This window comes from Diceros bicornis, chromosome 11 (assembly GCF_020826845.1).
Source record: "Diceros bicornis minor isolate mBicDic1 chromosome 11, mDicBic1.mat.cur, whole genome shotgun sequence".
NCBI lineage: Eukaryota > Metazoa > Chordata > Mammalia > Perissodactyla > Rhinocerotidae > Diceros > Diceros bicornis.
Window position 1 is genome coordinate 4,919,650 of NC_080750.1, and position 211,888 is coordinate 5,131,537.

General features: G+C 41.1%; 2 protein-coding genes across 5 annotated transcripts; both read left to right on the plus strand.

Moving 5' to 3' along the window:
* Nucleotides 1–3,043: 3,043 nt before the first annotated feature.
* On the plus strand, nucleotides 3,044–88,974 carry SEC24B (SEC24 homolog B, COPII coat complex component). 4 transcript variants are annotated; one of them, XM_058549888.1, is made up of 24 exons: nucleotides 3,044–3,441; nucleotides 19,213–19,941; nucleotides 30,188–30,361; nucleotides 38,639–38,743; nucleotides 52,383–52,463; nucleotides 55,111–55,334; nucleotides 63,316–63,500; nucleotides 66,067–66,169; nucleotides 68,077–68,203; nucleotides 68,922–69,031; nucleotides 70,774–70,886; nucleotides 74,009–74,127; nucleotides 74,474–74,529; nucleotides 74,775–74,981; nucleotides 77,479–77,602; nucleotides 78,009–78,167; nucleotides 78,905–79,078; nucleotides 79,959–80,069; nucleotides 81,744–81,919; nucleotides 82,518–82,655; nucleotides 83,623–83,727; nucleotides 84,569–84,661; nucleotides 87,751–87,854; nucleotides 88,099–88,974. In XM_058549888.1, exons 1-24 carry the CDS (start codon nucleotides 3,315–3,317, stop codon nucleotides 88,211–88,213), a joined length of 3,759 nt encoding a protein of 1,252 aa, XP_058405871.1. In that variant the 5' UTR covers nucleotides 3,044–3,314; the 3' UTR covers nucleotides 88,214–88,974. The 4 variants fall into 4 exon arrangements, with proteins under 4 accessions (XP_058405871.1, XP_058405872.1, XP_058405873.1 ...); XM_058549889.1 differs by having other exon boundaries at nucleotides 63,319–63,500; XM_058549890.1 differs by lacking the exon at nucleotides 38,639–38,743.
* Nucleotides 88,975–104,603: 15,629 nt separating this feature from the next.
* MCUB (mitochondrial calcium uniporter dominant negative subunit beta) lies at nucleotides 104,604–208,628 on the plus strand. The gene is made up of 9 exons (XM_058550628.1): nucleotides 104,604–104,630; nucleotides 107,095–107,655; nucleotides 188,789–188,864; nucleotides 189,354–189,524; nucleotides 193,029–193,133; nucleotides 204,694–204,854; nucleotides 206,142–206,345; nucleotides 206,944–207,060; nucleotides 208,411–208,628. The coding sequence occupies exons 1-9, from the start codon at nucleotides 104,604–104,606 to the stop codon at nucleotides 208,486–208,488; spliced, it is 1,500 nt and encodes a 499-aa protein (XP_058406611.1). The 3' UTR covers nucleotides 208,489–208,628.
* Nucleotides 208,629–211,888: the final 3,260 nt, after the last annotated feature.

Here is a 211,888-nt window from a genome sequence, read left to right on the forward strand (position 1 = left end):
TATAAAACTGAAAATCCTTTGACAAGCAAAATAGTATGTCATAATTAGCATAGCTTTATGAAGAAAAATGTAAATTAACCAAGTATAGTTTATAGTGAATACAGCAAAAATTTTGGAGCTAAATAGACCTTGATTTGATCTCTGGCTCTGCTATTTGCAAGTTCATGAGTTTTACTAAGATTACTTGAACTCTATAAGCCTTAGTTTCCTCTGGTAAAATGGGGATAAGAAAAATATCCCATAGAATGATTGTGAGGACTAACTGGAAAAAAATATATCTAAAGGGACTAGCACAGAGCCTGGTACATGGTAAGTATTCACCAATCTTTCATCCCTTTCCTCCTTTTCTTCACTGATAGCAGTCATGGAACTTAAAGCAATAGAGTGAATAACATTTTCATAAGGGTTGTAGGATCTGTCATGCAAAAAATTCTTATAAACATGCTAGAAAATACTATGGTGAATTAGTGGACAAGTGGAAGCAGCTTAGGTGATAAATATTGTGGGGAAGATCTGGTAAAACATAGGGTTCCAGGCCCCGTGGTGTAGCAGTTAAGTGCGCGCACTCCACCAAGGTGGCCCGAGTTCGGATCCCGGGCACGCACCAAAGCACCACTTATCAGGCCGTGCTGTGGCGGCGTCTCACATAAAGTGGAGGAAGATGGGCACAGATGTGAGCCCAGGGCCAGTCTTCCTCAGCAAAAAGAGGAGGATTGGCATGGATGTTAGCTCAGGGCCGATCTTCCTCACACACACACAAAAAAACATAAGGTCCCAGTCCTTCTCTTTAGGAGTCTCCACTAAAGAGACAGGGTTCACCTTCATTCCATATACCCCTGATTAAAATGGGCTTCTTACACCCTGGAGGTGTCGACGCAAATAACCAAAAACTATTCTATAGATAAGAGAGATAAGGTGAAGTTTACTTGAGCCAGGCTGAGGACCATAATCCGGGAAGGCAGTCTCCACAAAGGAAGAAAGTGTTCTAGAGAAGCATGGTTTTCAGTACAGTTTTATATCTTTTTAGAACAAAGAACACACATCAAACACACCCAGGATACATATTCATTAAAGTTTCAAAGAGGTATTCAGTTGCAAATTAGCAGGTCAACATGACCCTGATGTCTGGCAAAGGGATCATATCTTCAGGAGTGCTGATACCAGTGCTACCGATATGGGCAACACAGAGGGGAAGTATGCATTTTTATCTTCAAAGAGTGCATTCTTTTACTTTGAGATAATGTTTAATGCACTCTTTAATGGTTAAAGCAGAAGTAAAATATACGTTTGATAGGCCATAAATCAGGCTTCTTTAGTTCAAGCCAAATCAATTTTAAACCAGAATACCTACCCTATATACCTCAAAATTTGAAAATTTCTTTTCAGAAGATACATTTCAGGGACAGAAAGCCAACTGCTTAGTTATTCCCTTTGCTTCATAAGGGTAGCCCTCAATCTAGAGTTTTTTTCCGAACCATTTTTCAAAGGACTCCCAGGGAGTGTTGGAATCTAGTTGTGTAATCTCCTTGATGAAGCAGAGTGTGATCTTTTGCTCATGCAGGCTGAGGTTTCTGAGGAGAAGCTGGAAACATTGTGGAAAAGGGCTTGCCCCTTTTGTATATATGGAACATGAAGCGTTGTTGGAAATCCTAAAACTCAAAAGTACAGATCCAACCACTAAAATCCTATTTGTAGTTCATTTGGGGCATTAAAGCACAAAGTGAAGCTGGGTACCTGATGGTTACTGTAAATATTCAGTAATAAACGATTACCCAAGATGAAAAGAAGTTACTCTCGTTAATTTGTTATCTTGTTTAACCCAAGAGGTGATGCAAGGCTCACAAGGATTTATGAGCTTGTTTTGCAGAGTAAAAAGAACGCCTTCAAGGAAGTTACCATGACCAGATAATCAGCCCCCAGCTGCCACTGATGCCCAGAAGTCTGATTGCCCAAGGGCTTATCTGGAGTGAAAGAAACACAGATTTTACCTTTGTTTCTCTGAAACTCCTCCTACCAAGCCCCTTAGTTCTATAAAACCCCCTGCTTTCTTCTTTTGTTAAGGCCAATTTGAGAGAACCCATCCTCCTGCCTTCCCATTTTGGCCAATTCAAATAAACCTTTCTCCACCTCCAAACACAGTGATTGGCTTACTGTGTGTTTTGAGATGAAGAGGTTCCGTATCACAAGTATCATTAGTTCACGCAGCAACTAAAGGGAAGCTTCGCATTATCCTAGACCACAAAACACTTTATGCTTTGTATAACCATTCAGTAAATTAGACCTATTACTCCAGAAATATCCTATTAGATCCCATTCTGAACTCTATGTTCTTGGGGGATTTCATTGCTAATACAGAATTGTTGTGGCATTCTCAGGATTCCAAGAGGTTGAGACGACTTGGGTAATCTAGTCTGGGGCTTGCTTGCCAGTTAGCACGCTGGGATAGGCCAGCCATTCACAGACTTCACTACCGTGGACAAGGCGAGCGAGTTCTGGCTCTGGATGCTGCAGCTTCTCTTCTGAACAGCGACAGGACGAGCCAACCCTCGCCCAAAATCCTGAGGAAGACCGTTGGTCTTCCATCTCCCTTACTCCGTTTTCCCCTTCCCCTAACCTAGATTTCAGTCAGTGGGAAAACTTTGGCATAATGCGGTTCTCACTGAGATTGTGTTTATCATGGAGAAACGTTTCCTCTTCCTTTGCCCGGGATCATAATTTCCTATAGACAGGGAGCTTGAAAGCCCTATTTCCTTTGGAATTAATATTAAGGGGGGAAAAATCAAGGTTAAAAAACAAAACCAAACGCAGAGCTCCTCGTCGGAGGAAGGGTGGGTGGGGTCAGGACGGTCTGGCGTCGCCCTGGGCTCCGGACGTCCCCTCCCTGCACCAGGCCCAGGCCCAGGCCCAGCGCGCCCCGGCCTCGCCGGGTGGGAGCGGCCCAGGGCCCCCTCCGGCCGAGGCCCGCCCCTCCGCCCGGGCCGCAGCCGAGGTCGCGGGGTGGGCAGCGAGGCTTGGGGCCGCCGGCCCGGCCTGCAGGGGGCGCTGCGGCGGCGGGCGAGGCCCGCGTGCGGGGCGCGACCCGGGGAGAGCGCGGCGCGGGCCGGGGCGCGGGGCAGCGCCGGGAGGACACACGGGGCCGGCGCCCGCGGCGGCCGAGCGGGGCTCCGCGAGGGGCGCGGGCACCTGAGACGCGGCCCCGGGCGGCTCCCTCGGTGACGCGGCCGCGCTCCTTCCTCTTCCTCTCGCCGCCCGGCCCCGCCTTCCCTTCCTCCGCCCACCTCCCGAAGCCGAGCCGCCGCCGCCGCAGCGCCGTCATGTCGGCCCCCGCCGGCTCCCCGCGTCCGGCCGCCAGCGCCCGCATCCCGCCCCGGCTCGGCGGAGCCGCCGCCTCAGGAGCCGCGGCGCCCGCGGGCCCGGGCCCGACGCCGCCCCAGCAGAACGGTGAGGCGGGCGGGGCGCGGCCTAGCGGGCGGGCGGCCTGCGTGGCCGGGGCGGCCGGGCCGGCTGAGGGCTGAGGGCTGAGGGCGCCGGCGGGGGCCGCGGGGAGAGGGCGCCGGAGGAGCGGGGCCGGCGGGGCCTGAACGCGGCCGGCCGGGAGCGCGGGCGGTGGGCCCGGGCCGGTCCCCGGCACCCCGGGCGGGCGGGCGGGCGGGCTGTGAGCGGCCCCTTCCCCGGGACCCGGCGGGAGGCGAGGCCGCGGCGCGGGCGGGGGCCGGTGACCCGCCGGGCGGGGTCCGGGACGACCGCTGGGCTTTCCGAGGCCCCGAGCGCGCCGCCTCCCGGGGCCCGAAGTTGGTGCCCAAGTTTGCGGACGGGAGGGCGCCGGCGCGCACGCAGTGTAACCGGAACCCTGACCCAGTTCGGGCCGGACCTGCGGCGGCGGCGGCGGCTCTCGCGCCTGGAGTTTGCCGGTGGTGTTGGCGAGGGAGCAGGTGTCAGACGGCTTTGAGCGAATGCCTGCATCTGGGGGTCCCCAGCTGCGCCTTCAGAAATGCGGACGAGGCCTCCCGGGGCCGGGGCCGCGGGGCGGCTCACCCCGGGCTGCGCTTCCCGGGCGCGGGGTCTCAGGCCCCGTGCTCGTGGGTGGGGGCCCTCTTTGTAGACGGGCAGTATGTCACATGAGAACCCCCGAGAGTGACCGAATACTTCAGGAAAGTGTGTCTGTCCTGTGTTCCTAAGAACAAAACTATGCTAGTACTCTTCCCGTGATGGTCGGACTGACCTGTGTTATCCAGTTTGTTAATGAAAATTTCCCGGACTTTATACATCAGTTCAGCCAACGTCTGGTTTTTAAAACTGGTGCTTTTCAAACATGAAGTTTATCGTTTATGCTGAGAGTCAGAGGTTGAATTTTTTCCGGAGTCTAAAGTGATGGCTTAGCCTTCCTGTCTTTCGGACCAGCCATGCTTGTCCATATTCCGTGCTTTCCTTCCGATGGTCAGCGTTGACTGTGGTGGGTTCTGAATATGTATTCCTGTCATCAGCAGACATAAGGATATTATTAGTGAGAGTTTTTGTCCTTGGAAACTTAATATGCATTCTTTTTTCTGTTTTGTTTTAAAACAGCTTCGTGTGTGAAGGAACTAGAACAGGATAATTTAGGAAAAGATCTCAAGTCTTGTAGAGTATTGTAACCCGTGTTTAACAGTGAGCCAAGGGTTGGGTCTTTTCTTGTTTTCTGAGTATGCCTTGTCTTAGTGAACAATTTTTAAAGTGGCAAGTGTTTATCTTAGCCTTACAAATTTGGTGAATGCTCAAGGAATGCCAGGCTATCACTTGTAATCAGAATATTAAATCTGTAAGAACAAATCAGTTAATACATTTGTAAGCCAAATATAGATAGATAGGAAGTAGTTTAAATAGAGAAATAGCAAGAACAAATCTGTTGTTGTTTTATTTGCCAATCTTAGAAGAAAATAATGTTTGCTACACGGGTTGGCCTTTGTAGATAACGATTAAGCAGTCGTGGGGATTTGTGATTTACTCTTCAGCCCTACGTAAATTAGTTTGCCTTTTACTGTATCTCTATGGAACTCCAGACATGGTGAGAAGAAATAGTTCAGAAGCGAGAGTCGGAAACATCACAGAAGACAGAATTGTAAAACTAGAATGGTACCTAGAGATCACTTACTTCAGTGGTTATCAAATTTTTAAAAAACAGATTTGTTTTCCCAAAGGAAATTTTGTATAGAGCCCTGATAGAGAAATCAGAAAAAGCAGAGCTGTTGTGGTTAAGTAGAGGTGGAGGTCCGGGTGCTTTTGAAACGCAGTCTGAAAAACACGTAGTCCACTTCCCTAATTTAACAGATGAAATCAGGGTCCTGAAAGGTTATGTTTTTCAGCAATTCTTGTGTAAGCTTAGTGAGGTAACAGTTTTGTCTGTCTCTTGTTCTCTACTGTACATTCAAGGCCTGGAAGTTCTAAGTATTCATTAAATATTTGTTAAATGAAGTGTCATTTGGTCTTCCTAGTGCCAAGTCCAGGTCTCTTCCTATTAACAGACTCGAAGAAGTTTCTTTTTAGAAATTTGGAAAGGGTAGGGAACAGAGAGGCAGAAAACTGAGACTTCGTTATCACTTTTACTTTCTAGGTTTAATTGCTAACATGCTTTTCCCCACTTACTTGAAGATACAATTTGACTTCGAGTCTGTGAAATATTTCTCTTAAACTTCCTTCTTTGGAGTTGTATTTCTATATTTCAGTTTTTCATTGAGCAGCATATGGGCTTTTAGAATTATTTGTATTTCCATATGAAGTTGAATATTTTTCAGCTGTTACTCTGCCTTTTGAGAGTCCTTCTGAGCTGAGTCCTCAAACAAGGAAAGATTGAGTGAAATAATATCCTGGTAATGATGGCATAACTCCAAAATTTTTCCCAATTGACTTAAATTGAAAGGGGTCTTTTTTGGGAGGAGTGGGCACCCAGATTTAACAATAAACCACTGCTTTTTAATTCTACTTGTAGGAAGCAAATGGTGCTCATTTTCAAATGAAAATGTGTTTCTTCCTTCCATTTACCTTTTACAAGAGTGATACTCCTGGCAGTTTTATCATTTTAATTGTCAATAATGCAAGAAAGATGAGATAGTAATGGGAATTAGAATTCATTATGGAAGATATAAAGAAACATACCATTCACCCAGCAGTACTCTCTGGTCGGTTACAAGAAACCCTTCAGCTTTGAGAGCACACGTAAAATTTAAAATGATAGAAATTTCCCTAGTGTGTCTGCAGTAGGTTCCTTTTCATCAGAGCAGCATCTGTGTCTTGGATTTCTAGTCGTCCTTTTTACCTAATCGGAAGCATCAGGTCCTCTCATGGAGATATTGCCATGGTATAATGTAAGTATCTGGGTGTGTAGTTTCCTTCTAAGCTGATTCATACATATCTTAAGAATCTTTTAAAAAATTTCCTCCTTATATAACCTAGTGTCATTTATCTGGGTTTAATTTTTATTTTTTGTTGCTATGTGTGTTACTTTAGTTATTTGCACTGTCTTTTCTCACTCCCCCTCAGGTTTCTGAGATTGTATTTGTAATAATTTTTGTAAACCACGTTCATTGCCGCTGATCTTAGTGTTTCAGCTAACTTCATCTTTCTAATTCATCTGTAAACCCTGAAGTATTAGATGCTAAAGATATTGAAATAGAACAGATTTTGAGCCCATCTTTGGTAGACTTTCCTAGAAATGAGGGCATCTTCCCCTCAGCACTGCGTGTTAGATGATGTTATATTCAGCTCTGGGGAAGCCACTGTTTCCAGTAGGCTGAGCAGACTCAGAATTGTCAGAAGGTGTGGGCTAGTGAAAAGGGTTTTGTGGAGAAAATGAACATCTCTGAGCCTCGGGGAGTAATAATACCTTCTTCGTAGGGTTGTTGAGAGGATTACATTAAATGAGGTACTATTTTTAAAGTATCTGGTGCTTAGCAGAATGAGAGTCCCCTTCATGCCGTTTCCGTCAGAACACCAGGATAAGAATTCTTGGGATGACAGAGACCATGTGAGTTTTCTTCATCATATTCCCAGTGCAGTAGGCACTCAGTTGAGTAAGTGAACTTGGCTTCATATTTGTAATTGCTTTTCAAGACTGGCCACTGAAAGGATTTGTATAGGGCCAGCTCTCCCTACTCCTTTCTTGTATTTAAGGCTCAATCACTACTGTAGTCTTTTTAGTATTTTCTTACACTCCCACAGATCCATTCTTGGAAGGTCTCCTCTAACAGGCCATCCATCTCAGCTAGCTGGCCTGTGGGAAGGTGGGTTTAATTGGTTTTAAGTTTTCTAAACTTGTGTGTCGAAAGCTGCTCGTGCTAGGAACTGAGGAAAAGCAGGAGGATGCAGGGAGGGGAGGGGGAGGAGTCAAATGCCTGGCCCAGCGGGTGGCCAAGTCTTAACGCGCTTATTTTTCTGGTATTTCTGAGAAACAGGTATTGTGAAATGAGCTTTGGATCCTGCAGTGCCTGGCTTCTTCACTGCTGACCAACGATTTGAATTTGTGTGAATTAGTGAGCTTTCATGTCCCTGTTTGTTGGTTTATCAAATCGCAGGATTATTGTGACAATTATAGAGATTAACACAGAGAGAAGCAAGTACCTGGCCTGTAGTGGGTTCTCAGCCAATACTGGTTTTCCTTTGGTGCCTTCTCTCTTTGAACTCACTATCATGGCATCTAAAGAGGACGGCTCATGGAGTGGCAGGAGTAACCTCTACTTAATGCAGTGAGATTTCATCCACGTGGTGGCCCAGGCTGTGTCTAGGCTCTGTTTGCCCCCAATGACTGTGACAGTTAACGTTTGTAGCTAGTAGCCTTCTATTAGAAAGAATAATCCAGGATATCCAGATGTGATTGGGACTCCCCATTTTTTAAATCACTAGGGTTTCTAGTTGCAGATTTCTTTAGGGGGCTGTGTATATACATATTTTTTATACACATTAAAAACATCTATATTTTAGCAATATTAATGATAGTTTATTGGCAGGGATAGGCTATTCAGAATATTCAGTAGTCAGTACTGCGTGTACTGACCACTGAATGGATACCAGCCTTGACACTAGAGCAGGATTCTGTAAGCCTGTAATGAACCAGGCATTAGTCCTTTAGTTGCTGGATCATGAGGAAGTCTGGGGGTCAGGGGCTAAGGAGCAGCATGGTGGGCTGTAACAGGGAAGCAGAGTCAGGGCTGTGACTACTCACCAACTGGTTCAGGAGTATTTTAATATTTTAACAAAGATGATTGTTAAAATGCATACTAGCTGAATATCGACCTACTTCTTGGTAGTTCAGTGATGAATGAATTTTTTAGATCTGATTCTGTCTCTCCAAGTTAGTATGAATGTATCTCAGTAGGATAGAGGGGCTTGTACTTTGCTGGCCTTGATGTTCTTTTTAAGACAATGAGAACTTTTAATCTTGGTCAGATCATGAAGGGCCTTTACATTAGTTTTCTCTTTGCTGCTGTAACACATTACCACAAATTGGTGGCTTAAAACAACATAAATTCATCATCTGTAGGTTAGAAGTGTAACTGGGCTAAATCAAGATGTCGGTAAGGGCTGCATTTCCTTCTAGAAGCTCTAGGAGAGAATCCATTTCTTTTGCCTTTTCCAGCTTCTAGAGGCTGCCCACACTCCTTGGCTCAGGGCCCATGCTTTCCATCTTCAAAGCCAGCAGCATTGCATCTCTCTAAGGAGTCTTCTGTGGTCACATCTCCCTCTTCTACTTTTAAGGACTCTTGTGGTTACATTGAGTTCACTGGATTATCAAGGCTTAACAACCCTAATGCTGTCTGCAACCTTAACTCTGTTTTGCCATGTAACCTAACATATGCACAAGTTCCAGGGATTAGGACATGGACATATGGGGTGGAAGAGGGATTATTCTGCCTTCCACTGTCTTATAGGCCATGTTAAAGAATTTGGATTTTTTCTTTATGGCAAGAGAAACCATTAGAAAGCTTTAAACAAGGAAGTAACAGTCAGATGTGCTTTTTAGGAAAATCACTGTGGCTATGTCTGGTGTAGACATTTGTCTAAAAAATTGTGTCATACAATCACTTTAGTAGGTCATTTCCAGCCCTTTTTTCTGTTGATATTTTAAAAACTAGCTTTGCAGTAATTTTAGATTTGCAGAAATGATGTAAAGATGGTGCAGCAAACGCAATATCCTTCACTTAGCTTCCTCTCAAGTCTTACATCTTCCTAACATCTTACAAAACCATGGTACATTTATCAAAACAAGGAAATTGACATTGATGAAATACAATTAACTAAACTGCAGATTTTATTTATATTTCACCAGTTTTCCACTCATTTTTTGTGTGTGTTCCTGGGTCCAATCCAGGATATCATGTTGCATTTAGTTGTTGTGTCTCCATAGTCTCCTCTGGTGGGTGATGGTTTGTCTCTTTTGTTTTTTAGGACGTTGACAGTACTGGTTAGTTATTTTGCAGCCAGTTCCTCACTTCGGGTTTCTCTTGATTAAACTGGGGTTGTGAATCTTTAGGAGAAATACCACAGAGGTGAAGTGCCCTTCTGGTGGTGTCAGGGGTTACTTGATAGCCGCTTGTTTTGTTACTGGTCGTGGTAACCTTGGGCACTTGATTGAGGGGATGTCTCAGCTTCGGCTGCTGTAACAAAATACCGTGGACTGAGTGGTTTGAACCACAGACATTTATTTTCTCACAGTTTTGGAGGCTGGAAGTCCAAGATCAGGGTGCCAGCATGATTGGGTTCTGGTGAGAACCCTTTTCCTGGCTTGCAGATGACCACTTTCTTGCTGTGTTTCCTCCTCTTATAAGGATACTAATTCCATCATGAGGGTCCCACCCTCGTGACCTGATCTAAACCTAATTACCTCCCAGTGGCCCCACCTCTTAATACCATCGAACAGGGGGTTATGGCTTCAACATACGAATTTTGGGGGGACACATTCAGTCCATAATGGGCTGCCAGGTTCCTCCACTGTAAAATTATTAAAACTTTTCCTACTCCATTTAGGAGGAGCTCACTTAACTCCAGCCTGCATTCAACAGAAAGGAAATTAAGCACCACCTCCTGGAGTGAGATTTATCAAAAAATTTGTGGACATGTGTTAAAATCACCACAGTAATTAATAAATGTTATTAGGGAGATACTTTGAAGTAACTATCCTGTTTCTCCTTAAAATTTCAACTCCACTATTAGCATTCCTCAGTGGCTCTCTCCTGCAGTAATGCTTACTATGGAATTCTAATGGTGATTTTTCTTTTTTCCTTATTCCTTCTACATTTATTATTTGGAATTTTTCTGTAAGGAAGACTTGCCCCTTTTCTCCTATTTTAAAATTTATTCGATCATTTCTTTATATCATTATGGACTCAAGAATATTTATTTTATTCTTTGGATTATAATCCAATACTATTTATATCTGTTGCTCAAATTGTTACAGCTTCGGAGGCCGGCCCTGTGGCTTAGCGGTTCGGATCCCGGGCGCGCACTGACTCCCCGCTTCTCTGGCCATGCTGAGGCCGTGTCCCACATACAGCAACTAGAAGGATGTGCAGCTATGACATACAACTATCTACTGGGGCTTTGGGGGGGTGGGAATTGTTACAGCTTTGGCCATTGGGAGCTCTTTCAGGGTGGCTCCTGTATCCCTTTGCCCTCATCATTTTGTTGTTTGAGCACATCCTTACTTTCTGGCACTACAGGATACTCCGTGTTTTTCTTGCCCTACCCTAGCAGTAGAATCAGCCCTTTGTCCAAGGCACCCTGGTTCGTTTTGTTGGGGCATGGTATTTAGAAACCAAAACTGGGCCCTGGATGTGCTCATTACTCCTGGGGTGTCACTGCTTCTAGGCTCTCTTAGGGGACAGAGCTAGGAGATATATACAAACCCATATATGGAAACATCTGTAATTATCTCTGTTGTCTATCCATCTGTATATATATAGTACCTAAACATCCTTCAGTTAGGTTATCATACATTTGTAATATACTTAGACTGACTTGTTGCAGTCTGCATTCCATCCTAGATTTTCTCCGCATCTGGTTGATTTTTTACAAAAGTTTACATATAGTAAATTTGCATTCATTCTTGTAGTGTTCAGCTTCTTTGAGTTTTGACATATGTGGACAATCAAGTATCCACCACCACAGTACCGTATATAACAGTTCCATCACCATAAAAATGTCCTCATGTAGTCCCTTTGTAGTTAACACCTCTCCTCTCCACCAACCCTGGCAGCCATTGCTCTGTTTTCCATCTCTGTCGTTCTGCCTTTTCCAGTATGACAATGTTATATAAATGGAACCATAAAATATGTAGTCTTTTGGGTCTGGTTTCTTTCACTTAGCTACATTCATCCATGCTGTTGCATGAATCAGTCGTCTGTTCCCTTTTATTGCTATGGAGTATTCTATTGTAGGTTTGTACCAGGATTGTTTATCCATTCCTCTGTTGTTGAATATCTTGGTTGTTTCCAGTTTTTAGTGATTGTGAATAAAGCTGGTATAAACGTTCATGTACTGGTTTTTGTGTCAACACAATTTCAGTTCTCTTAGGTAAATATGTAGGAATGAAACTGCTGGGTCAAATGGTAAGTGTGTATTTAACTTTACAAGAAACTATCAAACTGTTTTCCAAGGTGGCTGTACTATTTTGCATCCCTCCAACAATGAATGAGAATTTCTGTTGCACCACATCTTTGCCAACATTTAATATTTCAGTTGTTTTGTTTTAGTCATTCTAATGGGTGTATAGAGATATCTCATTGGGATTTTATTTTTTTATTTTTTTTGTGAGGAAGATTGGGTAACATCTGTGCCCATCTTCCTCTATTTTGTATGTAGGATGCTGCCACAGCATGGCTTGATGAGCTGGTGTGTACGTCCATGCCTGGGATCTGAACCCATGAACCCTGGGCCACTAAAGCTGAGCATGTGAACTTAACTACTATGCCACCAGGCTGGTCCCCCTCATTGGGGTTTTAATTGCATTTTCCTAAATGACTAATGATGAGCATCTTTGCATATGTTTATTTGCCATCCATATATCTTCTTTAGTGATTATCTTTTCAAATTTTTCACCAATTTTTGGTTGGGTTGTCTGTTTTCTTACTGTTGAGTTTTAAGAGTTCTTAATATATTCTGGATACAAGTCCTTTGTTGGGCATGTGAAATGCAAATATTTTCTCGTAGTCTGTGGCTTGTCTTTTCATTCTCTTAGTGCTTTTTGCAGACCAAAAAACTTTTCAATTTGATAAAGTCCACTTTATCAGTGTTTTCTGTTAGTGATCATGCTTTTAGTGTCATAGGTAAGAACTTATTGTCCACCGCATATTCACCTAAATATTCTTCTATATTTTCTCCTAGAAGTTTTTTAATTTTACATTTTACATTTAGATCTATGATTCGTTTTGACTTAATTTTTGTTTAAGGTCTTAGATATGTGTTGAAGTTAATTTTTTTTGATTATGGACTATTCCAGCACTGTTGGTTGGAAAGACTGTCTTTCCTCCATTGAATTGCCTTGCACGTTTGTTAAAAGTCAGTTGACTATATTTTTGTGGGTCTATTTCTAGACTCTCTATTATTTTCTATGAGTCTGTCCTTTCACCTGTACCACACTTTCTTGATTATTTTAGCATATAAGGCAAGTCTTGAAATTGGGTCATGTGAGTTCTCCAACTGTTCTTTTTCAAAAATTTTTTTTTGTTTTTTTCCTATTTTAGTACCTTTGCCTTTCCATAGAAATTTTAGAATCAGCTTGTTGATATCTATAAAAAAGCCTGCTGGTATTTTTATTGGGATTGCATTGAACCTAAAGATCAAAATTGAGATATTGTACCTCTTAATATGGAATCTTCCAGTTCACAGACACAGCATATCATTCGTTTACTGAAAGCCTTGATTTCTTTCATCAGTGTTTTGTAGTTTTCTGCATGTAGATCCTTCATGTATTTTGTTAGATTTATATTTTAAGTAGTTTCTTGTGTGCTATTATAAATAATATTGGTTTTTAAAAATTTTAAATCCCATGTGTTCATTACTGGTCTTTGTTTGTTTGTGAGGAAGATCAGCCCTGAGCTACATCTGATGCCAATCCTCTTTTTTTTTTTTTTTGCTGAGGAAGATTGGCCCTGAGCTAACATCCGTGCCCATCTCCCTCTACTTTATATGGGACGCCACCATAGCATGGCTTGACAAGCAGTGCGTCGGTGCGCACCCAAGATCCGAACCCGTGAACCCTGGGCCCCCAAAGCAGAGTGTGTGCACTTAACCGCTTGCACCACCGGGCTGGCCCCATTAGTGATCTTTGGAAGTACGAGTGACTCTTGTATATTGACCTAGCATTTTGTGACTCTGATAAACTCACTTACTAGTTCCAGGCAATTTTTTTTGTAGATTCTTTGGGATTGTCTACACAATCATGTCATTCTGTAAATAAAGACAGTTTTATTTCTTTCTTTCGAATCTGTATGCTGTTTCTTTCTTTTTCTTGCCTTGTTTAAGTAGCTACCTAGTACATCTTGAACATTGTTGAGTGGGAGTGGCTTATTATTATTATTATTATTTTTTACTGTGAGTGCATGGTAGTGAAGAATATGGTAACTACTAGTGTTGCTTGGTGCCACTGCTTCAATTTGTGCCACAGGGCCAGCATGTTACCCGTTATTGCTTTTGTACCGTTAGTACAAATGTCAACACGGTGAAGAAGGCAAATATCATTTAAGTAGTGTTATGAAAATAATTTTTACCTACGGATCCCCCAGAGTCTCTGGTACTGCCAGGGTTCTGTGTACTGCGCTTTGAGAACTGCTGTTCTCAAACAAGTAAAATCAATTTTAACTTGTCCAATTATCCTAATATATACAAAGTATTATTTTAACATGTGTTCGGTATTTAAAAATTGCTGAGATATTTTCCTTTTTTATACTATTTTTCCAAAATCCATTGTGTATTTTATACTTACAGCACTTCTCAATTCAGGTTAGCTATATTTCAAGTGCTCAATAGCCACATGTGGCTGGTGGCTACCATATTGGATAGTGCAGGTCTCCTACACTATCCAACAACTGTGATTCCAGTTGTTTTTGCCTCTCTCGATAGACCCAATTTTCAGCCCTTGGTTGTTTTTTTTCTTTCGTTCTTTTCTAGTGTACCTGTATCAGTTTTTTCTGTATTTCACTTAAGCTTTACAGCTCTCAAATATTGTATTCTAGGAAGGAACTATTTTTCTAATACAGTAGGACAACTTAGTGCATTATGTACATATATACACGTTTACCTTATTTTAAAAATAACATTTTCTTTTGTAATAATTATTGAAACTGTTATGTTTAGACTTTTGAGAATATAATGCAGTTTTATGTTGAGTAAAGATGGATGTATTTCAGTTTTAGGATCTGGATTCTGAATTTTTTTAAATAGTAGTTAGTTGCTGTTCCAGTTGCTATTACTACATAAAAAATTACTCCAAAACTTAGTGGTTTAAAACAACCATTTTATTATGCTCAGAGATTCTGCTGATTAGGAATTTGGACAGGGCACAGCAGAGATGGCTTTGCTCTTTGATGTCTAGGGCCTCAGCTGGGAAGATTCAAAGGTGATTTGATGGCTGGAGGTTAGAATGATCTGGAAGGCTCATTTATTCACACATCTAGCACCTGGGCTAGAATGACTCGAAGGCTCAGACTTCAAACCAGAGTGCCCACACATGACCTCTCCACGTGGTTTGGCTTCCTCAGACTATGGCAGCTGTGGTGTAATTGGACTTATGTGGCTGTTTAGGAACCCACATGCAAATGTTCTGTCCAACAGTGCAGCAGTGAATTGTCTGTGACCAAGCCTGGGAAGTCACACAGTTTTTCTTGTGCTGTTCTTTATTGGTGGAAGCTGTTACAAGCCTGCTTTAAATTCAAGGGGACTAGACAAACCCCACCCTTTAATCAGAGTATCAAAGAATTTGGGGACCATGTTTTAAAACTGCCACAGTCACTATGGGAATTATAGGAAATACAGGCAAATGAAAATGCTAATACTAATAAAATCCCCATAATTTACTCTATAGACTGTGTTAAAAAGAGTATGAGTATATGTAAACTATTTATTTGTAATATCTGCCAGGCTCAGTTTTTAGTATATGCTGAAGAAATAAAACTTCGATATTAGTTTTGGTATTATACCCTAAGAGAAAGTTAGGAGAGTTATCTAATACATTTTAAAGTTGAAGAAAAGAAAAAGCTTGCTTTGTTAGGTCACAGTAAGACAAAATTTTTAAAAATATTTTACTTGTCCTAGATATCTTTTTCTTTCAATTTAAACTGATCCTTGTGTTTGCTTTTTTTTTTAGTGCAGGCTTGTAAAAATTGATTTAAAATATTTGAAAAAAAAAACATTCTGCTTTCAAAGGAGTCTTGATTCACTTATTATTTTGATTAAATTATTTTCAGATGCTTTTTTTTGTGCATTTGGAACATTTAGATCTTGATATAGAGTAAGGAATGGTAAGCATCGACATGTAATTAGCTATTCCCACCTTTCCATCCCCCTGAAGTACGTACCTTTCTTTTCTTTGATGGACTGAGAAGTAAATAGGCTGCTTTGGTGGGTAATTCACTTCTGATAAATTTCAGTAGATACAACATTCCTGTTGATTTTAGAAGAATGACATTTGAGTAGCTTGGACATGATTATTTTCCTGTTTTCAGAAGATCATGTAGCAGATGAGCCAAATCAAACATTAAGTGGGTAGATATTTAAACAGATTTATGTAACTCTGACTTGGCTCTTCTGTTGATTGATAAACTTGTACCAGTGTAGGGTTTTCAGAGACTCTAGTGAAGAGTAGCAAATCCATTTTCTTATATATTTAAGTAAGTGAGGGAGGAGAATAGTTCACATTTTTTTGACATGTTAGTGGAAGATTCCTCTTAGGCTTTTTCCCTTTTAAGTAAATAAGTTCTTTCTGGTGAACTATGGCCTTGTAAAATATCCTGTAAGAAAAGTAAATTATACACTTAGGAAAACAGTGTTATGTGAATTTCAGTTGTGGGTGTACTCTTGGAGTTACAGAAATGTGAATGTTACTTCTTCCTTACAGCTTGATTGTCTAAGTTACGTTGTGTCTGCCATAGAATATGTATTTACAGAACCAAGGATTAAGATTCCGCTGCAGTATTTAGTAGAAATTGAAAACAGAACAAGGAAATGTAAGCTTTATTCATACTTCTTTTATAAACAAATATTTTTATATTTTTATACGTTATTATGGCACGGAATACGGTAGCAATTCTTTTGTGTCAGTGAACTTGAAACGGCTTGTGAATATTTTGGGGGGGGTTATCCTTTCATCTGAGATACGGCGCAGATCTCTATTTCCTTCCACAAGAGAGGAAGATTAGATTCTAGTATAATGAAGTTTGGCCTGAGTTGGAACCAAGACTAGAGTTCCATTGTTTGGGACAGTTGACCATTTGCTGGGCTAAAGAACAGGAGCCAGATTTTGGTGTAGTAAGGGGCAGCAGATCGTTGTTTGAAAGCATGGACTTGAGCCAGATTACATGATTCAGATCCCAGCCCTGTTACTCTCTAGGTATGTGACTGCGTTAAAGGACCTAACTTCTGTGCCTCATTTATCTTATTTATAAAGTGGTTATAATGACATATTTACTTCAAGGGGCTGTGAAGAGGATTAAAGGAGTTGAATTACATAAAACATTTAGAACAGTAAGTGGCGCGTAGTGTAATATGTTTAATAATATTTAGACTGTTAATAAAATTAGTATTAAGATTAATGTTAATTTTGGGGCTGGCCCCGTGGCTTAGCAGTTGGGTGTGCGCTCTCCGCTACTGGCGGCCCAGGTTCGGATCCCGGGCGCGCACTGACGCACTGCTTGTCCGGCCATGCTGAGCTGGTGTCCCACATACAGCAACTAGAAGGAGGTGCAACTACGACATACAACTATCTACCGGGGCTTTGGGGAGAAAAAGGGAAAAAAAAGGAGGAGGATTAGCAATAGATGTTAGCTCAGGGCCCGTCTTCCTCAGCAAAAAGAGGAGGATTGGCATGGGTGTTAGCTCAGGGCTGATCTTTCTCATAAAAAAAAAAAAAGATTAATGTTAATTTTAATGATATTAATAAATACATTCTAAAGGAATCAAAGATATAAATATATAAAAATGGAAGTATTAAAAGCACTAGAAGAGGGGCCGGCCCTGTGGCTGAGCGGTTAAGTGCGCGCGCTCCGCTACTGGCAGCCCACGTTTGGATCCCGGGTGCAGCGACGCACTGCTGTCCGGCCGTGCTGAGGCGGCATCCCACATACAGCAACTAGCAGGATGTGCAACTATGACATACAACTATCTACTGGGGCTTTGGGGAGAAAAAGGGAGAAAAAAAAAAACAGAGGAGGAGGATTGGCAATAGATGTTAGCTCAGGGCTGGTCTTCCTCAGCAAAAAGAGGAGGATTGGCATGGATGTTAGCTCAGGGCTGATCTTCCTCAAAAAAAAAAAAAAAGCACTAGAAGAAAACATAGGTATATAGATTTATAATATTACAATGAGGAAGGCTCTACTAAGTATGATTTAAAAATTTATCAAGCATGAAAATTTTTACTACATAATAATCGAGAAACTATAGCAAAAGACACCATGAGCAAAGTCAAAAGACAAACAGTAGCCTGGGGGAAAATATATGCAGCACATAATGATAACATAAGGTTAAATTTCTTAGTATACAGGAACGTTTCTAAATCAGTAAGGAGAGCACAACCCTGTGGGAAAAGGGCAAATAACAGAGGAAGACACCCAGATGCTAAGAAATATTTGAAAAGATTCTCAGCATCACTCAAAGTTAAGTCCTACAAACTGAAATGTTTCTCACTTATCAGACTGGCAAAGATTAAATGTTACTCAATGTTGGGAAGACGAGACATTCTTAAGCGTTATTGTTGGGAGGTATAAATTGATAGAACTTTTTGGAGAGATATTTGCCAATAATGGTCAATTTTAAAAGCACAAACCCTTTGAACCTTCAGTTTCACTTCTAGGAACTTATCCTACCAATTCATCACAGAAGGTGACCCCATAAACATAAGTTAGTTCACTCCCTGAAATAAATTTTCATCAATGGGGGTTTAGTAAATAATGTTACACCTCTACAGTGAAGTACTATACAGATTTTTTTAGAATAATGAAGATTTATTTATGCTAACACAGAAGGATATCCAGGATATAGTAAGTAAACAAAACAAGTTGTAAAACTATAGTATGATCCTTACTTGAATGTTTAAAAAAAATATATATGTTTATATATACATTATGTACACACACACACACACACACATAGGTATACACAGGGTGCACATGAAACCATTAACTGTAGCTACGTCTGAGAAGTAGGATATCAGCTACCGGAGAGAGAAGGGGACTGTACTTTTCACTTTATATTCTTCATTGTTTGGATTTTTTTTTTTACAATGGGTATATTGTTACTTTTATTGTTAAAAAAAAAAAAACTAATAAGAAAGGCTAGAACTTCTTCAGTGCTGGACATATTAGTTATCTATTGCTGCATAACAAAATACCCCCAGACTTAGCAACCTAAAACAACGAATGTTTAGTCTCGTAGTTTCTGAGGGACATGAACTTGAGAGTAGCCTAGCTGGGTGGTTCTGGCTTAGGGTCTTAAGAGATTGTAGTCAAGCTGTCAGCCAGGGCTGTAATTATCTCAGGACTCTACTGAGGATGAAGGACCTGCTTCCGAGCTCACTCATGTGGTCGCTGGCAAGTCTCAGCTTCTCTTTGGCTGTTGGCCAGAGTTCAGTTCCTCTAAAGGCATGGGCTTCTCCGTAGGGCTCTTCATAGCTTGGCAGCTTTGTTCTTCCACACTGAGTGAGTGAGCTAAGAGAGCCAGCGCCCAAGACTGGGCAGATCTTGGAAGTGATAGATCATTACCTCTGTTGTGTTCTGTTACACAGACCAGTCCTAGTACGTTGTGTGTGGGAGTGTGTGAATTCAAACACAAGAGTGTGAATACCACGAGGTGGAAATCATTGGGGGCCATTTTGGAGGCTGGCTGCCACAGTGGGTCTATAACAGTACGTATCTTTTGTAACAGTTTGGGATTATGGAGAAGTAAATTAACTAGAGCAACATTCAAATAGGAACTGTGCTTAAAAATTAGTTATCTCCTTACCAGTCCCTGTAAATATTTGCTTTTCTTTTTCAGGTCCAGCACAGAATCAAATGCAGGTTCCATCTGGATATGGACTGCATCCTCAAAACTATATTGCTCCCTCGGGACATTGTGCTCAAGGACCTGGGAAAATGACCTCATTGCCATTGGACAGCCAGTGTGGTGATTACTACTCTGGCCTCTATACGGTACCAACACAAAATGTGGTAACTCCTAACACAGCAAGCCAACAACCAGGAGCACAGCAGATGTATGGCAGGGTCCTTCCTGCCCCTCATGTTGTGGGATCCACGCTGGGGTCTTTCCCAGGTGCCGTCTCATCAGCATCCCATTTGCATACGAGTGCCTCTGTGAATCACTACAATAGTCCAGCCATGGACTCTGCCAACTCTTCTGTTGCTTCTCAGGGATTTCCCTCTACTTGTGGTCACTATGCTGTGTCAACCGTTTCTAATGCGTATCCTCGTGTCTCGTATCCCTCTCTCCCTGCTGGTGATCCATATGGGCAGCAAATGTTTACCTCACAGAGTGCTCCGCCTGTCAGACCGATGAGAGATCATTCATTTTCTGGTCAGAATACAGCTGTTGGCCATCCACCACCGCTTCCACCTCCACCATCACAGCAGTACCACCAGCAGCAGAATCTTTCAGGGTACAGTACTCTCTCGTGGTCAGCTTCAGGCCTTCCGTCGGCTCAAGACAATCTCATCCGAAACCACACTGGCTCCCTGGCTACAGCGAACAGCAACCCAACAAATCCCGGTAGGTTGAAGGAAAGCTCACCAAAGCGTGGTTGAAAATCAGTGCATTTCCAATCTGGTTTTTATTTTCATGAAAGTTAAAGACGATGTTGCCTAATAGAAAAATTGCAAATCAGCTCACGTTTGCAATTTATTTGCTTTATTTATTGTGTGTTTTGCAGCGTCTCCCTGAACCCTTTGCCTTCACCCGTTCACAGTTAGCCACCCAGCCACCTGCCTTGTATAGCCTGGTTCCTTGCCATGACTGAGATGTCAGTCAGTATTTATTGATATGTTCCATCCCTGTGCAATCGTTGTCTTTAATGTTAGAGACAGCGCAAGATGGAAGGGTCCATTTGGGGATATGCTTTGTTAGCTACTACTTTCTTTTTTATACTAGTTCAACCTTGGGACAGTTACTATTCCAGCTAGAGCCCCACTCACTATAGAAAAGATGATGGCCTGCAATATCACACTGGTTTCTCTCAGGGAGCCCCATTAGTGACTTTCACAGCAGATGTATTTCCTACACATAAAGCTGATGTTTTCTCGTTCCTACATTGGTGGGTAGGATGAAGGATGTGGAAGGAGGAGAAAGATATATGAAGAATACCCTTGTGATTAGTTTTTCTGACCTTCCTAAACCAAAAAATATGGTTAAATTTATTAGTTTAAAAATTAGGTATATAAGGTATGTAGTTTTTTTAATGTGGGGTTTCCATAGGGTATGCTCATTCTAGTTCAATTTGTGAACTTGAACTTAACAGAATCTGCTCTTGAACTGAGTCAAAATGTATGTAAAGAATGAGAATTGGTAAAGCTGTAGTAGTTTTCTGAATGATGTCTTTAGATTCTATATCAGAGTCGGGAAAGCCATACGTCAGGGATGTTGTAGAAAAGTATCCTTCCCTGAACAATTAGATGATTTAAAATTAGAACTTCAGAGTATGAGCTCTGAACTGTGCATTTGAGATCATCTGTTCTTTCATGGCTGTGTCATTTAGAAGCACTTTTGGCTACAAGCAACTAATAGTGGTTTAAACAAAAAAGTGGTCTTTTTCTCACCTAGCAAGAAGTCTAGGCAGATGCAGTGGATCTAGATATCCTCAGAGTCTTTTCTCTCTTTCCACTCTGCCATCTTAGCTTGTTGGTTTGCAGAAACAAGATAACTTCTGACTTGTAGAAATCAAGTCAGAGTAAAAGCAGGAAGAAGGGAGAGGAAAGGAGATGGGGTGGTGGCAATGACAGATGTCATTTTACATATCATTTGCCATAGCTGTTTGAAAAGACCTTCCCTAACTTTAGGGAAGGCTAGAAAATGAATATTTAGCTTTGTAGCCTCCGTGGTAGAGGCAGGTGAGAAAAAAGGGGTTTAGCATTGACTGAGTCTTGGGTAAGTCAACTTGAAGCGCTGTCACAGTTTCCGTATCTGGGCTGTGCACCAGAACCACTTGCAGATTGTGAGCTTCAACCCCGGCTTATTGAGCTACAGTAGACTCTCCAGGGCAGGCTTGGGAATCTGGACTTCTGACTTGATCTCAAGTGATGCCTAGATCCAAATTCTCCTGTAGTCCTTTTGTTTTACAAATGAGGAACACTATCCAAGTTGGGTTGCCTGAGGTCATTAATGTTAGAAACAGAGCTTGTCCTGAAGCTCAGTTTCTTCTGACTCTCAGTCTACCCTTCTCAGAACCAGGGCTTTCTGTCCCCTAGAAATTCTGTTTTCTTTCTCTCTTCTTTCAGCAGTCCTTTTACAGATCAGCTTATCCTAAGGTCCCTCTGACTTAAGGATTTTGTGACTTTCGTGACAAAAAAAGAAGAAATACAGGTAATTCCTATCTGATTTCTGAGATGGGAATGGGACCCTGGATGGAACCAATTTATACTGAGATGTAGGATCAGGAAACTATAGGGCCACTTGGCTAATGAACAGAATACCTAATTGGGAAGGGGTTATCATTGAAAACAATATCAAATAGAGAGTAAGAATAATTACAAAATTACTTTCTATTTGGATAACTAGTAACTGGTCCTTTAGGCAGAGGGAAGGGGTTTTCTTTTAATCCTAGTACTGTGCTATGAAAGCCATAATATAGTTTTAGAAGTTAATTTGTGTTAAGAAGTGGGTTTCTTTTTTGGCCCTTAGATTGGTAAATTACTTATTAATTGCAATTCAGAGGTTGGCAGATTAAATATATCTCAGGTTAATATGACACATGCTTTTCACCATTTCAAAAGAAATAGAGAGGTTACTTTAAAAATCTGCTTTAAAATTAAATATTACAGAAGTTCCCAAATTTTCTCAGTTAATATCTCTCAATATTTTTTTCATGATGCCTCAAGCAACCAAGTAGTAATAGTTCATAAGGTTTTTGACAGATGTCACTGAGTGTCTCTTGAAAATTTAAAACATTTCTTAGAACCTTGTGAGTTTGTTGCAAGGGCAACCTGGGTGCCTAAGTAAAAAGTTTGGGAACCATGGGAATATCGATTTTAATTTTCTAGGAGGACAAGTAACTTAATTGCTTTGGACACTCTTAAATTATATTGTCACATTAAAATGAGAATCTTAGGTGTTAAGCATAGTTTTGTGTAAAATTCAGTCTTTGAGTAATTGATGCAAACAATTGCATTTTTTTATTACTTGATTATACTAGTTTCACTTTCAGGTATAGTAGAAGTTCTTAAGCAATTTGTAAGGAGTTGGAGATCCAAAAGCATAAAACTGAGTTAAGTGATTTTCAGAAACACAGTGATGGATTCAATGTGGTTTTTTTCAGGCAGTTGATGAGTTCATATTGAGAAACATGGAATAAAAGAGACATTTAAATGTTATCTCATTTGCCTCTTTATTTTAGAAAAGCATGTTAGTATAATTCAGCACTAGAACTTCAGATTATTTCATTAAAAACAGTATATATGTTTTGGGTGCTATATTTAGTTGTTAACTTAGGGTGAAATTTTGGCTAATCTTTAAAAGGTGTCATTTCGTTAGGCCACTTAATAATTTTAAACTGTCACTATAGATAAATCTCTCACAGTTCAGAGGCTTTTTCTTAGTTTGAGGTGAAGTTGGTTGAGTACGTGACTTTGGGATAAAAGATACCCATCTTTGACAACAAGATGTGTACTGAAACGCCGTAGATTCATTTACAGTCATTTTCTTAATTTTTTACTATCCTTTTGTTTTGAAAAGCACATAATTTTAAAAATTAGCAAGATAAATCTTGTTGCCAAGTTGTAGAATTTTGCCAGAAAAATTATTTTTATTAAAATTTTTTTTACTATTTTTTGCTTAATAAGAATCACAAGTTGATAGCATATTGTGAAATAGTACCATCTGATTAATGCTGTTTTACTATGTATAGTTTTATAAAACAAGAAGCATTTAAAAAGCTACTTATATAAAACTAATAAAAATAAATATTTATATGATCCCTATATAAAAATCCAAAACATACATGACACTAAAATACAGTCACTGATCAGTTAATATTGTATCTGTCATCTTGGAGTGGTGATGTGCCTGAGGAAAAGCAAAGTAAGTACCCTACAGGAGGTGATTATCTGAATAAAGAAATGCAAGTTAGAAGTAAATTAGAAAACCACATCGGAGGTACAAACAGTACAGTAAAGAGATTATTTTCAGCTTTGAAAACTTGTGAGATTGCACAGTTGCAAGATGGGAGTAACATCATTTTGCTCCCTCACAAACTCTTACTCCTTCAGTGTTTCCAAAGCTACCCTTGAACCCTGTCATCTTTACTTAGCTTTGTACCTCGCACTTGTAAATTTTCTACATTTACTCCTTCAAGCTCAGAAGGTGAGATGTTCGTCTTTGTGATCACTTCCTTCAAAACTTGGCTTTATCAGTGCTCCCTTTTCCGGTGAGTGAGTTTTGCAGTGGCTGCTGGGCTGTGGCATTGGAACAGTGGGAGGAATTGATGAAGGAATAACATAAACTCGGTCCTGTATATGAGCAGCAGCCATCAAAAGTTGTTAAGCCAGGTGGTGACAGGATCAGATTTGTGTTTCAGAACTTTCTTCTGTGAGCAGTGTGGTAGATAGACTGGAGGAGGAGGAACTGGAGACAGTAAGGCTTCACCTCAGTTATCTAGAGGAAGGATGAGGACATAGGCTGGATTTGTTTAGACAAAGATAGGTGACAGATGATTTCAAGGATTTGTTGATATAGTTTATGAAGGGAAAGGAAGAATAAAGGATGAGTTTTAAATTTTCTAGCTTGAACAGCTTGAATGGGTGAGGGTGCTATTAGCTGAGAATTTATTTAATCTCCCTACTTCTGAAAGAATTGTATGCATAATTACTAAGGAGCTACTAAGAACTAACTAGGGAACTACCTTGATGCCAACAGGAAAAGACAAAAGATTTGGTTTTGAATCATGGGTTCTGTCTTTAAACATCCCATAAACTAAACAGTACTACAGCAGTTCATTTTGCTTAGTGCCAATTTTATATGTCATTTCTCCTGTCACATTCTCTTTGTGAAAGGACAGTTTTTTTTTTGGCTGCATGCTTCTATTATCCTTAATGTCTCCATTCATTTGACAAATATTTGAGAGCCAGCTATGTGGCGTTGTCTTAGTGCCTGGAGGTAAAACAGTGAGTAAAAAGGCTTGATCCTTATCCTCATGAAGTCTGCAGTCTACTTGGGAAGCAAACATAATCCAACTAAACACAAAAGGATGTAAGTTTGCTTTATCATTTAAGTGTCATGAAGCAAAGATACATGGTGCCTGGTCAGTGTACTCTAGGGACGTCTGGCCTTTTAGTCATGATGCTTAGGAAAGTTTTCCCCAATATTTGATATTTAAGCTGCAGTCTGAAGGATGATTCTCCCTGTATAAAATAAACTGCAGGTGAAATAAATATTTAAATACAAAAAGGCAACACTTTAAAACTTTCCAGAGAAAACACGGAAGACTACTTTGAGAACCTTGGAGTATGGAAGGATTTCTTAAGGACAACACATAGCAGTGCTAGCCATAAAGATTAAGTGTGATAAACTTGACTGATTTCTGATTAAGAACTTTTCTTCATTGAAAGACAACATAAAGAAAAAGAGACAAGCTGTGAACTGGGAGTAAAGAAAATTTACAGTATTTATTCAGAATACACAATTAACACATAGAAATTAATAAGATCAGCAACCCAAGAAAAAATACATGAACAAGCATTTCGAAGAAGATGAAATGAAGACATACTCAGCCTCATTAATAATCAGAGAAAAGCAAATTAAAACTAGAGTGGGGTGTCTTCTTGTACTTAACAGCAGAATGGTAAAAATTTGAAAGTCTGACCGTACCAAGGGATGGCGAGGATGTGGAGTCACAGGAAAGTCTGAGTCACTGTTAGTAGGAAGATTTATTGGTTCAAGATTTTAGGAGAATTTGGCATTAATGGAATTGAAGATAACCACACCCTAAAATGCCGTTTTCCCACTTCTATATACTCTCGAAAAGTCTGTGAGTCACCTGGGATCTTCTGATTCACCAGGTCTAGAATGGCCTGGCCTAAGATTTTTTTTTTTTTTTTGATGAGGAAGGTTAGCCCTGAGCTAATATCTGTTGCCAGTCCTCCTCTTTTTGCTGAGGAAGATTGGCCCTGGGCTAACATCCATGCCCATCATCCTCTACTTTATATGTGGGATGCCTGCCACAGCATGGCTTGATAAGCGGTGCGTCAGTCCGAGCCCGGATCCGAACCTGCGAACCCCGGGTGGCTGAAGCGGAGGGTGCAAACTTAACCACTGTGCCACCAATCTGGCCCCCGTGGCCTAAGGTTTCTATCCAGTTTCTGCATGAAGTGTTGCTAGCCTGTAGACTCCGCTTTGAACAGGAAGGCCCTCGAGCACCACTTCTTGCTTTAGGTGTAGCACTTGTAGGACACGATGACCTTTGTTTGGGATTCTGGGCCAGAGAGCTCATTTCCCACAGGCTGCCCCCAGGGCTAAGGGGATTCCACATCCTTTCTGCACACCTACCCGCATTTGAGCTGTGGCTACACATTGGGAAACTCTGCCCTAGGGAAACTTGCACATCTGCACCTGGGACATGTTCATGAATATTCATAGCAGCATGTTTGTGAGAACAAAATATTAGAAACCCAAAAGGCCATTTATAGTAGAATGGATAAATAAATCATATCCTTCAAATGGACTGCTGAGAAGGAGGGAAATGGTGAAATAGAGCTGCACCCGCTAACATGAATGCATCCCAGAAATGCCCTAGAAGTCATGAAGAATACGTGCAGTGTACTGTGGTTATAAAGTTAAAGAACAAGCAAAAATAATGTTTAGGGGTACTTAGATGTGTGATAAACTACGCATTTAAAAACAAAAGCAAGGGGATAATAGACACAATGCAGGAGGGAGGCAGGAGGAGGCCTTGTGTGAGGAGTACTCTGAGCGCTTCGCAGCATTGGAAATGTTTTCACAGTTGGAGGCTGAGTTCATGGGTACTGCTTTCATTATGCTTCTGTGCATGTGTATATATACATAAGTACACGTAAGTCTCACATAAACTCTTTTATTTGCATCCATTACTTTATTAAAGAAAAAAGTTTGTTACATCAAAGGGTGAGTAAGTGTGTCCCCTTTAATGGGAGAGAGGGCAGCAAGTTCACGGGACTGAAGGAAGCCCGGTGACTCAGGGAGAATCCAGGACCAGGATGAGTCAGGATTGCCCAGGGCCTTGGTGACCACGTGGAGAAGTTTGCAGGTGGAGCTCTTTGTCTCACCCTCAAGCACTGGCAGACTGCTGAAGGCGTTTAAGCGGCACACTGCCCTGCGTCAGATTGGAGACTAGCCGTGTTCCAGGACAGAGGGGGCCTGTTCAAAACTGAGCTGCTTCTCCTGACTTGGTGCTTGGAATTCTTTGTGAAAAATGACTTGTGGGCATAATCGGAGGCCTAGGGTGATGGAATCGTCCTCCAGAGGCTTCATGTCTCCTTCTGCCAGTTGCCTGCAGCCTCTCCCAGCTTGTGACGGCAGTGACCCAGGTCTGAGCCTAGAGTGACGGACTGTGCAGGTGTTCTGAACCAAAGCTGCTGGCCCCGTAAGGATCGCTTCCTGGTTTATCCTTCTGCTGAGTTATCACCCTTCAGAGTACTGTCTTACAAGTAAGGGTACGGGGTGCCTGATCAGGTAGCCCATCCTGGGTGTACCCTGCAGGCCACAGAAGACAGCAGATATCACGGGTGAGAGCAGCTCTGAGTGTTGGGTGTACTTCTCTGAGTTTTCAATTTCGTATAGATTTTGGCCCCAAAATTCGTTAATATCATGTTAGGTCTTTGTTGATTTTAAGATGTTTTTGAATATGCTTTTTAAAGTTATCTTCAGTAGGAGGTGTGGTCCTACTCACCCAGCCTGTCATTACCAGCTGCAGAAACACCCTCTGTGGTTTAGACAGTGTCTTTTTTTTTTTTTTTAATATTTATTTATTTTTCCCCCAAAGCCCCAGTAGATGGTTGTATGTCATAGCTACACATCCTTCTAGTTGCTGTATGTGGGACGCGGCCTCAGCATGGCCGGAGAAGCGGTGCGTCGGTGCGCGCCCGGGATACGAACCCGGGCCGCCAGTAGCAGAGCACGCGCACTTAACCGCAAAGCCACGGAGACAGTGTCTTTTAATTCTCCGTGTGACCAAAGGTAAAATTAGTGTATTTCCTCTAGCTTCCAGGCCTCCCCTTTTCCCTGTCACCAATTTTAGATGATTATATCTTTCTTAGTTTTTACTTTGTACTGTTAAATATACTTATCACTCTATTACTTTAGCAGTTTTAATGATTGTATCAGTTATCTAATGTTGGTTTAAAGCAAAGGTGACTTATTTTTCATGGTTCTGTGGGTGGGATGGGCAGTTCCTCAGCCAATTTTTCCTGGACTCCCTCCTGTGACTCCATGTAGCTAGAGAGTTGGCTGGCTGGGAGAGCCTTGGGCTTCACTCACGGGTCTGGCAGTGGTGCGGACTGTTCACTGGGCACCTCGGTGTTTCCCCCTGTGACTAGGTGAGCTGCCATACGTGATGGTCAGGTGCGGAAAGGCATAAGCTGCAAGGCCTTGTGACACTTGAGGTCTTGGACTTGTGCACCATTACTTCTGCCACATTCTGCTGACTAAAGCCAGTTATAAGTTTAGTCCCAATCCAGGTGGTGGGAAAATAGTCCCCACTTCTTTTTTTTTTTTTTTGTAAGGAAGATCAGCCCTGAGCTAACATGTGATGCCAATCCTCTTCTTTTTGCTGAGGAAGATTGGCCCTGGGCTAACATCCGTGCCCATCTTCCTCTACTTTATATGGGACACTGCCACGCCACGGCGTGACAAGCGGTGCGTTGGTATGCTCCTGGGATCCGACCCTGTGAACTCCAGGCTGCTGAAGTGGAGCGCGCAAACTTAACCGCTGTGCCACTGGGCCAGCCCCTAGATGCCACTCTTTTTTTTTTTTTTTTTTTGTGAGGAAGATCAGCCCTGAGCTAACATCCATGCCAATCCTCCTCTTTTTGCTGAGGAAGACTGGCCCTGGGCTAACATCCGTGCCCATCTTCCTCCACTTTATATGGGACGCCACCACAGCATGGCCTGACAAGCGGTGCGTCCCTGCGCGCCTGGGATCTGAACCCCGGGCCGCCAGCAGCAGAGCGCACACACTTAACCACTACGCCACGGGGCCAGCCCCCTAGACCCCACTTCTTAATGAGAGGAACTGCAAATATCGTGACTGTTTTCAGTCCCCCGTAATGTCGGTTGTCCTTCCTAAAAATGATGATGCAATCAGCATGCTTAGATTACCTAACACCGTCTTTCCCTGTTCCCCGTATTTATATCGTTGTACACTGTTGGGACACATAACACATGTGGTTCTGTCACCATACTCCTACATTTGTTTCAGTCTTACACTTAAGTTTGTTTATATATATATATATATACACGCAGACACACGAGGTACATGTATACACATACGTACTTGTCTGTTTGTATACACATATATGTATATGTTCAATGTGTTTTCACTACTCACTACTAGTCTCTTGCCACAGGTTCCCCCCACCACTTTATTGTAATTGACATATAATATTGTGTAAGTTTAAGATATGCAATGTGATGATTTCATGCACACATATATTTGCAAAATGATTACCACAGTAAGGTTAGTTAATCCGTCCATCACCTCACGTAATTACCTTTTTCATGTATGTGGCGATAACACACACATAAGATCTGCTCTTAGCAACTTTCAAGGATATAATATGGTATTATTAACTGTAGTCACCGTGTTGTATATTAGAGCCCCAGAACTTACTCATCTTATAACTGAGAGTTTGTACCCTTTGACCAGCATCTCTTTACCTCCAGCCCCTGGCTACCAACATTCTACCCTCTGTTTCTGTGAGCTCAGCTTTTTTAGATTCCACATATAAATTAGATCATACACTATTTGTCTTTCTCTGTCTTTCTCTGTCTCACTTAGCATAATACCCTCATGGTCCACCCATGTTGTCACAAATGGCAGGATTTCCTTCTTTTTTATGGCTGAAAATACCCCATTGTGTATGTATATACACACACTCCCAATTTTTTTTAATCAGTACATACATACACCACATTTTTTTATCCATTCATCTGTCGATGGACACTTAAGTTGTTGCCATAGGTTTTTCAATTATCTCTTGGTTGGCTGAAGATTATCCTGTAGGTCAGGCAGTTTGAGCTATCACGAAGGCCCACCATGAATCACATGTACTTTATTCTAGAAGTCCAACCTAGTGTTACCATATGGCATCTGATTAGAAACAGCAAATGAGAAGTGGCAGTTTACAATCCAAAATGACATCTGAGCTGATACTAGAAACATTTGTAGAATTCATGGACCACCTTACTATGGAAGTACATAACCTCTATTCATCTTCTTATCTGAGATATCATTGCTTAGTACACTAATTAATATTAATAATCGTGATCATTAGTTAGTAAAGGAAAACTGTTTGGGTTCGTTTTGTTTAAGAAGGTAATTCGCTTGTGAAATGTTTTAGGAAAATTGCCATTAAAGATTATTAAAACATTTAGTGAGTAGGTTTTCAGTGTTTTTGAAAATCATTTCTTTGGGCCGCCTTATTTTGCAGATATAGACAGACTAGATAAATGTGATGCCGCTGAATTTTCTGCAAGCACTCCAGATAAACTGTATTTCATTAGTATTTTAATATATTTCACATGTATTGCTGTGGATGAAATAGTTTCTTGTCTTCAGTTGCAGATTCTTTATCGTGTTCTGTTATGCAAAATGTTCAGCCTCCCGCATCCAGCCCAGTAGTGTCCACCATGTTGTCAGGAGCCTCGTCGACAAGGACGCCTCCTCCTGCAAGTTACCCGGCTGAGCCTGTGGCCTCAGCTCCACAGCCATCAGAGCTGGTGCAACAGAAAGGTATCTGAGAAAGCCCTTATACTGTACGTATGGCACGTATATACACACCCAGACACACCAGTTCACATAGCTGATCTTTAAAAGTCAAACTTTATAGCCATAATTGGTAGAAAATATGGAAAAAAGGAATTTATACTCTCAAGTCAAATATGACTATTTTCTTTTTTATGTATTAACTTCCAGTCTCTTTATGATTATATATTTTACATAATTGCAATTATAGTTTGCATACCATTTTGTATTTTGGTTTTACATTTATTAAATTATACACAATTCTTATATCTACATAGTCTTTATGGTCATTTTCATGGCTAATAATTCATTGTGTCAATGTATTATAATTTACTAATCCATCCCTCTGTTATAGAACATTTATTTCCTATTTTTTAAAGGTTATTATAGTTTCTTTTAGGATAAAGCACCCAAGATTTCCTTATTTAGTGAATTTTCATATCCTATTTGATAATTTCTTTGCTTGTCATTATTATTTTGTGTGTGTGAGTGTGTGTGTGTGTGAGTGTGTGTGTGAGAGGAAGATCAGCCCTGAGCTAACATCCGTGCCAATCCTCCTCTTTTTGCTGAGGAAGACTGGCCATGGGCTAACATCCGTGCCCATCTTCCTCCACTTTATGTGGGACGCTGCCACAGCATGGCGTGACAAGCGGTGCCTCAGTGCGTGCCCGGGATCTGAACCTGGGTCGCCAGCAGCGGAGCATGTGCACTTAACCGCTACGCCATGGGGCCGGCCCCGCTTGTCGTCACTATTAATGAAAAATAACTTTTGTCCCGATTTTGGGAATGAGAGGTGAAAATGAAATGGCGATGCACACTCTTGCATCCTTGACAAACGTGGTTTATTTGTTTGCTTGTTTCTTATTCTCCGTGTATTGAATAAGTGACAGGTGACTCAAGTGGGTTGTTCTCACCCAGACCCACAGTGCCTTTTCTTTGGGCAGTATTCTTGGTTATTTTCTGTCTGGCTGAAATTCCAAATCTAGTGATGTTTCAGGCTAATATACTATATTCTTCGTTTGGTGAGAGACCCTGAACTGTTTTTAGGAATCTATAGTGTGTGTTTCCAGAGCCACCATCAGTGATACCTTAGGGACTGTACTCACTGTGTAGTGACAGCTCCTGACCTTGGGTATGAGGAGCTCTCTCTCATGTTCTGAAACTCGGAAAAAGCATCATAAATCCATAGGCTGATCTCGCTGCTTTTATCTGTTGAGTGTTTATGTGGTCAACAGAGAATTTGGTATTGTTTGATCAGATTATGCATTATACATTTTCTTACTTGATTTCATAGGAAAACCAGTTGCTGCACCGAGGAGCACCCACTGATTCCCCATAAGCCAGTGGGAGCTTGGGGCTAGAATCTGGTTATTATAAGTGTTTGCCCTCAAAGTGAAGGGCTGGTGGGAAGGTTGTGCTTATCACAAGTAGAAGAACTTAAGGGTAGGTGAAGCCCTAACTGGGTGAATAGTGTCTTTCCTCTACTCAATGACTACTTTCATTTCTTAAACATCTTGCTTGTTTTGACCATTTACATTGCCCCTGCTAACCTTTTTTTCTATTATATTTTCTTTTTGACTACTTTACTTTAAATACCATCATACCATCTTACTATAAGTATCATTTTGTAAACCACTTTCCCAACTAAATAACCATAATTGTTTCCTTTTTTCTTAATAAGATAAATTTGAAAAGAGGAGCTACCATTTATTGAGCACTTACAGTGTGCCAGATACATTATGTTTATTATCTCATTTAATCCTCACATCAATCCTACGAGGTAGATAGTATCCCTTTTTACAGAAGAGAAAAGTGAGATTCACAAAGATTAGGTAACTTGCCCAAGATTGTGAATTAATAAGTAGCAGAGTGAAAGATTTTCAACTCGAACCTTTCTGTCTTGTGCTCTTTCTGTAAAATCTGGATTTTTACAAACTCTTGATTTACCTAAGCTAAGCTCCTTGAATAAGTAACAGAAAAGATAACACTGGAGACATTTGAATTGTATCTTTTATAGTTTCTTTTTCTTAAGCGGGAGATTGGCTTCTCAGTGGCCCCTTTGCCTTTGGGTAGATCTGGGGTGTACGCCCTAACTGTGTGTGCAAGTTAGGCTGCAGGTGTGTTGTTGTGCAGGCTGTCCTTTGCATGAATGGTGCCTCCTGCAGTTGTGTGGGATGTGCCTGCACAGGGTGTGCTGTGCGTCTCATAGGACTGCTAAAACACTAATGTTTAAAGAGATTCATCTTTTTCTCCCAGCTTCAAAGACACCCTTCCTTAGTTACTTTCAAGGACTCAGCATTTTTTACTGGTTTTTAGAGGGAAGGCTTCAAATTGTTGCTTGCGTATCTCCTTAAAAAGTTTTTGAAAAACTCTATAACTACTTGAACATCTTTTAGATTGACATCTAAAATTTGTCACCAAAGGTTTAAATAGTTGCAGTTATGTAATTTTCAAGATATTGTGTATGTTGACTTTTAAAACAAAGATGATACATTACTCTGTGTCCACTGGAATGATACCTACCATCATCAGTTTAAGAGAGATGCAAATGACTCCTTCTTTAACATTTGGAAAGTTTACATTTTTCCTTTTTCTCCTTAACGTCATACCCCTCCCCTGAATGTAATAATATAATATATTCTTTACTAGAAACTCTTTTATCGTTCTGTCATACTTCTCTGCCACAATATTATGTAAATTGAAATTTTAAAATTTGTTTCATTGTCTGTGACCATAAGTGTCTAAGTATTAACATTTTTTCTTCTAGATTAAGCTGTGAATACAATTATTAGTATAAGTTGGTCAAAACAGTGTGAACATCATGAATTTTGGTACTTTTTTATGGGAAGTACATTTATTGGAAACACACATTTTGGTGAGACGGCAGGCTGTCGTCCCTCCTCGCCTTTGTGTCCGTGAGTCGTGTGTGGTGCGTTGTTAGAGTAAGATCAACTTTAGATCAATTTCATTCTTAGTTTTTATTTTCATACATCTGATTGCTGAGAACCTTCGTGCACATAAAGTAGATAAGAATGGTATCAGAAGGATTTTATTAAAGCACTATTGTTCCTTTGGGTTTTTTAACCTTTTTAACTTTCTGAGTTACACGTCAGAGATGTTTGCTGTCATTGTTTAGGTTTTATTTTCCAGGTTGTAGATGGTGGATAACGTTGTTACTTTCATGTAGGAGTTTACAGTTTTACAGAACAGTGACCTTTTGCGGTCTCACTCTATCACTGTGAATGAAGCAGGCGTGTCACGTTTCATCTTCATAGATGAGGAGTCGAGGATTAGAGAGCTGGGTGTCTGACCCAAAGACCTGCAGACTCCCCAAGAGGGGCGCCAGGACCCAGTATAGAGCTTCTGCCTCCAACCCCAGTGCTCGTTGTACTGAATCAGCACTTATTCAAAATGTTGTGAATTTCATTATACCATTGCCAGTGTAATATCTTATCACATCCTTTAAATGTATTTTTATCAAAAACTTCAGGCTGCGATGTAGGTCATTTTACGGATGGTGTCGCCATATAACCTAGTTAGCAAAGACAATCCTCATTTGCAAACCGGGGAGACGAATTTTATTCTTTGTCAGAAAATCTGATTCGGTTTTTTAATCCAAGGAAATGTGTTCTTGGATTTTCAAGAGGTACCATAAACTCCACTGAGAATTAAATTGCGGCATATATCTTGTAAGCCACATTACTAAAAGCAGTCAAGGATCTAATATAATTAATTTATCCTTTTTTTATAGTAGATTATAAAAACTAGGCAGTGAGTCAGTATGCTGTTTCTCATTACCAAATTTGAAATCGAGTAGTGTAATATGTATCAAATACTACACTATTTATGAAGCGGGCATTATCTTGAAAAGCATTGTATTCCTGTGGTAAATATGTGCATTGTGTGTATCAAACTCTGGTATTTGACCTTCTTTTTTTAGTATTTAAATAGGAATCAAGTAAAAAGTCAGAAATAATTCAGTTAATTTCATCAGACATCATGATAAAAATGTTCCCATGTATTTAATAAAAACAGAAAAACATATACTACTAAGTACTAACAGATTTACCTGCTAGTAAATATTTTTTTTGTTAAAAGGAGGTAGAATTAAATATTGTATAAAATATAAGAAGGTGAGAAATGATTATAATCATTATAAATATTTTATGATAAAACATGTTGTAAAGTACTTTATTGAACATCTCCTATTGACTGAAAGAAATCATGTATAATATTTATCAATGAGTTTTATCCAGTATATCTTGAAAAAAATTGGCAGTCCTAGAAAACATTCTACTTGTTTTCAAAAGAATTAGCATTACTAAGAATACTACTCAGGTTGGTGGAAAGTTCTTTTTTCTAACTAATGGCTTGCCCTACGGATAAGTATTCAGAATAGCTGAAAGTAATTGTTTTTAATTAAATATACACAAAAACATGTTTTTAAAATTTAATAATAGTAATAATAATAGCTAATACTTATATAGTATTTAATATATTTCAGGCACCATTCTAAGCTTTGAAATATATTAATTCATTTAATTTTCATGGCAACCATTTGAGGTAGTTATTACCCCATTTTACAGATAATGTAAATGAAGAACAGAGAGGTTAGTAACTTGCCCCAGGATACACAGCTAGTCAGTGGTAGAACCTAGAACAACCCAGAGGCCCCATCTTTATCCATAATGTCCTGCTGCTTGTCTGTTCAGTATTTCTTACTGTTTTTGCCTTGTTCTCATGGTCAAGAGCAGTGGGTTCTTCGACAGCAGTGGTTGGGGACCGCATACATGCAGAATTATTAAATAAATTTATCATTACTCCCACCACTCTACTTTTCACTATTTCTGAATTAAGAATATTCCAGTGAGAACTAACCCTATTTCTAACATGTTTCATCTTTAACTGAAACATGTATGGCAAGGTAAAAGAAAGTCTTTGCTTGATTAATCGTTTAAGGAAGAGTGCCAGAGAGATTTTTATACCCCAGGGCAATGTCTTAGAGTAAGATTTATTATAATTTTTTTTGACTTATTTATTTTTTCCCCCAAAGCCCCAGTACATAGTTGTATGTCATAGCTGCACATCCTTCTAGTTGCTGTACGTGGAACGCGGCCTCAGCATGGCCGGAGAAGCGGTGCGTTGGTGCGTACCTGGGATCCAAACCTGGGACGCCAGCAGCGGAGCGCGCGCACTTAACCGCTAAGCCACGGGGCCGGCCCTAGAGTAAGATTTATGATAAATTAAGGGTCCTTGTTTCCTTTCTGAAGCAAGAGAAAGGCTTTTCTTAACACAGGCGCTTTTTTAGATGGGTAAATTTTAGGAATGAGAGTACGATGGAAATTGTTTCTCTTAAAACCATTCTTTTGTGGGAACCCTTGGAAAGTCTTCTAGTATGTGTCCCTAGTTTGAAGACCAGCTTAGGAAAGATAACAGTTGCTCACAAGTCCAAACTCTTGAATTTAAAAGGCTAACCTCCATGCGAGATCTGTTCTCCTGAGACCGATTTTATCTATCCCAGTGCGGCTGTCTCCAGGGACCAGTGGGGCTGCCCTTTAGTGAGCAGCTCACTAAAGGGCAGCCCCACGCGTCTCCTGGGGAGTATTGCCTGAAGACACTTCCATGAAAGGTGGTTTAAACCAAATGTCCTTTTTAAAATATTGGCGCCCTGTTAATAACAGAGCTCTTCATCGTGTCAGATTCTATCGTTGAAATGTGTCTTGTCTCTTGGTTGACTGGATTTATACCTTGGAAGCTCTGAGTGAGACAGAATAAGTTAGGATGTAGTGTTCCCTCTGGTGTGGGGATGGAAGGTGCTCCATGTAGGGTGGATTTCAGGCTGATCTCTGGAATAAGATGTCATTTTCTACACCTCATAGATGCAACCTGGTATCTCATACAGTTCTGGCTCTTGCAGAGGAAGCTCTCACAGCCATTTACTTATCACAGCCCCTTTCTGGCTGTGACTCCCCATTTGTTGGGGTTTGTATGCACTGTACCCAGCCTAGAGGGGGGCATTTAAATATGGATCAATTGTTTTTCTGGAGCTCTTACCATTCCTCTGTGGATTGGTAAACTAAAGTATCGTATTCTTGTGCCATTAATATTCCCAAGCTTTTAACACAGTTTACTGGAACAAACAAAGGAAGGCTAAATTCTGAGCATTTGAAGAGTCACAGTGGGAAAAGGCTTAAATCTCGACACTTGCATCTCCAGCACTTCCCAAAAAGGATTGCATCTTTTTTGCGGGAAAGTAAAATTTGAGTGTGTTGTATGCCATTCTATTAATATGGTACATTGACAACCATAGTATAATCTAAAATGATACTGTAATAAAAATATTACTCTGTTCTGTGTTATTCGTAGCTTTGTTCCAGTGCATTGTCGTTGCTCTGTAAATTTTTTATGATTGTATAGCCATCTCATTTGCTTCTAATTAAGCATTGGATATTTTTACTATAATAAGTGAAATCTGGTTTTATTCGGTAAATCTGGAGAAAGAGAGGAAAAGATATGTATAATACTTATAGGTTTGGCCAGTACTTCGGCTCCTTTGATTACTTACAGAGTCAACAACCTCCATATTGATTCAGTCATGTAAAGAGTGGATTCTCTTCTGATTCTTTCCTGCTTGTTGGCCTCTCTGAGCTCAGCACACAAATGGAGTTTCTCCTTTCTCTTGTTTCTTTTTCTTATGTACATTCACATATGTGTGCTTTTTAAAGTGCAGTGCTAATTGCATTTTGAGGAAGTACTTCATTTTTAAAGAAGTCCTTAAATTGAAGAATTTCTTTTCTATAAAATCTTTTTACTGTTATGTTTAATTGTAAACTTCTTAGTATATTTAATCTAAAGTCTAATATTAGTCATGTTTTCGTTTTAACTAGGCTTTTGTTAGAGGAGCATGCCACTCTGAGTGTGGTCTTTCAAGGTATAAAGTTTATTTCTTGCATTGCCTGAACTTATTTTACATTGATTTTTACTTTCTCAGATGAATGTGTGATAACTGCTATTGTATCTTTATTTAAGAATGTTTCAGCAAAGCCAGCAGATTTTCCATGACTCCTTTAGTTGTAGTGGGAAGATCAAAGCTTCACTCATCTACAGTTTAACTTTGCTCTCTTGTAAGCTCCAATTTTACTCTTTATTGGCTTTTTTCGTACTTTAGGCATGAGTTATGTTTATCCATGCTAATTACAAAGGTCACCTGAAAAAAACAGTGATGTGAGCATCAGAGGGCTACCACGTGGTTTTGATGAGGCAGGGCTTCATTATGCTTCCAGTATTTTGAAATGTTCTTGAAAATCCACACTGTGTTTCTGGGCTTTCTTTTTTTTCAAGTTGAGCTGTAAGATTTTCCTTACAAGGATGTTTGTTCTTATTTATGAAGTATTTTCATTTTTAATTAAGATTATTTTCTCCTCTTAAAAATTTTATGGGTGTTATTTTTTTAAGTCTTGATTTTACCAGATTAATTAAATTATAAAAACACTTAGTCAGCTTTTTGTAAGGAAAGTATTATACAGTTACTAGTTGTTGTGCCTTTTCCACAGAATCTGCCTTCTCTTGGTGTGTTTCACAGAGGGCCAGTCTCATTCACCTGCCTCAGGTTCACATGGAGGCCGTCGGCTGAAGCTGAGATGATCGGCCATCTCAGAAAACTCACTTTCTGTGATTGTCACACTTGCAGGGCCCCAGTTAATAAGACTTTTTTTTTTTTTTTTTGAGCATCTTCTGTGAGCAGAGAACCATGCTGAATACAGTTCTTTCCTTTAACTGTCATTTTTTTTCCGTTATGAGAGCTGAGTTACCATCAAGGTGGCCTTAGCTGAAGGAGGGTCCCAGGAATCTGTATGTGTTGTGTGCTGTACAAATTCATTTCAGTAGAAATGAGCACTGCTCACCAAGAGCACACAGTCCCCGAGGACGTACACCACAAGGGCCCCGAGGTCAAAGAAGGTAAACGTGTAGAGCTTGGTAAAACATTCAGAGAATATCACTGCAGGTTCCTAAATATCATCCGTGTAAGACATGGTACTTTTTTCACACTTAAATCAGTTAGTCTATATTAAAGCTGCATTTACTAAACTGCTTTGCAGAGATTTTCTAACGGTTCCAGTTTTGATAATAAATTTGCTAATAATATGCATGCTGGGATGCTCTTTGGAATGTCAGAGTTCTTTCTCACTTTTAATGCAATGTCAAAATTTTATTTCTTGTCTTTCCTGTTGGTTTGACTCTTGTGTTTGTGCTTCCACTTTACAGGCATGCAGTATGGTGACTATGTTAATAATCAAGCTAGCTCCGCGCCAACTCCCTTGTCATCCACTTCCGATGATGAGGAAGAGGAGGAGGAGGATGAGGAAGCAGGTCTGCTTCAGCTTTACACCAGTTCTTCATCTTTTCCTGCTCCCCTTTTCTTTCTATGTCCACAGTCTTAACAAAAGTGTCTCTGCAGGTTTAGCTCAATGAACTGCTTGGTTTGGGTTATAGGAGATGGGGTCACTTGAAATGAGGTGTTTTGCCTGTTCATATGTTTTATTTTTCCTCCCTTGGACGTCTGTACCATTTTGTAAGTAACAATACATATTTCATGATGATAGAGTGCTTTCTTCTCTCAGAAATGCATTTCTTCTCATGTCACATGCAAAAGAATGAGTCTGACTGAAGCTTTGGCTGATGATTGCTCTAGCACCGTTGTAGGAATGATGTTTTATTTTCTGCTTTGCGTGCTACCTTAGTCTAATCAAAATGAACCATGTGGATTTTACGCTAGCGATGGAGAAATAGGACAGTGTTTGAGGTCCTTTTGGCCCTTCTTGTCATGTATTTAGAAGGCCCCAAATTTGTTGTTATTTTCCTTCTTCATGAGGTAGTAATTCACATCTTGCTAGTTGAAGAAGTTGTGCATGTGGTGATGTGTTGCAGCTGGTTTCATATCTTTTTCTGCCTTCGATAGGTAGAACACTGCTGAGCACGAGGCAGTGTGGTTCCTCTGTTAATTTTAATGGTTTAGTACTAAACCAGTAAGTGTTGATCTTTCAAGTTTTTACATGTGACCGTGATTCTCCTTCTGTTGTCTTTATTATTGAGTGAAAGAATTTGCTCTATAAACAATTCATTTAACTAAAAGTTTCTATTTCCTGTGCTTTTTTTTAATATTCACATCTTTATGCATGATTTGATGGAGGGTAAAAATAGAGGGTTCCAGATGGGAAGTAATTTTTCTTACTCTAAATATGTAAATACTCTAGGGGAGAAAGACAAATCCTCTACCCTCTGGGTCCTTCTAGCTGGGATATGAATTAAATTGACATGAGACAGAATAACAGGAGAAAATCAAACAAAGCTTTGTAACCTGTACATAGGAGAGACCCAGGAAGAACTGGGTAACTCTCCAAAATGGAGGAGGTTCTGATCTTAAATACCATCTTCAGCTAAACACAAAGGAGGATGTTGAGGGTGGGGAGGAGTCAGCTATGGGAGATTACCAGAAAAGCACAGTGAACAAGAGTAAGGTTATTATGCAGATTTAAGACCTCACCTTCCGTATTGATAAGAGTTTCTAGAGATAAGGTCATGCCCCCTTCTTCCTGGTACAGAGAGGGAGGGAGATTTCTTTACAAATGGAAATTTCCCTTACAAATGTAAATATCTCTTACAAAGGGTAAATTCTACTTTTCAGAGCTTCTCCCATGTCTGCAGTTTTTAAAAGTATCCAGCCCAAATAATCCTCATGCTAAAGAGACACGTTTTGGGGTGGCCAATTCTGATCCCCTACACTACTCATCTATCTTTCTGAGTTTTTTGTAATTTTTTTTTATAGAATTTCAATCTTATAGTGAAATCGTAAGAAGAGTAGAAGAAGCCTCCACGTGCACTTCACCCAGAGAAGCCATTTTTGCCTCACTTGCTTTATAATTCTCTAGGTATACATTTTTTCCTACATGATTTGAAAGTAAGTTGGAGATATCATGAACCTTTACCCCTAAAAACTTGCATTTGTATTTCCTAATTATAAGGTCAGTGTCTTACATAAAACATAAACACAATACAGTGATCAGGACTTGGAACATTGATGCAGTGATATCTGCTACACAGTCAATAGTCACATCTCAATAGTTGTCTCAATAAGATCTTTTATAGCTGTTTTCGTGGTCCAGGATCCAGTCCAGGGTCATGCATTGAATTTAGTTGTTATTTCTATTTAGACTTCTTCAATCTGGAACAGTCCCTTAACCTTTCTTTCTTTTTCTTGACCTTGACATTTTTGAAGAATACAGGACAGTTATTTTGTAGAATGTCCCTCAGTTTGGGTTTGTCTGATGTATCCTTGTGATTAGATTCAGATCATGCATTTTTGGCAAGATTGCCAGTGAAGTAATGTTGTGTTCTCACTGCATCCTGTCCAAGGCATGGATTGTCGATTTGTTCCCATATTGATGATGGTTTTTTTTTTTGAGGAAGATCGGCCCTGAGCTAACATCTGCCAATCCTCCTCTTTTTGCTGAGGAAGACTGGCCCTGGGCTAACATCCATGCCCATCTTCCTCCGCTTTATGTGGGATGCCGCCACAGCATGGCTTGACAAGCGGTGTGGCGGTGGGCGCCCGGGATCCGAACCGGCGCACCCCGGGCTGCCGCAGCGGAGCATGTGCACTTAACCGCTTGCGCCACCGGGCCAGCCCCTGATGGTGTTAACTTTGACCACTTGATTAAGATGGTGTCTGCCGGGTTTCTCCAAACAACTTTGGTAAAGTTGTTACCAAATTCACCTCACTCCACTGGGACTCCAGCCCACGTTTGGAGGGTGGGGCTCGTACCCGCAATCTGTCCCCTCCCTGGAGGGTTCTTTTCTGTTCAGAGTCATGGATTTGACACGAAACTGAAGCTGAGCGGTCACTGGCACAAGCTTTTATTCAATGGCCAAAGAGTGGAGAAGTGGGAACTAGGTTCACAGATCAGCTTCTCAGCTCTTGGGGCGAGTGAGCAGCCGTTGTAGGTTGTTGAGATAATGAAGGGGAGGAATATTGTTTGTATTCGGGGAACAGAGCAGGCTTTTCAGGGCAACAAGGGTGTCGCCCCTTTTCTTTCCTTGTTTAGTCATATGCTGCCATTGCCGTGGCAGTTGTAAGCTGTCGTGGCGCGGGTGGGCATGTTACATAGCATGGTGAGTGGACTGCAGTGAGTGTATAACGAGCTGCGGGGACTCTGTCAGGTCAAGTCAGACTGCCATGTTGCCTTCACCTGGCTTTAACTGGTTTCCATTCTATGTCTCAGCCGTCTCTTTCTTCCTCTCTGTGTGGTTTCCTGCCACCTAAAGAGAATGTGTTAGGCTTGTTCTGAGCAGGGTTGTGGTTAATGCCTTATGGGGTCAGGGGCTGGGGTAACAAAGGTACTGTTTTTCCCTCTTGAAATTAATAAGTGGTTTGTGGGGAGATTCTTTGATACTATGTAAATGTTCTGTTCTTTATTAAATTGTCACCCATTAGTTTTAGCATTCATTGATGATGATCTTTTTTTTTTGTGAGATCAGCTCTGAGCTAACATCCATGCCAATCCTCCTCTTTTTGCTGAGGAAGATTGGCCCTGAGCTAACATCCAGCTGATCTTACTCCACTTTATATGGAATGCCTCCACAGCATGGCCTGACAAGTGGTGCTTTGGTGGCGCCTGGGATCCGAACCCTGGGCTGCCAGCAGCGGAGTGCGCGCACTTAACCGCTGCACCACAGGGCCGGCCCCAATGATGTTCTAACTCCAACATTTCTCCTATGTTTGAGTTGAGGTTTTATTGTGAAGAAGAGCTTTCCCTTCTCCCTTGTTGATTTCTTTGGGTTCATATTGACTCATGGATTCTTATTTTATTCAGTTGGTAACAGTCCATTATGAACATTGTCATTTTGATAGCAACTTGTCCTAGACTTGGCTAGTGGCAGCTCCTTCAAACTGTCTTTTTAAAATGTTCCCATGAATCTTTAAGCACGTACTTTAAGTACTTTAAGGCCTCAGTAAGATGTTCCTGGCTCATCTTGTGCTTCCACTGCTGCAGCCCTGGAATGAGCTGTTTCTCCGACGAGTCCTGGTTCCTTTAGTGGAGAAGGATATTTTAGAAATCAAGATCTGATTGCAGTGCGTGGTCATTGCTACTGATGGGTCATTGCTCCCAGGCCCTGAATTATTACTATTTTTTAAGGTATATATTAATTCACATCTAAATAATTTCACTTTTTATCTCATAATCCTTATTTTGCACATTTCAAAAATGTTATTTTGTATAATGTTATTTGTCAGCCTAAATTACTCCCATTTTTGTTCTGCTTGCAATTAGGTACAATTGTTGAAAATTCCATTTCCTTAGACTGAAAAAAAAAATTGGGAGATCAAAAAGATTTAGCATTTATGGCTCTTCTCCTATCATGTTATCTTAACTACTTTCTTTCTTGACTATATTACAGATTAAAAATTCCTGAGTTCTTAACTCATGGGATTTAGATTTTAATAATACCTAACATTTTGGGGCATTTATTGTGTGCCAGTCAAAGCGCTAAAGAACTAGTATGTCTCTTGGGGTTTTGTGTCTATTTTTCTGATTCAAATCCTGGCTTTGTCACTTACTAGTTTTGTGACCTTAGGCAAGTTTCTTAAACTCATTGAGTCATAATTTACCCACCTGTAAAATGGGTGTAATAATAGTAACAATTAGCTATGTTTGTTTTGAAGATTGAAGATATTTGAAAAGAGCTTAGAACAGCGTCTGGCAGATGGTAAATGCTCAACAAGTTAAGCTCTTATTACTAACATTGAGGTCCTCTTCTTATCTCAATTTATTCTACTCAACAGTGCCGCAGGGCAGAGATAATTGACTCCACTTTACAGATAAGTTGACTGTGGTTTGAACAAGTTAAGTAACATTGGTCTCTGGTCACACAACTACTAGGTAGCAGAGTAGAGATTCAAACTGAGGTCTCTGTCTGCAGAGAGGAAGGAGTCTCCATGCCCAGCTGGAGTCCAGGGAACTCGGGCACACTAGAGGATGACTTACGTGTTGTCTTCCGCCGGGGCTGCCTTTATTATGCAGCAAAGTAATCAAACTAACCAATGGACATTTTTATTAGACCCCTGGTGTTCTGTATTCATGGTTTTTAAAAAAAAAATTATATTTTTGTCGATTGCAAATTAAAGGGACATTTTGAGTGAAGGGAAAGAAAAAATGGAAAGAAAACTTAGAAATTTAAAATTTTAGTTTTATTTTTTTAAACCCTGCTCAGTTACAGTAGTTTTTTCATATGTAAAGAGGTAAAAGTAGCTCAGGTTGGTGTGGAGATTACATGTATCTCTGTAAAGGAGAGGTTTGGAGTGGTCTACTTTGTAAGCATCTCGGTGAGATTCATTCACTATATTTATGAGATTTGCGTGTGTTTAGTTTGTGTGGAATTGTTCTCTAATTTCAAAAAAGTTTATTGAACAGTAATGAAATATTAAGTAGCAGGTTTGGAAATCAGTAATCTGCCTCTTTATGGTTATAGTTAAAGTAACTATCCACTTATTTTAGCTTTTTATTCACTAAAACTTGTGCTTTCGGGGCCGGCCCGGTGGCACAAGCAGTTAAGTGCATGCGCTCCGCTGCGGCAGCCCGGGGTTCACAGGTTCGGATCCCGAGCATGCACTGACGCACCGCTTGGCAAGCCATGCTGTGGCAGCGTCCCATATAAAGTGGAGGAAGATGGGCACGGATGTTAGCCCAGAGCCAGTCTTCCTCAGCAAAAAGAAGAGGATTGGCATCGGATGTTAGCTCAGTGCTGATCTTCCTCAAAAAAAAAAACAAAAAAAACTTGTGCTTTCCTTGGCAGCAAGTCTCTCTAGTAGTCAAGTACAGGAATATTTATTTTAAACTTTCAGTTTTAAAAGAAAACTATTTGATTTCAGTTCTAATTTGCATTAAACTATCTAATTATATATTTTTTTAATTACATCCTACAAATAGGCTTACTTTTTAAATTTTTCTCATTAAATACACACTTAGAAACTAAAATAGGATTTTGTACTAGGGACAGTCTTATGTTTTGTTGGAAGCTTCTAAAAGTTCAGAATTGGAGAATAAACTTAAAACTTGAGCAGACAGTGGGCTGTCAGGTTCTCATGATGGTTCTATCTTAAATTCTTCTCCTTAAGTCTGTTCAGTCACAGGTATTCACGCCTTCAGCTGCCGTACTAGAGTGGACCTGTCATTAGTTTTAGGTGCAGTCCTGCAGACCAGTACTGCTGTATTTGTAATAGGAAGGAACACTAACTCGAGAACGGGAGTGAAAGGGAATAAGCAGTGAAATTAAAATTGAGGCGTGAAATAAAGTGAAAGTGGAAAAAAATAACCAAAGACTAACTCAGCCTCCAGGCTTTGGTCAGCCCTAGTCTCCGGAAGACACTGTTGCTCATGTTCTGTCCCCTGCTCTGTGTGTTCCCAGTCGCCTTTCCTCCAGGGAATTTTCAGGTTGGGAAGAGGCCAGGGGACAAGAAGCTCTCTCCTATGGCTCTGGTAATGTGACAGCTTGATGCTATATTTTTAAGTGATGTTGGAAAAAACTTTGGTTTCTCATAATGAGTTTTAAGGTGCTAGTCAGTTTTTGTTTTACTTTCACACAGGCTAATAGTAATTATTCAGTGCCAGGCACTTCATCAGAGATAGCGACATGTTTATGAGTTGCTTGAGTATTTTAAAGGGTAATGTTGTATTTGGACACAGAACAAGTTAACTCTTGTAGATAACAAGATGATATGGGCCTGCTTAGCTCTAACTTCCAAAATGAGTTCCTTTTTATTCAAGTATATAATACAGAATTAACTGTAATCACTATGCTGTACATTAGATTTCTTGAACTTATTCATCTTAAAACTGGAAGATTGTACTGTATGACCATCTCCCCCTTTCCCCATCCCCCGAAAGAGAATCCTTAAAAGGATTCAAACCTATCTTTCCCTGTAATTGATATACTGTTTTATTGTTTTAACAAGTAAATATCTTTCAACTGAATTGAATTACATATTTAATATATTTTTCAAATTTTATGAATTTAATACATGTCCTGAGTCTGTGAAAGATATGAAAGGACATCCGTGCCATCAAGAAAAGTATTAATTTGAGGGGTGTCGGTAATCTTATACCTTAAAAAGAAAATGTGGTGATGTATTTGCAGGTGGCAAATACATCCAGCTTGCAAACATCCTGTGTGTATGATAGCGATAGCTAGAAACTCCAGCTTTCTGTACAGCGAGGGGGCCAGAGTACTGGGGCTACAGTGGAAGGAGATTTGGGACCAGTGTCCAGAGTTGGAATTCAAAAGGTACATTCGAACAGAAATAGTGTTCAAATGGTGATTGGATGTCTAGACTAGCCCCAAATCTACTTAACTGAATTACCAAACATTTGCAAATGCTTTATTTTTTCCAGCCTATTGCAAATAAATGGTCTTTAGTCAATAATATGGATTGTGGGTTTTCTAAGTGCCTATAAACTAACTTGGGATAATAAGTACCAGTTATTTCATTATTTCTCTGAAAAGGTGTATTCTGAGTTCTGAACAAGCGATTTATAAACAGATTATTTAATAATGCCCCATTTGTAAGCTTGATTAAAAACCCAAGAAGCTCACAGTCTAGTTCGGAATATAGAACAAAATTACGGTAAGTCCTGTGTTAATCATAGTGCTTTATAGGCATACATAGGAGAACCTGGAACCAGATGTAGGCCGGATGATGGGGAAGATTCTCCCGAGGGCTGGGGGGATACCTGAGCTGAATCTACAAAGAGAAGTTGGAATTAGGCAGGTGAGGGATCTGGGGAGAGGCAGACACTTTTTAGACAAAGCAAGAAGCTTGAGAGAAAATGGCATATTTGGGGAACTTTAGTGAGTCTAGGACCTGTGGTCTGCAAGGGACGGTGCTAAGAAGAATTGATTGAAGTTGGGTAGGATGGCTGGATGAGATCTTTAAGAACCTTGTATTTCATATTAAGGAGTTTGGATTTTATCTTGAAGGTAGTGAGGAGTCACTGAAGAAGTTACATGGGAAAATAACATAACCAAATTTCCACTTTAGAAAGATCTCATAGAGAAGAATTGATGGGAGCATATTGAAATTAGAGACTGCTGGAATAATCTGGTGAGAAAAGTGAGTTTTTAGACTAAGGAAGCAGGAAGATGGGAGAGGGAGAGTGTAGACTAGCATTTCCAAAAGAGGGAAATGGTGTTGACAGATCAAAAGTAATTGGGTTAGCAGTGATAAATGTTAAAGGAAGTTTGGTTGAAGTCTGGGAACAACCAGTTGGCTTTATCAAACAGGAGGTTCTTGTCTGTCTCCAAAGCCCCCCTCCCCCCGCCCCCCAGCGATTTGTAGCATTGTTGGAGGAGAGAGGGGGAGGGAAGAGAGAAAATGAAGAACATTTCCTGAGTCTCTGGCTATTATCTGTTATATCTGTTTAATCTTAGCAGCAGCCCAGGGGAGTAGGTGTGGTGTGGCTCGGGTATGCTAGGTGTCTCGTCTGCTTTCTGTCAGCTGGCAAGTGGTGGAGATGGAATCTGACTTACACTTTGTCCATGTTTTATGCAAGTTATGAGGACATAGAACCTTAGATTATCTGATTACTTTCAAGCTGAGCAGTATAAGTGCCTCAGACTTGACTCGTGTCGCTTGTCTTAGAGAACAGCAAAAGTCTTTCTCAGAGGCTTAAGCGTATCCTGATCTTTCCCCAGCTTCATGGATTCTGAGCTGTTCCTTTGGTCCATTCACTTGCTTTCTTCCTCAGATTCAGCTCCCCCTCTTTTCCTCCAACTCCTTTTCTTCCTCTCGACCTGTGATGTAGAGCCAGTAAAAGAATGAGGGAAAATCTTCCCAAGTACCACACTCATACTCACTCTCCGTTGGTCTCAGAATACTTACCATCACCAGTTGTGGTGTGCAGTGACCGAGGCGGACTGAATCTGTGCAAGGTTTAAGGGTGGGACGAGTACCAGAGCTGGTCACACAACCGAAACCGGCTTGTGCGCAGAAAGCAGTGTTTTGCTTGGTGTCCTGGTTCCAAGATCAGTGCAGCAGCGTAGCTGCCTCCACACACATAGTGTGAGGGAAGCAGGTGTCACATGTGACTGCAGAACATCTGGGAAAGTGCAGGAATCCAGGGTTGAAAAAATGTCCCTACATGGGAGAGGAAATGCATTTCCATGGGCCTATCAGCAGGGTTTCACAGAGGATTTGAAATTTGAAGGATGAGTAGGAATTTGCCATGTGGAGAAAGGAAATCTAGGCTAATGGACCAGTACGTACAGTGCATAAACACAAGAAAAAATGGAGTATTGGGTGAAGAGTGAGAAGTTTGGTGTGACTGCATTGTAAGGTAAAAGAGGGAGGCTGGTACAGGAACAGGTGGGAGACGGCGGTGAAAAGAAAGCCAGACTTGGCAGTTCCTTTTATGACAATACAAAGGCGTTCAGACCTCATGCTGTAAGATGGTAGAGGGATTTGTGAAGGTGTTTTTAAGCATGTTCAGAATATTAACATAATATGTTTCAGAATGTAATTTTTTTTTTAAAACAAAAAGCCATTTTGATTTGTGTTGGCAGTGATGGCATGGCCTAATTAGAATTAATCATGCCCCCTCCCCACAATGTGCCCACAGTGGAGACGTCCTGTGAACGCACAGTGAGATGGACTGCCTCCAACCTGAAGGGAGAGCTCTTGTCAGACACCAGCCCTGCTGACTCCTTGATCTTGGACTTCCCAGCTTCCAAAACTTGTGGCTACTAGAAAATTTAAAATTATACATAGGGCTCCTGTAATATTCCTATTGGACAACACTGGTGTAGAATATAAGACTTGCTTCTCAATCCAGTGTGCTCTCTACACGCTACTTTGAAATGGAGAGTGTCAAAAGTCACATAATCCAGGAAATTGAGAATAACCCCGTTGTAAAGAAGACCCTGATTAGCAAGAAGCCTTCGTGCATAGAGACAAGGATTTCTTTGGAGGAAGATACAGGGCTAGTTGTGTGGTCTGAGCTCATCACTGGCCTTCTGAAGTCTGGTGTGGGAGGAGAGTTGACTTTCACCGCTAGATACTAGTCTTGACAGCAGTTTCATTAACTTATGTAGCAGATCAATTATAGACTTAATTACTCAGCAGTCTTAGAACGTTGGATTGTTAGAGAGTCTACCTTACTTTACCTTCTGCCACTTCTGTGATTTTGTAGCATTGTGTTGGGGCTGAATAAAAGTGAATGGACAGAAAAAAAGAGTTAATCTGAACAATAAGTTTTAGCAAAGTTTGAATCTGTTCAGTTTAGTGGTTCATCTGGATTTATAACTTTTATCATTGTTTTGATATTTTAACAAGTTCCAAATAGAGATTTACATTTGTTCTTTTCTCCTGAAAGCGAATTTTGAAGTAAGTTAGCAGGTTTCAAATTACCCAATAAATGAAACAGAATAACTATTTCTATAAAATTAATACATTAAAGTTTGTAGGAATAGCAATATTATTAAAATGGACAATATTTTTAAGTATTAATATTAGATTTGATGTGAAAGAAGCTAAGCAGCATAATTAAGCAATATTATGTTCTTTGAAATAATTTGATATTTATAAGTAATCTTTTACCTTTGGACTTAATTCCCTTTCAAGAATAATTATTTCTTGATATTTGCATTTAAAAGTTTATCTTGATCCAAGAGAATGCTGTGGTATATTTTTATAACAGCTTTATTGAGATATAATTCACATACCATAAAATTCACTCATTTAAATTGTATTATTTGGCAGTTTTTGTATATTAACAAAGTCCTCCAACTATCACTATGTAATTCTGGAACATTTTCATCACCCTAAAATAGAAACTCTATACCTTTTAGCAGTCACTTCCTATTCTTACCCCTCTCCACACACACACACACACACACACACACACACACACACACACACACACACAAACACACAGCTCTGGGCAACCACTAATCCACTTTTTGTCTCTACAGATTTGTCTGTTTTGAGCATTTCATATAAATAGATCATATAATATGTGGGTTTTTTGTGACTGGCTTCTTTCTCTTAGCATAATGTTTTCAAGGTTCATGTATCAGTACTTCATTCCTTTTAAGTGCTGAATGATACTCCATTGTGTGGATGTATCACATTTTATTTACTCATTCATAAGTTAATGGACATTTGAGTTGTTTCCACTTTTTGGCTGTAATGAATAATGCTCCTGTGAACATTCATGTACACATTTTTATGGGGCTGTATGTTTTCATTTCTCTTGGGTGCAATTGCTAGGTCATATGGTAACTCTGTTTAACTTTTTGAGAAACTGTCAAGACTGTTTTCCAACGTGACCACACATTTTTGCAATCTCCATATTGAGTTCCAGTTTCTCCACATCCTTGCCAAAACTTGATATTATCTTTTTATTATAATCATCCTAGTGGACGTGAAATGGTATCTCATTGTGGTTTTCATTTGCATTTCCATAATGGCTAGTGATGTTGAGCATCTCTTTTTGTACTTATTGGCCATTTGTTTATCTTCTTTGGAGAAATGTCTGTTTAAATCCTTTGCCCAATTTTAATTTGGTTGGTTGTTGTTTTCTTGTTGGGTTATAAGAGTTCTTTACATATTTTGGATACTAGACTCGTACTAGATATATGATTTGCAAATATATTCTCCCATTCTGTGGGTTGTCTCTTTACTTGATGGTATTGTTTGGAGCACAAAGGTTTTTAATTTTGATGGAGTCCAGTTTATCTATTTTTTCTTTTGTTGCTTGTGCCTTTGTTGTTCTATCTAAGAATCCATTGCCTAATCCAAAGTCATGAAGATTTACTCCTGTGTTCTAAGAGTTTTATAGTTTTAGCACTTACATTTACTTATTTTTATGATTCATTTCGAGTTAATTTTAGTGTAAGGTCTAAGGAAGAGGTCTAGCTTCATTCTTCTGCATGTGGATGTCTAGTTGTTTCAGCACCATTTGTTGAAAAGAATATTCTTTCCCCGTTGAAATGTCTTGGCATATTGTTTTGTTTTGAGGTGAAATTCACATAGTATAAAATTAACCATTTTAAAGTGCACAATTCAGTGGCATTTAGTACATTCACAGTGTCACGCAACCACCACCTCTATCTAGTTCTGTCGTTTTGGCTGTTGTGCAGTCTAACTTTGCGAATGTGCTGAACTAGATAGAACTAAACATTTTTATCATCACTTAAGCAGTAACTTCCGATTTCCCCCTCCTCTCGGCTCCTGGCAACCACCAATCTACTTTCTATCTCTATAGGTTCACCTATTCTGGATATTTCACATAAATAGAATCATATAATATGTGACCTTTCGTGTCTGGCTTCTTTCACTAAGCATGTTTTCAGGGATCATTCACATTGTAGCATGTATCATTACTTATTCCTTTTTATAGCTGAATAGTATGCCATTGTATAGATACACCACATTCTGTTTATCCCTTCATCTGTTGATGAATATTTGAGTTTTGGTGTATTGTTTTTTAATGCTATTCAAGACTTTTGACCTTATATGTCAGCGTTTTTGTTTAGTTATAAATTGACAAATAAAAGGAACAGAAAGGAAGAGCCATGTAATGACATACATATATGAAACAATTTTCTGTGTATCACAAAGAAAACACTTAGTAAATACTAGTGTCTTCTACCTACTATTTATTTTATAGCCCTTGTACTTTGTAACTTGCTTCGTATCCATTATCTCATTTAAGCCTCACAAGAACATTCAAAAGCACACATAGGGCATTTTAAAAATTGTTCTCATTTTGCAGAAGAGAGTATTGCTGATTGTCACTTACCCAAAGTTATATAGCAAGTAAATGACAGAGTCTAACGTAGCTGGAGTCTTCTGCCTCCAAATCATGTTCTTTGCTGAAAATAAATGTGCCCACGCAAAAGGCTTTAGCTTTTATGTCCTGAGTCCTAATTCTCAAATTATTCAGTTTATCCAAATTTATTATTCAAATATCCAAATTATTCAATTATCCAAAATTATTCAATCAAAGATAATTAGGCATGCCCATTCTTTTTATATCACAGTTGAAAACTAACCTGAAATGTAGTTTAAACCCCAGTTATAATACTGGTGTTGAGTTAGGGATCACCTCTGTACCACAGAATTTTGTCTTAGATGAAACGTAAAAAGGACCAAGATCTCTTAACACAAGAGAGGGACCACGTGCATGTTTGGTTTTATTCATCAACACAGCAACTGTAGGCTCTCAATCAAATATTTGTTGAGTGAAAGAATGAAAGCAATATATTTTATGTTCTACTATCGTGTGACCTGTCACTAAATTTCATCATAAATTGCCACTGAACATTCCTGTTAATCTTACAAGTTTTGAATGAACACACATAATAAAAATTCTCATAATCTAGCACTTAAATTTGAGTGCCTTTTATTTGTATTACCTTATTAAATATTCAGGTACTTTAATCTCCATTCTGTAGATGAATAAACTGAGGTGTACAAAAGCTTATCCAAGCTCTAGACTCCTCTTTCATGAAGGTTTCATACAACTGTGCTGTTATAAAAGTCATTAAAATTTAATTATCTTAAAAATATCCTGATACTAACAAATGTATTTAATAACTTGAGATTTGGTAGATGCAATCTTTGAAGTGTGACTATATTAACATTTCTATCAATCTAAAATTTATTTTTGTGTTTGACTACTTTTAATAGTTGGTACCTATTCTTGTCTAAGATACCTTCACATGTATTTGATTAAATTTTGTTCCACTCATCAGCTACGTTTCTCCTCACTCTCATCCCCTATTCTTATTAATGGAAATTTATATGTGGTTTTTTAAATGTCTTAAACATCACTTTACTTTTGTACTAGTCAGCAATTTTCCTAGTTCAGCAAAATGTCTTTTTCAGAATTGCCAAAGGCTGCTCTAAGGTACACTGTCATTTTAAACTTAGTAGATATTTGGGTTTTTGTTTTAGGTGTGGACAGCTCTTCTACCACGAGCAGTGCTTCTCCAGTGCCCAATAGTTATGATGCCCTAGAAGGAGGCAGCTACCCAGGTAGCTCGTTTTGTGCTTATCTGATGTTTATTTGAAGAGTTACTGACCATCAATTGTTTTCAAACATGAACGTATATTATACATAATTGCAAGCTATATTTTTAACAGAAAAAAAGCACATTGTCCTGGTATTTCTCAGCCTTAATTTGATAGTGTCAATTGTCATATAACAACTATGAATGTTATTTCTGGAAGGGCTAAGGAAATTTATTATTTTATTTTTGTTATCAAACTCTTTATCTTTTTCCCTTTTCTAAAAGACTTTTAATAGTGAATAATTTTCCTCTTCTTTCTCCTTTTTTTTTAATGCTAATAACTCCTTCAGTAATTTTATATTTCGGTTCTCATGCATAGGTCCTTGAATTCCTTCCAACTAGCCTCTCAATATAGATAGTCTTTGCCTCTTTACTCCCCCCATAACCCCTGGCTGCCTCCACCAGGGAAATACATTAACCAACTTGGGGGTAGGTTTTGGAGGCATTATTTTTAACCATGTCTGGAAATAACTTTGGTCATTGCATAGGAACAGGAGTGGTGGATAGTATTAAAAGAAAAAACACTACAACCTTTTATAATTGATAATCATTTCCTTATAATATCTTGTGCTGTGATCTTCCTCATTCGCCTGTCTTTCGTCACTGACAGCCTGACAGCCACACCTGAACTGCTTCTTTCTCTTTCTTTCTGACAATTCCAGACTTTAGGACTAACAGAACAGGTGAATTTGCCCTTCTCTTTATTTCTTATCGCTTTGATAATAATCCAGAATGAAGCTTAATTGAGGTTGGAGGGTGCTGTACGTAATAAACACACGATCTTGCTGTCACTGTCCTATGAATCAATAGAAAACTTCAGTCTGCTTGGCTTAGTATAGATTTCACTTTTAATATTTCGAGAATACTTGGATAAGCTAGTCAGTCTTTTGTAGTTAAGGATTTTTTCCCTAGGGATGTACGTGTGTGTGCGCGTGTGTAGGAAGTTGTGGACCATTGCAAAGCAATCACTGTTATAGAAATATCCTAGAAGAGTTACTTATTCACTAAAAGATGAGTGCTCTAACTGTACAGTTTTAGACCTCCATGTTTGACTCCAGTTCTCTATGTCTTATGCTGTTGACTGCTGTCCTGTTAAGAGGCTTTTCTACTCGTATTCCTGTCACCATGGGGAAGGACGAGCAGGAACTCTAAGGATATGGCACTGCATTGAAGCTCCTGTCCTTTTAGGAAGTCTGAGAGGTTACTAGAAAGCCAGTGAGCTGACTCTTGCCTGATTACCACAAGATGGTAGAGAGCAGAAAGTCGAGGAGTGTATCTCCAAAATTAGAGCCAATACAAAGATGTGATTCCTCGAAAACTTGGTAAAAATTTTGTCAGATACTTTTTTTTTTATAATATCCGTGAACCTTTGATTCTTTTTTTTTTTTTGTGGGAGGAGTATCAGCCCTGAGCTAATGTCCATGCTAATCCTCCTCTTTTTGCTGAGGAAGACTGGCCCTGGGCTAACATCCGTGCCCATCTTCCTCCTCTTTATGTGGGACGTGGTCTCAGCATGGCCTGACGAGCGGTAGCTTGGTGTGCGCCTGGGATCCAAACCTGGGCCGCCAGCAGCGGAGCACGTGCACTCAACCGCTAAGCCATGGGGCCGACCCCAAGTCAGATACTTTTAAGAACATATTTTTTGCAGAGTCTGATTGCTGATGAAGAATATAATTTTTTTATATGAAAAATAGATTAAAATACATATATATAGTAGGTTTGACTTTAAAATAAGACTCACAGTCAATATACCAAAATGTTAATAATGGTTATGTATAGTAGAGTAATTTTGAGGGTTTCTTTTCATTTTTATTCTTGTATATAATGATTAAATTTTCTAGTTTTTTTCCACAGTTTTACTAAAATTTTTGTTTTTGTTTTAAATTTAAATGAAGAACATTCGTTCATTAAATGTCATTTGACATCTGTTACACGCCAGACATTATTGTAGGGACTGGACACTATTCTAGACACTGTCTTCCATACTTCCACAGTTTTGCCTCTTCACATAGCGCAGATTTCTAGGGGATTGTGGAAACATGCCCCTCTTTCCATGGACTTTTTTTATAGATCGCAGATCAGATAAAAGGCAAATTAGAGAAAAGAGTAGTTGACACCCTTCTTATTGCTTTGCTTTGTTTTCTGCTTCTTAGCCCCATTCCTGCTGAGAGAATAAAAAAAAATAACTTTTATTTATAACTATTTTTATATATATAAATAAATATTTATTAGTATTGTAATATATAAAATATATTTAATCCATATATTTAAATACAAAGGTTTTATCTATTAGAAATACCAACTGAAGTATTTGTCAGTGAAATGATACAAAATATGGAGTTTTCTTGTAAATATTTCTGTAAAAAAAGAAAAAAAGATGAGGTTGGAACATGTGAAACAAGATTAGCAAAATATTGATGGTTATTCAAGCTGAGTGATGAGTATCGGGGGTTCATTATTCTATTCTCTCCACTTTTGTGTATGTTCAAAATTTCTCATAAAAGTTTAAAAAAAAAAAAAGGGAAATGCCAGAAGTTATGGCTCACCTAGGAGCCAAGTCTTTATAGAGTCCTGATTTTCAACTGTTACCACTGTTTTTTTCCCTTTGTTAGATATGCTTTCTTCATCAGCGAGCAGTCCTGCTCCCGATCCCGCTCCTGAACCTGACGCTGTTCCAGCTCCCGCTGCTGCTGTTCCTCAGCCTTCAAAAGCGCCCAAGCCCTTTGGGTATGGTTATCCAGCTCTTCAGCCTGGTTATCAGAATGCTGCCGCGCCCCCTAGTTCTGGAGCTCCGCCCACAGGCCCCGCGTATTCTGGATTCCAGCAGTGCGCTCAGGTATGTGTTTAGTCATGTAAAGACACTGCGTTTCTGAAAATCGTGGAACTGTCATCAATTCTGACAAGTCCCTAGTGGTTCAGATGGGTCACAGGTACAAACACAGGTGAGCCTAAATCAAATATATGTAGAATTTGATTCCGTCTGTGTGTGTGCATACATAGAAAAAGGTAAAAGGAAACATAAATATCAGATTTTTCAAGAGATTAAATCTGGATCAGGATATTAGCTGTGATTTTTCTTTTCTTCTTTGTACTTTTATTTTTCAGAGTCTCTGCAATGTGCAGATACTAATTTTATAATCAGGAAATTAAAATGTTAAGTTTTTCTTAGAATTCCTTATTACTAAGCTGGCTTTCTCCTCAAAAAATGACACGGTGTAAGTGTGGTTTGGGATTTTGGTTCCAACACTTAACTTGAAGAAATCTCCGTGGCACGTAATTGAAATGGGCGAGAGCCTCCACACACACACACACATGCTCGTCAGTACTTGTGTTCATCAGCTACTGCTGTGACCTGTTCTGATGTGACCTTTTTACATTTATATTTGAGAAGAAAATAAAATAAAAGGAAACAGTTGAAATGGCCAAAGCTTTCTACTTATAATAAAAAACTTAGACTAAGCTTATAGAAATTTCATCTTATGGTGAACTAAGAATGAAAACTAGACGGAAATAGGAAAATCATTTATTTCTGGAATTTAATCTTAGAATTAAGATGCAGAAGGAAGAAGGAAGCTGGGAGAGGTACTAGAGAAATATAATTGGTTAGTACAGATATCCCTGCCTTCCATCTCGTTAGACTTTCTTTATGGCTTTATAGGTCCAGATGAAACATTTTTAAGTCATTCTTGTCTGACTCTCGTGCTTTAGACAAATTGCTATTTGGGGTGTAATTTATCACTTATTTCTACATTTTAATGAGAAGAAAAGGAAAAAATCCTTTCAAAGAAAGGATCTGGTTCTTGGAGGAAGTGTTGGGCAAGGAATAAAATTACTTAGAAATAGTAAGTGGTCTTCCATACTGACTTAGGAAAAGGTCCTTTGGCTGAATCTGGCTTGCTGCCTACTTTTGTAAATAAACTTTATTGGAACACAGCCATGCCCATTTCTTTATGTACTATCTGTGGCAACTTTTGCACTTCGGTGGTAGGGTTGAGTAGTTGCAATGGAGACCATGTGGCTTCTAAAGCTTTACAATATTTACTGTCTGACCCTCTACAGAAAAAGTTTGCTGACCATTCACATAGGAGAATGGAAAGTATTATTTCCTTCTCATTTCATTTGGGAGGTTATTTTGGAAAAGTTGAGAAATTGTCCTTGGAATGAAAGTAAAAATTACTGTTTAATATACTAGATTTTTAAATATAACCTCTTTCTGTTCCTCTGTAATCACAATCCTTTTTATGCTTGAGCTCTGGTACACAGATCAGAGGAGTTGGGATAAAGGAGACAGAGAGAGATTAAAAAGTAACTTGGATTGTTAGTATAGCTGAGAGGAGCAGCATGAGGCTGAAGCTTGGAAGTCGACTCTTAGAGATCATCCGCTCCCACCTTTCGATTTTTAAACTTTTTACTGAAATATAGTCTATATTATGTAAAAGTATATAAATCAACAGCATACAGCTTGATACATTTCTACAATTTGAACACACGTAACCAACAGCCAGAGGCCTCTCTCGTGCCTTTTCTAGTCACTGACCCTCCAAACAAGAGTTGATAACTGTCTTGACTTCTAATACCACAGATTAGTTTTGCATGTTTTTAAACTTTATGTAAGGGAGTCACACTGTATTTGTCTTATCTAGACTCTTCTGCTCGATATGATGCATACAGTGTGCTTGTGATTCCTTCATTTTCATTGCTATATAGTACTCCATTGTGTGAATATACCACAATTTATTTATTCTATTGTTGGTGGGCATTAAAGTAAATTTCCAGTTTTGGGCTATTATGAATGGTGCTGTTGTTAATGTTTCTATTCATGTCTTTTAAATGAGTGTGTGTATCTGGGAGTGGAATTGCTGGGTCATGGGGTATCCACATGTTCAACTTCAGCAGTTAACGTCAGTAGTTTTCCAAAGTGAATGTTCCAGTTTATACCTCCTTTAGCAGTGTGTACAAGTTACAGTTACTTCACATCCTTATGAACACTTGGAATTTTGACTCTCTTACTTTAGACAGTCCTTTCCTTTCACTATTTAAGTGAAGAAATTGAGACTCAGATGAGTGAACTCATCTGTCCAAGACCAGGCTTAGTTCTGAGAAAACAAAAGTCCTTGTAGCTCAGAATTAAGCGTTTTTTTTTTTTTTTTCTTTAATTGGTAGGGACTTGTACAGAAGAAAATCGTAGCCAGATTTGGTATAGGTATCTCTCTAAGGAAGATTACAAAGCAGGATTTATTTTTGTCTAATCTGAATTTTTTTTTTCTTTTTTTGTGAGGAAGATCAGCCCTGAGCTAACATCCATGCCAATCCTCCTCTTTCTGCTGAGGAAGACCAGCCCTGAGCTAACATCTATTGCCAATCCTCCTCCTTTTTTTCCCTTTTCTCCCCAAGACCCCATTAGATAGTTGTACGTCATAGTTGCACATCCTTCTAGTTGCTGTATGTGGAACGCCGCCTCAGCATGGCCGGAGAAGCGGTGTGTCGGTGCACATCCGGGATCCGAACCCCGGGCCGCCAGCAGCAGAGCACGCGCACTTAACCGCTAAGCCATGGGACCAGCCCCTAATCTGAATTTAAAATCGTTTTTTGGACACTACTGTTTCAGTGTCAGTGAGCAATAATGATTTAAGCACACAGCTAGGACATACATTTAAATTCTTACCTATCTACAAAAAAGAGATTATAGATTTTAACCTAAGATTAACATGATCAAGCTAATTTTAGAAGAAGCCATTTATTTTTGAAGTCCTACTTAGGATAAAATATCTTACTTTAGCTTTAAGCAGCCTTCTATAATAAAATTGAAATGCCTTTAAATGGTGCACTTAGTGTAACCCAGTGGGAGGGTTCTGACGTGTGGGCTTTCTTTGTATTCATTAATTTGAGATAAGCTTTATTGAGTAATGGGAAACCCCAATAGTTGGCCTTTGAGGAAGAAAAAAACTTAAAATTTGTTTTTCAGAGTTGAAAAACAGGAAAAAAGTTGAGGTTTAAAAATAAAAATTAGAAAAAAATTTTAGTGAATACATGGAAAACCAGATATAGATAGCTTTTTTAACCAAAAAAAAGTGCATGATCAATTATAGAAAAATACAGGTAAGCAAAAAGAGGAAAATAATTATCAGCCAGTGTTCCCAGCATCAGAATATAAACAGCAACACTTAGAGTCTGTCCTTCCAGGTTTCTTGCATTTGGGGAGCCAGTGGAGAAGCCGGCTGTCCAGATGAGTAGTTTATTAAACAGTCAAAGGACTTGATAAATATGGGTATTGTTTTAGAAATGTGTCACTCCTTTAACAGCAGGAGAGGAAACCTCTCAGTATTATTGTTTATCCTTCATCTGATAGCTGCATAGTGTCTTGATGATCAACCAGTTTACCCTTACTGGGCATAGCTGAGTGTCAGCATCAGCATACATACATGCACACGCACACCTTTGTGCGCTTGTCTCGTTTCCTTAGGTGAAATTTCTTCAGGTGGAATTACTGAATCAAAGCACCTAATTTTACAAGACTGTAGAATTTCTCTCTGCTTATTCACTCAGTAAAAGCTTAATGAGTTCCTGTCATGTGGCAGCACTGCTCTAGGCACTGAGGGTACCAGAGGAAGCTACGTGAACAGTTTCTGCTCTCAAGACACTTGGTGGGAGGGCAGGGTTGATGGGCAATAAATAATTAATTAATGAGATAATTTCGAATAGTTACAAGTGCTCTGAAGTAAGGCAAGTTGAAGAAATTGCTGGCTTTGGGTTGTAGAGTGGATGGGAAAGCCCTCATTGTAGAAGTTGTGTTTGAATTAACATTTGAATGACAAGAAAACCCAGGCATGGGAAAATCTGGGGGTGGAGCGTTTCAGGTTGAGGAAGCACATATGCAAAGATTCGGGGCAGGAGTGACTTTGACATGATCCAGGAATAAAGTCCCAGTGTGGCTGGAGCTCGGCAATGGGAAGAGTAATAACAGTGAGATCAGATAGCTAGGGAAGGACTGTAGTCAGAAGTTCGGATTTTACCCCAAGTACAAAGGGGGAGACACTGGAGACTTTTTGTATTGGAAGGATATCTGATTTACATATTTGGAGGTCATTTTGGCTGCTGTGTGTAAAGAATGGATTAGGAATGGGAGTATTTGAAAAGACAAAAATGGAAACAGAGACAAATGGAAGTTTTGCCCTAATCCCGGAAGCAGATGGTTCTGCTTTGTTCTAAGGTAGTATGGGTAGAGGTAGTGAAGAGTGGATGGATAAGGGAGAGCTTTTGACTTATTGATGGGTTGGATGTGGTAGATGAGACAAAGGAAGGCATCAAGGATAACTCTTAGGTTTTTGGCAGAGCAACTGGATAAAGGATAGTGTATTTACTTAGGTGGTGAAGACAGGAATTGGTCTGGGAATGGGAATCGAGTTGGGCTTGTTAAATTAAAAAGCCTAATAGACATCTAAGTGGAGGTGTCGAGCAGGCAGGAGTTGATGAATATTTGGTGGTCAGGTATGGAGAAATAATGTACCAATTTGTATTCCCAGCAAAATGTATATGACTGCCCATTTCTCTATATTACTGAGTATGCCAAGAATTATTTTTATAAGCAAAAATATTTTATTTTTTTCATAATTTTAGGCATTTGTGTTTCTTTGCTGAAATCCCTGTTCATGTTCTTTCACCATTATTCTGTTCAGGTTCTGGTTTGTAAAAGCTGTCTGTAATAAGTATATTAACCTTTTGTCTAATATATATATTGCATTTTTTCCCCTAACTTGACATTTGTTTTTAATTTTAATGATGTTTATTTGACATTGGAGAAATGTTTAAATTTTATATAGTCATAATTTATTTTGTTTTTACCTTTGTATCCTTTAAAAAGGTCTTTTCAGCCTTAAGATGAGGAAAATATTCCAGCTATATGTTTTTTTTTAGTTGTTTGGTGATTTCAGTTTTGCATCTTTAATCACTTTAAGGTTTTATTTTGGTACATAATGTAAATAATAAATCTTATTTTCCCTCCAAAAGTAGTTAGCTCTAAATTCACTGTCATTTATTAAATAATCTGTCTTTTCTCATTGATTAAATATTCCACCTTTATTTTATATCCTAAATTCTTATCAACTTGGGTCTGTTTGGGGTTTTCTATTATATACTATTATTGATCCATACAGTCATTTTTCTCTCATCCTTTACAGGTCTACTGAAAACTTAGAGAATTCTTCTAATCATCTAGTTGGGTTTTTTTCCCTCAACATCACCAGCTTCGATTGCTGTTGACATTTTGTTATACCTGTTTCATCTACCCCTCCCCCATACACACACGTTTTCTTGCTGAGGATTTTAAAGCTAATCCTGGGCAACAGGGAGTGAGGGAGATGCATGTCTTGCGTAACCACTGTCATCTCCAACAAATTAACAATAATTTCTAAATGTCATTTAAAATTCAGTCCATATTCTGATTTGCCCATTTGTTTCAGAATTGCTTTTTTATAGTTGGTTTCTTCAAATCAGGATCCAAACAAGATTTAATAATTGTATTTGCTTATGTTTCGTAATTCTCTTTTTAATTTTAAAACAAACCTCCACCCCCATGTTTTCACGCCTTTGATCTTTTGGAAAAACTGGGTCTGTTGTCCTGTGGAATGTCCCGAGTTCTGAATTTGGCTCATTGCTTCTTTAGTGGTATCCTTTAGTTTGTTCCTCTGTTCTATTTTCTGTGGGCTGGAAGTTAGATCTACTGGCTTGATTATATTCAGGTTTATTACTTCGTTTATTTATTTACCTAAGCCATAATATGATACATTTTGTTTCATTCTGTTTGTCTCACTTTTAGTGGTTGCCAGGATTGATTGTGGGTTTATATGGTGACAGCCTGGTCCCTTCGTTGTGAAGCTCCTCATTAAGCTTTCACCTAGTGGCTTTATTATCTGTTGATATCTGTTTATCATCTATTCCAGATAGTCATTACCTGAATCATTTATTTCAGTATGCGTAGTAAAACAGTGATTTTCCTGAATTTATTGTTCTGCATTTATTAGCTGGAATTCTGCAGTACTTTCACATAATGGGGTGCTCAGTAACTGTGAAAAAGAATGGAAAGTCTGTATATACAGACATAGAGTTATTGCTAGGACTTTTTTTTTTAGGTAAAAAAAGGGTCATAATTAGAGCAGCATATATATTAGTTTATATTTGTAAATAGGAACAGTGGAAGGAGTAAACCAAAAACTAATAAAAATAGTTAATTGTAGATGGAAGGATCAAAATTGAAACAGGGTATCTCTGAATATACCTTATTGTAAAGTTATGACATTAGAATTATATAAATGTTATGTTTACTCAAAAAACATTAAGTCAAAAAAGATAAAAAGCAATCCTTAAAAATTAAAAGCAGGGGCCGGCCCTGTGGCTTAGCAGTTAAGTGCGCGCGCTCTGTTGCTGGCAGCCCAGGTTTGGATCCTGGGCACGCACCGACGCTTTGCTTGTCAGGCCATGCTGTGGCGGCGTCCCATATAAAGTGGAGGAAGATGGGCACATGTGGTAGCCCAGGGCCAGTCTTCCTCAGCAAAAAGAGGAGGATTGGTATGGATGTTGGCTCAGGACTGATCTTTCTCGCAAAAAAAAAAAAAAAAATTTAAAAGCAAACAAAAACAAATGAACCTGTTTATCAAGTTGAATACATTCTGATGCAGAGAAAAAGCATTATTCTAGCTAATCTTAAAACCCTGTGTTTTGTCCATTCTCAGAGGGGTATAATCTAAGGACAGAAAGAACTACAAAGAAATCTTACGTTTAATTTATTAACCTTAAATTTATAGTAATATTGGTGTTGTTATTTTGAAACTATTTTAGTATATTGTAGGATAAAACAAATAAATATTGCTGTTACCTTAGGAATCCATTTTCAGCAAAAAAGAAGAGAGGTACAGATATAAAATCAAAGAAATTAAATTAAAATGCCATCATCTTCAGTTTGAATTGGAAATGTTAATGTGAACCCATTATTTTTTTCCCCTCTATTTAAAAATGTAAGTTTTCTATCTCTACCTGTTGTAAAGTCTGGAAGGAATAACATCACACTAGCAATGAACACCCTTATTACTCAGATTACGGTCTCTAGATACCATCCCTACTCAAAGGGAACCAAGATTGAAGATTCCTGTTGGAGTAAATGACTGATTTGAAGTCTGAAGGAGGAATAGTACAGAATGTTAGACCAGAATGTAAGGAAGCTGACAGAGACAAATAGGTCCGTATCAAAGGACACTGGAGCCAACTCGAAGGGGCTCTCACTGGCCAAAGAGTGGGTAGTTGAGTATCAAAATAAACAACTGTAATTCATTACATCACTTTGAGTTAATAAAAAACCATGAATTCGTAATAATGTTATACATATAACAAAGGAAGCATAGAAAAAATAAGCAAAGCAAACTCATGGAACATCATTGTACATTTCTTTGGCACCAATGCATTATTCTGAAAATTGATAATTGAAAAAACTTAAAAATATAACCATTTATCCTGCCTTTCCAGTATGAACTGTGTTCACAGAAACAAAATTCTTGATGTTGAAAAGCATTGTTGCTGAAATTTTGTTGTGAGATTTAACCATGCTAATAAGATTTAAATTTATTCAGTATTTTTGCTTTGAGTTTTTTTCAAGAATGCTTTAAATTGAGCTGCCCTATTAAGTCATTCTGCTATTACCAAGCCAGATGTAAATTTTCTCCTCCTCTTGCTTTTTCTGTATATTAGAATCCTGCGTACAGTAAAATAAATTTTATTCACATTAGTTATATATTGTTCTTCTGTTGTGTTTTGCGTTGCTCTGTCAGCAGTATCCTGGTCTGAACCAGCTGTCCACTGGCCTGGGAGGGCTGAGTCTTCAGAGTTCTCCACAGCCAGAGAGCCTGCGACCTGTGAACCTCACTCAGGAGAGGAATGTTTTACCCATGACTCCTGTGTGGGCACCTGTCCCTAACTTGAATTTAGAACTCAGAAAATTAAACTGTAGCCCAGAGTAAGTATTTATTAGATAGTCTTTAGTAAGTAATGTACTTTGTCAAAAACATTGTATGACTTTCAAAAATGGTAAAAGTAATATGATATGAAATCCTTGATTGAAAGTTTTGTCAGTGTGGACTTTTCTATTTTAGTTTGAAATAGAAGTTCTAGGTATAAAGTTCAATTTAGGCCATCTGCTCCTGTCCCCATCTCTGTCTCCATCCAGTCCCATTCCCTGTCACCTAATGCTAGAGACATTTTTTCTATTTGAGTGAAGGATTTCAGGAGCCCCAATCTAACTATATTTTTTTCTTAAATTTCTTTTTCCTCATTTTTTACCAGTAATAACTTCTGAGGTCTTTTAAATAAGGTCGAATCTTTAAAATTTTATGCCCTTCAGTCTTTTCTTAAAAAGGACACAGACTTCACTTATGTAATCCCAAGAACAGATTTAGATGAATGGTTTATCTCTGAATTTCTTTTCCCACTCAGTATCAACTGTGAAGACCATCACCCCCAGGCTTCTTTATCCGGCCTGAGTCTAGATTTGGACTGCCTTGATTGAGTATGTCCTCACCTCATGGAGAAGTTGAGCTGGCAGCCTGCATCTGCTGGCCTCCAGGCCCTGGTGTGTCGTGGGTGGATGAGCTGTCGCTCACCTCATGGTGCCTCCCAACCCAAAAGCTCTGCTGTTGCCTGCTTTCAGTCCTACTATCTCCTGAGAGTGGGATATTCCTCTGCACCCACATGCTTTTTAGAAGAGGTCTTCCTGCTCCTGGAATCTCTCTGCCTCGTAAAGTGAACGCTGATTCACAGAACGACAGTCTTCTTCCTTGCCTTAGGAGGATTAGTGTTCTTCTTTAGAGCCAATAGTTTTCTTTATTAAGGCAATAGTTTTCTAACTTTTTAGAAAAGCTATAGGCTCCTCTTTTTTCAACCAGAATCTTATACAGATTTCCAATACAAAAAACAGAAAATGGAGCAGCTCCCAGAGTTCCCTTCTGCTACACTCTACCACCAACACCCCTCGCTCCCCCACCCCCGTGCCTAAGGCAGTGCCAGGATCATTTCCATAAAATGCATCAGCACCAATTCTAGGTCAAAAACAGCTGCCCATCCTTCTGAGTGTGAGTGCTCTCAGGTCGGTAAGTATGTGGATATAGCCTTGTATTATGAATGGGTAGACATCCCCCGAGTAGGGGAATGTAGTGTATGTGGGCGTATAGGAGATCCCATAGGTAGGGAATGGTGTATACGTTTCTACTCAGTTATATGTTTTCTGTGAAAATCTCTCTCTCATCAAAATACCAAAGCAGAGTAATTAGGAGTCCAGGTTTTAGAGTAGACAGACCTGGGTTCTTACTGGGGATCCACTGATAAGTAGCTGTGAGCCTTTTGCAAATTACTTAACCTCTCAAATTCTCAGTATTGTCAACTGTAAAACAGGAATAATAATTGTGCCTCCATATTAAGATAAATCATTCATTCAATAAAATGTACTGAATGCCTTCTAAGTTAAGTATCAGGCACTGTTTCTAGGTGCTGGGAATGAAGCAGTAAACAGAGTCCCAGTCTCGTGTAACCTGTATCCTGTTAGGGAAGACATGCTATGAACAGTCAGACCAATGAGTGTATGATGTACTGTCAGAGTATTAGTGGGAAGTAGGGAGGGGTCAGGGTGGAGGGTGACTGTTGTTACTTAAGGAGTTAGGACAGGTTTTTCGGAAGGAGTTAACATTTGAGAAGAGATCTGGGTGAAGTGAGAGAGCAAGCCATGTGACCCTGGGAAGAGTGTGACAAGCCACATGAACTGCACATGCGGAAGACCTGAAGCAGGAACCAGCCTGGTGTGCTCAGGGAACACCACCAGCCTGGAATCAGCACCTATCCACGTGTCTCTACATACTGTCTTCTTAAAACTCCTTTCCTGGTTTCCAGTACTTGTGCTGCTTACCTCTTTGGTTGCCCCTTTATTGATTGGTGTCTACTGAATTTATACTTACAACTTGATAGGTTATAAGCACTTACTCTATGAGAGGAATAATGCTCAGGTGACAAGTGGGAGAGACAGACAAGGTACACAACCAGCTAAAGAAATCAGACTGATTGTACCATAGAAGCATAAACAGATCTCGGAGCAGAGAGGAAGAAGACACTGCTGCTGACTTGTGATGGGGGGAGGGTGGTTTCAGAAGGAGCAATGACTGGGGTGAGTCTGGTAAGAGTATGAGTTGAGCAGGTGAGAAGTGGGCAGTGAAGCAGGCACAGCATCATTAAAGATGCAGAGGTGCACCTTCCCTCCCTCCTGCTCGTGCCCTCCGTGCAGGTCAGAATGGAGAAGTTGTGTTTTCCTGAATGTGTTTTCCACCATGAAAATGTTGAGTCCTTAGTTGAGGTCTTTTGACATGTGTTACATATATGCCTGTTTAAAGCAATCAGGACCTTCCTAGTACAGTTATATAACATACCCAAATGATTTTCACTTATGCCCTTAAGTGTTCTTAATTATGTGCAACAACTATGTACCTCAGTCTACTTTTTTCTGGTAGCTAACGTAGTCCGTATGTTTATATTTTTCACAGTTCATTTCGGTGTACTCTGACAAATATTCCACAGACACAGGCTCTACTGAATAAAGCTAAGCTTCCCTTAGGATTGTTGTTACATCCCTTCAGAGACCTAACGGTAAAGTAATGTGTTTTGAAATATTGTGGGTACTGATGTGTGCTTATGTGTAAGGTATTTAGATTGTATATTTTCTTAGAATCTTTTTCATCTTCTTTGATTTGAAATTAGAAATAATTATCTCTGTCAAATTCAAGTCAAGAAACATTTTCTCAGCACCTGCTTTGTGACAGGCCCTAAACTAAGCACTGGTGAATACAGAGCTGATGAAGCTATTGACTTTGCCCCTAGGAAATTCTGACCTAACAGAGGACAGAGATGGAAAAACAGATAACCGCAGTGCAGGATAACGGATGCATGTAACTAACAGAATTCTGTGAGGTACTCAGGTCATGAGCACAGTAGGGGACGTGATCCCCTCTGGGACAGGAGCAGAAGTTTTCTATGAGTGATGAGGTCTGAGTTAGATTTTGAAAGATTAGTGGTTTGGGAAGTTGGAAAGGCCATAGAAGACAGATAAACTGTAAGAGTCCTTTATTAAACATAAAGGAAGCAACAGCAATGGTGTCCAGAGAGGGAGGACGAGTGTGTGATTGTTCCCGACTGTGTTAAACAAATATTCTGTGTAATAACAGAGTCCCAGTGGTTCAAGTCTGTTGAATGAAAACATCCCTTGTTTAAGTTTCCACAGTCTGTTTGGTTTAATACGTAGCTTACTGGAGTTTTATGCATACCTCTGGTATTTCAGGTATGTATAAATGCATACTTCAGCAAATGTGTTTATACTAAAATTTCTTAAGTTCAGAAATAAAGTTTAGCAGATCCATTCTATTTACACTTTGTAAGTTGCATCTCTCCCTCACACTCTTTACCTCCGGGGTTTTCTACCCCTCCTTCTGCTCCTGAGTGTCTCTCGTTGTCATTCATCCAACTGTGGCTTGACTACCTGTCGTGCTCGATGCTCAGGGAACGGAGGTCAACATGCTTCCTCATGGAGCTGACTTTCCTACTAGGATGTGCAGAAAAAGCAAAGTGGATAGAAAACAAAATAATCATGACATGCCATAAGTACCTTGAAGTTATTCATTCAGTCAGTCCCATTTGATCACCTGTAATACTATTACAGCCTTCATCTCTAAACCAACATAGTTACGTTCCCAAGTACACAGGAGAGAATTTTTGTCTAAATACAGGTTCCATGTATGATACCTCCTGGAAGTATATACACTAAATTGGCAGCAGTGGCTTCCTCTGGGGTGTAGAATTCGGGATAGTTTTTTATTTTCTCATTTTCGGTTAACTGTTTTCCTGATTTTTTCACAAATGATACATAGTTACTTGTGTAATAAAAATTGCATATGTGAAAAAAGTTAAATACAAAGATACAAATGTTTATGTATAGATAGAAAAAAGCTAGAAGGAAATATACTAAAATGTTATCAGGGGTTAATTCAGAGAGGTAGAATAATATGTGATTTCTTAATCTTTTTTCATATTTTCTAAATTTCTTACATTGAATATAAAGTTGCTTTCCCAAACAGCATAAAGAGATGTATTTTTTAAAGGCACACCGTGTTTGGTTTCAGTGGCCTCGGTCCCCATCTAAGGAGCAGGGCCTCACGGTGCAGCAGGACGGGCGTGTCTGGGGGTGTGTGTTTCTTTCTCACCGCCGTTGCTGAGTCCAGCTGATGAGCTCTGAGTTAGGTTAATTTCTTGGCCAACCAGGCTTTTCTCATCAGCCAATAGCTTGTATTACGTTTGGTTTGACTTTATTTTAGTGTTATCCTATCGTTTGTGACAAAGAGGGAGGAAACTTGATTGAGCTTGTGTTGCTCAGCACGTCACTGAATTTTATCAAAATGCCTCAATTGCAAAGCACAGTTCTGGTTTCTGTATGTGGAGCAGAGCCGTGTGTGTCCACCCCCCAGCTGCCCTTCCTGCTCCAACGTCTGCATTTTACTTCCCAGCAATTACCGGTGATCACGTCCAACACCATCGTGAGGTGCCGCTCCTGCCGCACGTACATCAACCCCTTCGTGTCCTTCATCGACCAGCGCAGGTGGAAGTGCAACCTGTGCTATCGGGTGAACGACGGTGAGTCTCGGGCTCTCGAGTCTGTGTGTTTCCTGGTATTGTGAACGTTTGACCTTTTTGTCGTTGTCTGGCCTCTCACCTTGCTGGTTTAAAAACCTTCATGCCACATTTAATGGGGACAGTATGGGCCAAGGACACGTAATTTTGGCTGGCCAAGGGCAGAATTGATGAGGAGGAGAATGACAGCTAGGGGAAGTAAAAAAATACTCACAGAACAAGCAGTGAGGGCCACACAGGTGGGGTCGTGCAGACCAGTTATGCTTGACCCTGACGGGTTACGGTGGTCTTCTGTTTGTGCCTTTGGTTCATTCAGCTCTGTAGACCTTTGCCAGCACGTATGGACATGAGTGCATGCATGTCTGTCTGTTGTCCCCTTTAGTCCTTCTTAGGTCCTCTTAGTATAATGCTTTCAGATTTGTGTTTCTGTCTTGATTTTTTTCCCCATGTCCTCTGACATAATAAATAAGACACAAGCCTAAGAAACAAGGTTACTCGTGTCCTGGTTTCCTCACCTGATTTCAGAAAGTAAGTGTTTTTATCCTTCTGATATATTTTTTAAAGAGTTTAAGGGATTCGTTTTTACCATTCGGTGTTCACAGAGCTGTTGTAAACCTCATATAAATATTAATGATACAGGTGTTTATTTCTAGGTCTGTATATGTGTATTTAGTTACAAGTTGTGTTACTAATTTGTACTGGATTCCTCTTTCTTACCTAGTTCCTGAAGAATTTATGTATAACCCCCTGACCCGATCTTATGGAGAGCCTCATAAGCGACCAGAAGTTCAGAATTCAACAGTGGAGTTCATTGCCTCTTCAGATTACATGGTAACTATTCAGTGTTCAAGTTAGTCGTGGGAAACAGTTGTATTGGTCATTTGTAATATGCTGTTAAGTGAATTCTTGTCCACATTTTGAAGATGTCCATAGTATGAATTTTTCAAATTAATGCTGAAAGTTTATACATAACAAATAGAAAACTCTTTGTGAAGGTTGCTTGATTTCCTAGAAGAATGCGATTCTGTCACTAAGAAACATTAGTAATGTTTTATGATGAGCACTAACATCTACAATTTGTTGCCATTTTGATTCGATTGCTTGCATGGAATGAATATAAATATTCTGTTACCATTCAATATTTAAGACCTTCAAACATAAAAAACTCATGTTTTTGCCAAAAACTACAGTTTTCCGGCTCTTAAAGATGTCACTGGCTGACTGATTCACCCTGTACAGTTCTCAAGATAAATGGATATTGACTTCACTCTAACTTTTCCCTTTCTAGTTCACCATAAAATTCTCCCTGTTCTTTAATTAGACCGACTCTAAGATCTCATTCTTCTTTTCTGCTTACAAAAATGAATTCTTAGCCTAAGTTCTGCTCATCTTCTTTGTCATATCTAGTCATTTCAAATATATTTTTAATTAATTACATTTCTTCTATGTCCTCATTTCTAATCTGTTGCCTGCAAAAATATAAAGTGTTGCTAGTAGGAAAAGGTTAAAAGGGACAACTAATGTGTATTAAATGCCTTGTGCTTGGCCCATTTCTTTCTTTATTTTTGTAATTTTTATGGTCCTTTGTGTCCATTTTAGTGTCTGCCTACTTAACTGCTATTTTCCTGTTTCCGTATTGAACTGTGCTAACCTTGCTCTTGGTCAGTTTTCCTCTCCACTCCTTGCCTTCTCTACAGCTCGCTGTGTCCCAACTCGGTTCTGGCTCCTTAGGAACCTTAATCTAGTTCAAGTGATGAGGCAAGAAGGAATCTGATTTTTGCCGTATGACCCATATGATCCTTGGTTGACCTATTTTTTAAAAAAGACTTCATATATCCTTTTATTTTAACTTTCTGTAACAGTAATTTTCAAGCATACTCTGAAGAAGAGAAAACAGTATGATGAGCCATCATTTACCCATCACCAAGCTTCAACAGTTAACGTTTGGCCAAATACATTTCATCTATCCCCCATCCACCCCAATGGCCGGTCCCCTCACCCAGTCTGGAGTTTATGAAATGCTGATCCCAGCATCCTGTCATTTAACCCATAAATACTTCAGTGTGTGTCTCTAGCAAATAAGGACTTAACATGTTTAGAATACCATCACAAGGACTTTCTTTACATTTAGCACTTAACCTTTGGGATTTGGCCACCACCGGGTGACCCAATAGCTAGTACTAATGGTGATCAGATTTAAAAAGATAAATATTAAAAAAAAAAAATGGTTTTAGGAGTAGGGAAGGGATATAGAGGTTAGTATTAAATAATAAATAATTTTAATTTTTCTTTGAAAGCTATCTCAGCCAACACTCTTACCAGGAAAACATTTAGCCCATCTATTTAACCATTACTCTATAACCGCTGCTTTGTCGTGCTTAATCCACAGCCAACTTTGTAAGAAAAAAAGTTAAAGGAATGTTATTTTCATTAGCACAGAAGATCTTACAAAACATCAATCCTATTTGTATATCTTTTTGTATAACATATTCAGTAAATATTCAATAGTAATAGTGATAGAAAATGAATAAATTGTACCTCTAAATAAGCGACTTTACTTTTGTTCCTTTCAGCTTCGTCCTCCTCAACCTGCAGTTTACTTGTTTGTTTTAGATGTGTCTCATAATGCGGTGGAAGCTGGATATTTGACAATTTTATGCCAGTCACTGTTAGAAAATCTAGACAAGTAAGAATTTTTTTTTACTCATAGTGTGTGTGTGTATATATATGTAAATATTTTTTTTTGTGTGTGTGAGGAAGATCAGCCCTGAGCTAACATCCATGCTAATCCTCCTCTTTTTGCTGAGGAAGACCGGCCCTGAGCTAACATCTATTGCCAATCCTCCTCCTTTTTTTTTGTTCCCCCCCCAAAGCCCCAGTAGACAGTTGTATGTCATAGCTGCACATCCTTCTAGTTGCTGTATGTGGGATGCGGCCCCAGCATGGCCGGAGAAGCGGTGCGTAGGTGCGCGCCTGGGATCCGAACCCGGGCCGCCAGTAGCGGAGTGCGCGCAGTTAACCACTAAGCCACGGGCCGGCCCTATGTAAATATTTTAAATGTGAAGTATTTATTAGCAGTTTATGGGGTTGGTTTTTATTAAGGTTGATTTCATTTACCTGTCACTAAAGACTGCTTCCTGCCCACCTTAGAATAAGGGTCCTGCTACTTGGATTATTATGATTTATGACTTGGCATCTGAATCATAAAATCCTTTAAAAGGATTCCTAAGTAAGGAATTTAGATCTCATCTAACTATCTCTCTGACTTAGCAGCTCTGAGCACTGGGGCCCAGAAAACTTGACTTGGCCAGGGTGTCAAGGATCTGGATGAGAGAAATCTAGCTGCAATTTACGCCTGAGCAAGGAGTTTTTCATAAGATAGTTTTAAATGTGCTAATGAGAGAATGAGCTGGATAAAGGGAAATAGGGAATTGATTTTATGCTGAAAATTTCAAGAATCCAGAAACTGAGCCCTTCACTACAGCACATTAGTAATGAGCTGTATTGTGGAAGTGGAAACAGGGTATAGGATAGATTGCTTATACCTGTCTCTGATTTCTGCCTGTGCGTCTACCAGTATTAGTCATGAAGGAGACCCTCAACTAGCTTTAAAAATGAACCTTCCAAATCTCTGGAAAACAAAGTTGTTTGTACCTTTCTCTTTCAACACCCACAAGAGATATGACTTAAGATTGTTAGTAAGAGTGGTTCACTACTGCAGGGGTTCTGACGTGTGTAGAGGGGTGAGGTGGTGATGTGTGAATACTTTGTCACAAATCCTCTTGGTGGTCCCAGAAAGTTCTCTCCTGTCTTCCCTGTGAGTTTCAGTCCTTGTTCTGCTGAGTGCTAGCTCTAGTGCCGTAGTCTGCATGTCGCTGATCTTGGCCTGTGAATAAACTGATAACATTGAGACATTTGAAATAAAAACACCCCCACATATTAAATGATTTGCTTTTAGTTTCTTTTAGCAGAATTTTTGTGTTTTTATCCTTGATTGAAGCATTTGTGCTTATATCATGAGTGTTTAATTCAGATATAGCTTTAGCAGTGAACAGCAATGGAAGACCCTTTGCAAAGAAACGGTTTTTAAGACTAGAGTTGGCTTGCTAGAAAAGTATGAGGATATAGCCCTAGAAATAGGAGCCAGTCCAACAAAGATGAGTGACTATGTGCGAATTAAATAGACTATGCAAAACCAAAAGGATAACGTTGGGAATGGAAAATAGTTTTTTAAATAGATATTTATTTGATTACAGCAGAAAATAAGAAACATTAGGAAAGTAACAAAAAGGTAAAGGTGATAGGAGAGCAACAATGTAGCAATGTGGTTTTGGAAGGGGCTCTGGATATAACTTTGAGAAAGAGGAATTTGATACTGGGGCAGTTCCAGCTCAACTCTGTATTTTAAGCTAGGGGTAGAGTAGGTAAAAAGTCTCCGTTCTAATGGGTAACAAACACCCTAATACTCAGTGGCCTTAGAAATCTCAAAGGAGTGAATACAGTCCTCCCTGGTTATCCACAGGTGATGGTTCCAGGACCCGCCTCGGATACCAGAATCCACGGAGGCTCGGGTCCCTTAGTCCAGCCTCTGTATCGGTGGGTTCCCCAGCCACAGATTCAACCACCTGTAGATTGTATGGGCCGACCGTAGCCTGTGGAAACGTTGTAAATCTTGACCAGTGCTGGTAAACTAAACACCCACATAAAATTTGTTGCATTCTGTTCTCTTAAATGCTTTTTGACCTAGCTTGCAGCCTATATTTAAGTAGCCTGATTGATCATGCATAATAGTAATAATGCTTGCATACTGTTATGGCATCCTGTAATATTCAAAAATATTTTAGGGGCCAGCCCGGCAAGTGGTTAAGTGTGCGCACTCCACTGCGGCGGCCTGGGGTTCACTGGTTCGGATCCCGGGTGCACACCGACGCACTGCTTGGCAAGCCATGCTGTGGCGGCGTCCCATATAAAGTGGAGGAAGATGGGCACAGATGTTAGCCCAGGGCCAGTCTTTCTCAGCAAAAAAAGAGGAGGATTGGCAGATATTGGCATAGGGCTGATCTCCTCACAAAAAAAAAATATATATATTCAAAAATATTTTAAAGGCATTGCTAAAACAATAAAGTATGTAACAGCAGTTAACGTAGTTGGTGGTACTTAGAAATATCCTTTTGTAAGATGAGGCATCTATCTTATCAATAAGGAAAGCTTGACTTGACCGGCAGTAAAATGGTAATTTATTTTTTGCTATGGCATTGACTTTTGAATACTGAGTTCTAGCAGAAAATGTTTAAAAGATTGATGATAGATAAAATGTCTCAATGTTCTTAAATGCAATTTTTATTTAAAATTTTGCACATTAAAATCTGATTTGCATTACATTCAGTCTTTTCTTAGAAAGTACTCGTTTGTCATTCTACCCTTAAAATACTTAAACAAAATAAGCTATTTTTTTAATATTGGAACTGAACATAGTGGTAATTTTTCACTTTTAAAGGAGTGTGTTTGAAAGGAAAGTTAGCAAGAAATTTTTGTTCTTTTAATCATGTCATTTTTAGTGTTGGTTTATTTGAATATAGGTCAGTTTTCTAAAGTGTGAACCCTAAACATGTCAGGTTTCATCTGAAAATGAAAGGTTTCATCCTTGTTCTTCTCTCATATGTATTGATTTAGACAGGGATAACTTTTCTGTCCTCGAAAAAAAAGCATATGTAATTATTCTTAGACTTAGTTTACTATTTCATTATGTTTTTAAATAAAATAAGTTACTGAGCACTTTGAATTTAAAATTGTCATTTTTATCTTTAGGCTTCCTGGAGATTCACGAACAAGAATAGGATTCATGACCTTTGACAGCACTATTCATTTCTACAATTTACAAGAAGGATTATCACAGCCTCAAATGTTGATTGTGTCTGATATAGACGGTAAGCAATGAATAAAATAGAAGTCTTTCTAACTACAGATTTTGGAATGAAGTCTTCTTTATTTGACAGTACATCTTGTCATAATGCTGTAAGGATACTTTGGTGCACTTTGATATTTGTTTAAAAATAATTACTTCCTGGAAAATACTTGATTTTAAGTTTTTTTACACCTTTGTGTGTGTACTGACACACACACACACGTGTGTAATGTAGCATATTTGTATTTAATAAAGCAATATTATAGTGTCCATTACATGTACGGCCTGTTAAAAACTAAGATTTTTTAATTTATTATATTCTTTTGACTTGATTTATCTGTTGATTAAAATATATATTTTCCCTACAGATGTTTTTCTGCCTATACCAGATAGCTTACTTGTGAATCTCTATGAAAGTAAAGAGGTGAGATTGATTTTTTCATGAAGTATTAAAATATTTCTCTTATTTCAACTGTTTACTAAAATGTCTAACATTTGTTTACCTGGTATATTAACAGTGCTGTAGACAATGTAGGTGGCCTACCTATTGGCTCCTCGGATTACAGTCCCCAAAATGTAGTGACACACACCGTACTCTGGAATGTCTTGAAGAAGAGTATTATTGCCTTGCTTTCTCAGTAATTCAACTTTTCATTTTTGTTTTCCCAGCTTATAAAAGACTTACTGAATGCATTACCAACTATGTTCACCAATACAAGAGAGACACACAGTGCCCTTGGTCCTGCGCTTCAGGCTGCCTTTAAATTAATGTCTCCAACAGGCGGCCGCGTGTCTGTGTTTCAGACACAGTTACCTTCCTTGGGCGCAGGACTTCTGCAGTCCAGAGAAGATCCCAATCAGAGATCAAGCACAAAGGTAATTGTATCTGGTTTCTCTGTCATACTCAAGATGGTGTTTTCCACCTCGATAGACTGTGTGATTATTGGTTTGTTGTTCTACTTTTCTGCTTCATTAATAGTAAAAAACTGGTAAGAGTTTAACTCGAATTATCGTCTTGTTTTTGTGTTGCAGTGTGTTCTTTTTATTACCTTGTTTGCAAGTCATAGAAATTTAGAAATCATTTACTGAAACCCTTTCATTTCACAGATGGGGAAACATTATACTATGCTGCCGAAGGTTGAATAACTATCAATAGGGAAGACGTGACTGACTTTCTGACTCCAGTGCTCTTTTCTGTTACACAAATGATAATACTTACTAAATCTGAGATGTCGTGGTTGAACATGCTCGGACCAGTAAACTTGTTAAATATAAAGATAAAGAAGTCATTGTGGTGGGGCCGGCCCTGTGGCTTAGCGGTTAAGTGCGTGCGCTCCGCTGCTGGCGGCCCGGGTTCGGATCCCGGGCGTGCACCACTTCTCCGGCTATGCTGGGGCCGCGTCCCACATACAGCAACTGAAAGGATGTACAGCTATGACATACAACTACCTACTGGGGCTTTGGGGGGAAAAAATAAATAAATAAAATCTTTAAAAAAAAAAAAAAAAAGAAGTCATTGTGGGGGCCGGCCTGGTGGTGCAGCGGTTAAGTGTGTGCACTCTGCTTCAGCGGTGCGGGGCTTGCAGGTTCAGATCCCAGGCACGCACCGACGCACCGCTTGTCAAGCCATGCTGTGGCAGCGTCCCGTATAAAGTAGAGGAGGATGGGCACAGATGTTAGTCCAGGGCCGGTCTTCCTCAGCAAAAAGAGGAGGATTGGCATCGGATGTTAGCTCAGGGCTGATCTTCCTCACAAAAAAAAAGTCATTGTGCCACACTTGGACAGTGGAAACAGATACAAATCATCAGTAATCTCACTATCAATAGAATAACATTATTGAGTTATGCAAACACAACTAAGCATAATTGGACATCATACATCTCATATATACTATCTTTCTTAACTTTTTTCATTGGAAAGTATATTCTCATTTTCTGAGATCCCTAAAAATTCTCTTTAAAAAATATTTTTTAGTAACTGTGAAAGTACTCGATTTAATTAATTGCCCCTTAGTTGTTGAATAGCTAAATTGTCTCTAGTATTTCCACTATTAAAAAAAAGAATATGAGGCTGAATATTACTTGGATTTTACACGAAGATTTGGTCAGAATATTTTAATCCCTCATTTCAAATAGTAAATTAACTAGAACAGTCGTTTTATTCTGTACATAAATTTTGTCTGACCTCAACTTTTATGTGAGAAAATGCCATCACAACTAGTTATGAGTATGAATTAAACAGTTTTAATAGTGTCATAACTCTTTAGTCACGTATTCAGTTTTTCCCTAGGATAAATTCCTAGAAGTGAAATTATTGGGTAAAAGAGTATAAACTTTATTTAAATTACTCATGTATTTTGCTTATTGGGGTTTTTTATCAACCTGTACTCTTAAGGACTTTCATCTTCTAGTCACCATGTTGCTTTTTTTCTTCACCAGTTTGCTTGAGAAAAATAGCACCATATTTTACTATTTATATAAATTGTATTTTTAAATTGCATTTGAGAAAGAAGCTAATTTCAAAGTAAATTGGGGCAAGTATATTTTTTAAATTCATCAACAAGCACAGCTAGCATCGGTTCATTGATCCATGGCAGCCCGTGACAGAATACTGAGGTGTTTTGAACATAGGAAGGTGTGTGTTTACTGAATTCTTTGATAGAGTGTTGGGAGTTTTTTATCATTTACCTTTCAGAAATATTCTCTATGTGCCTGGGACTCAAAAGCTTAAATATCTGTTCTGTTTTACATATTCCTTCATATCTGTGTAAACTCTAATGTAATAATCATACACTATAATTAAGATTGAAACATTTTGTTATGCAGTGAGTGTTGTAATTAAGAACTTGGAGCCTGGCTCCTGTATTTTTAACTCTTTCTCCAGTGCCACCTTCTCAGCTCTAGTGTCCTCATACCAATGGGAAACCTTCCTTAATCTATTGCTCTCTCACGTTGTTAGGTAACAGTATATAATAATGGTTAGCAACTCTCTCTGGAGTCAGACTTCTTGAGTTTATATTCCAGCATCCACCACTCAATAACTATGTAATCAGTCATGTTACTGAATCCTTTTTTTTTGCCTCAGTTTCCTCATCTGTAAAATGTAGATAATCCTATGGGATATATGTTATTACCAGGGTTAAATAATTTAGTTTATATAAAACATCTCAAGCAGTGCTGGCACGTAAGTGCTTGATAAATGTTAGCAGTTATTATTATTCTTACAGGAAATCTGTGCCAGCTGCCTCGACATTTTAAAAAACTCCTTAGTTTGATAGGGGGACAGAGGCTATGCTCTTCCTTATTACAAGAGACCTAAAAAGATGTGCAAAATTCAAGCTTTCTAGCTCTTACTTTGTGACCTGTTGACTTAGGTTGTACAGCATCTTGGCCCTGCAACTGATTTTTATAAGAAACTCGCTTTAGATTGCTCAGGGCAGCAGACTGCAGTGGATCTGTTCCTTCTCAGTTCACAGTATTCTGACCTTGCTTCGCTAGGTAAGGAGATATCACTGTGTTTATCTGTTTACATACACATTTTTAACATATAATTAAATCTAAACTCTTTACTAAGAGTGCTCAGTAGTTTGGGGAGAAAGGCATGTGAATTAGATATCTATGAAAATTACGAGTCAACTTTAAAGCACCATACAAATATAAAGTGCTTTTACAGTTTTGATTTTAAAATACAATTTCCTTACCATTCTGCTCAACAATAAACCTTATCGTTTGTTATATTTTACTAATGTTTGTGTTTTCTCAGATATGTATATTATCCTTATTTGATAGCTTAGATTTCCTCATTGTGATTTAGGGTTCTTCATAATATAGAACGTGTACTACTGTTGGACAAGTGGAATACTATCGTTTCTGTAGCTAATCCTTTTTATGTCTCTCTCTGAAGCGTGCATGTCCAAGTATTCTGCAGGGTGCGTCTATTATTATCCATCTTTCCACTATACTCACAATCCTTCACAAGCAGAAAAGTTACAAAAAGACCTAAAGCGATATCTCACAAGAAAAATTGGATTTGAAGCTGTTATGAGAATAAGGTGCACTAAAGGTATGAAATTAGAAAAATTATGCTTTATGTTACATACTTTTGTCGAAATTAACTACCTGTGACTACCTATGGTTGTTCATTGTAAAGGACTTTCAGCTTGATCCAGTTAGCTGTACCCTGTTTTAAATATATAGTTATTGAATAATCATTGCCCAATTTTTATAAGTAATTTGAATAAGTGGGCAAAAACGATGTTTTGCTTTATTAGGAAGAACCTAAGGGAAAGCCATATTGGAGGTGATTTTAGAAGGGGAGATAGAAGAATAGGGACGATCTTAAATGAAAATTGTCAAATTAATGATCTTTGCCTTCATAATCATTCAGATAGTCTTCAATGTACAATACCTCGGTTGAATGTTTGCTGGAGGGATTCTGATCCCTTATTTTAATTCTTAAATGAGTTGTATGGTAACCCTCATTTGTTTAATTTTGTATGTTAGCTCTTCGTCTGACTTCAAATCACATATGAGAAAATATTATAAGATTGGTTATCAATATAATTTAAATACGTAGTCTCCCTTTTACATAACCCACATTGGTTTTTTGGAATTGCTATTTTAGAACGTCTACTGACACTCCAATCCTACTCCCCAGCTATCCTTTTGATTCAAAATCAGAGACATTTTTTACTTTAAAAAATAGCTTTGCTTGAGGGAAAAATACTACTTTACCTTGTCTTTTAGAGCAGAGGAGGTCTGTCCTACTTCCTCTGCTATAACTAGTTCTCTCCTCCCTAGGTCTTTCGATGCACACTTTTCACGGGAACTTCTTCGTCCGTTCCACTGACTTGCTGTCGCTCGCCAACATCAATCCTGACGCAGGGTTTGCAGTGCAGCTGTCGATTGAGGAGAGTCTGACAGACACGTCCCTGGTGTGCTTTCAGACGGCCCTGCTGTACACGTCCAGCAAAGGTATGCCGACAGGAGTGCGGTGGACCTGGGGCAGCAGTAACCCCCCTCGCACAGGCTGGGAGAGTAGGGAGAAGAGTGAACATACGGTAGGCAGTAATGGAATTGGCGTTAGTTAATCAAATATGTGTTCCCTTTTTTTTTTTCTTTTACTCGTTTTTGAATCTTTAATTAATATCTTTTTGTGTGTGTGTGTGTGTGTGAGGAAGATCAGCCCTGAGCTAACATCCAATGCCAATCCTCCTCTTTTTGCTGAGGAAGATTGGCCCTGGGCTAACATCATGCCCATCTTCCTCTACTTTATATGGGACGCCGCCATAGCGTGGCTTGACAAGCGGTACGTCGGTGCCCGCCCGGGATCCAAACCTGCAAACCCCGGGGTGCTGAAGTGGAGCGCATGCACTTAACCTGCTAGGCCACCAGGCCAGCCCTAATTAATATGTTTTTTTGACTTGTGGAAGACCTGTATTCCCAGAATCATATGTGTCTGGTAAACAACTCATGCTGAATGCAGCGATGTCATCCTTAGCATTCTTTCTTGCACCATAAAATCAAGAATTCTGCATAGCGCTTAGGGCCTACATTTGTTATTTGACAGTCTGAGTTTTCTGATGTGAATGAGTGATGGTCAAATAAAAACCAGAACCTAATGTTTAACTATATACAAAATATAGTGTATGTTCATAGTCTATCTTCAGATTTGGAGAGTGTGTAATTTTCTTTAAAACATGTTAATTGTAAAGCTTTGTTTTTACATTTCAAAATCCTGTTGGTGATTTAATCCAATCAAAACAATGACTTAAGTAATATTTTGACCTGTTTGCTTTCTTTCTTTCTTGGTCTAACGTGTTCTACAGTGACCTTTATCAGTCCTTTCGTTTAGGTGAGCGGAGAATAAGAGTGCATACACTTTGTCTGCCGGTGGTCAGCTCATTACCAGATGTGTATGCAGGAGTGGATGTACAAGCTGCCATCTGCCTCCTGGCGAACATGGGTGAGTAAAAAAGTGAAGGAACAGGTGAAATGTATTTTTCTATCCTAAAAACTGAACTGTGGGCATTTTTTTCACCCTAGAAATCCCTTCTTTAAAAAGTATGTATGTTGTACATTTTCATTTATGCAGTGTGTATTGGACAGTTCTTATATTTCTTATTAATTCTTTAGTTTAAAAATCTTTTGGGGCCAGCCCAGTGGCATAGTGGTTAAGTTCACATGCTCCGCTTTGGTGGCCCAGGGTTCACAGGTTCAGATCCGGGTCGTGGACCTACACATCACTCATCAAGCCATGCTGTGGCGGCATCCCACATACAAAATAGAGGAGGATTGGCACAGCCGTTAGCTCAGGGCCAATCTTCCTCACCAAAAAAAATTAAAAATCTTTTGGGGGATTCATAATTACTAAAAATTGGTAACATCCCAAGTGTCCTGCAGCTGGTCAGTGTATGAACAGCTATGGTTTGTTCAATGGAATGTACAATGGAATATAGCTCAGCCGTTAAAAGGAGTGAACTGTTGATATGTGAGCAGACATGGATTAAAGGCATTATGCTAAGTGAAAGGAGCTAGACTCATAAGCCTGCATACATATGACTCCATTTATATGACGTCCTGGAAAAGGGACGATTACAGGGGTGAAGACTAGGTCAGTGGTTATCAGGGTTGGGGGCAGGGGGAGGATTTTAGCACAAAGGGGCAGCACAAGGGGATATTTTTGGGGTGATGAGACAGTTGTGTATCTTGATTGTAGTAGTGATTACATGAGTATGCATTTAACATAAAACCACCATAGAATTATAATCAAAAAAGTAAATTTTACTGTATATAAGTTTAAAAAAATCCTTTGGGGAAGTAATTTAGCACTGAGTGTTTTGTTTTTAATGAATTTACCTATATGATGAATTTAGGCATGAAATGAACCTTGTTATTTCCCATGTAGTCCTGGAGGAAAACTGTCATTATTCCTCATTTTGGGAAAAATTATAATAGCATTTACTAAAGGATCTCAATTTTTTAATTAACGTTTTACATCTGTATTTCAAATTAATTATACCATAACTGATTTCTTCAATATACTTTTATTTTTAATACTTGGACTTACATATAGGTTCTCTCTATTTTAATAAAATATATTCTTGGAGGGAAATAAGTTTCACACTGATATCCGGCTCTTCAGAGATGAGAACCTGTGTTGAGTTTGCCATCTTTTTTTGTTGACCTGGGAGTGCTTTGATGAAGAAGATTTTAGAGGATCACGGGGGACAACTCAGATTGTAGAACTTACATTGTTCATACAGAAAAATATGATACTTTATACATGTGACTTTTGCTTGAGTAATGGAACCATCTCCAGAGCTTTCTCAGAAGTGGATGGATGATATAGGTTCTCCAGTATCACTGGTGGTTAAGTGTTTTTAGACCTAAAGAGATTAAAACAAAAAGGTCCAAAACAATCTAGATTTGTTCTGATTGTTAGGCTTATTCACATTTAGTTCAGAAAAATTGTGTAATGAGCAGATACTTTCAAAATGATGGAGCAGATGAAATATATTTTTCTATCCTAAAAATGGAATTTTTGTTGGTTTCTTAAATAATGTATGTAAATTTTATCTCTTATTGCATTCATTGGAATCTAATGGTTAAATACCTTTTCATTTTGGTTGCTGCCTAGCTGTGGATCGATCAGTTTCATCAAGTCTGTCAGATGCAAGAGATGCCTTAGTGAACGCTGTGGTGGATTCGCTATCCGCGTACGGCTCCGCAGTCTCCAGTTTACAGCACTCTGCGTTGATAGCACCCAGCTCCCTCAAGTTGTTTCCGCTCTATGTTTTGGCCCTTCTCAAACAGGTAGCTGTCTATACACTGTTACATTTAATAAAGTCTTAAAATTCTCAATACATAGGTGAAGAAATGAAATCTCAGTTTTCTAGGAGTTTTAAAATGTTTACCTAGATGATTATGCAGCTTAGCATTGAAAGAGTTTTGAAAAACAGGAAAAGATAGTGGAAAATGAAGGTGCGCAAACACCTGATGACTGTTGTGAAGCCCTGTGCTCTCGCTCGTTACTGTGTGGGGGCAGCTTGAACAGTGGTGTGCTTACAGCACACTCGACTGTGTGCTTCTGGAAGGAGCCGCTCTTCACTGAATGCCTCTCCAAGTCTCGGGCGTCATAATAGGTGTTATATACACATCATCTTGTTTAATCCTTACAGCAGACCACAGAGGTCAGCATTGTTTCCCTGTTTTCCTTATGGTGACAGGATAGCTTTGAGACGCTCAGTAACTTGCTCACATGCCTACCTATTAAATGTCAGAGCTGAGAATTGAATCCAGCTCTCTGATTTGAAGACCTTGCTTTTTCCATGATTGATGGTATATATCCGTTTTACTATTTGTCCACTATATTTATGTTTCCCTTTGCAAATGTATATCTTCTTCTCTGTAGAAAGCATTTAGGACTGGTACAAGCACACGCCTGGATGATCGCGTGTATGCCATGTGTCAGATAAAGTGTCAGCCGCTGGTTCATCTAATGAAAATGATCCATCCCAACTTATACAGGATAGACAGACTGACGGATGAGGTAGGATTTCTTTTAAATTTAAATATATTTGACTGTCTTGATTCTACAGCCAAGGTGGTAATGTGTTATTAACAGTTTTTCCCAACCCCTGTGGTAGTAATACATTAACTAAGGACACTAGCCGTGGATTTGATTGCCAATGGAGCATCTGATACTATCTATGGTTATGGCGTTTTCAAAAGTAGTTTCATATAGGAAATAATTCACCTTGTGGGTTTGGTTATAATATTTATTACAAAGCTGAGTAGTAGAGTGGACATTTCCATTTATATTTTGTAGATGTTGACTGTTTCTGGTATGATCAGAGGGCAATTTTAATTACATTGTAAACCAAATCTAGTATCCGATAGTATTTTTTAGTATGCAAATATATAGTGTCTTTTTTCTTCGTTGTGTTAAAACTACCCAGTGGAATCTTCTCTGTATTATGTTACTAGAGAATGTAAAAAAGTAACTTGCTTTACAGCAGATTTAATAGTCGTGCTTTTTTTTTTTTTTTTTTTTTTTATTTATTTTTCCCCCAAAGCCCCAGTAGGTAGTTGTATGTCATAGCTGCACATCCTTCTAGTTGCTGTGTGTGGGACTCGGCCTCAGCATGGCTGGAGAAGTGGTGCGTCAGTGCGCGCCTGGGATCCGAACCCAGGCCGCCAGCAGCGGAGCGCGCGCACTTAACCACTAAGCCACTGGGCCAGCCCTAATAGTCGTGCTTTTAATATATCCTCATCCCAAAAGGGAAGGAAATGGACAAATCGTTTTGCGTATTCATGTTTTTATCTTTTTAATTTGAATGTATTTGAGTGTCTTGATTCTGCAGCCAAGATGATAATGAATTAGCAATAATTTTTTGCATCCTACAAAATTCTCAAGTGTCATTTTTCAGTATTCCATAAAGAGCTAGTGGCCATTAGCTTCCAGATGGGGTTGATAGTAATGTAAGCTCATTCACATGCCATATTTTTCTTTTTAGGGTGCAATACATGTTAATGACAGGGTTGTACCTCAGCCACCTCTTCAGAAGTTGTCAGCAGAGAAGCTGACAAGAGAAGGTGCTTTCCTTATGGACTGTGGCTCTGTAAGTACCCTCTACTGACCAAGATTAACACTGTTCCAGCTGGCAAAAGGAGAAGCACTTTCAGGGTCCAGCTCTGTTATCACAGATCAGGCAGTAAAAGGTGGATTAGGAGCTGAGAGGCAGTGAATTGGTGACTGACACAAGAGGTCAATTGATTTTAGACTTTTCTAGTTAAACATCATTTTATTTTCATAGATTAGTGAATTTTATTATCATGGATTATTTACTTTCGTGGATTATGTGTACTCAATAAAGAGAAATAAAGAGATAAATTCCTGTCTTCAAGGATTTTACTGTCTAGAACCATAAAATTCAAAGGAACCTCAAGAGTTTATCTAGTTCAGCTTATATCCATTGTCAGAAATGCCATTGATGATTAGGAGTTCAGGAGGAGTCACTGGGCAGGGTGGTGGTGAAGGGTGTCAGAATGGTCAAAATGGCTTCCTAAATGACACCTTACGAGCAGGGAAGGATTCGGATATCCCCCAGAGCTGGATGGGGAAGCCCACAGTTAAAATACAGAGACAGTAATTGAAACAGTGGATGGGAAATACAGTGAGTCAGTTATCCTGGTTAAAGTGTGACATTCCTACTGGGGAAAAAGGAAGAAGGTAAAAAATATTTTATGGGAAGCCTTGAAATGTAAGCAAAGAAGATATGAACCACTGTCGATTCCCAGATGGGATTCCAAGTGAACCAGTTACGCGTTTCCTTTGACTTTTTTGTTTTTTCCTACTTTGATATAGTAATCTTGACCTCTTTTATGCTGGACAATTTTGAGAAAATTGGCTATAAAGGGTTTCTGATTAGGGCATTTTAATATTTTGCTTTTTGTTTTTAGGTTTTTTACATTTGGGTTGGAAAAAGCTGTGACAATAACTTCATCGAAGATGTGCTTGGGTATCCTAATTTCGCATCAATACCACAGAAAATGGTCAGTGGATTTCATACAGCTTTAACTTTCTGTGTGCTTGTTCATTTTAAATTTTTTTATTGAGATAAAATTCACGGAAGATTCATCATTTTAACCATTTTAAAGTATACAGTTCTTTAGTTTTTAGTATGTTCACAATGTTGTACAGCCATCACCAGTATCTAATTTCAGATACTGTCATCCCAGAAAGAAACCTGTCTCTTTCAGTTCTCCCCTCTCGCTTTCCCCTTACATCCACTAGTCTCCTCTCTCTCTCTGTGGATTTGCCTGTGCTGAACATTTCATATACATGGACTCACACAATATATGGCCTTTTGTGTTTGGCTTCTGTCAATTCTCACAATATTTTCAAGGTTCATCCCTGTTGTACATGTATCACTACTTAATAATAGTCCATTGAATGGATATACCACATTTTGTTTATCCACTCGTCTGTTCACGGACATTTGGGTTGTTTCTACTTTGGAGCTATTGTGAATAGTGCTCCCGTGAACAATTTGTATACAAGTCTTTGTGTGGACATAGGTTTTCAGTTCTCCTGGGTGTAGACCTAAGAATGGAATTGCTGCTTAATATGGTAACTCTATGTTTAACTTTTTGAGGAACTGCCCAACTGTTTTCCAACACCTTTAACTTCTGATTTAAATTACTTTACTGAAAATAAACAAATTTTTCAATAAGTCTTTACTGTATATGTGTTAACCAATACCAAAGAAATAGTGTTCTAAGAACAGTTCTGTATATTTAGTTAATGGAAAAGGCCTGCCCTACTCTTGGATATTGTAACTCTATCTTTTCTCCTGAAATTAATATAAATTTAGTTGATGTAATCCTTATCACATTCTACTGCTGTTGTTTGATTGATTTTTATGATTTTTTTTTTTAATTTGACACCCAGAGTTCATTTCTAAGACTCAACAAATGAGGATAATAAGGAAAAGTTTGAGAAGAGAGAATAATGTCAGCAAAGGGGAAAAGCATATTAAAAATAAATCAAATACTAAACTTCTAAATAAAATAATAAACTTCAGGGGCCAGCCCAGTCGTGTAGTGGTTAAGTTTGTGTGCTCATCTTCAGTGGCCCAGGGTTCACGGGTTCAGATCCTGGGTGCAGACCTATGCACTGCTTGTCAAGCCATGCTGTGGCAGGCATCCCACATATAAAGTAGAGGAAGATGGGCACAGATGTTAGCCCAGGGCCAATCTTCCTCAGCAAAAAGAGGAGGATGGGCAACAGATGTTAGCTCAGGGCTAATCTTCCTCACCAAAAAAAATAATAATAAACTTCATTTTAAAGCTGTAGTTATTTAAGCACTATGATACAGGCACAATAAACGTATCAATGGAAGAGAATAGAATTCAGAAGTGGATCTAATTCGTGAAAAATAGAATGTGGTAAAGATTGTATTTCAAATCACTCTGAAAAAAATGGAATATTAAAAAAATAATCATATTAAAATGGATAAGGCCTTTATAAGTCAGCGATGGAAAAGATTAATAAGAGTAATTTATATGAGAGCATATAAATAGACATTTCTGTCTGGTAAAATAAATAAATAAAGCCAAAAGACCGACAACAAAATCAGAAGATTATCTGTAACTCATATGATGGAAAAGGGGTTAATTTTCTAGTATATAAAGTTCTCTTACAAGTCTTTAAGAAAAAGACACCCCTGTCCCCTCAAAAAAAACGAAAAAGAAAACTGGGTAAAGAATTCAATAGCACTTCATAGGGAGGAAATAGAGTGGCCACATGAAATGATGTTCAGCCTCATGATTAAGAAAAATAACAGCATAGCGTTTCTTTCATTTTCCAGATTGGCAAGCTTCTAGAATTTGATAATAGGCGGTAATGCAGAGGATGTAGGTCAACAGGCCCGTCAGATACTGTTGATTGAGGGGTACCTTTATACAGAGTTGTGGAGGGCCATTGGACAGTATCTGTTAAAACTAAAATCACATAGTCTTGACAGTCAGTTATTCTATTTCAAAGAACATTCCCTATAGATCTACTCATAGAGGTATGTAGATGTTCACACATGCGTGTCACCTTAAATAATATTGATGCATTTATTAGAAAGAATACATTCTGAAGAGGGAAGAGTAAACATAATATCCATTTGTATTTTCAAAAATGTGTTAGTAGGGGCCGGCCTTGTGGCATAGCGGTTAAGTGCGAGCACTCCACTGCTGGCGGCCCGGATTCGGATCCCGGGCACGCACCGATGCATGGCTTGTCAGGCCGTGCTGTGGCAGCATCCCACGTAAAGTGGAGGAAGATGGGCACAGGTGTTAGCCCAGGGCCAGTCTTCCTCAGCAAAAAGAGGAGGATTGGCATGGATGTTAGCTCAGGGCTGAGCTCCCTCACAAAAATAAATAAATAAATAAAAATAAGAAAAATTAAAAAATTAAAAAATAATGTGTGTATATAATAATAGTAGCTATATATACTTAGATATCTGAAAAAATTCATATCAAAATAAATATGTTTTTTGTTCTTTTACTTTTTGTTGACATAAATTACAAATATAGTTAACCGAAAATTTTCTATTTAAATTTTTTACTTACTATATATTTTGAATTATTATTTAGTTGGCTTTGGAAAAAAAAAATATATATATATAAAGAATAGACTTTTTAGGTCTTTTAAAAATAGTCTTGCATATAGTTTTTAAATGTTTTTACACATCCACACTGTTCTTTAAAATACCTTGCCCTTAAATTGTAAGGACTAAAGAAAACAAAATTCTCTGAACATGGCTATCGTTAGAATAGGGCTTAATGTATAATTGTTAAGTGACTTTGGAACTTAGTGATAATGCCCTTCATTTGAGTATTTCCTCTGGAAGAAACATAAAAATGCAACAAAAAACGAGTGACAGACTAATCATTGTGTGTGCTTTATTGACTTATCCAGAAAAATATAAACAGATTTGCCAGCAATTTAAATTTCCATTGTTTGGTTACTACCGTTGGGGGCTGGGAACAGCACTGGCAGTTGGTGCTGGTGGTGGGAATCCTGATTTAGTTCTAATACTTCTGAAGTCAGGAGGAAGGAAATGATTTCCTAATTATGTTTCTCTTACCAGACACATCTTCCAGAGCTAAATACACTTTCGTCAGAAAGAGCCAGATCCTTTATAACATGGCTTAGAGACAACAGACCATTAAGCCCAATTCTTCACGTGGTGAAGTAAGTTCTTCTGTAACTTGATTATGGAATTGTCATATCCTGTGCAATTGGTGTGAAATTGCTTGTCTTCAAAGCAAAATTTTAAATAATATTATCACAATATATTCTAGTGGTAGAATGCTACTTGATTAATATTCCCTGTTCCATTTTCCTGCAGTCCCCATGGATTAGTAATTTTCTGAATTTATAATTATTCTTTTTAATAATAGGCATTTTTAGATAAATACCTTTTTCTCTCTTTCAGAGACGAGAGTCCTGCCAAAACGGAATTTTTTCAGCATTTGATTGAAGACCGGACAGAAGCTGCCTTCTCTTACTATGAATTTTTGCTTCACGTTCAGCGGCAGATTTGTAAGTGAAGTGGAATAAAGTTGAATAAGAAGATCCACAGCCTGGTTGAAGCATAACCTGTCAGAGAGGCACGGGGGGGAGAGGGACAGGAGGTGCCTGTTACAGCACACAGTGCGGCACAGCACCCCTGAGTGCTGACGAAAGGTTGGGAGGAAGGACCGAGACAGATTCCCTGCAGCCTCATTGATGGGGTGGGTTGCTCTCTCACCAGGTCTGTTTTGAGTCAGTTTCTACACATTTCCAGTAGTGCAGCAGTATAGCGCTCTGTTCATTGCAAGACGGCAAGTTTAGGTAGCCACGTGGGATGATCTGTCATAATGTAAAATTAGATCAGTTCTTTTTTCTGATAAATTAATATAACATTTCTGGACTTGAACTCTGACAAGAGATGCCAAAAGGCAGTGGTACCCATGTTATTTATATGAATTACTTTTTAACAAGGAATGATTCGTATTCATTAAATGAATTCAATATTTTCCCTGTAAAAACAATAGAGTTTCAGTACGTGAACTATAGAAAATATACATAATGTACATAAATGTTACATTTGTAAAGAAAATGTAGAAATGTAACTACAGAATGTGAGTTGCGTGAACTGCTGCATTGTTGGGAGACAGTTCTTTTTGTCGCAGTTAGAGGATGAGGTTGACTAATGCGTGTCATGAATTGAGTCCACAAAAGGAACACAAAACTCTTTGTAATTCTGTTAAATCTTTTATGTGGATTTATTTATGATCAGCCTACTAATTAAAAATATTTTGCTTGACAATATGGTTTGGTGTTTTTTTGTGCGGGGGGAGTTGGTGGTTAGTGTTTTTTTTTTTTTTTTTTTTTACATACAGGATATATTTAATTTACTACTTGGGAAAACGCAATAATCTTGCGTTTCAATAGTTATATATATGAATCAATAAGTTTTCATTAGTTTGTGGACATTACTAAGTACTTATTCTGTTTGTATTCTAAAAACGAATGCTGTTGGGGCCGGCCCAGTGGCATAGTGGTTAAGTGCACACACTCTGCTGCAGTGGTCCAGGGTTCGGATCCTGAGTGCGCACCGACCCACCGCTTGTCAAGCCATGCTGTGGCAACGTCCCATATAAAGTGGAGGAAGACGGGCAGAGATGTTAGCCCAGGGCCAGCCTTCCTCAGCAAAAAGAGGAGGATTGGCAACAGATGTTAGCTCAGGGCTAATCTTCCTCACACACACACACACAGACAAAAAAAAAACAAATGCTGCTTTCAAAATACATACATTTATTGACTGAGTATAATCTTAATTTGTCTTTCTCAGGCATTTTTTCTGCACATTCATAGCAAGAAAATTTTCATAACATATGTGACTGTCCTATTTAATTGACTTTGATTACCATCGTGAATTTTGAGAGAGATTTTATTCTGATGAGAAAACTCATTTACTAATAGCTTATTTACTGTGAAAACTGTTAGTGATCCATTAGATTGTGGAATGAAATTTTATTTTATACATATGAAAGTCCCACCAATGAGGTCTGGAAGGAAAAAGGCTCTTGAGGTGTGTCATAAGTGGTTTTTACTGTTTTTTTTTTTTCTCTGTCTGTATGTGTTTGTTTATTGTTGTTATTATCTACTACTTAATGAAGGAAATCATACGGTCTTTGACCTTCTCCCTCTGACTTATTTCACTTTGCATAATACCCTCAATGTCCATCCATGTTGTCACAAATGGCTGGATTTCATCGTTTCTTATGGCTGAGGAGTATTCCATTGTGTATATATACCACAGCTTCTTTATCCATTCGTCTCTTGATGGGCACTTAGGTTGCTTCCAAGTCTTGGCGATGGTGAATAACGCTGGAATGAACACAGGGGTGCATGTATCTTTACGCATTGGTGTTTTCAAGTTCTTTGGATAAATACCCAGCAGTGGAATAGCTGGATCATATGGTAGTTCTATCCTTGATTTTTTGAGGAATCTCCGTACTGTTTTCCATAGTGGCTGCACCAGTTTGCACTCCCACCAGCAGTGTATGAGAGTTCCCTTCTCTCCACATCCTCTCCAACACATGTTGTTTCCTGTCTTGTTAATTATAGCCATTCTGACGGGCGTGAGGTGATATCTCATTGTAGTTTTGATTTGCATTTCCCTGATACTTAATGATTTTGAACATCTTTTCGTGTGTCTGTTGGCCATTTGTATATCTTCTTTGGAGAAATGTCTGTTCAGGTATTTTGCCCTTTTTTTTTTTTTTTTTTTTGCCCATTTTTTAATTGGGTTTTTTTTTTTTTTTTTTTTTTTTTTACATTTTTATTGATATTTTAATGGTTTCTAACATTGTGAGATTTTGGGTTGTACATTTTTGTTTGTCCTTCACCCCATATATGACTCCCTTCACCCCTTGTGCCCACCCCCCACCCCCCACCCCCACTTCCCGGGTAACCACAGTCCAGTTTTCTCTGTCCATGTGTTTGTTTATATTCCACATATGAGTGAGATCATACAGTGTTTGTCTTTCTCTTTCTGGCTTATTTCACTTAACATAATACGCTCCAGGCCCATCCATGTTGTTGCAAATGGGACGATTTTGTCTTTTTTTATGGCTGAGTAGTATTCCATTGTATATATATACCACATTTTCTTAATCCAATCGTCAGTCGAGGGACACTTAGGTTGCTTCCACTTCTTGGCTATGGTGAATAATGCTGCAATGAACATAGGGGTGCATAAGCCTCTTTGGATTGTTGATTTCAGGTGCGTTGGATAGATTCCCAGTAGTGGGATGGCTGGATCATAGGGCATCTCTATTTTTAATTCTTTGAGGAATCTCCATACCGTTTTCCATAGAGGCTGCACCAATTTGCATTCCCACCAGCTGTGTATGAGGGTTCCTGTTTCTCCACATCCTCTCCAACATTTGTTGTTTTTTGTCTTGGTGATTATAGCCATTCTAACGGGCGTGAGGTGGTATCTTAGTGTTGTTTTGATTTGCATTTCCCTGATGATTAGTGATGTTGAGCATCTTTTCATGTGCCTATTGGCCATCTGTATATCTTCCTTGGAGAAGTGTCTGTTCATTTCCTCTGCCCATTTTTTGATCGGGTTGTTTGTTTTTTTGTTGTTCAATTGTGTGAGTTCTTTATATATTATGGAGATCAACTAATTGGGTTTTTTTTTGTTGTTGAGATGCATGAGTTCTTTATATATTTTGGAGATTAACCCCTTATTAGATGTATGGTTTGCAAATATCTTCTCCCAATTGTTAGGTTGTCTTTTTGTTTTGTTGATGGTTTCCTTTGCTGTGCAGAAGCTTTTTAGTTTGATGTAGTCCCATTTGTTTATTTTTTCTGTTGTTTCTCTTGCCCGGTCAGACATGGTGCTTGAAAATATGTTGCTAAGACTGATGTCGAAGAGCGTACTGCCTGTGTTTTCTTCTAGAAGTTTCATAGTTTCAGGTCTTACATTGAAGTCTTTAATCCATTTGGAGTTAATTTTTGTGTATGGTGTAAGGTAAGGGTCTACTTTCATTTTTTTTTTGCATGTGGCTATCCAGTTTTCCCAACACCATTTGTTGAAGAGACTTTCTTTTCTGCATTGTGTGTTCTTGACTCCTCTGTCAAAGATTAGCTGTCCATAGATGGGTGGGTTTATTTCTGGGCTTTCGATTCTATTCCATTGATCTGTGTGTCTGTTTTTGTGCCAGTACCATGTGGTTTTTACTGGTTTTGTGCTTAGCAGGTCTCTTTTCCTTGGATAAAAATTAAAGTACAGGGGCCGGCCCCGTGGCTTGGCAGTTAAGTGCAAGCGCTCCGCTACTGGCAGCCGGGGTTCAGATCCAGGGCGTGCACTGAGCACTGCTTGTGCAGCCATGCTGAGGCCGTGTCTCACATACAGCAACTAGAAGGATGTGCAACTATGACATACAACTATCTACTGGGGCTTTGGGGAGAAAAAGGGAAAAAAAAAAAGGTGGAGGATTAGCAATAGATGTTAGCTCAGGGCCGGTCTTCCTCAGCAAAAAGAGGAGGATTGGCATGGATGTTAGCTCAGGGCTGATCTTGCTCACAAAAAAAAAAAAAAGAAAAAGTACACTCTCACATCCCCTGATGGAAATGAGAGGTTAAATGAGTCACCCTAAATGACATCACGAAGTAGTGACAGAGCTAATAGTAAAAGCCGAACGTTCTCCCCACCCCCACCCCCAGGACTGCACTGCCCTGACACCCAGCTGCCTCTGCAGGAGAGAATCTGACTGACTTGAAGAAGAACTGCAGTCCTCGAAAGGCAACTAAAGCCTGTAACTTTACAATGGAAAGTATCAAGTTCTACTTTAAGAAAGACAAAAATCTTTTTTTTTTTCTTTTTGTGAGGAAGATCAGCCCTGAGCTAACATCCATGCTAATCCTCCTCTTTTTGCTGAGGAAGACCGGCTCTGAGCTAACATCTATTGCCAATCTTCCTCCTTTTTTTTTTCCCCCAAAGCCCCAGTAGATAGTTGTATGTCATAGCTGCACATCCTTCCAGTTGCTGCATGTGGGACGCGGCCCCAGCATGGCCGGAGAAGCGGTGTGTCGGTGTGCGCCCGGGATCCGAACCCAGGCCGCCAGTAGTGGAGTGCGAGCACTCAACCGCTAAGCCACGGGGCCGGCCCAAGAAAGGCAAAAATCTTTTGTCTTTGGATATTTTGTTATTTATTCAATAAATATTTATAAGCACTTAATACTTGCCAGATACTGTTCTAGGTCTAAAACAGATCCAGTCCCGCTTTCGCAGAGCTGACCCCAGAGCGAAGGTGTGGAGGACTGGGGACTGACGATGGAGTTAGTAGGTGAGGTGTGAGGAATGCGATGAAGGAAGGTAAAGCTGGATGAGGGCATCAAGAATGCTGTTTTGACAGTAACCAGGGAGGGCCCTTCTGAAAAGGTGCCAGTTGAGCAGAGACCTCTAGCTGTGTAGGTTTCTGGAGAAGAGGCTTCCAAGTAGGGAACTCTGTGAGGTGAGTGTGGCGTTACCTCTGACTGCTCTTGTTCTCTGTGAAAGAAGCAGCGCAGTTATCAGCCGTGAAAGGGAAAAGAGTGTGAGGAGTTCTGTGGAATGGTCTCCCAGGAGAGTGAGAGATGAAACTGACTAGTGGCATGTTGTGGTAGATGGAGGGCCCATCTTGGACATGAGTCATGAACTTGAAAGTGAAGCCAGTGAGCATAGCTGCGTCTTCACCACATTCAGTGCTGGGTGAAAGTTGGGTTTGGGCAGGGTTGGCACAAGGAACAGAGGAGCCAGGGGGATGTATACAGGGAGTGACTGTCATTTAAGCAAAAAGGGCGCAGAATGGGTGATGGCTAGAGAAAAGATGGTGGGTGTAGTAGTTTAGAGGTCCCGTTGAGGTCAAAGCACTATTCAAGTGTGGACACCCGAGGGAATGAGCTGGAAAGTAGGACGGGTAGTCAGGATCTGGGATGCCTGAGATTGAGATTGGGGGAAGCTGAGCTCTTGGTAATGATCTAGGGTATGATCTAGGGTGTGGCTGTGGGAGTGGGTGGTGGAGTGGTGTAAAAGAGGACTGGGCGTGAGGAGGTCAGAACTTAGAATCCAGTGTTTTAGATGGATCATTTATTTGACTCTTAAAATTGCCAAGCAAAATCACAGTAGTAGTAGTGGAGAGATGGGGACTGTTAATAAGGGGTGGCAGGGGATAATCTGTGGTCTTATGGCATGAACTCAGGGGGGGTCAGCAAGGAGAAGATAGGCTGGATGTCTCCAAATGCCCCCCTGGGGGTTGGGATCAAAAACAGCCCCCTGGACGTTTGCAAGCGAGGTAATGTCTTCAGAAGAGAGCGAGGTTTCCGTTAGTGTAGGGAGACACGTCAGCTGGCATACAGGCACGAGGAGATTAATCCTGACGGGAGACAGATAGTCGGTTCTCACTGCTTCCTGGGACAAGACTCTGGTCCTTTGTTCTTTGGGGCAGGGAGTGACGAGAGAAGGGGCGTGCTCACCAGGAGTTCTGTGAGCCCCTCAATTAACTGAAGTTGTCAGTTAAGTCAGCCGTTCTTAGTGTTCTTGGTGGGGACAGGTGAGGATTTCCTGGGAGAGCTTCTTGATACACATCTATTCCTCCTCAGAGCTGATATTCACCACCTGGGTAGGGAGATGACCAAACAGTGTCCCAGGTGATGTGAAAAATCTCCTAATCCCCTGTTAGAACCATAGTTTAATAGAAACATACAATCTGATTTACAAAAATGGTGTTTACGTACTACTTTTAAGGAACACACCTATAGCACAAATCAAGTGCATTGATGGAAAAAATTCTGTATTTATTCATTAATGTATGTAGGTGTGCTAAAAACTATTTGAAAGCTATTTGTGGATATGAATCTGTTGTAGTCAACTCATGAGGCTATGAAATACGCATATTAGCAAAGTGCTATGTTAAGAAAACCGTGACTCTTCCTATTCAAAGTAACTTTTGAAGACACTAGAAATCCTTTTAAAGGCCAAAAAAGATTAAAACTAACAGCTAGAAACACGGCAGACTTTATCTAGGTGGAATCACTAATAACTGAAAGAAGACAGTTTAAGAAAAATGACGCTTAAGCTTTGGCACATGAAACAGAGACCTCCCGAAAAATAAAAATGGTAGGTAGATATTTTATGATTCCCTCATCTTTTGTCTCTGAATTCAGAGACAGAATCTGTATCAACCAGAAAATTAGGCATCCTCCGCCTCCCTGCCATTTCGACTCACTTCTGATGCTGTGTACCCAGAGAGAGCGTCCGATTCCACGGGTGAAGGGCTCAGTCCCACAGGACAGCTCCCCACATCCCACTCCAGACGCCAATCTGTCACCTGTGCTTCTGACCAACTGGCTATAGATCAGAGATTAATCTGCTAGGCCCAGGCTGCTCCCCTTACTTGGAAAACCCTTTCCACCCCTTCTTGGCTTCACTCACTCAGCCCCACTCATCCTTCAGAGCTCAGCCTAAGGATCCTGGCCCCTCCCCCATCTGGGTTTGATACGCGTCCTGCGTGATTCCGTAACACCTTCCACTCAGCTCTCTCACAGCCTGTCGGACTGTGTTATCATCGGCATTCTCCCTTAAACACAGGAACGATGTTCTTCCTCAAACCAAGAGAACTATGTTGTCTTACTGCCCCCCATGCTTGGCACATGATAGGCACTCAGTAAATGTTGAATCAATTTTAAATGAGTCTAAGTTAGAGATCAAATGAGTTGAAGACCTGGAAACAAAAATGAACAGTCTCTTTTGGATGAAAGAAGAAACATACTATACCATGCTAGATAGAAACTGAAGGAAAATCTAGGAGATAGAATGGGAATTGCGCCAGAAGGTGGATATAAACCCCATGAAAATTCAGGTGTGTACCACCTCTGAGGTTTCTGGAGGTTCAGGGGTCTGGAGCATGTTGCAAGATCCCCTCCAAAATGTAAGACAAGCTGCTACTCCTTGTGTCACCTTCCACAACACTGCACAACGCTTGGTGGCTTTCTTGGACCTTGGAAGCTACATACACCACATTTCAGTGTGCTGCTCTGTAGCCTGTGAGGCTGCCAATCTGCGATGCAGTCGGAGCGAGCGCAGGCCCCGTGTCACCAGGCTGCAGTGCAAACCGCTCTGCCACTTGGGCTTTATTGACCCAGCAGGACTCCACGCGGAGTGTCTATGCAAACACGAATGCTGTATGCTGGCTCAATGGAGAAGTCCAGGCCTCTCTAGGGTTTTGGAGCACAGCCATATCCTGTTCTGGAAAAAACTTTTCGCTTTTTGGGAGCAGCTCCTAGATTGCTGACTCGTGTGAACCGGGCAGTAAGACAGCGTGCCCAGCAGCAGCCCATCATTCAATGAAAATGGCATATGCAATATCAGGCTCAGCTGTCCTGAGGCAAGCTGCATGAGCAAGCAGCCCAGACTCTTGTGGCTGCTGCCCCACTGCATTGCCACCTTTCCCTCAGTTCACATCTGTGGCCTCATGAGGTACTTCCCTATGATCAGTTAACCAAAGAAGAAAAAACCAGAACCTGGTTTTAAGACAAATGCTGGCACCAACTGGACTGCTATAGTATTAGTCTGGTGGTGAAGGGAAATCCTCTTTGTGGGCAGAACTTGAAGCCATACATTTGCTAGACTGTGAGATGGCCAAGAGATGCAGATCTACACAGCTTTGTAGGCAGTGGCTAATGGCTACTTCAGTGGTCAGGGACTTGGAAGGAACAGGGTTGGAAACTGGTGACAAAGAGGTTTGGAGGACAGGTATTTGGATGGATTTCCTGAAATGGATGCAGAGTGTGGAGATAGTTGTATTCCGTATGAATGTGCACCAAGGGGCTTTGGCAGCAAAGACTGTCCCCCTCAATCAGCTGGGCAAAGTGACCCATCTGTGAATGTCAGCCTCTCTCCTCAGCCACCCCGGTATTTGCTCAATAGCCTGTGTGTAAAGTTGCTATACCTGAGAGGAAAGAAGGTGTGCATGGGCTAAATATTATGGACGTCCCCTCACCGAGGCTGAAATGGCTACTGCCACTGTATTCCTAACCTGTCCTCAGCTGAGACCTACTTTGATTTCTCAACATGGCATCACTCCTTGGGGAAATAAGGCAGCCACCTGACAGCAGGTTGATTACATTGGACCCTTCCGTCGTAGAGCAATTTGTCCTCAATGGAATAGACTCATAGTCTGGGTATGAATTTGCCTACCCTGCCTGCAGCGTTTCTGCCAACACCACCACCACCTACGGGCTTACAGAATGCCTTCATCATTACCATGGGACCGCCACAACATTCCTTCTGATCAAATAACTCGCTTCATGGCAAAACAAGTGTGGCAATGGGAATTCCCTTTGTCACCCCAAAGAACAGCTGGCCTCATAGAAAGGTGGAACGTCCTACTGAAGACCAGTTATAGTGACTGTTGGTATCCTAAAGGATGCAATATATGCTCTGAGTCCACAACAAACATTTTTCTTGTGTAGCCGAACACACAGGTCTGAGAATCAAGACTGGAAGTGAGAGCATGCCCTCTTAACTTACTCACAGAGTTTTAGGGTCTTAGTTCCCACAGGAGAGATGCTTTCACCAGGGGGCACAATAATGTCCCCAATGAATTGGAAGTTATGACTTCCATCTGGCCATTTTGGGCTCCTTATACCAACAGCCAGAAAGGGATTGATCCTGATTGGGAAGAGGAATTAATTTGCTGCTATATAATGGGGCAAAGAAGACTATATCTGGGACCTACAGGATTTTCCAGAGTGCCTCTTAATACTTCTATGTTCAATTCTAAAAGTGAATGGAATATTACAGTGACCCAGTAAAAGAAATCACTGGTGACTCAAACTCTTCAAAAATTAAGATTTCTGTCTCCCACTAGGTAAATGCCAACCAACATTCTATACTGTGCTCAGTAGATACTGGAAAATGATCTGAGAGGTATAGTGTGAGCAAATCTGATAGTGAAGAAGAACTCAATTCTAGCCCTGGATCTGTCACATTGTATTAGACCAACTCTAATAGAAAAAATATGGATTTGAGAGCCAAACAGAACAAAATTCAGCTAGCTAGCTGTGTGACCTGGGGCAAGTCCCTAGACTTTTCTGTATCCGTACTAGAGCCTTAATATCCGTACTGGAGATAATGATTCCGTGGTAAGAGTTTTGTGAGAATTACATGGAACGAACACGTCAAGCTTCTCTTGTGACTCCTGGCACACCTGGTACTCAATGTCTTGGCGAAGAGCACAACAGTGATAGCAGTAATGACCCCTCCCATTGAGGGGTCATTGCACCCTCATAGCACCAGCTTCAGTTTGCCTCATGCCTACCAGCTTCTACCTTCACTGAAACTTCCCCACTTGAGACGAAGGACCAAAAGTTTTAGTGCTGCTACGGCCCCCCTAACTCCGTTTTTCCTATGATCGATTATTTATTAACCATGCTTATAATTGCTTCAGACCATCTGTATTGCTGGAAACACAGAAGCAAGTGATCTTACTGGGTTGCATCCATATACCATCAGACTTCAAAACTGGATGCTCACCAGTGGGCCACATTTATTATGCTACTTTTTGTGTGATACCAGGGTTTAACTTTCCACTTGAGAATCTCTTTATTAGTAGAGAGTTATGAACTCTTACTCTCTGGGCCTTTGAGCACACTGTTCCCTCTGCTAGAAACACATCTTCACCCTTCGTTTGGCTGGCTCCCATTCTTTCTTCAGTTACTAGTGTGTACTGATGTCACCTTGACCCTCACCCCAAGCCTAGATGGAGTCTCCCTGCTATATGGGCCCATAAGCCCGGGGCTTTTCCTGTTATAACATTTATTCCACTTTGTTTAATTACTTGTTCCATTTAGCTTCCTCACTATGTTCTGTATGGGCTAGAAACTCATCTTTTTCATCCATGACTCCATCATTAGAGCTGTGAACAACATCTGGCACCCTGCGCCCATGCACACATAACCAGAAGTATGTGTGTTTGTGTTCTTCTTAAAGGTGGTTGCAGTTTTAAACTTAGAAGTCCTGCTTTATTTTTCATCCTTTAATTCATTCATTCATCAAATATTTAAGAACTTACTATGTGACAGGCACTGTTAGATAATGCTTTTAGGGCAATGAACAAACAGACAAGGTCCCTTCCATCATGGAGCTTGCGTTCAGTTGCGGGGAGACAGATAAAAAATAAATATACGTCAGGTCGTGATAAAATGCTAAGAAGAGCAATAAAGCAGAGTGAGGGCTGCAGGCAGGGAGTAGGACTCAGTGTGGCCAAGCCCATCTTTTAGGGCCCCGCAGGCGGTGGTGAGGCCTTTGGGTTTCCCACCAGAAGAGGTGCAAAGCCTGTGAAGAGCTTTGAGCAGAGGAGGATGTGAGCTGACCCTAACAGGAGTCCAGCCAGCCCACGGTGGTCGCTGAAGAGCTTTGAGCAGAGGAGGATGTGGGCTGACCCTAACAGGAGTCCAGCCAGCCCACGGTGGTCGCTGAAGAGCTTTGAGCAGAGGAGATGTGGGCTGACCCTAACAGGAGTCCAGCCAGCCCACGGTGGTCGCTGAAGAGCTTTGAGCAGAGGAGGATGTGAGCTGACCCTAACAGGAGTCCAGCCAGCCCACGGTGGTCGCTGAAGAGCTTTGAGCAGAGGAGGATGTGAGCTGACCCTAACAGGAGTCCAGCCAGCCCACGGTGGTCGCTGAAGAGCTTTGAGCAGAGGAGGATGTGAGCTGACCCTAACAGGAGTCCAGCCAGCCCACGGTGGTCGCTGAAGAGCTTTGAGCAGAGGAGATGTGGGCTGACCCTAACAGGAGTCCAGCCAGCCCACGGTGGTCGCTGAAGAGCTTTGAGCAGAGGAGATGTGGGCTGACCCTAACAGGAGTCCAGCCAGCCCACGGTGGTCGCTGAAGAGCTTTGAGCAGAGGAGGATGTGAGCTGACCCTAACAGGAGTCCAGCCAGCCCACGGTGGTCGCTGAAGAGCTTTGAGCAGAGGAGGATGTGGGCTGACCCTAACAGGAGGAGTCCAGCCAGCCCACGGTGGTCGCTGAAGAGCTTTGAGCAGAGGAGGATGTGAGCTGACCCTAACAGGAGTCCAGCCAGCCCACGGTGGTCGCTGAAGAGCTTTGAGCAGAGGAGGATGTGGGCTGACCCTAACAGGAGGAGTCCAGCCAGCCCACGGTGGTCGCTGAAGAGCTTTGAGCAGAGGAGGATGTGAGCTGACCCTAACAGGAGTCCAGCCAGCCCACGGTGGTCGCTGAAGAGCTTTGAGCAGAGGAGGATGTGAGCTGACCCTAACAGGAGTCCAGCCAGCCCACGGTGGTCGCTGAAGAGCTTTGAGCAGAGGAGGATGTGGGCTGACCCTAACAGGAGGAGTCCAGCCAGCCCACGGTGGTCGCTGAAGAGCTTTGAGCAGAGGAGGATGTGAGCTGACCCTAACAGGAGTCCAGCCAGCCCACGGTGGTCGCTGAAGAGCTTTGAGCAGAGGAGGATGTGAGCTGACCCTAACAGGAGTCCAGCCAGCCCACGGTGGTCGCTGAAGAGCTTTGAGCAGAGGAGGATGTGGGCTGACCCTAACAGGAGGAGTCCAGCCAGCCCACGGTGGTCGCTGAAGAGCTTTGAGCAGAGGAGGATGTGGGCTGACCCTAACAGGAGTCCAGCCAGCCCACGGTGGTCGCTGAAGAGCTTTGAGCAGAGGAGGATGTGGGCTGACCCTAACAGGAGGAGTCCAGCCAGCCCACGGTGGTCGCTGAAGAGCTTTGAGCAGAGGAGGATGTGAGCTGACCCTAACAGGAGTCCAGCCAGCCCACGGTGGTCGCTGAAGAGCTTTGAGCAGAGGAGGATGTGAGCTGACCCTAACAGGAGTCCAGCCAGCCCACGGTGGTCGCTGAAGAGCTTTGAGCAGAGGAGGATGTGGGCTGACCCTAACAGGAGGAGTCCAGCCAGCCCACGGTGGTCGCTGAAGAGCTTTGAGCAGAGGAGGATGTGGCCTGACCGTAACAGGAGGAGTCCAGCCAGCCCACGGTGGTCGCTGAAGAGGGGAGGGTGGAGGCAGTGAACAGTTTAGGGATAAATCAGCCCCCTGGGTGTAGCCTAGATGAGATGTGTTGGGATTAAGAGGATGTGAAATTTGGGAGTTGATCCTGGCAGCTTGGATTAATCCTTACTTGATCATTCTTTTATCGCACTACAGCATTCTGTTTGCTAACATGTTATTTAGGATCTGTTTTATTTACTTTTGTAAGTAAGATTGGTCTGTAGGTTGCCTTCATAGTGTTTACTTTTTTAATTTTGATATCAGCGTTATGCTAGTTTTATGAAATGAGTTGGATAGCTTCCCATCTGTTTTGATGCTTTGGAACAATTTGTCTAAATTAGCTAAAATTTTGGTATATAAGACAGTATTATCGAATCTCGAAGTTTTGGTTGAACTGGCCCCTTAAGCCTCTGGGTTTGGGACATTTTACCAGGTAGATCATCACCCACTGTGTCAATCTGTGACTATTGATCTGTTCAGGCTCTCCTTGTTGAGCCAAGTTTGGTCTCTATAGTTTTAACTTGATTGAGAGAAGCAATTATTATTGGGGGCTAGTGTTTTCCATCCTTTCTGTTGTATGTGTATTCCTCCTTTCTTTTTTCTCCATCATTCTTGTTTCACATTTGCCTGTCTTGGTGCCTTTTGAAAAACCAGCTTCTGGTTGTACTGCTCCCTCTGTTTTGGGGAGGCGGCTTCGGGAGAGTGCAGGGGAAGTTTGGTTTCTTTTCTGCCTTCACCGTTCTCATTGCCTTCCCATCACTTTCTTTAGGTTTATTTTTGCTGCTGTTTTTCTAGCTTCTTAGATTGTAAGCTTAGTTCATTTTTAAACTTTCCCGTTTTCTAATAAATGCATTTAAGACTACACATTTTCGTGAATAGTGAAGGTTTTAATATGAAGTGCTTTCATTGCTAATCCGTTTTAAAATAGTTCTCAATTTCCACTTATTTCCTATTTAGTCCGTGAATATTTATAGGTGTGTTATTAAAATTCCAATGGTATGATGCTTTATCTTTTTGTTAATTTCTAATTTCATGACCATAGCTTACATGTTAGCAAGTATAAAATTTTTTTTGAGATTTCCTTTGAGGCCTGAAATACAGTCATTATATTGTGAATCTTCCATATGTGTTTGAAAAGAATATGTATTCTCATTTGGGTACAAAGTTCTTTATGATTCTAGTTGATAAAAATGAAGGCCCAGGACCTGGAGGCAGAATAGAGAAAGGATATCTTTCTCTAGTTACCACCAGAATTCAGTCAGAGGGGGGCCTCCAAGTAAGACACCTGAGGGGACCCCAGCCAGTCTGCCTGTCCACCCTACAATCAGGACAGCTGAGAAGCTGCTCAATTTAGATAATTTTACAAGTAAGACCAGGTGACATAAATATAAAACTTCTTTTTGTAAATAAACTTTCCTTCCCCCTTGGCTGAGGCTGGACCCTTTGCCCGTGGCAGGCAAGCAATACCATCACTAGATAATCCAGTATCATTAGTGGTCAGCTTATCTGTGAAAAACTGAGTCTTGAGAATGGAAGGTAGTTTGAGGACATGAGTGAATAGTGTCTGCCAAGGCAGGCTGTATGAATGACAATGGATGAACTTGGGGGCCGACCCTTAAAGCACAAATCTGAATGTTGACATCCTCATTAAGGAGATGACATGGGGCTAAGATGAGGGTGAGGCCAGTGAGGCACTTGTCTTGGGCACAAATTTAAAGGGCACCAAAAACTCAGTCATTAAGATAAAAAATATTTTAATGTAATATTTTTAAAAATCAAAATTAATGCCAAAAAATCCATGATGGACAGACTATCAAGATCTTAGATGACGATAGGATTTGAGCCTGCACATTGACTCACCTCACTTCTCTGCACCCTAATCCTAGCTGTGGCTATGGGAAGGTCAGGTGGGTCGGTGATGTCAGAAGAGACAGGCAACGGAAGGTCAAGGTTATCTTGGGGACTTGGAGTCAAAGATCGTGGAGTCCTAGTTACACAATAGTTACACGTAGTTATGCGAGTCCAGGCTTGAATTCTGACTCCATGGCCTTGGATAAGTTACTCATGCTACTAAGCCCCAGTTTGCTCGTCTGTAACAGGGAGCTGTAACAGTACTTACCCCACTAGGGTTTTGTAATGACTGAACAGGACAACACAGAGCGCCTGTGCTGGACCCACGGGGCACAGCCAGGTTTTGCAGAGCCTGATGCTTACATAACTTGGGAGACCCTCTTTAAGAAAAATAATAAACATTTGGAATACAAAATTGGCAAGGTAATGACTAGAGTGAGAAAATGTCAAATAACAGATTTTTTAAATGCACAACACCTAGAAAAATAAAATATTTTTAAAAATTAGTTGCCCCTCCACATCACTGTAATACTTTTTTTCTGACAGTTTTTTGGCTACATTCTCTTTAATTGCCTTTTCATAAGACAATTTTATAATCCTTTCTGTAGAGAGAATAGAAAAAGTAACTGTCTCTTCTCTGGCATGTTGATTTGTTTTACATCATTGATAGTTTAGAAGAGTGTCAAGCTTTACCACTTGCTATTGGTAATATCCTGTCAATTCTTAGGATTGTTCTTAAATTTGGGAATACTTCCATCTAATATTTTTCACATCTGAGCCGTACTATTTGGGAGAATATTCCACAGACTAGCTTCTGGGCCAATTCATTTCAAATGTCATTTCTTTTTCACTAGCCACATGCTCCTGGTAACTTGGGGGGGTCAGCAAACCACTGTGAGAGAACCTCTCTGGTCCCTGCAGATGGAAAGGGCCTCCTGGGGCTGCTCTGTCCACACCACAGCTCAGCACACAGAGATCTTTTTGGTGCACAACAAAGTTCACTACGAGTATGGAAATCTTGGTGGCACAGAACAATTACTCCATGTGAGCTCATTCATAAATGGTGCTTACATATACAGCCTTTTCACATTGAATCTCTGATCTGCCTTTTCAGGAAAAAAAATATATAAATAGCTTTATTGAGGTATAATTTACATACCATAGATTTCACTCGTTTAAAGTATACAAATGCTTTTTAGCAAATTTACAGACTTATAGAACAATCACCACAATCCAATTTAGAACATTTCCATCACCCCAAAAAGATTCCTCTTGCTCATCTGTGTCAATCCCAAGTCTACCGAGCAGTGACTAATCGACTTTCTGTCTCTATAGGTTTGCCTTTTCTGGACAGCTTACGTAAATGGAAGCACACGGGTTGTTTTAAAGGCCCTTCCTGTCCGTTTTGCATCTCTCCAGTCCTGAGCTCTCTGATCCTTGCCCTGGAGCTCCTGACATAGCACTTCCTGTCTCTGCATCTTGTTATCCCTCCTGTCTGCATCCACAGCTCCTGGACTTGTCCTCAGTTGCATCTGTTATAAGTTGCTCTTGCAATATCTCTTCCCTTCCATTAGCATAATTTCATTTATTCGTCGTTGACTGAGTCTCTAATTTGAAGCAGGTACTGTGCTAGGCACTCTGAAGCAAAGATCAATCAAGCCAGGCCCCCACCCATGCATGTATAATCTAGCTCCAGAGCCAGACAGGAGTGCAAATAAATAGTGCGGTTAAGTGCTACAAAAGGGGCAGGAACCTTGTGCCAGGGAACGGTCTGGAGTAATAATGACAGCATTTACTGAGGACCTGGGTGTCAGCAAACTTGATTTAGCGCAAGCTGCAGAGCTCTTCACTCCATAAGCCTCTTCCAAGGCACTGGAGGGGGAGCGTACCTAGCGATGGGTTCACTTGTGATATGTTTTTGTAATATTTCTAAAACTAAGATATTTTAACTGGAATCAGTTAAGATCACTGTCTCTTTCCTCTCCAACCACCCCTCTGTCACACATCCCCTGTGTCAGGTGGCTGAGGGCCATGGCCATTTTCAAGATCCAGCAAAAAGTAAGTTGAATTGGAGATACATTTGGTTTGGATTTAGTGGGGAATTTTTTTGTGTGTGTGTGAGGAAGATCAGCCCTGAGCTAACATCTGTTGCCAATCCTCTTTTTGCTGAGGAAGAATTGCCCTGGGCTAACATCCGTGCCTGTCTTCTACTTTATATGGGACACAGCCACAGCATGGCTTGACAAGCAGTGCATCGCTGCACACCTGGAATCCAAACCCCGGGCAGCTGCATGGGAGCGTGCGCACTTAACTGCTATGCCACCGCCCTGGCCCCTAGTGGGGTATTTTTATGTGACTTACAGTCATTTCCATGTATTGTTAAGTAATTGCTAGCCATGCCCATGGAGGAATGACTTCCAAGAATACCCCTGTCACCTACTGGGCCACCTCACCCTATGCTGTGACCCAGAAGCACAGGGCCAGAGACTGTGCTGCAACATGAATGTGTCCGACAGTGTGCCGGCACCAGGAGTGCGTGGCTAGTGAAAAAGAAGTGATATTTGGAGTGGACCCAGAAGCTAGTCTGTGGAATAGTCTTCCAAATAGTACAGCTCAGATGTGAAAACCACTTGCTGGAAGTTTCCCCAAATTTAAGAACAATCCTAAGAATCCACACGACATTACCAACAGCGAGTGGTAAAGCTTAGGGACAATTTTCTAAACTATCAATGATGTAAAACAAGTCAACATACCAGAGAAAAGACAGTTACCTTTTCTATTCTCTCTGTAGAAAGGATTACAAAATTGTTGTCCTATTAAAATGCAATTAAATGGAATGTAGCCAAAAACTTGTCAGAAAATAATGTATTACAGTGATGTGGAGGGGCAGATTCTGTGCTCCAAAATGGACTAATAAAACTCTTTTCTTTCTTTTTCTTTTCTTCTCCAGCTTTATTGAGGTATAATTGACACATAAAAAGTGTATATAAAGTGCACAGTGTGATGGCTTGGTATGCGTATACATTGTGATTACCACAATCACGGTAATTAACACATCCATCACCTCACCTAGTTATCTTTTTCTTTTTTGGTGTTTTTAAGCACGGTTAAGATCTACTCTCTCAGCAAATTTCAAGTATACAATATAGTGTTATTAACTATAGTCACCAAGCTGTACATTCGATTCCCAGAACTTACTCATAACTGAAAGTTTATATCCTTTGACCAACAGCTCCCCATTTTCCCCACCCCCCCCCACCCCCCAGCTCCTGGTAACCACTGGTTTACTCTCTGGTTCTATGAGTTTGAGTTTTTTAGATTCCACATATAAGTGAGATCATACAGTATTTGTCTTTCTTTGTCTGACTTATTTCACTTAGGATAACGTCCTCCAGGTTCATATTTTATAGTCACAAAGGGCAGGATTTCTTTCCTTTTTATGGTTAAATAATATTCCATTATATATAATATACATAATAGAGCATATATAATAGATATATAATTATATATCACATTTTCTTCATCCATTCATCCCTGGATGGACACTTTGTTTCCATTATCGCGGTTATTGGAGAAAAGGGAACCCTTGTGCACCGTTGGTGGGAATGTAAACTGGCACAGCCATTACAGAAAACACTATGGAGGTTCTTCAAAAAATTACACATAGAACTACCACAGATCCAGCCACTACTGGGTGCATAACCAAAGGGAATGAAATCAGTATCTCAAAAAGATATCTGTACTCCTACGTTCATTGTAGCAGTAGCCACAACAGCCAAAATAAAATCTCTTCTTTCATTTGGAGCACTAGCTAATAGAAGGAAAGGACTCAGGTAAAGTAAACTACCTTCACGTGGACTTAATATTAATGTGTCACTATCTGTCCCAGGCAATTGCATTTTGAAATGCAGATACTAGTCAACATATATGAATCAGTCTTTAATGTGAACAAAGTTTTTGCTATCATAGAAACCTCCATCTGTTTCCAATAAAGAAAGGAGCTCGTCATCAGGAGATTTGCCACTTGTTGCATTGCTTGCCAGCTTCCATTCATTAACTCAAGCTTCTTGCAGATTTAGCAAATAAAAATACGAGATGCCCAATTAAATTTGAACTCCAGATAAACAACAAATAATTTAGTATATTCCAAGTATTTCATTTTTTAAAAAGAATAAGTGTGACCCATGCAATATTTGGGACATACTTATACTAAAAAAATATTTGTTTACCTAACATCCAAATTTAACTTGGCATCCTGTATTTTATCTAGGAACTCCGTTGTAAGCAAGTAAAAGCTTGGATTAGGTTGCTCTTAAAAGGTTTGTGTTTGTTTTTATAAGCAAAAAGTCTCCAAGACGAAGCATTGGATTTCTCAGTTGTTGGGAAGACATTTCTGGTTCCTTTGCGCCTTCAATTAAAAACGTGCTTTAAAAGAGAAGCCAATTCGGCTGGGGGGTGGGGACTGTCCCAACGAGCCCTGGTGGGCCACCATCTAGTGAACAGCAACCCCCCGCAGAGGTAGGCCTGGGTGACCGTCTGCTTGGCACCGCGCTCAAGCGCGAGCCTCGGCCGGCGCGAGTCTCCCTTTTCGCTCCGTCCCGAGACCATCCGCCTCCCCGGACCCCCGCGCGCCGCCCGCGGGTGGGCTGGGGCAGACCGCCCTGGGGCGCCGGTGCCCAGACGAACAGGCGGCTTGGAATCCACAGCTCGCAGGGCGGAGTCGCGCGCTCTGGTTCCTTCCAGAAGGGGCTTCCCGGGAAGAGGGGCGCCCGCCGAGCAGCCGCTGCCCTCGAAACCCCAGACCCGGAGGGCGGGTCACTCGCGTTTTTTTTTTTTTGGTCGGAGGAGAGAAAACCGCCTCGCGCGGGGTGTGCGCGGGGACGGGGACACACCCTCCCGTGAGCCCGCCCCGGCCCGCCCCGCGCGGGGAGGAGGCGGCGCGGCGCCCACGAGCCTGCCCGCCGAGGGTGCGGAGCCCGGCGCCCGCAGGATGCCGCTGCCGAGGGGCCCGTGGCCGTGGCGCGCGCGCCTGCCGCCCCCCGGAGCCCCGGGCCGGGCGCGCCCGCGGGCGCCGACGCCGCAGGTAGGAGCCAGCCGGCCGGGCGCGGGCCGGGCGCCGGGGAAGTTCAGGGGCGGCCTCGGGGGCGCGGGAGGGGCGGCGGCAGCTCCCCGCGTCTGCGGGCCTCGGGCTCCGCGCGGGGGCCCCCAGGTGGCGGGGGCCGCAGACGTGGTGCGGGGTCCGGAGTCGGGGCGCCCGGGGCGGGCGCAGGGCAGGCGCGGGGCTCTCGGGCTGCGCGGGAGGACCCGGGAGGCGGTCTCTCCGCGCCGACCGCGGTCCGAGTGTGGTCTCCGCGCCGCTGCGCCGTCGGCCCAAGTGGCCGGGGGGTGGGCAAGGATGGAGCCGGGCAGAGGGTGCCCGCGGGTGCGCTGTCGCCGGAGGGAGATTTCCGTCCCGAAACCCGCGAGCACCTCCCTTTGAAGAGGGAGGGAAACTCGCGCTTTGTTCCGAGACCCGAGAGGGTGGATCACGAGTGTGTGCTGGTGAGTAACAGCTGCCCGACGCACTCGCGCGCGCCCCGGCCGAACCGTTGCTCGGCGGAGGCGGGGCGGGGCCGGGCAGGGGGCTCGGCGGGGCCGGGCCGGGGCCGGGCAGGGGGCTCGGCGGGGGAGCCTGGCGGGAGCCCGGAGCCCTGCCCTGAGCCCGATGAGGAGACACGGCCCTTGGGAAAGAGCCTTCCAGGCGTGTGCGGTTCCGGTGGTGGTTCCGAGTTTTGTTTGGCGCCCCCCCCCCATTAGATTAGTTTCAGATTGTTAGAGAAAAATACTTATTTTTTTTTTTTTTATCTTTTAGCGGTGCAGTTTGAAAGAAAAGCAGAAAGTAAGCGATGCCATCATCTTGTCACTTTCACTTCCTGTTTTTTACTCTCTCCGAGTGTCTCAGGGCTTCAGAGATGGCACTGATGGAGGAAATGTTGAAATGCGTTTTTTAGATGCCTTCCCTGAATGTTTGAAAGAGAATGAGGAAGGGCATTTTGTTACTAATATCTAGGAAAAGGGGCAGACTAAATGTAAAGTGGTAGACAATAGAATAATTAGAGACAGGCTTTTTCCACTTTGTGAGATTAGACTTTTATTAGAGTCAAAGATACACCAAACAGTAAAAGAACCCAATACAATAGTGAAGGAACCCCCTTCACCATACACCACTTAAACATAAGTGATTGATTCAGTTTTGTATTAAATCCATTTAACATTTTGAGTGGAAGTTTTATGCATCCCAAGACTGGCTGGCTTGTCTCCGATCATCGACTCAAAGGCCCTGTCTCCATTTCTCCTATCTGGTGCTCTACAGGGTCTTGCCGTTGCATGCCCCCAGTGGGAATGTGGGTGCTCCTTCAGAAGGAGAAAATTACACGGTAGGGCTCGTTAGACCTGATCATAGGGGAACAGTGGTTAGTCCTTTGCCTCTAGGTGATCATCTTAAGAAGCCTTACGTTTGACTGTTTCTAATTTGCAGAGTTGTGTTTTAAGTCTTGACTGTCCATGCTATTAAGTCAATTTGCTGGACTTGAGAAGTGGAAATGCTTCCATTTTGCTTATTTGGTAAGAGACCCCTAAAAGAATAAAGACAGGCCTGTGAGTTTGCTTCTTTATATGCCTCTGAAATGGTACCATAAAAAACTGACAAATGTCCTGCCTGCTTAGGAGTTTCAGCTAGGACTACTAACCCATTTTCTGCAGCTCAAATTAACTGGCTGTAGGGACGGTTTTCACTCTCAGGTCTCACTGTTTTGTGGTTGCCCCACTTGATATGAAAAGTCCTGTGACTGAAGACAAGTATTATTTCTATATATTTTTGCTGCAAACCTTCAGGCCCCTAGAGCCCATGAAAGCAGCAGGAAAAAAAACACCCAGTGATGTTTGCGACTTGACAGCTCATAAAATCCTAGCTTGCAAGGACTTGACATTAATAGTATCTTAAGTGAGTGTTCCCAGTTATGTTAGGCCTTTTCTGAAATTATGAGTGTGCCTTAGAGGAGCATTCTGGAATTTTGAAAAATAGGCAGTTCTCATCCTTCATGTGGTAGGTGAGTAATTGTCTGTCAGTGTTTTGTGGGTGGAAGAAGCAAGTTTGTCAACATGGGTATGTTTAGTGTAGCAGAATTGTTTTTCAAAGAAGACGTGTGGTCTGAAGCATAAAGGAGCAAGAGCATGTTGTATGACCTTTGGCCGAGGCGTGGCCTGGTGTCCACAGTCACATTCCAGTGCCAGCATCTCTGCTTGTCTGCAGCACTGTGGCTGCATGGTTGTCAGGGTGATCCGTGGCTACTGCCTGCCTTCCTGTTCTCCAGGATGCAGCTTGGAGTGATTATGGTGCCTGGTGCGTTCTCTCTCAAGAGAAAACCTTGGCCCAGTGCCTCGTGCCTTTCTTAATTTGGGTTTTCTGCTGCTTAGTTTGAGAAACTCCCTGATATGATTTCAGGCCCTAGTACAGCATCGAGTCCCTACATAAGCTGTGTTTAAAACTTAGAAAAAAGTAAGCGTACTTTGCAGAGAACTTTAAGTATTGAGTGTGCTTTTTTTGACTTCTAGAAACAAAGCATATACATGTATTAATCTTGCCTCAAAATGTTAATTTAGAAATTATTGTTTTCGTCTTGTGACTATAATCTGCATATCATTCTTGTTTGACACCTCCCTACAGTTCTGACCCTGGTGTTTGTCATGGGCTAGCTGTGTTCTGTAAGGCTGGTGTCAGAGCTCTCTCCTGAGGGGAGTGGCTGCTTGTGTGTTGGTGATGGTACTTACACTATAGAAAAGACGTTCATGCTTTGGTCTCAGAGTAATTCTAGACCAGTCTATTAAATATTAAACATTACCACTTGCCCAGCACTTAGGTATTAGTGCTGGGTTTTTCGTTTTCTTTTTTTTTAGATTTAAAAAAAAATTGTATTAGTGCTGTTTTACAGCAAACTCTAGGCTAGGAAATCATTTTGTACCTTGGCAGATAAATATTTGTTGAATGAGGTCCCTATGAAACTAAGGTAGAAAACCTGAGGCTGAATATTGGTTGATGTACTAGCTATAGAAACTACGTGTTTGTGAGCGGCTGAGTCAGCTGGTGGTAGGGGCCGGGTGGGGCGTGTGAGTGGGACCTGGCTCTGCCTCCACTCCCTGAACTTAGCCAGTCATTCAGTCTACTTGGGCTTGTTTTACCGCTTTTCGAAACAAGGAGACTTGTCTAATTGGTCTCAAAAGCCCTTTCCATCTTTAAAATTGCCGTTTTGTTATCACCAGGGGATGTAAATATACTATGGAGTAAAATATCGTCAGTGTCAGGGTGGTTGTCTTAATGGTTGAAAAATCCTCTGATCTTAGGCAGGGGTAGAGTGGCAGGTTTACCTAGTCGTTATAATATCGGTTTTCATTTTTAAAAAGAAATGAAAACTTATTTGATGGCACGAGCATGTCAGAATAGAATAGATTGTCTGCCTCTAATTCTTCATTCTGTCATTACCAGCTTTTTCATCTGTGAAATGTTGCTTATTCAAGAGTGTCCAGCATTAGAACACTGTGACCGTTATATCATAGATGTCTCGAGCTAACCTACAGGCTGTAAACCAGCAGATAATAAACAAAACAGCATTATCTCAACCATATTCTAGAAGTATCTTCTTTTTTGAGCTCATTTAATTTACCACAGTATTAATTTTCCCATTTTTTTAAACAAATACCAGCTCTCTGCTCTCTGGGTTGTGTTTAGACTGTGTGGTGTGGGACACACCCCCGCCCCCAATACATTTTTACTGCATTTTCCCCCTTGGCATACCTTGTAAGAAACAGCCCTCGGAAACATGGTAGTGTTAGACTTGGGCTCCTCCCGAGTGGATGCGGGTTTATTGTATGCCCGGTGAAGTGGATAGCCAGTGGTGTTCTCTGTGCACTGGCTGCCAGGAAGCTTAGGGTCAGGTTTTCGACCCACTTCCTAACAAATGTGAAAGACCTTGTGACATGCGTTTTATGTACCTCCTGCACTCATGGTCTCATCTGCTCTGTCTTCATTTTTTCCTCCATTCATATCATCACCCATTTTTCTTTAATCATCTATTAATGGGAAAAAGTGAGGCATAAATAAGGTTTTAAGAAATTTTAAAAATCAGCTCTTTGGTGCCTGAACAAACATTCTGAGTAGTTAATTGTGGAATTGTGGCAAACCAGTCTCTTTCTTGCTCACTCAGTCTCCTTGGTGCTTCACCCATAGAAAGTGCTCAATAAATATTGATTGCAGTGAATTGAGTTGCTGTAAGAATCTAATTTTGATGCTATGGTTCTCTCGCTTTTTTTTAATTGAGTGTAACTGACACGTGGAACTGACAAAGAAATGTGGGTGCACTGGAGTGGTTTTCTCTCCTCCCCTTTGCTTCTTCCTACCCTCACCTGTCCTCAGTCTTCCTCCCTCCTTGCTGCCTCCGCTAGCCTCACCTGAGTTGAGGTATAGTTTGGCTCAACTACTTGTCAGTCTCTCTATTCTGCAAGTTTCCTATTTCATTAACTCATAATGGTGTTATTTGATTTTACGTCGTGTTTTCCTCCCGTACAGGTTGACCGTAAAGGGTATAGAAGCACTGCAGTCCAGGCTCGTTTGTCTGACAGCTGTCTTAGGGGATAATTAGATTTCCATCTAGGGTTCACAGTATTGGTGAGAAATGATGTATGAAATCTGCGCTGTCAACAGAGTCGGTTGAAGAGACTTCCTCTGAACAGAGCTGAGGACGGGAAGTAGGTAGCAGTGAAAGGAGAGCGAGAGATGGAGCTGGAGTTGAAATTCCTATAGCCTGTGAGCAGAAACGAGAAGGGACGTAAGACGTCGGCCCTCAGATCAAGAAACTGATGGTGCTCAAAGCTTTATTGTGGCAACCTTTCCGGAGGAAAAAGCCTTGGAGGGAAAGGACACCCCATGAGGATGAGTCCTACCTGAGGCTCTTAACGCTGTTTACTAGATTGAGTAGGTGGTTTGGTTTGTAAAACTGCCGTGGACCCAGGTGGTAATCCTGTTAAATTCACCTCCACTGGGAACTCACAGTTATTTTGTTGTAGTGGGAGTGTTTTTATAATATGTTGCTCAGATCACATTTCGGGGACCTAAAGATGAATTAGCTTATTTTCAACCTCTTAGTAAATAATAAATGCCCTGAACCTGGCTAGAGGAAGGAAGAAGGTGTCATTCTTTTTGACAGATCCTCTTTGTTTTTTCTGTGTGTGTCTCTGTCTCTGTCTCTGTCTCTGTCTCTGTCTCTCTTTTGTTAAACACTGTGTTTGGTTTTGCTGTATGACTTTCCCTGGTAGGCTGAGTGGGATATTTGAAGAGGGGGTTTTAAAAGGAGATGAATAGCTGCTCTTTCCACCGGTAATACAGCTGGAACACAAGCGTGCATTTTTATTAGAGAGGCTGACAGTAATGTGACCATAAACCTGAAAAAGCATTTGTTTTAGAGAATGTTTTGCAAACAGATCAACATAGCACTTGCTCTCTAAGACTTGCCAGAGGATGTTTGTTGTGACAGTTTATAGTCTGATAACTCATTTCTGCAACTCTGCTTGGGGAATATTTCAGATCACGTATAATAAAGCAGTTTTCTCTTTTCAGGAGAAAGTATGGTTTCTTTTGACCTTGTAAATACCCTTTTATGGGTTTGTTATTAGTGATACCAAGGTAAGCAGCTTCAGAACATTAGCTGCAGTTGATCCAGGAGCCATGCTCTGGCCTCCTCCCCCCAGTCCCACTTTCTGTTCCAGCTGTGTGCCGTACGCCCCTGCAGTCCCGCCTGCTGGACTAGGACCCCCTCTCTGGGCTTGTCACGTATCCCTCCATGTTTATGGTGTTCCCCAGGCAGCACTGTCTCCCTCCCATCGCCCTCCCTTCTTCGCCCTCCTGAGTTCCAGTACCCATCCACCCCGGTTGTGATGAGGTCTCTGCCAGCAGAAGTCATGACGCTTTCTTTTCGCCCCACGGTGCCTACAGCTCTTCCTTCCTTCTCCCCTGCGTTGTGGTTCACTGTGCTCACGTGACTTTCCCACCTGGATTCTCTCAGCACTTTGAGGTCAGAACTATTTCTCCTCTTTTCTGATTGGCTCTGCCCTGCCACAGTAGGTGCATAATAAATGCTTGTTGGGTAGAGGAATGAATGAATGGATGGGTGATAAAGAACCAGATGTTATATAGAGCTCCTTAATGATGTGCCCGCCTCAGGCCTTACCTGCTCCATTTACTCCTTTCCACTTAATCTAGCCGGGGAACCCCCGAAGCATTCTTATCTACTTTTTGTGATATGAGCCTTGAATAATTGAAGTTTTTAAAAAATTAACCAAAATAATCTTATCTGTATTATACTTTCTATTAAAAGAAAGCAATTGTCAAAAGTCATAGTTTGGTTAATTGCTTTATTTCAGATACACTTTCACATCAGGATTTTTAAAGGACATAAATTAACATAATTTAATGAAACATAACTTCTGTAAGGACAGCCTAGTGTATAAGTATTTTCTTGGCTGTTGTACAGTGTGGTGTTGATTTAGGATGGCTCTTCACATGTGGGAAAGGCAGCACTTGTCTCTGTAGACAAGGACTCTTCTAAAATGGCATTCTTGGAGTATCAGATCATGTTGTTTTTAGATTTGTGAAGTGCTGTTTTGTGATTGCCAAAAATTATTAGTGTTAGTACTAAAAGCTTAATCGTTAAAACTTAAATAATTTAAAACATTAATTTAAAAATCGATTATGAAAATGTTCATAAGATACAGCTCCTGGGCAAAGTATAAAATTAACTTTTTGGAAAATAAACCCCAAAAAAGGAATATGAATTTTGACATTAGGAAACATGCAGATCCTTTCCTGTAACGGCCTCATTGCCATTCCGGAAACGGGCGTTCTCTCCTGTGGAGCTGGAGTTGCCAGCAGTAGGATCGTCATCCGTTGCTCTCCCAGTGCTGCGAGGTGGTCTCGGGAGGTCCCGCAGGGTGCATAGCTAAATCTGTTCAGATGCTGGATCCATAACCCTGTACAGTGGTTGTCATTCATCCGTTTTACTTGTGCAGCGTAGAATCTGAGGTCTTTGATATGAATAGGGACTTTTTATAAATCTGGAAGGTTGGTGCAGGGACTGTGGCCTTTGTCCCAGTATTTCTGGCCTTTTGGGGCAGAGTGGATGAACAGGATGGTCACAGGGGTTCCAGCTGCTACGGAGCCTCTGTAGCTGCTTCTGATGCTCCCCCTTTACCGACTCCAGGAGCTGGTTCTGGCTGGATTCCTACGAATGTTGTAGCCACAGGTTGGCTTCCATTTCCCCCATCCTGGTTAGGCTGGTCTGCTCTGAGGTGTGTTTACCACTTGTCAGCTCTCAGTCTTTCACGGCCAAGTCCTGGTCTGTCATATTTTGATTGCCCATATTCCCCTTGCCCCGAGAGTGGGTTTTGCCTTTTTTCTAAGCCCTGAGATCTCAGTGGAGGAGTTTGGGTGGCTCATGCTAAGTCTGAAAGCTCCCACAAGAGATCCTTAAAAGTTATGTGGAAGACAAGGTGTACCTACACGTAAAAGAGAGATGTGTTCTTTCACCACTTGGCTCATGAGGAACAAATAAATACCAGGGACAATAAATACTAAAAGAATTCAGAGAAGGAACATCATTAGAGACTGAAGAGATGAGATTTCGGCTAAGCTCTGAGCAGGCTGAGGGTCTAGCAGACATATAGTATTTGGGGTGGGAAGAAAGGGCACGAGCAGAGTGGGGTCTGAAAGGGTTTAGGGGGTCTAGTGAGCACTCTGATCAGGCGGCGGGAAGTATCCCTGTGAGGCATGGTCCTTGATGTGGCTCAGGTTAGAGTTTTAGACGTCATATTAGAATCTTGTAGGAATTATGTTTATTAAATTAAACTCTGACACAAACTGATATCCTGCAGAACATTGTTTCCTAGGATGTTAATAGATGTTCTAGAAGAACAAATTCTCTGTTCTTATAAATTTGAAGAATTCTGGCCCAAGTCATACCAAGTTAAATGAGCTCCTTTACTACAAATTTGTGAGACCTTTATTTTGTGAATGGGCGTTGAGACTATCTGAGAGTGGGATAGAGGTTGGTTGCAGACCTGTTTTATTCCACAGCTTTCCTAATAACTTCTCCCAGAATAGTGGTCCACAGAATACGACTCGGGAAATGCTGCATGAGAAAATTAAATTGGGGATGGATTGTGTTGAAGATTGATGAAATCCTATGACTCCCTAGCCTGTGTCTTCAGGCATAACTAACCCTGCCCTCTGGCTCTGGTGTATTGGACCTTTCCTAAATGCTGCATTCTTCAGCCTTCTTTACTGTCCTCGTGAGACCAAGTTCTGGATATCCCACGTGACATGGAAATGCAACTTCTACTTCACATTCTTAATTAAGAAACTGATTTCTCCTACCTTTTTCTCCCTCCCATGGGCTGGAATACACATGTGGAAGGGGTAAGCCAGCCTGGACCCTGGGGAGGCGTGCAACCCTCTGGATGATGGCGGAACAACTAGATAGAAGGGGCTTGGATCCCTGGATGACCTTAATGTCATCTTACTCACCCCCACCTGCCTACCTACTAGAAAAGCAAACATCTCTCTGATTTGAGTCCCGTGTGTGTTTAGGTCTTGGTTATAGCAGCTTAGCTTGTGCCCTATCGTGTCCGCTGGAGGACCAGCCCAGCCTGAAGTCTCTGAGTGCCGAGATTAAAGCAGGAGCGCAGAGATGGTGTGAGACGGCTGCTGTTGGAGAATCTCAGGAAGCAATATTCCAGAAGCCCCAAGCATGGTTACCCGTGGTTGGCACCAGAAATAAAAGAACAGCCGATACGTAGACATAATGTTTTGTAAAGCAAAACAGTTTACCTCCTGCTGTCTGCACCCATCGTATTCCTGGTTCCAAGTCCAGCTTTGACTTCACCACTTCCATAAATAACAGCTTTCCTGATTACTAAATAGAAATCATCTTTCCTTCCTATGTCTGCCTGTAGTTCACTCATTTTACTACTCATCTGGTGTTTGCATACTCCCTGGTATTAGGGCTTTTTGTGTGTCTATCTTACCAGCATGCCTGCCTCCCCCACGAATATTCTCTTTCTCTGTACTTTGTAATTCCTGAAGAACAGGTACTGTATCTTTTACATCTTTGGGCATATATATCTTTGTGTTTCTTATTCTGCTATTACAGGTGCTTGTAGTGGTGCTAAATGAATGTGGTGTGAGAGGATGGCTGTCCTCATCTTTATGAGAAATGATGTTGGTCTATACCAGATGTTGGTAAACTCCTTCTGGAAAGGTCTAGATAGCAAACTTTTTAGGCTTTGCAACCTATTGTCTCTGTCACAACTACTCAACTCTGCATTGTAGTGTGAAAACAGTTATAGACAATACATAAATGAATGGGCGTGACTGTGTCCCAGTAAACTTTATTTACAAAAATGGCAGTAGGCCAGAATTGGCTCATAGGCTGTAGTTTGCCAACTCCTGGTTTGTAGACTCTATGCCAAGATTTTGGCAGTAGTAATAGAAATGCTGTTGTAGAAGATGAGTCTGGATGTGGCAATCCGGCATGTGTACAGTGGGATGAGATAAGTGAGTACGTTAATAAGGACCAATCACAAAGTCATGGTTACTGGACATGGAGCTGGAGTGACAGGAACTGGTACAACGGGAAACAAGAGGACGGATGTGAGGATGTCGAGGGATTTCATCAAGTGAGGGTTGTACATAACCATGAGGCCACAGTGCCTGGCAGGAAGGAGAGCAGGAAGAGAGTGGGGCGGCTGGGACTAAGGTAATGAGTTGCTCTCTGAAGTCGGGAAGAAGCACAGTCCAGTGGCGAGTTCTAATTCCTATGGGAGAGGTGACGTGATGTGTGAAGACTTGGGTAAGGATGTTCAAGAGTGAGTGCACTAGCCCAGGTATTTATTCCATAGGTTTATTTCTCTTTGGAATTATTAAACCAGGGGTACCGTGTGTCTTTCATCTGAACCCAGTGTTAGACCTTACAGTAAGTATGTATATGCTTTTCCTTCCTCACACCTTTTTTTTTTTAATGAATTTTCTTTTATCTCTGTTGCTTAGAGTAAGCTATGTTGCTGAAACAAAGGCCCACACAGTGATTAAACGTCTGTATTCTTTAAGCCAGTTTCTTCTCTCGGGAGATGGTTCTGAGGTGAACGTTTCAGGTCAGCGGTAGCTCTGCTCCACACAGTCATTCAGGGCCCTAAGCTGACCAGGTCCTCTGTCATCGTTAACATGTCATCTCCAAAGTCAAAGGAACGTCGCAGGTTGTTTTCAGGCTTGCAGGCTGTTGTGGGCTAGGCCTGGAGATGTCACAGAACACTTGTGCTTGTGTTCCGTTGACTGTTTTATTAAATACATCAGAGGGCCACGTTGAGCTGCAAGGGGGCTGGGAGATGTAGTCCTACCTGGGAGCCACATTCCAGCTAAAACCTGATTACTGTGGCGGAAGGCAGAATGGATGTCAGTGGACACGGAGCTGTTTCTGCCGCAGTCCCGTTGGCCAGAAACAGGGCAGTTTTGCTTTTTGTGGGCACTGACTTTCCCAGGCTCTGTTGAGCTTTGTTTATATGTGTTCCCCAGCAATAGGTATTTACAAGGAAACTTAATTTCTCCCTAGAAAACTTAAAAAGGAAGTAGTGGAAATTCAGCACTTGTCAGGGCTAGAACAGGAACATTTGACACCTTGCTGGATTCATTATAAGCTGCCCTCCGGGCTATGACTTAATAGAAAGGGAGTAGTCACACTTGTACACTCTACGCTGAGGAGGAGAGAGAAATAGATTCTAATGGTTCAATTAGAATTTGAAGCCAGAATTCAAGTTCATGTGATGACACCTGATAAGGAGGAAAAGAAGTCCAGGTGAGAAAAGGTGCTGACAAGATGGTTTTAGAGAAGGACTTCCTTTAGAGGAATGTGGTGATTCATAGATAAAGGAGCGATAGTAAGAGTTATAAAAGTATCATGCATATCTAGCATATGAATTTAGTGGCATTTTGTAGGCTAGCCTGTTGTAAACATGGTCTAAAAAAAAGGAAACCTTAAGTAGATACTTAAGGTGGTTGAAAGATGCTAACTAACTGTGTCTTAGAGTAGATATCTTAGTATATGATGTAATACCGAGACTGACCCTCTGCAGTTCAGGGCATCTTCAGAAAGAGACTTATTAATATGACCTTTTGTAATGTCTGCTTACCACATGATTTACTTAATCACATCTTTTTGGCTTATACATAGACTTTTTAATTTTACTTTGTCGGGCTGGGGTATCACTATTGATCAGCCTTAAATGTGTTTCTTTGATGGACTTTGAGGTATTAGGAATGTTTTCCTTTCCCATTGCTTTTCATGTATTTCAGTGTAATTATTTTTTTATATCATGAAATGTCTAGATTACCACAGATACCTATAAATTCCTTGAGCTTGGACACTATATTTAATTGTCCATGAAACATTAATAAGGCTTCAATGAAAGAGTTGTCCAAAGGGCTGTTTTATATATATGTAATATGTAATAGATAATAAATATAATTGGAAATGTATAATATTATTATCACTGATATGAACATATTAAGATATGAACTGTGCCTGGCTATGTCGAAACATAAAAGATTGTCCTAGGTCCTGTGGGGTTGTCTTTTTCTGGAGGCTTCTTGTTCTCATTTTATACCACAGCAGATTAATCTGGGCTTGATAAACGTGTATCAACCATTGCTTTAAGAATAGTAAAAGAAAACCAATTTAGCAGTGCTAGAAGAAGGCATAGTCTCCTTTATTGGGGAAAAAAGTACAGGATGAGTAAATCCCCGGCTTGGTAGTTAGTTGTGTGCAAAGGATCTAGGAGTTTCTGTTGACCCACAAGCCACCTAAGAACGTTGGGTTTCCAGAACACTGGTGTGGCTCCTGATTGAAGGAAAATGGAGCGTCCTGATCCCAGCGCGTGATGGTCCCATGACACTGTATCAGGGCTGTCAGACTGCGTCAGGGGCATTATGTGTTTTTACTGGGGCAGTGCTTTAGAAGGGATGCTGATGAGCTGGTGGGGAGGGAGGTGTGTCCAGAAGGCGATTAAGATGTTGAGGATTTATATAGGAGATGATTAAAGGGATATTTTTAATCTGGTGAAAAGAAGGCAAAGAGGAAGCAGAATACTCGTTTTCAAATATCTGAGAAGATATCATGAAAGAAAGTTATCATCCTGTGTTGCTTCAGAGCACGGAAATCTCTCCTAAGATTGGGCAGAATAGGTAGGCAGAGTCTGGCTCAGTTTAAGAAATTATTTGTATATGTTCTGGCTGTTCACCAACTGATAGACTGCTTCTTAAAGTACAAGCCTCTTAGGTTACTAGAAGAACTCAGGCAGAAGCTAGAGAAGGAGGCCCTGGAGAAGGCTGCTGTGCCCTAGGAGCCTGCTTAATGAACACACCGGAGCTGGGAAGCAAAACCCTTTTTCCTCTGTTGGTGTCTCTCCAGTGTCCCCCACTAACAAAACTTTCATGCCAACCAGCAAAGGAAAAATATTTAAAAGGCCCGGATCCATTGTTACAGAGAAGTCAAAAAGGGTGAATTTGGAGCCTGCAGGCAGTAAAGAGCTGTCCGAGGAAGGATGGAGCAGCACCTGTGCGGCACCTGGACGTGGCAGCTGCACTCGTAGGCGGGGACCTGGTCTGGCCAGGGTGGGCTGGGGGCCAGAGGCCAGACCGGGGCTGGGGCGCTGGTGAGGGAGTGCTGATTTTGAATACAGTGCTGAATATAGTCTAGAAATCCCAGAAGTCAGGGAAGCAGCACTTGACTGTTCCAGGAGCAGAGACTCCAACCCAAAAGGGAACAGGTAAGACAGAGAGATCCCAAAAAATGATGTGAAGTTTTGTAAGTGCAGGAGGAAGTTAGACTGCGAAGATGGGAGGGGTGGTTGTTGAGAAGCCGGGAAGTAGGCTTGAGTGGGGTGGTTGGGACCTGGCTCAGGTCCAGGTCAAATGGGAGGTCAGCTGAGGTGACCTCTAAGCTTCCTTTTATCGCTGATGTTCTGTCGGGTCCCTTAGGTACACCGTCTTTGATAGGAATCACAAAGTCAGAACTGCTGGAGTCTGGACATTGATAAACCCATAGCTGAAACTTAGTCAACTGCTGTGCGTCCCTTGATGACCTTACCGTCTGCCATCCCCACCAAGAAAAAGCTCTGCGTTGTTTATCGAGTAATAACTATTTATTTGGGGTGGTTTGTGTTTTAGCCTTTTATTCCTATGAGATTCTTTCTGTAAAGGTTTGGGTTTGGACGTGTGCTGTGAGGTTTGGCCTGGAAGTGACACAGGCGTGCTGCTCATAACTGTTGTCCATTTGGGCTTAAGCACGGGTGCTCTGCTGACAGCTTATAGCCCTTCTTTGCATATGAAATCACTTCATAATGAATCCAGGCCATTTCGTTTAATTAGTTTATTAGTTTAATTAGTTTATTCTATTTAGTGGGATTGTGCCACCATTTAGTGAAGTCTGAACTTGCGCCAGTGACTAAACATTGTCATCAGCAGTTGTGACACCTGCAATTATGTGGAAATGTCAAGGTGACCCTCTCTTGGAGAGAAATTCTATTACGTGACGGTACCTTTGGAACTGAATTAGGATGGAATAGCTTAATATTTTTAGTTATCTTGCTTATTTAAAGCTGTTAGACATTAGAAAAAGTCTTTCATAGACACAACAGTGACCATTAAAGCTGCTATTGTTATATTTTAGCACAGTAATGTTCTTGGCTTTGGGACTTTAGCAGACTCCTTTGTGGTCTCTGCTAGTGTCGTTTTCTGGTGACTTCCCCACTCTTAAATACATGGTTACTGCAGAATTGGCCCTTTCATTAGGACGTGACCTTCGTTCAGCTGGTCGCCTGACCAGGAATTTGGCATCGGGTCTAGCTTGCCGACTCTGCTGGCTGCACTTTTGCATAGTGGAGTTGTGCGCTTGGAGCTGTTGGTGATGATTGTTTTCCACCGCGTGGACCAGGAGGCAGTGAACATTATTTTGTAGTGATAAAGCAGAGGTATGCTGATGTGCGGAGAAAAGGGAAATGAAATAGGGATCAAGAGGACTTCCCAACCTCGACATGACCCGCCAGTCCCTGGTGCTGGTCCATCCCGAGACTTAGTGGGATCCTTCCACTGAGGTTCCATGAGAGACGTCCTATGTCCTTAGAGCAAGCTCTCTTTCTTGCTTAAGCTAAGTCTAGTAGGTGTTTGTTTCATTCATCCAAATTACAAATATATATGAAGATCATTCAAACTTATAAGAAAAAGACTGAGATCTCAGTAGAGAAGTGGGCAAAGGGCACAGCGATTCTCAGAAAAGGAAATTAAATATGCCTCATAAACATATGAAAAATAGTGTCACTGTTTTTGGTGGCGCCCCATATAAAGTCAAAGAAATGCAAAAACAGCAGTGCAATAGAGATTATTTTCCTTTTTTTAAATTATTATTTATTTATTTATTTTTTTGTGAGGAAGATTAGCCCTGAGCTGACATCTGCCAATCTTCCCCTTTTTTTGCTGAGGAAGACTGGCCCTGGGCTAACATCCGTGCCCATCTTCCTCCACTTTATATGGGACACTGCCACAGCATGGCTTGCCAAGCGGTGTGTCGGTGCGCACCCGGGATCCGAACCAGCGAACCCTGGGCTGCCAGCAGCGGAGCGTGCACACTTAACCGCTTGTGCCAGCGGGCCGGCCCCTATTTTCCTTTTTTTTTTAACCTATCAAATTGGCAAAGGAAAACAAAGATAATACTCAAAGCACAAAGTATGTCCTGATGTGGGCGCTCTTCTGACCGCTGGTGAGAGTGTAGTGACTGTGTGGTTCAGAGTCCCGACAGGAGACGGACAGCTCCATTGGATGAGGGGCATTAGAGGGAGCTGACATGATATACAAAGACTGTTCTCAGCTGTGTGTGGGGGGACCGCCAGGGATGGTGCTGCGTCTGGGCTAGTAGTGGGGGGTATGTGTTGGGGGGCGGTGGACCCAAGGCCACCTCGAGGGGAGGAGCGACCCTGAGTCAAAGGACCCAGCCAGATAGTCACTCAGAAGTTGCTTTCTTATTGTTCCTTTAGCATTAACATTCATTTTTTTTTTTTTTTTAAAGATTTTATTTATTTATTTTTTTCCCCCAAAGCCCCAGCAGATAGTTGCATGTAATAGCTGCACATCCCTCCAGCTGCTGTATGTGGGACGCGGCCCCAGCATGGCCAGAGAAGCGGTGCGTCGGTGCACGCCCGGGATCCGAACCCGGGACGCCAGCAGCGGAGCGCGTGCACTTAACCGCCAAGCCACCGGGCCGGCCCAACATTCATTTTTTTTTAATTGCGGTAACATTGGTTTATAACATTGTGTAAATTTCCGGTGTACATCATTATACTTCTGTTTCTGCATGGATTATATCATGTTCTCATGTTCACCACCCAAATATTAATTACAATCCATCACACACATGTGCCTAATTATCCCTTTGGCCCTCCTCCCTCCCCACTTCCCCTCTGGTAACCACCAATCCAATCTTTGTCTCTATGTGTTTGTTTGTTGTTGTTGTTATCTACTACTTAATGAGTGAGATCATGTGGTATTTGACCTTCTCCCTCTGACTTGTTTCACTTTGCATAATACCCTCAGTGTCCATCCATGTTGTCACAAATGGCTGGATTTCATCGTTTTTTATGGCTGAGTAGTATTGCATTGTGTATATATTCCACATCAAGGGATTAACATTCATTAAAACTGAAATTGCAGAGGGCTGCCCGGTGGCGTAGTGGTTAAGTGCCGGAGCTCTGCTTCAGCAGCCCTGGGTTCGCAGGCCCGGACGCGCCGATTGTCAAGCCATGCTGTGGCGGTGTCCCATGTAAAGTAGAAGATGGGCACTGATGTTAGCCCAGGGCCAGTCTTCCTCAGCAAAGAGAGGAGGCTTGGCAACAGATGTTAGCTCGGTGCTAATATTCCTAACAACAACAACAATAAAACCAAAACTGAAATTGCAAAGTTCTCAGTCTTACTGGTCTAGGTTAAGACTTCAGGCACTTTATTAAATCGTTTTTAATGAAGAAGCTAATTTTTTCAAAGTCAAGCCTCTGAGTATTGTCTTCCCTTCTTTATACCAGCAGCTACTGAAGCCAGCACTCCCTTTATTTGATTGATAATAGCAGCTAATACATAGCGTGTGCTGGACACTGCCTCTCTGTGCCTCAGCTCGCTTGGTCCCCCCCACTGAGTCCTGGGAGGTGGCTGCCCACCCGACCCCACTCACTGGTCAACTGAGGGAGCCGCTGGGGCTCAAACCTGGCCTGTCGCCTCTCAGGCCTGCGCCCCCAACATCTAGTCCCCTTTGTCGTTGAGCTTTCTGCTCTCTTACTTTGAAAAAGAATTATGAGGGTATCTTTTCAGGCTGATTCAGTTGAAGAAGAGCTTCCAACACTACTAAAACTTGATTGTTTCATAGTCTGAAATGGATACTTGAGTTCTGTAAGAGCAATGAGATTAAATTTTAGTGTACCACGAAGACGACCTAGCCAACCAGTTTCACGAGGAAACTTGTTTATGATGTACAAGTATAAAGTTTCCTAAAGCCTTTTTCAAACGTCTCCAAATAAACTGCTGAGTAAATTCCAAGTGAACTACTTTTTTTCTCTGAAAGAAACAGTTGTCTTTCAAAGAGAGAATTAAGTTAATTAACATCATTTACTTAAAGGAGACCTTAATTTTTTGCAGAGTCAGTCAGTGGTCAAGTGTGACTTCGTATAATCCAAAAATATTGGGCAAGGATCTTCAAAAGACGGTTTGGGTCAGCAGGATATTCTGTAGCAAGATTCTAGTTAAACTAGTACATAGCTGTCTCCTGTCACTTAAAACCAGTCAATTTCTCCTCATCCCCAAAGAAAATAGTCCAGTGTCTTAAATTTTAAAGTTATTCTTTTAAATTAAGTGCTCTTAAAATAACATAAAATCTGAATTTGAAATCTGAATTTAAGATGGTTGATGTGTGAAAATTTGATAACTCACTAAGAATAACATTACCTATAAGTTTACAAAGTACTTTCTGTACACATGACCTCCTGTAATTTCTACACAGCACTGTCATACGAGTTTTACTCTTTTATACCTGGAACAGTGAGGCCCAGAAAGGCTGACTAAATGGTTCCCACAGTGAGTTAGTTTGGAGCCTGGACTTAAATCCAGGTCCTCTGGTCATGAATCCCACGCTTTGAGAAAACCGCACTGCCCCAGACTTCTCCTCTCTCAGAGCACGAAAACCATCAACTAGACTTGGGCAAGCCCAAGGTGAGTCCCAAGGAGGGAATTCTCTTAATTCCTGGATGGTACACATGAACAAGACAAGTAGCAGCTTGCTGTTTGAAGGTCCCCGAGTTTCACGTCCTGCGTTTGTGTATCCAGATGCTGCCCGTTGGGGTCCCGCCGCCTCATTCCTTCACAGCCCCTCCCTTTGCTGGCCTGCTTTCCCCTGTGGGCAACCACTCAACGCTGAGTCCACTGTTGTCGTGGGCTGCGTTCGACAGAGCGTTGGTTTCCCTACGATCTGTGCTTGTTGATTAGACTAGGCGTTCTCTCTGGTCGGGGACCACGTGCGATACTGACGTTTTGTACTTTGAAATACGTAGTTCTGGATTAGAGACTCAAAGTGTGGGCTTGATTTCTTTCCTTTTTTTTTTTGGTGAGGAAGATCAGCCCTGAGTTAACATCCATGCCAATCCTCCTCTTTTTGCTGAGGAAGATTGGCCCTGGGCTAACATCCGTGCCTATCTTCCTCTACTTTGTATGGGATGCCGCCACAGCACGGCCTGACAAGCGGTGCATCATTGCGTGCCCGGGATCCCAACCCAGGCCACCAGCAGCGGAGCGTGTGCACTTAACCGCTACGCCACAGGGCCGGCCCCTGGGCTTGATTTCTGCTTTTCCTCCACAGCATATTTTATTTGTTGGGACTCTGATTAAACCTCACATTTAAAGCAAAGCAGGACCACCATGTAGAGTTGTGCAGGCATTGCACTTACTCAAGGGTCCTACCTCTGAGAGGTATGTTCACGTGTAGACACTGTAGATGGGTAAATTTGTGATGCTTTTCTGACAGATGGCCACTGAGGTATCTGGGGAAGGGGAGCTGACTTTTAAATTCACTCAAAGGCAACTTCGAGTCAGTACAAAAATCCTCACCACTGCCACCTAGAAGAGATGTGTATATTGTAGTCAACTTTAAATTTGTTCAGAGATTGAGTCAAAGTAAAAATGATATTTAAAATCTGACTGAAAATGGCAATTAGATGAGAGAAGAAATAACCAAATCCCCATAAAGGAACATACAACTTTTTAAAAATTACCCTCACAAGAAGCTTGAAACAAAAGTTTGTGGGAAATGAGAGTATCCTCTTAAAAGACAAGAGTTTTAGATTTAATAAGAAACAGTGATTAGATGACTAATTCATAAAGCTGTGTTTTAAGTGTTGCATAATTATTGAGACGATAATCTTAACTTTTTCTCAGAAAAATGCGCATATGAAAATAATAGGTATATGGGGCTGGCCTGGCATAGTGGTTAAGTTCTCACGCTCTGCTTCAGCGGCCTGGGGTTCGCAGGTTCGGATCCTGGGCGCAGACCCACTCGCTGCTCATCAAGCCATGTGGAGGCGGCGTCCCACATGGAGGAACTAGAAAGACCTACAACTAGGATATACAACTGTGCACTGGGACTTTGGGGAGAAAAAAGAGGAAGATTGGCAACGGATGTTAGCTCAGGGCCAATCTTCCTTAAAAAAAAAAAAAAGAAAAGAAAATAATAAGCTTAACTGAAAGCTTTGCTAATGAACCAAATCCAGAAGTATGTCTTTCCTAGTTGTTGTGATCAGTAATTTTTCTGCATTTATTGTACTGAAGACATTGTCACAGTAGAAATGAAAACTCGTTTGCTGTTTTTCATTTGGTGGATTTGAAATAATTATAAGCAAAATCCTAAGTGGTTAATGGCTATACTATGATCCAAAATACAGAAACTTTAAAGAGTGACATCTGATATCTGAGGGACAGATCTAAAGAGTTCATTTGTCATTTCAGGAGTTAGTTTTTAAAAACTACTTGGTTTGGGGGCCGGCCCCGTGGCTTAGCGGTTAAGTGCGTGCGCTCCGCTACTGGCGGCCTAGGTTAGGATCCCGGGCGCGCACCAACGCACCTCTTGTCCGGCCATGCTGAGACGGCGTCCCACATACAGCAACTAGAAGGATGTGCAACTACGACATACAGCTATCTGCTGGGGCTTTGGGGAAGGAAAAAAAAGGAGGAGGATTGGCAATAGATGTTAGCTCAGAGCCGGTCTTCCTCAGCAAAAAGAGGAGGATTGGCATGGATGTTAGCTCAGGGCTGATCTTCCTCACAAAAAAAAAAAAAAAACCTACTTGGTTTGGCAGTGACCTGCACCTGTGCAATCATGGAAGCCGTATCACAACTTTGTGACGGTCTTTTCACCTTAACGTCTTGACTGAAGGGCCGGGTGGAGTTGTGGCTGAGCTGGCAAGCCTACTCTTAAAAATGTGTCATCTGTTTCTCATCTTTAGAGACGTTCATGCTAAAGGAGGACACATCAAAGCGAGGGTGGGATTTGCAGCCAATGCTTGTGCGTTTCTCTTTTGCTGTGATGATGGGAATCGCCTGGTCACCATGGTGTTTCCTGGGGCCGCAGCCAGGCAACCGCGTGCGACTCGATGAGTGTGAACTTGGAGTGGGAGTCACTCGACTCAGCTGTGTTTTACTCTGTGTCAGCTAAACTGACATTTCTGTGTTACCTGTTGAGTTTTTGATGTTTGTACTCTGAAGCTGAAATTATCAGCTTTTAGCAAAGTTTGATATTGGAAATGGCCAGGTGAAGGAAAATCTTGTTTTAACCCCCACACCCCAAAATTGAAGATTCCGTCTGTATTTTCATCCTCATGAAAGGTTACATTTCTTAGTTCAGTACTAGCAGAAATTCCTCTCCTGACAAACTGATGCCTTTCTGTCAGGTAATAAGTGTGAAGTGAGTCAGGCTGACCTTTTTTCTCCCATGCCTGTCTAAGAGACAAGGGCCAAGGTTTATGCCTCCCCATGGTAGCTTCCATAGCCCATGCCACCGGTTCCTGGCTCTTATTGTTTAACATCTGCTTTAAGTTGTGCCTGTCATGTTTGGTAACTCCCTATTTTTGTGGGAACTGAATGGGATATAAAGAATGATTAATAAACCAACCTATAGTGTCAATGCAATAAGATTTTCCATGCACCCTGATAAACTAATTTTGAAATTCATTTGGAAAAGAATAGAATCATCAAAATATTGAAACAGAACAATGAGAAAGGACTTGTGTAAAACTATCGTAATTAAGACAGTGTAGAATTGATTCAGGAATGTCTCAAGGGGTCGGAATAGAAGAATGAGTAGAGAAACAGACTGTATATAAATGGCAATTTAGTATATTATAAAAGTGACATTTCAGACCAGTAACAAAAGGGTAGATTATTTGGTCAATGATTTTGGGATAATTGATTATCCATTTGGAGAAATAAAGAAGTATAAGTTTGTACTTTATACATTCACAAAATCAATTCCATATGATTTGAAGAACTCAGTATGAAAAACTTTGGAAGTACTAGAAGAAAATATAGGAGAATATTTATAATTTTGAATATGTGGTACAAATGAAAATACTGAAATTTCATATTAAACTACACCAAAGTAATCAAAGTTTTTAATAGATTTGTGCAGTTATTAGTATATTAGTAAAAACTCTTAATAAGCATAATTTTTATGGCTACATAATATTCCATAATACAGCTGTACCCTTGCTTACATAACAGTTCTCAGTTACATTTCAGGTTCTCACATGAGATTCCTTAAGTCCTTGGTGAATTTATGTTTTCTAAAAGGTGATACTCTGACCTGGTTCTGATAATCCAGGAGAAACGTTGAATTAGAAGACTCTCTTGATCCAGATACTTATCTGTCCTAGAATTTCACATTTGACTTTCTGATTAGCTTAACAAGTGCCCCTTTATGTCTGTTCTTTTTAAAAAGTGAGTTTGTAAAGTTGCATTTTAACATTGCTCTTTTAAAGTTTTTAGAATTATTTTGTTGTGACCAACTTATTTGCTCCCCTGTTTTATTGTGACCACTGTGGTAAACCATCAGGACTCTAACAAGGTGTAAACAACTGAGAATTAAAAGATTTTCAACTGTAACGAGTGGAATCTTGTTTTCAAGGGCAGTGTTTGGATGGAACCCCAAATACAGAGCAGGTAAGATGGACACCTGTGCTAAATGGCATTGGGGTTGCAGACTCGGGCCTGTCTGCTCTTTCCTTCTGGCCATCCCCACCAGGTTTGTGGGGCACCTCTACAGGTTTCTTGGAACATGCTGTGAAAACCATTGATTGATACAGCAGTGCTGGGGTGAAAAGTGTAGAAAGGTGTAGTGAACAGAGAAATAGACCCAGTGAGGTTCCCAGGAGTTAAGTGCTGCCTCCTTTAAGTGAATTTATTGTGCTGTTTGAAGTTATTTTAGTGTACATGTGGGCATTGTTCTGACAGTCCCCCAAATGACAGCTGCTGTTGCCCTCATAAACTTCTTTGGAAGGTGGAGCCTAAAGTATAAGGTCTTCAGCCACTTCTTTGCCTCAAGGTGAAGGCCATGCCTGGCCCAATGAGTTCCTCCTTGTGTGAACGCGTAGGTTGATGCTCCCAGAGAACCCTGTTTGTCGGAAGGCAGGGCAGAGCTGTCTGACTCCTTGGTCTAGCCCGTTATCTGTGTGGGACATGTCTCTCCCCTGCAGGAATAACTTTCAAGGCAGCCCATCTGCAGAAAACACTTGGGTCACTGCAGCCCAGGAAGGGCTTGGAGCCTCAGTAAGTGCTTCCCTCCCTCAGATACGGATCCCGGATCCTGTGCTGGGGACCGCAGCCTTCGCCTCGCTTGCTGTAGTTTAAAGCAGTGGAGAAGGCCCTTAGGTTTAGGCATCATGGGCTGAGTTCTGCAAATAACCCTCGTTTTAGTCAGTGTCTCCTGTTCTGGGAGGTGGAAACAGACATAGACCCAGACTCTTGTATTGAATTGAGTCTCTTCTCTGGTGTAGCTCAGATGAATTCCTGGGTGAGCTTTAATTGCCACTTACTGAAATCAGCACATTTCTGATGGTGTTCTTTTTTCTTTCAGCTCTGCTGATCAGTAGGGTTTATGAGGTCAGGGATTATGTCCCTTTTGTGTCCCCAGAGCCTGGCTGAGTACCTGGCACATGGGTGCTCAGTACATATTACTTACCTGGCTGACTTTCGTCCATCTGCCTGATCATGCAGGAGTCCTCATATTTCTTTCTTAGACGTGGCCTTTATTCAGAGCTGCCATATCATATCATAGATACAGATCCAAAGAAATTACCATCAACCAATTTATCTGGTGGTGGGCTCCCTACCGTGTTTCTTTTTTTAAGTAGGTAGAAGTACTCCTCAATTAAGATGCATTCATATCAGTGATCAAATTTTTGTTATTTGGTGAGGAGGAAATATTCTTTTTTTTTTTTTCCCCCGAGAGGAAGATCAGCACTGAGCTAACATCTGTTGCCAATCCTCCCCTTTTTTTCTTGAGGAAGATTGGCCCTGGGCTAACATCTCTGCCCATCTTGCTCTACTTTATATGGGACGCCACCACAGCGTGGCTCTACAAGCAGTGTGTCGGTGCGCGCCCAGGACCCAAACCGGCGAACCCCGGCTGCCGCAGCGGAGCGCGCACCCAACCGCTTGCGCCACCGGGCCGGCCCCAAGGGAATATTCTTAAAAGATTTTCTATAGAAAGGCTGTTAGAATTATGCTAAGAGTAATATCAGAAGTCTTTTTTTTTTTCTCTTAATTCTAAGAGAAAGTTAGTAACCTTCTGATCCTGAGTTTGTTTACCTATAAAACGACCTTGGAAATATGTGAAAATAGAGGTACATTTGAAAGTATTCTATGAACAGTAAGGTGCTTACAATTGTTGTTGTTCTATAATTGGCTTCCTTTTGCTTTTATTTGCTTATAGTTTAAGTCCTTTCTAATCTAATTTTAAAATACTGATTAGAACAGTGAAAACTATATCTAATATAATTTCCATCTTATCTATCTGTTTTATGGAATTTAAAAGTTGAGCTTTTTTATTGGAAAGGCCATATAGAAGGTAAAGGAACAAACCAATTGTTTTTATAATTTAGTTTTTATTGGATTCATATGTGCATACATTGAGTCAAATAGTTACACAGAGTGCTGTGAAAAGCAAGCTTCCCTTTCTCCCTGAAAGCAAGCACGTACCACTTTTGTAGCTGAAAGGTTTTGTTTACTCTCATGACCCTAGGTGATATGCTTATACTGCTGTCGCTGGATATCGAGTTTCCGGCATTTTCTGTTGACCTCTATGGAAGGCGAGGAGTTAGCTGTCTTCACTCCTGCCCCGCACTTCGTCTCTTCATTCTCTCCATGAAGTTATAAGCTTAGCTCTGTAGTTGGGGTTTACCTTGTTGTGACTACATAGTGCCATTCACAGGTGAGCCCCGTAGAAAACTCCTGTATGAGATGTGTCTTGCCCGAAGTTAAAAATTGTCGGTCTGTGTACAAATGTGCAAGCACACACACTTGCGCTTAATTTTCCTTGGGCCTCTCCATAATTCACTCTCGGACTTCCCTTTGGTTGTGTAAATCTCCTCTCAGTGCCCTGAAACTCTTGGGAAGTCCTTTCTTTCTTTTTTCGTTGAGGTAATGTTGGTCTATAACATTACATAGATTTCGGGCGTACATCATTACGTTTTGATTTCTGTGTAGACTACATCGTGTTCACCACCCAGAGACTAATTACCATCCATCGCCGTATACATTGGAAGTCCTTTCAGTTGTGTGACGAGGAGATCTTTCCTGGGGCTTCTGCCTGCTCCCTGTCCGCTGCTCAGCTGCCCCCGTGTGTTCTCCCCTCGCTGTCGTCCTCCCTCTTGTCAGATCCTGATAGCTGGAGAGCTTTCTTGGTTTACTCACTACTTTGGTAGCACACCTCTTCCAGCAGGTTTGGGGGCTACGTCTATGAGTGAGATGATTGAAGACTTTGGGTTGGGTAGTTTGGTTGCATTGGCTGCTTACTGAACTCAAGAAGGGAGAGCATTTCCTCGGCTTTTGGAGGCATCTCTCCGTTATATTACAGCTTCCAGTGATAACTCCAGTGCCATTCTGATTCTTTGTCCTCAGTATGAAACCTGTGTTTTATTTTTGGAAGTTGGTAGGGCCTTCTCTATGCCCTACAAAGAAGTTTGGTGTCCAGAAACTTTCATAGAGTTGGGCCTGCAGCAGATGCCTTGTCATCCTGCTGGCTGCTTGCTGGGCCCTTTATATCTGGAAACGTGTGCCCTTCAGCTCTGGGAATTTTTTTCATTGATGATTTCCTCTGTTCTTTTTTCTGTAATTGAGCTTTTTAAAACTATTTATTTAGATTTTGGACCTCTAGGATTGATCCTCTATTTTTCTGTTCTAATCTTTTCTCTCTTAATTTCCATTTCTTGGTCTTTTCTTTCTACTTTCTGGGAGATTTTCTTGATCTTTTGAGTGTTCTTTTGAGGTTTTCCTTTCTGCTATTTAATTCTTTATTTTCCAAGAACTCTCTTTTATTTGCTGAATTTCCTCCCTTAAAAAAAATAGCGGAGTGACGTCAGCATCATGGCGGAGTGAGCTTTCCCGTGAATTCTTCCCCCACAAGATACAACAAAAGCAACAGCCACAGACCAACAACGGAATCCCAGACAGTGAAAACCTAGATAGAGCGGAGGGATCCACACTGCCGCACATCTGAGAGCGGAACGTGCTGGGCCCCCGGAGGAAGTGGGGAGAGGTAAGGAGAACTCCGCTCCCTCCCCATCAGATCAGCGATCCCGGTCCGCGCGGCTCCCAGAGAGGGGGGAGGGGCGGCCCTCGACGGGGAAACTGTGGCTCTTCGGACTCTCTCAGCCAGTGGGAAACTCCCGCACAGAGGACTCAGAGGAGCCACAGCTGAGCACCCCAGAGAGCGGATAAAGAGGGGCAAACGAGAAGCCTCCCACCTCAGGGACCCAGAGGGCAAAAGAGAGAGCTCCCCCCTCCCCGCAACCCGGAGTCTGCAGCTCGACCAGACCAGACCTAGCGATCCGAGGCAGACCTGATCAAACTGGACTGGACCCGTGGATCGCAGCGGGGAAAAAAAAAAAAACAAAACTGCGGATCGCAGCAGAAAAACCGGGGCAGAGCACAGGGGGCTTAGACTACACAGCCCTTTACCACCAGACAGTGGCGGCAGGTGGAAATTGCAACCAGAGACTTCCAGGATGAGGAAAAACAAAACCAACACAGGAACCACAATGCAAAAATATATGAAATCACCAGACCAGAAACAAAATGACAAGCACCCAGAAATCAACCCCGAAGACACAGAAATCCATAAACTAAATGACAGAGATTTCAAAATAGCTATCATAAAAACACTCAACAAAATACGAGACAACACAGACAAACAATTCAATGAGATTAGGAGTTTCTTCACAAAAGAGATTGAAATCATAAAGAAAAACCAATCAGTGCTGATGGAGATGAAGAGCACAATGGAGGAGATAAAGGAGAATCTGGAATCTTTAAAGAACAGAGCTGACAATATGGAGGAAAGAATTAGTACTTTAGAGGATAGGAATACAGATATACTCCAGATGGAAGAAGAGAGAGAACTAAGACTAGAAAGAAATGAAGAAAGACTCCGAGAAATATCTGACTCTATTAGAAAATGTAACATAAGAATTATAGGTATTCCTGAGGGAGAGGAGAGGGAAAGAGGAACAGAGAGCCTATTCAAGGAAATAATAGCTGAAAATTTCCCAAATCTGGGGAAGGAGCAGGAAATACCAGTAAGCGAAGCCAACAGGACGCCTATATATATTAACAGACAAAGGCCTTCACCACGACACCTAGTGGTAAGGCTAGCCAGGGTCAACGACAAAGAAACAATATTAAGGGCAGCTAGACAAAAACAAAAAATAACGTACAAAGGAACTCCCATCAGGCTCTCAGTGGATTTCTCAACAGAAACTTTTCAGGCTAGAAGAGACTGGAATGATATATTCAAAATACTAAAAGACAAAAACTTTCAGCCAAGAATACTCTATCCAGCAAAAATATCCTTCAAATATGATGGAGAAATAGTAACTCTCCCAGATAAACAAAAGCTAAGGGAGTTCAGGGCCATGAGACCCCCACTACAAGAAATACTCAAGAAGGCCCTCAGGCCTGAAAAAAAGAAGAGAAAGGGAACACAAAGCTTGGAGGAAGGAGAAAAGTAGGTAGACAAAATCAGAGAAATAGTAGATCTTTACTGGAATAGGTTAGCAACCACTTAAATACTAAACTCAAAGATCAAAGGAAGAAATTCACCAAAAATAAATTTAACCTCATCACTGTAAACACACAGCCACAACACAAGACAGAATAAGGTATAACAAGAGCAACTTAGAAGGGGAAGAGGAAAGTGACTGAATTGACTTAGTATAAGGAAATAGGAGGTTATCAGATAATGGACTATCTCATACACAAGATTTTTTGCCCAAACCTCAAGGTAACCACTAAACAAATAATCAAAGCAAAACCACATATGATAAACAAAGAGAAAACTAGAAGAATCATAAGACAGAACAACCAAACTGAATTGGCAGTCCAAAACAAATGGGACAAGAAACAAAGGAAATGCAAAAGAACCAGAAAATAAGTGACAAAACAGCACCATTAAGCCCTCATATTTCAATAATTACCCTAAATGTAAATGGATTGAACTCTCCAATCAAAAGATACAGAGTGGCAGGATGGATTAAAAAGCAAGACCCAACAATATGCTGCCTTCAGGAAACAGATCTTAGCACTAAAGACACGCACAGGCTCAGAGTGAAAGGATGGAAGACAATACTCCAAGCTAATGGCAAACAAAAGAAAGCAGGTGTTGCCATACTCATATCAGACAAAGTAGACTTCAAGATAAAACAGGTTAAGAAAAACAAAGAAGGGAAATATATAATGATAAAAGGGACACTCCATCAAGAAGACATATCACTTATAAATATATATGCACCCAACATAGGAGCACCAATGTACCTAAAGCAACTATTAACAAACCTAAAAGGAGAAATCAACAACAACACAATAATAGTAGGGGATCTTAACACCCCACTTACAGCAATGGATAGATCATCCAGACAAAAAGTTAATAAAGAAATATTAGACTTAAATGAAAAACTCGACGAGATGGACCTAGTAGACATATACAGAGCACTCCACCCAAAAACAGCTGACTACACATTCTTCTCAAGCGCGCATGGAACATTCTCTAGGATAGACCATATGTTGGGAAACAAAGCAAGCCTCAATAAATTTAAGAAGATTGAAATCATAACAAGCATCTTTTCAGACCATAAGGCTATGAAACTGGAAATGAACCAGGAAAAAAAAACTGGGAAAGTGACAAAAATGTGGAGATTAAACAACATGCTACTGAACAACCAATGGATCATTGATGAAATTAAAGGAGAAATCAAAAACTATCTGGAAACAAACGAAAATGATAACATGCCATATCAAACCATATGGGATGCAGCAAAAGCGGTCCTGAGAGGGAAACTCATAGCAATACAAGCCCACCTTAACAAACAAGAAAAAGCCCTAATAGGCAACCTTAAATTACACCTAACAGAACTAGAAAAAGAAGAACAAACAAAGCCCAAAGACAGCAGAAGGAGAGAAATAATAAAAATCAGAGCAGAAATAAATGATATTGAGACCAAAAAAACAGTAGAAAGGATTAATGAAACAAAGAGTTGGTTCTTCGAGAAGATAAACAAAATAGACAAACCCTTAGCCAGGCTTACTAAGAAAAAAAGAGAAAAGGCTCAAGTAAATAAAATTAGAAATGAAAGAGGAGAAATTACAACGGATACCATGGAAATACAGAGGATTATAAGAGAATACTATGAGAAATTATATGCCAACAAATTGGACAATCTAGAAGAAATGGATAAATTCTTAGACTTATACAACCTCCCAAAATTGAACCAAGAAGAAATGGAGAATCTGAATAGACCAACAACAAGTAAAGAGATTGAAATAGTAATCAAAAACCTCCCCAAAAATAAAAGTCCAGGACCAGATGGCTTCTCCAGTGAATTTTACCAAACATTCAAAGAAGATTTAATACCCATCCTCCTCAAACTATTCCAAAAAATAGAGGAACATGGAACACTTCCTGAATCATTCTATGAGGCCAACATCACCCTGATACCGAAACCAGACAAAGACAATACAAAGAAAGAAAATTACAGGCCAATATCGCTGATGAACATTGATGCAAAAATCCTCAACAAAATATTGGCAAACCGAATACAACAATATATTAAAAAGATCATACACCATGATCAAGTGGGATTTATACCAGAGACGCAGGGATGGTTCAACATCCGCAAATCAATCAGCGTGATACATCACATCAACAAAACAAAGAATAAAAACCACATGATCATCTCAATAGACACAGAGAAGGCATTTGACAAGATACAACATCCATTTATGATAAAAACTCTCAATAAAATGGGAATAGAAGGAAAGTACCTCAACATAATAAAGGCCATATATGACAAACCCACAGCTAACATCATACTCAACGGGGAAAGACTGAAAGCCATTCCTCTGAGAACAGGAACGAGGCAGGGCTGCCCACTCTCACCACTCCTGTTCAACATAGTACTGGAGGTTTTGGCCAGAGCAATTAGGCAAGAAAAAGGAATAAAAGGAATCCAAATAGGTAACGAAGAAGTGAAACTCTCACTATTTGCAGATGACATGATTGTATATATAGAAAACCCTAAAGAATCTGTTGGAAAACTATTAGAAACAATCAACAACTACAGCAAAGTTGCAGGGTACAAAATCAATCTACAAAAATCAGTTGCATTTCTATATGCTAATAATGAACTAACAGAAAGAGAGCTCAAAAAGATAATACCATTTACAATTGCATCAAAAGGAATAAAATACCTAGGAATAAATCTTACCAAGGAGGTGAAGGACCTATACAATGAGAACTACAAGACATTATTGAGGGAAATCCACGATGACATAAAGAAATGGAAAGATATCCCATGCGCGTGGATTGGAAGAATAAACATAGTTAAAATGTCTATATTACCTAAAGCAATCTACAGATTCAATGTAATCCCAATCAGAATCCCAATGACATTCTTCACAGAAATAGAAAAAAGAATACTAAAATTTATATGGGGCAACAAAAGACCCCGAATAGCTAAAGAAATCCTAAAGAAAAAGAACAAAGCAGGAGGCATCACAATTCCTGACTTCAAAACATACTACAAAGCAATAGTAATCAAAACAGCATGGTACTGGTACAAAAACAGACACACAGATCAATGGAACAGAATTGAAAGCCCAGAAATAAAACCACACATATACGGACAGCTAATTTTCGACAAAGGTGCTAAGAACATGCAATGGAGAAAGGAAAGTCTCTTCAATAAATGGTGTTGGGAAAACTGGACAGCCACATGCAAAAGAATGAAAGTAGACCATGTGCTGTCGCCATTCACAAAAATTAACTCAAGATGGATCAAAGACCTGAAGGTGAGACCTGAAACTATAAAACTCATAGAAGAAAATATAGGCAACACACTATTTGACATTGGTTTTAAAGGAATCTTTTCAGATGACATGCCTACCCAGACTAGGGAAACTAAAGAAAAAATAAACAAGTGGGACTTTATCAGATTAAAGAGCTTTTATAAGACAAATGAAACCAGAATCAAGATGAACAAACAACCTACCAGCTGGGAGAGAATATTTGCAAAACATACATCTGACAAGGGGTTGATCTCCATAATATATAAAGAACTCACACAATTGAACAACAAAAAAACAAACAACCCGATCAAAAAATGGGCAGAGGAAATGAACAGACACTTCTCCAAGGAAGATATACAGATGGCCAATAGGCACATGAAAAGATGCTCAACATCACTAATCATCAGGGAAATACAAATCAAAACAACACTAAGATACCACCTCATGCCTGTTAGAATGGCTATAATCACCAAGACAAAAAACAACAAATGTTGGAGAGGATGTGGAGAAACAGGAACCCTCATACACAGCTGGTGGGAATGCAAATTGGTGCAGCCTCTATGGAAAACGGTATGGAGATTCCTCAAAGAATTAAAAATAGTGATGCCCTATGATCCAGCCATCCCACTACTGGGAATCTATCCAACGCACCTGAAATCAACAATCCAAAGAGGCTTATGCACCCCTATGTTCATTGCAGCATTATTCACCATAGCCAAGAAGTGGAAGCAACCTAAGTGTCCCTTGACTGACGATTGGATTAAGAAAATGTGGTATATATATACAATGGAATACTACTCAGCCATAAAAAAAGACAAAATCGTCCCATTTGCAACAACATGGATGGGCCTGGAGCGTATTATATTAAGTGAAATAAGCCAGAAAGAGAAAGACAAACACTGCATGATCTCACTCATATGTGGAATATAAACCAACACATGGACAGAGAAAACTGGACTGTGGTTACCAGGGCAGTGGGGGTGGGGGGTGGGCACAAAGGGTGAAGGGAGTCATATATGTCGTGATGGACAAACAAAAATGTACAACCCAGGGGCCGGCCCGGTGGTGCAAGTGGTTAAGTGCGCGCGCTTCGCTGCGGTGGCCCGGGGTTCGCTGGTTCGGATCCCGGGCGCGCACCGACGCACTGCTTGGCAAGCCATGCTGTGGCGGCGTCCCATATAAAGTGGAGGAAGATGGGCACAGATGTTAGCCCAGGGCCGTCTTCCTCAGCAAAAAAAGAGGAGGATTGGCGGGTTGTTAGCACAGGGCTGATCTCCTCACAAAAAAAAAAAAAAAAAAATGTACAACCCAAAATTTCACAATGTTAGAAACCATTAAAACATCAATTAAAAAAAAAAATAGCATCCTGTTCTTGCCTGGGTGTGTGATGTCTTCTCTTATCTCTGCAAATATTAACAAGAGGCTTTATTACCGTCTCCATCCCTGTGTGCTCCAGGCTGCTTGTGTTGTCACTGCTCCCTCTTTCATGTTAGACGTGTGGCCCTAAAACAGCTTAGTAGAATCCGTACAGTTAGATGGAGTTTATCTAATGTGGTCAGTGCTCCTCGGTACAGGTGCACAATCCCTTATGTGCAACTCCAAAGTCTTAAAAAGTTCTGAGTGCCAATATTGATAGGCACTCACAGATTCTTATTTTATTAATTGGGTTATAATCTTTTACTATCATAATTTATTATGATGCTTAAATTTGTCCTAGTTTGGCCAGTGGGAGCCCCTTCAGTCTGACTTTTGTATTGTTTTGATGTCTTCCCTGTCATTCTTTGAGCACTTCCTTACTTTGTGGTACAAGATGTTCCAAGCTCATTTTGTATTTTTCCTGCCCTAACCTTGGAATTAGCTTTTTCTCCAAAGAGCTCTGGTTTCTGTTAGTGGATAATGGTGTCTATAAACCAGGATCAGGTGGCGGGTGTGCTCCATGCTACCAGTTGTAGCACTATGTCAGAAGACCAAGCTAGGAAGAAAAAAAATACTATGTATATATATTTTTTAAAATATTGTATATTTTATAACACTATACCTGTTTCATGGAACACACATATATGCCATGAGTTCATATTTGATACCAGCAATTCCAATGCAACACCAAAGTTTACATCTCTAACAGTGAGGACCCTGTCTGCATTATTTCAATATATTTAATCATTTGCTCAAGCCTGGAATACACAGAGAATAGTAGTTTTGAAATCAGTATTCTGTGCCGCTGCAAAAAGCAAACCTACTCACTAGAGTTCAATATTTGTGTATAGTTCTTTTTATCTAAAATTTACAATGAAATACACATCCTGTGTGCATACTTTTATGAGTTTTGACAATGCATAGACCTGTGTAAGCTATACCCCTATCAAGATACAGAACATTTCCATCACACCAGAAGTAAGTGCGCCCCACTGCTTTTCCTCCATCAGTCATGAGAAGAATTTAGAAACAGTGATGTACACGTGGATATATTGAAAGTAAGAAAGCCAGGAAGAAACACTTTTCAGGTATGTTCTGTTATAAACTCAGTCCTTTTTAGTCATTTTCTTGGGAGATTCCACTCATGGTTTACTTTTTCCTTCAGTTATGTCTAGGTAACAGATCAGTGTTTCTTTCAATGCTGAAGGTGCCGGCACTTCCCCCAAGGCTAGAGCAAGCGGGCTGTGTCTGCGTGTGCAAATATAAACATGCACATCTTTCTTGTGGGCTGGGGGCGTGCAAAAGGGGCAGTGTGGATAACACGGTACAGTATTTCGTGAATCTTATTTCATGTGAAGCAGTATTCTCCTACAATTAAGAAGAAATGGGAGTTTTCCCTAAAGATTGTGGACGGTGTACAGGGAATCACTAGGGTAATATGAAACACTATAGCCCAGTCTTCTGTTGAAAAGCAAACTCCGGGAGGGACCGGATATCCTTTATCTCCATTTCCCTCCAGGTCGGGTAAAGCGGCTGTCAGAACTGTAAGCCCCCCTTGGCGCCCTCTTGCCTCTCGGGCACATTTAAGACTGAGACTGAGTGATTATTTGAGGCCACTTCCGTGCATTCGGAGAAGTAAGTGCACCCTACTGTTTTCTGTGTCTGCAGGTGTTGTGATCACGTAAAGTGCCCAAAGTATGAAATGATTATTTTTAGTAGAATTTATTTAAAACAGAGTGAATGTTCTTATTCAAAACGATGGAAAAGACTGATTTGAAAACTGGCTCTATTATTGAGAAAACTTGATTATCTTAAGATTGTCAATGCAGTGTATAACACTTATCTCTCCTGCTTTGGATCCGGGCGTAAAGTAAGCTCATGATGCCACATTAGAAGGTTTAGCCATTTCAGGGGCCAGCCCAGTGGCTCAGTGGTGAAGTGCACGCTTTGCTTTGGTGGCCCGGGGTCCGCAGGTTCGGATCCTGGGTGCGCACCGACACACCGCTTGTCGAGCCATGCTGTGGTGGCGTCCCGTATAAAGTAGAGGAAGATGGGCGCGGATGTTAGCCCAGGGCCAATCTTCCTCAGCAAAAAAAGAGGAGGATTGGCATCGGGTGTCAGCTCAGGGCTGATCTTCCTTACACAAAAAAGTTTTAGCCATTTTGAATTTTTCCTTTGTCACCTTTATTAATATAATACAGTAAATATTTTTTCTAGATCACTTATATCTAATCGGAGATAAGAAGTCAGGGAGGCAGAATTTCAGTCTGTGTGAATTTCCGTCTCTGCGTTTTGCATGGATTAGTCTGTCTGAGGGTGCTGTCAGCACTCCAGAGGCGCTTGTTGCCTTGACTTACTCCCGGACACGATTGTTGGTATTGTTGGCTGAGTGTGGCTCAGTCTCACTAGGGGGAGAGGTGCAGCCTTACTTCTTTCATTTATATTTGATGACACCTGCTGCCTGGTAGGCTGCCACTTCTCTTCTGAATTCAGCAGATCCCTGAGAATTTCTAAAACAGAGTGTTTGCCCTGGAATACAGTCGTGGATTTTGAGCACTCAGTAAATGTCTGCCTGAGAACTTGCTTCGTAGATTCAGTGCGGGTTGTTGGAAAGCGTGGTTCTGTTGTGAGGGTCCAGTTTGCGCGTGCTCTTCAGGAATGTCACAGCGCTCTAGCTGACGTCCTGCTTGCACGAGCTTCCTAAGCCTTCCAGGAGAACTGGGAGGGGCGCTGTGGGGCTTATCGTCAGGTCGCTGGACGCTGGCCTTGCCGAGGGGGAGAGAAAGGCAGCCCACTAGCCAGCCCCTGGAGAGAAGCCTCAGGAGGACAGGGCCCCTCCGCCTGCAGTGAGGATGGAGGGGGGAGACCAGGAGGATGGGCGTCCCAGATTGGGACGAAGACGGGGGTGGTGGAGGAGGGCTGCCACTGCAGCAGATGTGAAAGAGGGTCTTCTGGAGTGAGTTTGAATCTCGGGAAAATTGGGTCAAATTCTCCTTTAATTATGATCTGGGCCCTTGGCTTTTCATGTTACCAGTGAGGCCTGGATAAAAAGGAGATTTGTTTGAGAACTTCAAACTGACGCTTCTCTTATTGAATTCCTTTACTTTTGAAATACGTATGTGCAGTTTTCTTTCCACAGTCAAATGGTTAATTTTATTTTGTTCTCTGAATTGGCATCAACAGAAATAATTGTGAAAGTATTTCAGTGGGCCAGTATATGTTCAGCTGTTCAGAATATAGTCCGTCCACACTTCTCTATCAGCCAAATGTGGTGTCAGAATAAATAGGCTGGGCATTTATCATCTCTGAAGAATTCCTAAATTTTAACTTCTGGATGAAAAAGCGTTGAGTGTCCTTGACATTTAATACCTTTAAAAAAAAAAAAAAAACCCAACCAGCTATCACTTCATGTGGGGAAAAAAGGTGGAAGTAGAGAAGGCAGGAGGTCTCCTTAATGATGGGTAAGTAATTAAGCCCCCGGTCCAGAGCAGAATGGGAAGTCTCGGCTTAATGGTGGGATTTGAAGCCTCACTTAATTAAGTGCAGAGCTTCGCTTGGGATTGAATGTCAAGTTGCGTGAAACTTGTTTTACGTAGTTTCTATTTAAAACCCCCTTCCATCCCTCCCAGCCTTGTTTGATCCTCTTTGACCTCTTTTGGCTGTCTGTCTGTTTGTCTCCTATGACAGAAAAAATCTTGGGAGTTATGGAGACGCCCAGACTGCAGGGAACAACTTTGCAGCTTTTACTCTTTTTTTCTGAAGTTAAATTTTTAGCCCCAAAGCATGTGTTTATAGTGCAGGAGTCTTTATAGTGCAGGAGTGCCAAGGGAAGGCTGTCCGGAAGGTTATTGGAGGAGGCTCCTCCTTAGAGTGTCCTTCTCTGCTGGACCCCGTGCGTGGTCTCGAGGACTCACGGTCTGGTTTGTCAGTTCACTGGACTGCTCCGGCCATAGTGAGACCTGAGCTGTGCTGGCCAACTCATCCCTCTCATTAAAATTATGTTCACGTTAATTTAGTTAGAAATGTTGCATGTCCTGTGCAGGGCAGTGTTTTCCTGGTACTGAGGGATCTTGGAGATGCAGATCAGTCAGAAGGCTGCTCGCTGGACAAGGACTTAAGGGATCTGTTATCTGGACTCCGATGACCAACTGTTTCCACTGTAGCAAGTGCAGACTTTTAGTCATTAAATAGCAAAAGTACTTTCTTGTGATTCAAGAGCTTTGGGTTCTAGTTCTAGCTCTGCGACCACCTGTGCAGCCTTAGGGGCTCTTTACCTTTTGGGGCCCTGGCGCCCTGGTCTGAGAAAGAAGGGGCAGAATTAGAGGACTTGGTGTCTCGGGAGCCTTCGGCCTTCAGATGCAGCATTTCCTTCCCAGACTAGCGCTTGGTGCCTGCAGTAAAGCCCAGCTGTCATCCAATGCCATGAGCATCCTGGCATCTTCCATGGCCTGCCTTTCTGTGCTATGACAGTAAAAGGGTAGATTCATGGACTAAAAGCTGCTTTAAAAGTCAGTCCAACATGATCATCCGTCTGATGCTTGGGGGAGCCCACAGTGGCTTAGAAGTGGTCGCTTTTTGGGGCTGAAGCATTGTATTAGGTCCTTGGACACCCTGGTTCCCATTAGCTGGTGGTAGGAGCAGGGCTGAGAAAAACCCTGATTCCTGAACTCAGAGCAGGATCTAGTTAGGACAGGCTAGAACTGAGAGGCCCACAGCCTCTCCAGGGGGACCTTGGGGAGTTTTGAGACATATTTCTGTTATATCTTTTAATTTCATAGTCCCTTCTGCATCTCTCACCTCTGAGGAGGCTTTTTCCTTAAGACTCATCTAAAATACATTGAGGGTCTCCTTTGCTTCCTGGAAGGTATCCCCTGCCCAACCAGCTTGTTTGCTCTTCGGTCTGCTGGTCCCCACTGTTTTGTCAAGAAGTGTGAAGGGTTTGAGATGTTAGCCCAGTTGTGCAGTGATGTGATTGATATATACACACGTGTGTGTGCGTGTGTTTGTGAATACTGTAGAGAGATGAGGCCTCTGGGTCACGGTAGAGAGTTCTGTACCGATACAACCAGATCAATACCTCGAGTACCACCGCAGCCTCAGTCCCCACACCTGGACCCCAGGCAGTGCGAGGAGTGTTCATGCACTTTCTCTGTGCAGGTGGCAGGTTGACCCTAGGGACAAGAGACAGAGAACTGTGTATTTTCTTTATTTATATACAGAAGAGTGGCTCCTTCCCCTCTCCTCCCAAAAGGAGGGAGAAAAACCTTTGCTCCTTTGAGATAGGATGGAAAGGGTCCTGGATTCCCAACCTAAGCTTTTGGAACTTCAATATCCTTGAGGGCCAGGTAAACATCCTCTCTTCAAGTTTTTATGACCAGGAGATGTCTCCCAGGTCTGGACTTCCGTAAATACCTGGGAGATAGCCATTGCTCTCTGGAGATGGCTCTCCAGTCTTTCTGGCACTTTGGAAACTAAGCCGAGGGGCCCCTTCTGGGCTGTAACCATTTGGCCCTCTTGTGGAGATAAGAGACGTTTTATCATCCCTTTTGGATCAGAGCAGTTAACTAGACAAATGACTGTAGGTCTGACCCTCAGGGTATGTGAAAAGTAAAGTGCATCCAGGGGAAGTGAAAGCAAACATGCTTGATCCTTAGATCTATATTTTAGATCTTTCCATGGCTCAGAGGGCCCGGGCATTTTACAGGAGCACTGAGAAATCCAGGGAAGTCTTATTTCCCCACATCCACCAAGGATGCTTACACAATTCTGACATTCTCTCTCTCTTTTTTTTTTTAAAGTAGCGACTTAATAGAGAAGTAAAAGGGGTAATTCAATTTCTCATATAAGGGAGGATTTGTGGAAATTAGGGCCAAACTTCACTGTGAATCATATAGAACCCACAGTCTAGGGACGTATTTCTTTTTTTCTCTGTTAAAAAAAGGCTGATTGAAGGCTATTTCTTTTTATTGGTATCGCTCACGCTGGTGAAAATGGAGCAGATGGTAAACTGGGGCATTTTAAATTCCACTGCTAGCTAAAACTATAAGAAGAAAATAAAGCCCTATGATTATGCTGCTTTGATCAAGTGATTAAAATGAAAAGGGTGCATTTTGTAACAGACTTTGTCCTGATCTCCTTGACTAGACTCATGACGTGAAAATTTTGGAATTAAATGACTATCATTTAAGAGAGACTGCTCATCAATTCTTTTTGTGTTAATTTTGTTGGGCTTGTGGTGTATGAGTCTTTCCCAGCTGCTATAACAAAAGACCACAGACTGGGAGGCTTAAACAGCAGACATTCATTTCTCACAGTTCTGGAGGCTGGAAGTCCCAGATCAAGGAGCTGGCAGATTTGGTGTCTGGTGAGGGCTCCCTTCCTGGCTTTCGGACAGCCGCATTCTCACCATATCCTCACATGATGGGGAGAGAGAAAGCTCTGGTGTCTCTTCCTTTTCTATAAGGGCACTGATCCCATCATGGGGGCCCCACCCTCATGACCTCATCAAAACCTAATCACCTCCCCAAGGCCCCATCACCGAATACCATGACATTGGGGGTTAGGGCTTCAGCATATGAATTGGGGGCACACAAACATTCGGTCTATAACAGAAGATTGGAGGGTGGCTTCTGGTAAAAGATGGCAGTTTCAACCAATACACAATAGTTTCCTTCCTGAAACTAACAAAACAAGAAGACAGGAATAATAAAGAGAGATGAGCACACAAGGGTAAAGAAATTGAGAAAAGAGACATCAGCAAAAAAGTGTTAGAAAGCAGAGGGACAAATAAGAAGCCTGCATTAGTTATCTCTTGTTACATAAGAAAAGACGCCACAGCTTAGTGGCTTAGAACAATGCCATTTACCTCACAATTCTATGGGTCGGGAACCCAGGCGTGCTTGAGTCTCACACGGGCTGAAATCACGGCGTTGGCTGGGGCTGTTGTCTCGAGGCTTCCAGGCTCACTTAGTGTGTTTTGATAGTGTTCTGTTCCTCGCAGGGGAATGGGCTTCGGGCTTCGTTTCTCGCTGACTATTGGCTGGAAGTTACCCTCAGCCCTTTGCCCTGTGGGCCTCTCCACTGTGGCAGCGTCATCGAAGCACGCAAGCTGAGAGGCAGCAGAGCTAGTCCAGCACACGGAAGTCAGTCTTTGGAAACCTAATCACGAAGTGACATCCCATCACTTGCCATATTCCATTTGTTAGAAGCAAGTCACTGGGTCCTGCTTACACCCGGGAGAAGGGGATTAATCAGGGGTGGAAATGCCTGGAACGGGATACAGGATCACTGAGGGCCATCTTTTTTTGTTTCAATTGAAATATTGAGATAATTGTAGATTCACAGGCAGTTTGTGAGAAATAATACAGAGAGATCTGGTGCACACTTGACCCATTTTCCCCCAAAGGTAGTATTTTGCAAAACTAATATAATATCACAACCAGGTATTGAACTAACATTGATATAACCCATCAGTCTTATTCATATTTTCCAGTTCCGTGTGTATTTATTTGTGTGTAGGTATGTGTGTGTTTATTACCGGATACAAACACAGGTTCTTTACCCACCACACAAGAGGGGCCAAATAAAAACTGGAACACTGGGCTTATGGCAAGGAAAGGGTGACGTCAGCTGGGAGACAAGAGTGAGCCCTCAGATTCATCTCGTCTCCCCAAAAGATGGGAGGCAAGGGGTTTTAGCGGTTGTGAGGAATGTGGCTGCTTGTAGGGAGGGGGAGCCTGTGGCCTTGCTGGTCACTGCCTTCCCATCAGCCTGCATTTGGCCCTGTGAGGCTGCTGGCCCGGAGGAGGATAGCGAGATGAGGGCATCCGCAGGCGGGTGTCTTGGTTGTCTCCTCCGTGGAGGAGGGTGGGTTCTGGAGCCAGGAAGCCAAGGAGTTGGGGTCTGGAGGCTTCAGCTTCTTGATCTTCTCTGGATGTCAGTTTCCCCCTGACCAACCTCACAAACCAGTAATTGCCAAACGTCAGTGTGAGCCCCACATGAGGCCACCTGGGCTTTGAACAATTTGTAACTTCTGTCTGCCTTGTGAAGTTCAGGGTTACAAAGGTTTGAAAAAACCAATATTTACATATGAATGTAACTTAGAGAAGCAGGGAAAGGGGGTGAGTGCTTTTGGTTTTAACCCCATATATGCTGGGTTTAATGTAGGGGAACCAGTATCAGGGCCGGCGCCATGTTTAGCTCTATACGAGTGTGCACAGTTTTCTCGCATATGTAGGTTTGTGTAGCCACCGCCACAGTCAAGGATCCCTTGAGTTAGAGGACGGAATTTGAAACCGTGTACAACAGTCCACCTAATGACTTACGTCACACCAACATGCAGAAATACGTTCACCCCCACCCAGGGCCCCGGAAGTCTCACCCCACCACAGCGTCAGCTCAGGGTCCGGAATCCTGTCATCTGCATCAGGTCCAGGCCCTTGAGTACACAGTCCTTTCCACTGTAGGCTGTGGGCCTGGAGAGACAGGTTATCTGCCCCAACACGTACTGTGCTGATCTCATGACACCCCGTTGGGGTGAGGCAGCTGCTGGGGCTACATTTGTCCCCTGTGTCTTCCTCAGTTCCCTGACCCCTGGGTGTGTGCGTTTAGCTCTGTGAGGGAGGGCTCCAGCCTCTGTGGAATACCTGTCACCGAGGTCAGAGGCAGCAGGAACTGATGCAGGCTGCAGTCCGTCGTCGTGGGCTCCAGGTTGTGGCTGTGGTTTTCAGCTTGTCTTCTCCCCGCCTCCCCCACTTCACATCCATCCATCTTCCTTGCCTGCCCGCCCGTGTGCCCTGTGGACTTCAGCTCCAGCAGCAGATTTGAAGACAACGGAAGACCCCCACAGTTGCACAAGGCCAGACCTCTGTAACAAATGTCTACACAGTCACACACACACACACACACTCATACTGGTTTGCTTCTTGGGTTGAACTCCAACAGATATACAGTCCGGAAAGCTGATCATTAGGCAGCAGTGGGGAAAGCCGAGAAACTACCAATTTATACCATTTAACCTTAGGATTTGATGGAACAAGTACTTGCAGAAATATGGGGTAAATCAGGGTCTATAAACATGAGGATTGGTTGAAAGTCTGTTTAAGAAGCTGTTAGACCCCACACTCTGTACAGCTGGGCAGGTGACCTCTTTCCCACTTGGAAGGAATCCCAAAGCTGGATCTTTGCACTGGGGACATCAGGCACAGTGGAGACCTGGCATGCGCCATGGAAAACAGGAGGAGTGAGTACAAGTTAACTTACTGAAGTTGAGACTCCAGCCATCTTCTTTACCTATATTGCAGAATGCCAGCCTGCAGGATTACATCCTCCAAGCAGATTAGAAGAGCCTCTTACGGGGAATCTGGCCACCCCAAAAGAAGATGCTGGCATTGTGTAAAATCTTGAACAAGATGATTATCATAGATATGGATTTATTTGCTAGGTCTCAACAAAGTAAAACAAAGATGTAATTTAAAGAAGATGATTTTAGGACAAGTGTACTCCTCAAGGAAGAATAATGTTCCCTTATCTGTGAAAGGCTGTCTTTTTCTCCCAAGGGCACACATGAGAAGGGTCACTGTAGGTAGTGCTGAGGGAGAGGACACTTGACCAGGGACACCTCTCAGTTATATCGTTCTGGCAACCAGTGATGACAGGTGTCGTCACCTGTGCCCCATCACGTCCACTCAGGACAAGAAAAGGAAGTGCCTCCAACGCGGTGAGTAGTGATTTACGAAACTGACTACCACCAAGGGGGCAAAGACCAAAAACTTAAGTTGAAAGAGGATGCATATAAAATGAGTGATAGAGCCAATGCGGTTCTCACCCAGCAGACACTTGTGAGACGACTAAATGAAGGAATATTTTGGCGTCTGTCTTTCCCCTTCAGTGCATATTTCTAAATTGCCTTTCCAATTATTTCCCCTCGTGCTGAGCAGCTTTGCTTGAATTGTAACTAACTCCTGCTAGAGAATTCTACATATCGTTTTTACTGCTTTGTCTTACTAGTAGGATGAACTTTTAGGTCTTTATTATGTGTAGCATCCCGACTAATGTACTTTTTGCTTCTATGGGTCTTGCAAGTCTTGTGGTGAAGTGTTTCATGGTATCTTACCTCCAGTGGAATATGCACACTGGCGCTGTATTGTCCATGGCCTGAGCTGTTCATTACCCAGCAGGATAACCAACTCTGAGGAGGTAACTCGGCCCTAAATCTTGCCGTCCTGCCTTCATCCTGCCCAGCTTCATTTTCGTTTGGACTTGACCCTCACCTTAGACGTGTGTGACCTAACCTGTTTTGCTGACTTTGTGATTTTCCTGGGGGAGTTGCAGACTTGTCTTGCATTTAAAGCACTAAAATTTCAGTAAAGAGGAAAATGAAAACCTCTGATACTTCCACCGCTAAGTAATCATACTAATATTTTTTTATTTTTCCGTCCAGTCTTTTCTCTGTGCGCAGTTGTGTTCACACGTAATATGTTCTTAAAAACATGTACTAAAGTCAGAAGTACGAAAGGGTGAAATACACTTTATGTGGATTTGTTCTCTTCTAACAAAGCAAGAACATGTTATAAAATTGCGAATGATACCTCATCTTTTAGGCACAATTTGTGATTATGAATTTCGAGTGTTTCCAAAACATGGGCTTTAATTTTGTTCTTTTGATTTATAACTGAATACATATTGATTTATAACATATTCACTTGGCCAAGGCCTGAATATAGAATTTCATATTAAATATTAACCATTCTTTGCACCCCTGTTGATTTCCTTGTTTGTCCCAACTGTATTGCTGTAATCTCTCTGCTTTGTACCACTAGTATCAGTATTTTGATTTACCCATCTCCACCAATTTTATAAAATAATAGTGATACATGCACATTGATGGTCCTAATTTGCCCCAACTTTCTGGCACGGATGCTTGCGAAACTGAACTGTTGTCTGGCATAGGATCATTCTAAGTGTTTGTTCCTTAGCTCGTCACTTTTACTGTTGGCATTTTGGTAGGGCAGTTGGTTCTGTTCTGCTTGTTGGAGAATGTTTAGCATCTCGGGCATTGCCCACTGTGTTTGTACCACCCGCCGGTCAATATGGCAAGCAAAAAAGGTTCCCACAAATTTCCACATGTATAGGGGGTAGGGGGGCAGCAAACCCCAGTTGGTTAGCTGATGCATTGGAGTCCAAATTTGGTGTAAAGGAAGTTTAGAAGTGAAAATGTATAGTTATGAAAGTGCTGGTTTTGAAATATAAGAAATTTGAAGACCCTTGTTTATACTTGTACACAAATGCAATAATACTATATATAGTTTTGGATCTAACTTTTTTCAAAGTGTCATCATGGGTCTTTCCTCATGTTAGTATTTTCTTGAAAACAACTTTAATGGATGTATAATAATTGTATTTTACAGATTCATAATTTGTTTAACCCTTCCATTATTATTGGACAGTTGGATTGTTTCCAGTTTTTTGCTGTTAATAAATAATGTTGCAGTTAACCTCTTTGTAGAGAGAAAATCTAATTAGATATTTATTAAGCCCACAATAAGGAATATACAAAGATTTTATTTTCCTACTTTAGATCTATTTTTATACCTACTTTAGGAAAAGGTGCTCTCAAAACTATTTGGGGAAGGTCAAGATAGGAGTAACTTCCCTTTATTCCTTGGGAAAGCCTGGGGAGTCTTGTTTTCACATGAAACTCCCTGGTATTTTACGTGTAGCAGATGCCTCTGGTCCTTGCACATGTCCGCTTTGCCCACCTCTGATTTCAGTAGTGGCTGTGGTGGATAGTTTCTTGCAAATTCAGACTCACCTTCCATTGCTGGTGTCCACCTCAAACGCACGTGCACCCAGTCTTTCTGCACTCTGCCCCAGTACCTCCTTAGCAGCATAGGAACTGGGGGGTTTGCTGAGCCTAAGCACCCAGTGCAGCCTGGAAGGGCAGTGGAGTTAATGCCTGTCCCCTCCCCATGGGGGGCAACCCTCAACCAGGCTGAATAAACGCTCTGGCCTCTTGTCTTTCAGATGGACAATTCTGGGAGATATTTTAAATGCTCCTCATAGGTACTGGCAGAATTAGTCCCCTGTTGTCTATAGCAGTGACTTCGGTAATGCCCTTAGGTTAGCTTTTCTTCCTCCCCTGTCTCATGCCTCCCATTCTCTCACTCCTGCTCCATAGGATCATCTCCCAGATAAATTCCTGCACTCAAATCCTTGTCTTAGGCTCTACTTTTGGAGAAACCCAAGCTCAGACTCACCTAACGATTGTGACTTTTTTGGTTACTATGTTTCTCATTAAATTCATGTGTTGCACTTTTATGTGATTAAATAGCAAGTTAGAAAACAGTCTGGTAACAAAGTATGATTAGTAGCAAAGATGGAAAACCACTGGGCCAAAGTTAAGCAGGAACTGTAGGGGAAATAGAATATTATATGGCCTGACTGAGGGCGTGATTTTCTAGTAAATACCATTAATCTTTAAATAGTTGCATTGTTTAAATGTACTTAAAGTAATGGTCTTTCTCTGTAGGCTCTTTATTGATTATGACTTACATGCAGCAAAGATAGTTGTCAACTTTAATAATAAGCTTCTTAGAGGATGTGCTTCTTACCCTCCCCAGGCTGATACACCAGCAATTTCAGTTGGTTCAAAGTCCGTTATTGAATATGGAATCTCATTCTGTGTTATGTTGTTCCTCTTGGTATTAACAAAGCTTTTAGATCATCAGTGGAGTTTAGTCTATAATTGTGTTTTGGGATCATGTTGCTTCTGCCTGAGAAATTATGATGATAATAATAATAATAATAATAATAATAGAATAATAGTGATGCGCTTACTGAGTGCTGAAGTGCTTTACACACCTGCTCATCCTTAATGCTTACGTCAGCCCTGTGGGGTAGATCCTGTTATCCCCATTGTAGTTTTGAGAAGTTAGTGTGCCCAGATCCACCTGGCTGTTGAGTGACAGTTTGGGTGCCCATCCCTGCCTGCCTAACTCAGCTCTGCCTTTAAATACTTCATGTCAGTTCCTTTCTTTTCTGAGAGTTTCCAAGCCTTCTAGGGATTGATGTGATTAACACTGAGGACAATGTTAAAGGCCCTGCTGGGTGAATTCATGGTCGACTATCAAGCATTCGGTTCCCTCACTTTTTGTGCACAGGCCCTGCAAATGCCAGACAGATGTCTTGATAACCTCTAACACCAGTGTAAATTTACATTCTGGAACCACACAGCAGAGGTTTACAGAGGGACTCCTTCTGGCTCACCAACCCCAGGAACAGTGAAACCTGCCCACAGCTCCTACTAATTTCCTTCTTTGTTGTACATTATGGGCAGGAAACAGTTCATCACTGGACAGTACTAATTGTAAGTTATTACATCAGACTTATCTTCCTTTTCTAGCCTTTTTATTCAAAGTTATAGAGGGATTTTTGTTGGTCCCCTTCAGCTCTATGATTTATTGTACATGTGTCCTAGAGAGCCATTTATGAAGAAACTTCAAATCACTTACTAGATGTAGCAAGAGAACATGGTAAGGAAAAGAATGTTGAGAGCCTCCTAAATGCCAGGTGTTGTAACCTCACCCCCTCATAAATTAACGTTCAGTTCTTATCATAACTGATTCTGTGCCCCAATGATTTGATGGCAATAATTGTATGTTTTTCTCTTTGTTATTGATATAAGGAGGTTGGGAGTTGATTAAGAGTAAAGAGCATTTATTGTATTAATAACACATTCTTTATGATGCTTGATAATTCACAAACCTTCTTCCTCTCAACTTTTGAGCAACTCCAGGTGGTAATGAGGCAGCTCGAGCCCCACTTTCCAGGTGATGAGACTGAGCTCAGGGAGACTAACATGCTCAAGGAGCCAGAGCGCCAGCGTTTGTCTGGCTGTAAGCCAGAGTAAATCTGACCAGTTGGAAACATTGAGAGAAAAGAAAGAGTGGTTTTGATTCCATAACCATTCCAAATTACGCAGTTGAAGGCTCTTCTTAGAGTCTGGGCGGGACGAAGGGTTTGTGCGCTCATTGCCCGTCTTTACCCTGCACGTCTGAGAAGAGACGGTGATTACTCGAGTTATGTTGTTATGCCAGGCTGAGGTGTTGCACGACAGGTGAAGTGAAGGCTGTGTGGCTATTTGAAATGCTGAGAAGAAAGAATCCGTGAGTTGAAGTTGGCAGTGCTGAATTGTGAAACCCGGAGAGGAGGGAGCAACGTGCTCTGGAGTAGCTGCACACAGAGGAAAGAAAGCAAGTCTATCCCTCAAGAGTCTACAGTAAATGCTGTAACAAAATAAGGGGCAGAGTGCGTGAAACAGAGCATTATCATTTTATACTTGCTGCTGCCTAATGCCAAATCACAAAATTATAACATCTCTACCAGAGTTATTACCCAAGAATAATTAAATCACAATGAAATGACTTTGGTGTACTTGCACATCTGTAGTTGATCCATAGAAAACACGAACATGAGACAATGTGTGGAGTTTATGGCATTATTAATAAATATGTTTCTCAGTTACAAAAGGAGTATGTGCTTATTGTAAACAACTTAAAGAATTGGGAGACAAAAGTCCATTCTCCACATTCCCCCTCCCTCCCACACCCAGGAGTAACGTAATAATACATGTTTATTTATTTTAAACAAAAAAATATAAGGAATATAAAAGCTAGTGTTTCTGAAATTTGGGATGAAATCTGTGAAATAACCAATTATTTATTGGTTTGGCAATTATTTATTGGCAAGGAGTTTTGAATGGATGGAAACTAAAAAGTTAAAACCTACTAGGAAAGATCTTAAAGGAACTTGAGGATTTTGAAAAGTATGACTTCAAGGATGTTTCATTTTTTAATAGAAATGTCAGTATGATTTAAAATTGAGGATCATCTGAGGCATTTTAAAACCAATTATTTAATTTTGTTAAAATAGTCTCCAGTCACTGCAAGATTGAATAATATATTGGCCTTGATGGATGGACTCACAGCGTCCTAAACTTAATCCATCCTAGACCTCATCACACAGTATTATAATTGTCTGTTTACAGGGTAGGAATTGTATCTTGTTTGCCAGTATATCTCCAGGGTCTGGTACATTATATAGCAAATAAAATAAGTGCTCAATACATGGTTTTGGAAGAAAGGGAGAGAGGATGCAGGATGAGATAAGGCACCTCCTCATTTGGAACAGAATACAGTTTTACCATTGGGTAGGTCAGAAAAATCTCCATTCAGATTCTGCCCTAGACATTTCCTTCATAATCTTCCAAGAATGCATCAGTCCTCAGTGTTAAAGCTCAGAAGAGATTGAGTTGTAACCTTTATCTTTTGTTACAAATGAGTGTCCTAGATTAGGGTTCCAATTGGCCGATGTCCTACATTCTGAGCTAACACCCCAAATGAAATTTAGATGTCTGAGACTGTGCCAATACCGACTTCTCAACACTGTTTGCACTTAGCGCTAGATTCTGTCCTACATCACTTCCTTCCTGGCTAGTTTTACAGTTCTCACCCATCTCAAATTCTTTCTGGAAATTTCTTACAGAAAATATGTAAAATTTGAAGATTTTTCCAGCAGAGAAAATTTACAAGAAAAATTTTTTTATCACAATTCTTCTCCAGTGATAAGCTGCTTTTAAGAAGAGTATAAAGGCTTTATAGAAGAGATTTAGTAAATTTAACACTTAGAAATTTAATATTGAGAAATCATGAGTCTAGTACGTAAGTGATATCGTATCAGTTACTACACAGATAAATAATTATAATTCTAGTACTGAGTAGGGAGACTTATGAAAAGTCCTTTGAAAGTCAAGAGTTTAAAAACAAAAGAAATATTAAAGGCAACGTGGCCTGGTGACTCTAACGTCAGACTCACCTGCGTGAACTTGCGCCCTGCAGGTGCCTAACCCTTGGGGTCTCGCTAGTGAACTAGGAAGAAGAACGCCTCCTCACGGGCTGTACTGCAGATTAAATCATGCAGCACTGTGAACTGCTGCGCTGTAGATTTTCAACAGGTGGCAGCTCCTTTCTCAACTCTACTGTTAAAGCAATACAGTGCGTTTATATTGTGTTGTATTTTTCCTGTATTAGTTAAAATTAATTTTGTTGAGAATAAAAGAATCCAACTCTGATCATCTTAAACAACAAGAAATCTGTGGGAAGACCCTTTTAGTAGCCTCTAGAAGGAAGAGCTGAGTGCCTGTCCTGGAGGGCGGGAGGCAGAGCAGCCCGGTGAACTCAGCATCAGGGACTCGTGCTCTCTCCAGGCCCCGCTGTAAGATCACGCAGCAGTGCTGATCACTTCTCGCTTGTTCCAGCTCTCACATCCCTGGGAGAAGCCCATCGGCCCCTCTGGGGTCTGTCTGCGCCGGCCAGCTGAAAAGGCGGGAGAGTCGGGCCATTGGGAAATCACTGTAGACGGGACTGCTGCCCAATTTGTCTCCTCTGTGTAACATCAGAAGTATTTTTGAAATATTTTTTCATTTTAACATATAAATCTTCGGCTCTTGAGTTAGGGAGCAAAAGTGTGTTTATTATTGGTTCACTCGTCTGTTCATCCCACAGAGGGTTTTTGAGTCATCACCATGTGCCACTCCTTGTGCCCGATTTCACAAAGGAGTAAGGATGTAGGTCTGGCCTGAGACGTGCAGTGAGTGGCAGTCTGACTGTTCTGCAGTTTACTTCAGAGACAAAAGCAGAGTAACTTTGATTTCATGGCAAATGGGCCCCCAACACAATCTGTTCTTCACTCCCCCCACCACCCCAGCACCCCACCATCCCAGCACCCCACCATCCCAGCACCCCAGTTGTCGTGCAGGACTCTACATCTCCTTCTCTAGTAAGCGATGACTGTGTTTATTTTCTTCTGTTTTCTGCATCTATTTGTAGTATTTTTTTTTTTTTGTGAGGAAGATCAACCCTGAGCTAACATCCGTGCTAATTCTCCTCTTTTTGCTGAGGAAGACCGGCTCTGAGCTAACATCTATTGCCAATCCTCCTCCTTTTTTTCTTCCCCAAAGCCCCACTAGATAGTTGTATGTCATAGTTGCACATCCTTCTAGTTGCTGTATGTGGGACACAGCCTCAGCATGGCCGGAGAAGTGGTGCAACGGTGCGCGCCCGGGATCCGAACCCGGGCCGCCAGTAGCAGAGCGCGCGCACTTAACCACTAAGCCACGGGGCCAGCCCTATTTGTAGTATTAATTGTTGTAATTATTTATGATTTTTCACCACGACGGAATTTCAAGGATGATAGTCGTGGTAGAAATCACCTTGTCCCATTCTGTCTTCTTCAGATGAATAGATTAAGGCCCGAAGTGGGTAGGTGGCTTGTCAAAGTCATGCATTTTGCCTCAAAATCAGGATTGGTGCTCAAGCTGGTATTCATTTCAATCCAGTCTCTTTCAGAAATCCAGTCCTTTCTCCTTCATGTACGAAAATTTTCAAATATAGTCACGCACCACGTAACAACATTTCCGTCAACGACAGGCCAAGAATACGACAGTGGGCCCGTGAGATTAGTACTGTATAGCCCAGGTGTGGAGCAGGTGGTGCCGTCTGGGTTGGTGTAAGGACGCTCCACGATGGCCACACAACCATGAAATCACGATGCGTGACTGTTGTTTGGGATAAAGATATGTGGAGCAGAAGTGAAGGGCCTCTGAAATAGGAAGTTACAGCAGATGTAAGTTTCTCTGGGAAAATGCTTATACCGTACCTAGCTATTATCGTTACATGATCACCTCATTTTTTTTTTTTTACTAATATAAACTTTGATCTTAATACCTGATATTTTCTTTAAGAAATCATGGCTGTAATACATAAGTGACATTATGTTGTTTATCGAACAAATGCATAGTTATCAGTTCAGCTATTTGGAATTAATTATGCTCCCAAGGTGGTGTCTAGTGCTTTGGCTAATTTGTTTTCATTTTGTAAGCTAGTTTGGGTTTCAAAGAAACAGCTCAGGTAAAAAAAAAAGGGTAGATGCTGTTGTCTGTAGCTGTTGGAAGTTAGAGCTGGGTTTTATTGTTTTAATGTAAAGTTAAATGGAAGCTGGCGGAAGTGTTAGGAATTTGCTGTTAATTATTTGTGTTTACAAGAAGAGTTCTATTTTGAGGAAGCCTGGGTAATGTTCATACTTGTGAGAATGTACTGAACAAGTTGAGGTGCATTAGCTGTGTTTTATTATATCACAATTAAAACAGGCTGGTTTTTTTCCTCCACCACGAAATAAATTTTTTATTTGGGGTTATTTGTTAAACACTGAAGAGTAAAGATGAGACAAGAAGGGAGAACTGTGGAGATTAATTTGTGAAAAATAATGCTAATATTACATGCTAGAGTAATGGATGAATGATTCTATTATGCACTTTAGGGAGATTAGTTTTTTTTTTTTAATTTCTAATAAAATTAACTCAGGATGCTCAAGATGCACTGCAGCTTTCAATTCTAATCTCCTGACCATTATTACCAAATTTTGTTTTTCGAGATTTAAAAAAATTTCTTCAAAAGATACTGTTTATCCCCAAATAAATCTTAATTTTTCAGATTTTTCTGTGACCGATAAAAGATGACTATTGGTTACTGGTATGTATCTGGAAGCATTTTGGAAGGAATGACAAAAGAAGTTTATTTTTTCTTTGAAATATTAGACATAAGTAACAAATCCTAAGGGTGTCGAGGAAGAATCAAATTCGTCTCAGTGATGATTTGAGTACAAGGTGATGTGCTGCATTATGTGGGGGAATTAGAGGGTCCAGCTTTGCCTCCTCAAATGGAATCCACCAAGTAATTTAGGAAATGAACAGCTTTTGATGGGATTCAGGACACGCTACCCCAAATATGGCATCTTGGTGTCTTAAGTATCTTGAGCTGAAGGAATTAAAAAAAAAAATGGCAGAAGCAGGAAGGTTACTCTGACCTGCTCTCCTCCCCCTTTTTTCCTGAAACAGGTCACAGAACTCCCCTGTGAAAGGTGCCCTCCCTGTTCGGGAGGACAGAGGACATTCTTACCACCAGAGGGAGGACGGAGGACGTTCTTACCACCTGAGACGGGGAATTGGGGGCAAGAGATCTGTACAAACAAACCTTACTAAAGTAACCCTTCTCTTCCTGGGTGACTTCTTCACCATTACTGTCCCTGCCAAATAGGAGTCCTCTGCTCACCGCAAAGACAAGCCAACAATCCAGAGGCAAAGTGGTAAGAGAGAAAAGGTCTTTATTTTAGCTTGCCAGCAAGGGGGAAGATGGCGGGCTTGTGTCCTTAAAGAACCATCTTAAAACTACAAAATTGTGAAGCAGTTATATAGGGCAAACGGGCTGAAGAGGGGGGGTTTCGGAATGTGACCATCTGGTGGTGCAATCCTTGAGGCACCGGATCATCCCTTTTTCTTGTCACTGGCGATGGATACTAGCATAGGGGCTCCTTTCTGAAGGTCATTACATTCCTAGGAAAACTTAAGGAACAAAAAGTTACTGTCTTATCACAGTAGGGAGGTCTGTGTATAAGCTAAGGCTGAGAAAGTAGCAGAGCATGCATATTGCTCGCAAGCAGATGTGGACTTATCCAGGCCACGTGCAAACTAAAGCATTGCAGACTCAACAAAGGAGTGCCTGTGGATCTGGGTTATTTATAGCTCCAACATGTTTCCCCTCTATAAGATGGCTTCCCTTATGCTAACATATGTTAACCTTTGGCTATATCTACCATAGCTATTTAGGCAGTGCTAACATTATCACCCTAGCCCAGAACTCTTTGTTTTGTCAATTCTTCACAAGTTTATTGTTTCTTTATCTAACAGGTATTAACAACTTCCTGCTCTGGTCACTTCTCTGGGTCTTCATTCTCTTGTGAAGGCTCCCATGGACATGTAAAAATTTGATACAGTTTGTATGCTTTTCTCCTGTTGATCTGTCTTTGTTAGTTAACTTTCAGACCCAGCCAGGGACCCTAAGAGGGTCGAGGGAAACTTTTTCCTCCCTACACTTTCTCCTTGTGCTTCCATAGCATGTTTCCTAACTTCATTAGAAGAGCTGTCACATCGTATTGTAGTTGTGGATATAATCATTCACTCGTTCAACAGATACTTTTGAGGGTCTGCCGTGTGCCAGGCATGGCCCCTGGTGCCGGAGATAAAGTGCTGAACACAAGAGTCAAGGTCCCTGCCCACTTGAAGCTTTAGTGGAGAGAGGCCAGTAAAGACGTGAACACACCAAGAACTGGTTTAACTGCAGATGGAGATAAGAACTAGGAGGAAGTAAAACAGGGAGGGTGTGGGGCAGTCATATGGCAGGGGCAGCATTGGCCAGGGTGATGGGAAGCCTGCTTGAAGAGGAGGCATTGATGCTAAGGAGTCAGCGGTACAAAGACTTGGTGGAAGGTGTTCCAGGCAGAGGCAGCAGCAGGTGCCAGGTCCCCGGGCAGGAGTGAGATGGATGTATTTAAGGAACAGAGAGGAGGCCAGTGTGCCTCGAGAGGACAGAGAAGAAGGAAAGGGAAATAGAGGATGAAGTCAGAGGCAGGCAGAGGCCAGACAGGAGGAATTTAAATTTCATTCTGAGTGCAGTGGTGGGCTACTGAGGTTTATCGGGGTAGGGGGTGGGTGACAAGATCTGATTGACGCCCTCAGACGATGGCCTGGCTGCTGTGTGGAGACTGGATTGCAGAGGGCAGGGGTGGCAGCAGGAGAGCAGTGAGGAGCTGCTTACAGTGGCTGGGAGAGGTGCTGGCGACTTGGAGAAGGGCGGCGACTGGGGACATAGAATTTGATCAGTTTGAAGTTAGTTTTGGAAGCAGAGCTGACAGACAGCACTTGCTGAGGCATGTATGTGGGAACAGAGAGAAGGGAATGAAGAGGGAGTCCCTGTGTTAACTTGAGGGGCTAAGTGGATGGTGGTACCATTTACTGAGCCGGGGCAGAGACGGAGGGGAGAGAAGATAACTTCTGCACTTCTGCTGAATTGGGGTATTCTTGAGGGAGAGGGAGAGGAGAGTGAGGTTCAGAAGGCTAAGAGCCTGGGCCAGGGTCCTGCAGAGGAAGGCGGGACTCGAATTCAGGCACCGGCTCTGACCTTTGCACCTTGTTTGGCTTCGTGGCTGGCATTTGAAGAGGATAGAGTCCAGGAGGAGGGCGTTCCAGGCAGAGGAACCCGTGGGCAAAGGCGCGGAGCCAACAAAGCGTGGACCACTCAGAGCAGCAGCCTGGGCCTTGCTGATGGAGGAGGGTTATCTGTGGTCTCGGAGACCTGGGTCCCGTTTCCCTCCTGAGCTCCCTGAATAAAAATCCAATCTGTCCTCCTGAGAACTTCTAAGAACTTACCTTAGAGCTCTCCTCCAGCCTGGACTAGATTTGGGGAACATGGCTTTGCTTCTTCTTTTATCAGATTAAAAAAGAATCTTCTGAAAATTTTCTTCTTAAGAGTTGTTTTCAGTCAGGGGATCTAATTTTCAGCTGCAGAAGTGGTCCCCTTTTCTCCTGCATTGTGTGACCCGCCCTCCCTGGACCTCCTGTTATATGAGCTGACTTGTATTTGAAGAGTCCCCGAGCTTCTCCGTGTCACAGAGTTCAGGGCACATAGAATTCCTCCTAGTTCTTCATATACTAGCTTGTTCTCTTCTTCATCTTTCTGCCTAAATATTCACTCTCTGTGGAGGTCGGTGGCCTCACGGACGGGCCAGGCTGGTCTAATTTGCCGTAGAGGATAGTCTTTCAGAGGAAGTGAGTTGTAGCAATGATGTCTGCTTGGGAAGTGACTGAGCGCACCCCCCGTCTGTACAGTTCTGTGTGTATGGTGTTAACACCACCCCACCTACAGGCACTTGATTTGTGCTTTTTGATGATGAAACATCACATTTCCAGTTTATGAGCATCACCCAGTGCATTGGGACTTGGAATTTGATGTTCAGCTATCATACTTCTTTTTTGTTGTTTTCCCTACATTGGATAAGTAGATAGGAATGGGAAACTCCTTCAACTCACTCGAGGTCTTTTTTACTCAGAAAATAAGTTACATACCAATGAAATTGAGTGCCTGTGGCATGGTTACTAAATATAGTGATAAATATGGAATATCATCATATACTTTGGACACAACACGTTTTTCCTTAAAAAAAAGAAAGGCAGGACCAAGTGGATGAGACGAAAAGAGGAAGTGTGGTGTCAGTTATTAATTGATTAAATCTCCGCTCCAGGTCTGCCCGTCCGTGCTCTGTGACAGTGGAGTTGGACTCTAAACATCTGCCTTTTCCAGCAGGTGCAGCGTTGGGCTTTGTGGGTAGAGGGACGGGGAGACGCCGCCAGGTGACACAGCGGGAATCCTCCCCTTCCCGGCTCTGGTTCTCCTCTCTGCGGAGCCCAGTGGTCCTCACGGACCGGCGTACGCAGCACTCGCAGGCCTCTCTCCCCCACACCGGCGGGCTGTGTCTGAGGGGGCTCCAGCCGCGCCCCAGGAGGGAGCTGGGCTCCAGGCCGCTTACCCCTTAACCAGCAGCCCGCAGCCCAGCCGGTGCTCCTGCAGGCTTCTGTGCATTTCTCCCGTAGCCGACAGCCACACCCTCTTCGAAAGTGTCTGAATCTCACCTCTCCTAAGTCCTCCACTCTTCCTCGGCCTGGATAAAGGTGATTCCAGACCACAGGAATCCAAGGGACAAACTTGCAGCAGACCCTCCCTCCATTACTAGCGTTTCTGTAGAGCAGAGGTCAGCACACTTTTTTGATAAAGGACCAGATAGTAAATATTTTAGACTTTGTGGGCCACATATGGTGTCCGTTGCATATTCTTCATTATTTTTTAAATAACCTTTTAAAAATGTAAAAAAAGATTCTTAGCTCCTGGGCCGTCGTTTGCTGACCCTTCGATTTAGGGTGTGAGTAAAGTAAATTCTCGCTTTTTTAAACTAGAGAAGTCTAACCTAAAACAGCGAGAAGTCTGAAATTTAGACTTTATCATAGATTGTTGCATAGCACATCACCCCAAAACTTAGTGGTTTAAAAGAACAGTAATAATTTATTAACCTTGACGGTGTCTGTGTGGCAGGAATCGGGGAGCAGCCTGGCTGGCGGTTCCAGCTCAGTGTCCGCTGTGAGGCTGTAGGTGCTGCTAGAGCTGCCATCGCTGCAGGCTCACATGGCCGGCTGTTGGCTGGAGGCCTCTCCACTGGGTTTGTTGGATATCCTCACAATGTGCTGCTGGCTCCCCCCGAGAGAGTGATCCAAGAGACTAGGCAGAAGCTACAACGCCTTCTATGACCCAGTCACGCGCCATCACTTCACAGGTTTTATGCTGGCCACACAGGTGAGCCCTAGTTCAGTGTGGAGGACATTCCACAAGGTGTGACTACTACGAGTTATGGATTGTTGGGGACCGTTTGGGAAGCTGGCTGCCACAAGACGTTTACACGTAATTGCTTTTCAGTGTATTCAGTGAGGCTTACTAAGTTAATCAAGTGTTGACAAGTAGAGAATCTTGGAAGCACAGTGCTTTAGAAATTCGACTAATGAAATAATGTATAGTTAACACAAAGTTACATATAAACAACAGCTTCTAAAATGCTTAAGTTAGGGCCGGCTCCGTGGCTTAGCGGTTAAGTGCGCGCGCTCCGCTGCTGGCGGAGCAACTAGAAGGATGTGCAGCTGTGACATACAACTGTCTACTGGGGCTTTGGGGGGAAAAATAAAAATAAAAAAATGAATAAAATTAAAAAAAAATTAAAATGCTTAAGTTAGATAGAATTATGTACAGTAAAAATGCTCTCTCTGATCCATTTAACCAAGTTCCTCTTAACCAAATTCCAGTTAAACCTCTTCCTTCCATCTATAAAACATACAGCCATGCTGAATTCCTTTTTTTTAAATATCTTGTTAGTTTTCTTTTTTCCTTGAGATATAATGGACATATAACATATTAGTTTCAGGTGTATAACATAATGACTCAGTATATGTTTATGTTGTGAAATGAGCACAAATCTAGTTAATCTCCGTCACCACACATAGTTAGATTTTTTTTTCTTGTGATGAGAGCTTTTAGGATCTGCTCTCTTCGCAACTTTCAAATATACAATACAGTATTATTAACTATAGTGACCATGCTGTACGTTACATCCCCAGGACTTCTTTCTTTCTTTATTCTTATAGTAGGCCTTTAATACATATTTGTTTCTTTTCCTTTTTAAAACATATTTCGTTAAACGTGATAACATATTAAAACATTCAGCTTGCTTTTGCATATAGTTTAAGAATTTCTGAATTCTTGTTTAATCTGTATCACATTTTATGAGGAAGGAGTTATAATTTCCTTTTGGCAGATGAGAAAACTGACAGGCGGAGAGGTTTACCTATCTGCCCAAGGCCTGTGCTTAGTGCTGCTTGATTCTGAGTCTGTCAGGTCCGTTTCAACCCACTGTCAGACTTTCTGCCCAGGACTCATTTATTTTAGAACTAGAAGTTTGTACCTTTTGGTTTCCTTCCCCCATTCCCCTTCCAGCCCCCGCTTCTGGCAATCACAATCTGTCCTCTGTATCTATGAGCTTGTTTGTTGTTGTTGTTGTCTTTTAAGATTCCACATGTAAGTGAGATCATATGGTATTTGACTTGCTCTGTCTGACTTATCTCATTTAGCATAATGCCCTCAAGGTCCACCCATGTTGTTGCAAATGGCGGGATTTCCTTCTTTTTTAACGGCTGAATAACATTCCTGTGTGTGTGTGTGTGTGTGTGTGTGTGTGTGTGTGTACACCACATTTTTTTTATCCGTTCATCCATCGACACCTCAGCAGGTTGAATTCTGGAGGCTGTTCTCATCAGTTGAATTGTTGGCTTACCAAGAATCAACTGTTTGTTCTCAAGCGTCTGTATGTTAGTTGTATTTGTTATTGTAATTAGGTACTTTAACTAAATAGTATATAAACCAAAGAAATATGAATATAAGAGTTATATTTCTGAAAATTAAGTTGACTACTTTGGATAATTTGATAAGTATGAGTTACTCAAATTTGCTGTTGAATTAGATGTGGGCAAGCCAGGAACAAAAATCATGAAAATCTAGAAAAATTCTAAACCCAGATTGCTTCTCAAATGTCTTAAAGGTCCTTCTCTAAAGAAACAGAAACTGGAGATTTCAGGTGATGTCTTATGGAAATGTTTTTTGCAGAATACCAATCAATGGATTCCCTCTCAAAGAGAAGACTTTAAACTTACAGCAAAATATTGGCAAATGAATGAACGTTTATACATTTTGGGTTAAAATAAAATGTTTAAGGTATGTTTGTATTACTTAGCATGTTTCTTCTCATTACCAACTAAGTATTGGTCGTAATTGAATTTGATAAGAGGAACCCACAATCTTAAACTAGAGAGGCCTTTGAAAGTGTGTAGTCCGGGGATTTGTAACAGGTGTTCCAGAGGGCCCTAGGGGTTTGGAAGATAATCTCTGGGGTCACGTGTTATGGGGAGGGGAAGTGGTGGGATGGGTAGGGAGAGTTAGAGGCTGGTCATGGGAGCTGTGGTCTCCCAGAGCAGCTTCTCAGGGGTCTGTTTTTTTTTTTTCTGTGAGGAAGATCAGCCCTGTGCTAACATTTGCCAATCCTCCTCTTTTTTTGCTGAGGAAGACTGGCTATGGCCCTGGGCCCTGGATGAGAAACATCCATGCCCATGTTTCTCCACTTTATCTGGGATGCCACCACAGCACAGCCTGCCAAGTAGTGCGTCGGTGCGCGCCCGGGATCCGAACTGGCAGCCTGAGCGCGCACGCTTAACCGCTTGCGCCACCGGGCCGGCCCTCAGGGGCTGTTTTATATGTTCCTTCTGGGTGGGAATATATTTGGACATTCAAGGGTTTCACACTTAAACGAATACTTGAAGCCACTTGCCTAATTCAGCTTCTTAAGTATGCCCTTGAACAGATACTGAAACAAGTTATGGGATTTGCCCAAGAGAACGTAGCTAGAGTCTGTCAGAGAGCCAACAGCATACACGCCTCGGTGAGCTGTTGCCTCACAGTATCTTCCTGCTTCCCTGTGCTCTGTCTCCTCACTAGATTAAATAGTTTATGAGAGAATTCTTTTTTTTGGCCATTCTTTCCTTTACAAGCTCTTTAATCTTATATTGCATTTAAATAAACTTTAACTGAATCTTGCTAAATTCAAAATGAATCTAAATCTGAGCTTTTACTATACTGAAAATAATGTTTCTATTGTTAAATATGCTGTTTTGACGTATGATAGATCAAAATTAAACTCAGTGATTTTTTCCTGACTACTTTATTTCATCTTTTCCTGCATCGAGCCCACAACTCTGTCCTGCATCCCCCCTGTGTGAACACCGGCTTCCCATCTCTTGGCTCTGCTGATCGTCCCCCTGCCTTCCTGCCTGTCCACTTCCAGTGCCTTCAAGGCCCAGCACAGTGGCCTCCAACGTGGTCCAAGAATTTTTTCTCCTCTGAACGAGAAGGAAAGTGTGATCTGCCCCATGTCCCTGAGCAACCAGTTACACAGTTTTTTTCCGTCTGAGGTGGTGGTGTCTTCACAGCAAAGGGCTGGCTTCTTGAGGGTGCATTGTCCTTCTGTTCCTGTTGTGGTTCCTACTGTGGTCCTAGACTCATTCACTGTGCCGTTGTGTGCTGGGTTAGTTGTCATTGGTTTGCATGTTATAGTTACAGTGAACCACCTTCTTTAAAAGAATAATCTTTTCTGTGTTTAATTAGATCTTTGTATCAGTTTCCTTTTTGCTTTCTTTTTTTCCTAAAAAAAATTATTGGATGCCAGTAGACCTAAAAGAGCATCTTTTCACAAATATGTTCTGCTGTATAGTTATTTTCAAAGGTAGCAGAGTAGTGATGATTTTTTGAGTTGGCTTTTGTTTTTGTCCCTTTGAGTCTCTGCCGTTGCAGAGTGTGTCAGAATGTGCTGGCCAAGTAAACGCAGACCCTGAGGCTGATCCTCCAGAATAACGACTGTGAAACCATAATGTAGGTGGCAAGGTGTGAGGTTAGGAAGTAGAGAAGTAAGGCGCAGACATAAGATAGAAATACATACGTGGTATTTTAGGAAGGAGTCCAAAATGAAATATGTAATTATAAATTCATAACATTAGAAATGACAGAAGAGAAGAAATATCTGTTATAAAACCTAAATCATCCTGCCTTTCAGTTGAAGTCTTTTGTTTTGCATTTATTTGAATAGAACATAATATTTTATAAGGAATTTTTTAGAAGAAACTGTAAGCATGTCGTTAAACATGGCTGCAGTGGCATAAATTTAAAGCATTTTATGTGTTGCTTCACAGGACGTGAACAGGTTGCCAGCTGCACTACCCCATGTAGCCCCTAGCCACCTGTCACCTCAGACGCCCAGGCATTATCACGGCAAGGAAGACAACTTTGTTAGCACCGTCTGCCTAGACCTCTAAAGTCTCGATTATCTTCCTTTGAGAGAATTCTTGACATAATTGGCTTATTTGGCTTATAATGAGGAGCAAAAATTGGTATATGTTCTTAACTGAAAGGGACCTCCCGTGTAAAGTTTTCCTTCCTAAATTGTTTCTTTCTTGGGGTTCTGTTATATTTGTTTGTTCTCTCCATTTTCATACTTTGTCTCATTATTCTTGTCCTAAGCCTGTTATTGTAAAGAGTTCTCATAAAGGAGAATTCAATCTCAGTTCGAGTCCAGTTCAGATTTAGCTGAGAATCTTTTTTTTTTTTTTTGTGAGGAAGATCAGCCCTGAGCTAACATCCATGCCAATCCTCCTCTTTTTTGCTGAGGAAGACTGGCCCTGAGCTAACATCCGTGCCCACCTTCCTCCACTTTATGTGGGACACGGCCTCAGCATGGCCGGACAAGCGGTGCGTCGGTGCGCGCCCCGGATCCGAACCCCGGGCCACCGCAGCAGAGCTCGCGCAGTTAACCGCTAAGCCACGGGGCCAGCCCCCTGAGAATCTTGAAGAATAACTTTCATATAGGAAGTGCATCGTCCATAAGTTTAACGAATTTTCACAAAGTGAACATACCCATGATATTAGAACCCAGAGAAGAAACAGCATGTTACCAGCACCGTAGAAGCCCCCTTATGCTCCCTTTCAGTCTCTACCTAAACCGTGAAGTATAACCACCACCCTGCCCTCTGACACCATAGATTACTTTTACCTGGTTTTGAAATTTAGATAAATGGAATCTTAGAGCATATAGTCTTTTGTCCTTTTTTTGCTTCACATGTTTGTGAGATTCATCCATGTTGTTGCATTGCTATAATATTCCATCTCATGGGCATACCTCAATTTATTTGTTGTACTGATGATGAAGATTTGTGTAGTTTCCAGTGTTTGTTTATTATAGAGAGTGCTTCTATGAATGTTCTTATATCTGTCTTTTGAGCACATATCCAATTATTTCTCCTGGTTTATACCTAGGAGTGGAATTGCTGGGTCATTAGGTATGTGTGTATTTGGAGATACGGCCGGTTTTCAAAGTGGTAATTTACACACTCACCAACAGTGTACTAGAGTTCCAGTTTGACACAGATTTAGTAAAGATCAGATTCCTGGGATGTGAATCTGATTGGCCCAACTTGGAGCAGATGTCTGGTCCATTACAATGAGGGGACTGGGGGTCACATAATACAGACATAGTTTTAGGGGGCCCACCGTTGCTACTCTCTAGGTAATGAGAGTTTCTAGAAAATGGGAGATTGAGCTGAGTAGATATCCTAAAAGGTTTCAACATATGTACAAATTAGATGCACAAAGACAAGCTCTGAATTGGAGAGACATAAAGCTTCAAGTGATCAGGGAGGTGATGTAGTTGAAGCCATGTGACCAGGTGAGATTGCCCAAGGAGAATTCACAGAGCGAGGTGAAAGGGTGGCCTGTGGTGGAACTCGAGAAAACACCAGCGTTTAAAGGGTGGCAGGAGAGGAGTCTCTACAGGAGACTGCGAAGATGTGACCAGAGATCCAAGCGAATTTGGTGTCATGGGAGCTAAGAAAGAGAATATTGTAAGGAGAGAGTGATCAAAAGTGGCAGTTGCTTCTGCGAAGTCAGTGACTAGACAGTTCGCATTTGATCTAGAGACAAGGAGGGCAGTGGCCTTCTGAGAGTAGTTTCAGTGAAATGGTGGGACAGAAGCCCGGTTGCGTGGGTGAAGAGTGAGTGAGAGCTGAGGAAGCGGAGAGAGCAAATGTGGCCAACCCTCTCAAGTAGGTTAGCTAGGAAGGCGAGAGGGTGGAGACAGAGACAGTGTGGTCTGAGGAGGAGAGGCTGGAGCATGCTCTCCTGCTGATGGGAGAGATCTGAGTGAGAGGATGTCCAGAAGAGTGGCGTCTCGACCCCGAGCTCAGGGGAAATGTGCTAGCCTTAGGGGGACGCAGAAAGACTTCATCCCTGTAACAGTAAGAGAGCAGGGAAGGATGGCTGGTGGCAGCAGTTTGAAAGAGTCTGGTCAGTCAGCATGTAGCAGGTGCTCAGGAAATATTAGTCGAATTAATTGTTGACTGATTGACTTTATGTTTTCCAGCCTATATATTGCTCTTCCATTTATTGGTTCCCCACACATCCAGATCTCCGGGAAAAGGGATGCTCTGCAGAGCTTACGTTCCCCAGGGGGGCACCTTCCAGGTCCACCACAACGGAGTGTGTAATAGCTTGGGATTATGTGCTTGCTAAAGAAATCCAGTTGTGTTCCCTTTATCGATACAGTGCCCGTTTGTTGCCCAATGGGGAGCCACCACCTTTGTCACGAAAACACCTTTAAGTACTTCTACAGTACATAAATGTTGTGACGATAAACATATGCACTGATTTAAATAAATGTGTGTGTATATATATTTATTCTAATATGTATATATTTATATGCACATTAAACCACACATATCTAAATAAATATCTTTGGTTTGGGAAAACAGGTAGTAATTGTATTGACTTTGCAAAGTATGATGACTGCGTTTTTGGAATTGTTTTCAGACCTTGAGCCACATTATTTTGAATATCCTTAATGGTGATCAGAATTCCTCCTTTCAAGGGGAATTTGATAGTTTTGAACAGCCAGATGTTATTAGGAACCAAGTCTCTTGCTTTTTCTTAACCAGTTTCTAGCTTGTGTCTTAAATCCTTTTAAAGTAAATTACATGACCTGATGCTATCTGTGGAAGACAGTGGAGTGAGCCCTGAGAAGAGCAGTAATCACAGGGAGTTCTTGCTGGCTCGTGGGTGTGGAGAGGGCGAGTCGCTGCACCGTATTATTGTGAAGGCCTCATCCTGAGACTGGTGTCACGTGGAGCACTTTTGTAGCAGGGTAATTAAAGTCCTCCCAAAAAGGGTTATATTTAGAAGTACTCTGTTTTTATTTATTTTTCTGTATCACTGTTGCCTTTCAACTAAGAAATGTAAATGTAAACTGCTGCTCTCTGCTTCGTGTTCATGATGCAGATTGTGCTGGTTGCTGCCGTTGTCCCTTGTACATTAGCGGCTCTTCACCCCCCGTCAGAAGTTCCATTTCCTTTTTGAAGTAGTCATGCTGCTGCACCTTTTTCATTTTCAGATGAGCTAGACTTCTTTGTAGGCCATACTTTCTATTTCTTGATACTTGACATTTTCCTGATGCATCTAGAATGTAAGGTTGGATCACAAAAAGCTGCTATTCCTACTTTAAAGGGATGAAAATGCTGAATTTTTTAAAAAAACTAAATTTTTCCTTGTCACACTCCTGGATGTATTATTTTTAGTTAAATGGCATGTAGTGGAGTATTGTGATATACTCTCTACTAGACTTTAATACTGAAAATAATTTATCATTTGTCTACACCCAAGAGAAGCAGTGGTAGTCAAGTTTGACTGTGTAGGTAAGTTTATTTTATCAGTGCCTGATGCTGTCCTGCAAATGTGAACCCCTGATGGGTTAGTAACTGATGGGCTTCTCAAGATGGGTCACAGGTGGGCTGTAAACTGAAGGAAGGAGTGAGTTTGGGTGAGTCAGCTTTGAAATAGTTCAACCCAGCATGTGTGGTGGGTTCGTGTAAGGTTTTCAGAATGGTCTTTTGATAGTATCCCTTTAAGGAAGGGTTGTCGTATGTATGGTAGTTTCTCTTTTAAGCTTTACTAACATGTCAGAAGAATGCCAGTATTCTTGGAGATTCTGAATAAGAACTTGTAAAGGGTACATGAATTTTTGTCCTTTTTTTTCTTATTTTTTAATTTTTAAAAATTTTCAGTTCCCTAAGTAACCATAATTTCCTACTGGCATGCAAAAAAGTTTTACTGAATGTTTGACTCCTTGTTAATAGGTCACTTCTCTCTCTAAGTGGTCATTTTAGTGTTTGTCTAAACCTATCGTTAGCATTGTTTTATTTTGAAACAACTGCAAACTTACAGAAAAGTTGTAAATACAGAAGGAAGAACGTTTTGTTGCTGAACTATTTGAGAATAAGTTGTTGACGTGATGCCATTCTCCTGCAAACACAAGAACATTCTCTAACTTAACTACAAAACGACCAGCAAAATCAGAAAATTAACATTGATATATTCCTACCATCTAATTCCTAGACCCCATTCAAATTTTGCCAGTTTCAGAATCACAGTTGAATTTAGTTGCTGTCTCCTTCAATCTGTAACAGTATCACATTCTTTCCTTGACTTTCAACGATTTTGACTCTTGAAGATTACAGTTATTTTGTAGAATGTCTCTGGATTAGTCTGTGTTTCCTCGTGGTTTGGTTCAGATTATGCATCTTTGTCAGGAATGTCACAAAAGTGTTGCATGTATTCTCTCATCGCATGATTTCAGTTTGCCCCGTGGCTGGTAATGTTCGCTTAGATCACTGGATTAAGGTGGTGTCTGCCAGACTTCTTTCCTGTGAGGTTACTGTTTTTCCTTTGGTATTAATGCTTTTGTGTGGAGGCATATTAAAACTATGTAAACATCTTGTTCCTTATCAACTTTAAATTTATTCATTTAATTATATCAGAATGGACTCATGGTTTCCTGTTTTCTTCGGTGGACTATAGTCTGTCACTATCATTATTTTAGTGCTGAGATTGTCCCGGATTTGACCATCGAGACTCCCTTCATGCTGACTTCTGCCTCCTTTTGATATGTCTCCCATCACTCCTTGAGCACTTCCTCGCTTTCTAGTAGAGCGAGATGCTCCAGGCTCATCTTATCCTTCCCATGCCCTAGCCCTGGAATTAGCCATTCCTCCAAGGAGCCTTGGTTCCTTTTGGATAAGAAGGGTGTTTAGAAGCCAAGATCTGGATGCTAGATACGCTTGTCACTGGAAGTGTTACTGCTCACAGTCCCCCTCAGAAAGAGAGGGTACACATTTATGTGTACCTATACACACAGAAATGTAAAAATATAAATAAATTTTAAATCTCATATTTATATACACACATATACATTAAACACTTGCATCTTTTTTAAAGTTATATATTTTGTTGGTTTTATTTCTGTTTTTACATATTAAAAACCATGAATTCATAAAAATACTTCCAACTTCATTCCAACGCTACAAGGTTCATTCTCGTTTTCTCCCTCTCCATATTGTAGCTCCCTGCTTTGGCAGGATAAACCTGGCTTCCATTGTTCTTGATGTATTGGCTTATTTGGTCAGGTTTCCTGTGTGTGACAGCCTCTCATCTCCCCCACCATTCCTTCGCCTGCACAGGTACCTCCCTCACCCAATTTGGGCTCTGACACCTTGTTCTGAGCCTACCTTCCATGCCGGTGCTGTCTTACCCCTGTTCAGGCCCTGCCCCCCACACTAATCCATCCCCCTTCCCCTCGCCATGCTCAGGCTCCCATGCCCCCATGGAGCTGCTCCTCTGCGTGGGTGCCCTACAGCCACACTGGGATTCAGACTCCTTCTCCGTGAGTGCCCTTCTCAGAATGAATCCTTAGACTGAAGAAATATCATGAGTCCCAAGCAGAAAACATGAAATTAGATCTGTACCTGACGCACTGTGGTGAAATTGCAGAACCCCAGAAGCAGAAAGACGGAAGAAAATCTTACAGAAGATCCTACATTGACAGAAGATATGTTAATAGAGGCCAGAAGGCAAAGGAATATCTTCAAAGTTCTAAGGAGAAATAACAATCAACCTGGAATTTTATATCCAGTAAACTCGCATTTTCCACAAAATAAAGTCTGAGAGACTAAAAGATTATTGAAAAGTTCTTCTCAGGAGGAATAACATTAAGCACATAAGAAAACAGGATGTAAGCAAAAATGGAGAGCAAAGTAGTTGGAAAACTGACAGATGAATCTAAGAAACAGACACTATATAAAACAATAGTAATGATGGGGGTTCTGAAAAATAAAGTGGAGATAATTCCTTTTTAGTTGTGATTGATACAGTCCAAGATCCTTATTATTGCTCAGCCGTAGGGTGGAGAGATTAACTTTACACTCTAAGCCAAGTCAGAATGTCTCAGAATGTAAAGGGCAAACAAGCACTAAAAGAATAGAGAAACTGCATACTTCCAACATAATAGAGAGAGGGTAAAGGAGTGAAAAAACCAATTAGTTATGTTATTAGAAGACAAGAAAGAGAAGAGAAGCAAGGGAAAATCAGGATAAGTAAAGCACGTAATAAGATGGCAGATATCCAAATTTATCTGAGGTAACAATAAATGTAAACAGATTAAACTCAGTAGTGAAAAGGACAGAAATTGGAATTGATAACAACATAGCCTGAGGGTTTACTACCCGTGTGTAGGCTCCCATTGAAAGCACCGCCCGAAGCTCTACAGAGCAAAATTTAACACGGAGAGAAGGAATAAGAATGCAGAAGAAATGTTGAACAAGGAAATGGGTAAAATATAACCATAAAAAAATAAATAAAACTCAATCATTTAAAACCGTGGTTTGTATACTGCCTAATGTGGAGTTCTGTGGAATGTGTGACACAAGCAGGTACACTCCTTGGTTAGATAATTGTTTTGCTTTGAAGCTTGTCCTTAGGTTCATTAGTTTTCTACCCTGTGGTGCATCATGATTTTTTATAGAACCTCACACTGAGCGCCAAGCTTTCATGATTTCTTTTTGCTTCTCTGTACCAGAAAAAAAAAAATCAAACTGCTATATACTGGCTCTTTTTTGAGCCTTGTCTCTAGATTTATGTTGTAAAGCTGCCTGACAAAACTTGGATTTTGTAGCACACACTCGGCAGTTAGCTTAATTAATACTTCAGTCTCTCTCAGGTACTACGTGAATCATCGCTGTTAAAATAAGTTTTTCTTTTTGATCTGGACATTCCAAGAAGAGTAGGTATGAACTAGTGGTTTGAACATCAGGTTTGAACATGATTCAAACAGAAAAGAAACAGAAGTGAAGCATGCAGCACTTGGCTAGTAACCAGCAGTAACTTTCACATATTGAATGTGGTGTCTCAGCTTTCTTCCTCCCAGCCAGGCCACGTTTATATCCCTTCTGCGTACTTGGCGTTTAAGCCAGTCATTCCTTCCTTCTCTGGACTGACCTCAGCAGGACCCCTGAAATTCTTGTGTGTGTGTGGGTGTGTGTGTATTTCTTTCATTCTTCCTTCCTTCCCTTGTCTCCTTCTTTCCTTTCAACAAGGAAATGCTTTTGAGAACAATGAAGGATTACAACCCAGAGAGAAGATACTAGACTAATTTACTTGTCTCACTCTAGTCTGTTACAAAACATATTGAAATATTAGAGTATATTGGCTTAAAAATAAATTATTTACAATTAATAAATTGGTTTGAAAATCATTGTGTGCATGCAGTTTCTTAAGATCTGTTTGTAATAGAAGCACCTAATATTTTTTCCTCTAGTTCGGATCACTTGTGCCTGGAAGCCTTCTTTTACGTGGGTTTCAGAAGTGCGGAGCTGGTATTAACAGCTACTGTTTCTGTCTTCGCAGAACCCCTTCCTTTCTCTTCATCTGAAACAGAGCCCACTGCGCCCCACAGGTGTGGGCACAGCACGTGATAACCTGAGCCAGGTGCAGTTCCAACCATGTCCCTTTCCCACGTGGTGACAGCACAGTGAAGAGTGGGGGCTCCTAACTGCTTGACTGTGCTCGGTTATTAGCTGTGCGACTTTAGACAGATTAATCTCCCTGTGTTCAGTATTCTAATAATTAAAATATGGGAAATAACCCGCACATGGATGTTTGTAGCAGCTTTACTCATAATTGCCGAAGCTTGGATGCATCCAAGGTGTCCTTCGGTAAGTTAGTGATAGATAAATTGTGGTACACATCCAGACAATGGAATATTGTTCCACCCTAAAAAGAAATGAGCAGTATAGACAACAATATTGTATTATAATAATCCAACTTGCTAAGAGACTAGATCTTTTTTTTTTTATAATTTTATTTATTTATTTTTCCCCCAAAGCCCCAGTAGATAGTTGTATGTCATAGCTGCACATTCTTCTAGTTGCTGTATGTGGGACGTGGCCTCAGCATGGCCAGAGAAGCGGTGCGTCGGTGCACGCCCGGGATCCGAACCCCGGCCGCCAGTAGCGGAGCGCGCGCACTTAACTGCTAAGCCACGGGGCCGGCCCAAGAGACTAGATCTTAATTATTCCCACCACAAAAAAAGAAATAATTATGTGATGCGCTAGAGAGGCTGTGGCTACAATGGTGATCATATTACAATATATAAATGTATCAAATGAACATGTTGTGCACCTTAAATTGATACAATGTTATATATATGTGAAATATATTTCAATAAAAAAATTAAAAGAAATGAGATATTAAGCCATGAAAAGATGTGGAACAACATAAATGCATATTACTAAGTGAAAGAAGCCAATCTGAAAAGGCCACACATACTGTATAATTCCAAGTGTATGACATTCTGGAAAAGGCAAAACTATGGAAACAGTAAAAGGGTCAGTGGTTGCCGGGGGTTAGAGGAGAGAGAGGGGTGAATTGGGGCACAGTGGATTTTTAGGGCAGTGAAACTGTTCTGTATGTTAGCACAATGGTGGATACAAGTCATTATACATGTGTCCAAACCCATAGAAAGTACACCACCAAGAGTGAACCCTAATGTCAACTGTGGACTTTGGTTGCTAGTGATGTGTCAGTGTAGGTTCATGGACTGTAGCAGATGTACCATCTGGTGCAGGTACATTGGGGGAGGGGCAGGGAGTGTATGAGAACTCTCTGTACTCTCTGCTCAATATTGCTATTGTAAAACTGATCTAAAAAAATGAAGTCTATTAAGGGCCAGCCCTGGTGGTCTAGTGGTTATGTTCAGCACTCTCTACTTTAGCAGTCTGGGTTTGGATCCCAGGCGCAGACCTATACCTCTTGTCAGTGGCCATGCTGTGGCGGTGGCCCACATACAAAATAGAGGAAGACTGGCAACAGATGTTAGCTCCAGACGAATCTTCCTCAGCAAAAAAAAGTAAAAATAAAAAAAAGTCTATTACAAAAAAGAAGTGGGGGAGGGGCATGCTGGATCAGCCCCCAGGCTGTTGTTTACCAACTCAAGTTCTCTAGTTACTTCCTGTTATATCAGTGCTGAGCTATTTTCTTGTTAAATTAGGTGATAAATAAATACATTTAAAAAAGAGGGGAAGTAATAGTATGTGCCTCATATGGTTGCTATAAAGATTCAGTAAGATACTGCATATAAAACATTTAGCTATATAAAGAGGGGGAGAAGCACATTTAGACGGGGAACTGCATGTGCTATGCCCTGAGATCCGAGAAACTTGTCAAGTTCTAGGAATTGAGGGATGACCAGTTAGGATCAGAGTACCGTGAGCAAGGAAGAGAGGGGAATGGGACGAGATGGGTGAGACAAGCAGTGTCTACGTCATGTAGTGTCTCATTGGCCACAGTAAGCTTTTCTTCTGTTGAGGTGTAAAGGCGAGCAGAGGAATGGGGTGATTCTATTCACATTTGAAGATCACTTTTGCTGCATTGAGGAGGATGGCAAGGAGGAGAGCAAGGGTGGAAGTGAGTGAACGAGTTTGGAAACTACTCCAATCAGTATGGTGGCCCAGGCCAGAGCACGGACAGTAAACGTGGAGAGAAGAGGGTAGACTATGCAGGTAGAAGGGATGGGCTGATGGAATTGATGGGGCCAAGAATGACTCCTGGGCTTGACTTGAGCAGCTAGGGAGATGGTGGCTCAGTTATTGCGGGGGGGAGGTGGAACCAGAGGAAGAGGTTTCAGGGGAAAAATCAAGAGTTTTGTTGTGGATAAATTCCGTTTCAGATGTACATGATTGTGTGAGGGGAGATGTTAGTCAAGCATTTGGATGTCCTGGTCTGGACCTCAGGAGAGGTCTGGCTAGAGAGTTGAGGGGCTGAGATAGAAGCCTGAGGATAGCATGTTGCGAGTGAACCAGTGTAAACACAAGGACCGGTTTGAGTGAGGAAAGTGTACGAGTGGGCCAGTAGCTGGAGGGATATGTGGTGAATGGAGGGGTTGGAACTTTTTAAAGATGAGAGGTATTGGAGCATATTTGCCTACCGCTGTCTTGAACCTGTAGAGTACGAGAGGTAGTGATATATGAGAGGGAGTTAGGATTTTGAGAAAGCTTGAGGTATGTAAGACAGAGAGCACCTGAGGAGGGATGGGCCTCTGAGGAGGCAGGTGACTTGACTGCAGTAGGAGCGAAGCAGTGGCGAGTTCTGTAGGTTTCATGGTGGGGAGATGAGAGTGGTAAGAGTACGAGTTGGTGTGTGAGGTAGGTGCACTGGCAGGGCTTTCCAGGCAGGGATGGGCATAAGAGCAAGGACAAGGAAGCGTGCTGCAGTGTGCCGTATTCAGGAAAGTGCCCACATTCTGCCTACCTGAGATAGAGGGTTGGGGGGGGGGGCTGGTGATGATAACGTGAGGCTGGAGAAGTGGACAAGAATCAGCTCGTGGAAAGTTTTCTTTGGAATTGTTTCTCTTTGCAATAAAGAACAAACAGAAGTTTTTAAATCTAGAAATAGGTTTATGTGATTTTAGAAGATTGGGGTGGATCTGGAGTGGATTGGTGGTAGAAGCCAGTTAGGAAGCTGTCCCAGTGATCTGGGTGAGATGATGAGGCTCTCAATGAGGGCGGTGGAGAGGGAGGGGGAGGGGGAGGGCAGAGGATGGATTTGAGAGCTCCGTAGGAAGTAGAACCAGTAGGCCTTCGTGACAGGTCACTTGTACCTACTGGTCTACCAGTTGATTTTATGAAATATTAGTTGTTTAGGATGACTCCCCGGCCTCTAGTTCTAAAGGCTGGTAATGGGTGGTGGGAGTTCATCAGGATAAGGAATAAAGGAGAGGATCAAGTCTATGGAGGAAGAGGAAAGAGCTCTGGTCAGGAGGTGTTGAGCCTCAGGTACCTGTGGGCTCAATGAAGACATCCGGTAAGCCTGTCTGGGGGTGAGCCTCCACTGGGAAGCTTGTTGCTCCAGAGATGCCCCAATGTGTCAGTTATTGTTTGATTCTGAACCTTATGAAGATTTGCTTGTTTGGGTTCAGACTACTACTAATCTGGGGTTGTACTGAGTAAAACAACAAGAAGCAAAGAAATATTCCCCAAAGAAGTTGGATAATACATTATCAGGATCCTAAAACTGTTACTAACTTATGATCCAGTCATTCTGCAGTCTACCCTAAAGAAAAAAAAATGCAAAGATTTACGTGCAAAGATGTTTAGAATCAGTTTAGCCGTAATGGTGAAAAATTGAATACAATACCTAGAAAATAAACGGGAAGGTATACATCAGTGTTAACTGTGAGAATTCTAGATGGTGGCATTATTAGTGACTTTTATTGTCTTCTTTTTGTGAGGCTGTGATTTATAGATTTTCTAAAATGAGCATGCATTCTTTCTGACAAGGAAAAATGTAGAAAGAGTGTATGAAACAGAAATGTCCAACAATAGGTAAATAGTAAATTCTGTTATGTCCATAGGATAAGTGGTTATGGAGCTATTTAATTGTTTTTTTTTGTGTGAGGAAGATCAGCCCTGAGCTAACATCCATGCTAATCCTCCTCTTTTTGCTGAGGAAGACCAGCTCTGAGCTAACATCTATTGCCAGTCCTCCTCCTTTTTTTTCCCCAGTAGATAGTTGTATGTAATAGCTGCACATCCTTCCAGTTGCTGTATGTGGGACGCTGCCGCAGCATGGCCGGAGAAGCGGTACGTCATTGCGCACCTGGGATCCGAACCCGGGCTGCCAGTAGTGGAGCGCACGCACTTAACTGCTAAGCCACGGGGCCAGCCCCCTAATTGTTTTCTTTATGAAAAGTTATTAATGAGGTAGGTAGACACTTGTAGAGTATTGATGATCAGCTCTCCATGGACTATATGATTATATGAGCATACAGGAATCCCCCCTTGTCTGCAGTTTCCCTTTTTGAGGTCAGTTACCTGCAGTCAACCGAGGTCCAAAAATATGAAATGGGAAATTCCAGAAGTAAACCATTCATAAGTTTTAAATTCTGCATCATTCTGAGTGGCATGATCAAATCTTGCACCATCCACCCAGGGAGTGACTCATCCCTTTGTCCAGCGGATCCACGCTGTATCCACTACCTGCCCGTTAGTCACTTGGTAGCCGTCTTGGTTATCAGATTGACTGTCTGGTATTGCAGTACTTGTGTTCAAGGAACCCTTATTTTACTTAATAATGGCCCCAAAGCACAAGAGTAGTGATGCTGGCAATTCGGATACGCCAAAGAGAAGCCGTCAAGTGCTTCCTTTAAGTGAAAAGGTGAAAGTTCTCAACTTAATAAAGAGAGGGAAAAAATTGTATGCTGAGGTTGCTAAGATCTACAGTAACTGTTAGTACAGTATATTGTTATAATTATTCTATTTTATTATTAGTTATTGTTGTTAATCTCTTACTGCGCCTAATTTATAAGTTAAACTTTATCACAGACCTGTATGTATAGGAAAACACGTAGTATATAGAGTCCAGCACTGGCCGTGGTTTCAGGCATCTGCTGGCTGGGGGGTGGGCGGGGTCCTGCACAGATGCATAGAAAGGCTGGCAAAGACGTCCGGGGTCGATGGGATTGTGGGTGCTTGTTTTCTCTGTTTACCAAGTTTCCACAGTGACTTGTATTACATTTCTTTTTCTCATTTTTTTTTTTTAAGTTTTCTGGTGTCTATAGGCTTTTTGTTTCTTTTTTTCTACTTTCCTTGAAAAAGTTTGTTCTTTTTTCTTTTTTTACCACTGTAGAAACTAGATTGAGTGGTTTCCTTTAAGTGTTTAACATACACAGATACTTAGTTATAACTTTTCCAACAGTCTTAAGTCTTTTGTTATCTTTGCCCTCCTCCTGAACATGACAAGGATCTTCACTTGTTCTAAGAACCCACTGAATATAACATACCAAGTCTTGTTTAGCATTCTCTACTCATTTTAACGCAAAAAATGATTTGAAATTTCTTACAATGAGTAGTTTATTTACCAGCATATTTTACAGCTTCAGTGTTTGCATTCGTTTCTGAGGGCTTCCATAACAAAGCACCACAGGGTGGGTGGCTGAACCAGCACATTTATCTTCTCACAGTTCTGGAAGCCAGAAGGCCGAGGTAGAGCTGTTGTCAGGGTTGGTTTCTTGTGAGGCCTCTCTCCTTGGCTTGTAGATGGCCATCTTCTCATTGTCTCCTCACACGGTCACTTCTCTACACGTGCTCTGTCTGTGTCCAAATCTCCTCTTCCTATAAGGACATCGGTCAGATTGGATTAGGGCCCACGCTCATGACCTCATTTTAACTTAATTACCTCTTTAAAATACAGTTATATTCTGAGTTACTAGGGGTTAGGACTTCAACATATAAATTGGTGGGGACACAGTTCAGCCCATAACAGGGTTCTCTTGCATTCTACTTCTGTCTGGGTTTAGTTCGCTTCTTCCTGAATAAGTTTCTTAGCAAAGAGCTGTGGGAAACTAGGATATCTGTATATCTGAAAATCTCTTCATTTCCTTCCACCTAAAGTAATTTTCGTGAGTATACTGTTCTAGGTTGATCGTTATTTTCCCTTAGCACCTCCCTTCATTTAACATGTATGTCCTGAGCCTCTGCATTGTGTGGCAGGTGCTGGGGACACAGCAGTGAGCCAGACGGAGTGGCTCCCTGCTCCCCATGAGTACGCACGGTAGCAGGAGGAAAGCAGTAACGTTTGTACGGGTTGTGTGAACGGACGTTTTTGTTTCTGTAGAGTGAACAACTGGGATTGGGATTGCTGGGTCACGTGGAAGTGTTCATTTAACTTCGTAAGACCCTGCCAGACGTTTTCCAGATTGGTTGTACCATTTTACATTCTTGCCAGCAATGTACGGAGAATTAATTGCTTTCTGTATTCTTAAAGTTGCTGTATTTTTCTGTGCTGTACCTGGTGAAATGTTGTCTAATTCATTAGTTTTCTTTTCTGTTGACTTCATCCAGTCTAGAATTTATCTAGTCCATTAGGCTGGGTTTTTTACATGTACATAGGTTTTTTTCATTTCCAGGAATCCTAATTTGCTTACAGTAACTGATGTTTGTTTTGTTTCTACCAGTTTTAGTATCAGAATTTCTTGTTCATTTCCTGGAAGCCAATTCTCCCTTTTATCTCTTTGAAGACCCTAAGTGTAATTTATGTTACAGTCAGTTTTGATGACTCTCTTATTTTTATTTTCCCTAAGTGGAATTAATCTTCAAAATAAATTGTTTGTTTCCTTGTTAGCATTTCATTTCTCATATGTTAGATTTTTGGATTGCAGACTGTAAGTAGGAGTTTATCTTTCATTCTGTCCTCACCTCTTTCTGTAGTTTTCTTTTGCCTCCAGCTGGGCTCTTGTGGCCCAAACCCAGAATCGGTTCTTAAATTGCCACCTTAAGGTCCCTGTCCTGGGATGTTGCAGTGATACTGGAGATAACCACAGGTCAAGTCGTCAGATCACCGGAAGGTGTGGCTTGATCGTGCCACAGCTACTCCTAGTCTCTCCTACCCCCGAAGAGTCAAACTCTCAGTTAACTGCTTCTGTTCTGGACTACTAAAAGATAATTTTCAGGAAAAGGTAAAAGCACCGCTCTTATACACTTATGAGAATGAACACGTTAAAGAATTTATTTTACTCTCATGATATTAAGGTGCCAGGCAGATGTTATATCCAGTTAAAAGGAAAAATTGAAACAGCACAAATTTATATGGAGAAAAGAGTGTTAAGATGAATTGCAAATAGAGATAAAACTGGTATTTCCACAGTGGTGGGAAAGTTGATTAGATCATGACCAGATTGGACAGAATTTACGTACCTATCAGTTACCTACAGTTTATAGTAGTTGCAAAATGGCTCCAAACCAATGAACAGGGCGGGAATGTGGTAACTTGAAAAGTGTGCTGTAGGCCATGCATAACTTGCCGTTGAACACTTTTCTGCAGGAGCCAGGACCTGGCTGACTCGCCACTGAGCCTTGCCTATCACATTGTGTTTCTCTTTTGTTTTTGCCACAAGGAGATACATGTGTTGCTGTTGAACATGGAGCAGAGGGGTCCCTTAAGTGTGAATGAACTTACACCACCATCTTGAATAGAAATTGCATCTTTGTTTCATTAATCATAATACAGATATTAAATCTAAAATATGACATAGCTCTAGGAGCAGCCTGATCTTGTTGATTGGCCCCACCGTGTGATAATTACACATCTCCACATCTCCTTTCCACTAACGCCCACTTCCCTTTTGCTTTGAAGCTCAAACAGGTCTTTTCCATATTAATGATATTTTCCCTCTTCTAACTATAGCCTGGGCTCCTCTTTTTTTCCTGCCAAACTTGGCCTCTTCTTTTTCTCAAAACCCTTGTCTTCCTGAATGCTCTGCCTGTCTGAGATCACCGTAGCTGACGTATCTTGAGGCTGGGATTCCAGCTTGGTTCTGACTGCAAAGTGTGTGCTCTTTCCAGTGGACCAGCATGACCCTCGGGGAGACTTCAGCAGGAAATGGCATTTGAGCTGGACCTTGAGGGGGTGACAGGATTTGTTGGGCAGAAGTGGGTAAAGAGGGCACTTCAATGATAAGTCGATGACACACGGCTCGTAGCGCGCGCTGGGCTCACAAACCGTTCCTCATACTTGACTAGTGCTTTCTTTCCTTTAGTCCTTCTGTCAGTGCTGCGGGGTAGATGTTGTTACCCCGCCTAACCCTCGAGAAGCTGGAAGCACCGATGGTCAGTCCTGTGACTTCTCTGTGGTCTCCCAGCTGTTAAGTGGCTGAATTGAGTTTAGAACCCCAGTCTTTTCAACTTTAGGGTCACTGTTGTACTGTATATGGCCTGTTGAAGGCTATGGGGTTTTAAGCAGGTTGTGAAGTCATTAAAATTGTATTTAGGAAAAATATGTGAAAAAAGAGAAGCCTGTGTTATCTTTTGAGCTGATACTAAGTATCATTTGAAGGCATTAACCCATGACCCAGCACTGAAATTTGGAATTCAAAATGATTCTGTGCAGAAATTTGGCATAGTGCCCTGAAAGCCGTGGAGGATCCGCTAGAGCCCAGCGGCTCCTCAAGAGCGGTCCTCACCCCTGTAACTTCAGTATAACCTGGGGCTTCTTAAAAACGCGGGTTCTCACAACCCTATCTCAGACCTACTGGATCAAAAATCTCTGGGGGTGGAGTCCAGGAATCGGTGTTTTTAATGAGCCCGATCTGTTTAACAATAGCTAATATTGTACTGTCCAGGTGATTCTCAGAGGTGCAAAAGCTTGAGAAAGCTCTGATACTTTTCTCTGGCCACTCTGCCTTCTTTCTGCATGTCTTGGTTGTCAAGTGGTTGCCTCTAAAATGATTTCCTCAATGGTACACCAGAAACTTCATTCGTACATTAAGTGACAAGTACTTTACGATCAGGAATTGTCATCACTGGCATCGAGGAACCTGACTTATAAACTGTGTTTAGTGTTATATAGACTCTAGCATAAAATTTAACTTGTCTGTAAAGGTGGTAATATATAGAAAAAAGTCTGGAAGGATACACACCAAACCACTGTTAAAGAAAAACTTACTCAGGACCCCTGTTAAAGAACGGTGAGGTGGGCTTCATTGAGGGGACTGCTGCAGTCGGGTTTTGCAGTAGGAGAGAGAGATTGAGCTCAACTCCAGATACAACAGGAAAATTGGGGATTTACATCCAAAGAGCAGAGTGGGGGGATCGGTGGATGGAAAATTATAAGAGAGCAGGGTAATTCTTTGCTAAACTGACCTAACAGGATTCTTGCTGAAAGCAGATTAGTGTGATCAGATAATACCTGGGGGATGGTGGAGGATGAGGAATTTGATCAGATATCGAGGGTAGAGGATTCTAGCTAAACCAATCTGGTAGGATTTTTGCTAAAACCTGGACTCTTGGAGGACATGCTCAAGGATGGGGCTTACTCAGGCCTAGAGGAGCCTGACAGAAGTTTGGTCAAGGAGAGAGTCTTCGTCACCACTAACAGTGAGTCCCTCTGGGAAACACTGTGGGACTGTGGAGAAATAAAGGGAGGGGCTTTAACTTTTACCCCCTACAATTTTATGTTTGACTTTTATACATGGGGAATCATTTATATCATTATATATTTTAAAAGAAGTATTTTGGTGGAGAATTAATTCTGACATGTTTTTAAGTGGATACATTTTTCTCAGTTTTGTATACCTTCACTAAAAGTAATAGACAGTATTGTAATATCCATTATCCAAGCTTGGAGAACTTTTACTACATATACTTATTTATTGAGAGTTGCATCTATTTAAAGAAATAATCAGCTTTTTTCCCTCTCATGTTAGTAGTGAGTTATATTTTTAGAAATAAAATTCAACTTAACAACAGCCTTAAATTAATGTGACGATATTTTGTTGAAACAAATTGCCTATGTTGTGTTTAATGTTAGAAATATGTATTTGAATATTTTGTTTCACTTATAGATGAGATTGTTTTGTTTTTGAGCAAGATGGAGCACCATTTGAGACAATGTCACTATTTGTATTATTTTTTTGTAGCAGTGAACGCATTTTTAACTGATTTATTATTTTAATAGTGCACCCTCACAAAAATGAAAACCTGAGAAATACAATTTATAAAAGAGTTCTTCATTGCATAATTATTGGGAAACTTATTGTTAATAAACTTTTACAAGGTGATGCATTAAAAAAACTGGATCAATATGAAACAGCTGCCGTGTTGTGACTATGGCACTAATTCCTCTGGCACAAGATCTTTTGAGTTCCAAATACCATGAACCAGTTCTTCAGTGCCCTTTCTTTCTACCACTGCGGTATCTTTGTTTGCACAGTGCACCATGATGTCATTGGGCCTTTGTTAAGCACCAATACAAGTGTAAACACAAACACCAATGCAAACTCTAAAAACATGTTCTGTAGTAAGGTAGCCACTCAGATGTTCTAGACCCAGCAGCGCTGTCCCGATAGAACTTTCTGTGCTGATGGAAATGTTCTATTTCTGTGCTGGCCCATAAGGTAGCCACTAGGCACACAGAGCTATTGAGTGCTTGAAATGTGGCAAAGGTGACTGTGGGAGACTGAATTTGTAGTGTTATTTAATTTTAATGAGTTTAAATTTAAATGAAGGGATGGAAAAAGATATTCCATGCAAATGGAAACCAAAAGAAAGCTGGAATAGCTATACTTGTATGAGACAAAGTAGACTTTAAAACAAAGACTGTAATAAGAGACAAAGGTGAACGTTACATAATGATAAAGGGGTTAATCCAACAAAAGGATATAACATTTCTAAATATTTATGCAACCAACATAGGAACACCTGACTATATAAAGCAAATATTAGCAGACCTAGAGGGAGAGGCAGGAATACAATAATAATAGGGGACTTGAATACTGCACTTATGTCAATGGATAGATCATCCAGACAGAAAATCAATAAGGAAACATTGGCCTTAAACAATGTATTAGACCAGATGGACTTAACAGATATTTATAAAATATTCCATCCAGAACAACAGAATACACATTCTTCTCAAGTGCACATGGGACATTCTCTAGGAAGGATGATATGTTAGGCCGAAAAAGAAGTCTTAATAAATTTGAGAGGATTGAAGTCATATCAAGCATCTTGTCTGACCACTATGATATAAAACTTGAAATTAATTATGTGAAGAAAACTGGAAAATTAACAAATATGTGGAGATTAAACAACGTGCTACTGAACAACCAATGGGTCAAAGAAGAAATCAAAAATACTTTGAGACAAAGAAAATGGAAATATACATACCAAAATTTGTTGGATGTAGCAAAAGCAGTTCTAAGAGGGAACTTCATAGCAACAAATGCCTACCTTAAGAAACAAGAGGGGCCAGCCTGGTGGCGCAAGTGGTTAAGTGCGCGCGCTCCGCTGTGGTGGCCCAGGGTTCGCTGCTTCAGATCCTGGGCACGCACCGACACACCGCTTGGCAGGCCATGCTGTGGTGGCATCCATATAAAATAGAGGAAGATGGGCATGGATGTTAGCCCAGGGCCAGTCTTCCTCAGCAAAAAAAGAGGAGGATTGGCAGATGTTAGCACAGGCCTGATCTTCCTCACAAAAAAAGAAAAAAAAAAACAAGAAAAGTCTCAAACAACCTAACTTTACACCTCAAGGAACTAGAAAATGAAGAACAAATGAAGTCCAAAAAATACCAGAAGGAAGGAAATAACAAAGATTAAAGCAGAAATAAATGAAATAGATACTAAAAAGACAATAGAGAAGATCAATGAAACTAAGAGCTGGTTCTTTGAAAAAATAAAATTGACAAGCCTTTAGCTAGACTCACCAAGAAAAAAGAGAGAGGACTTAAATAAAATCAGAAATGAAAGAGCAAATGTTATAACTCATACCACAGAAATACGAAGGATCATAAAGAGACTACGATGAACAATTGTACACCAACAAATTGGACAACCTAGAAGAAATGGATAAATTCCTAGAAACATGAGATTGTGATGATTCATCATGAATCATGATGAAATAGAAAATCTGAACATAGCAATTGCTAGTAAGGAGATGGAGTCAGTAATCAAAAACTTCCCAACAAACAAAAGTCCGGGACAAGACAGCTTCACTGGTGGATTCTACCAAACTTTCAAAGAAGAATTAATATCAATCCTTCTCAAACCCTTCCAAAAAATAAAAGAGGAGGGAACTCTTCCAAACTCATTTTATGAGGCTAGCATTACCCTGATATCAAAACCAGCCAAGGACGCCACAAGAAAAGAAAATTACAGGCCAATATCCCTGATGAACATAGGTGCAAAAATCTTCAACAAAAGATTAGCAAACCAAATTCAACAATACATTAAAAGGGTCATACACCATGATCAAGTGGGATTTATTCCAGGGATGCAGGGATGGTTCAACATGTGCAAATCAGTCAGTCAGTGTGATACACCACATTAAGAAAATGAAGCATAAAAATCATATGATCATCTCAGTATGCAGAAAAAACATTTGACAGAATTCAATATCCATTTATGATAAAAACTCTCAAGAAAGTGTGTATAGAGAAGATGTACCTCAACGTAATAAAGGCCGTATGTGACAAGCCCGCATCTAACATCATACTCAAGGTGAAAAGCTGAAAGCCTTTCCTCTAAGATCAGGAACAAGACAAGGATGTCCACTGTTACCGCTTTTGTTCAATATAGTGTTGGAAGTTCTAGCTAGAGCAATTAGGCAAGAAAAAGAAATAAAAGGCATCCAAATTGGAAAGGAAGAAGTATTACTGTCACTATTTCCAGATGACATGATATTATATATTGAAAACCCTAAAGAGTCCATCAAAAAAGTGTTCGAACTAATAAATTCCGTAAAGTTGCAGGATACAAAATCAATACACAAAAATCTATTATATTTCTATACACTAATAAACTATCAGAAAGAGAAATTAAGAAAACAATTCCATTTACAATTACATCAAAGAATAAAATACTTAGGAATAAATTTAACCAAGGAGGTGAAAGACCTGTATATTGACATCTACAAGACATTAATGAAAGAAATTGAAGAAGGTGCAAATAAGTGGAAAGATACTCTGTGCTCATGAATTGAAAGAATCAATATTGTTAAAAATATCCATACTACCCAAAGCAGTCTACAGAGTCAGTGCAATCGCTATCAAAATTCCAATGGCATTTGTCAAAGAAATAGAACAAATAATCCTAAAATTTGTATGGAGCCACAAAAAAACCCAAATAGCCAAAGCAATCTTGAGAAAGAAGAACAAAACTTGAGGCATCACACTCCCTGAATTCAAACTATATTATGAATCTATAGTAATTAAACAGTATGATATTGACATAAGAACAGACAGAAATCAATGAAACAGAATTGAGAACCTAGAGAGAAACTGCTGCATATATGGTCAATTAATTTGCAACAAAGGAGCCATGAATATACAATCGAGAAAGGACAGTCTCTTCAATAAATGGTGTTGGGAAAACTGGACAGCCATAGGCAAAAGAATAAAACTGGACCACTATCTTACACCATACACAAAAATTAACTCAAAATGGATTAAAGACTTGAACGTAAGACCTGAAACCATACAAGTCCTAGAATAAAACATAGGTGGTAAGCTCCTTGACGTGGGTCTTGGTGATGATTTTTTGAACGTTACACCAAAAGCAAAAGCAACAAAAGCAAAAATAAATGTGGAATTATACTAAAAAGCTTCTGGACAGCAAAGGAACACAAAAAGGCAGCCTACTGAATAGGAGAAAATATTTGCGAGTCATATATCTGATAAGGTGCTAATATCCAAAATATATAAAGAACTCATACAACTCAATAGCAAAAAAAACAATCCAGTTAAAAAATGAGCAGAAAATCTGAATAGACATTTTTCCAAAGAAGACATACAGATGGCCAATAGGTACATGAAAAGATGCTCAACATCATTAATCACCAGGAAATGCAAATCAAAACCACAATGAGATAGCACCTCACACCTGTTAGAATGGCTATTATCAGAAAGACAAGAAATAACAGGTGTTGGCGAGGATGTAGAGAAAAGAGAACCCTTGTGCGCTGTTGGTGGGAATGTAAATTGGTGCAGCCACTATGGAAGGCACTATGGAGGTTCCTCAAAAAATTAAAAATAGAACCACCATATGATTCAGCCATTCCACTTCTGGATATTTATCTGAAAAAAACAAAAACACTAACTCAAAAAAATATGTCCATCCCCATGTTTATTGCAGCATTATTTATAATAGCCAAGATATGGAAACAGCCTAAGTGCCCATTGATAGATGAATGTATAAAGAAATTATTGTGTATATATACAATGGAATATTATTTGGCCATAAAAAACAATGAAATCTTGCCATTTATGACAACATAAATGGACCTCAAGGGCGTTATGTTAAGTAAAATAAGTCAGGCAGAGAAAGACAAAGACCATATGATCTCTCATACGTGGAATCTGAAAACAAAAAAACAAGCTTATAGATACAGAGAACAGATTGGTAGTTGCCAGAGGCGAGGGTAGGAGGAATAAATGGGTGAACTGTTTTTTTTAATGTAAGTAAATTGTTTAAATAAATAACTGGCCACACGTGGCTACGGTATTGGACAACACAGACCCAGAGCAGTTTCTATCAAAGTTGAATGTGCGTGAGAACCACCTGGAGAGCTTGTTAAAGTGCAGATTCTGATCAGTAGGTCTGGGCTGGGCCTGTGTGATTCTGCATTTCTAATCAGCTCCAAGGGATGCTGATGTCCCCAAAGTATGGTCTAGGGACCACACTTTGAGAAGCAAATATCTTTAATATGCTTGTATCCACTTATTTTAGATTATCATTTAAAAGGAAAGACCAAATTTGAAAATTCTCATAGAGCTCTAGCATTTTCGGGAGTTCTCACCCCAGGTTGAGACTCCTGTCCCAGTGTCGCGGCTGCGGCATGCTGTCTTAGCAGGCAGGCTGCCAGAGAGGTTTAGTGACCGTCTCTAGGGCTTCCCCAGGATGTGTGGGACACCGAAGTTTTCATCACGCTTATCATGTAAGGTTAAAAGGAATCTCTGGGAAAGACACTTATTTCAACTTTCCTACTTTTTCTAAAAGAAAACATCATCTTTCTTTCTTACAGGGTTTGTGTGTGAAGCTGTGTGGAAACCTGAAATACCATCAACCACACCTTTATAGTACCCTGGTGCCACCTGATGGTAAGCTGTCTTAGCACTTCTTTGACTCTATGCTAATTTTTTTCCGTTCTTCCAAATAAAGTGAGAAGCATGAGTTTTGAGCAAAACAGGCTTTTCTTGCATTCCCCCAACCCCATCCCACCTTATACCTGGCTGAGTTCAGTTCCTCCCTTTTTTGCTCCCGTAATGTCTCTGATGTCATTTGGCAAACCCCCACCCCAGCCATCAGAGCGGTGATGGATGAATTAGGAGATTCTGCTTTCTTTCCCTAGCAAGACTCTAAGTGGATAGTTATAATAAAGAGTGGCACGTGCTAAAGACAATGCTATAGAATCTGTGAGCTGTAGTGTGTTGAAGGCACTCTAGGAGCGATGCAAATGGTTATAGGAATTCAGAGGCTTATGAATTCCGTGTTTAAGCATTTCTTTTAGAATTTTTGTATTTTAAAGTTATTTTTTAAAAAGTAAATTTTATCCATTCCTATATTATCATATTTTTCTTCCTTAACAGAAATAACAATTAATTACAGACATGGCCTTCCCCTGATAACCCTTACTCTGCCATCCAGAAAAGAGCGCTGTCGGTTTGTAGTGAAACCACTGTTGTCAACAGTCGGTTCATTCCTTCAGGACCTACGAAATGAGGATCAGGGCGTCAAGGCTGCGGCCATCCTCACAGCAGGTATATAGACATGCTTTCAACTGTGCCTGTGTCTCTTCTTCTCAACCTTTGTTTTGGTTCTTTACTTTTCTAGAAAGAAGTTGATTCTTCTTTAATTCATTATATAATAAATGGTTGGCCCTTACTGAGTCCTTCATTTTTATACATCAGTAATATAATAAAATTAACTCTGTTGAGTAAAAAATTAATGAAATCAGTTTAATGCAAGTTTCGGTTACTTATTCTTAGCCACAAAATTTTTTCTCTGAGAAAATTTTAACATAGTCATTAGCATGTAATTTTCAGAAAAATTTGAATAATTAGAAAATGAAATGCAGTTTCAGTGATTAAAATAGCCAGTGAATAAATAAAATACACACATAGTTCATTAAACTTAGTTATAAAGCAATTACAGCCTAGTATGTTTTTTGACAGAATTAGTTCTCAGGAAGAATAGGTATATGTTTTTTAATACCAGCAGAGGTGGTTAATCATTTAGACATTTTAAATTTAGGATATAGCTGTTATGTCTTTATGGTCTGCAATGGTCTTAGACCTACTGCCCCTAAAAGAGAATAAGGACTTGTTCACCCCAGCCCAACATATGGAGGCTACAAATATAGATAAATGAATAAATCTGCACTATTTTATTGTAGTATTACATGCTTAGAATAAACGTATTCAAACGTTAGTGATTACTGTTGCTGTTTTGAAAAGGAAATAAACATTCTTCTTCCCTGTCCAAGCTCAGAACCAATTAAGAGAAAGATATAGAAGTTGGAAAAATGGAGATTAAAGGATTTATTTACTCAACAAGTATTTCCTGAGCACCTAACATATGCCAGGCCCTGCTCTGGGTGCTGGAGGGAGATGAAGAACAGGATAAAAACTCCTGCTCCTGTGGAGCTTATGTGTAAGAGGAGAAAGGACTGAAGTATATCTCCTGTTAGATAGAAGCCTTAGGAGAACAGTAAAGCAGAGTGGGGAGGTGGGAGTGTGTGCGCTGCGGGGGGAGGTGCTCGCTAAGGTCGCGGTTGAAGGCAGACTTGGGAGAGTTCAGGGGGCTTTGTGGTTGGAGAAGAGTCTCCAGGCAGGGACCTGAGGTGGGAGCTGGCTGCACTGTAGCTGCCTGGGAGGGACTGGGCGGAGGGAGGAGGGAGGGGCAGACTGCAGAAAGCCTTGTTGTGGGTTGTTGTAAGGACTTGGGATTTAACTGGAGAGGGAGCTTTCTTCCTGGTGAAACCAGGATCAGAGAAGGTTTCAGGCCTATGGCCACAATGACCTAGTACTTCGTCCCTGAACTGGGCAGACATTCCCCCAGTCGCGGGAGCCCTGAACACCACGGCCCTCCCCACAGGCCCAGGGCCTGCCTTCCTAAGCTTCTGGGAGCCTCAGATGCAGACCCGGAGCTCTGAGGGCCCTGAGCGCAGTGTGTGCCTGGGAGTGTGTACTCAGTAAGCGTCTGTTGAATGAATGAAGTAAGAGAGGTTAACGCCAAGATTGACGTTTACCCTGCTTATTTCTATAAACAATGTGAGTAGCTTTGAAATGTAAAGCACAGAGAAAAAGACTAGAAGTCTTAGAGAAAAGGAGCTCTTTGGATGGAGGGAGTACACTTTATTGGGGTTTAAATCAATACTTGCCCAAGAATACGTGAAAAATTCAGCATGGTGTCAGCAGCTCCCTCCTGGTGTCTCACGTCAGACTTTTGCTAATCGTGTGTTAGTATAAAGGAGAATGTGGTGCTTTAGTGGAGAAGTCACACTCAGCTGATTTCTCTTTATAGTAATATTTTAAGGAGCTGGTTTGAAGTCATTTAAATGTAAATTTTTAAATGACACTTGCAAAGTCAGGTAAAACGATTGGTGTGTTGCTGATCTTTTTAAAAAGAGGCTCTGTGGGTGGAATTTGCCTGCATTTAATTTGGGCTTGAAAAGAGTGTTCTAAGCTTGTCACAGTTTTGCCCGTGGTGTGGGTTGAATTATTTGGCAATTCCTGGGAAAATGATCTCGCCCCAGCTGATGAACAGGAACCCAAACAGCCAGAGTCTGGGAGCAGACCCAGGTGCAGACTTGATTGCTGCCTTCTGGAACAAAAGAACTACAGAGAGCCAGATGGGAGGCAGCAACCAGTTCTTCCTGCTTTTACTAGCAGTGTTCCTGTCGTCACAAATATTAATGTAGTGGAAGTAGCGCTGGTCGAACGTGGCCAAGCAAATGCCAGGCCGGGGGAAAGTACACATCCTGGACTTTGTGTCACGTAATTACATGTGGGCTGTTCTGAGGGAATAACGATAAAACGAGACACCCCACCCAGCGCCAGTTTTTTGCTTATTGTTCATTGAGTTTGCCTTCTTAACACCTGGGTTACGATAAAGTTTACTTCAAAAATGTAACAACAAAAACTAGGCCAAATGAGAAGCTGTGCGAAGCACACGGAGGTTAAAATTTTCCAGATTTTTTTCTGAAATGTTCCTAGGATATTTGAAATTACTATTAGAATCTCTCCTACCTCTCTCCACCTCCACAAAATAAACCACACAAATGCAGATTTACTCCTTCGGCTTCATTATGTCATTACTGTCCCTGCCACCACCACCCCCTCAAATTTTGCCTCTTTTCCTCCTTCCCAAGCTAGAAAGGCAGGGAGGCCTGCGTGGTGGTGGTTTCTGGTGTTTGGCCACCAAGTTTTTAACTAATGCAAATCAGTAACCTTTAGTCATTAAAAATAAGAGAAAGGCAGGCTTTTAAAAATGTTACGACCTGTGTGCCTACACGTACCCGGTCAGAGGCTTGGCTGTAAGCAGCAGAAGCGGACTCTGGTAAGCAGAGGAGTGTGTCAGCAGGCTCTGAGATTGGAATTGACACAAAGCCAGGCTCAGAAGGGGGCTGGAACCAAGGCAGGGCACGAGCGAAGACCAGGCTAGCCCAGGATTGGCCTGCTGCCGACACCCCCACCCTCCACCTCCACCTCTCTAGCTGTGCTGTGAGGAGACCTCCCCGCCCAGTCTTTGCATGGCCCTCTGCAGACACGGCCTCATGAGGGACGTGAGTCTGGATCCCGGTCCAGCTGACAGAGGGTGAGAGAGGGAGCGCCTACCTGCTGGGCTTCGTCTAGTGCAGTGGAAGGTGGAGCAGCAAGGGAGGCGTCCTCCCCGTGGGAATGGCCTTGGGTAGTGGGGAGCTCCCCAAAAGGCAGACAGCCACTACAGTCATGTACCGCGTAACAACGTTTCGGTCCATGACAGACCGCATATACGACGGTGATCCCATGAGGTTAGTACCGTATGGCCTAGGTATGTAGTAGGCTGTACCACCTAGAATTGTGTAGGTACATTCTGCGATGTTCGCACAACAATCATGGTGCGTAACAATGCATGTATCAGAACATATCCCCGTTGTTAAGCAACGCATGATTGTACTGTGTTGTAAAGACTTCCGTTAGTAGTATTTTTCTGTGTGTTGGAAAATGGTTCTTACTGTTCTAAAGCAAGGACATATTTCTGCATTATGTTTTCTCTTTCAGATGGCAGTGAGATTCCAGCTTCAACCTTGATGGAAATTCTGCTAATGAATGATTTTAAACTTGTCATTAATGAAATGACATACGATGTACAGTGCCCCAAGAAGGGTAAGAAAGACAGCTATGCAACCATCTTAACATTCGCCTTTAGCTGTGGGACTTTCACAGGGAGCGGGCTTATCTTAAGAATCTTTTAAATTAACCAAATGACCAAGAAGGCTTTGGAGAACCAATGTCTAAGCTTTTCTATCAGGGCTATAAAGGATAAGGAGAAATTGCCTGGTAGAGCTTTTAGTTTCATATACTCTTCACTTTAGGATCTTGAATGCTTAATCTGACATTGTTGGGTTAAGAAGAGGTGGGCCTGAAAGTCATGAACTCAGGTGTACATTGTTGTACAGCTCTTAACTAGTTTTTTAAAAATAGACTTTATTTTTTAGAGCAGTTTTAGTTCACAGCAAGATTGAGCAGATAGTACAGAGTTCCCGTATGCTCCTGCCCGCCTCCAAGCCTCCTCCACTATCAAGCACCTGAGTGGTACATTTGTTACAATCCATGAACTTACATCAATACATTATTATCCCTCAAAGCCCATAGTTTATGTTAGGGTTCACTCTTGATGGTGTACATTTTAGGAGTTTTGACCAATGTATAATGACATGTCTTCACCATTGTAGTATCACACAGAATAGTTTCACTGCTCTAAAAATCCTCTGTGCTCTGCCTATTCATCCCTTCTTCCTTGGTGAGGTGTCTGTCCAGGTTTTCTGCCCATTTTTTTAATTGGATTGTTTGTTTTCTTATTGTTGGTTTTAAGAGTTCTTTGTATACTTTAGTTAACAGTCCTTTATCAGATGTGTCTTTTGCAATTATTTTCTCCCAACCTGTGGCTTGTCTTCTCATTCTCTTGACAATATCTTTCACAGAGCAGAGATTTTTAATATTAATGAAGTCTAGCTTATCAGTTATTTCTTCCATGGATTGTGCCTTTGGTGTTGTATCTAAAAAGTCATCATTGTACCCAAGGTCATCTATGTTATCTTCTAGGAGTTTTATAGTTTTGCATTTTACACTTAAGTCCGTGATCCATTTTGAGTTAATTTTTGTGAAGCGTGTAAGGCCTGGGTCTAGATTCATGTTTTTGCATGTGGCTGTCCAGTTCTTGCAGCATCATTTGTTGAAAAGGCTGTCTTTACTCCATTGTGTTGCCTTTGCTCCTTTGTCAAAGATCAGTTGGCTGTATTTATGTGGGTCTATTTTTGGGCACTCTGTTGTGTTTCATTGATCTATTTGTCTGTTCTCTCACCAATACCACACAGTCTTGACCCCTCTAGCTTTCTCTAGCTTTCTGTTAAGTCTTAAAGTTGGGTAGTGTCAATCTTCCAACTTTGTTCTTCTTTAATACTGAGTTGGCTATGTTGGATCTTTTGACTCTCCATGTAAATTTTAGAATCAGTTTGTTGATATCCACAAAATAGCTTGCTGTGATCTTGATTGGAATTGTGTTGACTCCATAGAAGAAGTTGAGAAGAAGTGATATGTTGACAATATTGAGTGTTTTTATCCATGAACATGGAATATCTCTACGTTTATTTAGTCTCCTTTGATATGATTCATCAGAGTTCCATAGTTTTCCTCATATAGATCTTGTACATATTTTGTTAGATTTATACCTAAGTCTTTCCACTTTTCGGGCTAATGTAAATGGTAGTGTGTTTCAATTTGTTCATTGCTGGTATGTAATAAAACAATTAACTTTCATGTATTAACCTTGTATCTTGCAACCTTGCTATAATCCCTTATTCTAGAGTTTTTTTGATTGATTCTTTCAGATGTCTACATAATCATGTCATCTGTGAACAAAGACAGTTTATTTCTTCCTTCATAATCCCTTTACCTTTTATTTCCTATTCTTGTCTTATTGCATTAGCTAGGACTTGCAGTATAATTTTGAAAAGAGTGGTGAGACGCGACACCCTGCCTTTTTCCTGATTTTAGCAGGAAAGCTTCATGTTTCTCACTGTTAAATATTATGTTAGTTCTAGGTTTTTTTTGTAGATGTTTTTATCAAGTTGAGGAAGTTCTCTTCTATTCCTAGTTTGATGAGAGTTTTCATCGTGAATGAATATTGGATTTTGTCAAATGCTTTTTTGCATCTATTGATATGATTTTTCTTTAGCCTCTTGATGTGATTGATTACATTAATTGATTTTTGAATATTGAGCCAATCTTGCATACCTGAGACAAATCCCACTTGGTCGTGGTGTATAAATTCTTTTTATACATTGTTGGATTCGATTTGTTAACATTTTGTTGAGGATTTTTGCATCTGTGTTTATGAGAGATATTTGTCTGTAATTTTCTTTTCTTGTAATGTCTTTGTTTGGTTTTGGTATTAGGGTAATGCTTGCTTCAAAGAATGAGTTAGGAAGTATTCCCTCTGCTTCTATCTTCTGGAAGAGATTGTTGAGAATGGGTATAATTTCTTCCTTAAATGTTTAGTAGAATTCACCAGTGAACCCATCTGGCCCTGGTGCTTTCTGTTTGGAAGGTTATTAATTATTGATTCAATGTCTTTAATAGACAATCTGCATAGGCCTTATCTGTTTTTTCTTGTGTGAGTTTTGGCAGATTGTGTCTTTCAAAGAATGCAATCCATTTCATCTAGGTTACCAAATTTGCAGGCACAGAGTTATTTATAGTATTCTTTTATTATCCTTTTAATCGATAGTGATGCCCCGCTTTCATTTCTGATATTGGTAATTTGTTTCTTCTCTTTTTTTCTTAACCTGGCTAGAGGCTTATCAATTTTGTTGCTCTTTTCAAAGAACCAGCTTTTGGTTTCATTGATTTTCTTTATTGATTTCCTATTCTCAATTTCATTGATTTCTGCTCTAATTTTTATTACTTCTTTTCTTCTGCTTATTTTGAATTTAATTTGCTCTTTTTCTAGTTTTGTAAGATAGAAACTTGGATTATTGATTTTAGATGTTTCTTCCTTTCAAATATATCTGCATTCCATGCTATAAATTTCCTGTGAGCACTGCTTACACTGTATCCCACAAATTTTGGTAAGTTGTGTGTTTATTTTCATTTAGTTCAAAATATTAATTTCTCTTGAGATTTCTTCTTTGATCCATTTGTAATTTAGAAGTGTATTGTTTAATCTCCAAACATTTTGAGATTTTCCAGCTATCCTTTTGTTATTTACTAGTTTAATTTTTGTTATTTCTACTTTAATTCCGTTGTGGTCTGAGAGCATACATTGAATGATTTCTATTCTTTTGCATTTGTTTGGGTGTGGTTTATGGCCCAGTCTAGCTTGGTGAATGTTCCATGTGAACCTGAGAAGAATGTGCAGTTTGCTGTTGTTGGAGGAAGTAGTCTATAGGTGTCAATTCTATCCAGTTGATTGATAGTGCTGTTGAATTCAACTGTATCCTTACTGATTTGTTTGCTGGCTGGATCTCTCCGTTTTTGACAGAGGTGTTGAAGTTTCCAACTATAGTTGTAGATTCAATTCTCTTTCCTTGCAGTTCTGTCAGTTATGCCTCTCATATTTTGACACTTTGTCATTAGGTGCATACAAACACATTAATGATTGATATGTCTTCTTGGAAAGTTGACTCTTTTATCATTATGTAATGCCCTTCTTGATCCATGATAACTTTCCTTGCTCTGCAGTATGCTCTTCTCTGTCTGAAATTAATATAGCTACTCTAGCTTTCTTTTGCTTAGTGTTATCTTGGTATTATCTTTTCCATCCCTTTACTTTTAATCTATATGTGTCTTTATATTTAAAGAGTTTCTTGTAGACAACCTGTAGTTGGGTCTTGTTTTTTGATCCAGTCTGACAATCTCCATTTAATTGGTGTTTTTAGACCATTGATATTTAAAAGTGACTATTGATATAGTTGGATTAATATCTATCATATTTGTTATGGTTTTCTATTTGTTGCCCTCGTTCTTTGTCCCTAGTTTTGTCTTTCACTTTTTCTTTGCCTTTTGTGGTTTTAATTGAGCATTTTATATGATTCCATTTTTTCTTCTTTCCTATCATATTAGTAATATTTCTTTTATTTACTTTTTTACTTGTTGCCATAGCATTTGCAATATACATTTACAACTAATCCAAGTTCACATTCAAATAACACTATATATATATTGTTTCATGGGCATGGCAAGTGTCTTATTATAACCAAGTATTCCTAATTCTTCCCTTCCATCCTCTATCATTCATTTCACTTACACCTAAGCCATAATCATTGAATACATTTTTGCTATTATTATTTTGAACAAACTGTACTGTTAGATTAATTAAGAATAAGGAAAAAATGTTTTAATTTTGTCTTTACTTACTCCTTCTCTAATGTGGAAGTCCTTTCTTTTTATCAATCTGAGTTTCTGACCTATATCATTTTCCTTCTCTTAAGAACTTTTAACATTTCTTATAAGGCAGGTCTACTGGCAACAAATTCCCTCAATTTTTGTTTGTTTGAGAAAGTCTGTATTTCTCCTTCACTTTTGAAGGATAATTTTGTAGCATACAGAATTCTAGATTGGTGTTTTTTTTTTCTCTCATCACCTTAAATATTTCACTCTACTCCCTTCTTGCTTGTATAGTTTCTGAGAAGTTGGATGTAATTTTTACCTTTGTTCTTCTATAGATAAGGTGTTTTTTCCTCTGGCTATTTCAAGATTTTTTCTTTTTCTTTGATTTTCTGCAGTTTGAACATGATATGCCTAGGTGTAGGGTGTTTTGTTTTCTGTCTTTTTTTTTTTTTTTTTTTTTTTTGCATGTATCATGCGTGATATTCTCTGAGCCTGGATCTGTTTGTAGTTCGGTGTCTGACATTAATTTGGGGAAATTCTTGGTCATTATTGCTTCAAATATCTCTTCTGTTCCTTTCTCTCTTTCTTCTCCTTCTGGTATTTCCACTGTGTGTATATTATGCCTTTTTAGTGTCCCACAGTTCTTGGATATTCTGTTGTTTTTTTTTCAGTGTTTTTTTCTCTTTTCAGCTTGAGAAATTTCTTTTGACATCCTCAAGCTCAGAGATTCTTTCCTCAGCCGTGTCCCATCCACTAATGAGCCCATCAAAGGCATGCTTCATTTCTGTTACAGTGTTTTTGATCTCTAGCATTTCATTTAGATTCTTTCTTAGACTTTCCATCTCTCTGCTTATGTTACCCATCTGTTCTTGCATTGTTGTCTACTTTTTCCAGGAGAGCCCTTATCATATTAATTATAGTTATTTCAAATTGCTGGTCTTATCATTCCAGCATTCCTGCCATATCTGGTTCTGGTTCACATGCTTGCTCTAGCTGTTCAAACTGTGTTTTTTGCCTTTAGTGTGCCTTATAATTTTTGGTTGAAAGCTAAAAATGATACACTGAGTAAAGGGAACTGTGGTAAATAAGTAATATGATTGTAAGGTATGGGGTGGAGGGGAGGCATTCTGTAGTCCTGTGATTAGGTTTCAGTCTTCAATGAGCCTGTGCCCCTGGACTGTGACCTTCACCAGTGCTTCTCAGTTTAATCCCCTCCTTAGGTGAGACGGGATGGCTGGAGGATACTGGAGTTGAATATTTCCCTTCCCCAATGTGGAAGGCTAGAGGGAGCTGGAGTTGGGTATTTTCCTTCTCCTAGGTCAGTTAGACTCTTTAAAACCCCAATAAGTTAGGCTCTGGTAAAGTAACTTCTGAGTGCAGGCCTTGTTAAGAAGAACAGAATGCTCTGGCGTATTTCAAAATGGGTACCTTTCCCCTCCCCCTGCTGGAAGCACAGGGGATTTTTCTCCAGTATTCACTGTGAGAACCTGGTAGAACTGCTAGAGGTAAAACTCAAAAAAGAGAGGGTATGCCCCCCAAAACGGTCCCACTGGATTTTTTAACTCTGAGTTGTCCACGGGACCTCCAGCAATTTGTCAATTACGGTTCAGGTTTCCTTACCCCAGCACTGGTTCCCGCGGAAGTTTCTGCTCAAGGGCTTCTGCTCTGGTAGGTTGTGACTCTCTGTATTGACCTGTCTCTCTCTCCAGTTTTGCGGGCAGTGGTTTGCCCTGTGACCTCAATTCTCCTACAGATCTAAGAAGAGTATTGATTTTCAGTTTGTCCAGCCTTTTACTTGTTAGGATGGAGTGATGACTTCCAAGCTCATTACATGCCAGACCTGAAACCAGAAGTTTTAACTCTTTATTTTTATTTATTTTTGTATTTTTTAGTGAGGAAGATTGGCCCTGAGCTAACATCTGTTGCCAATCCTCCTCTTTTTGCTGAGGAAGATTGGCCCTGAGCTAACATCTGTGCCCATCTTCCTTGATTTGTACATGGGACGCTGCCACAGCATGGCTTGATGAGTGGTGCATAGGTCTGTGCCTGGGATCCAAGCCTGTGAACCCTGGGCCGCCAAAGCAGAGTGCGCAAACTTAACCACTATGCACCAGGTCGGCCCCCCTACCTCTTTTTTTAAAGAGAGTCTTTCTTTCATTCTTTCATCTCAGCCATCATTACTTCAGATATTTCTTCTGTTCCTCTCTCTCTTCTCCTTCTGGTATTCCTATTATGCATGTTAGACATTTTGTAATTGTCCCACGGTTCTTGGATATTCCTTTTTCCATTCTTCTCTTTGCTTTTCATTTGGGAAATTTCTATTGACATATCTTCAAGCTCACTGATTCTTTCGTCCCGTGTGTCTAGTTTACTGATGAGCTCATCAAAGGCATCCTTCATTGCTGTTACAGTGTTTTTGACTTCTGGCAATTCCTTTTACTTCTTTTTTAGAGTTTCCATCTTTCTGTTTATGTTACTCATCTGTTCTTGCACGCTGTCGACTTTTTCATCAGAACCTTTACCATATTAATAATATTTGTTTTAATTTCCTGGTCTGATAATTCCCAAATCTCTGCTGTATCAGATTCCAGTTCTGTTCCTTGTTTTGTCTCTTCAGATAGTTTCTTTCTTACCTTTTACCTTGCCTTGTAATTTTTTGCAGAAAGCTAGACATGATGTACTGGGTAATAGAAACTGAAGCAAATAGGTCTTTACTGTGAGGTTGTATGTGTGTCTCGCCAGGAGTTGGGCTGTTTCTGTTTGCTGTAGCTTAGATCCGAGGCTGCAGTTTCTTCTAGTGTCCTTGTTTTTGTCTGCTCTGTTGTCTTTGAGTTTCCCTAGAAATTATTTCTTTAATAGAGTCTGTGTCTTGCATGGAACCAGAGCCCTGTAGATTTCACGTTAATACACTGCAGGAGGGGAGGGGTGCATTCTATAATCTTATGATTAAATCAGTTTTTTTTATTGGGCCAGAGTTCCTGGGCTGTAACCTTCAGGAGAGTTTCTTAGCCTTTTTTTCCCTATGTGAGACACAAAGGCTAGTGGGGGCTGGAGTCAGCTAATTGCTCCTCCCCCAGGTCAGAGAATGCTCTGGTAGTTTCCTTATTATGGAGAGAGTAATGCTCAGGGATATTTCAAAATGGTTACTTTTCCCACTCCCTGCTGGAAGCAGAGGCCTATTTTTCTCTGATCTGCACTGTGAGAACCTGCTGGGGCTCCTGGAGGGAAAACCCATGAATGTGTTGGAGTTTTCATTTCTCAAACTGGCCAGTGCTGAGCCTCTAGCAGTTCACCAGTTATAGTTGAAGTGTTCCTGCTGCTGTTGGCTCCAGAGGCTCTGCTCCCGGGAAGCTGTGACTGTAGACTGTCAGGGTAGGAGGAAGGAATTCATGAGTCCTTGCCTTAATAAATAGGTGATAAAATAATAAATCAGGGCCGGCCTGGTGGCATAGTGGTTAAGTTTGTGCACTCCGCTTCAGAGGCCTGGGGTTTGTGGGTTTGGATCCTGGGTGCAGACCTGTACACTGCTTGTCAAGCCATGCTGTGGCAGTTTCCCACATACAAAATAGAGGAAGATTGGCACAGATGTTAGCTCAGGGCCAATCTTCCTCACCAAAAAGAAAAAATAATAAATCATTAAAAAAAGATAAGACTCTTGTTCACTGTTAGAATGCCAAGTGCTTGACTGGTAAATGTGGGAGGGATGCTGGACCTGAAAAAATCATATTGCAGTCAAATTCTGGATGTGGCAAGAGTCATCAATAGGGATTAAATGGGGTGGAGTGGGTAGATAGACAAAGAAAATAAGAAAATGCTAAAAAAAAAAAAAAAAAATGAGGGAAAGTCACAAGGATTCAAGAGCCAGCTTCTGGGGGCTCCCACTAGCCTGGTACAGTTTGAATACCATTGGCTCCTTTGTCTTTATGACCTGCCTCCCTTTTTTTAAAGCATTTTCTTATTTTCTGGTATAACCAGATGATCCAGGCTAATTTTGTACCCCAGCATTGGTATCAGCCATTTCTCTGAAGATCTCAAAGAAAAATATATTGTTTTGAGTTATAATTGTATGTTTGAAAACTTTATGGAATTTTAAAACACATGTATAGAGAAATTAAAATGAATTAGTCATTTGAATAATTATGAGTTTTCTCCTTTTCGTAATTCTTTAAAATCAGGACAATCAGTATTTAACCCCAAAGAGAAAAGGGTGGCAGAAGTTGAGAAATATGAAAATGGAGACCCCTGTTAAGATACACATTTCATGTCAGTGAGTCCCCAGTACTCTGGAAGGTGTTGCACTTCCTGTTCTCGGGGTTGAGCATCAGAGGGAACAAGTGGAAATAAACGTTTTCAGGGTGTCTCATTGTTCTGCATGACCTTCCTCTCCCCCAACCCCAACATGTAACTGAAGCCTTAGGTCCAGGGTGGACTGAAGTACAGCCTCCAGCTGCTGTCAGCTCCTTAGGAGGAGACCCCTCTCCCTGCCTGCCTGGGGGACTGTTTACTGAGATTGAGCCCAGGGGCAGGGCCTACCCTAGAGACAGGAGGCTTTACAAGGTGCTTCATTGAGCACCGGATCAGACTTGCCCAGTCTCAGAGTGTGAGTTAAATTAACAGGGGCACAGTAGGCATGGTTGGAAGGAAGATGACAGAGAAATTGTACAGGATTAATAGAAAATGAAATTTATAAAATTAAAAATTTGGAGTTTTAAACGTTTATTTAAACTTCATTTCTTTCCTAAAGCATTGGCAAATTTGGACTTGAAAATTCAGGGTATGAAAATGAAATCCACATGGAAGACACGTATAAAAGGAATAAACAGCTTCTAAAGAAAAAGAATAATTGTCTCTCATTTTTGGCCTTTGTTAGGAGATCCCACAGATAAATGTTCAGATTGGTAATATGACATATGAATTCTGTGGGGCCCACATCTCTGAAAGAGCATAGCTTGTCATTGAACTCAGATAAACATTTTGTGTCACTTGACAAAGACTCTCTCCTTGACCAAACTCTAGTTGGGCTCCTCTGAGCCCTCTTCTCAACTAGGCCTCAACACTAGCCTATAAAACCTGCAGTCTCTCAGCACCCTGCCCTCCCCACCACCCCCTTGCAAAGAGATGTGAACAAACACCAGCATACTTTCTAACATCATCGATGATGAGTCCAGCCCCTGTAAAATGCTTGCCTGGGAAATCTCAGCACTGCCAGGAGGGTTTACTGTTTGTTCCAGTGAAAACCTGGTGATAGGCAGATAGGTCTCTGACCACCCCTCCCCGCCCCCTTAACCCGCTCCCAACAGTTACTTTAGAAAGCTTACAATTATAAATCCTTTCTCTACTCCTTTGAGGTGCAAATCTTCTACCACCCAGAACTGTCTCCTCAAAGACCTGAGAGCTGTCTCTTTGAAATGCAAACATTCCAGGAGGTAACTCTTGCTCTCACTCCCAGCCTGGTGGGGCCTTGCTCTGACTTGTGCCGCTGACTTCCGCTTGTTTCTGTTCTGTTAACAAACCCAAAAGGCCTGGTCACATTAACCAACCCCATTCCCACTTTTTGTAAATTTCTACTTCTCTGACTGCCCTTGAGCCCTGCTGTTCCCCCTTCTTCTTCCCTCATTCTCCTTTTCAAATGCTCGGCTACTCTGAACAAGTAGGAATTGAGTTCATTTCACACTGGAACCCCTACCCTAGTGCCATAGTTACTGAATAAAACCTGTCCTTACCACGTCAACTGGTGTCTGGCTTTATCTGTGATACACTCCATAGCTTTGGACAAAATCGTGCCCATCTATACCTTTCTTCTACACGTAGGCCTTTTAAATATCAATACATTTTACATCAAAACAAAAGCGCACTGACGTACAAATCTGAGAAGCCTAGAAGGGAACTTCTAGTTTTCACCTCTTTGTGGCAGCTTGAGGCTAGAGTGTGGAAAAGGTTAAAGACAGTGGAGTCTTGAAGACATGGGTGGAGATGGAGAAGTAACCTCCGGGCTGCTGGCATGAACTGGAGTGTCACTGGGCTAATACTGTTACTGCCCAAAAGAGGGGTCGTCTGCCGGCCATAAGACACGCCAGTAGTCAAAAGGCAGGGAGGTAGGAGGGAAAGGACTTGACTACAACCTGCTAGCAAGAGGGAAGATGGTCGACTTATGTCCAAAAGAACCATCTTACAGAACAAAGACTACAGGCCAGTTATATAGGGAGCTGGTCCCAGGTGGCGGAGGCATCTGGTCCCAGTTCCTGACAGTCTTTTGTTTTACTGGATATGCATCAGAGACTGGAGCAACGCCCTATACCCTGGTCTTTCAGTTGTCATTGTTGATGGCTGTTGGCATAGACTTTCTGCCCCAGGTCATCACATTCCTAAGGAACTCAAAAGAACCAAGTTATCGACTCATTTCAGGTGGAGGGACCATAAAATCCACAGAGCATGTCAGTTAATCAGAGGTCATTCAAAGTTACAGTAGGGTTTCTTTTCTACAATATGGCTTCCCTCATGTCAGCCTTGTGTTGAGCCGGGATCAATATGATCCTAGGATGACAGATCTCCCTTATCCGCAGTTGTTTGCTGCTGCCTGGCGGGGAGGTTGTCTCTTCCCCTCCCCTTGTGCCCCTCTGTCAAGTTCTCTTACAGGTGGGGAACAGTGACAACCCTCGGGAAGGTATCATTCCAGCCCAATTTCATGTGAATTTATAGATCCACAGAGGCAGAAGGATGAGAGATATCCATAATCAAAAGAACTTAACGTTAAAAACTCAGAAACCGTGACTGCCTTCCTTTCAATAGGAACCTCCTTTCAGATCTACATCTTGTTGACTATGATCCCCCTTGTTGGGAAGAACGTACACTTGAGTCACTTTTCAGACTTTGATTTACGTGTTTGTATGCGAGCTTCCCTCCCCTCTGGTCCCTGAGATAATTTCTGGATAGATGGTTGGAGGGGAAGGGGATCTTAGGTTGAACTTAGGTATAAAAATGAAGCCATAAACTAATGTGTTACAAACTAAGGTGAGGTCTTCACCCGGATTCTGGTAGATGGATACCACTTCTCTTGTATGAAGATTTTTGAAGAAACAGTAATAGTTATATTACAAAAGAAAAAAGACAAAAACATAATGAATTTCAAACCTGTTTGGTAATGTATCCTTCCAGATCGTCTCTACATGAGAGGGACTAATGGAATCATCTGGGCCAGGAAGAGAGAGCAATACCAAATGCCTCCCTGAGGGTTGGGAGCGCTCAGGTGGCCACCACAGGTGCTCAGATTTGGTGCCTGGACTGTGGAGGAAAAAGTGTGGTGACTGCCTTACGTTTCCCTTGTGTCTCCTCCCAGAAAAACTGAGTCCTGAGCACACTACCGAGATGGAAAACGTGAAATCCTTGGTGCACAGACTGTTTACAGCCTTGCATTTAGAAGAGTTTCAGAAAAAGAGAGAGCGCTGTTTACTGGAGAAAATCGACTGGCTGACGGGACAGCTGCAGCCCCTGGAACAGGTGAGGGGCTTCCCGGGTGAGGCATTTGAAAGTGACACCCAGCATTACTGAGTGACTCCACGGGGGAGTTTTTCTGAACGCTTTACAGATGCTCATTTTCTCCTTCAATCCTCATGGCGAGCCCATGAGTTTGGTCCACTTATCTTCCTCCTTCCTCAGGTGAGGAAACAGACAGCAAAGGCACGTGGCTAACAATACATGGTAGAGCCAAAATGTGAACTCCAGCTCTGACTCGAGAGCTGCCGTCTCAGGCCCTGTGCTTCCTCTGCACGGATGGGCCGGAGCGTCTCTGAATAAGCAGAGCCTGCGCTGGGACCCACGAGCTGGAGCACGACCAGTGTCTTTCTTAGAGGCAGCCCATGGCCCCAGCTCTGCGCAACGCGACTGCAGCTGGAAAGTTAGTCACGGCTTCCTAACACCTGAAGTTAGTCAGTGGTGGAGGAGAAAAGGACTTTCTTTTGGGAGGAGGGTCAGGGGTATGTTTGTCTTAATTTAAAGGAAAGAACTGCATCTTTTAAGCCAGCGATCCCACCTGTGATTTTTAAAAATGGGTCAGTGGATGTATATCTTTTATATGAATAGAAAGTTTCTGGAGATAAAAAAAACTTTTAAAAGTGATGGCCTCTAAGGGTACTTAGTGGATGGCAGAGGGACTTTTTAATTGCTGGATTATGTACCCACATTTTTATTTTTTCTTTACTTTTTAAAAAGTTGGTAATATATTTCTATTAAAATTTAAAAATCTAAAAAAGTGTCCAGTGGAAAGTTTTCCTCCCATTATCCCCCCAGTTACTGTACCCCCCACCCCTAGGAATCGTTTCAGATTGTCTTCAGGTACAAAGAAATACAACAGTATTATTATTTTGTTCCCGTTTTCAGAAAGGGGTGCCCACTATTCCATACTTTTCTCACCTTTTCTTACTAACGGTGTGTCCTGGAAGGATCCCTATGTTGGTACACAGAGAGCTTTCTCGTTACAGCTGCATAATAGCTTGATGGATATATGGATAATTTTTGGTCTTTTACTCTTAAGAATGAATCTGTAATGAATCACGTGTGTGCAAGTGTACCTGTAGGAGGCAGCCCCAGAGGTGGACTTGCCGGGCCAGAGAAAACAGGCCTGTGATTTTAGTTAGGTTTCAGAGGATGATGTCAGAGTTTTTCATTGCATACCCTTCTATACTATTAAAATTTTTTTTCCCACAAGCAAGTATTACCTTTATAATTTAAATCATAGCTCTTTAAAGTAATGCAGATGGGCAAAAAACAGTCGGTTTTTTCCCTCAGATGAAAGCAAGAATCGAAGGTCGCTCAGAAGCCAAAACCAGCGGACTCCTGTGGGCTGGGTTAGCGCTGCTGTCTGTCCAGGGCGGGGCGCTGGCCTGGCTCACGTGGTGGGTGTACTCCTGGGATATCATGGAACCAGTTACATACTTCATCACGTTCGCAAACTCCATGGTCTTCTTTGCATACTTTATAGTCACTCGACAGGTGAGTAGTTTGTTAGGAAAAGGGTTGTTAGAGCATCTTGTGCAAAGAATTCCTTATCCAAGGCAAGTAATGAGCAGTCAAGCCTTTTTATTTACTGAGTTACTGCTCTCTGGGTTTTTATAAGCTGATTAATTTTTGTTGTTGTTTTTCACAACAAAAGGCTGGAGGGAGATTTATATACAGCGCAGAGAAACTATATATAACCTCTATAGAGAAATAAATAGTACAACTCAGAGATTCTTCCACTGAGATAAATACATCAAATTTATGTTCTCTGTGCCTCACTTATAAATCAAGTTGAATTGTATTGCAAGACACCCAGTAACGTTAGCTTTATCTCGTGGTTACTTTCCCAAAAATCGCCATTTCCCTTTTCTCCCTTCTGTCCCAGTACGTGTGACTTCTCTTCCCAGCTTGTGTGCCTGTGGCGGGAGCCACTCCTCTCCAGTGAGGCTGTGCTCCTGTGTGGCCTTGTGCCGTCTGATGGTCATGGCATGCATTTCACTGCCCACCCTCCCTTGCTTTGGTGTTGCGAAGGCAGGTGTCTTTCTGCAGAGGCATCACATTCATTCGGAACACGTCCTGTTCTCTTTTCTAGGATTACACTTTCTCAGCTGTTAGGAGTAGGCAGTGTCTTCACTTCTTCCATAAGAAATCAAAGCAGCAGCAGTTCGATGTGGCACAGTACAACAAGTTAAAGGAGGATCTTGCTAAGGTACCTTGTTGCCAATACACCATCTGGGAGCTGGTCCTGTTTGGGAGCCAGAACCTCGTGTCAGGAAACGGTTGTGGCTCATCCTGACAGGATGAGTCTTGGTCCTAGATAGACCTCTGTGTGTGGTGGTTTGTTCAGTAAATAGTTGACACGTCTGATAGTAATTTCATATCCTACAGTTTATCCTTGTCTCGGTCTCCTACATGGGGCTAGCTTTAAATGTGTATGTGAAAATGTGAGTGGCTGAGAGAGTACCATAAACGTTTCCAACGGAAATCTGTTTCTACGTGACTATGTTTTTAGAGAGAAAAGTCCAACAGCTAGCTCAGTTGCAGATTTGTAACTAGTGAGAAAGGACAAGCAAGTCAAATTGTAGGAAGGGGAACACTCGGAGAGAATTTTAAGCCTTCTAAAGGCAGTTCAAGTTTCTTCTCCTTAAAAACAGAAGAATCCATATGGTAGTCTTCCTTCACCTTTTCCATCTTTCAGATGAGAAAACGGGGGTGCTTATCACTTGCCCAGGTATTCAGGGGTAGGAAGTGGGGAAACCAGGCTGGACACCCAGAGGTGGACCCTGGAGCCGGTGCTCTTAAGCACGTCCACAGCCTTTGTCTCTGGCCTCCCAGTGGACTCGTTAGCTTTGTTCAAATGGTGACTTCTCAACACGTAACTAGATTTTGAATTTTTCTCAGTAATTTTATAAGAAAAAAGTTTTGGTAAAAACATCTTCTATTGCTCAATGCATGCTCATTTATTAGCCAGTAATCATCATATCTTTTGTTACCTGTACCTTCTAAACTCTACCCGTCCCTCAAATTAAAAAAAAGGTATTACTAGAATTAAATTTTTAATCCAAAAATTGGAGATAAAGAGGGTTTAAAAAAATTTAATATAATCACTACATAAGAAAAATATGATACTTTGTTTTTAATTTAGTGGATATTCTTACATTTGAATGATCCAATCCAAGAATGCTAAGGAATGTTCTTCCAACCGGTTTATAGCACTGGGCATTTAGGATTTAAAGTAGCACCCTGTAAAGTATTATTTTAATAGTTGAGGAAAAAGGGAAACTGATAGATGAGAGTGTTTTTATTTTTTTTAATATAAACTGGAAAAACCATTATAAAGGGGAAAACCAATGTAACAAGAACTATAAGGCTGTATTAGAAACCTTAAACTCGTCTTTTAAAAAAGGATCCATATGAATGGAAATATGTTAGGCCTTTGCCACTAGTGTGGTTTAAATGTCTGTATTGCCCTAAGGAGACGTGAAATGTATGGGATTCCTCTCGAGCACGATGCCAGTGTCCCTCCTCCTCTGATCACGTGCCTTTCCCTCTTCCACAGGCTAACGAATCCCTGGAACGGGTGCGCCACGCTCTCTACTTGCGGATGCGAGTAGAGGAACTCGATGAAAAGAATTAATCTTACATTTTTAAATGTCACTGAATTTTTCCATTAGGTGTTGACTTTGCAACCTAGAAACTGGAACTTTTTGAGTCCCATAGTTCATTTGAATTTGACTGTTTCAGTCATTTTTATTAATAAAATGTTTGCAAAACACATGTATGCTTTGAAGTTCTCACTTGAGATTTTTGGTTTGTGGATTTTCCTGACTTGAGGTTTAATGCTGGAAAGAGCTTAGATGATCCATGAAAATCACAGTGGCTGCTGCTGCAGCTCGTCACTTCAGCTGAGGTCCCCATCAGCCTGTCCTGTTCATTCCCATGCGGAGGTGAAGTGGTCACTGTGCTCGGCACTCATTTTCATTCTTAGGCTTCATTTAAAATCATCTTGTCATTGATTTCTTTTTAATACATAGTAGTTGGAAGATTTTTATCATTAAATATAGCTAAAGTTGTTATAAAATGTCATTGGAAATGCTTCATACTAACTAATATTTAAAGCCATACGAAACCTGTAGGGCTGAGACAGATACTGTTTATCCTGTGTTGTCAAGTACTGTTCTAGGCACTTTACATAGATGTTATCTGTAATCCTGCAATCCTATGAGGTAGCTCTTTTTACTCCCAATTTAATAATGAGGAAACTGAGGCTTCGAGAGGTTAATTTGCCCAATGCACATAGCTATAATAAGATTTAAGCATCTACTCATAGGCGATCATAAATCTTTGTACATTTACACCTAATCGTATTTAATCTCTTATCCAGGATTTCAGTTTCTTTAACTGTGGGACAGAAAAGGTAATGATGACTCCTGATATTAATCTGCTTAAAAACAAATAAACAGCCCCCACCATTTCAGGGTATATCTGAACCAAATCAGATTCAAACTTCCTGCACCTGAACTAGAGCAGCACACAGTGCTCACTTGCTGTTTGCATCAGTATCTCTGAACCATGGAGATTCTGAATTATCAACATATTAGTGTATTTTATTACTAAGCTAAGAAGATACACTAATAGGTTTTTATAATGAATGTCACCAGGTTAAGTATTATGAGAAGCCCTTAGTACATGGTTCTGCCTCTGAGAAGCTCTATTCCCAGGAAGAGACAAGGCCATGAATGTAAGAGGAACCAGTTGGGAAAGTAGGCCTTGCCTCTTGGGTGGAATTTGGAGAGGGAGGGCCTCTCAGGCAGGGAAGATGTAACATGGGGCGGGAGAAGTCCCGGAGCAGGTCTTGGCTGTGTATTGGTGGGATGTTTCTGTAACTAGAGTGGAGGATATACAGTGAAGAGAAGTAGATTTATTGACTCAAGGTTGATCTGGGATGCTGGGGTCAGACAATGGAAGCAGGATTCTAGATTTAATATGGAAAACAGCAGAGGAAATCCAGAGTGGGATAGAAAATGCATGGGCTTACTTGGTGGAGAGACTAGGCAATTAACCTGACCTCTGCTCATGAAAATAGTTATAAAGTAGTACCGTGACCTTACTGAGAGTAAAGTGAGATGAAATACTTTGAACACGCCTAACCTAGAGAAGACACTCTACAGATGTCACTCCTGAATGTAAGCTCTAGGAGAACAGGGTGTTTTGTGTTGTTCACTGATGCGTCCGTCCCAAGGGCCAAGAATAATGCCTGGCCCATACCAGGTCCCCAAGAAAGACAAGAAACAGGCCTGTGGCATTTTCAGGTATAGCGCTGGGGAAAGATTCTTGACTAGGAAAGTAAGTAGAAAGGATGGCTTCTGAATTCTTGCAGTCTAAAGGAAAATCTGGGCAGTTGGGGTAGACTAGAGCAGGAGTCAGCAAACTAATACCTATGCCTGTTTTTGTAAGTAAAGTTTTATTGGGACACAACTATGCTCATTTACGTATGACTGTGGCTGTTTTTGCACTACAGCAGCCAAGTCAACTAGCTGCAAAAACAGACGGTGTGGCCTGCAAAGCCTAACACATTTACCCCCTGGCTCTTACGGAAACATTTTCCTGACCCCCGAAGAGGATATGAAAGACAATTATCAAAGAATACTTCTGTGTTTTTAGGGCTTCAGAAAATTAGTCATGCGGGGGCTGGCCCCGTGGCTTGGCGGTTAAGTGTGCACGCTCTGCTACTGGCGGCCCGGGTTCGCATCCCAGGCGCGCACCGACGCACTGCCTGTGGGGCCACGCTGAGGCCGTGTCCCACATACAGCAACTAGAAGGAGGTGCAACTACAACATACAACTATCTACTGGGGCTTTGGGGAGAAAAAGGGAAAAAAAGGAGGAGGCTTGGCAATAGATGTTAGCTCAGGGCCAATCTTCCTCAGCAAAGAGAGGAGGATTGGCATGGATGTTAGCTCAGGGCTGATCATCTTCACAAAAAAAAAAAAAAAGAAAATTAGTCGTGAAAAATGAATTCATTCTTAGTGAAGATAGCTTCCTTTGATTTGACAAAGTAAAACAGTTTAATGTTCTTCAGAGGAGCTGCGTGTAGGTCACACTGTGCTTACTTGATGGCGGGTGGAACAGATCCCTGAGTACTGATGGGACAACAGCTCAGTGATAAGAGGCAGGACGCTCCAACCCTTTTAATATTTAAACTGTGGTTTCTCTAAATGGGACATGTCATTTACATTAAAACTTTATAGATCAATAATTTAAAAACAAACAGCAAATGATCTTTCTACTCAAGTTCCAAGTTGTAAGTAAGTCCAAACAGATTGGAACCAAAATTAAAGGAATCCAAACAGATTACATGTTAACTTTTATTACAAAAGGATTGTCTTATTCCAAGACAACTGTTATAAACAAAATTCAGTTGTGTCCCTATTGCTTCCACAGCTCAGACTTGATGGCATTTTGGTGCCCAGATGTGTAGGTGCCAATGTTATTGTATCCTAACAAGAGGATTTTATTCAAATTAAACCCTTTGACTAATCACATTCAAGGAAAGAAATGTTTTTTTTTGTTTTTAGAGCTTTTTAATAACAACATCAGCTAATTTCTCTTAGGTACCCCGAACTGTGTAATCTTTGCCTAGAGGCCGGCCCAGTGTTCATGAGGTGTTCACCGAGGGGTGATTTTGGTAGTCATTAGCTCTTGAGAGTAGAGCCATGGAGAGGGCAATGCCTGAGGTAGGGGGTTAAAGGGAAGGTAAGATGGTGACAGTGGACCCCATCAGGACCACAAAAAAGCTGTCAGTGTCTCCCTAACCAGAGCATATAGTGCACTGAAGCTGAAATGACATATGGAAACGGTTGCTTTTGAACTAGCAACTCCCAAGCCTCAGTTATCAAAGCCCAGACATTTCCCATCTTCATCCTCTAGGCAGGTTATTAACAAAATAGTGCTCACATTTGGTATATCGTACTAGTAAGGATTGAACCTTAAAAGTAACATCAGTTATTCCATTAACATGATGTTCTGAGTGGGACT

Bases quoted from the DNA above. Each gene is read 5' to 3' on its own strand.
- SEC24B (XM_058549888.1), top strand. From the start codon at position 3,315: ATGTCGGCCCCCGCCGGCTCCCCGCGTCCGGCCGCCAGCGCCCGCATC. The intron at 69,032-70,773 runs GTAACTATTCAG...TGTTCCTTTCAG, and splicing joins TTGCCTCTTCAGATTACATG to CTTCGTCCTCCTCAACCTGC. The intron at 87,855-88,098 runs GTAAGTTCTTCT...TCTCTCTTTCAG, and splicing joins CCAATTCTTCACGTGGTGAA to AGACGAGAGTCCTGCCAAAA.
- MCUB (XM_058550628.1), top strand. From the start codon at position 104,604: ATGGCCATTTTCAAGATCCAGCAAAAA. The intron at 188,865-189,353 runs GTAAGCTGTCTT...CTTCCTTAACAG, and splicing joins TACCCTGGTGCCACCTGATG to AAATAACAATTAATTACAGA. The intron at 207,061-208,410 runs GTACCTTGTTGC...CCTCTTCCACAG, and splicing joins TAAAGGAGGATCTTGCTAAG to GCTAACGAATCCCTGGAACG.